This window comes from Saccopteryx bilineata, chromosome 8 (genome assembly GCF_036850765.1).
Source record: "Saccopteryx bilineata isolate mSacBil1 chromosome 8, mSacBil1_pri_phased_curated, whole genome shotgun sequence".
Lineage (NCBI taxonomy): Eukaryota > Metazoa > Chordata > Mammalia > Chiroptera > Emballonuridae > Saccopteryx > Saccopteryx bilineata.
This window is the reverse complement of record NC_089497.1, coordinates 86,025,700-86,314,057: the sequence shown is the minus strand read 5'-3', so window position 1 is coordinate 86,314,057 and position 288,358 is coordinate 86,025,700. Positions and strand designations below refer to the sequence as shown.

At 40.4% G+C, this 288,358-nt stretch overlaps 3 protein-coding genes across 8 annotated transcripts; 2 read left to right on the top strand and 1 right to left on the bottom strand.

The window, feature by feature from the left end:
* The first annotated feature begins 21,402 nt into the window (after window positions 1-21,402).
* On the top strand, window positions 21,403-52,958 carry SKIL (SKI like proto-oncogene). 6 transcript variants are annotated; one of them, XM_066240993.1, is made up of 8 exons: window positions 21,404-21,754; window positions 23,309-23,416; window positions 24,028-25,086; window positions 43,186-43,283; window positions 44,950-45,182; window positions 47,527-47,768; window positions 48,048-48,272; window positions 49,169-52,958. In XM_066240993.1, the coding sequence occupies exons 3-8, from the start codon at window positions 24,043-24,045 to the stop codon at window positions 49,322-49,324; spliced, it is 1,998 nt and encodes a 665-aa protein (XP_066097090.1). In that variant the 5' UTR covers window positions 21,404-21,754; window positions 23,309-23,416; window positions 24,028-24,042; the 3' UTR covers window positions 49,325-52,958. The 6 variants fall into 6 exon arrangements, with proteins under 6 accessions (XP_066097086.1, XP_066097090.1, XP_066097085.1 ...); XM_066240994.1 differs by lacking the exon at window positions 21,404-21,754 and adding an exon at window positions 22,531-22,558; XM_066240989.1 differs by having other exon boundaries at window positions 21,403-21,754; window positions 23,309-25,090; window positions 43,190-43,283.
* Window positions 52,959-69,449: 16,491 nt separating this feature from the next.
* On the top strand, window positions 69,450-84,879 carry CLDN11 (claudin 11). Its single transcript, XM_066241637.1, has 3 exons — window positions 69,450-69,884; window positions 73,528-73,692; window positions 83,630-84,879. Exons 1-3 carry the CDS (start codon window positions 69,656-69,658, stop codon window positions 83,860-83,862), a joined length of 627 nt encoding a protein of 208 aa, XP_066097734.1. The 5' UTR covers window positions 69,450-69,655; the 3' UTR covers window positions 83,863-84,879.
* Window positions 84,880-107,041: 22,162 nt separating this feature from the next.
* Window positions 107,042-269,991, bottom strand: SLC7A14 (solute carrier family 7 member 14). The gene is made up of 9 exons (XM_066241237.1): window positions 269,864-269,991; window positions 190,808-191,263; window positions 145,547-145,783; window positions 143,565-143,782; window positions 133,522-133,668; window positions 130,584-130,792; window positions 127,533-128,410; window positions 113,495-113,819; window positions 107,042-109,437 (listed from the first exon to the last, which is right to left on the bottom strand). Exons 2-9 carry the CDS (start codon window positions 191,109-191,111, stop codon window positions 109,302-109,304), a joined length of 2,454 nt encoding a protein of 817 aa, XP_066097334.1. The 5' UTR covers window positions 191,112-191,263; window positions 269,864-269,991; the 3' UTR covers window positions 107,042-109,301.
* Window positions 269,992-288,358: the final 18,367 nt, after the last annotated feature.

Sequence of the window (288,358 nt, the reverse complement as noted above, 5' to 3'; positions counted from 1 at the left end):
CTGTTTCACTCTCAGGACCTCTGCCACCACTGGAAGCAGCTCTGGAGTCAGGACACATCTCTAATTGCCCCAGGCTGCACTGGCCAGCACAGTGGCCATGAGCCACACGTCCTATTGAGCACTAGCAGTGTGGCTGGTCTGAGTTGAGATGAGCTGTTCCTGTCAACTACACACCAGATTTTGAAGATTCATTTAAAAAAAAAGTAAAATATTTTGTTAATAATTTTAATGTTTATTACATATTGAGATGAAAATATTTTAGGCATATTGGGGGTTAAATAATATATATTCAAAGTAATTCTACCTCTTTTTACTTTTCTAAATTGTGGTTATGGAAGACTTAAAAGTTACATATGGAGCTTACATTTGTGGTTCACATTTATGTTTCTGTTGGACAGTGTCACCCTAGAACAGGGGTCTCAAACTCGCGGCCCGCCGAACAATTTTGTGTGGCCCACAGACTAATCCACGAAGTTCAAAATATTTTGGATAAAATTAAGTAAGCCTAGGGGCCTACTTGTATTTTTCATTTCTCTAGCATCCTAGCTAGATATTAGCTTAGTTAACAGCAGTTGTGATGCGAACTACAGTTTCTGGTCGTTTTGTGACACCGAGTAAACTGCGTGTACGATTGTGCTTGTTGTACTGATTTTTTTTGTTTTCAACTGCAGTGAGAAAAGTGTTGTGTAACAGTTGCCTTTTGTAGACCTAGTGCGGCCCGCTGAACGGCTGTGATCTTGCTCTGCGGTCCACATGCTGAGTTGAGTTTGAGACCCCTGCCCTAGAACATAACTCTCGAATATCTTGGCTCATACACTTTATCAATTTAAAAAAAGTTGGACTCCCAATATGTGAATTTTTTTTGTTTATAAGTATGCTTTATATACATTAGAAAACAAACAAAAATAGAAAGCAAACATATGACTAGAGGTCCTAACATCTTCTCTCCATACCCCAGGGACCACCCATGGACCCCTAGGGAACGCACTTGCCTCTTTGGAAATTGCTGCCTTAGAACTGGCCCTTGAGGCAAAGGACCCACTTATTACACTCCTTTGGAGTAAGGGAACTGGGTGACTATACTTGGAAAGAAACAAACTTACCAAAAAAGTTGTAACAATATGCAGATTACATAAATACAACCAAAGTAACATATTACAAATATATATAACACGAGTAAGACAAAAAGGCTAACAGTAGGCTCCCCTGAGTTGCTGCTACAGAATTTTGTTGGAGTGTTGATGAGTAGGCCAGGAGCCAAGTAAGAGGCAAAGAGATCTAGTCTGGAAGCTAACTCTTCATAGAACTTTACAGAAGTTTGAGAAGATGTGAATTGTTTGAATCGAAGATTATAGGAGAGGGACTAAGGCATGCCCTAGGTGCTCTTTGGTACCTTCTTCACTCACCATCAACCCCCACTACAGTAAAGAGGGTTTCTAAAAGTTTGTATTTATGAGAGGAGAGGGAAAGGAATGTGCCAGAGAATAAAGAAATGAAGAACCCCTTGCCTCTTTTCAGATTCTACAAGCAGGGGCATGGAGTCCACCTGATGTGGGGCCCCAAGAGGTTGCCAGACCTTTCTGATGAGAGGTGTTGGGAGATGCTAAGACTTGAGGGCAGCAGTGAAAGACTCTTGCCCACGTTTGGTCCAAGAACGGAAGACATTATGGGTTTGGGCAAGATGTGGGGTCCTACATGCATTGGAGACCAGAGGTCCTGCCCTCATATTCTAGAATACACAAGACCATCTGGATCTCTTGCATGACCTTTGGGAGGGAGAGACTCCAAATCATGATTGAGATTAATTTTCTGGCAGCATAATTATTTGAATTAGAAAAACATAGACATGTAACAAGTTGTAATAAAACATTTTTTTTTTAATTTAATTTAAGCCTGACCAGGAGGTGGCGCAGTGGATAGAGCATCGGACTGGGATGAGGAAGGACCCAGGTTCGAGACTCTGAGGTCACCAGCTTGAGTGCAGACTCATCTGGTTTGAGCAAAGCTCACAAGCTTGGACCCAAGGTCGCTGGCTCAAGCAAGGGGTTACTCGGTCTGCTGAAGGCCCACGGTCAAGGCACATATGAGAAAGCAATCAATGAACAACTAAGGTGTTGCAACGTGCAATGAAAAACTAATGATGTTGCTTCTCATCTCTCTCCATTCCTGTCTGTCTGTCCCTGTCTATCCCTCTCTCTGACTCACTCTCTGTCTCTGTAAAAAATAAATAAAAAAAATAAAAAAATAAAATAAATTTAATTTAACTCTTTTAAAAAATATTATTCATTTTAGAGAGGAGAGAGTGAGAGAGAGAGAAGGAGGGGAGGAGCAGGAAGGATTAACTCCCTTGACCAGGCAAGCCTGGAGTTTTGAACGGGCGACTTCAGCATTCCAGGTCAATGCTTTATCCACTGCGCCACCATGGGTCAGGTGAAATATTTCTTAATTAATAAAGATACATAGTTATACAATTTAAAATGTCAAAAGAAGGAAAATAAAAGTCCTTTTTCCCAGGTGCACACTCCAGATTCCCACTTCCTAGGAACAGCCACCTCCAACTAGTTAAGCTGTTTTTTTCTCACAGTTACTCCTATAATTCTAAATAAGGTATTCTTACTATTTCTGAAGTTTTTTTAGTTTTATATGTTATCTAAGGACTTCTTACTGTGGAAGGTAAAAGGTCAACTCTCTCACACACACTTTACCACCCCCCAGTGATATCACAATTCCATAATGTTGGTTATTAATAGAATATATTACTGTAACTATGCCATTTGTATTTACAGCAGAGCCAGGTAATGTATTATGATTTCCTTTGAATAACAGTTTTTTTTAGAATTAGTAAGTACTGTAAAAAACTTTGTATAGTTTTTTTTTATTTACCTATTTATCACTCATTCATCTTCAAACTTTCTCACTACACAATAAGGCTCTCTCATCTGTTCATGCATTAGAAAATGTGTCACTTTTCTGTCTCTCCGCCTTCTGTCCTAATCTGGACTGGCACATGCTCATCACCCTGGGGCTTCCTTCGCCCTCTGTCTTGCGTTTCCCTTTGGCCTTAGTATCTCTTGTAATTTTTTTGCTCTTGTGGGTTCATGATTATTTTATGCATTTACTTCCCTTTTTGTGAGGGTTAAGGAAGGTACAGATATTACTTTTTCAGGAAGGCTGCTCATTGGGTAGTGGAAACATGACATTTTTCAACCTCAGTCTTGTGGAGTAAAAGGTCAGAGCAGTCTCATAGGAACAGCAGCATCTGAAAACCATGACCAGGGCAACACCAGTGACACACGAAGAGAAGCGCCTTCTGCCAATCAGAGATGACTCCTACCATCTGCACGACAGCTGGACTTCATGGTAGAGCTATTAACATACTAATTTTGTTCTATAAATACCATATTTAAGTAACTCAGAACAAATCATTTTGTAATTTCTGGAAAATAGCTATTAGTCATATGAGAAAGTAAACACTTATGTGATTGTGGGTCATTCATTTCAAGACCAAAAGCAACTCCTATGACCCAAAATGGAACATTTTGAGCAAAACCAAACTATAATGATTGAGATATGTAAAATATGCTTAAATGAGTTCAAGGACATCCCAAAATAAAACAAAACAAAACAAAAAAAAACCCAATAGCAAAAACCATAAAGCTCCTTGGTAATCTTTGGAGCATGCTCATTATTCTAAAAACCGGTAAATAAAAGAAAAAAAAATAAAGATCTTGTCTTTTCTGAAAAACAAACAAACTAACTTTACTTAAAGGTAACCGATAGATGGTAAGAGAGAAAGTTCTTCTTTAAAAACATTTCCAGCTAATAAATGAGGATGGAATAAATTATATTGCAACCCCTCTTGAAATAATGCATCTAAGCAATGATCATCAATGGCTACTGAAATCATTTGCTGAAAACTGACAGAGAACTTTGTAATGGATGGATCAGGATATAACACCTGAAAACACTGATCAACCTTAATATTACAAAAAAGAGACAAACACATTATGTGATGTAAATAGGAAATATGCAACACTGCCAATAAAATATTCTTGCCAACAAATCATACAAAATCTGATCAAGTGTCTAGATTTTAGTACCACTCAGAAGAAATAGAGGAAGTAGAAGCTTGATAAATTGACATTATAGGAATGCAGTCAACAAAATTATAAAAAATCAGAATATAGGAAACTCTCAGGATAAATGAGAGTTTCTTCCACAAATAAATTGCAAGGAAAAAGAAGTACCTTCAGATGAATAGACTCAAGAAACCACACTCCACTGTAGAACGTGGATCTTGATTCAAACTCAGCAACTATAAAAACAAGCAAAGTTTTATGAGACAACCAGGGAAATGTGAACAAGGATGAAATATTTGATACTATTGAGGACTGATTGTTAATTGTTTAAGGCATGACACTAGTATTGTGATTGGATTTTTTTATTTTTATTTTTTTATTTTCTGAAGTTGGAAACGGGGAGGCAGTCAGACAGACTCCCGCATGCACCCGACCAGGATCCACCCAGCATGTCCACCAGGGGCGACGCTCTATCCATCTGGGGCATCGCTCTGTTGCAACCAGAGCCATTCTAGCACCTGAGGCAGAGGCCATAGAGCCACCCCCTGTGCCCGGGCCATCTTTGCTCCAATGGAGCCTTGGCTGCGGGAGGGGAAGAGAAAGACAGAGAGGAAGGAGAGGGGGAGGGGTGGAGAAGCAGATGGGTGCTTCTCCTGTGTGCCCTGGCCGGGAATCGAACCCGGGACTCTTGCACGCCAGGCCGACGCTCTGCCACTGAGCCAACTGGCCAGGGCTGTGATTGGATTTTAAAAGAACTTCTCGTTGTTTAGAAATCAATTCCAAAGTAAAAGAAGGCTTATTTCACCTGACCTATTTGTCCCACAAACTGTTATGCCACAGGGTTGGCTCTCTTTACAACAGAGTCAGAAAGCTAGTGTAGGTGTCCAGGCTCCTTCTGACCTGTCAGAGTGCCTGCTCTGTGTGAGACCTTGGAGTCAATCTAAGTCTTCAGAACTAGACGATTCAGGGCTGGCCACTATGAATGCTTGTAATTGCTGAGTGTGAAAATGTGTGCCAGGGCTAGCAATAAGGAATGGTGGGGCCACGGTAAATTAAATAACACTTGATCTATCTGAAGGCATTCAAATTCAATGCCCAGGAGTGGGGAAGAAGCTAGTGAACCCCAGAGACCAGAAAAAGCCCAGCTCCAGGCTATATCCTTTAGCCAAATTTACGATCCCTGCAGTAGACCTAAATCTATACTTGAGCTGAACCTCAACTTTTCTTGGACGTACAATCTTTGGCCATATTCATGCTTTTGAATGTCAGTAGAGAACTCTAGCACCTAGTCAAAGTGGATTAAAAAAATATTATGCTTATCAAACTGACAAAGCAAGAATGTGTAGGAAATACACTACCAGGAAAAAAGCAGTCCCTTGGGGAGCCTATGTTGATTTAATGATAAGAATCTGTACACCAAGGGTGTCAGCCAGCACAGGAAATCCATCCTGCTGGAGAGTCAGAAGTGCCCCAGTCAGGACTGTGGCCACATTGATTGGCTCCAAAGGGCATCCTTATACATACAGGCAAAGGGCATATCTAGACTTACCAGTCACCAGAGACTTCCCTGGACACTAAAAGGGAGTAAACGGGGTGGGATATTTATTCAGTTTAAAGATAATTGAGAGTCTTCCTAAATACTGAAGAAAATACCAGAATGTGCTAGAAAACTATTACAAAACAAACAAAACCTACAGGAGTTTTGGTTTGTTTCAGTATCTGAGTCACCAGATAAGATTATTAATTTATTTGGTGGTTATCAGGAAGGCTGACTATACCAACTTCTGCATTGTCAAGAACACATATTTGCTGAAAGTACCATAAAAGAACTATACCAAGCCCTGTAGGATGGTTGGGGGATACAGACACAAATAAGATGCACTTCCTGCCCTATCAGATCTTACAATATAGATGAAGATCCAAGACCCTAAAATGACATTCTAAGACATAGTTTAATAAATTTAATGATTGTAAGGTTAGGAAAGGCTGAGATGGACAGAAACAGCTTTGCTGAAGGTCTGGGAATTGACTCCAGCTTTGGAGGGTGGCCCAAGTTAAGGGGAGAGAGAACCTTCTTCTTACATAATTCTTTCATGGTGTACCAGATGTTTCCAGTGGCTGCTTGCCTGTATTTTCTCCAAAGAAGCTGTGTTGCCCAAAGGCTCTTCTAGATAGTCATGTTTTAATGTCCATGACCCCCTGTTCCAGCAGGTTAAGCAAGAGGTGGTGACCTGACCCAGAACTGTCACTATAGGTGTGGCCTGAACAGCATTTCCTGGTTTAGGAAGATATTCTGAGATCATGAGAGTATTCTTTTTTTTTTTTTTTAAGTGAGAGGAGGGGAGATAGACTCCTGCATATGCCCTGACTGGGATCCATCTGGCAACCCCATCTGGGGCTGAGGCTCAAATCAACAGAGCTATCCTCAGTGCCCACGGCTGACGCTTCAACCAATTGAGCCACTGTCTGCAAGAGGGAATGAGGGAGAGAAGGGGAAGAAAGAGGGGAAGAGAAGCAGATGGTAGCTTCTTATGCGTGCCCTGACTGGGAATTGAACCCCAGGACATCTGCATGCCGGGCCAATGATCTATGCACTCAGACAACTGGCCAGGGCTGTAAGAGTATTCTTGACAATTTAAATGCAGAAACAAGGAAAGAGCTCAATGTGAGGTTAGTTGGCAATAGGGGAAGGTTACGTGAGGAACTAGGCCCGGGAACTTTGGCTGGAACCGCCCACACCCATGCGCACCCAAAAAAACTTCCTAGAAGCCCTTTGAAAAAGAACAACCGGCCCTGGCCGGTTGGCTCAGCGGTAGAGCGTCGGCCTGGCGTGCGGGAGACCCGGGTTTGATTCCCGGCCAGGGCACATGGGAGAAGCCCCCCCCCCCCTCCTTCCTCTCTGTCTCTCTCTTCCCCTCCCGCAGCCGAGGCTCCATTGGAGCAAAAGATGGCCCAGGCGCTGGGGATGGCTCCTTGGCCTCTGCCCCAGGCGCTAGAGTGGCTCTGGTCTCGGCAGAGCGACCCCCCCCCAGGGGCAGAGCATTGCCCCCTGGTGGGCAGAGCATCGCCCCTGGTGGGCGTGCCGGGTGGATCCCAGTTGGGCGCAGGTGGGAGTCTGTCTGACTGTCTCTCCTCATTTCCAGCTTCAGAAAAATACAAAAAAAAAGAAAAAAAGAAAAAGAACAACTGACTGTCAGCCAATGAAATTTTGCTACATCATATCACCTCTCATTCACCCTCCCAATCCTATAAATTACCCGCACGTGAATTTCCCCTGCATGACTTCTCTGGCCCCAGTCTCGGGGACCAGAGAACATCGTCAGGGAAGCGCTCTACTAAATAAAGCTTTTGCTATTCCACACTTCGTGGCTATGCTCTTCTTTCTTCCTTGGCAGGGAAAATACCTTACACTCATATGAAAGGATGCCTTGTGTAAGTGAAAATAAGAAGAAGGTGGTACCAGACTACCTAGGAGCCTGAGGACTTCCCGGTTCCAGTTACGTATCTCCATGTAATCTTTCACCTCTAAGTAACTGGAGGTAAACAAAATGAGTATCTGTTCCTTAACCAAATGATCTGAGTAAATTATATGAACATGATAAATGAAAACAGCAATAGGTTTTTTTTTTCTCTATCTTAGCTCTGAGACTACAAATATCTTGACAGTCATCTCAGTGTTTACAAGGTGGTCATTGTCCTTATATTGGTATGCAAGAGTAATCAACAAATGCCATAAATAAACAGAACGTCTGTTTCTCTTACTCTCACCTCCAACTTCTCTCCCTCCCTCCTTGTGTCATGGATGAAATGAGAGCAATGAGATATAAAGGTGGGAAATAAAATCAAACTAACTTAGAGTCAACACATAATTGTAGCAAGTAGTCATTGACAAATTAGATTCTGAGCACCTACAACCTGGGGGAAAACATGGTTAATAACAACCTTTTTAGTACTTGTAAAGACAGAAGCAACACTGTTGTGACCCAACAGAAGTTTCTCACTTAGATCTTCATAAAGTGAACACCTCATTATCCTTAACCAACAAATGACAGGTGGCTCTTCCTTAGAAGGACTCTTATGCAGATGGAGAGCATAATGCCAGAATCCTCCTAAGGAAGGAAATGCTCCTCGTTTTAAGTATGAACATTTTTTTTGTTTGTTTTTGGGGGTTTTTTTGTTTTGTTTTGGATTTTTCTGAAGCTGGAAACGGGGAGGCAGTCAGACAGACTCCCGCATGCGTCCGACCGGGATCCACCCGGCACGCCCACCAGGGGGCGATGCTCTGCTCATCCAGGGTGTTGCTCTGTCACAACCAGAGCCACTCTATTGCCTGGGGCAGAGGCCAAGGAGCCATCCCCAGCACCCAGGCCATCTTTTGCTCCAATGGAGCCTTGGCTGCGGGAGGGGAAGAGAGAGACAGAGAGGAAGGAGAGGGGGAGGGGTGGAAAAGCAGATGGGCACCTCTCCTGTGTGCCCTGGCCGGGAATTGAACCCGGGACTTCCGCACGCCAGGCCGACGCTCTACCACTGAGCCAACTGGCCAGGGCCTTAAGTATGAACATTTTTGATGGTTTGATTTGATCCAAGAAAAAAAGGGGGAAGAATACAGCATGCCTATAAGAGTGGATGGCATTCCAGCCCTCTAGGCAATCTTTGATGAACAGCATTCCTCACAACTGTGCTCTGATAAGAATTAAAGAGCCAAGAAGTTTTATCTTGTCAAGCAGAAACTATTGAATAGATACAGTTGATTAACACCATTAATATGATGCACATTTCTGACACTTTGATATGTTGGATAATCAATGGAGCAGGTGTTATGGTTGGCATCATTTTCGGGAAGCAAAGAGCCAAACCAGGAGAGATGACACATCTTCCAGTTTAGATAAAGGTCCCAACTGAATGTCTGAGCAGGTGTGGGGCTGCTGGTGGAGTTATAGAAACCTGTGGGAGACTTCTATTGTTTGTTTTGACCCACCATGATCTCTGCAGTGTATGTTTTGTGGAGGGTTGTAGTATTCTACTTCAATGTGGACGATTGTTGACAATTAGGTAATTTTGTAACATTTATTGGCAAGTTGTTCTCCTTTTTCCTAAAATTATGGTAATGCAGTGTTTATTTTATTTATTTTTAAACCTGTTAAACACACTGAATACGTGGCACTTGTCCATCCAGGAGTAAATGACTAAAGTACTCAAGGGAAATATTATATAGAGCTTTATTTGAAAAGCTGATTTATTTAAAATCAACAAAGTAGCTAATGGAACTTCAGGGCAGTAATTTCACATTTTTATTAACCTTTAATAAGTCCATGTGGTTTCTTTAAAATCTATATTACCTGTGTAAAGAAAATCTATTCATTAGATATGCAGTCTCCGATTTTGGTAACAGAGCCAATAGTCATATCCTAAAAGTCCAAGATTTTTACCTTTGGGGATATAGGACTTTATTATCAACACTTATTTTCCATACTGTCAGTTAAAAGAAAATGTTGACCACCTACTGTAACTAATTTAACCGGTAAATGGTTGAGACAGTAATGGATAAAACAACAGTGTTGTTAATATTTTTCTTAGGAAAAAAAACAATACCTATATTAGGCATAGTTGCAAATAATCATTTTACTTCCTGAGGTTTTAATATACAATTTATAATTTATTTATAAAGAAAAATGTATCAGTCAATTCCAATTGGCCAAGTCTGTATTTTTCTATCAAATTGTAAAAGGAGAAGATATCATTGGCTTAATTAATTAGTATCAACCCCTCTAGGCCCGGCATTTTGGGTCAAGAGAAGTCTAGGGTCTTGGTTAGCATGTGGTTCAGGTCCCCACTCCCAATCCATTCCGTGACTACCTTTTGCTTAAAGAATAGTCTAAACCTCCGCAGGAGACTGTGCAGGATGGGTTCTGTTAGAAGAGGATAAAGGAGTTTCATGCATCATGATTGATGTGCGTGATATTAGAAGTTTCTAATCTACCTGTATTGAAAACAACACTGATATATATTCTTGATATATATATATATATATATATATATATATATATTTGCATTTGTTCTCTAACTTTGTTAGTTATATTGAGTCAAAGGGTACAAAAAATTTAATTTTTCTTCTTATACTGACACAGTTTTCCCATTACATTTCTCTTAGTCTCTTAGTATTTCACTCAGTGAACACCAAGAATATAATACTCACTCTCTTTTCATATGTATAAATATATAAGAAATAAAAAATTTCAGTTCTGTAACCAGCTCACAAAAATAGTTGAGCCTTACAACCTTGTTCTTTTCCTTGTTTTTCTGTGAAACTGTTTGTGAAAGAATTTAAAAGTTATTTTGGGAAATATTCCTATCTCTAGAGTGTTTTTCGCTTCCAGAAAAGATTAGGGATGCTTGACTGCTGCTAGGGGGGCTAGAATTCAAGAGACAGAGGTAAAATTCCAGGTGGTCTTTTCCACTTCATTTTGAAAAATTTGTTAGGATATTTAAAAAAAAACCAAAACTGTCCTGAGGGTGGTGGGACAGCTGACAGTTTGGAAAGTTGCCCGACTGTTCTCACCGGAAAGCCTGGGTCTTACTCAGCCCTGCCTGTGCCTGTGGCTGGCCGCGTGATCCTGCCACAACAGTGGTTCCTAGTCCCACTCCGGTGGGAGAACTCTCTTTTTCTTTTTATTCCCCTTGCTGTAGAAGAGCTTCAGCAAGGGGCAGAGAAGCACCTGGACTTTTCTCACAGCTCAGATTTTTGCACTCCGACCTCTGAGACTCTAATTTGGTACTTCTAGGGCCCAAGAATCTCTAAAATCTTCAGATAATTCTGGTGCAGGTACTTGGTAAATCTCACTTTGAGAAAAATTGCTTGGGGACTTCATGGGGACTTTTTGGATGGAAGGATATAAAAATGGAAAGTTTTCTATTTAAAAACCATTCTAAGCTTGGCCTGTGGTGTGGCACAGTGGATAAAGCGTCGACCTGGAACGCTGAAGTTGCCGGTTCAAATCCCTAGGCTTGCCTGGTCAAGGCACATGTAGGAGTTGATGCTTCCTGCTCCTCCCCCCCTTCTCTCTGTCTCTCTCTATCTCTGTCTCTCTTCTCTAAAATGAATAAATAAATTTAAAAAAATCAAATGGTTTAAAAAAAACCATTCTAAATAAAAAATTAGGTGTGCTAGTCTTTGTTTCAGTACATCAGTTCTGGATGTAACCAAACAACTTTTAAAAGAACATATTAAATTCTCTCTCCCTAATACTGTATTCCTCATGTATAAGATGCACCTTATCTTCGGGCGCAAAATTTGAAAAAAGTATTACATAAGTTATTGAATTCAAGTTTTATTCATCATAAAATTCATACAACTCCTCATCACTGTAAAAACTCCCATCCATTAGCTCATCCTCATCTGTGTCTGATGACGAATCACTGTCTTCATATATTGCCTCACCCCAGTTCCATTGAGAGCATTTAAAATGCCACACTTATTAAATGACTTGACAACAATCTCAACCTTGACATTATCCCAGGATCTTTTCACCCAGGTACATACTTCTCCTATAGTTGGTTTCTTCACTCTTCCTGCTGGTGTCAAATGTCTCCAGAAGACTTCATCCATTGGTTCCATTCATCTCTCATGGCAGCTTTGAAAGGTTTGTTAATGCTGACAACAAGTGTTTGGAGCTGGGATGTCAAGCCTCCAGTGTGACGGCAAGTTTTGTTTTTTGCTCTGCAGCAATCTTTGTGTTTTTGTTATGTGTTCCCCGAACTGATCAAGCACCTATAGGGCAGGCTTGCATAAGAGCCCCCCTGGTCTCCTCCAGAGTTTCTCAAACCAGATATTCATCCCATCCTGATCCATCCAACCCTTGTCAAAAACGTGGACAATCACTCCTCGAGAAATGTCATCTTCTGGCATTGTTTAGCGTTTGAAGATCAGCATAGGAGGCAGCTTAGTTCTGTCTGCACAACAAGCTAGAACAACTGTAAAATGACTCTTTTCATGTCCACTTGTCTTCACAGTTACAGTTTTCACTCCCTTCTTATCAACAGTTCTGTTATTTGGGACATCAAATTGAAGGACTTCATCCATATTTGCAATCTGTCCCAACTCAAAGTGATGTGTCTTCCAACATTGAATGACGAAACGATGAAATTCAAGGACCTTCTGTTCATAGCTTTCAGGCATCTTTGGGCATCATAGCTTTGGGCAAGTCTGGTGAGTGTATGCATGCTTAGTCCATTCTGTTTCATGAACCTGAAGCACCAATTGTACCCTCCTTTGAAATAAGTAACTTCTTTTTCATCAGCAATTCTTCTTGCCTCATGCTGAACCATCTTTGTGGACACAGGAATTCCAGTTGCCTTTTGCTCTTCAATCCATATCCTCAATTCCCTCTCTAAATCAGGCCATTTTGCTGACTTGCCTCTCATGGCCTTCTTCTGCCATGGTATTTTTAGTAAGGTTTTTTCTTCCTGTAGCCAGTCTCGGATTGAGTTCTCAGTTGAAGGACAACCAAATTTACATTCAGCGGCATGATTTCCATTGACTTTTGTAAACTAGATCACATTTAAGTTGAATTCAGCACTGTACAAAAATCTTTTCTGAACCATTTCTGGGCAGAACGTGGCAAAATATAAGCGACCATAATATACCAGTAACAAGTGCAAAACAATGAGCACAAAGACAAGCGTGAAAATGCGGGAAATGCAAGTTAAAGAAAACTACAACCACCGTATAAGATGCACCCAGTTTTTAGACCCTAAATTTTTGGAAAGGGTGCGTCTTATACATGGGAAATATGGTGTTTCCCAACAGGAATGTTGCTGGGCCTTGCTTTGTGCTATTACCCATCCTTTTTAATTAACTCCATCGGCCTCAGAGCCTTCTATTCCTAACCTGTCAGGATCTCCTGTTCTTACTAGGCCATGGCAGAATCCATTGAGGAGCTCTAGAGTTTCTCCTGACCTTACTTTAGGAATTAATATTTTGAAGAACAATTCCTGGGACAGGTCAGGGAGTGTGTAGGGAGGTCATTTGACCATCTGCCAGTTCTGCCCAGCTGACGTTATCTTAGTTAAAGCCTGGCTTTTTGCCTCGAAGGTTCTGGTACTTGCTTTTGTCAACATACAAGATCAGATCTAGTCTGTGAGCAGGTTCATTCTAATCAAACTCAAAGAACCTGGCGTACATTACCAGCATGCTACATGTCTATTTATAGTTAGTAAGGGACTGGAGCATTTGCATTGGCAGGGACCATCCCCTATGCGAGTGGTTTTGGTAGCCTAGTTATAATCAGAATTTTGCTTCATGGGTAAAAAAACAGAAGAAGGGAGATTAAATACAGAATTTGCTTTCTGGATACCTTGAGGCTGATGCATTTATCTTCACAATGGAGATGGCCTCACTAAACTTCTGAAGGATACAGGTATTTTGCAGGTTTGTTAATGCAATCAGTTAAATTTTACCCTGACTAGAGAACCATTTTATTTCTTCAAAGTGATTTTGCCTCTCCTTTCTTTCTTTGTTCCTTTCCTTTTCTTTTGTTTTACTGGTAATTCTTATTATCCTTTATCTATCTTAATACCCTTTTCCCAAGTTCCTGTGAGCAGTGGGAGGAGGAGGGGTAATTTCCAGTTACTGGATCTGGCGCCGTGTAGCTGTCCCCCAGTGTTTCTGCACTACTCCCAGCTCTCTTGAGATTCTTGTCTTTACCCTGCAAACCAACTTTACTATGTGGACGTTGTCACAAAAGAAAACTTATTTTCAGTAATTAGAGAGCTGCACTGTCCAATATGGTGGGCACTAGCCACATATGGTAGCAATTTAAATTTATGTCAATTAAAATTCAATAAAATAAAAAATTCAGTTTCTTAGTTGCACTAGGTACATTTCAATTGTTCAACAGCTGCATGTAGCTAGGGACTTCCTGTTGGATAACATAGACAAAGAACATGTTTCTTAGAGAGCAGAAAGTTCTATTGAATAACACTGGCCTAGAGATGCCTACATTTACTTTTTTTTTTTTTTTTTTTTGCATTTTTCTGAAGCTGGAAACAGGGAGAGACAGTCAGACAGACTCCCGCATGCGCCCGACCGGGATCCACCCGGCACGCCCACCAGGGGGCGACACTCTGCCCATCCTGGGCGTCGCCATGTTGCGACCCTCCTGGGTGTCGCCATATTGCGACCAGAGCCACTCTAGTGCCTGGGGCAGAGGCCACAGAGCCATCCCCAGCGCCCGGGCCATCTTTGCTCCAATGGAGCCTTGGCTGCGGGAGGGGAAGAGAGAGACAGAGAGGAAGGCGCGGCGGAGGGGTGGAGAAGCAAATGGGCGCTTCTCCTATGTGCCCTGGCCGGGAATCGAACCCGGGTCCTCCGCACGCTAGGCCGACGCTCTACCGCTGAGCCAACCGGCCAGGGCCGAGATGCCTACATTTAAAAGTGAGATGATCCTTAACTACTTCGTGTGCCACAGGCAAAAAAAAAATGGTGTTTGTGTAATTTTTTTTTTTTTGGTTGAGATAGCTAACACTTGTGACATTTGTCACTGACATATAAAGCTGAAGTGAGCAGGTCTTTCTGCCACACCCCATCCTTCCATTTTTTTCTAACTCTTATGGTTGCAAGTAACAGAATCCCACTCTGACTAGTTTGAGGAAAAAAAAAGAGTATTCAGTTCAAGGTTGCAGGAGCATCCAAGCACAGGAATACAGCTCAGCCTGGGAACAAACTGGAACCTAAGATTTCCATCTTCTCAGCACTCTATCTGCTCCTCTCTTTGCATCTGCCTCATTTTGATTTCTCTCTACAGACCACTTACAATGCTTTTTCATTCCAAGACACAGCAAGTATGACCACGAATGGCTCTGAAGATTGTATTTCCTTTATTCAATACACTAGCCAGGCTGAGGCTAGATACTTTCAGTGCCCACTGCAAACATGGCTAAGGTGCTCATGGCCCTGGTTTGGCTTGGGTGTCTCTTCCTGGTCCAACTGGCCTGACTGGGGGAAAGGCCAACTACAGCTGCATGAAGCCCTGCTGCTGTAGCCACTGTGGTTCAGAGGTTGGGATTGGAGCTAGGAAAAGACATGCAGCTAGGCAGCCAATACCATGGGAGGCCACTACACAATTCTCATTCTAACTTCTTGTGGCTCAGGACAACCCAGTTTGGTCCTTTACTTGAGCTTTCCCTTCCTGAGCCATACAATAAATGCATTCTATTACTACATTCTCCTCTAATCATAGTTTCTTTATCTTGTATATGATTATAATCTGTTAGAGGACTAATTTGTTATAGACAGCAAACTGTAGCAAAATTTTCAGATAAACCCAAAATATCAGTTTTCTCATCTGGTAAGTGGAGATAATAGTAACAAACTGAAACAATGCTGTGAGATTTACAGATCAATAACAATAACAATAATAATAAAAATAAATGTTTATTCCCTTCTAAGTAATACATTATCAGTGTAACCTGAATATTAATGAAGATAAAATATTTTATGGGAATTTCAAACACCATGTCCAAAAGGCAGTGGGGCAGATAGAATCTTTAATGACCCTCCAACTATATAACTTAAAATTTTTCTGGTTTTATTGAGAAATAATTGAAATATGTTTTTTTGTATAGGGCATGATTTGATAACATATATTGTGAAATGATTACCAAAATAGGTTCAATTAACATTTATTTATCTTTTCATATATATATATAAAATACAAAGAAAAGAGAGAAAATAAAGGAAAAAATCTCTTATCAGATATATGATTTGCAAATATTTTTTCCATTCTGTAGGTTATTCTGTTAATGCTTTCTTTAGCTGCGCAAAAGTTTTTAGTTCGATGTACACCCACTTGTGTTTATTTTTCATTGTGTTGATCATGCTTTAGGTGTCATAGCCAAAACAATGATGACCAAAACCAATGTCAAAGAGCTTCGCCCTCTGTTTTCTTCCAGAGTTTCACGGTTTCAGGTCCAACACCTGAAACCTTGGATTAAAGGTCCAAGCCTTTAATCCATTTTGGGGTATTTTTGTAAGTGGTCTAAGATATGGGTCCAGTTTCATTCTTTTATATGTGAATATCTAATTATTCCAACACCATTTATTGAAGAATCTTCCTTTTCTCTCTTGAGTATTTTTGGCTCCCTTGTCAAATATTAGTTGACTGTATGTTTATATATTTATTTCTGGGTTCTCCATTCTGTTTCATTAGCCTGTGTGTCTGTTTATGCTAGTACCATACTGTTTTCTTACTATACTTTTATAATATAGCTTGAAATCAGAACATGTGATACCTCTTGTTTTGTTCTTCTCAGAATTTTTCAGCTGCTTGGGGTCTTTTATAACATAAACTTTAATCCTATCTTTTTTACCTCCAGATTGAGCCTACATAGAACTTAGATTTGAAAATCATGTATAATCTTTTTCACAATCCAAGTGGATGGTTTTATCTAACTATGTGATCTTGACCACGACTGTGTGTCAATTTCTTCATCTATAGAATGAAAGCCACTATGTCATAGGTTTATTGTGAGGATTAAGTGAGTTATTATATGTGAAGTGCTTAGAATAGAGCCTAGCAATAGTAAACACTATATAAACATTAACATTATTTTTCATCCATGCATTGTTTCTTAAACTGTAGGTTGAAATGTATTCATAGCAAATTGAAATAAAAAGGAACAGAATATGACAGAATAAAATATCAGAGAGCATTGCACATAATGAGGGTTAAGCATCACTGTACCACAATGTTTGGTACAATGCTACCTACCATATAAGTTTCTGTGTAGGCAAATCTGAATCAGTTCTTATATCTTATTTGAACAAACACCAAGAGGAATGAAGAAATGAAGCACAAAAACCCCACTGATGGGGGTCAAGTGCATTTGGCCCATTCTACCACTGATCAGCAAAGTGATTTGGCTCGTGACCTAAACTCTGCCCAGACTTCTCTTTTGTTAAGAAGGGAATTTCTTGGTAATATCTCATAGGAAAGTGTGAAACATTTTGAGCTACTTATAGTTCAGCATTATGTATTAGACAACACCTCTGAATTTGCAGGTTTTGAATTATAGCTTGGTAATATTAGGGCTAAGAAAACCACAGAGAAAAGTTCTCTGATTTGCAATAAATCAAACTTTACCAAACTTTCTAAACACTCATGAAATTCCTAGAATTGACAATGAAATATACCTACCGGTAATGCGCTGGTTACAATTAATTTACACTTTACTGCAATTTAAGCATTGAAAATTCCATGCTTTTTTTAACATGTTCTTTCTCTATTTCACCATTTATGGCTCTTCCCTTTTGCTTTCTTCCTCTTTCTTCCCTTCCAATTTCACAGAGCCCAAGTTAAAACCTGGGGGAAAAATCGTGTGACACAATTCAGGAAGAGAAGGTTAACAGTTTGAAAGCATCTGGATCTCATCTTACCTAAAGAAAATGGGAACTGGCATCTTGTATACCCAAGACTGACTTGGTCTAGCAGAAAGTAGCCCTGAGGAGAAGGCCTGGCCAATGCGGGAAGGACCTCTGCACTGGCAGGGACAGCAGCAGTATACTAACCTGGGGAGTCAAGTGCACAGGGGAGAGGAAAGGTAGAAAATAAAAAAAATATTAAATCGCGATAATTTAAAGCGCATCACCATTTCCATAATTCTGACAAGTAGAAATAAATGAAAAACTAAAGAAAGAAATGAGATGGAAAAGAAAATAATCGAGATTTTTCTGTGAAACTGAAGGGCTTTGTAGCATCTTACTTGCTGCTAAAAATGTTTTTCAAAAATTTTTTGTTGTTGAAGATCAAGGAAGGAGGGAAAGGAAGTACTTAGAAACATCAAGCTACACTGATTTCTCTTTCTTAGAAAAGAGCAGAAAGTAAAGACAAACCAGTGTTTGTATGCTCCATTAACATTTATTTGACTTTTCTTTCCCCTTTTTCATAAACATAAAAGTACTTTACACTGCATTTTTGGATTTTACCCTACACTTTTTGTTTTCATAGTCTTCCTAATTAATATTAGTAGGTCATAAGTAAAATAAGCCAGTCAGAGAAAGACAAGTACCATATGATTTCACTCATAAGTGGAATCTAATGAACAAAATATACTAATAAACAACATAGAAACACTCATAGATAGAGAACAAACTGACAACTGTCAGAGGGCTGGGGTGGGTGGGAGGTGAGTGAAAAAGGTGGAGGACTTAAACAAACAAGCAAACAAACAAAAAAACCTCATAGATACAACAGTATAGTGACTACCAAAGGGAAAGGAGTGTGCGGGGAAAGAAGAAGTGGATTGGGGAGATGAATCGTGACGGAAGGAGACTTGACCTGGGGTGGTGAGCACACAGTATAAGTTACAGATTATGCATCATAGGACTAAACACCTGAAACCTATATAATTTTATTAACCAATGTCACCCTAATAAATTCAATAAAAATAATTAGTAGATCATTATCAATACATCAGTAAAATAGGGATAAGAGGAAAGCATTTGGCCCAAACAATTTCTCAGGTCACAGGGCAGAACTGGTCTTGGAATTTATAACCTCTAAAGTCTTGGTTTCTATTATTACCAGATGGCCATAACTACCGAAGAAGAAATTTCAGACTACCTAATACCAGTTAGTTTGGATCTTTCATGTGTACTATTTGGTGGAAGATGAGATAAGGGGTAGGGTTCCGCCACCATCTCACTCATTTGGAATTCTTACCTGCACACAGGTACACTCTCACAGTGGCTCTGCTCAGCACCTGCAGGCAGCCGGGAAGGTGAGGAAACCCATGGGAAACCCATCTGATAGCTACTAACCAATACCTGACTTCTCAACACCAGTGAAGACCATCAATCAGTATGTGGGAATCACAATATTCATTATATCACAGTGCTTATTTTTTCTAAGGCCTATATTCTCTATGTACGTTCAATTCTGTTTCTCAATTTTTTTCCTCAACATTATCATTTTTTTTTTTTTAATTACAGGGACAGAGGAAGAGTCAGAGAGAGGGATAGACAGGGAAAGACAGGAACGGAGAGAGATGAGAAGCATCAATCATCATTTTCGTTGTGACACCTTAGTTGTTCATTGATTGCTTTCTCATATGTGCCTTGACCGCAGGCCTTCAGCAGACCGAGTAACCCCTTGCTCGAGCCAGCGACCTTGGGTTCAAGCTGGTGAGCTTTTGCTCAAACCAGATGAGCCCGCGCTCAAGCTGGAGACCTTGGGGTCTCGAACCTGGGTCCTCTGCATCCCAGTCTGACCCTCTATCCACTGCGCCACTGCCTGGTCAGGCTTGCTTTTTTTTTTTTTTTTTTTATGTTTTTAAAATTCATACTATATAATCAGTTTTACTGATAATTTCTGAAAATGCTTAAATAGGCCTGCAAAAGTGTGCCTTTAGTGTGAGCCTCCATCTGCATCAGATTTGTGTATATGAACTGTGCTTCACTTGCATTCAAACCTGTACCTTTGAGGCCAAGGCCTTGGGAATTCAAGGGCAAAGTGAATCTTAACTTGCTACATTTTGTATTGAATATTTTGATGAATGAAAAAAAATACCCTCAGAGTTTGATTGGTTCTTGCTACATTTGCCTGTCACTATTTCTCAAACCACTGGACATAAAATAACTGGCACAAAGGATACTTCCCTCAAGAAACAGATTCCTGGGGAAAGTAAATAAAAAGAACAGGAGATAATGTGTTTGGTTTTTTAAAAGTCTATGTACCGTCCATTCTATTTTACTCCTTAGACCTTTGGACATGCTAGCAGGCATTTTTATGACTGGTAAAATGAGTATGAGACAGGTATCACTTTTTCTTATTTTTTTTAAATGTTATTTTGGTTTCTAAAAATTGTTTCTTCTCGCTAGATACAAGCCAGATGCCGGGAGCTGACTGAATGCCAAGTCTCAGGACTGTCCAGTCTTGCACATCAGATCTTTAGCCGTCTTCTGGATATTCTAGCGACTAGAAAATCCATCCCCCAGACTCCTAGATGCTCTTCTTCCCCCACTGGCTCTGCACAGAACATCATTATCTTTGCTGAGCTTCTGTCTCTATGGCAATAACAGATGGGAAGTGCTGCGGAATTATTCATGTTCAGGCAAGGAGGCAGTCAAGGAGGGGAATGGGGGGAGAGGGCACGACCCACGAGCATTGTGATGGCGGTGTGGGGGCAGGAATTTGGGAGTGGGGGGAATGAGAAGTTTGTGAGCCTTCGGTAGGCCGTTTGGGAGGAAAAAGGGGGAAAAAAATCTACGGCTGACTTCAAACGTGGGCTCCATATGCGCCATCTCGAAGTAAAACCAGGACAAATTGTTCGAAAATGGGCAAAAAGAAAAAAAAGGGTTAAAGCTTGAGTCCTCCGAATTCTGTGCACTGCGACTCGGTGGACTATTTCTGTTCTTGCGGTCGGGGTGGGGGGAGAAAAGGGGATTTCTTGGTGTTTCGAAATTTGACAGGGCAAGTCCGCAGAGTTCTATACGCTAATTGCTAATCCTGGGAACCTTGACCAGAAAGACCACCCTGAGGGTCACAGCTGGAAGCTCTTAAATCCTATCTTTCCACCTCTCGTTTCGAGTTTCCCTCCAAAACAAAAAAACAAAATCCCCTCAGTATACACTGTAGAAACATGTCATTTTTACCTATGGTTTGGAACGCAGAGAGCAGCCCGCTGAGGAGGGAGGCTGAGAAGTAGGGGTAAAACTGTTTTCTCCCGGTTTCACCGGCACTTGGGCCAGCACTCCGGCCCGGCCCGAAGGCGGGTGGAGGTCAGCGGATGAAGGCGTCTAGGCGGAGGCCGCCTGGGCCGGGCGGGGCCGCCGGGGAGGGGCTGGGAGCAGGCAGCTGGCGGGGCGGCCGGAGGCGGGAGGCCCCGTGGGGGCGGGGAGCAGGGCCCACACTAGGGGCGCCGCGCGAGGGGCGGGGCGGGGCGGCCCAGCTGCGGCCCCGCGGGGGAGGGCCCCTCGTGCCTGACCTCGGGCAGCGGCGCTCAGCCCGACGAGCCCCGCCTCCGCCCGGCCTGCTGCAGGGGTCGCGCCCAGTGCACCGCGCGGCCGCCCTGCCCCCCTCTCTCCCCGGGCGCCCCCGGGTCTGGCTCTCCACCTCGGAGCAGCGGGTGGGGCGGGGCGGTGGCGGCCCAGACAGCCGGCTGGGCGACTGGAGGAAGGAAGGAGGGAGGGCGGCGGAGGCGGTGGGGGTGGGGCGGGAAGGCACATCCTGTCTGCGCCGGGTGCACCGCAGACAGCTTCGCGCGCCAGCCGCCCAGACGGCGCGCTGGGCCAGGAGTGCCGGGTGCGCGCCTGGGGGGAAGGGCGGGCGCGCGCAGCCGCGGGGCGGGGGAGCTTGAGGAGCCACAATAGGCCGGACGGCGCGCGCGTCCCCGAGGAACTGGGAGCCGCCGGGCTTCGGCGAAGGTGCCGGGCCCGTGCGCGCGCGCCGCCGCTGGCTCCGTTCCCTCCCCTCGCTCCCCTCCCCTTCCCCGCCGCCCTCGCGCTCCCCTGGGCGGCCGGAGACGGCGGCGGCGTCTGCGGGAAGCTGTGTGTCTCCGCAGTGACGTGGGCGGGCCGAGGGCTCGGTGACGTCAGAGGGCTGTGTGTAGCGATGTGTGTGGGGTTCGGAGCGGCGCCGGCACAGCTGAAGGGAGCGGGCGAGCGGCGGCGGGCGGCACAGGTGCGGCTGCGGCTCACGAGGGGACGCGGCGGGAGGCAGAGGGCTCGCGACACCCGGCGAGCTCGGCGGCTTCGGCGGCGGTGGTAGCGGGGAGTTAACAAAGCTCATCGAGCTTCCCTGGGGCGTGGAGGCCGGAATCGGGGGTCCGGAGGCGTGAGTCCCGGGTGGGGTCGGGGCCAAGCGGGGCGGGGGTCCTACGGCGGGTCAGACCCCGTTGACCCCGGCGGTGGGCGTGGGCAGGGGCAGGGCGCTGCACTTGACCCGAGCCGTCGGAACCTGGGAGCCGGGGACACCCGTCACCACCCTCCTCTCCCCGCCACCCGTCTGCGCTCCGCGGGGATGCCCTGGGCTCAACCCGGTCGGTCGGCGCGCGGCGGGTGGGGATCCCGGCTCGGCTCCCCACCCGCTCGCTGACCTTTCTCTCTTTGGCCCCGGGCGGGCGTAAGTACAGCCTTAGGGGTGCTGGGGTGACACCCGAGAACTTCCCGGGGAGCGGGTGCGCGGGGGGATTTCCACAGCCCTCCGTGCGGCCTCCGCAGTTGGGCCGCGGTAGGAGGGCACTTGGGGTTGTCCCTAGATCGCGGTTGGGGGTTGGTTGGAATATCTTTCCTCCATTTCCCCTTACCCCCTTGCGAACCCCAGGGTGTTCTGGGTCCCTTGTCCACTCCTCCTCCCCCTCGGGTTTGAGATGGGTGGGTGGCTTTGCGTGAGCGGAGGGTTTCAGGGTTTGGGGGACTCCCTCATTCTAGGTCATGCCTTCTGCCCTCTTCCACTGGCTGAGGTGTTCCTGTGGTGGGCGAGTCAGTACGTTGTCTAGTGGCTTTTCTTTAACCCTTTGGGTCTCTTTTATGGTAAATTGTTGGGAGTTTGGGAGACAAAAATGTCTACTTACTGGATTTTTTGGGATATTCTCTCAGTAAGAAAGTGGAAGAAGAATCTCCTTCTCCCCTCTTCCTCCATTTACATTCTTTGTGAGGTCTGTCTGCTTTGTGCTTTTTGTCCCGTATTAGTCTTGTTCAAGGATGAAGATTCCCAGGTGTGGAGGCCATAGCTTTTTGGCTCCCTTTAAGCAAATTCGCTAACCTTTTAAAGGGAGGTTAGTTTTTTTGCCTATAGTCATTTCAGAAAGATAGCATACATTGATTAAATAAATTAATGCACTTAAGATCATAACTTCGTTATGTGTAGATATGTTAACTCGTATTTAATGAAACGAGATGAAGTAATGGATTATTTTACTTAAAATGGTGTAAGTAAAAGCCTCTGGTACTGAGTTTTGAGTGAGATGATCTGTTTAAGGTTCTTTCTATTTTGAGTTGGAGTAGCCCTCTCCCTTTCAGCTGTATTATTGCTCCCTTTTCTGGTTCTCCAGATTGCTTTCCTATTTAAATGAAGATTCTTCTAGTTAACTGGTGTTACAGTTAAATAAATCACTCAAGTGTCACCTTTGGTAAAGTGAACTCAGTTTAAGATTAAGAAACTGGTTTCAAACTGACCCTTTGGCCTCTGGAGCAAATTCAAATGTAACTCTCCCCCACCCCCCTTCTCTTCCAGATTAAAAGAAGAATGAACAGCAATCCATGAAGATAACTGGGCAATTTTTGTTTAACTCATCTTTAAATTGTAGAAGTTCAGGTGGAGTCAGAGGCTCTTCTTACTGGTGTGAGGATTTATACAAGCCTTCAGTTTGTCAACACAGACTTAGAGACCATCATTTTTAGAGAAGATACTTTTCTTCCTTTTTTTGGTGTCTTAGTGCCAAAAATTAAATTTAGGTGCATCATTTTGACTTGTTTTAATGTCCAGAGTTTATAACACAAGTGATTTCATAAAATTTTCACTTGTTTTGCTTAAAACCAAACCAAGCCTGGAAATCTTGAATTGAGAGAATTGGTAACTTTATTTTAATACATATATCTGAAGAATTAAAAAAAAACAAAGGCTTCCTCAGAAGTGTGCCTTTTAAAATTCTTTTTTTATTGGAGACAAATTTTATAGCACTTGCAGTGCAAATTATACTAGAGTATAAGTGGAACCAAAAGAAAGTTTGCAAAGTCTATTGTAGGGAGATCCCTCTTTGGAAATTTAAATTTTCTATAAGTTACCATAGAAATTTTCTGTAACTTACCATATGTAAGTTACCATACCTATTGGTATACATTACTCTTTCATCTGTAAATAAGTAGCTAAATAATGCAAGTGTCAGACTTTCTTATTTAACACAATAGTTTTTAACAATGGAAAACCTACAGACAAATTTCTCTTTGATTCAGGGCTCAAATAAAAAAATGAATGGGATAGGAGATGATGGCAGCCCTCCAGTGAAAAAAATGATGATGGACATTCATGCAAATGGAAAAATGATAAACAAGGTGCCAACAGTAAAGAAAGAACACTTGGATGACTATGAAGTGCCAATGGGAGTTGATGGAGAGCATGTCAAGCGCACCTGTACGCCGGTGCCAGAACCTTTATATTTAAATCCCAGTTTGAAACACACTTTGGCGCAATTCCACTTAAGTAGTCAGAGCTCTTTGGGTGGACCAGCAGCATTTTCTGCTCGGTATTCTCAAGAAAGCATGTCACCTACTGTATTTCTGCCTCTTCCATCTCCTCAGGTTCTTCCTGGTCCACTGCTCATCCCTTCTGATAGCTCCACAGAACTCACTCAGACTGTGTTGGAAGGGGAGTCGATTTCTTGTTTTCAGGTTGGAGGAGAAAAGAGACTCTGTTTGCCCCAAGTCTTAAATTCTGTTCTACGAGAATTTTCACTCCAGCAAATAAATACAGTGTGTGACGAATTGTACATCTATTGTTCAAGGTGTACTTCAGACCAGCTTCATATCTTAAAGGTCTTGGGAATACTTCCATTCAATGCCCCATCCTGTGGGCTGATCACATTAACTGATGCACAGAGACTGTGTAATGCTTTATTACGGCCACGCACTTTTCCTCGAAATGGTAGTGTACTTCCTGCTAAAAACTCATTGGCTCAGTTAAAGGAAACTGGCAGTGCCTTTGAAGTGGAACATGAATGCTTGGGCAAATGTCAGGGTCTATTTGCACCCCAGTTTTATATTCAGCCTGATGCTCCTTGTATTCAGTGTTTGGAGTGCTGTGGAATGTTTGCGCCCCAGACATTTGTGATGCATTCTCACAGATCACCTGACAAAAGGACTTGCCATTGGGGCTTTGAATCAGCCAAATGGCATTGCTATCTTCGTGTGAACCAAAAATACTTAGGGACACCTGAAGAAAAGAAACTGAAGATAGTTTTAGAAGAAATGAAGGAGAAGTTTAGCATGAGAAATGGAAAGAGACCACAATCTAAGGCAAGTTTTTTTTTTAAATAGCAATTTGAATAATAGTGGTTTACTTTGAAATTCAAAAGTTTATATTGAGAATATAATTTGTGTTTTAAGGAACTGTTACTGCTCTTTCAGCAACAAAAAATACTGTTGTATATAATATGTTTGTATTACATTTTAGGCTATAAAGTACTTTTCTGTGTGTGTTCTCATTTGAGCTTCCAGACAAACTAGTGAGAGGAGTAAGATTATTCCCATTTTATAAATAAAGAGACTGAGTCTCAGAGATCAATGGCTTTCCCAAGATTATGTAGACAGGGAGTAGAGGATTTGGGGTTTCTTTCTCCAGTCATGTCTTCTCTCTTTTTCACATGTCCTGCTTTTTGATGATTAAATCTGTTGTTTTCCTAGGATTCAAGATCATTTACACTTTGGTGTTATCTGCATTCACAAATGGTGTAATAGCTAGTCAAAACAGTTCTGGTGATGGGCTCCAAACAGCGTTTTTCAAAGGTACATCTAGGATTTATGACACTGCTTATATACTTGGATATTTAGGCTTGACCAGTGATTGGAAACAAATGGAAGTGAAAGATATGTATGAAGAATTAGTAACCAGTATTTTTTTTGGAGAAAGGAATTAAAAAAGTATTAATGTTAATTTATTCTGGAATAAATAAAAGACATAAAAACCTGCCAGCAGAGAGGTCTTAAAACTTATTTTCCCCTCTGCATTATCTGGTAGGCTAAGTTAATGTCTGGGTAATAGATAAGATTTAGGTTATTAAATATTCAGTTTGATGGTCTGGTTTTTAAATGTATTTTTCTACTTGATTAAAATCAGTGTAATAGCTAATACCAAGTGTTTAAGATGGGGCAACCATTGTTCTTGAGCAGTTTTACATGTGTAGTTTTATTTGACTTGTACAACAAAAGGTTGGCAATGTTTCATTTTAAGAATCTAATTTTTTGCCTGACCAGGCAGTGGCACAGTGGATAAGAGCATAGGACTGGGACATGGAGGATCCAGGTTTGAAACCCTGAGGTCACAGGCTTTAGCGTGAGGTCACTGGCTTGAGTGTGGGATCATAGACATGACCTCCTGGTTGCTGGCTTGAACCCAAAGATCTCTGGCTTGAGCAAGGGGTCACTCGCTCTGCTGGAGCCTCCCCCCCCCCCAAGGCACATATGAGAAGGCAATCATTGAACAACTAAGGTGTCGCAACAAAGAATTGATGCTTCTCCTCTCTCTCCCTTCTGTCTGTCCCTCTCTCTGACTCTCTGTCAAAAAAAAAAATGAATCTAATTTTTGTTCTATATAGTTTTGATTTGTTGAAATAATCTCTGCTCTTTCTACTTCACAGAAGAAATGAATGAAACATTAAATGCCAAGTTTATTCACAGCAACATGAGAACTTGGGCTAGAATCTAAGATTTGATGTCTTGTGCTTTATTATGGTGCCTTTAAAGTTTTGAGGAAAATTTAGTATCAGTGTAGTTTCAAGACAGGGATTTGCTTCTGAACTCCCATGAAGGTAATTTTAAACTGTAATTAATTCATGGTAGTTTGCTCCTTGCTTACAAAGGGTCAGCAGCCTTCAAAATTTCTTGCCTGTGGCAACTATATAAGTTGATATTGTTCAGGTGCAGTTATAACAGATTTTGAAGCAGGATTGAATTCAAGCCTGTTCTAAAATTGCTGACCTTGGCTTACAACTGGACTTATGCTTAGAGATCACCATGTTTCCCCATGCACTTTTTCCCAAAAAAGTTGGGGTCTAAAAACTGGGTGTGTCTTATACAGTGGTTGTAGATTTTTTACTTGCATTTCCTGCTTTTTCGCACTTGTTTTTGCACTCAATGTTGAAGACAGTGATTTGTCATCAGACAGATGAGGACAAGCTAATGGATGGGAATTTTGACAGTGATGAGGAGTTGTATGAATTTTATGATGAATAAAACTTGAGTTCAGCCTGACCTGTGGTGGCGCAGTGGATAAAGCGTCAACCTGGAAACACTGAGGTTGCCGGTTCGAAACCCTGGGCTTGCCTGGTCAAGGCGCATATGGGAGTTGATGCTTCCTGCTCCTCCCCCCTTCTCTCTCTCTCTCTCTCTCTCTCTCTCTCTCTCCTCTCTATAAATAAATAAATAAAATCTAAAAAAAAAATTTAAAAAAAAAAACAAAAAAAAAAAACAAAAAAAACTTGAGTTCAGTAACTTCATGTAATACATTTTTTTTTTTCAAATTTTGGGCCCATAAATTAAGATATGTCTTATACATGGGAGTGTCTTATACATGGGGAAATACGGTATTTATATTCTCAAAATGTGCATTGCCCGTTTTGATATTTATGATGTCTTATCCAGAGCTTTAGGGGCTTTACCTTTACTGTCCATAGGTGGTCACATTATTTGCCAGGTATTCTTGCTCCAATGTTTGTTGCTCTGACATAAGCATTTTGGGGATAAACTACTTGCCTAATATTCCTGTTGTGTTTTTTGAGAAAAATATCTGAAAACCATGATGAAGGTTTAAAAAAAGATGATGAATTTACTTAACTGAACCTGAATGAACTAGGGTTGGCTTAAAATTGAAATTCTTCATTTGGATGTATAGCCTTTTATTGTTTCAGAACTTAATTTGAATTCATTTTTTATTTAGGGAAGATTCCCCCCACCTTCTATCTTTTGCTGTTACTTTTTTTTTTGTATTTTTCTGAAGCTAGAAATGGGGAGAGACAGTCAGACAGACTCCCGCATGCGCCCGACCGGGATCCACCCGGCACGCCCACCAGGGGGCGACGCTCTGCCCCTCCGGGGCGGGCGTAGCTCTGCTGCGACCAGAGCCACTCTAGCGCCTGGGGCAGAGGCCAAGGAGCCATCCCCAGCTCCAGGGCCATCTTTGCTCCAATGGAGCCTCGTCTGTGGGAGGGGAAGAGAGAGACAGAGAGGAAGGAGAGGGGGAGGGGTGGAGAAGCAGATGGGCGCTTCTCCTGTGTGCCCTGGCCCGAAATAGAAACCGGGGACTTATGCACACCAGGCGGACGCTCTACCCCTGAGCCAACTGGCCAGGGCCTTTTTGCTGTTACTTTTTGCAGTACTTGCTACTCGTGTATTATGGCATTGTTTCCAATTTTATATGAATTTTAAGCAGGTTAAGGGAACTTAAAATTTCTAGCAAACCTTTTCTTATTTTTTTTTAGTGAGAGGAGGGGAGGCAGACTCCGAATGTGGCTGACTGGGATTCACCTGGCAAGCTGATGAGGGGGAGATGCTCTGGCCCTCTGGGGCCATTGCATTGCTCTGTTGCTGAGCAACTGAGCTATTTTTTTTTTTAATGCCTGGGGCAGATGCCATGAAACCATCCTCAGCGCCTGCCTGTGAGCAGCTCACTCAGATCAGTCGCCTGACGTGTGGTGGCACAGTGGATAGAGCATTGACCTAGAACGCTGAGGTCCCCGGTTCAAAGCCCTGCACTTGTCCTGTCAAGGCACGTATGGAAGTTGATGCTTCCTGCTCCTCCCCCTTCTCTCTCTTTCTCTCTCTCTCTCTCCCTCCCCCTGCCCTTCTCTAAAATGAATAAATAATATCTTTAAAAAAAAAAAAAAGATCAGTCGAGCCATGGCTGTGGGAGAGGAAGAAAGAAAGAGAGAGGAAGAAAGAAGGGGGAGGGAGGAGAAGCAGATAGTCGCTTCTCCTGTGTGCCCTGACTGGAAATAGAATCCAGGACATCCACACGCTGGGCCAGGGCCCAAACCTTTTTAAGAAATGAGGCTTTTGGTGTCTGCATGTAATACATACTTGAGTGGTACCATTTACATTTTAAAAATTTACTCCTCAAAACTTGGTGAGGTGGTTTTTTTTTTTGAAAGTCTGTTGAGCAGGGTTTCTCAGATGAACCCGTCCCAGATGGGTCATGTGCTCCTGGTTGTGCAACTGGTAGATTGTAGCATCAGGAGTTGAATGCAGGTCTTTTTGACTTGAGGCCTAGTAATTTTAACTTTTTCCTTAAAGCTAATTTAGTAGCAGAAACTAGATTTTGAGAAACATTAACTGTGTAATGGTTGTTAAACTCTGTGTTAACTGGTGTATATACTCAAATATTTAACTGGCAAGGGGCAAGGAGATCATTATTGACTGGGGAACGTTTTTCACTTACCTTTTGTGGGTTGGTGAGTTGGTTGCTGACCAAACCAAATTAGACCCAAAAGGAGCTCATTTTAAAAAGGTGATGGGTTTTTTTTTGTTTTTTTTTTTAAAGAGAAGAATGTGCTACGTATATTAACCTCATGTAAAGGACTCTGTTTAGTGTGAACATTAATGTAATTTATATGTTTATGTAGTTTATGTCATCAAAATACTGTTTCTGTATATAAAAAAAGCCTGAAACTCAATAGTCAAGTATTTGAAATGTAGCAATTGGTAAATCTTTTCTAAGGATGGCAGTTATATTAGTAATGATCACTAAACTCTTTGCATAGCTAATAACTATATTTAGTTTGCATGGATAGTAGCTATATTTAGATGGGAGAAATAGGTCCTGGCCCCTTAGCTCAGTGGTAGAGCATCAGCCTGGCTTGTGGATGTCCCATGTTTTAATTACCAGTCAGTGCACACAGGAGAAACGCCCATCTGCTTCTCCATCTCTCACTTCTCTCTCTCTCTTCTCTTTTCCTCCTGCAGCCATGGCTCGATTAGAGTGAGCTGGCCCTGGGCGCTGAGGATGGCTCCATGGCCTCCGCCCTCAGGTGCTAAAAAAAAAAAAGACTCCAGTTGCAACTGAGCAAGGGCCCTAGTTGGGCAGAGCATCACCCCCTAGTGGGCTTGCAAGGTGAATCCAGGTCCTGGCGCCTGTGGGAGTCTGTCTCTTTGCAAAATGATGTTAAAAAACTGTTTATCCCATCATATCATTTGAGCTTTTTGTACTTTGTGTTAGAACAGTGGTTGTGGTACTTTACAGTGTACAAATACATGCAAGAATATCATATTCCTGATTTTTCTCCAAATCCTCCATGGATATTATTTATTTGATCTAATTCTAATTTGGTTGAATCTTGCGTTTCTGTCTATGGGAAAAGGTTGTTAAGCAAACTGATCATTTGTAAATAAATTTTGAAGGGTTATATTTACTTAAGATTACTTATGAGCACACTGGAAAAGCCCGCTTGTAGTTAATTGATAAGATTATTATAGGTTAGTGGTAGTCAGCATCGTCCCTACCGCCTACTAGTGGGCATTCCAGCTTTCATGGTGGGTGGTAGTGGAGCAACCAAAGTATAAATAAAAAGATAGATTTAGCCCTGGCCGGTTGGCTCAGTGGTAGAGCCTCGGCCTGGCATGCAGAAGTCCCGGGTTCGATTCCTGCCAGGGCACACAGGAGAGGTGCCCATCTGCTTCTCCACCCCTCCCCCTCTCCTTCCTCTCTGTCTCTCTCTTCCCCTCCCGCAGCCAGGGCTCCACTGGAGCAAAGATGGCCCGGGCACTGAGGATGGCTCTGTGGCCTCTGCCTCAGGCGCTAGAATGGCTCTGATTGCGGCAGAGCGACGCCCCAAGATGGGCAGAGCATCACCCCCTGGTGGGCATGCCGGGTGGATCCTGGTCAGGTGCATGCGGGAGTCTGTCTGGCTGCCTCCCCGTTTTCAGCTTTGGAAAAATACAAAAAAAAAAAAGATTTAACTATAGTAGGTTGTTTTATAAAGATTTATTCTGCCAAACTTACTGAAAATATGACATAAAGTACTTGGTAAGTAATTATTATGATATGCTTTAACTTGTTGTAACTGCTTTATAAATTTTATAAAGTAAAGTTACTTCCCTACTTTATAAATCACTATTACTGTGGAACCGGTGGGCAGTTAGAAAATTTTACTACTAACGAAGATATTGATACAAAAGTGGGCGGTAGGTATAAAAAGGTTGACTACCCCTGTTATAGGTGATTCTTTACTGATACAGCATGTTGCTGACAATCTTCAGTAAGTTAAAGATTGTGCATGTTCTTATAAGTACATATATATATATAGTAAGTATATATGTTTTTAAATTAAAATATTGATTTCTAATATTTACACTTGACTCTTAGGTAAGTAAAATAATTCAGTTTTTACTCTGCTTAGGGAACAAAACCCTGTGGCAGTGGATAGCAACTGCTGGTCTGCGGACTGGTGCCAGTCCATCAGAAAGTTTGTGCATTTCCAGGAAAGAGTTAACCACTCTGATGTTGTATGAAGACTATAATCTTGCCTGACCTGTGGTGGCGCATTGGATAAAGTGTTGACCTGGAATGCTGAGGTTGCTGGTTTGAAACCCTGGGCTTGCCAGGGTAAGACACATATGGCAGGCAATCAATGAACAACTAAAGTGAAACAACTATGAGTTGATACTTCTCGAGCAGACCCTCATCCCCAGTCTGCTCTCTTTTTTTTTTTTGCATTTTTCTGAACCTAGAAACAGGGAGAGACAGTCAGACAGACAGACTCCCGCATGCGCCCGACCGGCATCCACCTGGCAGGCCTACCAGGGGCGATGCTTTGCCCCTCCAGGGCGTCGCCATGTTGCGACCAGAGCCACTCTAGCGCCTGGGGCAGAGGCCAAGGAGCCATCCCCAGCGCCCGGGCCATCTTTGCTCCAATGGAGCCTTGGCTGCGGGAGGGGAAGAGAGAGACAGAGAGGAAGGAGAGGAGGAGGGGTGGAGAAGCAAATGGGCGCTTCTCCTGTGTGCCCTGGCCGGGAATTGAACCTGGGTCCTCCGCACGCTAGGCCGACGCTCTACCGCTGAGCCAACCGGCCAGGGCCCCAGTCTGCTCTCTTTAAAATCAATAAAATAAAATCTTAAAAAAAAAAGAGGCTATAGTCTACAAACAGCGTAATGGCGATCTAAAAAATACTGCCCTATAAATTATTTGTAGTGCAAATAGATGACATAAAGATATCAACCTAAATTTTTTTCTCCTAAAAAGCTTATTAAATTTTCACTATTATTGATTTTGCGTTTCCTTTAAGTTCATTTCTTCAGAGGTCATTGGAATAATAATGGTACAGTAAATTTCTCCCCTCTTCTAAGCTATTATACTTTTGTTTAGGAAGTAAATACACTTCCTTGTTTAGGAAGTAAGGAAATATACCAGAGAGAAATTGGCAACTGTAATGGGCAGTGTTGGAACAAAAAATGTTCCAATAATGTGGTGGATTTGTATCAGTGGTATAGTTTGTATTTTGTTATTACATAAAATTTGATCAAGTGGGGGTAGGTCAGAATCAAATGGAGTATTTGTGCTCATATAAGGGACTGTTAGGAATATTTTTGTCTAATTTTCTAAAATTAATAATTATCTTCATGATTGTAGAGGCTATCCTTTTTCTGTTTTTCCAGAACATAAGCTTAGTGCCTAGCGTGGCTAAGGCACTCAGTGAAAAAATTTTTTTTTAAAAAACTGAATACATTTTTGAAAGACAGCACCATATTTTATTTTAGAGTATTTGGATTTTTCTGGAAAAATATTTTAACTTTTAATAAACACATGCATAATCTAAGAACAAACTGTTGAATAAGATAACTGATCAAAGAGAAGGGATGTGAAGCATTTTGAAAGTGAAGAGTACAGAAATGCAGGATGATATTTTTCAGACTATTACTAAAATATTTGCTAGTATGTATTTTGGGATTTTTCCTTTCCCCAAACATCTTGACCTATCTAGAATTATGTGAAGATTATTTCTAAGACACAATAACTGAATATTATTAGTTTCAAATGTATGCACTCTTAGTTGTTTGTACACGTAATTACACTAGATTTTTTTACATTCTAAAATGAAGTGTGCAAGAATAAAGTGTAAAACAGGTTATGAGAATTATGTTATAGGAAGAACATTTTAAAGAACTCTTTAGAATGTCTTTGAGAATAATGCCCCTTTATGGTTTGGGAAATACATCCTATACATATTTATAGTCATTTACCATTAAAAAATGGAAAACTTTTTAAAATGGTAATATTTTAAAAAGGTCTATGATAAGAGAAACTTAGAAATTTATTCTTTTAGTTTCAAAAAAATTAAGAAACTTCAAGGAGGGAAAGAAAAGGATAGGCCTGAATCAGTGTGTACTCAGCCAGTAGTGTTCCCATAGCTAGATATACATTATAATTTCTGACACTGAGAGAATAAAGAAGTATTATAGAATTGGGTTAATTTCAATCTCTTTAGAAATCTGGGGAAGGAAAGTGATTTTGACCTAGAACTCAGTTTGTTCAAGTAAAGAGGTAAAACTAGTTTGGGAATAGCTTTAGTAATAGCTTGAAAGCTGTATTTTGTCCACATACATAATTTTGGACTGTTGAGAGTTCACATACATAAAATAATTTAAGGATTTTGTTAGGCTGCAAAAAGCAAAAAAATATGTAATTAAACTATAAGCCTTTTTTAAAGGTGTGGTTTGTGTCAAACACTGACAGTATTATAGCACCATGGTAGGTGGAAAGAAGAATTGGAAAAATATACAATTAATTTAAAAGTCATTTTGAGCCTGACCAGGCGGTGGTGGCGCAGTGGATAGAGCGTCAGACCGGGATGCAGAGGACCCAGGTTCGAGACCCCGAGGTCGCCAGCTTGAGCGCGGGCTCATCTGGTTTGAGCAAAAGCTCACCAGCTTGGACCCAAGGTCGCTGGCTCGAGCAAGGGGTTACTCGGTCTGCCGAAGGCCCGTGGTCAAGGCACATATGAGAAAGCAGTCAATGAACAACTAAGGTGCCACAATGAAAAACTGATGATTGAGGCTTCTCATCTCTCTCCATTCCTGTCTGTCCCTATCTATCCCTCTCTCTGACTCTCTCTCTGTCCCTGAAAAAAAAAAAAAAAGTCATTTTGATTTCTAGACTTAGAAGTAGGTCACAGAAATATGTACAGAAAGACTACATTGGAGGTGCCTTAAGGCAGGAATCCATCTAGTTTCTCAATCTAGAATGTGGTAGATGCTTAATAAAGGATTGGATAACTGAAAGAAAAATCATAATAGCCCTATAAAGTTACCAGGGAGAAAATAGGATTTGATTTTAAAGCAAGAAGTTTTTTGTTTTTGTTATAATGAATTAATTTTGAGATGCCAAATAATATTAAAAATGCGTATTTTGTTAATCTTATTGGGACAAGGAATAAAAAAGTGTAAGAAACTTACTAAAGACAATTAGGTAAATAATACTAGGAATTTTATTTCCTGTTAAAAGTATTTTGATGTGATTATGAAAGTAATATAGGCCCTTGTAGTAAGTACTAAAAGAAATTTCTCATAGTTTTACTATGCAGTGATAATTACTATTGGAATTTTACCTTTACAAATGTAATGCTTTGTAAATCTGCACAAAAGCACCTGTAGCATGCACGAGTGTTATTAATACAGGACTAGTTCAAATAGTAATGTTTTTTGGACCAATGTTAAGATAGTTTGCTTAGAGCCGTGTTTTTCAAACTGCAGTTTGTCATCCATGAACCCTTTCTTATCTGGGATTCCATGAGAGGAGAAGAATTAAGCCCTCCTTTTAGTGATGGTTTGTTATTTCTTCCAGGGATGACTGTATATCTTGGCTGATTATAGAGTGTTGTCCCAATATTCAAGGGTGGTCAGTTTGATCCCTGGTCAGGGCACATACAAAAAACACATATTTCTGTCTTTTTTCTTCTCTCTAAAATCAGTAAAATAAAAATTAAAAATAATAGTATTCTAAATGCTTTATGGAGAAGTTAATTCATTGTACACAAATGGATGCATTGGGACATTTGGGCTTAATTCTCTAGAGAACCTCAGTTAAGAAAGGATCATGAAATCAGTTGAGTGGGTCACCAGTATTTATTTTTTGAGAGAGAGAGGGAGAAAAGGGGGGGGGGACAGGCAAGGACAGGCAGGAAGGGAGAGAGGTGAGAAGCATCAATTCTTCATTGCGGCACCTTAGTTGTTCATTGATTGCTTTCTCATATGTGCCTTGACTGGGGAGCTCCAGCTAAACCAATGACCCTTGCTCAAGTCAGCAACCATGGGGTCATGTCTATGATCCCATGCTGAAGCTGGATGAGCCTGGACTCAAGCCAGAGATTCTGGGGTTTTGAACCTGGGTCCTCAACATCTCAGGCCAATGCTCTATCCACAGCACCACTGCCTGGCCAGGTGTCACCAGTATTTTCTTAAAAAACATGAAAGTAAAAAATAGAGTATATTATATATAGTAAAATTAGTTAATCTACATTCTGCTGTTGTCAGTTATGATTAGTTGGAGGCCAAAATAATCTGAGATCATTTTTTTTAAAGCATATATTCTGAAATAGGAGAGCAAAATCTTAGACTTATATAGATTGAAACAACATATTTTTGTGAAAGATATATATGACATGGAGATTTCCAGGCAATTGCAATGTTAAATAGATTGGGCACCACATAATTCCAGTAAAAAAAAATCATTTTTAAAAGTCCCAGGTTGCTGAGGTCGCCAGTTTGAATCTCCAGGCTTGCCTGCTCAAGGCACATATGGGAGTTGATGCTTCCTGCTCCTCCCTGCTTCTCTCTCTTTCTCTCCTCTCTCTCTAAAAGTGAATAAATAAAATCTAAAAAATAAAAAAGTCCCAGATGTTAACAGGATTATTTAATCAGTACCTTTTCTTTCAAGTTATAAAGACAGTGGTATACTCCTGACTTCATGTAGCTTTTTTTACACAAAGGATTTAAGATAACAGTTGCACATTATAAGAATGGGAGCCTTTGCTTTGCTTGTGAGCAGTATAAATCCTGCAAACCTAAAATTGGCTTTGTGAGATAAGTGGTAATATCTTTTTGTGTGGGAACAGCCGACATTGCTGTAACTCCTGTAGATCTGTCTTTGATAAGTTAGTGGAGATGCTTAGATCATATTGTTCCAGCTCTACATTAGGTTGATTCTACTAATTACAATGAAGTGAGGCACAAGTCTAAGCCTTAAAATCCCTGAAGTTGCTAATGCTACCTTGTAACACTATCCTTATCTCAGTTGTTGAAACACTCCTTCACAGTTGGAAGTACAGTATTGAAACCTGTCATGCTCTGAAAGATTCCTTTTCTTTGAATAAGAGTTGTTAGCAGCTGTCTGGTAGGGTGTCTGTTGTTTCCTTATGAAATCATTTATTGAACAATTGAATGTTTTAATCTTATACACTGTAAAAAGACAAGTATATTCACTTTATTCCTAAAAAGTTGTTGCTTAACTATGTATTGTCATATCTTTAGTAAGGTTGCTAATAATTTGTTGTAATGTGTGTTTAATATGCATTATGTTTTATTTCTTTGTAATCATACCATTAGGAGGAAAGACTGTTGAATTTAGCAATCTGTTAGGTCTTCATATGCTTTCTGTCATAAATGCCAAAATGTAGTCTTTATCTTTTACATTTTTAAAAATATTTTTTCCACATATTTAAAAATTATTTAATTCTGATTTTGGGGGGCTTTTGGGTATTGATTCCATCAGTGTTTTGAAGCATTGTTTTATCTTTTTTAGTTCATGAGTGTTTATCACTAGACTTAAAGGTCGTAAATATTGGCCTGACCTGTGGTGGCGCAGTGGATAAAGCGTCGACCTGGAAATACTGAGGTCGCCGGTTCGAAACCCTGGGCTTGCCTGGTCAAGGCACATATGGGAGTTGATGCTTCCAGCTCTTCCCCCCCTTCTCTCTCTCTGTCTCTCCTCTCTCCCTCTCCCTCTGTCTCTCCTCTCCTCTCTAAAATGAATAAATTAAAAAAAAAATAAAAAAGGAGACTATTATTTTAAAAAAAAAGGTCATAAATATTAATCTTACTGTGATTAAAAACTAGAGTGCCACCTAAAAGCAAAGTTTATTATAAATCTAGGAATTTTAAAGTTTTTTTTTATTGGACAGATTGAAATGTTTGTATATGAATAGTGCAGGGTGAGTGGAATTACTTTTTTTCATTTTTCTGAAGCTGGAAACAGGGAGAGACAGTCAGACTCCAGCATGCGCCCGACCGGGATCCACCCGGCACGCCCACCATGGGGCAACGCTCTGCCCACCAGGGGGCGATGCTCTGCCCATCCTGGGCGTCGCCATGTTGCGATCAGAGCCACTCTAGCGCCTGAGGCAGAGGCCACAGAGCCATCCCCAGCGCCCGGGCCATCTTTGCTCCAATGGAGCCTTGGCTGTGGGAGGGGAAGAGAGAGACAGAGAGGAAAGCGCGGCGGAGGGGTGGAGAAGCAAATGGGCGCTTCTCCTGTGTGCCCTGGCCGGGAATCGAACCCGGGTCCTCCGCACGCTAGGCCAACACTCTACCGCTGAGCCAACCGGCCAGGGCTGAAATTTTTCTTATGTTTCAGTTGAGGATGCCTTTTTTGTGGTAGATAATGATGGGGCATTGGGCAATAAAAGCATTTTAAAATGTTAAGGCTCTAACTTAAGCTACTAAATGATCTACTTTTCTCCTTTGCCAAGTAATGCAATATATTTTATTTTAATATTTACAAAAAGGAAACAAATTATTCCCATATTGAAAGGTAAGACAAACAGCAGTAGATGGTTATCTCTTGGTATCTTAATTTTTATTCCTAATCAGTAGTAGCATTACTGCTGTGCCATTTAATTATATTGTTCTCTTTTTTTGAAGACCTAATTTGTATGTTGAAACAAACTCAGAATAGATGAAAAAAATCTGGCATATCTGTGAATGTTCTGTATATGTGCTTAATTATTTTTAACACGTGTTAGGGTAATTTGTTATAAATGTGTTTATGGTTTACCACAGCTTATTAGGTAAAATTAACTCCCAGCATTTTATTATGGTTAGTGTTGAACATTTTTTCATCATTTATGTTATTTAGTTTGTAGATCTGATCTTTAAGAGAACACCCCAAAGACCTTTGGCCTCTTTCATACGTCATGGAGTAGGGGTTGGAATATGAGACTGAATTTCTTGGTAGCAGAGTAACCTTAAAAAAGGCCACCCTAGGAGTTGATGAGCTACATTGTTATTCAGAATTCATTCAACAAATGTTTATTTAGTTCCTACTACATGCCAGGCATGGTCCTTGGTACTGAAATTATAAAAGGAAGATAGTCCTTAGCCTCAAACTTGTTCAAGCAGAGACTTGGATAGCCCCTTGTCAGGGATTTTGAGTAGGGAATTTAGACATTGGTTGGAAGAGTGCACTACGTATCTTCCAGGAAGATTTCTGTAGAACCCTAGTCCAGTGGTTCTCAGACTTTCTGAAGTCAGGGCACATCTAAAATCCTACAGATAATTATAGGTGCACTATATACACATTTCTGAGAAATATGTTATAATAATTAAGTCAAATATTAAAGAAAAAATATAAAGTCCAAGCGTGCTTTTATGGTAATTAAGTGAAATAAATACGACAAAATTAAATTTATTCTGACATTAAAAAACTTTTATGTTACAGTTTTTGAGTTACGCTTTTTAGAATTTGTAAAAAAGAGGGGTTAAAAAATAAAAAAATGACAAAAAAGCTATCTTTTTATATATATAGATACATTCTTAGTAAGATTTAGTAAATTCAGCAGGACCCAGTATGAATGTGTTGTTTTTTTCATTCTTGTGTGTATGAGAAACATGAGCCTGAAATGTCCTAGTGATTTCTTCAATGTTTGGGCATGTATTTGAAAGGCAAGCTCTCATTTCTTCGTCAATACATTGAAGAATTCCTCTCTTTTTACTCTTTTTTTTTTTGTGTGTGTGTGTATCTTTCTGAAGCTGGAAACAGGAAGAGACAGTCAGACAGACTCCCGCATGCGCCCGACCGGGATCCACCTGGCACGCCCACCAGGGGGCAACGCTCTGCCCACCAGGGGGCGATGCTCTGCTCCTTTGGGGCGTCGCTCTGCCACAACCAGAGCCACTCTAGCGCCTGGGGCAGAGGCCAAGGAGCCATCCCCAGCGCCCGGGCCATCTTTGCTCCAATGGAGCCTTGGCTGCGGGAGGGGAAGAGAGAGACAGAGAAGAAGGAGGGGGTGGGGGGTGGAGAAGCAAATGGGTGCTTCTCCTATGTGCCCTGGCCGGGAATCGAACCCAGGTCCCCTGCATGCCAGGCCGACGCTCTACCACTGAGCCAACCGGCCAGGGCTCTTTTTACTCTTAATTGTGTTGAGTGCAGAAAACCCCCACCATACATATCATCTTAACTTTATATCAAACAAAGGATAGAAGAAACTTGCCTCCAGTCTTTCCAGGGAACATGGGGGGTAGTGTAATCAATCCAGCACCACAGTTTAACAGCCTTTTGCAACCTAATCAGGCAAATGAGGTGAGGGGTTGGGCAGACTGTCAGCTTACAGCCAATTCCTCACACCTCTGTTCCCCAAAAATCTAAACTCCAAACACCCTGTTGGTTTTTTGGTCCCTAACAGGCACATATTTCTCTGGAATACCATAGTGCGCACCTGGAAATCTTCTAGGTATAAAACAAATTTAAAGTGGAGTTTGCTTTATTTTCTAAATAATGGGAAACAAATGACTTCTAGAAAAGAAATTCTCATTTAATTCAAGCTGATCTTGTATTTCACTGATTTATTAGCATGAGCTTATTCATGCTAATTAACACCTCTGCACCTCTTTTATCATACAGTGTTGGGGTGACAAATGTTCTGCCTAAATGGATTTTCTAGATAGTGAAGCTGTTTTTTTCAGCACTGTGTTTCTTTAAAACTTTAACGTTTTTTATGAATTCTAAAATGTCAAATAGTTTTCATCTTTTTTTTTTTTTTACAGGGACAGAGAGAGTCAGAGAGAGGGACAAATAGGGACAGACAGACAGGAATGAAGAGAGATGAGAAGCATCAATCATCAGTTTTTTGTTGCGACACGTTAATTGTTCATTGATAGCTTTCTCATATGTGCCTTGACCGTGGGCCTTCAGCAGACCAAGTAAACCCTTTCTCGAGCCAGCAACCTTGGGTCTAAACTGGTGAGCCTTTTCTTTTTTTGCTCAAGCCAGATGAGCCCGCATTCAAGTTGGCGACCTCGGGTCTCTAACCTGGGTCCTCCGCATCCTAGTCCAATGCACTATCCACTGCGCCACCGCCTGGTCAGGCAGTTTTCATCTTTTTATGTGGTGTATAGTATGTTATTTATGCATGTGATGCACTATTTATATATATTGTAGTATAATACAGAATATAATTTAACTATGTCATGTTGACTTGAGACTTTTTTTTTTGAGTGGCAGGGAGGCAGAGACAGACTCCTGCATGTGCCCTGACTGGGATCCACCCAGCAAGCCCCCTACAGGCGATGCTCTGCCCATCTTGGGCTCCCGTTCTGTTGCTCAGCAGCTGAGCTATTTTAGTGCCTGAGGCAATGCCATAAGAGCCATCCTCAGTGCCTAGGGCCAACTTTGCTTAAACCATTTGAGCCATGGCTGTGGGAGGGGAGAGAGAGAAGGGATAAAGGTGGAGATGCAGGCGGTCACTTCTCCTGTGTGCCTTGACCGTGAATCAAACCTGGGACTTCCACACGCTCTACCTCTGAGCCAACCACCCTGGCTGACTCAAGACTTCTTTTTTCTGTGTGTGTGACAGAGAGAGAGAGAGGAACAGATAGGGGACAATCAATTCTTCGTTGTGGCACCTTAGTTCATTGATTGCTTTCCTTGATGGGGGGGGCTACAGCAGATCAAGTGCCCCCCTGCTCAAGCCAGCTCAAACCAGATGAGCCCGCACTCAAGCTGGCGACTTCAGGTTTTCTAACCTGCGTCCTCTGTGTCCCAGTCTGGCACTCTATTCATTGTGCTGTTGCCTGGTCAGGCCTGACTCAAGACTTGAGCATCAGTTGCTGTACTCTGTTGTGATAATAAGAGTAGAGAACAATGGAGATACATTAAAGTATTTGTCCTGGCCAGTGATAAAGCCCTCAAATTGCATTGCTTTTTGAAGTTTTTATGTTAGCATCCTGTAATTCACCTTTCTTTAGACTGTCAGCTGTCACCAGACATCTATCACTTAATATTACTATTGCCAGCAGTTCAGTCCCCTTTCTAATTTACAGGTGGAACTAAGCTGTAGGCTAAGAAACTTTGTAAACAGTGATTGGTTTGCTTTATTAATAAGCAGTTGATTTTTGCCTCGATTCTGAACTTTTTTAGAATATTTGATCAGGATTGTGGGGTTTATAAATGAAATCTTAAAAAAAAAAATCTTAAAGAGCCTGACCTGTGGTGGCACAGTGGATAAAGTGTTGACCTGGAACACTGAGGTCGTTGGTTCAAAACCCTGGGCTTGCCCGGTCAAGGCACATATGGGAGTTGTTGCTTCCTGCTCCTCAGCCTTCTCTCTCTCTCTCTTTCTCTTTCTTTCTCTCTTCCTTCTCCCTAAAATGAATAAATAAAATCTTTAAAAAAAAGGATTTAAAATCTTTTAAAAAATTCTATTCTTATATAGAGTCTAGAGGCCTCATTGAATGCATAACTTTAATTCTTTCAGAATATTACTCTTTTATGTATATCTTACAGTCTTGTTAATATTTCAGATTTCTTGCCCAATAATACTTAACAAAAATGTTGGCTGCTCTGGCTGGTTGTACTGGCTGGATTCCTGAGGTTGCCGATTTGAGCTCTGGTCAGGGCACGTATGAGAAGTCAGTGGCACGACTAAGGGGATCACTGAGTTGATGCATCTTTCTCTCTCCCATGCCTTCCCTCTCTCTTTTCTCCCCCTTCCTCTTTCTCAAAAAAAAAAAGTTGATCTCCTACCAATACAGATGACCATGTTTTTGTTTTGGGCTTCTGATTAGCTTTAAATCATCTCTTAATTGGTCAGGTTATGTCATATGTTCTCCAAAAGCTGTTTGCTTTTGGTTTTCAGCCAGTTGTATTGGGGCAGTAGGTTACTTGTGAGGCCTTTCCTTCCTTGAGTGTCTTCAATCCTCCCTGGGTTTTCTTCGTTAGCAGGATCTCCCGAGTCAAACCACGGATAATTTGTGAATTTGCTTTTGCTTTAGTCACAACTGTTCAGTATCTGGAGATGTTCCCATTCCACTTTACTTAGATGCTCGGTTCTGAATTGGATATTAAGACATCAGGTATTTAGTATCTGTCCCCTAAATGCAGTGTTCATGCATTATCCAGTGAGGATGGCATTTTCCACACACTTCAGCTAATTGCAGAGGGAGGGGAGCCTCTTAGAGGCAGATCAGAGAATCCACCTCTCCTTTTTATCTCATCCTTCCTTTATCTTATTCCTTTATCTTATTCCCAGTTCCTTTCTCCCTCTCTTTGTTGCTCAACTTAAACTAGGCCTTCTTTCAGCTCCTTTTTCTTCCTCCATTAGTGAGTTTTGCCCTCTTTTAAGATACCCTTTTCCCAAAAGAGCACGGTAATCACTATACTATGAAATGTGTGTGTGTAGGGAGGGGAGACAAAGGATAAAGCACCTGAAAATAAGAGAACTCAATAACACAGGTTATTTATTTTCTTTCCCAGTTTCTGAACTTCAGTTTTCTAATCTGTGAAAAAGAGATAATGATATCTAGTTAATGAGGTATTTGTTAAAATTAAGCAGGATGTATAAAATTCTTATCAGATAGGTGCTCAACAGGTAGCCAGTTACTTTCTCCTTTTCCTTTATTAACAGGTACAGTTTATGAGGTAATATGGTTTACTGATAAGTGTTAGCAAAGTGGTTTCTTGTTTAGTTTGGCAAGGAAATTATTGCTGTAGAATGTTACCTGTACGCTAACAAATACTGTATGGACAGGTTATGTTCTAGCTAATTGTAGCAGAATGAAGAAGAATCAGAACTTACAAATGCTGTACATTTGCATAGTACTACTATTTAAAATGGATTTCAAGAATAGATTCTGTAAGTATGAAATTGGATAAAATAATTCCTGATAATCACTGTTAACATGATACTGAAGCTGTTTTTATGATGGGATAGTTCATGTAGCAGTCTTTGAGTTTCAAATTATCAGGCATGGTACTCTAAGGAAAGATTGCCTTATTAGAGGGTGACTCTTAATTAATGTAACTCTTCTTTCTCAGGGTTCTCTAGGGAATATCCTATGGCTTTGTCAAGTTGACACCTTAAAATTTTAACCATCAAACCTTCTCTCAGTAAATTTTTCCCTTCTACATTTTTCTACAGCTAGATACATCATCAGGAATGGAATTACCATCATGGTATCCTGTTATAAAGCAGGAAAGTGATCATGTTTCTCAGACGCATTCATTTTTACACCCTAGGTGAGTGAGTATTGTCTCATTAGCTTATTCAATTGTTCATTTATTCATTAGTTCATTCAACCAGCATTTTTATGTCAGTAGTAAAAAATGAAAGTTTTCTTTTAATTTCCTTACCTCCCTTCAAGAGGTAAACCAGTTCTTCAAAAGTTTGGTGTGCAACTTTGATATTTTAAAAATAAATCTTTTTGAAACTTAGAAGCTTTCATAAGTAACCATTTCCCTCAAAGTAAAGTTTTCATATTTTTAATAAAAATGAACTTTAGATTATAAACTATTCAGTCCAATAGTTTTATTTGCTATTATAAATATATATTTTCCCCAAGTGTGGTAATGAAGAATCTCAGTCTTAGTTACATTTGCACAGTTCCTGCATTCTTACTGCATTTGAAGTAAGTCTTTTGGCAATATTAAACCTGTCAGTTTTCATAGCAGAATACTGAGTTTTTATTTTCAGAATCATGTAATTTCTAAAAAGGAACAAAACAAATGTGTCCTATACAAAGAAAAGGAGGTGCAAGAGGAGGAGAATATTTAAAGCAGGGGTCCCCAAACTACGCCCGCGGGCCACATGCGGCCCCCTGAGGCCATTTATCCGGCCCCTGCTGCACTTCCGGAAGGGGCACCTCTTTCATTGGTGGTCAGTGAGAGGAGCATAGTTCCCATTGAAATACTGGTCAGTTTGTTGATTTAAATTTACTTGTTCTTTTTTTGTTCTTTATTTTAAATATTGTATTTGTTCCCGTTTTGTTTTTTACTTTAAAATAAGATATGTGCAGTGTGCATAGGGATTTGTTCATAGTTTTTTTTTTATAGTCTGGCCCTCCAATGGTCTGAGGGACAGTGAACTGGCCCCCTGTGTAAAAAGTTTGGGGACCCCTGATTTAGAGTTTAGGCGATAAAGTACTATGTTTGTGAAATGGTTACATCTTTTGGCTAAAGCTTATACGGATTATAGTTAATAATGTGGTACTTAAATATCTAGCTCAGATGTATTCCGTGAGACTCTGAGATAATGTACTGAACAATCTTATGTGAACTTTGAGCCAAATTGGTATATATCCCTTTGATCTTAGTTTTGCACAATTTATTATTGCTGTTTTATCAAATACATGGGAAGTACGAAAGTCCTATAGGAAGATTGCTCCGTTGGGTTCGTTATAAGGAGGGCAGCCCAGTAGCTGGGCAACCTTCAGAACAAGGAAGGACGCTGGGAGCTCCTCATTGGGCCTGTAGTGAAACAGGCCATAGCCTTGTAGTGTGGAACTGAATCAACCTCACCATAACAAAAGAGCAAGGATCTGTTGCTTTAGAGGAGTGAAGGGCAAGAAAATAGTCCTCCAGAGTAACAATGTTTTCTTTCTGGTATACATTTTAACCTCCTTAGGGCTGTTAAACAGCTCCATAAAAGTGCTTCATGCTTTTGGTTATCAGTTGGTTTTGAGGGATGGGGAAATTAGAAATTACTTTTTGCAAAATTACAAAATTCTCTCATGATTTTGCTTTTGCTGCCTAAAATGCTGACTTTTCCAAGAAATTTTTTCTATCACCCTTATTTTCTGATAATGTTGTCTGTTTTGGTAAAAAAAAAATTGTTTAACCATAGAAATAGATGGTAACACATTTTGCTCTTTACCTCAGTGTGTCTTATGCCTTTCTTTGTTTTCAGCTACTACTTATACATGTGTGATAAAGTGGTTGCCCCAAATGTGTCACTTACTTCTGCTGTATCCCAGCCTAAAGAGGCTACAAAGACAGAGGCAAGTGGATCTGTACCAGGACAGTCAGAGAAGCCTCACAGTAGTGGGAAACATCAAAAAACTGTGTCCTATCCAGACGTCTCACTGGAGGAGCTGGAAAAAATGGATTTAAAAACAAGTAGAGATTTATGTAGCCATTTAGGTAAGTATTCTGATATTTGAAATTAGTATTTAAAAGGTATTAGGTATTTAAAATCAGTGATCTAAAGAACACATTCAGCATTTTCAAAGAGGATTTCTATTTAAGAGTTTTTCAGATAATTGAAGCTTTTATTGTAAACAGTGCTGAATGACTACTTCAGAACCTCAGTTGCCATACTTTGCTACAGTGGTGATATCTATAGAAGCTAATGCGATAGATATATAGGTTACCTGGCTTCATTATTGCAAGTGATTTTTGTCTGATTATTTTCTCTCCTTTCTGCCTTTTCTTCACTGTCAGATTTCTTTAGAAGGTCATAATATTTTTTCTAATTTGCTATGAACTGAGAAATCATTTAGCTTATAATGTTACGAAGCATATGTAAGAATAGTTAGGTATCAGACTCAGGGAAACTTTAGTCATGGAATAAGGAGGGATTGAAAACTCATATGGGAGCCAGGCAGATGACACAAATGCAGAATGTTGGCTGGACATCTAAAAAAGAAAAGCTGCCTGGTTACAGTGCCTTTTATAGTACTGTGAACCAAACGGTATGTTTGCTTAAATGCTGCCTCTGCAACCCTCCATGTAGCTCAGAGCTTTGCTTATAGTTTAGGGAAAGGTGACAGCTTTACGGGAGCAGTTGAGTCTTTATAGACATGTAACTGTTTTCATAGATTATTGAGATTCTTGGGCTAGGGTTTCTGTACTTTAATTTTGAGAATTTTAAAACTTAGTTTTCTTTGGATGTAAATATGGTACATAATTACTAGTGTACCATTGTGCCCTATTTGCATTATATTTTACAATATATCCCAAATTAGTGAATTCTAGTGCCAGTTAAAAAATTACTGAGAGCCCTGGCCGGTTGGCTCAGTGGTAGAGCGTCGGCCTGGCGTGCAGAAGTCCCGGGTTCGATTCCCGGCCAGGGCACACAGGAGAAGTGCCCATCTGCTTCTCCACCCCTCCCCCTCTCCTTCCTTTCTGTCTCTCTCTCCCCCTCCCGCAGCCAAGGCTCCATTGGAGCAAAGATGGCCCGGGCGCTGGGGATGGCTCCTTGGCCTCTGCCCCAGGTGCTAGAGTGGCTCTGGTCGCAGCAGAGCGACCCCCCGGAGGGGCAGAGTGTCACCCCTGGTGGGCATGCCGGGTGGATCCTGGTCGGGCGCATGCGGGAGTCTGTCTGACTGTCTCTCCCCGTTTCTAGCTTCGGAAAAATACAAAAAAAAAAAAAAAAAATTTACTGAGATATAATTTATTTACCTTAAAATTTACACTTTGACAATGTACAGTTCAGTTTTTAGTAAATTCACAAAGTTGTGCAATAATCACAACTATTTCATTTCAGAACATTTTCATCACCCCAAAAGAAACTAATCTGTTAGCAGTTATTCCACATTCTCCTTTCTCTAGCCTCTGTCAGCCACTAGTCTTTTTCTGTGTTTATAGGTTTGCCTATCCTGGACATTTCATATAAAAAGGAAGATACGATATTTGGCTTTTCAATGTCTGGCTTCTTTCACAGTCTTGACTTCTGTAGTTCTATAATAAGCTTTGAAATTGGGGATTGTAGTGCTCAACTTTGTTACTCTTTTTTTAAAGATTATTTTGGGTTTCTTGCATTTCCATATGAATTTTAGAATCAGTTTGTCAATTTCTGCCACATAGCTAGCTGGGATTTTGATAGATATTGCATTGAAAAAGTAGATTAACTTGGTATTACCAGCTATTTTGGTTGTTTGGTCTGCCATAACAGATAGCATAGACTGAGTACCTTATACCACAAACATTTATTTTTTATGGTTTTGGAGGCTGGGAAGTCTAAAGGTCAAGAAATCAGATTTGGGTCCTGCTTCCTAGTTTATAGATAGCCATATTCTCACTGGATCTGCACATGGTGGAAAGGATGGGAGAGCTCTCTGGAGTTTCTTATGAGGGCATAAATCCCCTCATTGTGGCTCCACCTGTATGACCTAATTACTTCTCAGAGGCTCCACCTCCTAATACCATTATATAAGGGGTTAGGATTTCAGTATAAATGCTGGGGTGGGGGGAGTCACTAACATTCAATTTATGACACCATCTTAACTATATTAAGTCTTCCAATCCATGAACATGAGCTTCTTTTCTATTTATCTGTATTTGTGTAGTTCTTTAATTTCAGTGTTTCGTAGTTTTCATTATTCAAGTCTTATACTACTTTTTAAAAATTTATTCCTAAATATTTTATTCTTTTTTATTTCATTTGTAAATGGAATTGTTTTCTTAATCTAATGTATGGATTGTGCTACTGACTTTTTAACAGAGAGATATTCATACTTGTTACTTTATTTTTGCCTCTTAAAAGATCCATCAGTGTCAAATAATTCTGTAAGTAAGAAGAAACCCAAATCTACCACTTGCAACTTAATCAAAGACACAAGCAAGGCAGTAATTGACCATGATTCTGCAGCTTCATCTCCACTTCTTGTCAAAGATGTCATTTGTGAAGATGATAAGGGGAAAATCATGGAAGAAGTAATGCGAACTTATATAAAACAACAGGAAAAATTGAACTCAATTTTGCAGAAGAAGCAACAACTTGAGATGGTAAAATTGTTATCTAACTAATAGCCCGTTATGAAAAGATACTTTTGCATATTTTAAGAAAAATCAAGATAAGATGCTGCGAATTTACTTAAGATTATTCAGTTTTACACTCACATGCAATTTTAATATATTTTTAAATTTTTAGAGAAAGGTTTTGCAAGATAATTCTCTCTGCATATAGCTGAATTTTAGATATTTTATATAGTATTTGTTCTTGAATTGAAATTTTTAATGTGATAGAAATTAAGTCAAATTATATTGTGATTCTTTATAATACAGGAAGTTGAAATGTTGAGTAGTTCAAAAGCAATGAAGGAACTCACTGAAGAACAGCAGAATTTACAGAAAGAGCTTGAATCTTTGCAGAACGAACATGCTCAAAGAATGGAAGAATTTTACATTGAACAGAAAGACTTAGAGAAAAAATTAGAACAGGTTATGAAGCAAAAATGTACCTGTGACTCCAGTTTAGAAAAAAGCAAAGAGGCTGAATACGCGGCACAGGTAAGAGTTACTGTTTGTCCAGTGTTACCTTCCAGCATGGAAACGGAAGCTGTTACCTTCTCTATTGGAGAAATTCTATTTTGTCAGACTCATTTCATTAGGCTACATTTCAGAACACATCATTCTTTTAAATACAACTTTATGCTCTATCATCGAAGATCTTTTTAAAACCTTGATTGCTTTTATTACTTGGAACTCCTATTGGGTTTTGTAGTTTAGTTGCCCAAATTGCTAATTTCTAGCTATCTGAATATCAAGTGTTATATTATTTTTTTTTTTTAATTTTTATTTTATTTTATTCATTTTAGAGAAGAGAGACAGAGAGAGAGATAGAAATGAGAGAGAGAGAGAGAGAGAGAGAGAGAGAAGGGGGGAGGAGCAGGAAGCATCAACTCCCATATGTGCCTTGACCAGGCAAGCCCAGGGTTTTGAACCGATGACCTCAGCATTTCAGGTCAATGCTTGTTCCACTGCGCCACCACAGGTCAGGCTCAAGTGTTATATTATTTTAATATAATATATTGGCTTTCAAATCAGCAGATTAACAAACATGAACTGTTGCCCACTATGTTCAAAAGTACTGGAACAAAAATGAATAGTAGCTCAGAACTTATAGAAGAGGAACAGATAACACTTAACACGAGCAGGCTGTGATGATGAAGGTATGGTAAAGTGTAGGGCAAGATGAAAGTATGCTAGGAGCTCAGTTCTCTTGACCCTTTGTTTTGCTCTCATTCATTGTCAGATTTAATACTATTAGATGTTCAAGGGATTGTTGTATGCAAGTAATAATTCATTTTGTAAAGAGTAATTTGAAGATAAATCTTTGCCATGATGTGAGGATTAAATGGAAACAGAACTGAATGAAAACTGACACAGTCTTTTAAATCACATAGTTGGCGGAACTAAGACAGAGACTGGACCATGCCGAGGCTGATAGGCAAGAACTCCAAGATGAACTCAGACAGGAACGGGAGGCAAGACAGAAGTTAGAAATGATGATAAAAGAGCTCAAGCTGCAAATTTTGAAATCAAAGACTGCTAAAGTATAGGAACCTTTAAAGAGATTCATCTGTGTGTTCCTGACAGAGTTTATTTTTGTTTGTTTGTTTGCTTTGCTAATTGAATTCTAAACAGTTTATCTGCATGAAGATGACTAGGCATCTATCCATTTGTAAATCAGAGAAAGTGAAGAGATTATATATTAGTAGATAAATTATTACATTTCCAAATGAATAAAAATGTATGTTTTTTTGTACTTTTTTTTCAAACAGTTTAGTAACAATACTCTGTGGTTTCAACTATTAGATAATCTGCCTATATTTTTAATGTAAATTTAACAGTTGTATAATTTTTAAAATGCATTGTGATAGAAAATGGTTATGAGTTTTGTTATCCATATTTCAGGCTCAATTTTAGATACAAAGGTGATGTCATATTTCAGATATAGAGGGGTGGGGGTGACTCTCCATTTTTTTCATTAACACAATCTCCTTTCTATACTTTAGTCATCAGTATATACAAAATTTGCTTTCATTTTTTCATCTTGTGGAATGAATTTCCTTCAGTTCTCTTTTTAATGTCTCCTGAGAGACATTTTGTCAAAAGAAGAATTTCAAAAGGTTATAGCACACGCCATGGGCATAATGGGGAAGGATAATATGCTTTGTTGTAATCCTGCTGTTAAACACAAGAAGCAGTTGTAATTGTTTTTTGGTTAAATATGGTTATATTTAGTTGTTTTTTTTTTAATGCAGTAATGTCAGGAGAGAATAAAATGTAAAAAATTTCTGAACTTTTGTTTATGTTGTTAATAGTGGTGTTGAAATGTTACTGCTGTAGAGGAAAACTGCTACCATTGATGTGTATCAGTTTCTGTACAATCTGTAATCGTCCTGTACAGTTTTATATGTAGCTGTGGGGCTTACTGAGATTTATATAATGGTTTTGTTTCCATTTATGCCTTTGTTTTCCTTTAACTTGTAAAATATTAAATGCCTTGAAGGTTATTTTGGACTTTTGTATGTTTAAATGTTGTCTTATCAAAATTTGCACAAATGGACCATTTTAATTACTACTTAATATCAAAATCAGAAATTTACAGTCAACTGATATAGTATATGATAGATTAATATAGGGAACTGTAGGTGTCTGCAACTAAAAGATTTTTAGATAATTTTTAGAAGATGAGAATCTTATAGTTTGGGAGAAAGGCAACATCTGCAATTTTTTTTTCTTTTTTTGCACAGGTACGGGTCATTCTTTAATGGCAGATTTCATAGTTGTTCATTCATGGCTTAAAAGGTATTAGATAAGATGTTAGTATGCATTTTTTTAAAGGCTGTTTCCTGAAGCTACTATTAATTGATACTATTATCCCATGAAATTTATGTTTCTTATGTTCTTACCTATGGTACTGAATGAAATTACTGGAGAGCTACATCTGTTTTTATAAATCTGCTAGGGTTATGTACTATTCCCGGCGTAGACAATAGGTACTCTAATGGTATAGAATTTCAAAAGTCAGTAAGTTATCATTCAACCAGTTATTTTCATATTTTACTTAATAGTACTAATGTATCCTAAAAGAATTTTTGTACTTCCCAAAGTATAGTTTTTTCACTAGAATGTGATCTGTATGTGTGTTTTCTCTTTACCATTTAAATTTTACTGTATTAATCCTGCAATGTAATTTGTTGATTTTTTGGAATTTCTTCAAGGAGGAACAAATGTTAAGTGACAAACAGGAACAATGCTAAAAATGATACACCTTTTATTTAGATCTAGAGAAAGAAAAATCACAAAGACATTTTAAGATATAGTTTCATTTTAATTGTATATTAGTTGTGTCACAGCTAAGTTTTTTGGGAGACAAACTTAAGCCCCTATAATTTCCTTTATTTTGTAATTCACTCAAAATCTTTCTACTCATATTACTTAGTAAATGATAAGCTTAAGTTTCAACCCAAAACTTATAAATTACTTAGTTTTTGGAAATATGTTACTTTAAAATGTTGAGCACCGCTTAAACCTTTAAATTATCATAAATTCTTAATTTAGAATTGAGTAAAATATATTTTCTAGACTTACACATAATGAAAACTTGTCACATGAAATTGTATAGTCTTCATTTTCCCCAAAATACATTGATTTTGCAGTAGGTTTCTGTCTAACTTCCTTGAAAGTAGTGTTTTAGTCACTTGTAAATATTATACCTATTCTAGTTAAAAGTAATTTTAAGTCAAGCTGCACCACATAGCTTGAGAATACAGAGATTTTGTAATACTTTAAAAGGGGCCTCTACTAAATTATTCATAGAAACTTGCTCTTCTTTGCATGCTCATTTTGTGTTGATTGCTATCTTAAAGATTGTTTTGGTGGTGTTTTTGTGTGCTATTCATTAGCCAAGCAGATTTTTCTTAGATTTTATAATATTCTTTTTAGGAAAAATATAAAAATATTTACTTTAAAAAGCTGCATTAAAGGGATGGTTTATCAACAGTGCTAGAGCATTGTTAGAAGGAAGCAAAGATAGAATATTAGCTTACTGGGTGGCAGGTGATGTTTAATCTGGGTGATAATAATGTCTGTACTGTAAACTTTATGAGGAAAAGGTACCAAATCTGTAAAGGGTAGTAAATATAAACTCTGCTGTCATTGAGAAAGCTCAAAACCACCCTAATTTCACAAATGATCTTGTAACACTATAAAAAGATTTAACCAATAACTTAAGTTTGGCTTGTGCTTTAGTTTTGTAAAGCATATTCTTTTGCTTGAATTTCTGTGTCCATGAGAATTAGGATGTTTTATGCTTCTTGAACTAATTGTATAGCATATTTAATATATTACCAATGGGAATATAAAATCATTTGTATATATTGAATTAAAAAGTTACTAAAGTAGGTGAAATAGACTGAGTACAATATTTGCAGGATATTCATTTATCAGAAGTCATGACAGAACAACTAATTTATTTGTACGTCTGTGCTCTCTGAAGGAAAAGTAAATGATAAATGAGCAATATGAAACATGATTGAGGTATTTCCCTAAAATTAATTATAAAGCTGGTGCTGAAGGTTTGATCAGCTTCTAAAATTTTCTTCTCAATGAAAACACTTTTGTTTTGATTGCTTAGGGAAGAATCCTTTTTTTTATGCATTTAATCTGCACGACAGGACATTAAAAATTAATATAATGAAAAGTTGTGCTCATATTGTACATCTGTTTCTGTGCTTGGAACTACTTGTTAATAGTCTTCATTGAAGCTGTCAGCAATAAGGGACGCATTACTGCTGCATTATACATTGTGGGATTGAATAAACAGTCATTTTTCTTTTCTAGTATAGAATACTTAAGCATTTCCATTATTGGAAACATTTCTTTAAGCATTCTATGTTGCATTTTGTTTAAATGGACAGTTTTTTAAATTTTTGTACAATCTTTCCATTTTAAATGGCTTTAAACTACATAATGCAATTGGGGCCTGTTTTTAGTAATAGAATGAGATGTGTCATATAGTGCTACTGTTTTTGAATTAGAAAGTGATCAAATGTAAAAACTGAAATTTAAAAGTTAAGCCCAGAAAATAAAATAGTGTGTTAAATTAGTTGAACATAAAAGAAATTTATAAGATTTTCTTCAATATAGATACCTCACTTGAAAATAAAGCACAGCATACTTAAAATAGTTCTAGTAAGAATGTCTTACTCAATTGCTAACACCTTTTGGGAAATTATAGTTTGGGAGAAATAAAATATACTTGCTTTTAACCATCCTGTTAGAAGTGTTTATCTTGATAATTTTAAGCCAAAACAGTAGTCTTAAATTATATCTGAAGTTTTAATCTGTGAAGGCAGTAAATGAAATACCTGTTCTGTAACTGTTGACTACATTATTCATAGTTCAATATACAATTCTGCCAATGATGTACAGTCGTATGGTTAAAATCGCTGTTGTTGGTTGTATTACATGACACAAAACTGTCCTCTACCTCACGTGAAATAAATATTTTATATGGTTTTACTATAAAACAAGACTCATCTATCTGGTCACTTAGTTTACAAATGTTGAATTATATTTATTGAAACATGACATACTGTGCTCTTAGCTTATACCTCAACTGTATTTTGTGCTGTTTTTCATTTTCATGCCTTGTAAAAAACTTGTACAGATTGTGGATTAAATTCCAAGATTGTGGATTAAATTCCAAATAAAAACTTTTAATGCCAATTAAACTGTTTCAAGCCATCTTAGTATTCTGCACATTTATCCCTTAAAATTGACATTTTTTCCTTTCTTTACTTTAAAGCCTATTTTTCATTACACACTAAGAGGTTGAATTAAACTTTTTAAAAAAATTATTAATGAAATTCTATGCACTGTTTCAGGTGATGAACGTACTGGCTTAAGGGATTTTTCTTTTTCATGATGCTTGGACGTCTTTCCCACATCCTTTCTCCCACTGCTGGTATTAAAATAGTTATCTGTTACTGTATAACAAAATTTAGGAGCTGAAAAGAAATATCACACACAGTATCCGTGGGGCAGAAATGCAGGAACAGGTTAAATGTGATGGCTCAGGAACTCTTAGGATCTCAGTGCAGTTTGGATGTTACCTGCGGATGAAGTCATCTGAGAGCCTGACAGCTGGAGGATCTGCTGCTTTTTTCTTTATTTTTTAATAATAAAATACTTCTCTATCCAACCAGGGGCATACCTGATTTTATTGTATTTTTTTTTTAAGTGAGAGGAGGGGAGATGGACTTCCGCATGCGCCCTGACTGGAATCCACCCGGCAACCTCTTTCTGGGTCCAATGCTAGAACCAGTTGAGCCACTGGCTGCAGGAGGGGAAGAGAGAGAAGGGGGAGAGGGAAGAGAAGAGAAGCAGATGGTCAGTTCTTTTGTGTGCTCTGACCAGGAAATGAACCCAGGACGTCCATACACCAGGCCAACACTCTGTCCACTGAGCCAAGCAGCCAGGGCTGAGGATCTGCTTCTAGGTTCACACATGGCTATTGACAGGCTTAGTTCCTCACTGGACGAGCCTGTCCATGGAGCTCTCCATAACATGCTGGATAGCTTCCCCCAAATGAGTGAAACAAAGGGGAGAACGTGTGATGCCACAGTCGTCGATACCTAGATGGAGTCACATGTTTTTATCCTGTTTTTCAGAAGTGAGTCATTAAGTCCAACCTATACTCAATTGGAGAGGCTTACACAAGGTTATGAATACCAGGAGGCCAGATCCTCCAATTTTTTTTGTGGCAAAATACGCAGCACAAAGTATAACTCATTGGCAGTAAGTACATTCATGATGTGTAACTATCACCACAATTTTTCATTATCTGAAACAACTCCCTATTTACCTCTACCCCTACCTTTTGATAGCCTCTACTTTCTGAATTTGCCTATTCTAGATGCCTCATACAAGCAGAATTATAAAATATATTTTCTTTTTTCTCTGACTGCTTTCACTTAACAATATTTTCAAGGCACATTCATATTGTAGCATGTATAATAATTTATTTTTTATGACAATAATATCAAATAGTTATAGATATAGATACCATGTCTGTTTACCCATTCATCTTTTGATGGACATTGGGACATTTTGGGTTTACACATTTTAGCTCTTGTGAATAAGGCTGCTGTGAACATCGATTTACATTTATATCCTTGCTTTTCATTGTTTTCGGTGTACACCCAGAACTGGAATTGCTGGGTTATATGGTAAGTCTATACTTTATGTCTGAGGAATCACCAGACTTGGTCACAGCAGCTGCTTCATTTTACATTCTCACTAGGAATGCACAGGTTTCCAACTTTTTCCACATCCCTATCAGCACTTTTTATTTAAAAAAAAATGTTAGGGGGAGGGGCACAAAGAAAACTAGATAGAAGGTGACAGAGGACAATCTGACTTTGGGTGATGGGTATGCAACATAATTGAATGACAAGATAACCTGGATATGTTATCTTTGAATATATGTATCCTGATTTATTGATGTCGCCCCATTAAAAAAATAAAATTATTTAAAAAAATGATTGATTGATTGATTTTCAAGAGGAAGGGGGAGAGAGAGAGACATTGATTTGTGGTTCCACTTATTTATGCATTCATTGTTGATTCTTGTATGTGCCCTGACTCAGGATGGAACCTGCAACCGGGGTGTAATCCAACTGAGTTACCTGGCCAGGGCCATTCTTTTCCATTTCATTGATAATAGTCGCCTTGATGAATATGAAGGGTTATTTCATTGTGGTTTGCTTTGCATTTTCCTAGTGACTAATGTTGAACATCTTTTCATGTGCCTATTGGCCATTTGTTTGTAAATCTTGGAGAAATATCTATTCAAGTCCTTGGCCCATTTTTAAATTGAGTTTGTTGAGTTGTAATTCTTAATATATTTTAGATATCAATCCCTTAAATGATATGAGTTGAAATATATTCTCCCATTTTTTGGCTATCTTTTCACTCTTAATAGTGTCCTTTGATGCACAAAAGTTTTAAGTTTTGATAAAACCCTATTTATTTTTTCTTTTGTTGCCTGTACTTTTGGTGTCATATCTAAGATATGGTCACCAAATCCAATATCATGAAGCTTTACCCCTGTTTTCTATTAAGAACTTCACTTTTAGCTTGTTATATTTAGATCTTTGATCCGTTTGAGTTAATTTTGTATATAGTGTAAGGTAAGTTTTCCATTTTCATTCTTTTTGCATGTGGATATCCAGCTTATACATTTGTTGAAAACTGTCCTTTTCCATTGAGTGGTTTTGCCATCTTTGTTAAAACTCATTGACCATGCATGCGAGGTCTATTTCTGAGCTGGTGTTCCACTGCTCTGGATATCTGCCCTTATTCCAGCACCTCTCGATTTTGATGATGGTAGCTTTGTAGTAAGTTTTGAAATGAAATGTGAGTCTTTAAAATTTGTTTTTTTTTCTTTCAAAGTTGTTTTTTTTAAAGATTGTTTTGGCTATTTGAGGGTTTCTTGAGAGTCCATTTAAATTTTAGTATAGGCTTTCCTACTTTTACAAAAAAAACACCATTGGGATTCTGATAGGGATTGCACTGTATCTGTGGATCACTGTATTGACTTGTCACCTTAATATTGCCTTTGAATCTATGAACATGAGAGGTCTGTCCATTTATTTATGCCTTCTTTAATTTCTTTCAGCAGTGGGTTTTTTTTTTTTTTTTCATTTTTCTGAAGCTGGAAACGGGGAGGCAGTCAGACTCCCGCATGCGCCCGACTGGGATCCACCCAGCACGCCCACCAGGGGGCGATGCTCTGTCCATTCGGGGCGTCGCTCTGTCGCGACCAGAGCCACTCTAGCACCTGAGGCAGAGGCCAAGGTGCTATCCCCAGCGCCCGGGCCATCTTTGCTCCAATGGAACCTCGGCTGCGGGAGGGGAAGAGAGACAGAGAGGAAGGAGAGGGGGAGGGGTGGAGAAGCAGATGGGTGCTTCTCCTGTGTGCCCTGGCCGGGAATCGAACCTGGGAACCCTGCACGCCAGCCCAACGCTCTACTGCTGAGCCAACCCACCAGGGCCTCAGCAGTGTTTTGTAGTTTTTAGTGTACACATCTTTCTCATCCTTAGTCAAATTTATTCTTAACTTTGTTTCATGTATTGCAAATGGAATTGTTTTCATAATTTCCATTTTGGATTGTTTACTGCTAGTATGTAGTAAATGCCATTGATTTTTGAGTGTTCATTTTGTATCCTGGAACTTTGCTGAATTCACTTATTAGTTCTACGTGTGGAATCTTTAAAGTCTTTCTACATATAAGATCACATCATCTGCAAATAGACGATTTTATTTCTTTTCAATTTGGATGCTTTAAGTTTATTTTTCCTGTTTTTTCCCCTAATTGCTATGGCTAGAACCTCTAATACTGTGTTGAACAGAAGTGGTGAAAGCAGCTGGGTGACTCTCCTGTGTGCCCTGACTGGGAATCAAACCCAGGACATCCACACGCCAGGCCGATGCTCTACCACTGAGCCAACTGGCCAGGGCTTGACAGATTTCCTTAAATGCCAGGAACTGAACCGAACCGAACCAAACCAAACCAAACAACAACAACAAACACCCACAAAAGAAGTCGAAAGAAACAAAATAAAAATCACTCCCCCTAGTCTTTGAAGTTTGGCTCTATGTTGGGGCACTCCTTCAACACTGAGTTAGGCTTGCTTTGATCCTAGAAATCAGCCCAGTCTATCTGTCTATCTATCAGTCTGTCTGTCTCTTTATTTTTCTGTGGAGAATGACAGCTTGGAACTTCTTAGTTAATTATTTTGCTTACCACTCAGGTTTTTCTATAACCCGATCTTGCGAATGATATGCCATTGCTCCTGTGCTATGCTTTGCTCATCCAGATTCAGTCTGGAGCAGGATGGGAGGGCACTCTGCAGGCCTGTGAGTACCAGGAGCAGGATGGAGGGCACTCTGCAAGCCTGTGAGTACCAGGAGCAAGATGGAGGGCACTCTGCAGGCCTGTGAGTACCAGGAGTAGGATGGAGGGCACTCTGCAGGCCTGTGAGTGCCAGGAGCAGGATGGGAGGGCACTCTGCAGGCCTGTGAGTACCAGGAGCAGGATGGGAGGGCACTCTGCAGGCCTGTGAGTACCAGGAGCAGGATGGGAGGGCACTCTGCAGGCCTGTGAGTACCAGGAGCAGGATGGGAGGGTACTCTGCAAGCCTGTGAGTACCAGGAGCAGGATGGGAGGGCACTCTGCAAGCCTGTGAGTACCACGAGATGGGAATTGCTGGGAGTCAACTAAGAGGTTGCACAGGGTAGGACCAGAATTTCCCCCAAAATGATACTGGTTGAAACCACAGAGTTTTATACATTAAAGCTAGAACTTTAGTTTGGCTCCAACAATGATTACTGTTTGTGCTGGCGTGACACTGAGACTCTGCTAGAAACTGAACTGACCAGAATGTCAGGCACAGCTTCCGTCTTTGAAAAACTTCCAGACACCTGAACAGATTATTTTAAAGCAGTGTGGCTAAGATTTTTTTCCCTTTTCTTTTACAGAGGGCTAGGGGAACATGAGAAGTACATTTAGCTCAACTTGGAGGGTGAGGAGTGTTCTTGTTTCAAATGACACCTGAACAGAACTATGAAAGATGCAAGCTGGGGGAAGGGAGAGCTGTAGCTGTATTGGAAAACATTATCTGCAGAAGGAACTATGTGAGGATAGGTTGGAGGATAGTAATGAATGTAATATTATACTTTCTGAGAAAACAATTCACATAGTTAAATTAGAAACTAACTAGTACAGCCTGACCACGTGGTGGTAGAGTGGATAAAGCAGCAGCCTAGGGCACTGAGGACCCAGCTTTGAAGCCTGGAGGTCACCAGCTTGAGTGTGGGTCATCCGGCTTGAGCGCTGGCTCACCAGCTTGAGCGTGGGGTCACTTGCTTGAGTGTGGGATCATAGACATGACTCCATGGTCACTGGCTTGAGCCCATGGTCACTGGCTTGAGCCCAAGGTTGCTGGCTTGAGCAAGGGGTCACTGGCTCAGCTGGAGCCCCCCCTCCCATCAAGGCACATATGAGAATGCAATCAATGAACGAAAATGCTGCAACAACAAGCTTATGCATCTTATCTCTTTCCCTTCCTGTCTGTCCCTTTCTGTCTGTCTGTCTCTCTCATTAAAAAAAATAAAAAGAAAAAAAGAAAGGGAAAAAGAAAGAAATTAACCAGTACAAGATGAATAAGTCATATTTTGATGAAAAGCATGTCCGAGGCACTATGGGAACTCTTTAGAACTTCGTATCGTAGGAAGACTCAGGAAAGTCCTGTCATAGGAGGTTCTTGAGCTAACTAATTTTGGGTGACTGAATGTAGCTGGCTGGAGAAGCTCATCACCTAAAGGATGAAGGGCAAGTGTAAAGCATAGGGAATGATAAAGGGTGGCAGTTTTCTATGAGGAGCTACTGAGAAGTTCATGTAACTGCTGTGGACATTGCTAGGAGTAAGTGGCTGCATACTGGAGGGGAGGGGTTGCTGTGAGAGTTGTGTCATAAGAGGCCTGTGTGATCTTGTATCCTAATGGGTTTGAACTATGTTGCAGGTGAAGAAGATTGTCAACAAGATGGTGACATAATCATCAGGATGACCATATAATGTATAGGGACATGAGTACTCTTTATAGACCCTTATAATAATAAATATTTTAAAATATGGAAAGTATTTAAAATAAAAAAATCAAATTTTTTCTTATTATAAAATTAACTCATGTTTATCATGGGAATTTAGAAAATGCCTAAAGAACAAGAGAGAAAACCTCAATCTCATTACCCAAAGGAACTGCTTATTAACCTTTCTATGTATTTTCTAAATATATTTATATATATTTAAGAACCAGTCTCTAACTGTACAGGCATTTTGAATTAAAATTTAGCAATCTGTATTTTGAAATTCATATTTTATAACACATCATTTACTTAACTAAACACTTACTTGAAATGTGAATAGAAAAACTTGAACACTTTTATAATAAATAAATTTTCTTAGACTTTTGGAAACTGAATCGAAAAATATACATATTTTAAATTCTTTTGCTATGTGTTGCTGATTACTTTTGTAAAGGAGTGTATCAGTTGTGCTATTGGCATTTTGTAAGGTTCATTCTTTGTGTTATTTTTAGTAAGTAATTTTTACCTAGCATTAATGAGAGGCTGTGAGAGCCCTCCAGTGGCCAAGATAATTTCTGCAAAAATATCAGTGAAATTAAAAAAGAAATTTTATCTAATTGTTAAATCTTGGCAAAAAACAGGGGAGTGACTAGAGATACCTTATCCTGTAGTTAAAAAAGAGATACCATTTACTTTCCTTCCAAATTCTTGTTCATCTGCTACCAGATTATAAAATGCTGTGAATTTCATTGCTATGTAACAGGAAGGATAAAATTATATTGGTTTCAAATAGGTTTACATCCAACTGATTAACTGTTTTTGGTATAAAAGCTAATACTTGTCAAATACTATGTGTTAGGTGCTTGTCCAAGCATTTTGCATGCAACAATAAATTTAATTCACATAGCTATTATGAAATAATTACTATTTTTAAATACAGTTTTACTGACAGGAAATAGAATATTAGTTACTAAACAGAGTTACTTAACAAAAAGATTAAATAACTTGCCCAGATTAACACAACTAGGAAGTAATAGAGCGAGGATTCTGCTCTAATGTCTCCCTTGAATCTTTGTGTCTAATAGCATTCCCATTTGGGATAATTTCATAAGGTAGAATCTTTATGTAACAAACAAACAAAAGAAAACAATTGGTACAATTGAGACATACACTTCTTTTCTAGGCATTAAAAAAATTTTTTTTTTCTTTTCCAAGTGAGAGCAAGGGAGATAGACAGACTCTCACATGTGCCCTGACCAGGATCCACCAGGCAACTTCCATCTGGGGCTGATGCTCTGCCCATCTGGGGCCATGCTTGAAACCAAGCTATTTTTATCACCTAAAGCGGAGGCTCCATGGAGCCATTCTCAGCGTCTAAGGCTGATGCACTCGAACCCACTGAGCCACTTGCTGCAGGAGGGAAAGAGAGAGAGAAAGACAAAGATTAAAAGTGGGGGTGGGGGTGGGGGTGGGGCGGAGGGGAAGGGTGGAGAAGCGGATAGTCACCTCTCTTGTGTGACCTGACAGGGAATCAAACCTGGGTCATCCACATGCTGTGCCAACACTCTACCACTTAGCCAACCAGCCAGGGCCCTCTTCTAGCCATTTTTTAATGGAGCAGTATAATGTTGATAACATAATTTATAATTTTATATTTTGTATTGAATGAATAAATAACAAGAAGGCACATGATAGTTTTGATCACTTTATAATTCATACATTTTCAGTAAAAGGCTTAAAGTTGGATAAATTGCTCTGTATTTTGATGTACTAGGTAGCTAACAGAAATAGCTACTCTTAATTTCTAAGAAAATTTAATGGTGTGGCTTTCTAGTTAATTTTCTTATTTTTTTTTCTTTTAGAAATCACATACTTTATTGCTACTACATTTTTAGAAAATGTGATCTCCAGTTTAAGCTAAACTTAAGGACTTTTACTGTTCTTCAGAAAGTATGACCTCAAAGGTTGAATTAGAAATATCATCCAGTGTGTCCTGAAAGTTCTGGTAGAGAAACAGATAAATAGAATTGGCTGTTTGAAGGCAGAAGAGAGCAAACATTCCGGAAAGGACTGAAACCTAATACTCCAGGTTCAAAATTTTCATTATTCTGCTTTATCTCCAAGCTGAAGAAGGGGAAATTTGGAATAAAATGGCTTCTAAGGGAATGGTATTATAGTTGCATCATGAAGGCCAAGCAATGGCAACCTAAAAGCACAGTTGCCCTGTCCCCCCTCTCCCAGTAGCTGCATTTCAAATTCCAGATAGTAGTAATTTGTGAAAGTGCTGCTGCTCTTCTCCTGATGGAGATACTGTGACTGAGACCTATCTCTAGATGATGAAACTTTTCTACTTGAGACTGAGTACCACACATTCCTTCTAGTGGAGATGGTGCCACTGTGCCAAGGACAACAGGTGGGTACCTGAGACCACAAAAAACCTTTATTTGGTCTTTTGTCCACCCCTAGACCAGTTTGAATCCCCACCTACTGATTTATCCCATATCTTGTCTTCAGATTCCCATCTGCTATGAACTGAATATTTGTGACTCCTTCAAAATTTATATATTGAAACCTAATCTTCAATGTGATGGTGTTTGAAGGTGGAGCCTTTGGGAGGTGATTAGGTCATGAGGATGGAGCCCTCAAGAATGGAGTTAAAGCCTGACCAGCAGTGGTGTAGTGTATAGAGCTGACCTGGGATGCTGAGGGCCTTGGTTTGAAACCTCTAAGGTCACCAGCTAGAATGTGGGCTCCCTGGCTTGAGCACGGGCTGGCAAGCTTGAGTACAAGGTCATCAACGTGATCCAAAGGTTGCTGATTTGAGCCCAAAGGTTGTTGGCTTACAGCCCAAGGTCACTGGCTTGAGCCCAAGCTTGCTGGCTTGAGCAAAAGGTCACTGGCTAGTCTTGAGACCGCTGGTTAAGGCACATATGCAAAGCAATCAATAAACAACTAAGGTGCCACAACTACGAGTTGATGCTTCTCATCTCTCTCCTCCCCTTCTCTCTCTAAGAAGGAAGAAAGACTGAGAGAAAGAAGAAAGAAAGAAGGAAAGAAAGAAAGAAAGAAAGAAAGAAAGAAAGAAAGAAAGAAAGAAAAAGGAATGGCATTAGAGAGAGACTCCAGAAAAATCCTTTGTCCCTTTCACCATGTAAGGACACAGAAAGAAAGTTGCTGTCTATGAACCAAGAGGAAGACTCTTACCAGACACTGAACCTGCCAGTCAGTGCCTTGTGCTCGGACTTCCAGCCTCCAAAACTGTGAGAAATATACTGCTCACAAATATTAGAGGATACTTCAAAATGAATATGAAGTGATAAAATATTTCCTAATTTTTGTGAGAAGAATTAGGGGATATTTCAAAATGAATATGAAGCGATAAAATATCTCCTAATTTTTGTGAGCAGTATAAGTTTCTGTTGTCTATTGAACCACCCAGCCTGTGGTATTCTGTTATTATAGCCCAAACCAACTGAGACATCATCCTAGTGAAAATTTGAAGCTTGCAAATTCAATTTCTTGTTTTGAACCCCTCAATTCAGATCAATTGAACAGATGTGTATTGATTGCCTTTATGTTTATTAGGCACCGTGCCACACTCAGGTTTTAGTGATCAGCAAAATAGACAAAACCCCAAAACTCACAGGTATTTTCTTTTTATAAATCTGTGATTAATACATTTGTTCACACTATGAATTCATATTACAATATTTCTGAAAATGTGTGTGCATGTGGAATTTTTGAATTATCAAATATTAAAATTCACCAGAGGAACTTATCCCTCAATTGGGGGTCTTATTAAAAGCATTTTATTTCAATTAATTAATTAATTTTTAGTGAGAGAAAGAGAGAGGGACAGATAAGAAGGGAGAGAGATGAGAAGCATCAATTCATACTTACAGCACCTTAGTTGTTCATTGATTGCTTTCTCATATGTGCCTCAGTGGGAAGCTCCAGCTGAGCCAGAGACCCCTTGTTCAAGCCAGCGACCTTGTGCTCAAGCCAGCGACCATGGGGTCATGTCTATGATCCCATGATTAAACGGGTGACCCTGTGCTAAGACTGGTGAGCCCGTGCACAAGCCAGGGACCTAGGGGTTTCGAATCTGGGTCCTCAGTGTCCTAGACTGACGCTCTATCCACTGCACCACCTCTTGGTCAGGTTAAAAGTACTTTATTTTTATTTTTATTTTTATTTTATTTTTCATTTTTCTGAAGCTGGAAACAGGGAGAGACAGTCAGACAGACTCCCGCATGCGCCCGACCGGGATTCACCCGGCACGCCCACCAGGGGCGAGGCTCTGCCCACCAGGGGGCGATGCTCTGCCCGTCCTGGGCATCGCCATGTTGCGACCAGAGCCACTCTAGCGCCTGGGGCAGAGGCCACAAAGCCATCCCCAGCGCCCGGGCCATCTTTGCTCCAATGGAGCCTTGGCTGCGGGAGGGGAAGAGAGAGAGAGGAAGGCGCGGCGGAGGGGTGGAGAAGCAAATGTGCGCTTCTCCTGTGTGCCCTGGCCGGGAATCGAACCCGGGTCCTCCGCACGCTAGGCCGACGCTCAACCGCTGAGCCAACCGGCCAGGGCAGTACTTTATTTTTAAATGAATAATCTCATCTAATTTTATACATGTTTCCTGTTTTCATATGTTTGGTTTCCTAAAAAGATGCATCTGTTTTTTTAATGTGAAGAAAGTTTTCACAGAGAAATATACACTTCACTTGGGTCATACATTTGGAATGTGGGAAGTTGTCATTAATCTTGTTTCTTTTTTTTAAATTAACTTAATTTATTGGGGTGATATTGGTTCGCAAAACCATACAGGTTTCAAGTGTACAGCTCAATAAAGCACTATCTGCCCACCGCATCCTGTGTCCTTTGCCCCAAGCAGTCCTTTTTACACTTAAAATACTTTCTCAGCCATGCAGTGATATGTGACAGCCACTAGTAGGCACTGTAAGTCCACTTCTTTGGTCTCACATTTGCTTTCAATGTGGGCTTTGCGCGCCTGCCAGCAAACACATTTGCCAGTGTGACGTCAATCACGTTAGTTTGACCATTTTTAGGTAACTTCTAAGTAAATGGTAGGGCAGTTAATCAGGCTTTTCCTTTGTTTAGTACACATCTTGAATTTAGGGCATTGATTAACTCTGTAATCTTCCCCTTTAACCATCTTCAATTAAGAATTAGATGAAGGAATTTGTGCTCAAGCTCTAGGAAAGACGCTTACATTTTTCATAATGGAAAGACTATTGAATCTAAGGTTGGAAGACCTGGAATCATGGTTCAGATATAGCTTTACTACTTCTTTTATATGCTGCAGAAATGTCATAATAAAGTTTTCCAAGAGAAAATGACTAGAAAGACCTTTTCCTGGAAGGTCTGAGGACTCACTGTTTACACTTACCTGGGATGACTGGACCCCTGAGAGACTGAATCTCATGACTAACAGAGTGATGATAAACCTGGAATGTCAGTTTGTTAAGTTATGCTATGTGAGAAGTCAGATTCTCATCACAATGAGGGTTTGGGAAACAGTCATAGTCAAGGAATGTGGGTGATTTTAGGAAAAGCCTTAGCTGAGATAGCTTGAGGAACTTCCCACTATACAGAGAGCCTTGCCAAAGGGACCACATCCTTGGAGTCTGTGGGCCACCATAACATCTTCTGTGGATACAAGAGGATTCTCATGGCTTCTGTCTGCCTGTTGGTTTCCAGTTTCCTGTGCTTCTCTGGATGCCCCACTTACTTTTATTTTTCTTTTCTTTTTTCCCCCTTCTTTTCCAAGTGAGAAGAGGGGAGATAGACAGACAGACTTCCACCTGCGCCCGGATTGGCATCCACCCAGCAACCCCCATCTGTGGCTGATGGTTTGCCCATCTGGGACCATGCTCACAACTGAGCTATTTTTAGCACCTGAGGTAGAGGCTCCATGGATTCCATCTTCAGTGCCTGGGGCCAATGTGCTTGAGCCAGTCGAGCCATGGCTGCAGGAGAAGAGAGAGATAGAGTGAGGAGGGAGAGAGTGGAGTGGAGAAGCAGATGGTTACTTCTCCTGTGTGCCCTAACCAGAAATTGAACCCAGGACATCCACATGCTGGGCTGATGCTCTACCACTGAGCCAAACAGCTGAGCCAACCAGCTAGAGCTCCACTTACTTTTTTTTTTTTCATGACAGAGGCAGAGAGAGAGAGACAGAGAGAGGGACAGACAGACAGGAAAGGAGAAAGATGAGAAGCATCAATTCTTTGTTGTGGCATCTTAGTTGTTCATTGATTGCTTTCTCATATGTGCCTTGACCAGGGGGCTACAGCAGAGCGAGTGACCCCTTCCTCAAGCCAGTGACCTTCGGCTCAAGCTGGTGAGCTTTGCTCAAACCAGATGAGCCTGTGTTGAAGCTGGCGACCTCGGGTTTTGAACCTGGGTCTTCTGTGTCCCAGTCCCATGCTCTATGGACTGCGCCACCACCTGGTCAGGCCCATTTACTTTTCAATGGACATACTCTCCCTCTACTTATGGCTAATTCATTGATAATGTTATGCTATGCTGGCCTCCTTTGAGTGGCCATTTGTATATCTGTGCTGGGATCATTTAGACCAGGGGTAGTCAACCTTTTTATACCTACCACCCACTTTTGTATCTCTGTTAGTAGTAAAATTTTCTAACCACCCATCAGTTCCACAGTAATGGTGATTTATAAAGTAGGGAAGTAACTTTACTTTATAAAATTTATAAAGCAGAGTGACAGCAAGTTAAAGCATATCATAATAATTACTTACCAAGTACTTTATGTCGGATTTTCACTAAGTTTGGCAGAATAAATCTTTATAAGACAACTTACTATAGTTAAATCTATCTTTTTATTTATACTTTGGTTGCTCCACTACCGCCCACCATTAAATCTGGAACGCCCACTATTGGGCGGTAGGGACCAGGTTGACTACCACTGCTTTAGATGTTCATTTTACGGTTTCTCTCCCATTAGTAGATCATTATTTTTGCTTTAGCCTCTATTAAAGGCAACACATATATTTCCAATAGCTCTATATTGCTTATAAATTATACTAACTGTAGCTAATATTTAGGAGTGTCCATCAGTGCTGGGTACTGTACTATGCATTTTGTATAAGTTATTTCACTTAATTCTCATAATAAGAATACAGATGCCTGTAGAAGCATCTGCTATTATCACTTTATAGATGAAGAACCTGAGAGATGCAAAGGTTAAGGGAAGCCCAAGTGATGAAGTCAGAATATGAACTCAGGAGGTTCCATTCCAAGATCTTTACAATTTCTACCACTTAGTGCCCGACTTCTGAAATCTGGCTTTTCAAATACCTCTGTGTGTGAGACCTGTGGGTGATCTGGGCATTGCTGAATTCTTGTTAAAGAATTCTTTTTATCAAATGCTAATGGAGTCACAAAAGTGTAGATTTTATAACTGCTTTTTCAATGAAATGATGTTGCTTGGGTTTTATATTTTATGTGGTACTTAATACAAAAGCTTCTTTTCTTTTAAAGATTGTAAGGAAATATCTGAAAACATCCAGGTCAATAGACCTTGGTGATGAAATGCTCCCAAACACAATGAATGGCCACTAATAAAGGGGATATATTCCAATAAAATAGTTTCCCCTGCCAAACTTTTCTGAATACAGGAAGACCACAGCAAAAACAAGAGTTCTGAATCATCATATTACAATAACACTAGCCCAGGTTTACCAAACACTTACTTCATACCAGACATTGTTTTAAGCTCTATATGTATGTTAATCCACATAATCATTAAAAAACTTCTGTTGTAGGCACTATTTTTATCCCCATTTTATAAATGAGAAAATCGAGGCCCAGAAAGGCGAAGTGACTGGGTCCCACAGCTAGCTAAGTAATAGAGACAGGGTTGAACCCAGCTACTCTGGCTTTTTATTTTAAGCAAGAGAGAGAGAGAAAGAGAGAAAGAGACATACATACATACAGACAGGGACAGACAGGAAGGGAGAGAGATGAGAAGCATCAACTTATAGTTGTGGCTCCTTAGCTGTTCATTGATTGCTTCTCATATGTGCCTTGACTGGAGGGCTTCAGCTGACTCAGTGACTCCTGGCGCAAGTCAGTGACCTTGGGCTCAAGCCAGAGACCATGGGGTCATGTCTAGATCCCACACTCAAGCCAGCAGCCTTGCACTCAAGCTGGCAACCTCAGGGTTTCAAACCTGGGTGCTTAGCATCCCAGGCTGACACTCTTTCCTCTGCGCCACCACCTGACCAGGCCTGGCCTTCCATCTTAACCATGGTGCTCTCCTTAATGAATATGGTGACTCTTGTACTTGACACTCTGTCATCTGTTACAGAATCTTTTCTTTTTATGCACTTGATTTCTTTAGGGTGTCCTCCAGGCCAGTCTTCCCTAGAAAGACATGGTGATTTGCCCTGACCCTCAACATTAGGGAAAACTAGCTGTGGGAAAGCTCATTACCTATGATTTATGATACATATCTTAGAGCGTTGAGTAGGAAGTTTTGTGTCTGATAAAATCCTTCACATCTTTAAATCTCACGTTTGGTGATAGTGAGAGGTAATAAGATAAGTCATTTATTTCAAAGGGAGTTAAAACTTTAATATAAATGTAGCCTAAGGAGGGTTTCTCTACACTATAAAAAGATGCATATAATGGGTCTTATTTGAATTATCAAACAGGAGGTGATTAATGTTGATGATGTGGCTTCCATTGTAGAGCTCTCTGGGTCAGGTATTGTTCTCATAGTACAGATAATTAACTTATTTACAGGGACCCCAGGGCAGTCAGCCTAGCTTTTCACGTGTCAAAATGGGACATGTGAGCCTTTTAGGAATTTTCAAGAAGTGGTAATCAGGACAGGTTCCCAGGAATGGTTAGTGGGAGGGTGGGTAGTAAGATGGGCCCTTGGAGTCTATCTCCTTTCCAGCTGTGTGAATGGGCAACAACCTCTCATGCTGATTCTTCAAGTGCATTATGTGTCAGCAATTATTCCTGCCAAAAAGGGTTTTTAGGAGAATTACTCAATGAGATATTTTACGAGGCCCTGGCCGGTTGGCTCAGCGGTAGAGCATCGGCCTGGAGTGAGGGGGACCTGGGTTCGATTCCCGGCCAGGGCACATAAGAGAAGGGCCCATTTGCTTCTCCACCCCCGCCTCCTCCTTCCTCTCTGTCTCTCTCTCCCCTCCCGCAGCCAAGGCTCCATTGGAGCAAAGATGGCCTGGGCGCTGGGGATGGCTCCTTGACCTCTGCCCCAGGCGCTAGAGTGGCTCTGGTCGCGGCAGAGCGAGCGTTGCCCCTGGTGTGCGTGCCAGGTGGATCCTGGTCGGGCGCATGCGGGAGTCTGTCTGTCTCTCCCCGTTTCCAGCTTCAGAAATATACCAAAAAAAAAAAAAAAAAAAAAAAAAAAAGAGATATTTTACGAGATAATGCATAAATATAAATGCGTGCACACCGTACATGAATGACACAGATGGATAAATGTGAGTTGTAATTGTTGTTATCACCATTATTGTAGTGATGGCGGCCTCTGATGATTTTCGAGTAGAGAAAGGATCATTTTCTTTCTACTAGTAACTGTTGAATGCTTTGCGTCTGTGCCTTGGGCAATTCCTAGCTCAGCGTTTCAAATTCCGCGGAGGAACTGTACAGGGCGCCCGCGAGAGTGCCGCGTCCCTGCTCTCGGCTGGAAAGAAGTTGAGGCGGGACGGAGCATGGCGGAGACCCACAGACAGACGAGAGAGGCAACAAGGGGAGAAATGATTCCCAGCACTCTACGTTTCTCAGATCTGCATTTCTTTCCAACACTGCCTGCGAGCCGGGGGGGGGGGGGGGGGGGGGGGGGGGAGGGGCGGGCGGCGTGGTCGCCCCTTTCCCTCATCTCGCTCCCCCCCACCCGCCACACTGGACCCCGCCGCGCGATTGGCCGGCTTGACCCAGGGCCACCGCCGATTGGCGCTCGCAGGTCCGGGCTACGGGTTTTAAGAGGGGGCAGGGGCGCACTGCCCAGCAGTACTTCTGTCCCAGTTGTGCGCTCCTAGCGAGTCCGGAGCTGGACTCGTAGCCTCTGGTGGCCGGCCGCCGCCTCCAGCGTCCCATTTCCGGCTGTCGCCGGCCAGCGGCTCGCGAGCGCGGGACAGGTAGGACCAGGGCAGGCGCCGTCCAGCCCAGGGCGCCAGCACAGCCAGTGAGGGCCGAGGCGCGCAGACGCCGCGACCGCAATGATGGTGGCCACATGCTTGCAGGTAGTGGGCTTCGTCACGAGCTTCGTGGGTTGGATCGGCATCATCGTCACCACGTCCACCAATGACTGGGTGGTGACTTGCGGTTACACCATCCCTACATGCCGCAAGCTGGATGAACTGGGCTCCAAGGGGCTGTGGGCTGACTGCGTCATGGCCACGGGGCTATACCATTGTAAGCCCCTGGTGGACATCCTCATCCTGCCGGGTAAGGACCCCCGCCTTGCAGGTGCCTGCTCCCAAACCCTCATCCGCGGGGCGGACGGGGAGGGGGCACTAGACGCAACATTGAGGGCTTGAAGCCCGTTGTGCATGTATTTGACACCTTGAGTCCTACCCTGTAGAGGATTTAGGCAGCAGCGAACTTAACCTCGGTTAGCCTCAGCTCTCTTATCCGAAATGTGGGAAGATAGTGGTGGCCACTGGTCGAGTCACCCTGAGAAGTTAATCACCCAAGACTTAGACACAAAGTAGGCACTCAGCCCATGTTAATTACCGCCTCCTCACCCGCCCCATGCTCCCACTGTCCATTGACCAGAAGGACTTCATTTTCTGGCCCGGCCTCCTCCTGCAGGTGCCCTGCTTTCCCGTTAGATTCTATCGGCAGAGGTGAGGAGAAGAGAGAAACACAAGGACTCGGGCGAGTTTCCCGGTCCTCGTGGGACAGACGACGTGTCCTGGCAATTAGGACCCATCTAGTTCTGCCAGGTCTATTCCTTCAGGCCCCGGAGCCCGTCCTATTTCCGCCACGCGTGCCCCTGCGGTGGGGGCCTTCGTTTGCCCTGCCGGCCTCCCCGCCTCCGCCCGCTCAGGTCGCCGAGGGAAGAACGGGAGTCCCTGGGGCCACTCCACTCTCGCAGAGGGCGCACCGCCAAGGGTCGCCCCCTCCAGGTCAACTATGTCTTGGAATGGGGAAAGGAGGGAGTGACTAGTCGCCACCTTCCCCGACGCCGGCGGTGGGGGTAGGGGTGAAGGGTCCCATCTTCACTTGCTGTCTGGTTGAAAAAGTCTGGACAACAGATCCAACTCAGATTTAAACCTTGAGTCAGTTGGGTGATTGGCGAGGTGGTGGGCGCCCCTTCGGATTTTTTGCTCGGAATCTCTGTCCTGCCTGGTGAGTATATCAGCCCTGGCCAATAATAGTACACGATTGCCTTATGTCCTGGTGGCCTTTGTGGGTCATGCCCATTTAAAGGCATAAGGCTCATCCCAGTTTCCTTAACAAGCGAAATAACTCCTCCACGCCCGAGGTCGCCAGTCTGGGAGCCGGTCCTTTTGTGCTTTTTTCTCCTTTCCGATGAGCCTTTCTCTCTCACCCCCCCCCCCCTTAAGTCTCCCCTTATGTGCCTCCTACCAGCCTTTGTAGTGGGAATCAATCCCTGCCCCCACTCCTTGCTGCCCTGGTATTTGGCCCTTCTTCCTCATCACGGCACACTTGGACTTGCTATTTTTTCATTGTTCTTAAGTCCCCTTCTACTGCATTTGGAATTCCTGAGGATTCTCCAACTTTCTTTGCATTCTCTCTGGACCCAGCATTGCTACCGGCACACAGCATATGTGCGCAATGCATGTCAGTCTTGCATTCACTATCATTTTCTCCATTTTGGACTTTTAAAACAACAGAGTTCCTGTGAACCTAGGTGTGGAACCAGCTTCACTAAATGCTAGTACTGGTGGCCTTGGGCAGACTTGAATCCTGTTCTCACAAACTGGGTGATTTGAACAAGTTACTGACCTCTATGAACCCCAGTTGTAAAACCAAACCCCTGTCTTTCAGGGTTGTTTTGGAGAATAAATGAGATGAGAAATGTAAAACTCTTTTGATATAGTAGATGCTCCATAAAAGGTAGCTATCATATTTTTGTTAAAAGCTGGGCAAGGTATTTGAAGGAGCCTCTGAAGCATAAAATTATTCTCTGCTTCCTTTCCCTAAAATTAAGTTTACTAAGCATGCAGTACCAAGTGGATTATTTTCTTTTCTTTTTTCTTTTTTTTTTTTTTTTGTATTTTTCTGAAGTTGGAAACGGGGAGGCAGACAGACTCCCGCATGCGCCCGACCGGGATCCACCCGGCATGCCCACCAGGGGGTGATGCCTTGCCCATCTGGGGCGTAGCTCTGTTGCAACCAGAGCCACTCTAGCACCTGAGGCAGAGGCCATAGAGCCATCCTCAGCGCCCAGGCCAACTTTGCTCCAATGGAGCCTCGGGCTGCGGGAGGGGAAGAGAGAGACAGAGAGGAAGGAGAGGGGGAGGGGTGGAGAAGCAGATGGGCGCTTCTCCTGTGTGCCCTGGCCGGGAATCGAACCCGGGACTCCTGCACACCAGTCTGACGCTCTACCACTGAGCCAACCGGCCAGGGCACAAGTGGTTTATTTTCAAGAACAAAGACCATCTGACAGAGGAGAGTGAATTTTAGGAAGGGCCTAATCCTTCTTGCTCTCCTTGTCCCTCATACTTTGGGTGAGGACAGGGACACATATCAGTCTCTATCTTTTGATTTCCAGACATGGCCTTGACACCTACCATGTGGACAGCCTGTGCTGTAAATTTCAGAACCTCAGTTTCTAGTTAACTGTCTCCATTGTGTCAGCCCTGGCTCTCCTACCAGCTGGAAGGGCACCGGGGTCCTGCCTCAGACTTTCTGTGGGTCCTTTCTGGAGATCTTCAAGTCAATAGATACTTGATTAATCGGTTACTTTTAATTCTGAAGAAGCTGGATGGGCAATGGTCAGAAGAGTACCCCGTGGAGTCTGAACTGCAGCAGAGTTGATCTTGCTAAGAGACAGTGTTCTAGTTGTGTGCTGCTGCACAGGGTATGGAGGTGCTGGCATGTGAAGCAGAAATTGGGGCTTGTTTTTTGACTTTGTCATTACTCTGCCTCCCTGAGGCCGTGCCACTAGCTCTAATTTTCTCTGAGCCAAAAAGAGAGAGTAGTAAATACACTTTTTTTGGAGGAGAGTGTTTTAATAAGATACAATATATTTAAGTTTGTTAGCTTCTCCCAGTATTTTGCCTGACTAATTTTACATAAATATTCCACATATTATAATCTATTTCTTAATAAAGTTGTTACCTGGCATTTTATTTGACAGTATAATGTTCTGGTAGTTTTGCTTTTCTTATTATTCAACTCAGGAATTTCTTCATTTATAATGTATGTTTATATTCTTTGTTGTGGGCATGGTGTTAACTCCAGGAGTCTGCCCTCTAGGAGTTGCTGGGGCTGGAGGATGCCTTTATAGTGATGGTAATGGAGTAATAACACCAATCAATCCTGGCTAACCTTTTTAGAGTACTTAGCATGTGTTAGGCACTGTTCTAAACACTGCATAAATTACCTAACTTAATCTTAGTTAAATTCTATTAGAGAGATGTAGGTACTATTATTTTTACTCTATAGGTGAGGAAAGTGTCAAGACACAGCAATTCAGTAACTTGCCAAAGTCCTCACAGGTGAAGTGTATCAACAACAGACTGGAACTAGTAGCCTGTCCATCACAGAATACTTCTTGAAAGATTTGAGTTTTATTAGAAATCTTTCACAAGGTGATACAATAATGTAATTAGGTTGTTGGCCTCTTCCTCTTGGAAGCTGGGACAGGTGGTTGAAAGCACCTTGGATCTCCATTCAGGTTCTCCAGCCCTCAACCCTCAGCCTCCTTTTTTTTTTTGTCACAGAGTCGCTTTAATAGTTGAACAGGTGAAGTGATCACAGACAACATTTAACACCTTCTAAGTCCTGGAATGGATAAGAGGGAGGAAGGCAAATGGTACTGAGTTCCCGTGAGGCAGGGTTCAGGATCCCAGGGGACCCTTGGTCTAACCCACCCTGTCTACTCTCTTGCTGCCAGGCTATGTGCAGGCCTGCCGGGCCCTGATGATTGCAGCCTCAGTACTGGGCCTGCCGGCCATTCTCCTGCTGCTGACGGTACTCCCCTGCATCCGAATGGGCCATGAGCCTGGCGTGGCCAAGTACAGGCGGGCCCAGCTGGCTGGTGTTATGCTTATTCTGCTGGGTAAGACTGCTTTCTTTATGGCACCCAACTTTGAGTAAACCTGATGAATGTCAGATCTTGCTGTTGCTTCACTGAGTTCAAGAGACACATGAAAGAAAGACAGTGAATCCTCTGTGGAATAGCCCCTCCACAGCAGGTGCCGCTTACCTTTCATGGGCCATTTACACAGGGGATAGGTCATATCTTTGGGGGGGAGTCACTGAACAGGAATATAAGTTAACAAAAGGCAGAAAAGATTTTGAGGGTAGGAAAACCCAGTGACTCTTCACCCAGGCTTCACAATGGAATTCCTTTTGAAAACACCTGTGCCCAGGTCCCACAGCAGGTCATTTGAGTCAGAATTTCTGAGTATTAAGCCAAAGATATTTTATGAAATCCTCCCAAGTGACTTTTTTGTGTAGTTAGGATTGCGAACTTTAGTTAATGTATAAAAAAGACGAGAAAGAGGAGGGCAATAGAAAAGTGAGGTGTTGACAGTGGTAGGTCACTAGGTGATGATTCAATCTTTTTTCAGAACTCACTGATTGAGCACCTGCGGAGTGCCAGGCACCATGGTAGACTCTGGGGATGCTGGAAAGAGTGTCAGTCTCTGCTTGAGTGCACTTGGACCACTGGGTAGAGAGGTGTGTGTACATGTTCTATACCCACATAGGAAAGCACCTAAATTAGGCTAGAGGGGTTTCCCACAGCAGAGGACCCCAGTGATGAGTTTTGAGAGTTGGAGAGAAGGTGGTTGGCTCATGGATTGGCAGGGGTCCCCAAACTTTTTACACAGGGGGCCAGTTCACTGTCCCTCAGACTGTTGGAGGGCCAGACTATAAAAAAAATATGAACAAATCCCTGTGCACATTGCACATATCTTATTTTAAAGTAAAAAAACAAAACGGGAACAAATACAATATTTAAAATAAAGAACGAGTAAATTTAAATCAACAAACTGACCAGTATTTCAATGGGAACTATGCTCCTCTCACTGACCACCAATGAAAGAGGTGCCCCTTCTGGAAGTGCAGTGGGGGCTGGATAAATGGCCTCAGGGGGCCGCAGTTTGGGGACCCCTGGATTGGAGGGAGGGACAGTCCCAGCCCCGGAAATGGTATGTGCTTGTTCAGTTTTCCCAGTTACGGCCGCACACAGATGGCTATCTAGGGAGGGTCTTTCTCACACTGTTCGGTGACTTACTTCTATTTTTTTTCTTAAATGCTAATTCAATGAACAACTCCTAAATCTTTTTTTTTCAACTCCTAAATCTTAATACAAGACATGCATTTTAAGGACTCTTGTAAAGTGCACTGATACGTCAGTGAGGAGAAACTGGTATGCATATGGGTTAGATATAAAGTCAGCTTCTCCCGGGACATGAAATCCCGGTCCCCAAACTGGTCTCAGACCGTGTGCTTGAGGGGTAATGGTAAGAGATCAGGGTTCTCTGTGGGTCGTTGCCATTTGGTGATGGTTACCCACAGTGACACCCATGAGGTGAGGGGACATGAGGGTAGGGGCACTGTTTCACAAGAAGGCAAAGGGGGGCTTGTGAAGCCACAGAGAATTCAGAGAAGGGGCTTTTTTTTTGTGTGTGTATTAATAGGAGTGAAAAGACCAAAATTGTAAGAATAGTACTGTCACTTCCAGAGAAGAATCTGGGCATGAACATCCTGCCACAGAGAATGTGTGTGGGAGAGCCACATCAAACACAGTCAGCAGCAAGGGCTTTCCTCTAACTCACAGGAGTTCTTTTTAACGATCAGACCAAAGGAAGCTGGTTTGTACAAATAAACTGGTTTGTAGAGTCCAGCAGAAGCCCTTCTTATCCTAGACATTTGTCTGTGGACAATTTCCTCACATTCTCATGGGAGCCCAGAAGGTTTTGTCTTTGGTTCTGAGGATGCAAAGCCAAAGGTCGGTCCATTGTCTTAGGGGTTCATATTTAGAAATCACCACAGAACACCCAAAAGTGAGAAAATATGTTTAAAAAATTCCACAAAATCAAACTCAAACCCTGTGGAAAAGAAAGACATAAAAACAAAGCACATACAGACACATTGGTCTTTAAAAAAGTACCTAAAAACTACTGAATCATCCAGTTGATTAAGAAGAGTTATTAAAAAAAAAAAGCAACCAGTCATTTGAAACATCCTAGCTGAATTAAATAAAGGTTTTCTTTACCTTTTTCAAATGGGTTAGTGGATGTCTCAGAATCATGGCAGAATCACAGAAAAGAAAGGTGAGGCTGGGCAGTGAGGTGAGTTCCTCAGACTCTGTGCTGCCTCTAGTGTTCCGTGATCCGAACCCCAGGGAGGCTGCACCTTTCTGGCCACTGGCTGCTAGGACTCAGGGAGGGCCTGCTTCTTGCCCTCTTGTAACCTTGCATTTCCAGTGTTAACTGCTTCCTCCGTGAATGCTCCCATCTGGATTTATTTCTCAGGGGTGGCCACTTGCCTTTGGGTTGATGTTGTTTGACTGGAACAAGCTAGCTCTGGAAATGTAGAGCTCATTGTCTCAAGTGTGGCACCTGCTGGTCTTCTCTGGGTCTTCGCTCTGTGGAGCCCAGGTGCCTTGTTTCCCCTATTGGCTGAGGGTAGGAGGAGCCGGAGAGGGAAGGCTGCCTTTGTGTCACTCTGGCTGGGCTTTTTTTTTTTAATTTTATTTATTTATTTTAGAGAGGAGAGAGAAAGGGAGAGAGAGAGAGACAGAGGGAAAAGGTAGGGAGGAGCTGGAAGCATCAACTCCCATATGTGCCTTGACCAGGCAAGCCCAGGGTTTCGAACCGGCGACCTCAGCATTTCCAGGTCGACACTTTATCCACTGCGCCACCACAGGTCAGGCCTGGGCTTTTGTCGCTGCTCTCCCTCTCCGGAAGAAGCCAGTGCTGGGCTCATGCTGGGAGCAATGGTGCTCCAGCTGAGATGTGGTCCTGACCGAAGGGGACCAGGCAGCGTGGGGCTTTGACAGTCTAGAAACTGGAAACAGTGGCAAAGTTAGACTATAAGCAATGTTAGTTAAAATCAGTTCTTTCTGACCCTGAAAATCTTTAATGATTTTTCCAAAAGCTTAAAAACATTATGTCTGTTGTATGACAGCTTTATCTTACCAGCAGCCTAAGTTTAATGTTGTGAGAATTTGGTTCCTGCTGAGGGGAGGAGTGGGAACCGCCACTTTTGGCTTCTTAAGCCAGATGAGTAGTTCAAGGAGCAGCAGGCTGCTCAGGGCACAGTCAGTCTGAGGTGGATCTCACCTTCGGTTTTTCACGAGCGCCTGCTGTGGCAGGAGGTGCCTATGCTTTATCTTATCATTCAGAGACAGACCTACTGTACTGAATCTCCGACTAACCACTTTCCAGCTGCATGAACCAGGGCAGTAACTTAATGTTTCTGAGCCTCTATACAAAACAGAAGACAGCAATGCTTTCTTCTGAGGTTAGTAAGGTTAGTGAAGTGACATTGCAAGTTCTTTCTTTTTATATTAAATTTATTGGGATAACATTAGTTCACAAACCCATAGAGGTTTCAAGTGTACAACTAAACAAAACATCAGCTGCACACTGCATCGTGCACCTGTCACCCCCACAGTCTCTTTCCTCTGCATTTACCCCCTGTGCCCACCCCCACCTATATCAGCCTCTTTCCCTCTGGCTGTCACCACACTGTTGTCTGTGTCTATGTGTTTTATATACATACACACATACATATATATATCTAAAATATGTATGTTTTTTTTGCTTAATCCCTTCACCTTCTTTCATTCAACCCCTCAACACCTCTCCCCTCTGCCAGCTGTCAGTCTGTTCTGTGTGTCCATGCCTCTGTTTCTATTTTGTTTGTGAGTTTATTTTGTTTATTAGATACCATGTATAAGCAAGATTGTATGGTATTTGATGGTATTTGTCTTTCTCTAACTGGCTTATTTCACCTAGCATAATAATCTCCAGGTCCACGCAGACATATGCAAATTCTTTCGCAGGGTGTTGGCACGCAGTACATGCTCAACAAATGGTTGCTATTATTATTGCTGTTGTTGGTTAGAGGAAATGGAGAGCTAACCCATGGGGCAGTTGGGTATTCTTTTGATCATGTCTGATTTCTGCAGGGTCATCTCTACATGTAGATCTGATAAGGAGAAACCTGGAGATCTGATAAGGAGAAATCCTGCTCTAATAATATAGTTCCTTTGTTTACTTTGTGGGAACCAGAATGTAGGGATCAATAGTTAGAGATTTTTGCTTATTCCATTATAAAAAGCCACTTTAAGCTACCCAACTGAAAGGCTCAAGTTTAGTTTTGATTCAGTCTAATGCTCATCTCTCTATAAGTTAGAAAGTACTTGATCTGGGTGTTTCTTGGGGAGATGGGGCAGGAATGGAAGGAAAAAAACGTATTCTCCTTTCTAATGGAATCTTTTCATCTTCTCATCTCTTTTAAAAAAGTATGGTCCCAGGAATCCATATTATATCGGAGAAAAGATGTTTTAACTGGGAACTTAGAGGTTAATAATGAAATTGTAATAAAATAAATGGTGTGTGCAAATGTGGGAAAATTGAGCTTGTCATACACACAGAATCAGATGTCTTATGGTAATGGGAATTCTTGGGTGTTGCCCTTAATTGTGGGGTCTTAAGAGAATTGTTAGAAAAATTCTTCCTCCAAACTCATTAGCTCTGTACAAACAAGTCTTTAATCTAAATCAAGTTTCATATGAGTAATGGAGGGGATGTGGCATCTTAGTATGGTTGTGGCTTAAAGTGACTTTATCAATAAAATTGAAGGAATTAAATGCTCTTGTCTCTAAATTCTGTAATTAAAAAACAAAAATTAACAAATAACCATGAGACTGGATTTTAAAAAAGGTTATAGGAAAGAAAAGCTAATGACATGTGGAGTAAAGGGGAAAAAGTGCTGGAAGCAGGCCCAGAAATAATGTACTCAAATGTTCCATTGACTGGCTGATTGTTATAAAAATGAGAAATATTCACAAAAGTCTGTGTAACAGGAATATGTCCTTTGGTAGCTATGCTTTTTTATGTCAAAATTTAGAGAATAGTAAATGAAAAAAAGAAAAACTAAAGTTTTTCTACTTTCAAATTAGAAGGAAACAACAACAAAAAAAATGACTTCAAGCAGCAGATCATTAGAAATCTCATTACTTGTTGCTTTGAGTTAACTGACTTTGTGAAAGTCTGCATGCTCTTTTAGACTGTATGTAATAATAGTATTGTAGAAGATGATATTGAATACATTATAAAATCTTAATTGGAAGAGATTTTAAAAGCTTTTATTATGGGAAATCTCAAACATACACAAAGTAAAAAGAATACTCTAATAAACCCCCATGAACCCCAACTAATTCCCAGTTATGATCAAATCATGGCCAACCTGCTTCTTCTGTGTCCTTCCCTTTTTTCCTAGTCCCCAGGTTTTTTGGAAGCAAATCTCAAATATAACATTAAGAAAAAACTTTTTCCTATTATTACTAGTATAAGTCAGATTAATTTAAGTGACTTTAATGCAAATATTGCCTTGTGTTAGAAATAATGCTTTTAAACTGCCTTTCAGTGCTACATGCTGAAAGTGATACAGCCTGGGAACAGAGGTGCTCATGAAGGAAGGAGGAAACACCAGGCCCTGGTGATCTATCTGTCTGGGCCTTTCTGTCTGTCTTTCTGTCTGCCTAATGTCTGTCTTTCTAAGTTGTTACCTCCAAACACACCTGTACCAATTTTGTTTAACTTCATCACATCTATTTATCATCTCATTCCTAAAGGGATTAAAAATTACACTTACATTTCATTGCTCTAAAATTACTTTTCCAAATATTTTCTGTCTTTGGCTACATCAATATCATTGCTAACTTTTAATAAGTGTACTCTGTCAGTTAAAAAAATAAGGGTGTACTTTTAATAAGGGTGTACTCTGTCAGTTAAAAAACACATTGTTTCATATTATTTATATTATTTGAAATGCATGAAGAGAGGCAAACAGTTTTATTCAATGAAAAGCAAGGACTTTTCCTTGTAGAGAACCAAGCCCAGGTGAATTTATATCTACACAGTGAAGCTTTCTACTCCCTTCTCTCCTTTTGCTTTTGAAGTTAAGAATATCTACAGTTTTCACTTTGTACTCCCCCCACAAATGGCAGAATTTTTCCCCCTTGTGCAATTAACTATTGAATTTTCTAAAGGTAGAAAAGAGAAACGGCTTGAAAAACAAAATCTATTGACATAAAAGGAAAGCAATGAAAATTTCTTTTATCTTTCCTCAGTTTTCTTTGCCTTGTAAGTAACGGTGACTTTTTAAGAAAAACATTAAAAAAATTTCTTTAAGTAATCCAGAAGACCATTATAATCTCTCTCTCTGTTCAAATAAAAATGAATCTAGAGGGTCTTACGTGCCTTTAAGAAAGCTAAAAATTATTGCCAATTCTGTGAGTCACATCTTTTAGTTGAGCAATGATTTGCCTTGGATTATTAACTATTGGTGAACATACCCTCTTTCCCCTTCAAACCCACCGCTGAGACTGAGTAAATTCTCCTTTTTTTTAGTTTGTAAACATTCTTCATTGTGGGTTCAGCTGAAGGTCACTGTTTCCAGTGAGCCTCTCGTTTCCTTTCATGTTGTGTGGCGGTTTGTCGTCTTACAGTGGTTTGATGTGGCTCATCTTTGAGAGCTGCAGGGATTCCACCCAGAGTTCATTTATCTACTAGGGAATAAAAAGCCTGCTGGTGTTCACTTGCCTTGTTTTTCCTTGATTATAAAAGAAGGCAATCTTTGGTGAGGGTAAGTGTGTTAAAGTTGCAGCAAAATATAATGATTTTGGAATTCAGCTTTGGTGTGTACAAGTGGGAAGTGCACTTGCAAAGAGACCACCTCTTATTCATCTGTCTGTCTGTCCATTCAGTCACCCAATTCACTTATTCAGTCTTATAAGTTCATTATTTAAATGCTTAGGAATTCTTCCTTTTCCTAATTAATTATATTGGAATAACATTTAACAAAATCCCTGAAACACTCAAAGTCAAGATTTGTGATTATTTTTGGAATACAGCAGTCCCCAGGTTACAAATGAGGTAGGTCCTGTAGGTCTGTTCTTAAGCTGAATTTGTATGTTAGTGGGAACAGGTACATTACCTATTAAATGCAACTTAGACAGATGGTTGTCTTAACATAGTAGTATTTTTACCTTTCTGTGCATATAAGTAAACATTTTTAAATCTATAGAACCCATCTCATTTATAACCCAGGGACTGCCTGTATTTATTGAGCCTGATTCTTTCCCTATATGAAGATAACCTTGTTTTATTAGTTTGCTTAAGAAAAGGGGAAGAATTAAATGAAATTTGAGGTATTTTTTAATCTTATGCTATAAAATCTAAACCAAATCTGAAGGTTAAGTTAGGTTTACATGAAATGTGAGGAATGCTTGCATGTGTGTATATGTGTATGTGTATGTGTGGTATGTTTAAATATAAAGAATCCATAAATATAAAGGTTAATATAACCATAAGCTGTTTGGAAACCAATTAACTGTTTATAAGAAGTACTGATTAGATTGAACCAAATCATGTGTTTAGGAATCAGACTTCAGCTTTGCACCCCCTACTTTTCCCTCTAATCAAGCTTGCGTATTTGGAAGCTCCTCCGTTGCTGTTTTTGCCCACAGTAGATGAATTTTCACTTTTGGGGTCTAGAGGTTTGTAGCTGGGTTGTATCTTGATAGAAAGGCTCTAGGGCTGTTCTCTCTGGCTGAAACACTCCAGAAGAGGATTCTGTTCCTTGTCCTGATAAAGGAAAAGGCTCTTCTCTTTGCCTCGATGAGAGTGTGACCATGCCAACAGCCAAGGAGTTCTCTAAGAGTGCTAGATTTGGACTTTGGCTAGAGGAAGAAAAAGAAAATGAAGAAAAAGACTTGCCCCTGTATCTCAGGTGTGTAAAGCTCTGGGCTAGAAAGGGAGGATTTGATTAACACAAATCTTCTTAAGAACATTCTGTTCAAAGAAAGAAAGATACATCTTCTTATGGCATCTTATACAAAAATATTACAAAAGCTGGCATAATTATGCTTCCTTTTAGAAAAATGCATCCATTAACATATGGATAAATTTTAGCTTCTTAGATAGTCTATAAATAATAAATTCCTTAAATATGTGAATAATTCACAATGGAGTGAATTTAGGCTTCTAGAGAGCCAATATGAGCAATTTAAACCCAAATTTACTTTCTCCTTCTGACTTCTAATTGCAGCTATACTTTTTAAGAATAGGAATCACATCTATCCTTTAGGTATATCTAAACCCAGTTTGTGGGGGTGGACTTAATCTGTCATCAGCAGAAACCTATGTTACAAGCTACACAAAAGGAAACGAATGAGACAGTTTAAAAGGTCTTTAAAATGGGTAAGACTTAAATTTTTTCTTTAGTTTAGAAATAATTTATGTGGCTGTTATATTTGAGTGCTTATGTTAAAGAAAAATATATTTCTTTTCTGTGGGTACAGAGGTAGGTAAGTTAGAAAAATCACTCAGTATGGTAGAAAGCTTACTTTTAGAAGAAACTTGCTGAGTTGAAAGTGACAAGGTTACTTCAGGTAGCAAACATGGCAATGCCTGTCTTGAATTTATTAAAGGCTTTATGGCTAATCATCAGAAACATTATTTATTATTATTATTATTATTATTATTATTTTGAGCTGTCAACTTTAATATGCCATCCTAACTTAAAGCTTTAACTAAAACTTTGTCCTGCTTCTAGTTATGAGAAATTAGATGATAACAAAGGAACTAATGAAATTACTTTGTCTAGACCTGTGTTGTTCAGTATAGTAGCCACCAGCCACATGTAGTCATTTCAGTTTAAATTAATTAAAATTCAGAATTCGGTTTTTCAATCTCACTAACTTCATGAGATATCATCAATAGCTCATGTAGCCTGCTTGTGGCTATCCTATTTGACAGCACTGGTCTAGAGGCCTAAGAAAAGTCTAAGCCTTTCTAGGCTCCTGCCTGCCCTTATTTTGCTGCTTTGTTTAAGAGGAGGGAAAAAGCCACATGGCAGAAGCAGTTTCTTATATTATTCTTTAAAATCTAAATCAAACCTGAAAGTTAGATTGGTTGCAAGGCCAGAAATTTCTGCTCTTGTGATCCATCACAACAAATATTGTGACCATAAAATCCTTGAATGGGTGAACTATTTTAGTTCAAGAACTGTTCATTTGTGTGTTGAGATTTTTGTGATTGTAAATAGCATAACACAAACTCAGCCTCTTAGTTGTTACTCCACTGTTGTCTAGCAATAATTCACCACAATAAGAGAATTTTCTTAGCTTTTTTTAAAGGTATTTGTAATGTGAATTGACTGAATTGAAAAAATAGAGTGGAAAATTGATGGAAGTGGGCACTATCTTGTTTCTTATTTCTGTATAGCTCAGGTTATTTAGTCATTTCATTGGTTTATGTTGAGCACATACTTTGTGCTTCATACTGAGCTAAACCCTGGCTTTACAAAGATATGACATGGTCCTTGCTGTCTAGGAATTCAAACTTGGAATGAAAAATAGACATGTAAAGAGATAATTATAACACAATTAAGTAAGTGTATAACAGAAATGTAACACTAGATACATATATAAAGTCAAGATATATAAGCAAATACAAATATGTAATTTTTGGATCTAAATGATTTATTACCAGGTTTTTTACATGGGAGTTCATTGTCTCTCATCTGTTCAAAAATAAGGACCTAATAGTTTGACACCAGCTGTTGATCCGCTCATTCTATAGATATAAACCTTTAGGCTCAGATTGCAGAGGGAGCATAACTCTGTGTGGGGAATATTTTGAGTTGGTTGGAAGCCAGAGGTGTGTGTATGTCGAGTGAAGGGTTGTCTGCCCACTGCACTTGGTGTGTAATGGGTATACCGGTCACAGCCTTCTCCATGTCTTCCCCAGCTCTCTGTGCCATTGTTGCCACCATCTGGTTCCCTGTGTGTGCCCACCGTGAGACCACCATCGTGAGCTTTGGCTACTCCCTGTATGCGGGCTGGATTGGAGCCGTGCTTTGCCTCGTGGGCGGCTGTGTCATTGTCTGCTGCTCTGGAGACGCCCAGGCGTTTGGTGAAAACCGTTTCTACTACTCTTCGGGCTCCAGCTCCCCCACTCATGCCAAGAGTGCCCATGTATAAGAGAGCGGCCAGCCTGCCCATGGAGGTGCTGTCGCTGCTGGGTCCATGGCCCTAGGTTTGCTCTCCACAGGTTGGGGAAGCCTATTCTTCTGTTAGGCTTCAAAGCCAAAGGTTTAGAAAAGCATCCTGTCAGGCATTTTGTAGTTTTAACACCCTCTCCCATTTTGTTGCCTTAAAATAAATCTTTAGCTTAGATAATGCCCACACATTTTTCTCATGGATTTGCCCACTATTAGCTCTTGGGCATGCCTTTGTTGTCCATAAAAGTTATATATATGTATATTGCCTTTCTCTCTCTTTGAGTTTTAAATATCTTGCAAACACTGCTGAGGTGGGTGTGGGGGAGAGAAATAAAAGACACTTTTCAAACTGTTGTTACAGATGACAATGGGAGCCTCATAAAGATGCCTCTCTGTTCCCTCCCTCCTTTTCAGCTCGGAGGCATTTAGTTAGAAGCCAGAAAAAGATAGAACTGGGGGCATGGGGAGGGGAGGGAGGGAACGGGAACTGTCCCTCCATGGGAGATTTCCCTTTTGTAAGTTGAGGGCAAGGGGTGGGGATTTTTTTTTTAGTTTGTGATTTGACATTTATCTGTACATAGTTTTTCAAAATTGCTCATTTTTATAACCATGGTTTTCCTGAAATTCTCAATTCAGTATGAAGGAAATGAACCAAATATACTTTCATTATATGACAAACAACAGCACAAGTGAGTATAACTGGCATTCCATGAAATGTCTTTGATTTCTAGTTTGTGTAATGTAGTTTTTAATCCTACACATGAATATGCTTCAACTTAACACATTTTAAAAGCTATTTTTCCCTCTCTCTATTTTTATTTTGTCAACCATCTTGAAGTGATTATTGTTTAACATAAATTGTACTGTTGAATTTGGCTTTATGGGTGTAAACACTGACGGTGAATTGTATCCGAGACCCCAAACTCTCCAAACATTGATGGTGCATTTTGTTCTTTGAGTGAAATCTGTGCAATAAAATAACAGATTGTCTGCAAAACTGGCTGTTAATATTCTGTTGTATCCAGTGGTATCACATTTTGATTTTAAATAATTTCATTAGTTTCTAGTAGTACATAGGTAACTGATCAGCGATGCAAGAACAAATCATTCTGCACTGCCTCGAATAATTAAAAAGTTATATTTTATTCACTATATCATCGTGGTAATGTGTGATCATAAAAATGTAACCTGGACACTCTCTAAGTTTCTTTTTTTTTCTTTTTTTTTTTAATTAATTAATTTATTTTATTTTTTACAGAGACAGAGAGAGAGTCAGAGGGATAGACAGGGACAGACAGACAGGAACGAAGAGATGAGAAGCATCAATCATTAGTTTTTCGTTGCGTGTTGCGACTTCTTAGTTGTTCATTGATTGCTCTTTTTTTTTTTTTTTAATTTTATTTATTCATTTTATAGAGGAGAGAGAGGGAGAGAGAGAGAGGAGAGAGAGGCAGGGGGGAGGAGCTGGAAGCATCAACTCCCATATGTGCCTTGACCAGGCAAGCCCAGGGTTTCGAACCGGCAACCTCAGCATTTCCAGGTTGATACTTTATCCACTGCGCCACCACAGGTCAGGCGATTGCTCTTCTTATATGTGCCTTGACCGCGGGTCTTCAGCAGACTGAATAACCCCTTGCTGGAACCAGCGACCCTGGGTCCAAGCTGGTGAGCTTTTTGCTCAAGCCAGATGAGCCCGCGCTCAAGCTGGCGACCTCGGGGTCTTGAACCTGGGTCATTCCACATCCCAGTCCAACGCTCTACCCACTGCGCCACCGCCTGGTCAGGCTCTAAATTTCTTATGTGCTGTGTCATTAGTGGCATCTTTAAGTCATGTGTAAATGGACAACAATCAGAAACCAAGTGGCAAGCATAATGCAATTAAACTTTTAAAATCTACTGTGACCACTTAGTAAAGGAATTGGGTAGGTATAAAAAGAAGTATAAAACAAACTCATTTTTTTTATCTTTAGGTAATAATATTTAAATGCATTTTGTTCATAAATGTTTGGAAATGTTGAACAAAGACAGACACGTTGAGTTAATTTTTGTTTGTTTTCTATTCCAGAACCTGTCAAGTTATGATTCTGCTCTAAAAAGACAAATTACAACCTATCTTGGCAGCATTTTTATAACAATACTAATTTTTTTTTTCTGCTTGATGGCATCATATTTATTTGATTATGCTCCTTATTTTTATTCTATCTCTTTTTTTTTATAATTTTATTTTTTTAATGGGGTGACATCAATAAATCAGGATACATATATTCAAAGATAACAAGTCCAGGTTATCTTGTCGTTCAATTATGTTGCATACCCACCACCCAAAGTCAGATTGTCCTCTGTCACCTTCTATCTTGTTTTCTTTGTGCCCCTCCCCACCCCCTATCCCTCTCCCATTCCCCCCTCCCCCCCGTAACCACCACACTCTTATCAATGTCTCTTAGTTTCACTATTATGTCCCACCTACGTATGGAATAATACAGTTCCTGTTTTTTTCTGATTTACTTAACAATACTAATTTTACTAGCTAAATGTATGATAATTGGCAAACATTTTCTCTTTGGATATATCCACTTGGGCTAATCATTTTTGTAGATATTTGTGTACATTAGGAGATTATAACCTGGTGGAAACTATTTCTAAGTTACTTATGTAGGAAAGGCATTCTTCATGTTGACCAAAATATTTGCTTGTTATACTGCAGGTTTTGTAAGTACAGAGGTCACGGGATTATATTGGAAGACCCTCCAGAACTCAGAAACTCATCAGCATGTAATGACTGTGATGGTGAATGGAGCAAAAGATACTGGGGTGGGGGGAAGACACTGAAGCTTTGGGGCCCTCTCCTCAACCACCAGCTTGAGTCCGAAGTATCAGGTCCTTTTCAGCTCCTTTAATGAACGGATGTGCCCACTCACCTACCTCCTTCCCTGAAGCTCCTGCTTGCTTTCTCGGGAAGGCGTACGCATGTGAGCCCTGCCGTTCCCCGCAGCAGGAAAGACCCCCTAAATCTCGCCTAGCTGACCAAAGTAGGGAATTCCCTTTTACAAGTCATAACTCTAATGTGATGACAGGGAGGGGTAGCTGTTCCCGGAGAACAGCTCTGTTCAGTAGAAATATGCTAGAACCCACTTATGTAATTTAAAATTTTATAGGAGCCACCTTAAGAAAGTTAAAAATAAGTGAAATTAATTTTAATATACTGTACTTAATCTTATACATCCAAAATATATTAATTTGTAATTAGTTATTGGGATATTTTACATCTTTCTTTTTGGATTAAGTCTTTGGATTCTAGTGTGTATTTGACTACAGCTTATTGCAATTGTACTAGCTACTTGCTCAGTGGCCACATGGAGCACAGCTATAGAACAACAGGTCTTCCTCAGTAACCATTAGGAGGGATTCAGTCTTGATTTTATCTGCTGTTAGAGCTGCATTAGAACCTGGCAACTGCAGTGTCAATAATTGTCACCCAGGGGAAGATAATGACCCCAATCACAGATAAAATGGCAGGCCTAAAGTGCTCTACCTGAATAATAGAAAAGGGAATCCATGCTCTTCAAACCTGTTTGTGCCAAGAACTTCACACGTTTAATCATCCCCACAGTCCCCATCATGTAGGTGAGGAAAACGAGATTTAGAGAGTTTAGATTGTCGAGGTCAGCCACTATACAGAACTAAAATTAGATTTAAGTCATTCTAACTGTAAATAAAGCTCCAATTCTCCAATTTAAGAATTACTACTAGGAAGATGGGTAAAATGCAGATTCACTCTCTTCACATCCAGAGATGAACTCTGGGTGGGTCCCAAAAACCTGCATTTTTATTACCCAATCTCTGACTCTGATGAGGAGGTCCCATTCCACACCTTGAGAAACAATGAAAGGACAGACCTCTCTCTTCTGCCTTTTTGTGGTGCAGCTGATTGCCTCTTTGTCTCTCTGCTGGTCCTCAGAGGGCAGGAGACTTTGAGAGTTATATCCAGCTTGCCCCCATGCTGGCCAGTTCTGAAGAGACCACATGCAGGGGATCTTGGTTTGAAATGAACCAGTTTAGCTCATGCTTTCCAAGAATTCGATCTAAACCAAATTAGAGAAAAAATGTTGCAAGGAAATCTCTAAAACTGGGGATGCCTGTTGCAAAACAGCAACAACAACAAAAGAGAAGACTGTGTCCTTAAGAATAGAAGTTACATATTTGTGCTGGATTGGTCGTTGGGATAACAGTAGAACAAGGTTTGGTTGTGTCTTGCTGTGTGTTTTTTTTTCAGACTTCAAATTTGCATGTCAGTGTTTCTCTATACAATGTACACAATGTGAACTGCAACATCTTAAATGTTTGGCAGGACATTCATGCTCATGACATCACATGCTGGGAGGACAGGGAGGCCACTGTGGCCTGGCCCCGGGGAGAAGCAGCATCAGTGCTGCCATTGAGATGTCCCCACAAAAGAGTATGTGACAGCCAGATGTGCAGCTTAATGGAGACTGAACCAGAATTGTGGGTGGAACATTGGCACCTGCTGCTTGTGGCTTGAATAGCAGCTCTTGAGGAATCTATATTTCCCTACCTCAGCGCAGACTCTGAGGGCTCAGGCTTTGTGGCCCTGCGCCTGGGGGAGGGAGTGGAGACGGAGGGACTTGTCACGGCTCCATGACCCGTTGTTGAAACGGAATATGTGGAAATGTTAAGCCAGCGATTTTCAACCTTTTTCATATCATGGCATATGTAAACTAATTACTAAAATTTTGTGGCACATCCAAGCATATACTTTTTGCCAGTCTGACAGAAAAAAAGTATAATTTTGACTCATTCACACTGGATGGCTATTGTTGGGTTGGCTGTTGTCATTTTTCAATTTGACAAGCGAAGGGAAAATGGCCAGTGTCCCTGACTAAAAAGTCAGGTACTGCATGTTTTAAAAATTCTTGCAGCACACCAGTGTATCACGGCACACTGGTTGAACATCACTGTTAAGCCATTTCTAGAGGATTGTGGAAATTAAAAATAACTTAAGCTTCATATTAAAGTAATATTCCAAATAGCAAGGAGCACTGGTTATTACAAGTTGTAGTTCTCTTTAATTAAAATGGTTATTTTTCTCATGTTGAGTTATATGCAGCTTTGCTTTCAGACTGTGAAGTGCACACAGATCACTGGTGCTCTTGTTAAAATGCAGATTCTAGTCCAGCATGTCTGGGTTCTGCATTTCTAACAAGCTCCCAGGGAATGCTGATGCTATTGCTCTAACCCCACACCTGAAGTAATAGAGAAAAATTGAATACTGTAGGAAAATACATATAGGAAAATAAAAATCACCCAGCATTTCATCGTTAAAGTGATTTTGTGTACGTTCTTGGGCATCATTTTATTTTAAAACAGAAACCACTAACATACTCCACATATAGTTTTGCAACCTGCTTAAAAATAAGTTAATGCATAGAGAACATTTTCTATTGCATGAAGTATTTTTCTAGAACACCATTTTTAAAAGTTGCGTGATCTTTCATTGTGTGGGTGTCCCAGGATTTGCTCAAGGGTTTCACAAGAATGTCTTGGTTATCATGATTTCTTTTCAAGTTTTTTTCTAAGTAATTCGTTGTGAACATCCTTACAGGTGAATCTTTGCAAATTCATATGATGATCTCTTTAAAATTCTTAAAAAGGAATTGCTGGATCACATATTCCAGAAATGTTTTAAGAATAGTTTGTTATGCCTGACCTGTGGTGGCACAGTGGATAAAGCATCGACCTGGAATGCTGACGTTGCTGGTTTGAAACCCCAGGCTTGCCTGGTCAAGGCACATACAAGAAGAAACTACATCGAGTTAATGCTTCCAGCTTCTCCGCCCCCCTAAAAACAAACAAACAAACAAACAAACAAATAAAGTAGGGCAGAAAAAACCCAGTTTATTGTTTGCTGGGTGGTGGATAGGGTGTCCAGCTTCCACTACCATTAGCTCTGATAATAGAATTCGGCGTATCAATTTAAAATGTTCTTTTAAAATTATTTGAAATATTTAAAATTTCAGTTATGTTAATATGGAATTATATGAGAAAATACTTGTAATAAATGGTTAATGAAAAACTTTCAAAAGTATTTAGATAGGAGAAAAGGCGAGAAGAGGGAAGGCTGAAGTCAGCTGCTCGACATTACAATTCTGCTTCAGTTGACCAGTCGAAGGGGTCCAAGCAGGAGCACTACCTCCGGGAGACTTGTGTCAGGGAACACCGATGCCAGCAGGACCTGGTCAGGAGGGTGACACTCTGGGAGTGCTGCTAACTAGATCATTGTTCTTTATTGCATTTGTTCCCCCCATAATCTACTAAACATAATCTATGGAGACAAAAACAATGCCAGGGTAAAATGTATCCCTTGTCTTCTCCCAAAACTTCTGGGCAATGATCCTGTGTTTAAGCTAGAAGGAAAGTTTACCTCTGTTCTTTTGCTACCTGGTCTTGTTTATTCATGTTTTACCCAAGAAAAAACACATAAAGGAGACCTTTCTGAGGCGGGAGAGGGCCCAGGACTCCTAGAGATGAGAGCATTTGTACGACAGGGCAGCCAGGTCCTCCCGTGTGTCAGCTTTGGCTTCCACGAGCAGAGAAGAACCTTCCCAGCACACCTGCAGTGCTTCTGTTCTCTTCAACTCTGGGTTATAGCAAAGCCTTCTCCTCTTGCCTTGGCTTTTTCCAAACAAGAGCACAACACAAATTTGCCTCAGTTACAAAACATCTGAGCAAGGACTTCGAGCCATTCCATTTATTACTTCTAAAGTAAGGTCTGGAGATCACCAACGTAATCATAAAGTAAGATGGAGATTCACGGGTTCTGCTGCAGACCTATCATGGCAGCATCGGGGGTGGAGCCTGGGCATCTTCATTTTAAATGATTTTTCAGGTGATTCTGATGCACCTTAAAGTTTGAGAACCTTTGGGAGCCCTGGCCGGTTGGCTCAGCGGTAGAGCGTCGGTCTAGCGTGCGGAGGACCCGGGTTCGATTACCGGCCAGGGCACACAGGAGAAGCGCCCATTTGCTTCTCCACCCCTCCGCCGCGCCTTCCTCTCTGTCTCTCTCGTCCCCTCCCGTAGCCAAGGCTCCATTGGAGCAAAGATGGCCCGGGCGCTGGGGATGGGTCCTTGGCCTCTGCCCCAGGTGCTAGAGTGGCTCTGGTCGCAACATGGCGACGCCCAGGAGGGGCAGAGCATCGCCCCCTGGTGGGCAGAGCGTCGCCCCTGGTGGGCGTGCCGGGTGGATCCCCGTCGGGCGCATGCGGGAGTCTGTCTGACTGTCTCTCCCTGTTTCCAGCTTCAGAAAAATGAAAAAAAAAAAAAAAAAAAAAGTTTGAGAACCTTTGAAAAAGTTTCAATGAATGTGGGTACGTAAGAGACCATTACAGATGGAATCTCTGATTAGATGAAGAAACTAGAAACCAGAAAGATGATGTGATTTGTCCAAAGCCATATTGCTAAAGAGTCACTTCCCATTTCCTAGGACTCCATAAAATGATGGGGTTGTGCTTGGCTGGGGGAACTTGCTCCTTTTTTGAACTAGCCATTCCATCATAAAGAGAGCTTCCCTTGTCTTACCTGACCCTTCCTCCCTGGTCTTTGGGTGAGCATCTGACTCTGGCTGGACCAATCATAGTACCTCCCTACCTTGAGAGGGCGGGGACTGGCCTAGGTGTACCAACCAGAGCCCATCCTTTATTGGAGCTGTGGGTCAGAGCACATTCTTCTCTGATAGCAAAGCTGGGAAGATAAGCACTTGAAAGCTCTCGGTAGCCATGGTTCCAGCTCTGTGGAAGAAAGTGGGTCTGGGAAAGTGAGGCCAAATACATAGGGAAGTGGGACAAAAGAACGGAGAAAGAACTTTCTGGTATACAAGGGCCTGGTTCCGTTGTTCCTGAGGCCAGCTGCACAAATGCACTTTGCTTATACATTTCTTTCTTTACTCCTTCTAATCAAGTTCTGTCAATTACAACTAAAACAATTCTGACTAGGCATTGACAGACACAGGTCCCACAATGTTCATGTCAGTTTTCTTCTCTTCCTTTGGGGCACTGCACCTTGTCTTTCACTAGCTGCATGGTCTTAGTGGGGCCATGACCTTCCTCCTTTGCACAATGAAAGGTCCACAAGAGGGATGTATGTTCCAAGTCATTTCTAATAAAGTAATTCAATAATATTCTCCACTGGCATTTTTCAAAATGAAATGAAGGAAGGAGACTTTTCTCTACAGCCAGGAGAGCTTCCAGTGTCACCCTTGTGAAGAAACTTATTTATAGGAAAGGAGAGGGCAGAAACAAGAGCAGGATAACAGGGAGTGCAATATACCCAGGTCTCTAGTTCTATATGATCTTGGAGCCACCACCATTGTTTTTGGTTAAAACTAGTCTGAGTTGGGACACTGTCACTTTTAATCAAAAAGTCCTTTCTAATACAGGGCCATTTGAACAATTTGGTTTAGACCTCAAGCCTGAGGTACGCTTATCTGTGTGGTAAATTTGTGCAGGGTAGAAGGTGAAGGTTTTTCATCACTGATGGTTATCCTAACTGAAAGCATAGACATTCTCCTCACCTCCACCCCTGTTCTCTACTCCTTCCCACCCCACAAGCTCTTAATACTTTGGTCATCTTAAAATGTGTTTATGACCATCTGCTAAAATGATATCATTTATTCATCCATTGATTCACTTGTTAATTAGCTAAACAAGCATTTAATGAATATTGCTACATGCCAGCTATGCATTAGCCACCAGATATAAAAAGGAAGCACAAAGTCTTAGTTCTAAAATAATTCACAGTCTAGTGGTGTAGTAAGGTAGATCATAAATAATGATGCTGTTAGCCTCTTATCATTGTCACTTTTAATCTGCTTTGGAAAGTTACACCCTGACAGAGAGGAGAAAATAAAACACCAACAGAAGCACATTATTGCACAGATTAAAAATAAGAGTTTACAGAATATTTAATGTATAAAAGCATATTGATTAAGTTTTCTCCCAACTTCTCACTTTTTTCTGGGTGTCACAAGAGAGCCAGTCCCTAAGTTCTCTGAAGTCTATTGATTTAATCGTGAACAAAACAGTGAGGAATTGGCAGAGAAGTGCTTTCTCCAAGCTTCTGTACAATGTCCTGCTGAGACTTTCTGCAGAGGACTATTTTTTTTTTAAGGTTGAAATTTACTTGAAGACATCAATCTTTTGCTTGTCTAAATGACTTAAAAACTGCTGCTCCAGTTGTCAGAGTTTAGCTTTTATTGTGATAGGTGCAATAAAAATATAACTGAATCAGCCAGACTGACATGTACATACAATGCATGGCCAGGTACAGTGAGCAGAGTAAAATGGAGACTTGAAGCAGTGACCCCCATACTGAGGGCTGTAGATGATCTGAGTGCGCTGAACTGTCCCAAAGAAAAATATAAAGAATAATGTTTCTTTAAATAGCTGATTAAAAAACAAACAATAAAAACAAAAACCTAAGCTTTATTAGGTTAGTAATATAGGTATCACATGAGTCATTTTATAAACTCCATTTCATAAACTGTAAAAGTCTGACATTCCACAGTCTCCACCTAGTGTGGTGATTCTGCTTCACAAAGCCCTCAGGGACCCTGGCTCCTGTGGCTCTTGAACTCAAGGTGAAACAGTAGCTTCTATATTGCAGGTGGAGAAAGAATCAAAGCCCAAAATCTCCAATCTCCTGGGATGCTTCCCTGAAGCTGCCACAGGAATCTGTTTGCAGTAAGTCACATGGTCACACTTAGGTGCAAGAGACGCCAGGAAATACAGTCTTTAGCAAGGCTTGCTAGGTAATTGGTGTAGCCAGTATAATACAAAATGTGGATGAACCGCCTTTTACCAAAAACAAGAAGAAAGTGGTTGAAGATACTAAAACATAAAACTTTTCCCTTTTTTCTTGTGGTTTCTCTTCTGATTTGTCATGGAGATTTTTTTTTTTTTTTTGCTATTAAGTGTTGTTCTAAGAAAAAAAAACTAAAATTTTAAATTACTGGCATAATTTTACTATTTTTTATATTGTGCAATGTCTTTTAAAATGGAAATATAAGAGTGTTTTATTTTTATGCAGAAGCAATGAACATTCCACAAGTTGTATCTGGTAACTCCTACATGTATTAGCATTCATTTCTTATTAGAAAAGTGGAAACACTGCACGGAACTAACACAACTGTTTTTATTTTACTTCTTGATATGTACATATTCTGCCAACACTCTCCACTTTCACTTACTGATGAGTAAGAAATAAATGAAATTAAAAGGAACTGTGAATTGTATTAGCTTTCCCTTTCTTGGTGTGTGGAAGTCCTGGGTTCGATTCCCAGTCAGGGCACACAGAAGAGGCACCCATCTGCTTCTCCACTTCTCCCCCTCTCTCTTCTCTCTCTCTTCCTCACCTGCAGCTATGCTTTGATTTAAGCGAGTTGGCCTTGTGCACTGAGGATGGCTCTATGGACTCTGTCTCAGACACTAAGAAGAGCTTGGTGGAGCAGCACCCCAGATGGGTAGAGAGCATCACTCCCTAGTGGGCTTGCTGAGTGGATCCCTGTTGGGGATATGTGGGAATCTGTCTCTGTTTATCCTCCTCTCACTGAATGAAAAAAAACAACAGTCTGTCTCTGTTTACCCTCCTCTCACTGAATGAAAAAACAAACAAAACAACAAAACAAACAAATAAAAAAACTCAGAGTTAAGAAGGATATGATAGGGTTCCTTGGTCATTCTTGTTTCTTAGAACTCTATTGACTTCTTTTGTAGTTGAAGCAATTGTGGTTTGAAGAGTTAAGTGTGGCCTCAGGGGACTGCCAGTGCATCTGCTTACTGGATGTCTTAGTCTGTTTGGGCTACTCTAACACAATACCACAGGTTAGGCAGTTTATAAACAACAAAAATTTATTTTTCACAGTTTGGAGGCTGAAGTCTAAGATCAAGGCACCAGCATGGTTACATTCCGGTAGGGGCCTTCTTCCTGGTCCTCACTGGCACCCTCTCACTGTGTACTCACATGGTAGAATGGGCAAGGGGGCTCTGTGGGGACTCCATTATTGAAGCTTAATCCCATTCCTGAGGGCTTCATTCTCATGATCTAAATTCCTCCCAAAGACCCCACATTCGAATACCATCACTTGTGGGGCGTAGTATTTCAACATATGAATTTTGGGGGACACACACTTTCAGACCATAGCACTCAGTCAGATAGAACACATACTTTTGAACTTCCTTGGAGACTTGCTGAGCTCCCACACATCATGGGTCCACCAGAATTCTATGCATGAGTCATTATAAATGCTATGTGCAAATACGGTTGCAAGAAATGGTGTATTGCACATGCATTTTATCTGCTCACGCACATGCTCCATTGTCCCATTAAGCTTCACTTGCAAAACACAAGTTCAACAATAAAATTATTAAAAATTTCAAGATGGCGACAGTAGAGAATTAAACCAAATGTGGGGCCTATCTGTTTGTAGAGCCTGTGAAACTACATAGGTCACATGTTACTGAAGCCAGCCCTAGCTTTAATTCTAGCTGGCTGTGTGCCCATGCAAAATTTTGATTAGGTCTGCAAAAAGAGAATGGATTTTCAGAGAAACTTGTAGACTATGTCATAACTTCTAACACTTCTGAGAAGTGCAGCTGTCTTAGTCAGTTTGGACTGCTATAACAAAATACCATAGTCATTAAACAATAAACATTCATTCCTCACAGTTCTGGAGACCCGTAAGTCTAAGATCAAGGTGCTGGCAGATCTGGTGTCTGATAAGACCTCTTTCCTTGGTTTGCAGATGGCTGCTTTCTTGCTGTGTCCTCACAAAGTGGAGAGAGAGAGAGAGATCAGATCAATCTTGTCCTTATAGGATACAAATTTAGTCATGGGGGGGGCTCTACCCTCATGACCTCATCTAAACATAATTACCTACTAAAGGCTTCACCTCCAAATACCATCACATTGGGGATTAAAGATTCAACATTTGAATTTTAAGAAGCACACACATTTTGTCCATTCAGCTATTAGTGTCATTATATATATATATGGAGTCTGGGCCCAGGGAGATGAATAATGAGACAGGCCACACAGCTGTTGAGTGTCGAGGGTAAGATTTGAACCCATCTTCTAATGTTAGGGTCAGTTCTCACACTGCTACAGCACACTTGGAATTTAGGAAGGGAAGCTAAATTATGTTTGACAAAATACAGTAGAATGAAACATTCAAAAACATGCATTTTTCAGAGGATATTAAAAAGAAGCATATACTTTACTTAAAATATAAACAGAGAGAGTAGAGTACAAATATTTGTTCATTTAATTTTTAAAACAATTCCATGAGTTAGGAGCTGACTATACCCATCATACAGATGAGAAAATAGAGGCACAGACAGGTTAAGAAAATTGCTTAAGTTTCCATAACCAGGATTATAACCCTTGATATCTGACTGTAAAGCTCGAAGTATTCACTATTCTAACCTTTGAGTGAAATTGATACTCTAAGCAAGTGGAATGAATTACTATGGAAAACCATTTAATGAAAGGATAGATTCAAAATTAGCATAAGTCTTTTAAAACATAAATACTCTCCCAATTAAAAATGTTAGTTTAGTAGTAGGGTTAAATTCTTAAAAATGGTATCCTTCATCTCTAGTCAACTGGAAAATAAAGGAAACTCAACTCTTTATAGTACGAGGGCTATTCAATATTTGTTATCTCCAGAGAAAGGAAATGTAGACTCATATTCTCCATCACTACATAAATGGGTTTTCAGGAAATAATAGTGATTAGTTACCAAAGGGAATAAACTCTGTGATAGGCTTTGAAGTTCTAATGAATGACAGAGATTATAATCTGTATGTACAAAGTCACACAGGGACACCTTTTACTAGGTCTGGGCCATGATAGTCACCACTTGCTGGCAGTTCCCAGTGTCGTTAAGTAGGGGTATGAACGGCGTGCAGGTCATGAGTTTGGTTTGCAAACCAATGCCGAAATGAGTGCATAATTCTGTTTTTAGCAAAGTAATCATTAGGCTGGAAAACTTTCAAAATATCAATAATTCAATTAGGTCTCCTTAAAACATTATGACTTTTGCACAGATCCCTTTGGAAGTTAAGCAGTTTGGTCTGGAAATTTGAAAATAAGAGGGCATTCTAGGTCAGGGGGTCTTTCTGAAGTACTTTCAATCCCCCAAGAGCCCAAGGGCAGTAGGTAGGACCTTGATTGTGTTAAAATATATATATATATTTGGCTTCATATGGAAAAGAGAGAGCCAGGGTTCTTATTTCCTAGTCCTGTACTTTCCTTCCTGGCCCAAGGGGCCTGGGCAGTGCCAAGACCTGGGAGGCTATCAAAGATTGCCTCTGTTTTAGGATTTGGAATTATTTCTGATGTCATGATAGGAGCAAAAGACCCTCGCTCTGGGTCTGAGCTGCTAGCTACCATGCTCTTGATGGAGAGAGAAGTGGAATTTGTGTCCTTGAGGTCCATCTCCAAAGCCTGAAGTATTCACTGAACAAATCTAATTTTATTTAATAACTTTTTACGAATGCATCTGATCCCTCCCTGAACCCATTTCTGCTTCAGCCAGCATTGCCACTTTAAGTTAATGAGTTCCATATGTTTACCATTCATGGTGAAAGTAGTTATTTCATTTATTAGCCCTCGATTGTCTCCTGTAAGCTGGTGGCTTTGTCTCATCAATAGTTCATTTGATTTCCACTACGTTTCTTCACCTCATCTCAAGGGTCAATAAACTACCTTAGAGCTTGACAAGGAGCAGCTTAAGATGCAAGTTTTGCTGAGGAAGATTTGATAAACATTCTGGAGTGATTGAAGATCTGGCAACAACTAAATTAGCTTCTAACGTATTTATTTTCTAATCTGTCAAATGGAAGCAAAAGCTCCACAGATGTTGAGAGAAAATAAAAGCATTTCAACTGCTATATAATAGGTAATACATATGCCTCTAATTTCCCTCTATATCTTTTTTTCCCTAACTGGCTGGGCATTTTCTGGAAACATAGTAGTATTTAATCATATTCATGAATTCAAATTAGGAAAGATACTAGTATGTGCCCTTGTTTGGTCAAGTGAATTTATTTAATGGCTAGATTCTGACAGTTTGCCAGAGAATGCCACTGAACTTCAGTATAATTTCCTTAATACATGTTCTCAGCTGGATATACAGTGTATATATAGTTCTACATTATGATCTTTTACTTAGTACGGTTTAAATTCAAGGACATCGAACATTTTTAGAGATGATTCCTTTCCTTTTAATTATTACAAAATAACCAGATAATGTTCTACCTAACAGATCTTTTTTGCCCTTTTTGTGTTTTCCTTCACTATTCTATGCACAGGATTCATGAGCACTTTTTGTAGTCTCTGCTATTAAATCTTTTTTTTTTCCCCCCAGAGACAGAGAGAGTGTCAGAGAGAGAGGGATAGACAGGGACAGACAGGAATGGAGAGAGATGAGAAGCATCAATCATCAGTTTTTCGTTGTGACACCTTAGCTGTTCATTGATTGCTTTCTCATATTTGCCTTAACCATGGGGCTACAGCAGACCGAGTAATCTCTTGCTCAAGCCAGCGACCTTGGGTCCAAGCTGGTGAGCTTTGCTCAAACCAGATGAGCCCACACTCAAGCTGGTGACCTCGGGGTCTCGAACCTGGGTCCTCTGCATCCCAGTCCGATGCTCTATCCACTGTGCCACTGCCTGGTCAGGCTCTGCTATTAAACCTTATTAGAAAATTTCATTCTGCAAACTTTTATTAACTATCCTCCTTTTCCCTAGATGTACACATGTATGTTTACTTATTGCTATAGATGAATAACTATATTAATGTATTATGTACAGTATAAAATATACACAAAAATATTAAAAGAATGGGAAGAATGAAATAACATTTTAATTAATTTCATATTATTAATTGATAATACAAACTTTTTTCTCTTTATATTAGTAATAATATTTTAAGGAGAGCAATGATTTTGAACTTTACTTCATTTAATTTAATACTGGAACAAAAACATTCAAAAGTCTGATTATGAGTTCAGTTAGGTTTACTACTTGGTTTTAATAGCTGCTTCGCTTTAAAAGGCTACCTCATATGAATACATAGGCCCATATAGGAAAGTGCATTACTGGCTATCTTCCTCAGTCATTATACTCTTGTGTCATCCTCTTCCATCAATTTTGCAAAGATTGGTATTAAAACTTGGCAGTTCTCTATCTTCCTTGATGATTTTCAGTTGTTGTAAGATTTCTTTTTATAAAGTAAATTTATTTATCCATTTTAAAGAGAGAGAGAGAGAAAGAGAGAGAGAGAGAGAGAGAGAGAGAGAAACATTGATCTGTTCTTGTATATGCCCTGACCAAAAATAGAACCCAGAACCTTTGCATTTCTGGATGATGCTCTAGCCAATGGAGCTTTCCAGCTGGGGCTAGTTGTAAGATTTTTAAATCAGATTTTAAAAATTTAAGTTTTTTATATGTATAGGACTGTTTTTATAGTTGACACATATTTTTGGTAATAAAATCACATACATGTCCAAATATATCTTTTTCAATATAATCTTTCCATTGCATGAACTTCCTTCTAAAAGCAATTGCTTTTTCATAAATTGTTATAAAATCACAGATTAACAATATTTATTTTGTTTTTAAATTCTTGTTAGCAAACTTTTTTACTTTTGGCTTTTCTATTTTTGCTAACTCTACTTGAGAATACATTCTACCAAGGATTCCTTCTGCTGAATGAATATAAATGTCCTAAATTGATATCTGCCAATGTAGAGAGAGAACTATGTCTCTGGTATGGCTTTGAGAAGACAGCTTCTATTATTTGTGTTGCCCCTTGGGGAGTGGTGCCAGGGTACCTCCTTGGATTGCCACTTAGGACATGGTAAATATTTGAAAAGGTTCTTATGTTATAAGAAATAAAGGACCCTGGCTGGTTGGCTCAGTGGTAGAGTGTCAGCCCGGCGTGTGGAAGTCCCAGGTTTGATTCTCGGTCAGGGCATACAGAAGAAGTGCCCATCTGCTTCTCCACCCTTTCCCCTCTTCTTTCTCTCTATCTCTCTCTTTCCCTCCTGGAGCCAAGGCTCCACTGGAGCAAAGTTGGCCAGGGCGCTGAGGATAACTCCATGGCCTCTGCCTCAGGCACTAGAATGGCTCCAGCTGCAACGGAGCAACGCCCCTGGTGTGAATACTGGGTGGATCCTGGTCGGGCATATGCGGGAGTCTGACTGTCTACCTGCTTCTAACTTTGGAAAAATACAAAAAAAAAAAAAAAAAAAAAGAAAGAAAAAAAGAAAGATGAACAACATTTTATTTTTGGAAATAAAAATAAAATATATCTTGAAGAATATTTGTTTAAAACAGAAAAATATAAAGAAAATATGCAAAACCATCCCAAATAAGATGTTTCAGAAGTAACAGTAATTAACACTTTACATGATCTTTTTTTGATGTGGAACATCTTTAATATTAGAGTTTTGGAATTCTTCAGGATTTCTTTTCTTTTTAATTAAATTTAATATGATAACATTGATCAATAAGAGTACATAGGTTTCTGGTGAACATCTCTATTGCATTTGAACTGTTGATTGCACTGTGTTCCCATTGCCCAAAGTCAAATCATTTTCTGTCACTGTATATCTGTCCCTCTTTACTCCATTCTCCCCACCCTTTCCCTCACTTTTCTCTATGTCCATGAATCTCAGTTTTATATCCCACTTATGTGGGGTATATCTCTGTCCTTCTTTACTCCCCTTTCACCTGGTAACCACTTAATTTTTATCAATGTCCATGAGTCTCAGTTTTATTTTATTTATTTATTTTTAGAGAGAGAGAGAGACAGCCAGCCAGCCAGACAGACAAGAAGGGAGAGAGAGATGAGAAGCATCAACTTATAGTTGTGGCACCTTAGCTGTTCATTGATTGCTTTCTCATATGTGTCTTGACCAGGGGGCTCCAGACGAGCCAATGAGCCCTTGTTCAAGCCAGTGACCTTGGGCTTCAGGCCAGTGACCTTTTGGCTCAAGCCAATGGCCTTGGGGTTTCAAACTTGTGTCCTCAGCGTCCGAGACTGGCGCTCTATCCATGTGCCACCGCCTGGTCAGGTGATGAGTCTCAGTTTTATATCCTGCCTGCATGGGGTATATATTTGTCCCTTTTTATACCCCCTCTCCCTCCCCCTGGTAACCTCTAAATTTTTTTCTATGCATTTATAATATGTATATATATAATGTATATGTATATATATGTATGTATATATATATTTCAAAACTAAAGACATTCTTTACATAACCTTTGCATCTTACTTTAAAAACTTAAAATAATGCCTGACCAGGCAGTGGCTCAGTGGATAGAGTGTCAAACTGGGACACAGAGGACCCAGGTTTGAAACCCCAAGGTCACTGGCTTGAGCATGGGCTTACCAGTTGAGTGCAGGGTCACTGGCTTGAGTGTGGGATCATACACATGACCCCATGGTCGCTGGCTTGAGCCCAAAGGTTGCTGGCTTGAGCCCAAGGTTGCTGGCTGGAGCAAGGGGTCACTCACTCTGCTGTAGCCCCCTGGTCAAAGCACATATGAGAAAGCAATCAATGAACAACTAAGGAGACGCAACGAAGAATTGATGCTTCTCATCTCTCTCCCTTCCTGTCTTGTCTGTCCCTCTCTGTCATTCTCTTTGTCTCTGTCTCTGTCACACACAAAAAATTTAACAGAATGAAGATGTCATTTCACAAAACATTAAGTCAGATGGATATACAGTATCAGGTTTTATGGTTATACTGTATTTTGTTTAAACTTTTAGTTTGGGATATTAGGTTGATTTTAACTTTGGGGATATTTTTTTCCTATAATTACAGATATATTCTTTGGCATAAACCTTTTACCATATCTCAGATTACTTATTTTCTTAGGATCAATTCTTAAAGTGACTTGAAAGACCTGAAATCTGTCAGAGGCGAACTGTCTAATATTTAAATAGAGTGATTGAAATTGTTCCTCACTTTGGCAAAAGTATAGTGGAGGACTCTGCATATAAGAGGAAAAACTTAAATTTCTATTCATTCATTCCTTCCACAAATGTTTACTGACTGCCTCCTACATCCCAGGCTTTGCACTAGTTGCCAAGGTGCACCAGGAAGAGAGAGAGATATGTTCACCCTTCATGGTAGAGGTCTGGAAAGTCAGAAATCATGATTCAACTTCTTGTTTACACATGAGGAAACAGAAAGTGGCTTGCCCGAGTTTACATGTCTAGATGTAATAGTCAGGAACAGAATATGAATTTCTCTCTCTTGCCATCCAGATCTCTTTGTATCCCACCAGCCATCTATCCCTTTGGTGTAAGTTGGGGGTATTAGTTCTGGGAAGTTATACTGTTGCTTCCACCCTTGTATTTAGATCTAGCTCTAGGCAAGGTTGTGAAGTGAATGGGTCAAGTGTGTCTATGGGACCCTGGTCTCTCCCTTGTGGGCCACCTTCCATCCTGGAGACCCCAGCCCCTCTCAGGCACCCAGAGACCTCATATCTATCTCCTGACTTGTGAAAATGTGTTTTCTGAGGAGAAACTGGTATCATTCATTTATATCTCGACGTGGATGAGTTAAGACACTATATTCGTTCTTCCGGGGGAGTTAACTGTGAAGGCATTTAAAGATCTCTTTCCTATTGTGGAATGCCAGACTTTGTTTCCAATGAAGGCATTTTGGGCATCAGGGAGCAGATAGGACAGAGGTGCCCCTCCTCCACTGGCCCTCTAGGCTCACAGCGCATCTTCATGTCCTTTCCCCTGTGGCTGGCTAGCCCATTTCCATGTTCTAGTACAAGATTGACAAGGCTGGTGGGAAAGTTGAGAACATTGTATCTACACCTGGAACTTATTACTGTACATTAAAGGGGCTGCTTTGCTCCTGTGAGGAGTGTCTCTGCTAGGAAGGAAATTCAATCAGTGTTCCAGCCACCAGAATTGAATTTAGATGGTCTATTTCCTCTTTGGATTCTGTTCCAAATTGTATTTCTGTTGCTATGTTTGAGGTTAATTAGTGTCATAAATCATTTGTATTTCCCTTTTCTGTAGGAAAGCCTGCCACAATACTGATCTCATATAGTTAATTGACTTATAGAGGGCGCACCCCTTCCTGAAAACACTCTAAATGGCTCTGATGGGTAAGTATCAGGCTTATACATATATGTAATAAAAGCTTGGAGAATCCAATTTTCTAGTTCATAGAAACGGGGGTGTGCAACTTTTACTCTGAGATGCATAGCTTTCTTGATTTGACTGAAGCCAGTGTGAGGCTGGAAGAATCCCATCCTCAGATAAGGAAAGAGAGATTAAGGGAATTTAACACAGAAAGGACTTTCATTGCCAGTCGGTGAACTGCAGATAGTTGAAAACAAAATGTGAAAAGAGCTGCCAAGTTAATGTTTGTGATATGAAGATCCCTTAAATTTCTAATGGGGTATTTAATTTTAAAAATGGTTTTGAGTTAAGGCCTGAGTATAAGATGGTTCTAAAGCAGCTTTGATACTCTAAATAACCTTTTAATTGTTTTTCAATTTTAAAAACTGGTAAAATATGCATAACAGAAAACTTACTATTTTAATTATTTTTAAGTGTACAGGTCAGTGATATTAGTACATTCATCTTGCATGCTCACCACCATCCTCTTCCAAGCTCTTTTCATCTTGCAAATCTGAAACTCTGTACTCATTAAACAGTAAGTCCCTGCTCCTCCTTCCCCAGTTCTGGAAGCCGCCATTCTTCTCACTATCTCTATGATTTTGACTACTCTATGTATCTCATATTGGAGTCATAGAGTATTTGTTTTTCTGTGATTGGCTTATTTCACTTAGCATAGTGCCCTCAAAATTTATTCATGACATACGTAGCATGTGTCAGAATTCCCTTTCTTTTTAAGGTTGAATAATATTCCATTGCATGTATAGGTCACATTTTATTTATCTATTCATCCATCGATGGACACCTGTTTTAGCCATTGTACATAATGCTGTTATGAACATATATCTTCAAGATCCTGATCTCAATTCTTTTGGATATATACCCAGAAGAGAAATTGCTGGATCATATGGTAATTCTATGTTAATTTTTTGAGGAACTGATAACTCTTTCCCATAGCATCTGCACTATTTTACATTCCCTCTAATAGTGCACAAGGACTGGACCCCACACCCTTGTCAACATTTGTTATTAAATAACCTTTTAATTTTAAGACCCATGTAGTGAGGTCATATTTCAAAATATTAATCCAATTATTTTTCGTCCTGGTAATCCCTACTTTCTGGTTGTCCTGTGATTCTTCTTGGATACTATTTGTAAATAAGCAAACAGACCACCCTCCTACTAATAAGACTGAGTGATGAGGCTTATTTTCCCTAGGAAGGAGAATAATATGGAGGGAGAATCCTTGTCAGACTGAAAGAAGAGTGAAAGCCAACCCCTGCTGGCCCTGCTGGATGGTGGGGAGAGGAAGAGGGATAGAGGTGGGACGAAGAGGAAAAAATACTTGTCCTTGCCTATGGGTAGGGGTGAGACAAGAGTGAGAAAGCCTGAAAACACTGGATGGGTGGGTGGTCTACTTAGTGGGAAAAGATACAAGCAGTGTGCTGGTAAATGTATATAACAGACAGCTCTCTGAAAACACAAAAACAAAAATCCAAAACTCCTGATTCTGTAACATTTGCCAATTTGCATGGTGTAAATTTTCCCACCATAGATGATTTCAAGTTACCAAAGCAAATTCACTGAAGGAAGACTTGGGAAAAAAATATGCAACAACATGTCATTATATAGAATCTTCCCTGTACAAATATAATAGTTATAAATAATCTTGAGAGCAGTTAAATGTAGTAAAAATTAGTCATTACCTTTGTTATCAATTAGTTGGAAGTTTATAGAAGTTAAGTTTTAATAATGGTTGTGTTTAGCAACTGACTAACAAACCTCATAACAGGTTAACAACTGTTGCCATGAGCAGGCTGTAGCACCCTACTGGCTATAAGCTCAATGAGCAGAGCCCAGAAACGATAGTGTATCACTAGTGAAGGAAGGAGTTAGATATCTGAGCTTGAGGTAGTATAAGGTCTACCAGAAAGTCCTGTCCGTTTCTATCACAAGTTTCGATACATAAGCACGTTTATTTGGCGCATGTGTGCCTCTCTATTTTTATCACTTAATGTATACATACTGACGTAGCAAATTAACTAAAACAAAGTTGATTCACGTTAGTCTTATGTGTGAAGCCATAGTGTACTCATGGCTACTGATAAAGTTCATTTATGCCACTGTAATTTTTATGAATTTCAACAAGGAAGAAATGCTACAGAAGCATGTCTGTCGCATCCACCTTATTCCCAGGACTTAGCACCCTCTGACTATCACTTGTTTTTGTCCTTACAAGATTTTTTGAAGGGCAAAAAATTCAAAAATGAAGAAGATATCAAACAAGCACTGGTTCAATTTTTTGCATCAAAAGATAAAATATTTTTCAAAAATGGGATATACAAATTGCCCTCACGCTGGCAAGAAATCATTAATAATAACGGCAATTATATTATTTAATAAAGTTTATTGACGGTAAGAAAAATTTGTTTTTTTTTTTGTTTTATTCCAAAAACGGACAGAACTTTCGGTATACCTTATATTTATGATTCTTCAGGTCTTGGAGGGTGCATTGGGTTCTAAAGTGGAAGAGCTGAGGGCTCGGTGGACCAGCAATGTCCTGGAGTTCATACCAAGGGTTGTCAATGTGCAGAGATCTCACTTTTGGAATGAGAATGCTTAAGATATTGGATGGGTTAGTAGTGGTATATTTAGCAGGAAAGGCTATAAGCACTGGTGTGCTGGAACACTGTGGACCAAAAGCCAGACCTGTGGATTTTGGAATGAATACCATTATGAAACTTATTTGGCCAGATGGGCCAGTCTTTCTTCAGTGATAACCTGTCTAGGGAGCAATTCAGGTAGCAGCATCCATTAAGTGTCCAGAACACCCTAATTCTCATCTGCACTTCCAATTCATGAGATCATACAGGCCTTCTTCCCAGATGCCATTTTGGAGAGAAGCAAGGGGGAGGGGAGGAAATCCAAAGACTGAGCCTTACTCCAAAGAGACTCAATCATCTAAAGAGACTAAGCAGGAAGACAACTGAGATTCTGTAAATTAATACATTTAAAGTTTGTTTTTCTCCATTGCTACCCAGGTAGGTGAACTTCTGCCAGGGAGGTCATGAGTTATAGGAAAGACAGACACAGCAGTTCTTTGCATCTCATGGAGTGTAGAAAATACAGAGTAGGGCAAAAGTAGGTTTACAGTTGTGAGTACATGAAATACAGTTTATTCTTGTTTTTTTCACTTATTAAATATTGTATCATTTCCCATAGGAACAACTGTAAACCTACTTTTGCCCCACGCTGAATATGACCCACCCTCCTTTCTCCAGGTGTCACTACCTGTACTATCAAACAGTAAAATAAATTAAGCCATCACTAATGCTATTCCAATTGGGTTTGGGATTGTAGGCAGGTAATGTTCGTCCAATATGTCCTTAAAATGAATGGGGGAAATGGGATAGATACTCTGTGGTGCTGAGGCTGGTGGGGGGCTCTGTGTGCATGGTTGTGACTGGAGTTGGTACTGGGAATGAGGTAACTCAGGAGGTGGTGATCTGGGCCCTGGGTACAGCCCTGCACCTCATTTGAATAAAATGGTGAGAGGGAAGTTAAATCATGTCACATTCTCCTGAGTTCAGTAAGGCGGAACTTTTATGTTCTCTTCATGGAGGTAAAATGAATTTAAAAATGTAGAATGGCATAGACTTTCTTTAAATTTCAATTTCAATAGTCAGTTCATTGCAATTTTAAAAATATTTTTATTCTGAAAACAAATTTTCTACAATAATGCAATTAGTTTCAAACCAAAAAAAAAGGAAGCTCATTTATCTGGCTTTTCTACAATGGACACTTGAAACATTTAAGGCAAGATTCACTTATGCATCTCCATTTTAGAATGGAAAGAAAGTACCAGACTGTACCAGACTTTGGGCAATGGTTAAGGTTAACAAAATATGAGCAAGCTTTTTTTTTTTTCTTCCCTCTTGGTAGTCTCTTGTGTAAAGGCTTTATATTACTATAGATATTTCATGGTAAGACACTTTTATTTCTGACTTATTTTTTTATAAACCCATTTTTTAAACTTAAAGGCACACAATAAGTCTTTATGCATTTATTAAAATATACACATTTTGGTAAATTTAGAATTTTCCCTTAGTATCTTGATAAATCAATATATTGTTAACACCACAGTCAATTTCAAAAGAAAACATACTCCATAACATATCTACATATTATTTCTTTCTTCATGATACACTACAACACCCCATTGTACAGTGCACCAATGGGAATTAAAAGCCACAAAACAAATAAACTTTAACAAATACAGCAATTTCATACCAATATATATATATATATATATGTATCAGAGAACGACACAAGAAATGACCATATGCAAAAAACAAGTTGTACTTCTCAAGGACCAAACAAAAATGAAACAAGTTAGTAAAATTTACAAGCTGTATTTATAACTTTGGATTCAAAATTAGACCATAATTTTTCTTTTCCACAGTGAGAAAAAGCTAGAATGTTGAGTCTTGTCGCTAGATGGTGTAACTACATGGGATGAGAACAATACTTGCTCTCTTTTTTTAAAATATATTTTTAAAAATTATTTTTATTTATATATTTATTCATTGCAGAGAAGAGAAAGAGAGAGAGAGAGAGAGAGAAAGAGAGAGAAGGGGAGGAGGAGCAGGAAGTATCAACTCCCATATGTGCCTTGACCAGGCAAAGCTAGGGTTTTGAACTGGTGACCTCAGCGTTCAAGGTCGGCATTTGATCCAAATACCTGCTCTCTTAAAAACCTGCAGCCCCTTCAGTTAGCTCAGACAATTGAGGTATTTGTGTGCCATTGTAGCACTAACAGTACCTTTGCTTTGGAAAGTGGGGGTTTATAATTTCCAGGGTTGATTCTCACCTTTGGGAGATAGGTGCATCACAACTGCTAAGACCAATCAGGAGGAGATGGGCAAGGAACAATCTTTTCATTCCAGTATCAGAGTGAACACAATACTTCATAGTCTGCACTTACTGAGAAATTTACATAACCCACAATTCTCTTTAGCTAGTGTTAGCAATTCAATGTCAGGAGCGTGTGGTAGGAAAAGCGAAGGCACAGGGGAGTCCCTGATGAAAACCCATGCTGCCCCCATTTCCTAGCTCAATTACAAAGCCAGTTTCCTTTCTTTTTTGTACCAAAATGCATTAAATATTCTCAAAGAGTGAGAAATTAGAGTTACCTGCTTTTAGAAGACTTCAAGCCCAAAGTTATCTTTGTGAAAGCCCTATATGAATTTTGTGATTCCATGCATGTAGAATACTGTTTAATGATGTCTAACACTATTTTAATTGATACAGCAGAATATATGTTTATTTTTGATAGGTTTTAAAACTTCCACTAATCCCTTTTGCGCTTTAAGTCCTAAAAAAAATTCCACAACATTTTTCTTGGGGAAGTAATTTTGGCAAAAGGCAACAGTTTAGATATTTCAGACTGTTGCATGTATTTACTCAAGCTGAACAAGAAGAGAAAAGCATCTTAGACAGGAAGTTGCTGCTAAGGAGGAAAGACAATCACAACAGCCTCTACTGTAAAGTCTTAAAGAAGATACAAGTAGACACAAGATGAACAATTATGTACACAAAAGGAGCTTTTTTGCTACCCGTTACCATTCCACCTAAAAAACATGGAGTAAACTCCACAGTGGAACAGCATCCTGGTTCCTGCTCATGGTGGGGCCTGTGGTTTGGGATGTTCGTTCTGCTCTTGTGCAGTTTAATGACAAATATTGGCTCTCTCATGGCTGGCCATCATTGCCTACTAGTTGATACCTTTCTCTCTTGGGGACTTCAAAGGGCCCAGGTAGACAAGCAGATCTTCAGCATCAGGAAGGTGGTGCACACAAGAGAAACCTAAGCTTAGTAAAAAATTTTGGTAGAAACAGTCTCCTTGACTAGTCTTGTTCCAAATGGCATGAAGATAGAATGTTGTCAGGCAGCTCTAGTGACCAACTTTCGAGTTTGTGTTTCCTTTACACCTCCCTCCCACCAGCATAAGAAATGAAGGCCATCTGTAGATTGCTCACTAACCTGAAGGCTTATTAGAATGGACCGTTGACTGCTGCCTGGACTCAGTGAGCTGTTCCTAACTCTGGCTTCAAACACATTTCCTGATTTCTGACTTCCCCACCCAACAAGACATTCCAATCTGATACACAAAATAGGTAAACCTGTGGTCGACCCTCAGTGAGCTTCCACGGACATCTCTGGATCCTGGTAAAACCTGGTGGGAGAGAGGGCAGCAATTTCCTCTAGTCTTTTAGGCTGATTCTCAAACTCCTTGATTTCAAGCTGAGAAAAATCTTGAGCTGAGGTTTTACTGTGTAGATTAAATAGAAATGAAAAGTTGTTAGGTTTGGTTGTTTAAACTTATTGTTGAGAATTTTAAAGTGGCTGCAAATAACTGTGTTATCTGTCCACATGTTAAATGTCTATACTTCTCTTACATTAATGATCAAAAGAAGAACCATATATTGCTTTAAGTATGGATATTTTTCCCCATTAATATGCTAAATTAACTTAGAGTGTGTATGTGACTCGTTAATTCCTTGCATAGGCAAAGAAGTCACTGTCCCAGCTTCTTAAAGTCCAACTCTCCCTGATTCATACTTTCATCATTTCCCTGACACTTCTCCACCCAAGGAGAGCCAGCCAACTCAGTTCTATTACTTTCATAGCTTTCTGTGGGTATGCCCTAACCTGTCTTCTCAACATTTCTTATTTGTTCTATACATAAATCATAAGCTCTTGCTAAACCAGCTTCTTGCTTTCCCTTGAAGGAGGCACAGTACAAATTGTTAGTCAGTAGACAGCCATCAGCCACTGTCTAGACCTTATTCATGTTGTTCTTCTACTTAGCAAGCTTTCCCCCCATTTTGACCTGGCAAAACTATGCCCATTGCACAAATGTCAACACAAGGGCTACGTTCTCCATGATCTTCCCAATGGAAGATGGTCTTTTCCATATTTGAACCCCCACTGTACATTATAACTCTGTTATCTCACCTGCCATCTTCACTATTGTTCTTTATTTATATGTCCGATTTTCCTTATTTTTATGATATAACACATAATAAGCACTCCATAAAATCTTGTTGAATAAATGATATTTCATTTTCCTTTTACTCATCCATGAGTCCATCCATCCATCTATCCATCCATCCATCCATCCATCCATCCATCCATCCATCCATCCACTCACTCATCAGATATTTATGAAATATCCACCATATACTAGGCACTTGTACCTGGTAAATTCTTGGTCTGTGGGTGTCAATGAGCTATGCTATTGTAATTCTCTGCCCTTATTGTCATTGCCAATAATTTTATTATTTTTCAAGTTGCCCTTCATTTAACATTGTATATCAAGGTTTTGCATTTGAGCACTTAACACACTTCTAGCTTTGTTTTATCCTTTCTATTTGCCCCTAGCTCCTTACTTATTTTGAATATTTTAATAACCACCTTGAATCCTTTTGCAATGAAGCAGAGTACCAATAAATCGACAATGAAAAAATCAAATAATTTGCTCCAAACTTCAAATCCACATGATGCAATCTTTCTGGAAGAGCTCTTGTTATAGAGAAGTATTTGATAAAATGTATGTCTTCCTTGGACTCCTTTCCAGGGGGCTAAGTTTTTATGGTAATTATATATAAGGTGATCTTTTAATGTGGTTTCACAATGTGGTTTTAAGAAAATTGTTAAGAAACACTAACAAAATCATTCTAGTGATTGATGGTATGTGACACCTGCATTGTGAAATCTGGGACTGTTTCACAAAGGCTGGGAAACATGACAAAAAATATGTCTATTTACCTTAAAAAATCCTTTTATAACATATTGACTAATTTTTTATGAACCAAGCTTGCTAGGGAGATAACTAATCAATTTAAGAGATTTAAAAGATCAAAGCTTAAAAAAATTATAGAGATGCTATTTGGGAGAAGTGACTCTTGAAATGAGAGTAGTTCATAAGATCTTCACAAAATCAACACCAGTGTTATTTATCAAAGCTTTTGCTCTTTCTTCTCATGCTCCAGAAATTGCATGCAACTACCTCTAGAAGACTATGATGACTTTAACAGTTAAGCGTCTCTGATAAAAGAAAGTTCTCTTACTCACATTAAGATTTTGTTATTTTACATTGATAATTTCCTTTGAACATTTTTAACAAATATGACCCTGCCCTATTATCTATGTATATATATCATAAGCTTTATAGGTTATATTTAAACTAGGCAGATTTGTTGAGTTCCAAAACCCAGTTTAAAACTTCATTTTCACAAAAATTGCTGATAATTAGTTTATACTTAATTCCCAAGGATATATTTCACAGACCAGGTACTACATCTTTATGGTTAAGTTTGGGGAGAGAAAATATAGCACTGCCAAGCATTATATTAAAAAGAAAAGTGACCTCAGAAAACCAGATTTATAATCAATATAGAAGAATAAAAAAGATCTAGAAAATAGTAGTTATTTGAATTTAAATGACATACAGTGGCTATGGGTATGCTATGCAATTTATTTAAAAGCATATTAAAAATATAACTTCAATTGACTTTTTAAAAAATACTGTATTAAAGCCAAGCGCATCAACCACGGGGACTTGTCATGTTTGGCTGTTTCATCTATAGTTATCAGGCTCCAGGGCTGCTCATTCCTTCAAGGGAAGATGCCGCTCTTTTTTGTATTCTAATCACTTAGCACTTGGGACTTCTCAATCAGGGTTATTTGAGTGAAAAAAATGGACTTCTGCTTCTTGTCCATAATCCCACAGCATGCCAAAATGGCACTAGCCTCAACCTTTAAGAAGGATAGACTTAACCATTTGTTGATGTAATCTGGAAAACTTTTGGCAGAATACACTAACAGAAGGAATTTGTTATTTTGCCCTAACCTCAGGAAATTCTAACAAAGATTTTAGCTTGACTTAAATTGTGCCTTCATATCCATGTATACATATGCAATGCAGCGTTGGACTCTCCGCAAGCCAAGAGTAGAATTTATAGACCAGGAGCTTTTCCTGTTGCAGATTGTCTCATCTAGCTTGTTCCAGAGAAAATCCTGTTAAGAAGCCCACTTCTGGCCCAGATTTAGACCTCACCAGGTAGCTATTTCTCTGGGCTTCAGTGAAACCGCTCTGGGAAATAGCAGAAAAAATACATGTCTACCAGTGAGCTACCCCACGAGAACAAGGTTCAGAATGAAATGCGATCTCATGGAATGCAATTACCTAAGAAGCTGTGCTTCAACATTTTTTGTTTTTAGAGCAGCACTCACCAATCAAGTGGTGGCATATCTCAAAAAAAAAACAAAAAAAAAAAAAACAAAACCCAAAAAACTAGAGAATTCGTAATTTTAGAAATCTGAAATAGAATTTGCAATGTGATCTCAGTGGCAGGCTCACTTCTCCTTGTAAAGATTTTTATCTGATTCTGAAACAAACAGCCTCCTTCTTCAAGGCATATTAGTGCCATGAAATCATGCTCCAGTTTTGCCCCCTTCCATTGTGTCAGCAGGAGCTTAGAGTCTGGAGTAAGAGAAGGCTTGACAGAGAGCTCATTTCTGCCAGTGCCCTTCTGGCCTTCACTGCAAGAGGTGATTATTTAATTTTTTCCCCTGGACATTTAAGTAGAGCTTTGATGGTGCTTCTCACCACATTACTGGGTCTGCCTGATTGCTTTATGGTGACTCTGAACCGTAGGAGAAACAGTCTCAGAGTCCCTCACTTTGCTTGGTTCTAAAGTGATTGTTTGGAGACTATGAGAATGTTGGTGACTGAAAGAAGCATGTATCTTTCCCATGAATTTGTTTTTGTGAGATGTTGCTTGCTGAGGACGTGCCTGTGCCACCTGCTCACCCTGTGCAGCAGCTCTCAGCCTGCATGCTGAGCACAGAGCTTTGCCCTTGTGGTCTCAGGTGGGGGAGGTGCTGCCTTGTGCCCACACCCACCTGCTCTGGCACATCTCCACGAGGAGCTGCAGCCTCTATGTGGTCCAAGAAATTTTCTTCTTGCTTCTTGGGGTCTCAGGAAGAAGCAAAAAGATTCAACCAGCAAAGTGATAGCTGAGGAAACATTTGCTGCCATCAGCTCTGATGGTTGCACCTGAAACTGAATTTCTTGTAGCTTCTTGTTTAATTTTTGTTTGTTTGTTTTTACAAGGGGACCAGTTAGGGGACCCAGGCTAAACCCTTTGATAGAAACTATCTTGATAAGCAAAAGTAGCAAATGACAGGCTATGACCAGGGACTGCCTTTGGGGAAGGCTGGACTTTAGAAATGAGAGGCAAGAACATGTTCACCTTCTAGCCCACAGGTTAAATTACCAAAACTCAATCACCACCATTTCTATGTATTTTTTGGGTGTTTACTTCCACTCTGGAGAGTAATCTAACTCATCATTTGCAATCAGGGCCTCCGAGTTCTGTTTGTGTTTGCTTTTGCTCTTCGCTTTGGTACTTGTCCGGGTGTTTGCCTTCGCATCTGACATCTGTTGGTAAGAGAAGCCTTTGTCTTCAGCTGGTCCTCCCCAGTTCTCCTGGCTCTCGCCCTCGGTGGCATAGGAGAAACCCTCCTCCACGGAGAAAGGGTCATCCACGTCATAGCGCTGGTACGTGCTTTGGTGCAAGGCCTCTTCTCGGGCGCTGATTTCCAGGGTGCTGTTCCAGATGCCGTACCCAAAATAAATGAGCATACCTGAAGGAGGGGAAAGGCACAGGTGAGTAAGCACTTGCTCTGGGGTCCATGGGACAAGTGGAGAGAACGCTCTGAATGGTGCAAGCAGAGCTGTGTTTTCTTTGGTTGACACCATGTTCAGAAGAGACTTGAATTAGAGGGTATTTAAAATTGGGAGAGCTTGCATTAAGCAACCCACATTTACATTATTTCTCCTTAAAAAGTCACAAAGTCTGGCAACACTGCATCCACATTCTTCTATGCAACTTAAGGCTGGAGGTAAGAACTTGGCTGACTTGTTAGACAGGATATGAGTTTTTAGGTCACCCCTGTCCCCACCTCCCCTGTTGACATCCAGCTCGCTACATTTGTGTAGGTGCCATCCAGGAATCTGCATTTTTTCTTACCTTGGGTTAAATATTTATGAATCAGCAACAGTGCATTCCCAACATGCTCATATTTCATTATCCTATGCCTCCATCTTTCATTTTGCCACCTAACAACAAGCACGTATTATCTTGGGATTTCCCTTGCCACATTTCACTCAGCAAAAGTGTAGTATGTTACTGCCATGCAGAACTGTCCCCTCTTCTGTAGCCTCTCAGTGTCCAGTGTCTGCTACTCTTAATGCCCTTAGAAGATCTATCTGCACCGGGAGGTTCTGTTTTATAGACTCTGCAGAAAACTGGCACTATTTGTCAAATGAATGAACGAGAATTCTTTTTTTTTTTGTATTTTTCTGAAGCTGGAAATGGGGAGAGACAGTCAGATAGACTCCCGCATGCGCCCGACCAGGATCCACCCGGCACGCCCACCAGGGGGAGATGCTCTGCCCCTCCGGGGCGTCGCTCTGTTGCAACCAGAGCCACTCCAGCGCCTGGGGCAGAGGCCAAGGAGCCATCCCCAGCGCCCGGGCCATCTTTGCTCCAATGGAGCCTCGCTGCGGGAGGGGAAGAGAGAGACAGAGAGGAAGGAGAGGGGGAGAAGTGGAGAAGCAGATGGGCGCTTCTCTTGTGTGCCCTGGCCGGGAATCGAACCCGGGACTTCCGCATGCCAGGCTGATGCTCTACCACTGAGCCAACCGGCCAGGGCCTGAATGAGAATTCTTAATAAGCATGAACTCTCCAGTGCAACTCCTTGTTTTGATGTCACTCCAAGCAAAAGAAAAACACTTGTCTCCCTAGTTAATATGTAGCATTAATACAGGCCGATGTTTCATTTCTACTAGAATTTTTTGAAATAACATATAAAATGAATTTGAGAGCCCCATTTTCTATCTGGAAAACTGACAACCACAGCCTTGGGAGCCATCGAGCCTGATGGTTAAGAGTGTGAGCTGTGTATTCAAAACCTGCCTCTACCACAATTAGCTAAGCCTCTTTGTGCCTTACTTTTCTCTCCTATAAAATCATGAAAGTTATTGTGCCTAAAACATGGGGTTACTGTGAGAATGATACAGGTTTCAAGAAATAGTTTCCAACCCTGGCTGCGCCTGAGGGTCATCTGGGGAGCTTTGGAACCACCCTGATATCTAAGCCCCATACCTAGAAATGCTTATTTAATTGGTCTGCAGTGTGACTCAAACATAGGTATTTTTAAAAATTAAATTAAAAATTTAAATTAAATTTTATTTTGTCCATCACCATTTATCCCTGTCCATCCTCCTCTCCCTGCCTACCCCCAACCCCGGCAATCACCACACTGTTATCCATGTCCATGAGTTTGGCTTTTTCTGGTTTCTCTGTCCCTCCATCTAAGTATAGTTTTTACAGCTCCACAGGTGATTCCAGTGGTCAGCCAAGTCTGAGAACCCGTGGGATCAGGAATGTGGAGCTCCTGAGCCATATGTTCCACCAGCAACTCCGTTCATCTTACAGCCTGGCCATCGGGGGCCACTTTGTTATGCAACCTCCTTCCAGGCCCGTGACATGCTCTTCTGAGTGGCACTGGTCCCTTTGACTTTGCTACCCCTGCATGCATCTGCTGGCTGTTTGCTTGGAACAGCAGGGCCAAGCCTCCTTTCCACTCTGGTGCTTGAGAAGTCCTGCTCCCTTTTGAATTTGAAGTGTGTCTATTTAAGGTTGGATTTCTTCTTCCTTGTCTCAAATCACTCCTCAACCCCCCACTCCCATGAAAACTTTTCAGCAGCCAAAGTAAGCAGAGAATTATAGTCCTAATTGGTAATAAGTCCTCAAGTTAATCATTTGCAGATGTAGCCATTAGTTCTCAAATAGTGACTTTTTCTGAGCAGGGATTTTTACTCTTTGTTATCTGGGGGTGGGGGTGGCCATAAAGGATTGTTACTAGCCTTGTGTAGCATGAGGCATCAAATTAAGACCTCTTCTAAAAGGGCCAGTGTGCTGCTTTTTGGAGAATGCCTCTGCTGAACACATGTCTAAGACCCAAGAATAAATTACAGGAGTCTAAGTGGAATTAATAGGCACACTCCTCCTTTTACTCACTTTTGATTTTTTGCTATCTTTTTCCTAGACATCCAGGCAAGTGCCAAATGTTGCGTCCTACTCTTGCTTGGTAGCCATGATATCAGTTCTCTGATCCCTTTCTCTGACCTTATTTATTTCCCTACTGAACTCAATGCCATTTTTTAATTTTCCCATCGCCACTAACTTCTCTGCCATTCCTCACGTCTTTCAAGCATTGGTTTGACATCTACTGTGACAGGGCATCTCTTATCTTCAGCAGGTATTGGGGTGCCAGGTAGATTGATATTTATGGGACTTCTTCAAGAGCTTTGGTGTGATTGCTCATAGGATTATAGATATTCAGAGTCTATAGATCTTCCATTTGTTTGAATACCTTCACTTTACAGAAGAAGACAGAAAAGATTAAATCTCTTTCCTGGGTCTGAGAGGGGCAGAACCTGCATTCCATATTGATCTAGAAAAGGCTCTTGCATGTCCAATCCTTCACACCTCCCCTTCCCTGGCTGGCTTATAGACTAGGTTTATTGCAGTAAATATTCAGTAAGAGGTGAGGTCTACATCTGTTTCTTGGGAGTGGCCGAATCTGGAAGGAACGTGCACATGAGAATGCACTGACTGTGATTACTTTGGGAAAGTAACCCATGGAAACCTGCCACATAAATGTTTACTCTGAACCCTCTACAGTTTCAAAGGTGTGTCACTCTGTCTTCAAAAACACGCTTCACATACGAGTGCTGTGAACTAAGAAGTGACTGCATGCACGCAGCCTGAAGAACAGTGGCGTTCTCCAGGTCTCGGTCTTCTGTTTGCCTTTATCTTTGAGTCAATTCAGGAAAAGTGGTGGGAAGCAGGGGAGGTTCAGAGAAAAGAAAAAACAGAGGACAAATAAACAGAAAGGAAAAAATAAAGTGAAGGAGAGAGGAAGGGAGGGAAAGATAGAGGGAGAAATAGAGAGAGAGAGAGAGAGAGATTGAGAGACAGAGAGGAGAGAAACATGTACTACCATCTGTCATGTAAACAAGGGCTTTGTGTCAGAGGAGTAAACAGAGTTGCTAAAAGCCTCCTGTGTAGAAGCAGGGTGTTTTGTTTCTACTCCTTCTTCCACTTGGCTTAGAGAACTAGGCATGAGGTAGTTTCTGAAAAATCTGTGAGATTCTGGGAATCCTGAATAGAGTAAACTTCCCACCAGCTCTGGGTGCTGAGGTCCTCGAATGATGCATTTATGTTGCACTTTTATCTCAAGGAGCTCCAGCTGTTATACAAATGCTGTCTTGTGTGGACTCCTCCCAGCCTGTTGGGAGTGTGTCAGTGTGTGTGTGGCTATGATTCTGTGCATTCACAGACGGGAAACTGGGCACAGAACAAAACAAGAAATTGTCCCCAGCAGCACGGCCAGTGGTCGGATGTGATCCTTCTGGGTCTCCACATCTTAAGCCAGGGTGCTTCCATGTCCTATTTCTCCCATCTGCCGGGGGGGGGGGGGGGCTAGGAGGTTGAAAAAAATGTTGCTTTACTTTTTATTTTGAAGAATTTCAAACTTATACAAAAGTGGAAAGAATAGTATTAAGAGCCCCATGTACGCATTGGTGGCTCCCCTGACACCCACTCCCCTGCCTTCTCTTTAGATTATTTGAAACAAATCCCTTCCATCCTGTGTATGTAGTTCTAAAATAGAGCCCTTTAAGAAACTTAACGTAGTATAATTATACATCTAAAAATTAATAATAATGCCTTAACATCATCTCATATTTACTAGTGTTGAAATTTCCCTGAATTATTATACACGTGGGAAAAAATCTTCATCTTATGAGGCTATTTATTTCAATGACTCTATGAGCACTGTTATTTAGGTTGTACTCAGACTGGTATTATAGTCTTTTTTTTAAATTATTTTTTTTTTAGAGAAAGAGACAGAGAGAGAGAGAGAGACAGAGACAGGAAGGGAGAGAACAAGAAGCATCAACTTGTAGTTACGTCACTTTTAGTTGTTCAGTGATTGCTTCTCATCCGTGACATGACTGGAGGCTCCAGCCGAGCCACTGGCCCCTCGCTCAAGCCAGCGACCTTGGCTTCATGTGGATGACCCCACATTCAAGCTGGCAAGCCTGTGCTCAAGCTGGTGAGCATGCACTCAAACAGGAAACATTGGGGTTTTGAACCTGGGACTTCAGTGTCCCAGGTCAACATTCTATCCACTGTGCCACCACCAGCCAAGCATGGTATTTTATTCTTTTGTAAAATCTTAAAGATGGCAAAGTTTTATTTTTGAGAGTGGATTTGGTTTTGGCATAAGCCAGAAGTCATTTGGAGCTAAGACTAGAGAATAAGATGGCTAAATGATAAATAATATTATTTATTCTATTTGCATATTTAATTCTGCTGTTCCTTAAAAACTTCAATTCATTGCTTTGTAGTTATGTATCTTATATCTGTAATAAATGAAAGGCAGATGTGATATTGAAAATCAGAAGGGAATCAATTTTTTTACTGCAGCACAAAAAAATAAACAAACAAAAAAACCAACACAACAATAACAACTAACAGGTTCTGGAAACGCCCTTGCCTGTCAGGAGTTATTGTTTTAGTTGATAGGTCCTGGTGGCAGGGGTCACTCAAGGAAGACACTAGTTAGCAGCAGAAGTGTTTCAATATTTTAACAATAGACATGGCTGTACAGGGCACGTGGGCTGAATGTCATCCCTGGTCAAAGGTAATGGCCACGAGTCCTATGAAAGGCTATTTGCAGTGAAGGGACATACTCAAAGGGAGGCTTGACTTCTTTTCCAGACAGAGTTTCCTGGTGGAAATGTGCCCATGAGAAGTTCAGGCGAGACAAGATGAAGACTCGTGCCTTCAACAATTGAATGGGCTTTCTTAATGTAGTAGAACACTTTGTGATTGTAAAGCCCTTTATAAAAAAGCATTTCCTTGTGCATGATCCCAGAGAAGCTAGGAACTGCACAATCCATAAGTGATTGAAATGGCACTGAAACCTATATCTGTCGAGTCCAAAGGAAGGGCTGTTCCCATCCCTTGGGAAGGTTTAGAAATGCCAAGCCTGGTTTCAGATGCCAGGGCACCTCAGTATGAGCTGGCAATACACCTACTTGCTCTACTTGTGTCACTCCATTCTGTGACAATTAAGCAAATGACCTCAAACCTACAAGTGAGAAGGGTGGGAGGAAGGGTTGTCTGGATCACATGGGAGAAAACCTGGAACAAAAACCCATCTCTGAAAAGAGACTGGGTGACCTGGAGATAGATGACAGCCCCGGGTTCCCAATTCTGCAGGCACAAATCGGGTTGGGGAGCAGGTCCTTGGCCTCTGGGTCCGCCCAGAGCTTCCCGTCCCCTGCAGGCTGCTCCAGGCCCAGGGCAGAGGGTCCTTGGCCTCTGGGTCCCCCCAGAGCTTCCCGTCCCCTGCAGGCTGCTCCAGGCCCAGGGCAGAGGAGGTGGGCCAGCTGACCTCGGCTGGGCGGGGCTGTCTCTCCCTGGGAGCACTGTCCTGCAGGGAGCCCTGCCCGCTGCATGCACAGTGGCACTTTGTTTTGCTCAGAGTCTGTTATTTTTACTACTCTGGGATCAAGTTTCCCAAGCAGACATTTACCAATGCAGAAATGAAGACGGGATGGCACTGAGGTGTCCTCCCATCCCACACAATCCCCGCTAACTCCCACTTTGCTGATTATTTTTTACAATACCACTGCAAGTCCCACTGATTCTAATAACAATAAGCTTTGTTTAATGTAAAGTGGCCAGGAGGAGTAAGTTTAGGATGAAAAGATTCTCTCCCTGGCCCTGCAACTAATCTAACATAAAGCCACCTTAATTTATGTCTCAGTTTCCCATCTGCAAAATGGAGCTAGGGACTCTAATATTATTGGAGGGGTATAATGGCTGTAAGACAGAATGACTCTTGTTAAAGATTGTTAAACAATCTTGTAATCTAAGCCAGCAATTCCACTGCTAACTCAACAGAAGCGTAAGAAAAATGTGTCCATGTGACTACCTAGTGCATACACAAGAATGTTCATAGAGGTTCTATTCCTAACAAACTCAACTGGAAACAAACTAAATGTCCATGGACACTAGAACAGATACAATTCACAGTGTGTTACCACAGTGCGAAGCTGGATGGCAAGGAGAATGGACAAACTAAAACCATAGGCAACAATGTGAATGAATCTCACACATGCATAATGTTGAGGGAAAGAAGGCCAAAATCCCACTCTTTTATGGTTCTAATTCTACTCCAGGTACACTGCACATGCCCGTGACAGGGCCTTCCATCTCTGCAATGGTCCCCTCTCCCTTCATTCTCAGCTGCCCCTGGGTGCAGAGCCATGGCGTCGCCTTGCCCTCCCCCCATGTGTCTCTGTAAAGCCAGCAGCCACGGCCAGGGCCACTGTCACAGCAGCCAGACCCATGCAGGTTCGCAGTGGATTCGGACAGTCGGTAAAGAAACAACGGAGCCACAAACTGATGGGCCATAGTCTTTAATTCTAGCTTGCACCCGGCGGGCAAGTAAAAATACACACTGGGCTCCAAAACCCAGTCACATTCAGTGCTCACAAAGCCACTGACTTATCCGAGTTTCCTAGAATCAAAGGTTTCTAGCTCACCAGACTTATTCACCTCTGTTCCCCATCTCCTTCCTTCTCCAGCGTCAAACTGCACAAACTGGCATCTCACTCAGCACTCCACCATCTTGGCTGCTTCTCCTGGCCTCCTCCACGTGGCCTTTCTCTGCTCTCCTCTGTTCTCTCCTCTAATGATAATCTCAGGAACCAAGAGCCCAAGCTCCCACTTCATCCCCATTTTATAGTGTAGCAATCCAAACTCTTAATCCAATGTACAAAACAGGGAAGTCTCTAATACAAAGTCACTTCTCTGAGGCATGATGGGATCGTACCCCCCCACATCAAAAAGGGTGGGAAAGGCTTAATCCCAAAACCAAGCCCCAGGCTACAAGGATTCTCAACACACATTAATATCACCTGGGCGACGGCCTCACGTGGGCAGCGTCATCTTTAACAAAGTGAGCATAATACATCTTACCCGCCCAGCAGTGTCCCGGCCCTGGGCAGCACCTCTGCCAGCAGGTAGCCTCTACTACTGCAGATTCATCTCCACACTCCCTCCTTCCTGAAATCCCACTGGCTCTGGTGTCACCCTCAGCTTGGCCTTCCTGATTTTTCTTGCTATTCTAATGTTGAAGGTGCCGGTGGTTTTCTCCTCTGCCTACAAGGAGAATTTCAATCTTACTTATGAGACACCTCATCAAAAATTTGTTTGTCTTGGACCTGGTCAGTTGGCTCAGCGTTAGGGCGCAGGCTGTGGAAGTCCCGGGTTCAATTCCTGGTCAGGGCACACAGGAGGAGAGACTATCTGCTTCTCCACTCCTCCCCCTTCTCTCTTTCTTCCCCTCCTGCAGCCATGGCTGAAACGGTTTGAGCCAAGTTGGCCCCAGGCACTGAAGATGGCTCCATGGCCTTAGCCTCATGTGCTAAAATAGCTTGGTTGCCAAGCAATGGAGCTGTGGCCCAGCCAGGCAAAGTATCACCTGGTATAGGCTTGCTGGGTTGGGGTACAAGCAGGAGTTTGTCTCTGCCTTCCCACCTCTCACTTAATTAAAAAAAAAATTGTTTGCCTCAGTGCCCTCTCAAGTCCCAATTCATGGCCCCTTCTTTTCCTCCTCCTCCCCTCATCACAGTGGCTGGTTCGGTCAACTTCCAGTAAGATTTCAGGTGATAGCTCAAACACCATAGGGGTTTCTTCTCTGAAATATTTATGTTTTAGGACAGGATATATGGGCTCCATTGTCCAAATCACAAGTCCTATCTGTTCTCTAAATCTATTGGTAAGAAGGGAAACACATTTCAGATGAGCACTTGGTAGCCCCCAGGGGAAGGGGGCAGATGGACTGGTTTCACAGATAATTGAGTCACAAGAATGGCCTGTAGGGAACAGTTGACCTGAAGGACGACCATGAAACCCCAACGCAGTGTTCTCACTGGTCCTCCTACTCTCGTGTCCCCTGAGACTCTGCCAGCTTCCCCAGGTGTTCTCTCAAAGCTGCATCAGCGGAGGGAGTAGGAGAATGAAGCTGCTCTGTGCTCATTTTACTGGGATTATCAAACATTTGATGTTGGATTACTTCTCTTTTCTGAAGGAAAAGAAACCAGTGCTGGGTAATCTTGTTCGGACTTGTGACTCATTTAACTCTCTGAGTCGTGTTTTCTGAAGGTCAAAGCTTAGTAAAACATTGTGACAAAAATGCTGTAATTAAGATTCATTTAGAGAGGGCTGGGTGAAAAAAAATGTATCCAAGAAGATTATCAAGTTATGACTCAGCCAAACCATGTAAATCTTTTAAAAAAGTACTTGATGTTTTATAAGAAGCTCCATTTAAAAATATCTCTACTGTTCTCCCCTGGAAAGCTATACTATGAACAGAGATGAAAAGAAAAAGTCTAACAGTTTGGAGACTCAGAAGTTTAGAGGTGGGATATTTATTCTATAAGACCATTAACGATTTTATAAGCCAATTTGGGGTTGTGGAATGGATATATTTTATATTATTTATTTTTTAATCTTTCCATTGATTTGAGACAGAGAAAAAGAAATGGGGGGGGGATGAGAAACGGGGATGGGAGAGAGGGAACAATGGAGAGAAAGGAGAGGAGGGAGAGAGAGAGGAAGAGACAGGAAGAGAGAGAGAGAGATAAGCATCAACTTGCTGTTCCACTTAGTCGTTCTACTTAGTTGTTGTTGGGCAGATAAAATGTATTATGCTCACTTTGTTAAAAATGGCACTGCCCACGTGAGGCCATCGCCCAGGTGATATTAATGTGTGTTGAGAATCCTTGTAGCCTGGGGCTTGGTTTTGGGATTAAGCCTTTCCCACCCTTTTTGATGTGGGGGGGTACAATCCAATCATGCCTCAGAGAAGTGACTTTGTATTAGAGACTTCCCTGTTTTGTATATTGGATTAGAGGTTGTGAAGCTACAATATAAAATGGGGGCAGAACGAGAGTTTGCTCTCTTGGTTCCTGAGATTATCATTAGAGGAGAGAGCAGAGCAGAGAGCAGAAAGAGGCCATGTGGCCAGGAGAAGCAGCCAAGATGGCGGAGTGTTGAGTGAGATGCCAGTTTGTGCAGAGTTTGTATCTGGGATAAGGAAGGAGATGGGGAACTGAGGAGAATAAGGCTGGTGAGCTAGAAACCTTTGATTCTAGGAAACTCGGATAAGTCAGTGGCTTTGTGAGCACTGAATGTGACTGGGTTTTGGAGCCCAGTGTGTATTTTTACTTGCCCGCCAGGTGCAAGCTAGAATTAAAGAAAATGGCCTATCAGTTTTTGGCTCCGTTGTTTCTTTACCGACTGTCCGAATCCAATGCGAACCTGCATAGGCCAGGCTGCTTTGATAGTGGGCCTAGCCCTGGCTGCTGGCTTTACAGTTGTGTACTCATGGATTGACACGTACTCCTCGCACGTGTCCTGACTGGGGATGGGACTTGATGAGCCGGGACAATGCTTTATCCACTGAGAACCTGGCCAGAGCAGGATGAATGTATTTTATAATATAAACATTTGTTTTGAAAAACAGAGAGTTTTGTAATGAAATTATCTGCTTTGGCTGCTAATATCTTCTTATTCTCTCTAGATGAGTGACTTTCAAATTTGAGCATGCTTCAGAATCACCTGGAGGGCTCGTGTAAACCTCAGTTGCCCTTGGAGATTCCATTGTGGTGGTGACAGGGTCCAAAGGTGCCTTTCTAACTAGTTCCCCACTGGTCCTGGGGCTGCTGGTCAGGGAGCGCACTTTGAGAACCACTGTTCTAGATCATTTTAAAAATAGCTGCATATTAGAATTACTTGAGAGAGCTTTAAAAAATACCCAATATTGGCCATACCAGACCAATTGAATCACAAAATCTCTGTGGCGGAGATCCTGGGCATAGAATGTTTTAGAAATGACTCAGGTGATTCTAATGGGTGTATCTTTGTTCTAGGCGGAACTGACTGGTATACCAGCCTTCAAAGATAGTGATACCAAAGCAGTTAGTAGCTCGCAGTGGGTTGCTTGTTGAACTGTGGGCTCCTGTGCCCCCTGTCTGGCCAGCCACAGGCTGTGAGATGGCATCCTCCCTCGTCAGGGAGTATCGGTTTCTGGAGCAAGCTGGAAGTTTGTGCTATCAGTGAGATTACAAAAGGCTCTCTGGGAGTTTTCTTTTGCCTGATAACTGGGAGGGCAGCCTGAGTCAGAACAGGTTCAGCTGTACTTTGGCATGTGATGGCTCGTCTGGGGGACAATGAATCAGTGTAGACTTTTTAAAAGAAGGGCAGGAAAGAAATAGTTCTCATTGCTTCTCCCGATATTTTCTTATTTAAGCCTCAAATGGCAACCAGAGCAAGGCTAGTAAATTATCTGCTCTTTACAGATGAGCAAACTATAAACTGAGGCCCAAGGAAGTTAAGTGAACTCCCCAAGGTCACAGACACAGAGGTTGCAGAGCTGTGATTTGAAACGAAGGATGTTTGACTCCATAGGTAAGGGTCCCCGCCACCTCGTCACTTTTGAAAAACATCGTTGCTATTCCAGAAACCATAGATATTATGTGGGACTAACTACTTAATTTGTGGGTTCCAGTGCAAAATGAAACCATGAAGGCTCTTGTTTAAAAATTGTTAAGAATTCAAGAAGGCAGCAACAGAGTGTTCGACCAAGCATGGGGGTCCTGTGTGATTGCACAGGTTGGACGTCCAGGAACCCAGTCCTGATACTATGTGTTAATCCACACAAACTCCACATCAAACATTCTGATCAAATAAGGTCTGCTCAGAGGCACCCTTGTAGAGAGATAGGGGCCCCAGAGCTGAGCATGGTGATACTGGATTGTAGTAATAGCTCCACGAATTCCTGTTATTCCTGTTGACCTTGAGCATGTAATTTAACCTCTTGGAGGTTCAGTTTACTCACCTGTGACACTGATAGAGGGAGAAGTGGGGATATGGTGGACTATGTTCATGTTTCTCAAACTTCATTTATATACCACATTTTTAGTGTAGTAACTATGATCATGGACTCTACACCCACATAGCCTGAGTCCTAATTTTGGCTCTGCTATATTCTAGGAATGTGACCTCAATTGAATGCCTCAGTTTCTTCATCTGTGAAATGGAGATTATTGTGAGGATTAAACAAGTTAATATAAGTAAAGCCCTTGTAATAATGGCTGATATGTGATAAGTGCTAAATGTGTTAATTATCATTATGGATCATATAACACCTGTACAAGTACTAATGTTTTTGTTAATGACTCCATTTTTAAATTGAAAAATAATCACCAGATTTATGTATGTTTTTTAGTATATGTGAAAATGTAGAATAACTATATAATATTTTTTAAAGTTCATTCATATACTCTGTAAAATCAGCCCAAATATTACTGGTAGAATGGTCGCCTCACTGTGGGTAACACTGAACTAGGTATTGAAGGCCCCTTCCAGCTTTAACAGTCTAGAGGAATTAGCAAATCCATGTACTTTTGAGTCTATACCTTCATTTATTTGACAAACACATGACTAACATATTTCTACCCACGTTAGCCGCTCTTCCTATGATAGACTATTTCCATTGCTTAGCTACATGTTCCAGTGGGAAAACGTTTAAACAGAGAAGAGAGATGGTGAATATATTATATAAATGGCTAAAGCCTTGATGAGTAAGCAGTGTTTCCTCTGGAGAAATCCCCCTAATGTCTAACAAGGAATGAGATCTAGAAGAGCGAAGAATTGAAATAAAGTGCATATAGCAAGGCACAGAATGACCTTCTGAGGGAGGAAGCTGCCGGAAAAAGTGCATATAGCAAGGCACAGAATGACCTTCTGAGGGAGGAAGCTGCCGGAAGACACAGCCCTTTCCTTTGATTACTGTGTTTTTTCCCCACTTCCCTCTATCTAAACCAGACCTTATAGACCCAATCTGAATACTACCTTCTCAAAGTCCTTTCTGGCTATTGTGACAGGAAGTTTCTTTGTTGCTCATCTGAAAAGTGCTTTATAATCATAGAGAAGTACTTATTAAGCACATACTACATTCCACGCACAGAGGACACAATGTTTAACTCCCATATCTCTGACCTCAATGACTGGATGGTTCACTAATTGATGAGTCTCCATACTGTCTCACCCAGGCTAGTGGATTCATACCTATTTGCCTTGCCTCTCCTTAAGGCAGGGATTACTTATTCTATACATTCTTACTCCTCAAAACAACTACGGATCCCCCTTAGCTAAGTATTTGTTACCAGACACCCTAGGAATTGCCAAGTTGTATAGGGAACATAAAAATAGTGCCTAAAGGACTTTCAAATTAGTTTTCACTTAAGTATCTCTCTCAAGTCACCACTAGCACCAATCCCCAGCCATCTCATGAGCTCCAGTGATTGTTAGATATAATAAACATGTAATGTGCATATAATATAAATAGACCACAAAGAAAAATTAGAACTCTTGGGAAAGGTATAGAACTTCCTGAAAGCGATGAACGTGAGTTTAGAGAGAGCAACTGTAAGTCATACCCAAAGCTGTAAGCAACTGTGGACCTGCCAGGGTCCTATCAGTTATCAGCAGAAAAAGGATGATAGTGTGATGGGTACTTTCCAAGAGAATGATTGGGATATCAAAGGCTGAAAAAAAAAAAAAGACCTTGGGAAAAAAATGAAAGACTCTTAAATATGAAAGTCAATCTGAACTGAGAGATGTTAAATGGTGCCATAATGCAATTTTGTCATAAAAATGGTGCCAAAAAATCCACACTTAATTTGTATTTTGCTCATGAAAATTTTTTGGCATAGTTACTCTTTTAATTTAATTATGTCAAATGTAAAATACTTTTAAAAAATAATTTTTAGTTTCTAAGAATATCAATCAACTTTTCCCACCCTCACTTATTCTATGCTATTTTCCTCCCCTTTTGTGTGGATTAATTTAAAGTGGACTTTTTATGATATTAATTATCCATAAGAAGAATGTCCCATAATAAATAGTATTCAATAAAGTGATGGATTGATCAGCATCATTTTCAGAACCAATGACCAAGACCATAACAGGCAGAAAGGGTACAACTGGCTTTCTTGACTCTCATGCAGAAAGCAAAGGTCCATAGAACCAGACAGATTTCTCTTGGAATGGCAATGCCTAGTTCAGCAAGAAGGCAATTTTGGGATAAGCCCGTTCAATGCCTTAAAAGGGAACTCTTAAGGCTCCAAAGGAAGTTGCTTACCCACAAAGCACCAGACGGCAAACCGGATCCATGTGATGGTGGAGAGCTTTAGCATGAGATAGATATTCACCAGCATGGCAAAGGCAGGCACAAAGGGGAGGCAGGGGGCCATATAGGGCAGCTTCTTGGGGTTTTCTGGCTGCTGCAGGATCACAAACACCAGGGCACTGATCAGCAGCACCATCAGAACCACCAGAAGAATGGCCCACCAACTCTGCTCTGAGATGTAGTTGGAACCGAAGATGATGAAGGAGCAGAAGATGAACATGAGGATGAAGAGCAGGAGCACACAGATGGTCACCATGTGTCCTGTCGCTGCTGTGGGCCTGTCCATTTTGCCTGGAAGGCCCAACCGGATCCTCATGGTGTAGTAACGGGGCCCGATCAGCTTTTTTAACTTGATGAGATAAATGTTTTCAGATTCATCGGCTTCTATGCCTGTGGTCATGTCCACAGTGCCGTAGTTGGGGTGATTGACATTGTAGGTTGACTTGTCTGATTTCCCTATGAGCATCTCATTGTCTCCCAAGGATGGCAAGTTCTTGGCCCCACAGGTGTTGGTAGCAGGGCCAGAAAACTCTTCCCCTTCACTCACAGGAGAACACACTTCCTTCTCACAGTCAGCCAGAATGCCCTCCTTCTTCTTTGTGTGCTCCTCGGACAAGAACTTGACAAAACCATCAATGTCACTCTCTGGTTGATATCGCAGAAGCAAGACGCAGACAGAGACCAAGGTGTAGGCAAGGAGTGTGCCGATGGACATCATCTCTATCAAATCTCTCAGGCTGACTAACAGTGAGAGGAGAGCCGCCAGGAACCCTGACACAACGCAGGCCACCACTGGCGTCTCTGTGTAGGAGCTCACATGAGCCAGGAACCTGGAGGGTTAATGAAGCACAAGGTTAACATGGGTGACAGATGGTGACTGACTCTTGGCTTAATTCCTCCTGGTCCTTCCCTCAAATTGACTTCTGGATTCAGTGCTTTAAATACAGCTGGGAATCCTACCCCAGGGTTTGGTCCCTGGAACATAATTTTAAAAGAATTTACTTTTTCTTTTTACTCAGTGAGAGGAGGGGAAGCAGAGACAGATTCCCACATGCACCCTGACTGGGATCCACCTGATAAGTTCCCTACAGGGCAATACTCTGCTGATTTGAGGTGTTGCTTCATTGCTCAGCAACCAAGCTCTTTTTAGCGCCTAAGGCAAAGGCCATGGAGCCATCCTCAGTGCCCAGGATCAACTTGTTGCAATCGAGCCATGGCTTCAGGAGAGAGAGAGAGAGAGAGAGAGAGAGAGAAAGAGAGAAGGGTGGAGGGGTGGAGAAGCAGATGGGCACTTCTTCTGTATGCCTTGACTGGAAATCAAATCCGGGACATACATACACCAGGCTGATGCTCTTTCACTGAGCCAACTGGCCAGGGCCAAGAATTTACTCCCAAATCCTTGGTTTTGAGATGAACTTTTTATTAAAGTTCCTCCTCTATTATGTAATGTGAAGGGTTGATTGAATTTAGGAGGTATTTCAGAAACCTAATTTGAAATCCGGGCTCCACTGGGGAAGAAGCAATTGTTGAAGAAGTTACAAGGCTGCTTGGGGTCCTCAGGACCTGTGTTACCTAAAGTGGGGTCCATGTGTTAGCAGCACCTGCATTGCCTTGGAGCTTGTGAGCAATATATAGTTTCACCTAAGACCTACTACATCAGCATCTCTGGGATTGGGGTTCAACAAACTGCTTAAAAAAACCTGCAGAGTCTGACTTAGGCTACAGTGGGAGAAGCCCGCTCTACAGCGAGGCAGGGATTTAGCTGGTAAGACAGCACAATAGTTAAGAACTTACGTTTACAAACGCAGGCCAGGTTCAGCCCTTACCGGCTGGAGAGCAGCAGGGCGACCGACGGCAGCCGCTCCCTCGGCAGCTCCCGTGGCCTGAAACACGTCCCCGACCTCTTCACGACCCTCCTCCTCCTCCCCTCCACTCCCCCTACTTCAGGGTTCACACAAGACAATAAACTGTGCTGGGAGCCCCAGCAGCTTTCCTCTCAATTTCCTTTGACAGCAGAAAAACCTTTTGGACGTGTGAAGTTTTCACACCTCCACCACGGCAGATTCTTCCTGATCTGTCCAGCTCCCCACACACAGAAGCCCGAGGGGTAGGCTGAGGAACTGGAGCGGAAGACGACAAGCAATGGCAGAGTAAAGCCCCGAGCTGCACCCCTGAGAGCTCGTGCTCTCAGGGTTTACTCCTTGTTTGTGCACTGGGAGAATGCCTTGCCTGCCAGCCCCTCAGATGGTGGGCACTGGGAACCACAGATGGGCCAGCATTCCCTTTTTACTGTGGGCACATAGGCCACTTCATGGTCAAGATAGAAGTGCCACTATATTGGTGTGGTGAAAAGTCTGGTCTTTGGAGTAAGACAGTCCTGGGTTCAAATCCTGTCCCCACCCTCAGAAGCTGGGGGATTTGGAGCAAGGTTTTTTTGTTTTTTATTAAAACTCACCTAGTATACACATCTGCAAAATAGAGTTATTGTGATGACTAAATGGGATACTGTATATAAAGTATCTGGGATATATAAATAATCAATGAATAGTAGCTATTGTTGGTACTATTATTAGGTTCTGCTCAGGGGGTACTATTCTCTCTGATTATAACCTTAAACTTTTTCAACTTCAGAGGGGTTATGTAGAGAGAGGGCCAGGTCGTGGGTCTCAACATGAGGGCAGGCCTAAGGTGTCCCAGAGATGGGTTTTTCCCTCTGGAGGACACCCAGGGTAGCGGTTTGGCACCCACCATTTTTGCAAAGGAATAGACAGTATCAAACAGGGGAAGGGAAGTTAGAGAAACAGACCAGTTTGTTAGATTGAGGGACTCAGAGTCAAACTGAGGAGCTGTTTCAGGGCCTAAGCTCTCTTTCCTCAAACTCTTTGCCAGGATATATGACAAGTTCCACAGTCCATGTGACAGGCACTCAGGCTGACAGTGGGTAACATTCTCCTGTTAAAAGCATGGCAAAACAGAGTCAGTTCCACAGAGCACAGCCCTTACCTGAAGAGGAGCCCATCACCGGCCATGGCATAAATGACTCTCGGCATGGGGAAGAGGGAGCCCAGCAAGCTGACTGTCAGTCCTGCAACCGACCCAATGGCCACTACAAATTTCGCAGCATAAAACCCATGAGTCACAAACATCTCCATGAGTGGGGATTCTGTGTCAATGGCATAATATGGCACCATCAGAGTTAAGATCATGCTCACCTGTTAAAACAAGAGAAAACATGGCTGGAGGTAGAGGTGACTGACAGCATGGGTGTGTGTCCCTTAGGCGAGGAAGAGCCCAGGGCCTGGAGACAGAGGCCTGCACGGCGGTTTGGACCTGCCCCGTCCTGGCACATGCCTTTGCTTTAAACCCCTGGTTGGCAAACCGCGGCTCGCGAACCAAATGCAGCTCTTTGGCCCCTTGAGTGTGGCTCTTCCAAAAATACCACGTATGGGCGCTCCCTCGATAAGGAATGTACCTACCTATATAGTTTAAGTTTAAAAAATTTGGCTCTCAAAAGAAATTTCAATCTTTTTTTTGTACTGTGGCTCTGTTGACCAATAAGTTTGCCGATCACTGCTTTAGACCAACCATTTGGCTTCTGGAGCTCTTAGTTTCCGTGTTTTCTCCCCACATGTGGATTTATTAGACTAGACCAGATAATCTCTACTATCTCTCAATGGGTCTGCAGGCATTTCAGCTCCATGAAAGCAGAGCTACTGGCAGCTCAATGAAGGGCAGACACTGCCAGGCAGGAGGCACTGCAGCACAGGCACTGGAGCGAAGGCCCGGCAGTGACCACGAGCACCCTGCCCACGCGAACAGGCCTTTCCTTTCCTTTATACTTTCAGGGTCCTACAGGGTCTTAACAGTGCTCCTGTCACCCCAAAGACCAGAGATAAAAACTCCAAAGATCCGTGTGTAGGAGATCCATGGCCAAAAAATTGGAAAGACCCAGATGAGGACTCATATTTCCAATTGTTTCCTGTAGCTCAGTGCCAGGAGCCAGGCAGGCCAATAAACAAATTATGGCATCAAGATGGAATCCAGGTCTCCTCTGAGCTAGAAGACCACGTGGCTTTTCTTAATCAGGAATCACTTAACCAGGACCTATCTCCATCCAGTCATTATAGATCTGCCATAACATCCTTCCCTTCAGAATGGCCTCAGGCCATGGAGCCTCCGGTCATGTGGCCAGGGTGCCCTGGCCTGCAAAGGCCAGTGCTGGCGTCCGGAAGGGACTTCAGAGCCTGAACGAAGAGGGGAGTACATTTCGAGATCACTTCTTTGCCTTTTCCTCAGGAGCCAAGATCCTGCAGTGAAGCCATGGGCCATTAGGGAGGACAGCAGCATGTACTACCACAGCCCAGCAACTGAGCTCTTCTGGTGGTGGGATGGCAGCTTGCTGACCAGCACAGGACAAACAGCTCCTGAGGCATGGCTGAGGCTCACGCATTCTAAATGAATATTTCCCAGCAGTGTCACCACTTGCAATGGGCCTTTTGGGAGTGGAGTGGGCTGGGCTGCAGGAGAGTGGATTGATCTTATAGCAATTTGTGTTGAGTCTCCTACCCACTTTAGATCAGGTAGGCAAATGGTTGGTCGATGCATGGAAGTACTCCGCAGTCTACAAAGTGCTATTTTAAGGATGGAGCCATGATTATTAACTTTATTATGTGTGCTGCAAGGGTTGGCCCCTGAAGGAGGGGGAGGTTTAAGGGAGGAATAAGAGGGAAATACAGAGCAGAGTGTCTCTGCTCACCCCCCTGCCAGCACCACCCCTCCCTGAGCACTCTGTCTATAGTGATAATCAGGACATAGGTAAGATGAAGCCATCTGTATTGCGTGTGCACAGTGGGAGGTGATAAATGATTTACCCACAAACATTTTAGTGGGCAATTGACACCCAAAACCACATCCAAAGCTGCTCTTGTGTTTTCCTTTCCTTTCTAGGACAATCCTGTTTTGTAGCTTGCCTTTACAATCTATTGGCCTGGCTTATTTAGGTGGTTGCTAAAGATGTTTTCTTTTTCTTTTTTTTTCCTGGGGGGGGGAGGAGTGCTTTGGAGCCACGGCCGCAGTGCCTCAGGGCTTGCAGGGGTACCCCAGCTGCTACTCTTTCCTAAGCAGGGTGACTTGAAGTGAGTGGGACCCTCAGGGTCTGAGGTGTTTGTGTAACCACACACTTAATGGCTTGTCATCTGGTTCTTCCCTTTATCGGGACTGAGGGAGCTCTTGTATGTGGCTGAACTGTCTTCTGTGATAGAAATTCTAAGGTGGGAGGGAGAGATGACACATCAAAAGTGTGAGGAGCATTTCAGGGTGTGATCCTGAGGACACAAGGCTGAAGGCTTTATTCTGAGGACAACCCTTGATGGGGAAACCCTAAGGGGTGAGCTTGAGCTCCGGTAGAATGAAGCAACAGCAGAAAGAAATTGCACTGCCCCCAGGATTGAAGGAGAAGAGCGTCTCCAGAGGATGATGCACTCTCTGCTGATTCTGGGGGAGCATCGCCTCTTCATTGCCAGGAAGCTCCCAGAAGACAGAAGAGCATTGAGGAGGCTGCACAGAGGCCCACAATGCCTCTGCTCGCACACCCACCCGTTACTGCCAGCCTATGATCTGAGTTCCTTGGACGGCGGCCCACTCCCCACCATCCTGGGGCAGCAGCAGAGACCAAGAGCCTGCATATAGAGCAGTTGGGGATGGAGACTCAGAGGCCGCGGCTGAAGCGAGAGCCCGGGGCTTCTCCCATCTCTAGTTTGGAGTACTGATTTTCATCTTGTCATCAGTGGTGAGGATATAGGTAACATGGACACATGTATACAAATACCAAGGGCACAAAGAAGGATCACTTCCTGAGAGAAGGGAACTCAGTCCCAGAGCCACATTTTAAGGTCAAATATGAAAAGGTCATGAGAGGGTCCCACAAGCATTCAATACTTACAGATACATATGCTGTCAGGCAGATGACCAGGGAGGCGGTGATAGCATAAGGGATGGATGTGTTGGGATTTTTGGCTTCCTCTCCGGTGGTGGCGATGATGTCAAAACCAATGAAAGCGTAGAAACATGTGGCTGCTCCTTGCAGCACCTGGAAGGATGATGACATTCATCAGACTCAGAGTGTCAGGGAAGCATCAGGGCTTTACACATGGAACCTACGATTGCCTGATGCCTGCAGACATTACTGAGTGGCAGAAGGGGTAACATGGTAAGACTTGTGCTAAACACCCAAGTTCTTATCTCCTCTACTTTCTACCTGTGTGGCACTGGGCCATTCCCTCATGTATAAAATGGAGATAGGAATTATGCCCAAATAAAAACTAGTCATTCAACACATTCAAATCATGTTTGGAAATAAGTAAGGTTATAAAAAATCACTAAGTTGGCTTGGGAGAACTCATTAACCTCTTTGTGCTTTTATCCAGTGGTTCTCAACCACAACCAGGGGCTGTATGACTACCCTTAGGGGGTGCTTGTAAACGTGGGGAGGTGGGTGCTTCTGCTTTGAGTGTAGTGGGCTCTGATGTCTGTACAAGAACTGTTCTGTCCACATGACTATTCGTGCCTCTGATAGATCATCTCTATGGTAACCTCTAGATTGGAGATGATAGAAAAGATTTTCAAATCTCCAGATATTCTATTATCTTCCAAGGGAAGACAGGTAGAGATGTTTTGATTTTTCTGCTTCTTTTGGGGGCTTCAGAGATTTAGTTGGCCTATAACGCAAGAGAACTTCTGAGGCTGGGTAAAGCTGGGAGATGATATCCGGTGACATGTACTAGATGTCTGTCTGTCGGGAACTTGCACTATTCCAAGGATGGTTGGGACTTGATAAATCAAGATGTCAGTGAAAATCTTCCATTGAGCAGTGTGTTACTTTCTTTCAAAGAATTGACTGAAGTGTAAATGAAGTTTCCCTACCTTAGTATCCTCATCCTCATTATCTGGTGAAAGTAAAACACGTGCCTCTGAATGCTTAGGGATGGACTTTTAGAGGAAGGTAAGAGGGATTTTTCTAAACTTGTGAGTATGGGGTGAAGGGACTTGGCAATAGTTAAGCTCTAGCCAGGGGTCCAGGAGTGAGGATCTTTGTAGACTATATATATATATTTTTTCCTTTTCTGCATATTTCGTTTATAAATTATGAAATTCAAAACATGCCAAGCAGACACTTGCCCCTAAATCTTCACTCTTAATTTTTCCACTGACTTTTCAAAGTAAAAAACAAAATACTAAATACTAGAATTTACAAGATACATCACAATATTGAAAGTCTCCAACCTTCAAAAGTAACCTTTACTCATCTATAAGATGAGTCGGTCTCTTCTATTGTCCCTCCCAGTAGGATTCTAATGTTTCCGTTCCCTGACTGGGAGATCTTAACCGAGGCTCCATGATATTCAGGGGATGGCGAATTTTGTTGAGAAAGTACGGCATCTTTATTTTCACTAGCCTCTGACCGAATGCTAGCATTTCTTTCAGCTGTGAGTGCAGGTGCACTCAGTGCACCTGACCTTGCCACTAATAGCAATCATTTTTTTACCATCTTAGGGTCATTGCAGAGATCGTAGAAGGTCAGCTGTACTCATTGCTACTTCAAATGATAACAGTTACTAGATATACATATTAATATTTAATGTATTAATAAAGAAGCACCATGTTATATCACAATTTAAAAATATTTTTATAACTGTATTTCAATATAATTAATTTTTTAAAATTTCCTATGTAATTAGGTTACTCATTTATAAACACAATTCTCAGAGGGGTCTGCAGGCCTCACCAGACTGCTTAGGAGTCCATGGACCAAAAAATCTGAGAACTCCTGACCCATTCTAATAACTCAGGTAGAAAGAACTTCTGAAACAAGCAGTTCTATTGTTAGAGAGCTACTTTCCGGGATAGGAGATAACTCCAATTTCACTCCAATGAAATCTTTCATTTCAGGGCATGCAAAATATCTTTTAGCCTTTATACAAGGAGAGAAAACACATCTACAAGGAGGCTCACAGGTTTGGGAATGTGCTTGTTTTCACCTATCTAGAAAACGTTTCTGTTCCATAAGGTTAAACCAATGCTGGGATTACAGGCTCGCTAAGCTGCCCCAATCAAGAAAAGTCTTGCTTTAAGACAGCTTTGGCCCTGGCTAGTTGGCTCAGCAGTAGAGCATTGGCCCGGTGTGTGGATGTCCAGGGTTTGATTTCTGGTTAGGTCACACAGGAGAAGCACCCATCTGCTTCTGCACCCCTCCCCCTCTTGCTTCTATCTCTCTCTACCCCTCCTGCAGCCATGGCACGATTGGAGCGAATTGACCCTGGGTGCTAAAGATGGCTCCATGGCCTTTGCCTTAGGTGTTAAGAAAAGCTTGTTTGGAGCAAGGGAGCAATAGTCCCAGATGGGCAAAGCATCACACCCTAGTGGGCTCGCCAGGTGGATCCTGGTCAGGGAGCATGCAGGAATCTGTCTTTTCCTCCCCTGCTTTCACTGAATTAAAAAAAAAAAGCCACTATCAGCTTCTCTTCCCCTCCCTCTCCTTTTTCTCTCTCTCTCCCCCTCTTGCAGCCGGTGGGTTAATTGGTTTGAGTGTAGGCCCTGGGTGCTGAGGATAGCTTAGTTTGTCTGAGCGTAGAACTCAGGTGCTGAAGATAGCTCTGTTGATTCGAGCATCAGCTCCAGATGAGGGTTGCCATGTGAATTCCTGTCTCGGTGCATGTGGGAGTCTATCTTTCTATTTCCCTTTTTCTCACTTAAAAAAAAAGACAGCTTCCAGAAAACAAGTCTTGCTTTCTCTTCCTTTAACACTTGTCTACACACACATACACACACATACACACATTCCACACACACACAAACATCTTGTAAATCATATAGTGGCCTGTTGTGACAGTCAGTCTGAAGGTGCAGTGTTCCCTATTAGGATGGCCCAGGACTACAGCAGTTCCATGCTTATTTGGTGTGATCAGTTCTGAGTCGAATCGAAAGGTCATAGATACTAGAAGAGATCACTGCTGAGGGAAGTAAGGTAGGAGGGTCTTAAATAAGAATTTTGGGGCAAGTCTTCCTTAGAAAAAAGTGAGAGGTCTGTAAACTACACCATGTGAAGAACACCTGGGGACCTGGGGATGTCTAACTTGAAGAAGAGAAGACTTAGGGGAAGTCATAGAAGACACCTTTCAATTGTGAGGTCTGGACTATGCGGCGGTTGGAGAAGAGGTGCACTGCAGGCTCCCGAGGGAATCCTGGAGCCATGCATGTGGGTGGAGTCAGATTTGGTTAGGAGTACAGACTTTGTAGGCTTCAGACTTAGACCAGTTCTGCCACATACAAGGTTGGTGACCAAGAACAAGTCCCTAACCTCTTGGAGCCCAGTTTCTTTATCACTTCAATGCAGATTATGATAGCATTTAGTTCATAGTGTTGTTAAAAGAATTAAATGAGATAAAAATCACAAACTGTAGTCCTAGAATTCAGTACTCAATAAACATTAGATTTTACTGGGAGAACTTTTTGTAACTATTGTAAGTTTTTCTAGAACAGATGAAACCCAAGGGTACAAATTTCTTCTCCTCCACCTCATTCTTCTTGTTCTTGACATGTATTTATTAACTGTTCACATCAGCCAGCCAGGCACTGTGCTTGGTGATGTGGAGACAGAAATGACAAAAAAGCACTCTGAGCTTGACTATGTGGAGCTTGAAGTCTCGAGGATCCTGCACAACCCCAAATACAACTTTGACCATGTTAACAAGCTGAATAAAATCAATAAATATCTGTATCATTTTAAAGAACATAAATGCTACTGTTTTCCAAGTGAGTGGAAGAATAGATGGCAACTGCTAATAATAATTAGATACCAGAAAGTTAACTATAATCAAGCTAGGAAGAGAGAGAATAAGTTTGCAAAGAAAATGCCTGCTGGCCTGAATTTGCATACAGAGAACTAGAAAGCAATTATGGTCAAAGAAAGATGGATGAATCAAAGGTAGTATGTTGGAAGGCTCTACGCAGGAGTCCCCAAACTTTTTACACAGGGGGCCAGTTCACTGTTCCTCAGACCATTGGAGGGCCGGACTATAAAAAAAAACTATGAACAAATCCCTATGCACACTGCACATATCTTATTTTAAAGTAAAAAACAAAACGGGAACAAATACAATATTTAAAATAAAGAACAAGTAAATTTAAATCAACAAACTGACCAGTATTTCAATGGGAACTATGTGCTCCTCCCACTGACCACCAATGAAAGAGGTGCCCTTTCCGGAAGTGCAGCGGGGCTGGATAAATGGCCTCAGGGGGCTGCATGCTGCCCGCGGGCCATAGTTTGGGGACCTCTGCTCTACTGCATTAGGCAGGAAACAATTGAACTGAGATGATTCAAATGAACTTATTTCAATGAGGGGGTTATGGAGGCTAAGGCTGGGAGGGAGTGAGGAAGAAATACTCTGGCCTTGCTCTCTTCTCACCTTCTGATCTCCTTCTCACCTTCTGAGCTTGACTATATGGAGCTTGAAGTCTCGAGGATCCTGCACAACCCGAAATACAACTTTGACTGTGTTAACAAGCTGAATAAAATCAATAAATATCTGTATCATTTTAAAAAACATTGGCAGGGGTCTTCTGGAGCACAGAACAGAGTTTGAAGGGTGGAGAATGAATCTGGGGAGTGAAGCCCAAGGGAGAGAAACCAGTACTCCTGCCAAGATCAAACAGACCGGAGCCTAACAAGATATAGATTAAAAAACAGATTATCAAAGAGGAGACAATAGAATTAGCAAATAAGGTCACCTTTTCACTTGAATTAGTTTTTCTTTCTTGCAAACAAGTGATCCCTGACTGGTGAATACACAGGAGCCATGAAATAAAACTGTGTATGGGTGTATCTCTACTGAAGTAACCACAAAAATGGCTTTCCACTTATCCAGGTTCCGATCTGGCCACAGGTATTTATGATAGGGTTCCTCCACACGGGAAAGGATGTGTGGTACCTGGAGGGGAGTGGTGCCAACAGCACTGGTATTTACGATAGGGTTCCTCCACACGGGAAAGGATGTGTGGTACCTGGAGGGGAGTGGTGCCAACAGCACTGGTATTTACGATAGGGTTCCTCCACACGGGAAAGGATGTGTGGTACCTGGAGGGGAGTGGTGCCAACAGCACTGGTATTTACGATAGGGTTCCTCCACACGGGAAAGGATGTGTGGTACCTGGAGGGGAGTGGTGCCAACAGCACTGGGGGCCGAAGGTGTGTGTCTGTGTGTAGCTGTTTGACTGGGGTCATTGGTACTTTATTCTAACTTTCCTTCAATGTTTTACATAAATAAAAAATAGAACTGACTTTTGAATTTGATGACATTAGTGGAAATTGTTTGCCAAAGTAAACCTGGTATAGCTGCTCAGCCAGACGATCCAGATCTGTCTGTGCCTCTGTAGAACCCCGCGGGGAAGCAGCGTGCACCTCGGTTGCTGGAGGGCTGCTGCCTTAGTTGTCAAGAGCAATGTCGTTAGTAGCCTGTTCCTCTCAGTGTGTGGGGTCCCTAAAAACTGACCCCCTGTGCCTGGCCGATATGGAAGGACATTAGGATGAGGCCGCCCTCCATGTCATGCCTTGGTCAATCTGCCAGATGTCTAGGAGATAATTAGGCATCTTTATATAATGCACTCACAAGGTAAAAAGACAAAACTACAACTTTAATAGCATTTTCTACCATGCTCATGCTCTCTATTAGTGGCCTGTTTACAGTGACAGCAGAATGTGGTAATAGATTCCAACAAATGGATTCAAATGTGGAAAACACAAAAAAGAACTTTTTCTTTGTTTGGAGTCTGTCAGCTTTCCCTACAAATACTTGCCATGGACCATTTTCCTGGGAGCTATTTTTGCTGATAGAGCATCTTATTTGGTTAGAGAAAAAACTGTAAGATAGCATCAAGAACAAATAACATGCAGGGAATACACATCCAACAATGTTCAGGGGCTGAGGATTTGCAGGTGGAAGCAGGGGTTCAGCAGAGGGCCAACAGTTACTTGATAGGAGGGAAACAAATGTTTGTTGTTCTTAAGCTCTTCAAGACCAAAGAAGCATTTGACCCAGGGCCTGTGAGTGAGTAAACCATTTTTTAAGCTATTTTCTTTGGAAGGAAGTAGTTAGAGCAGGGATAGAGTAGGTTTATAAGGTGTCCATAGCCAGAAGGTAGATTGCTCATTAACCCTTTCAAAGCACTGGAGAATTGTGTTTCAAGTCATGTAATGGTGTCCTTTATAAAGCACCCCCTACACAATGATTCCCTCCATCCTATCCTACCCAAAGTGACTGAAAAGTAAAGCGGATTGGATCTCTGAATCCTCGCTAGGGTCGCTCAGGTTCTCCCTAAGGAGTGAGAAGATTCATGCAGCTGCTAAATAGGCAACTTACTTTTGTTGACAATTGTAAGATAACAAAGTAGGGAGTGTTTATTAATGTGGTAGATGAAATGCTCCTGAGAAGGTGTCAGACCTTAAAAAATAGGATTTATGTTTAAAGTGGCTTTGCTGGACTGGAAGAGTGAGCTGAAACCAAAGTTGGGAAAGAACAGGTCCAGGCCAGTTCTCCAGAGAGGAAACTCACTACACAGAAACACAAGGGTAGGCAGAGAGCAGAGAGGATGAGTCAGCAACATCTTCACACTGGGATGTCTTTTGTGCTCAGATGATGCTTTTAGTCACTGCCACTAGAGTATATATTTGAATATCCTGTAGGAAAAAATGGATAGCAGTAAAAAATCCAAAATTGCAGCCCAATCTGACCAGGTAGTGTTGCAGTGGATAGAGCATCAACCTGTGTTGTGAATGACCCAGGTTTGAAACCCTGAGGTCGCTGGTTTGAGCATGAGCTCTCCAGCTTGAGCGTGATTCATTGGCTTGAGTACGGTATCATAGACACGACCCCATGGTCACTGGCTTGAGCCCAAAGGTTGCTGATTTGAAGCCCGAAGTTGCTCATTTAAGCTAATGTCACTGGCTTGAGCAAGGGGTCTCTTGCTTTGCTGGAGCCCCTGAGACAAGGCACGTATGAGAAAGCAATCAATAAACAACCAAAGTGCCTCAACTACTAGTTGATGCTTCTCATTTCTCTCCTTTCCTTTCTGTCCCTGTCTGTCCCTCTCACAAAACAAACAAACATGCAGCTCAATTTCTTTTGGTGGCCAATGGCAAGCCTACTCAAGGTAGTAGGTTTGGGTTGGAGTACAGTCAGTGGCCAAAGGTACAAAAAGACAATTGGTCCCATGTGTCTGCTACCAGCAGTACATAAATGGAGTACATAAATAAGGAGTACATAAATAAGGACTTTGGCTCATTCAGGGCTGGGATCGCATTTCAACTCTTCTGTGATTGAGATCTGTAGCCTAACCTTCAGTTATTTTGATGTAAATGTGGAGGTCATGATACTTATTTTGCAGTGTTGTTGTGAAGATTAAAGGCAAACTGTATATGGAAGAGTTTGTCATAAGGAAATTGTTAAGTGCTAGGAATGGAATCTTCTCTTTTCTTATGGCTGATTACTGAGCATCATTCCTCACTATGAAAGCTGGTAAGAATCTGGGATGTGTAAATGGCAGCCTCTAAGGCTGCCTTGATGAGCTCCTCCCTTGATGAAGCAGGCTCCTGACTGGGGAAGGACATGGAGCCCCAAAGAAGGGAAGAGAAGACCCCTGAAGAGGGTAGGGACCACAGCGCAAAGCACAGGAGGAAAGACTGAAAGACTCATCTTCCGCCTGGGCAATGAATATCGACGGGGAGGGTGTTAACTCTCTCCAGTTGTCACCTGGGACCTAGACGATGGTGGATACTGTTCTGGTAAGCTCTTAGGAAGATTTTGAAAACTTAACACGATACAGATAATTAAGTATTTGAATTGCTCTGACATGATGTCTTAGTAAACAATGCACATTGGCCTGGGCTGGTTTAACTATACTTCCATTTGACGGTAAGAAAAGGGACTATCTCTGAATGCTCTTTCCAGTTCCATGACTCTGTGACTTTGGGAAAGCTTAAAGGAAATAAAAATATAACCTGTCAGATTACTTACATTTTTAAAGAAGCTTCAGAAGGGAGGGTCATCATGCACAAAACAATAAGGTAGTAGAAAGGGTATTGGAGCCCCCAGACCTGGGCAGGAATTTCAGCCCTGGTATTGACTAGCAAAATGACCTCTGGCAAGTTACCAAGCCTCTCTGAGCCTTGGATCCTCCATCTGTAAGTTGGAGATAGCAGCACCTGCATTCAAGTTCTGTTATAAGAATGAAATAATATTCATAGAGAACAATGCACAATTCATAGAGCACCTAGCAGTAGTGGATAAATTCTAGCCCCTCTCTCCTGTCATTAGCACTATTATTAAACATATGATGTGCACATAAAAACACCCAATATTTTATTTTCTTTTGAAAACATTCGGTACAATTAGTTTTTCCACTTGATAGTTGAGAGAACCTGAAAGCACAGAAGTTAGCTGTTGGCCAAAGTCTTACAGTAAATCCATGACCCAAAAATTTCTTACATTGTTAAGAAAATGGTGAGAACATTTTTTGTGTGCTATGATGAAAATTCAATGAGTTCCGGAAAAACATTCTTTCTTTGTCACTTTTATAATTTGTTGTTTCTCTTACTTGATAGGAAAGGAACGATTTGTATCATAAGAAAATAGAGATTTGGGGATCCACAATGGGATCAACAGTGGTTCTTTGTCTTGTCTGGTTTTAACCAGTTTCAGGATTTACTCATTTCAAGTAGGCAGAATGAACTTTGTGGTTCTGTGGAATTCTTACAGATAAGCAGAGACTAGAAATCTTGGCTGAAACGGCTTTCTTGCTTATTTCTCTGCATTGCACAGCATGGCATGGTTCAGAATAACAAGTTATTTTGAGTGTTTTCCAAGAGAGATTTCTGCTCCCTGAATATCCTGGAGGGGAAACAGTCTAAGAAAAAGCTACAAAAGCAAAACTGGTGGCATCTTGGACTTGCTCCTGCCAACATCCTAAGCAGGTTTGCCGCTCTTGGCCTTGGTTTCTTTACCCATTAAATGAAGAGTTAGTCCCCTTTCAGCTCAAAATTCTCTGATTTATGTTTTACTATTAAAAAAAAAAAAGAATGGCTGGTGAATTATACCAATTATCCCATAAAGTAAGCATTTTTAGTCTTCCTAAAGAAAGAAGCCAGGTATGACTTAGAACTACTTGTCACAGAGGTAAGACCTGACAATGTCCTTATTGTCCAGCCCACTGTCTTGCCAACCCCAGACTGCACCACGTGGACTTCTCTGTGTGAACTAAGCCGCTGGAATGGAATTTATATTCTGCACTGATATAAATTCCCTCTCAACTGCCATCAGACCCCAGAGGGACTTGCCACCTTGGGTCAAACATTGGGATTCGATTTAGAAACTGCTTGTCCCTAGTTCCATACCCAGGAAACACTTATCCCTTCCCCAGCCATTCACTCTCCTGACTTCCCTTACTGCTCTATTTATTTACAGTCTGCCTGTCATCTGAATAGATTGTAGGGAGATTCTAGAAGTTTGGAATCAGACAGTTCTGGCTTTGTGTCCGTTGTGCTCACCTATACTCTATGCTTTAGGAAGCCACTTGACCTCTCTGAGTGTAAGTTTTTAAAAAAAATATGCAACTCTAGAATGTTAGTATTTCCTTGCAAGTCTATGTGGAAGATTAAATAAGGTATTACATGCAAAGCACTTAATATTAAGCTATTGCAAGGGACCAACACACTAAATCTATTACTGTTATTTTTAAATTGGATCTTACTAAATGTTTGTGAAACAAATAAAATAAAAGCCATTTCTCCAGAATATTCCAATGAAAGGTGATAAAAAGGGCAGCATGAAAGTTATGAAATAGCAACATTTTCCCAAAAACATGTCTCAGACTCTTCATGACGTGGAAGGCAGAACATACAACAAGTGCACCAGGATTTACGAATGAACTTACCCCTGACCAGCCGTGGGGCAAGAACTGGCCCTCAGCCCAGTATTTGCCATTGATGAAGAAGAGGCCCGCAATCATGATGAACACCCACACTGCCAGGTTTAGCACATTGAGGACGTTGTTGAAGCCCACAGAGTTCTTCACCCCCAGCGCAACAATGATGGTGACGATGACCGCGATTACCAGAGCCAGAAAGTCCGGGTATGATTCTTCTCCTTTCCCTAAAGGGGGAAGACATGAGTTAACATCAGAGGGAAAGAAAGCCTGTAAACTCTCAGCTCCATCCCGGGATATCAGCACTCAGCTCTGAGAAGGGTAGTAAGTTTGTCATGATTGGAGAAGAAACCCTCTGTGTGTGTGTGTGTGTGTGTGTGTGTGTGCGCGCGCGCGCATGCGCGCGCGGTTTTGGTATATAGGTAACATGACCTGATATCCTGAACCTAAAATTGGGATACATGATATGACAATTACAAGAGCCCTGTGGAACCATGGCACAGGACATTTGAAGTTAGGACTGTCTTGGGATATTTGGGATATATATATAAGTCTAACGTGTTATTTGAAAACTGTTTTATCTTCATTCTTATTCACTTTACAGTCCATGAATGTTGCTTTCCATTTCAGCAATTCTTTTATTAAAAAAAATTAAAATGTGTGTCTTTGAGAACTATTGGAAGAAGAGTGTTCTTTCCGTTTCCGTGTATGAGCAGTGAACGAACACGCCCTGCCTGCTAGGTCTTGCCTGTTGGCCTGTGGACTCCTGCCCCCTATTGACTGGAAAAGGCACTGTCTCGGCAGTTAGGCTCCTGGGTTTCAGTTGCACCTTTCTGATTTTGGAGGACCCTAGCAGACTTCAAATTCTATGAAATCAGTATTCTGAAGAGATGTGGACTTCCTACTTGTTTATCTTCTCAAGGTAGGTGGGTACTCAGCATTTTTGTCAGTTCTTCTGAGTTAGGGTCACCAAAGTTAACTATGTAAGACAATTTCTGCTCTCAATAATCATTCTTTTGAGCCGATTGTAAGGGAATTTATAATAGTTTTAATCTTTCTCATTTATTTGTATGTAGGAACTCAGGCTTGCAGTAGCGCAGACAGTAAAGAGTATCCCAGCTGACATTAAAGCTCTGTGGTTGTCGTAAATGCCCTATTTCTTATGGTTGAATAGTATTCCATTGTATATATGTACCACATCTTCTATATCCAGTCCTCTATCAAGGGTACAGAGCCACAGAATCAGTCCCTGGATGTTTTGGCACAGGACCCCAAAACTTCCTTAACTAATGCTTAACTTCCCATGAATGTGAAAGGATAAAGTCAGATGTCAGGATGGAAAGTGGGTGGCCAGTGATGGCTACAGCCTGTCGCAAGATGATTTTTATGTGAGCTTCTGGTGGTCAGTGTTCACTCAGTTCCATTACCCATCCTTGACCTCTACTAGACTGCAATCCATTTTTTTCATTTAAAAAATATATTTTAAAATAGTTTTTTTCATTGAAAAATTAACACATGCTTATTTATGAAAAATTTAAAAAATTTTCTGAGGAAACCACTGGAGCTGTTCCTTAGAGTTTTTCTTACTGCATTAGTTTTATTTTTATATAGTTATTAACACGATACATGTACAATTTGTATCCTTTGTCACATGCCATTACATTAAAACATTCAATGTTATTACAACAGTTTTCCTAGTCGTTCTTTTAATTTCTAGCTACATGATATGCATTCACAATTTACTTAGTCATTAGCTATTTCTAATCTTTTGTTATTATACATAAGGCTGTGATGAACTTGTTTTTGTAGAAAGCTTTACAAAAATTAGACTGATATCCTTAGGATAGAATCACAGGGAAAATTATTTTGGACAAAAAAAAGACATACTTAAGGCTGTTGGTACATTTTGCTAAACTGCTTCCTGAAAGGGGAACCCATTCATTTGGCTCAGCAACTTTGCCTTTTGGGGCGAGAGGATCTGGCAGCCTCACCCAGGCCGTTGAGGGTTCCCACGCTGTCTACCATCCAGCGGCTGAAGGTGTGGTTTGCCAGTGAGTCAAACATGCTGCTCAGAGCACTGGCGCCAGCTGCAGTGCCAATCAGGTACTCCAGGATCAGGTTCCAGCCGATGAAAAATGCCACGAACTCCCCGACAGTGACATAGCTATAGGTGTAGGCCGACCCTGTGGTCTTTGGGACGCGGACTCCAAACTCTGCATAGCAAACACCTGCATGGGACAAACACACACAGTGGTGGACTGCTGGAGACGGGCTGACCTCTGGGGGCTGACCACACTGGGTGGGAAATCTTAGGAATCCCTGAAATTGTAGAACAAATACCCACAGTTTTGTGTCTGTGAATCAGGACAAAGCCAGTAATGTATTCTAACCTCACTTCTGAAAAACTTTTTAACCTGAATGCCTGGAAGGAGATCAGAACTAATTCTAAGAAATTATTAGAAACCGATCTTCTTTACTTAGAAAAATTCCCACTTATATGTGTGTCTATCATTATTTCTTAGGTGTCAGATATATGAGTGAACATGAGCCTAATTCATTAGGATCCTCACAACTATTTACATATTGCAGAAGATGCATCTCATTTGAGAGTGATGCTTCGAGTGATTCATGAAAATCTTTTACTATCTTTAAGGGACTGATAAAAAATTCAAATATTAATAAATGACTTGTTGTTGATGAGGAAATTGAGCACATGCAAAAGATAATTTAATGGACACTTTTAAAGTGCTTCTTTTGTGTCTGGCAGGCTGATAAATGCTGGGAATAAAAAACGACAAGTGAGACGTGGCCTTGCTCTCAGAGGGAGATGAACCAGAAAACCAGCACATATGCTGGGCTGTGCAAGCTCAGTGGCATGGAATATGCAGGAGTGAGAGCAGGATGAGAGATGTGTACGTCAGCTGGTCTTGAGCGTATACAGGAATTAATTAGACAAAGAAGGTGGACTATGAGGCAAAGACATGGCAGAGAGAGACAGTGTGATGGAAGTGTGTGTGGGGGCGGGGACTGGGAGGGTCAGGACCCACTTCCACCAGAATCATCTGTTGAATCATAATTTCAGGAGATGGGGACCATGAATCTGTATTTTAATGAGTTCCCCACTTATATTTGAAACACATTGGTATATTGCCTCATTCTTTGTTTAATGGAATTAGAGATAGAATTAGACAGACTGGGAATACACCAGACTTCCGGGACTTGGCAGAGTTTCCTATATTGTGCTAGGAGCTCTGGATGTTGGGCCAGCAGGTGGGGTGCCACGGTGGTGGACAGATGTAGGACAGCGTGGAGGAAACACAGCAGGAGTGGGATGTAGGCGGATGTCTGATGAACTCAAAGTCAGCTTCACCATCAGTCCCAATTTTGTTAAGGGCCAACCTTGAAGCTCTTTCATCACAAATCAGGGACCAATAGTTCATTTTTTTTCCAAATAAAGAGAGCAGATTTATTCTCCTTTAGAAGGAAAGAAAAATCTGTGCAAAGAAGCAGAAGCAGAGATTGCAAAAGCAACGACACAGTGTACGATGACATGTGATGCAACGCCTCTTTTCCTTCCTCTCGGGGTGTCAGTTGTCAGGGTGTCCGTATGGAAGGAGCCCTGGGCCAGCTGGCCCACACTGCTGTCTCAACTCTACTTGGAACCTGTTCCACTTTTACATTTTGTTTCCTTCTTTGTAAAATAAAGGAATTGGACTGGGATGCACCCTGAAGGATCTTCCTGCTCCATCACTCTAGGATTTTACCTGCTATTGATATATTGAATTTTGCTGCGAAATATACTGAACATAATCTAACTTTTCTTTTACATCAATTTCCATGCTGTTCTGTGTTTTGGAGATGCTCTGAGGGCTAGCAAAGCCATCTGTCCCTGCGTTAAACGGCCTAGGCTGCTATTTATTTTGAGTTCCTATGTCAGCCTCCCTCCCTCCACTATGTGAAAGTTTTCTATCTCCTTCCTGGAGATCTCAAGGCTGATCCTGAGTAGCCAAACCCCCTCCTTTCTAAATCGCTGCTCCTAACACCTGATGTTTGAATTGTTAGAGTGAGTCTAAAATTAAGAGGATGTGGTCTGGGAAGGAAGACCTTAGGAGCACTTTGTTGAGAAAATTGTAGAGTGCATAAACACCAACTATGAGGACCTGATGATATTTTTTCACTTGGACAACTTTTGAGTTCTTTCCTTCTGAAGAGAGGTGAGTTTGCACATACAGAATAAGTTATTTATAGTGCAGCATGCGGAAGGGATTAGGAAGAAACAGACTTCTATTGGGTGTAGGATCTGCAACTTTACCCAGTATCTCTTATATGCTATCAGTGTCTTTGTGCAATCAAAGTTCTCCTCTTAATGTTTGATCTGCTAAATCAAAATTTAAAATACTCAATTCACCATCAGAACCGAATATCCAAGACTTCAGTAAGTCTTAGGAAGGGACCAGCCTCTGACTGCCCTGACTCAGACTGTTCAAAGTGCAGGAACATATAGAATCTTAGTCATTCATCTCCCAAGGTCTTGCGTGGATCGTGGACTGGAGGTAGGGGAGAACGGTGAGAAAATCAATTAGCCACTAACTATGTAAGACAATTTCTGCTCTCAATAATCATTCTTTTGAGCCCATTGTAAGGGAATTTATAATAGTTTTTATCTTTCTCATTTATTTGTATGTAGGAATTCAGGCTTCTGGTAGAGCAGACAGTAAAGAGTATCCCAGCTGACATTAAAGCTCTGTGGTTGTCGTAAATGCCCTATTTCTTATGGTTGAATAGTATTCCATTGTATATATGTACCACATCTTCTATATCCAGTCCTCTATCAAGGGGCATTTTGGTTGTTTCTATGTCTTGGCCACTGTGAATAATGCTGTAGTAGTTACCAGGGGGAGGAAGATACAGGAGAGGGGAGATTGGGGGAAGGGTGTAAAGAGGGACAAATATGAGGTGATGGAAAATGATTTGGCTTTAGGTAATAGATATACAACATAATTGACTATTTAAATGATGAAGTGATGTTTGCCTGAAATCTGTGTACACTTATTGATCAATGTCAACCTGTTAAAATTAATTTTCTAAATAAAAATAAATAAATAAATAAATAAATAAATAAATAAATAAATAAAAACTCTGTGGTGCAAAGTAAGTGATTTCAACCCCAAATATCCTGTTAAAAACTGGAAAATGCAGTGAGTCATTCAATCATTTTCAAATACCTGATGTGTAAGGAAGACAAATTCAAGAGTATTTTCTATTCAGGAAGAAAGAAATAAAAACTACTGAAAAGGAAATCTTGGCTTTTATCCTAGATTATTTAGTAACCGAGTATATAAGAACAAGTTATTTACCTCACATAGATAAAAATGACGGGGTCAGTTAGACAAGATTCAAGGTACCTTCTAGTGCTATTGTTCTTTGGTTTAAAACTAGAGTCTGAGTCAATGGGGGAAGCTCTGTAGAAAATACTTTAAACCAATGGTTCTCAGCAAAGGTGTTACTGCCTCCTTGGGTTTAAATTCTGGAAATCTGCAGGAGTGTCTATGGTTCTCATAATTGTGGGCACAAGCTCCTTTAAATAGGCAGAGGACTAGGCTGTTAGATATTCGGCAATGTGTGAGACTATCTCACAGAATGAAACATTGTCAAATGTCTTATAGGACAGGCACGCAAATAAAAATCTGTTTATTATTTCTGAGCCTTCCCCCCCCCTATAGCTTTATATAAAGAGTGAATTTTCCAGGACTATAACAACATGGTAAATTAAGGGAAAGTTGTAATTTGTTTTGTTTGAAATTTAACAAGAGTTGGTCATCATTTTGGAAAAACTACATTATCCATAACAACATAACTCAGGTCTTTGAACACTAAGCATCACTCTTATGTGAATGCATCTATAGCACTTGCATTTGTAGCAGTTCTACAGATGACAAAAAACATCTGATGATTTCATTATGTCTCCTAATGTACTTATGCCCCAGCATTCACACATTGAAATAAATATTTTTTTATTAAAAGTTATTTTTCTTTCTTCTTTTTTTTAAATTAATTTTACTAGGGTGACATCAATAAATCAGGGTACATATGTTCAAAGAAAACATGTCCGAGTGACGTCACGGAAATGGCGCCATGAGAAGCGCGTCCGACAGCTCTCCCCTAAATCACAACAAATTTATCAACTAGAAACAGAAAAATTTATCCTCGGAGCATTCCGGAGTTCCACACAAACTGAAAGCAAAAGGACTGTTATCACTTGAATCTGAGAGACGAGGGTGTGGAGGAAGCTACCGCAGCGACGCTCATTCAAGCCGCCAGGGAGTGCGCCCGCGGTGAGTCAGCCCATATACTTGGGAACCGCGAGCCGCCGCGAGCCCGCGAGCCGCCGCAAACCCCCGCGAACCGCCACCGCGAGCTGCCCCGAGCCCCCGCGAACCGCCACCGCGAGCAGCTGCGCGTGCGCCCGGTCCGGTTGAGCACTGCTGACGTTCCCAGCGGCCCGCACACTGCGAGTGGGGGTCGCCGGCCACCGGTGCCCTGAGCGCCCCATTCGCGCGCGTGCCTTGGGCATTCCACGCGCCCAGGGCGCCCTACTGGCCCGCACACCCAGGGGGCTCCATTATCCTGCGCCTGGTGCGGTCCAGCCGCCAGCGGTGGGGCGAGCAGGAGAGGCTTGGGAGATTCTCTCCGTGGGCAGGGCACCTCACCCAGCCATTCAAGCTAACAATCAAGCGTTGGGGGAGGGGTGCGCGCAGGCAGCCTAAAATACCTTCGGAAACACAGCTGCGACCCAATCACTGAAATTAGCTTAACCCATAAAATCTGCGCACCCTCGGTTCTAATTGATAAGATCTCTCTCAGTTCAGCGATCCAAGACAAGAGGCGTGATATTTTTTAGTGCCTCTCGCTAAAGGGGCGGGGGCAACTTCTGATTGATAGAGCCTCCATATTCAGGGATAAACGCTAACAAGAAGGACTTGGCAGATAATAAGGTCTATACTACACTAGTCGTAAGCAGAGACTAGTGCCTCTTCTTCCCTGCAAAAACAGGCTACAAAGTGTGGAAAGCCTGGGTTGAGAGGTCCAACTAAATGATAGGCGCTGAACAGTCACCTTGACAACAATTGACTCCCACCCCCGCCTGATTACACTGGAGGCCCTGACTGTCAGAGCCTTTCCCAAAGCCTTGCACTGAGTGGGGATAGAGTGGGGATTTCCCAGCTCTTTGAGCCTCTTACTCCCCAGGCAGAAGCAGTTGCAGCCTTATAGCTGGATCACCAGGCTACTAATTCAGGAAGGGGGGACTAGGAGAGAGAATCCAGGAAAGCAAACTCTCTCATCGTTGGACCCTGCAAACGCCAACAAGCCTTTACTTCCAGCAAGACTAAAGCCAATTATATGACATTGCCATAGAATCCCATCAACTGCAAATCCCTAACTAAGAGTGACACAGGGGCAGAGCCTGGGGTACAGAGTCACCGACTAGGAAGAGGGAGAGAAAAGAAAAAGGAAGAAGTTAACCTCTCAAAATCAAGAAAAACCCACAGACTTTACAACTTGATCCACTAATTTTTTTTTTGTTGTTGTTGTTGTTGCTTGTTTCTTCTATCTTTTTGCCTTTATTTCCTCCACCTCGGTCCTTCTATTCTCTGCCCATCTTATGCTTCCCCTTTCTTGAACTACACTACCCATGAGTGTTGCATTTTATTTTTCTTCTTCATCCTCACCCTCCTTTAAGGTTATACTCCAAAACACTTAACTCTCACTCTCTCCTCTTTTGTTTTTTTTTTTGTCTTGCTTTATTTTGTTTTTTTCTCCTCCTATTTTATTTCTTCCTTCGTTTTTCTCTTTTTCTTATTTTTTCCTTTCTATTTGTTTTTTCTTTTCTCATTTTACTTTCCTCCCATATAATCCTCAATCATGAACAAATTAGTTAATTTGGGACTCAAGGCTTTTTTTTGGTTTTATTTCTCTTTTTTGCTTTTGTTTTTATTTTTTTTTTCTCTTGTTTGTTTATTTTTGTGGCATTTTGGGTCCTCCCAACCCAAGGTCTCCATTGTATTTAGTCTTCGCTCCACTTAATACAACAGATTTTTACTTATTATTTTTATTTTTTCTTCTTTATTATTCTTTTTTGGTCCTTTTTTCTGATTCCCTCTTATCCCTCTCATTATATCTCTTAGTTGACCATCACTTACAAGCAAATCATCTTATGCTTGTCTAAGATTTTCTTCCTTTTTTTTTTTTTTTTTTTTTTGCATTTAGTAGGTCCCTACTCCCTTTTTTTGCCCCTTGAACTCTTCACCCCAAATCAGGCCCTCCTTTATAGGCACGATATTTCCCTGAGGAGGGGAGAGGAGGGAAAGAGAAGAGAGAAAAAAGGGGGAAATAATAAATTATTACTGTTTTTTTTTGTGGGGTGTTTTACCCTTTTTTTTTTTTCTTTTTACTCTTTATTAATTCTAATTAGTGCTATCAATAAGACCACCCTCAGATGCCGATAAGAAAGAGGAAATCGAATATTATGGATACAAAAGAAAGAGAGGTAACACAGCTAGATGAGGAAAAATCTATGGAGAAAAGACTTAACATATTGGAAGCCTTGGAGCTAAATGACAGAGAATTTAACTAGAAATCTTAAAAATACTCAGAGATATACAAGAAAACACAGAAAGGCAATATAGGGAGATCAGAAAACAACTCAATGAACACAAAGAATATATTACCAAGGAAATTGAAACTATAAAAACAAATCAAACAGAAATGAAAAACTCAATTCACGAGCTGAAAAACGAGGTAACAAGCTTAGCTAACAGAACAGCCCAGATTGAAGATAGGATTAGTGAAATAGAAGACAAACAACTTGAGGCACAACAGAGAGAAGAAGAAAGAGACTCAAAAATAATAAAAAATGAGAAAGCCCTACAGGAATTGTCTGACTCCATCAGAAAGAATAACATAAGAATAATAGGTATATCAGAGGGAGAAGAGAAAGAAAATGGAATGGAGAATATACTCAAACAAATAATAGACGAGAACTTCCCAAGCCTGTGGAAGGAACTAAAGCCTCAAATTCAAGAAGCAAACAGAACACCAAGTTTTCTTAACCCCAACAAACCCACTCCAAGGCACATCATAATAAAGATGACACAAAACAATGACAAAGAAAAAATTCTCAAGGCAGCCAGGGAAAAGAAGAGTACAACATATAAAGGAAGGCCTATTAGATTATCATCAGATTTCTCAGCAGAAACTCTACAAGCTAGAAGAGAGTGGACCCCAATATTTAAAGCCCTGAAAGAGAGGAACTTTCAGCCAAGAATACTATACCCATCAAAGCTATCTTTCAAGTATGAAGGAGATATAAAAACATTCACAAATACAGAAAAGATGAGAGAATTTATCAACAGAAAGCCCCCACTCCAGGAAATACTAAGGGGGGTTTTCCAACCAGATTCAAAGAACAAAAGAAAAAAACACCACAAGTAACAGCTCCACCAAGAACACAATAAAACCAAACTTAAACTGTGACAACAAAGGAAAAAAAGGGGGGAGAGGATGGAGATTAACAGTAGCAAAGGATGATGAAGTGCAGAAATACTTATAAGATAAGGTACTACAATGAATATGGTAGGTACCCTTTTCATTACTTAATGGTAACCACCCTTAAAAAAACCACCACAAAAACACTTGACTTAAAAAAGGTAGCAACAGAGGAAAGAAGTATGGAACACAAACAAACAAAAACAAATGATAGAAAAACAAAAGAGAAGAATCAAACTAGATACAAAACTAACAGAAAGCAATTTATAAAATGGCAGTAGGGAACCCACAAGTGTCAATAATTACACTAAATGTAAATGGATTAAACTTACCAATAAAAAGACACAGAGTAGCAGAATGGATTAAAAAAGAAAATCCAACTATATGCTGCCTACAAGAAACACATCTAAGCAACAAGGATAAAAACAAATTCAAAGTGAAAGGCTGGAAAACAATACTCCAAGCAAACAACACCCAAAAAAAAGCAGGTGTAGCAATACTCATATCTAATAATGCTGACTACAAGACAGAAAAAGTACTCAGAGACAAAAATGGTCATTTCATAATGATTAAGGGGAAGTTGAATCAAGAAGACATAACAATCCTTAATATATATGCACCAAACCAAGGAGCACCAAAATATATAAGACAGCTACTTATTGACCTTAAAACAAAAACTAACAAAAATACAATCATACTTGGAGACCTCAATACACCGCTGACAGCTCTAGATCGGTCATCCAAACAGAGAATCAATAAAGATATAGTGGCCTTAAACGAAATACTAGAACACCTGGATATGATAGACATCTACAGGACACTTCATCCCAAAGCGACAGAGTATACATTTTTCTCTAGTGTACATGGAACATTCTCAAGAATTGACCATATGTTGGGCCACAAAGACAATATCAGCAAATTTAGAAAAATTGAAATTGTACCAAGCATATTTTCTGATCATAAAGCCTTGAAACTAGAATTCAACTGCAAAAAAAAGGGGGAAAAACCCACAAAAATGTGGAAACTAAACAACATACTTCTAAAAAATGAATGGGTCAAAGAAGAAATAAGTGCAGAAATCAAAAGATATATACAGACAAATGAAAATGAAAATACGACATATCAGAATCTCTGGGATGCAGCAAAAGCAGTAATAAGAGGAAAGTTCATATCACTTCAGGCCTATATGAACAAACAAGAGAGAGCCGAAGTAAACCACTTAACTTCACACCTTAAGGAACTAGAAAAAGAAGAACAAAGACAACCCAAAACCAGCTGAAGAAAGGAGATAATAAAAATCAGAGCAGAAATAAATGAAATAGAGAACAGAAAAACTATAGAAAAAATCAATAAAACAAGGAGCTGGTTCTTTGAAAAGATCAACAAAATTGACAAACCCTTGGCAAGACTCACCAAGGAAAAAAGACACAGGACTCAAATAAATAAAATCCAAAATGAAAGAGGAGAGATCACCACAGACATCATAGAAATACAAAGAATTATTGTAGAATACTATGAAAAATTATATGCCACCAAATACAACAACCTAGAAGAAATGGATAAATTCCTAGAACAATACAACCTTCCTAGACTGAGTCATGAAGAAGCAGAAAGCCTAAACAGACCAATCAGCAGGGAGGAAATAGAAAAAACTATTAAAAATCTCCCCAAAAATAAAAGTCCAGGCCCAGACGGTTATACTAGTGAATTCTATCAAACATTCAAAGAAGACTTGGTTCCTACTCTACTCAAAGTCTTCCAAAAAATTGAAGAAGAAGCAATACTTCCAAACACATTTTATGAGGCCAACATAACCCTCATACCAAAACCTGGCAAGGATGGCACAAAGAAAGAAAACTACAGACCAATATCTCTAATGAATACAGATGCTAAAATACTAAACAAAATACTGGCAAACCGAATACAACAACATATTAAAAAAATAATACATCATGATCAAGTGGGATTCATCCCAGAATGTCAAGGATGGTTCAACATACGCAAAACGGTTAACGTAATACACCATATCAACAAAACAAAGAACAAAAACCACATGATCTTATCAATAGATGCAGAAAAGGCTTTTGATAAAATACAACACAATTTTATGTTTAAGACTCTCAACAAAATGGGTATAGAAGGAAAATATCTCAACATGATAAAGGCCATATATGATAAACCATCAGCCAACATCCTATTAAACGGCATAAAACTGAGGACTTTCTACCTTAAATCAGGAACAAGACAGGGTTGTCCACTCTCTCCACTCTTATTCAACGTGGTGCTAGAAGTTCTGGCCAGAGCAATCAGACAAGACAAAGAAATAAAAGGCATCCATATCGGAAAAGAAGAAGTAAAGCTATCACTTTTTGCTGATGATATGATCCTATACATCGAAAACCCGAAGGACTCCACAAAAAGATTATTAGAAACAATAAACCAATACAGTAAGGTCGCAGGATACAAAATTAACATACAAAAGTCCATAGCCTTTCTATATGCCAACAATGAAATATTAGAAAACGAACTCAAAAAAATAATCCCCTTCACGATTGCAACAAAAAAAATAAAGTACCTAGGAATAAACATAACAAAGAACGTAAAGGACCTATATAATGAAAATTACAAAGCATTGTTAAGGGAAATCGAAAAAGATACAATGAGATGGAAAAATATTCCTTGTTCTTGGATAGGAAGAATAAATATAATCAAAATGGCCATATTACCCAAAGCAATATACAAATTTAATGCAATTCCCATCAAAATCCCTATGAGATTTTTTAAAGAAATGGAACAAAAAATCATCAGATTTATATGGAACTATAAAAAACCCCGAATAGCCAAAACAATCCTAAGGAAAAAGAATGAAGCTGGGGGCATTACAATACCTGACTTTAAACTATATTATAGGGCCACGATAATCAAAACAGCATGGTATTGGCAGAAAAATATACATTCAGACCAATGGAACAGAATAGAAAGCCCAGAAATAAAACCACATATATATGGTCAAATAATCTTTGATAAAGGGGCCAACAACACACAATGGAGAAAAGAAAGCCTCTTCAACAAATGGTGTTGGGAAAACTGAAAAGCCACATGCAAAAGAATGAAACTCGACTACGGCCTGTCCCCATGTACTAAAATTAATTCAAAATGGATCAAAGATCTAAATATAAGACCTGAAACAATAAAATACATAGAAGAAGACATAGGTACTAAAATCATGGACCTGGGTTTTAAAGAATATTTTATGAACGTGACTCCAATGGCAAGAGAAGTGAAGGCAAAGATAAATGAATGGGACTACATCAGAATTAAAAGTTTTTGCTCAGCAAGAGAAACTGATATCAAAATAAACAGACAGCCAACTATATGGGAACTGATATTTTCAAACGACAGCTCAGATAAGGGCCTAATATCCAAAATTTACAAAGAACTCATAAAACTCAACAACAAACAAACAAGCAATCCAATAAAAAAATGGGAAGAGGACATGAACAGACACTTCTCCCAGGAAGAGATACAAATGACCAACAGATATATGAAAAGATGCTCAGCTTCATTAGTTATTAGAGAAATGCAAATCAAAACTACAATGAGATACCACCTCACCCCTGTTAGATTAGCTATTATCAACAAGACGGGTAATAGCAAATGTTGGAGAGGCTGTGGAGAAAAAGGAACCCTCATTCACTGTTGGTGGGACTGTAAAGTAGTACAACCATTATGGAGGAAAGTATGGTGGTTCCTCAAAAAACTGCAAATAGAACTACCTTATGACCCAGCAATCCCTCTACTGGGTATATACCCCAAAACCTCAGAAACATTGATACGTGAAGACACATGTAGCCCCATGTTCATTGCAGCACTGTTCACAGTGGCCAAGACATGGAAACAACCAAAAAGCCCTTCAATAGAAGACTGGATAAAGAAGATGTGGCACATATACACTATGGAATACTACTCAGCCATAAGAAATGATGACATCAGATCATTTACAGCAAAATGGTGGGATCTTGATAACATTATAAGGAGTGAAATAAGCAAAGCAGAAAAAAACAAGAACTACATGATTCCATACATTGGTGGAACATAAAAATGAGAATAAGAGACATGGACAAGAGTGTGGTGGTTACCAAGGGTGGGGGGGGAGGGAGGACATGGGAGGGAGGGAGGGAGAGAGTTAGGGGGAGGGGGAGGGGCACAGAGAACTAGATAGAGGGTGACGGAGGACAATCTGACTTTGGGCGAGGGGTTTGCAACATAATTTGATGACAAAATAACCTAGACATGTTTTCTTTGAATATATGTACCCTGATTTATTAATGTCATCCCATTACCATTAATAAAAATTTATTAAAAAAAAAAAAAAAAAAAAGAAAACATGTCCAGGTTATCTTGTCAATCAATTATGTTGCATACCCATCACCCAAAGTCAGATTGTCCTCCATCACCTTCTATCTAGTTTTCTTTATGCTCCTCCCCCTCCCCCTTTCCCTCTCCCTCTCCTCCCACCCCCCCGTAACCACCACACTCTTATCAATGTCTCTTAGTCTCATTTTTATGTCCCACCTATGTATGGAATTATGCAGTTTTTGTTTTTTCCTGATTTACTTATTTCACTTCGTATAATGTTATCAAGATCCCACCATTTTGTTGTAAATGATCCGATGTCATCATTCCTTTTTTCTTTTTCTTTTTTTTTTTTTGTATTTTTCCAAAGCTGGAAACGGGGAGAGACAGTCAGACAGACTCCTGCATGCGCCTGATGGGGATCCACCCGGCACGCCCACCAGGGGGCGAGGCTCTGCCCACCAGGGGGGCGATGCTTTGCCCCTCCGGGGGGTCGCTCTGTTGCGACCAGAGCCACTCCAGTGCCTGAGGCAGAGGCCAAGGAGCAATCCCCTCCAATGGAGCCTCACTGTGGGAGGGGAAGAGAGAGACAGAGAGGAAGGAGAGGGGGAGGGGTGGAGAAGCAGATGGGCGCTTCTCCTGTGTGCCCTGGCCGGGAATTGAACCGGGGACTTCTGCACGCCAGGCCGACGCTCTACCACTGAGCCAACCGGCCAGGGACGATGTCATCATTTCTTATGGCTGAGTAGTATTCCATAGTGTATATGTGCCAGTCTTCTATTGAAGGGCTTTTTGGTTGTTTCCATGTCTTGGTCACTGTGAACAATGCTGCAATGAACATGGTGCTGCATGTGTCTTTACATATCAATGTTTCTGAGTTTTGGGGGTATATACCCAGTAGAGGGATTGCTGGGTCATAAGGTAGTTCTATTTTCAGTTTTTTGAGGAACCACCATACTTTCTTCCATAATGGTTGTACTACTTTACATTCCCACTAACAGTGAATGAGGGTACCTTTTTCTACACAGCCTCTCCAACATTTGCTATTACCTGTCTTGTTAATAATAGCTAATCGAACAGGTGTGAGGTGGTATCTCATTGCAGTTTTGATTTGCATTTCTCTAATAACTAATGAAGATGAGCATCTTTTCCTATATCTGTTGGCCATTTGTATTTCTTCCTGGGAGAAGTGTCTGTTCATATCCTCTTCCCATTTTTTTATTGGATTGTTTGTTGTTGAGTTTTATGAGTTCTTTGTATATTTTGGATATTAGGCCCTTATCTGAGCTGTTGTTTGAAAATATCATTTCCCATTTAGTTGACTGTCTGTTTATTTTGTTGTCAGTTTCTCTTGCTGAGCAAAAGCTTCTTAGTCTGATGTAGTGCCATTTATTTATTTTTGCCTTCACTTCCCTTGCCTATGGAGTCAAATTCATAAAATGCTCTTTAAAACCAAGGTCCATGAGTTTAGAACCTATGTCTTCTTCTATGTACTTTATTGTTTCAGGTCTTATATTTAGATCTTTGATCCATTTTGAATTAATTTTAGTACAAGGGGACAAACTGTAGTCAAGTTTCATTCTTTTGCATGTAGCTTTTCAGTTTTCCCAGCACCATTTGTTGAAGAGGCTTTCTTTTCTCCATTGTGTGTTGTTGGCCCCTTTATCAAAAATTATTTGACCATATATGTGTGGTTTTATTTCTAGACTTTCTATTCTGTTCCATTGGTCTGAGTGTCTATTTTTCTGCCAATACCATGCTGTTTTGATTGTTGTGGCTCTATAATATAGTTTGAAGTCTGGTATTGTAATGCCCTCAGCTTCGTTTTTTTTCTTTAGGATTGCTTTGGCTATTCGGGGTTTTTTATAGTTCCATATAAATCTCATAATTTTTTGTTCCATTTCTTTAAAAAATGTCATTGGAATTTTGATGGGAATTGCATTGAATTTGTATATTGCTTTAGGTAATATGGCCATCTTGATTATATTTATTCTTTCTATCCAAGAACAAGGAATATTCTTCCATCTCATTGTATCTTTTTCGATTTCCCTTAACAATGCTTTGTCGTTTTCATTATATAGGTCCTTTACATTTTTTGTTATGTTTATTCCTAGGTATTTTATTATTTTTGTTGCAGTCGTGAAGGGGATTATTTTTTTGAGTTCGTTCTCAAATGTTTCATTGTTGGCATATAGAAAGGCTACGGACTTTTGTATGTTAATTTTGTATGCTGCGACCTTACTGTATTGGCTTATTGTTTCTAGTAGTCTTTTTGTAGATTCTTTGGGGTTTTCGATGTATAGGCTCATATCATCTGCAAAAAGTGATACCTTTACTTCTTCTTTTCCGATATGGATGCCTTTTATTTCTTTGTGTTGTCTGATTGCTCTGGCTAGAACCTCTAGCACCACATTAAATAAGAGTGGAGAGAGTGGACAACCCTGTCTTGTTCCTGATTTAAGGGGGAAAGGTTTCAGTTTTGTGCCATTTAATATGATGTTAGCTGATGGTTTATCATATATGGCCTTTATCATGTTGAGATATTTTCCTTCTATACCCATTTTGTTTAGAGTCTTAAACATAAAATTGTGTTGTATTTTATTGAATGCTTTTTCTGCATCTATTGATAAGATCATGTGGTTTTTGTTCTTTGTTTTGTTGATATGGTGTATTACGTTAACCGTTTTACTTGTATTGAACCATCCTTGACATTCTGGGATGAATCCCTCTTGATCATGATGTATTATTTTTTTAATATGTTGTTGTATCTGATTTGCTAGTATTTTGTTTAGTATTTTAGCATCTGTATTCATTACAGATATTGATCTGTAGTTTTCTTTTTTTTGTGCTGTCCTTGCGCGGTTTCGGTATGAGGGTTATGTTGGCCTCATAAAATGTGTTTGGAAGTATTGCTTCTTCTTCAAATTTTTGGAAGACTTTGAGTAGAATAGGAACCAACTCTTCTTTGAATGTTTGATAGAATTTCCTAGTATAACTGTCTGGGCCTGGATTTTTATTTTGGGGGTTTTTAATAGTTTTTTTCTATTTCTTCCCTACTAATTGGTCTGTTTAGGCTTTCTGCTTCTTCTTGACTCAGTCTAGGAAGGTTGTATTGTTCTAGGAATTTATCCATTTCTTCTAGATTGTTGAATTTAGTGGCATAAAGTTTGTCATAGTATTCTACAATAATTCTTTGTATATCTATGATATCCGTGGTGATTTCTCCTCTTTCATTTTGGATTTTGTTTATATGAGTCTTTTCTCTTTTTTCCTTGGTAAGTCTTGCCAAGGGGTTGTCAATTTTGTTGCTCTTTTCAGAGAACCAGCTCCTTGTTCTATTAATTTTTTCTATAGTTTTTCTGCTCTCTATTTCATTTATTTCTGCTCTGATTTTTATTATCTCCTTTCTTCGGCTGGTTTTGGGTTGTCTTTGTTCTTCTTTTTCCAGTTCCTTAAGGTGTGAAGTTAAGTGGTTCACTTGGGCTCTCTCTTGTTTGTTCATATAAGCCTGAAGTGATATGAACTTCCCTCTTATCACTGCTTTTGCTGCTTCCCATAGATTCTGATATGTCATATTGTCATTTTCATTTGTCTGTATATATCTTTTGATCTCTGCGCTTATTTCTTCTTTGACCCATTAATTTTTTAGAAGTATGTTGTTTAGTTTCCACATTTTTGTGGGTTTTTTTTCTTCTTTTTTGCAGTTGAATTCTACTTTCAAGGCTTTATGATAAAAAATATGCTTGGTACAATATCGATTTTTCTGAATTTGTTGATGTTGTTTTTGTGGCCCAACATATGGTCAGTTTTTGAGAATGATCCACGTACACTGGAGGAAAATGTATACTCAGTCACTTCGGGATGAAATGTCCTGTAGATGTCTATCATAACCAGGTGCTCTAGTGTTTTGTTTAAGGCCAATATACCTTTATTGACTCTCTGTTTGGATGACCGATCTAGAGCCGTCAGCGGTGTATTGAGGTCTCCAAGTATGATTGTATTTTTGTCAGTTTTTGTTTTAAGGTCAATAAGTAGCTGTCTTATATATTTTGGTGCTCCTTGGTTTGGTGCATATATATTAAGGATTGTTATGTCTTCCTGATTCAACTTCCCCTTAATCATTATGAAATGACCATTTTTGTCTCTGAGTACTTTTTCTGTCTTGTAGTCAGCATTATTAGATATGAGTATTGCTACACCTGCTTTTTTTTGGGTGTTGTTTGCTTGGAGTATTGTTTTCCAGCCTTTCACTTTGAATTTGTTTTTTCCTTGTTGCTTAGATGAGTTTCTTGTAGGCAGCATACAGTTGGATTTTTTTTAATCCATTGTGCTACTCTGTGCCTTTTTATTGGTGAGTTTAATCCATTTACATTTCATGTAATTTTTGACACTTGTGGGTTCCCTATTGCCATTTTATACATTGTTTTCTGTTAGTTTTGTGTCCTGTTTGATTCTTCTCTTTCGTTTTTGTAATTTTTGTTTTTGTTTGATTGTATTCCATACATCTTTCCTCTGTTTCTATCTCTTTTAAATCATGTGCTTCTTTGGGTTTTTTTCAATGGTGGTTACCATTAAGTAATGAAAAGGGTTTCTACCCTGTTCATTGTAGTGCACTATCTTGTTAGTACTTTTGCACTCCATTGTCCTTTGCTACTGTTAATCTCCATCCTCTCCCCCCCCCCCTTTTTTTGTTGTTGTCACAGTTTAAATTTGGTTTTATTGTTTTCTTGGTGGAGCTTTTACTTGTGGTTTTGTTTTGTTTTGTTCTTTGTATCTGGTTGGAAAACCTCCTTTAGTAATTCCTGGAGTGGGGGTTTTCTGATGATAAATTCCCTCATTTTCTGTATCTGTGAATGTTTTTATTTCTCCTTCATATTTGAAGGATAGCTTTGATGGGTATAGTATTCATGGCTGAAAGTTCCTCTCTTTCAGGACTTTAAATATTGGGGTCTACTCTCTTCTAGCTCGTAGAGTTTCTGTTGAGAAATGTGATGATAATATAATGGGCCTTCCTTTATCTGTTGTATTCTTCTTTTCCCTGGCTGCCTTGAGAATTTTTTCTTTGTCGTTGGTTTGTGCCAGTTTCATTATGATGTACCTTGGAGTAGGTTTGTTGGGGTTGAGAAAACTCGGAGTTCTGTTTGCTTCTTGAATTTGAGGCTTTAGTTCTTTCTACAGGCTTGGGAAGTTCTCATGTATTATTTGTTTGAATATGTTCTCCATTCCATTTTCTCTCTCTTCTCCCTCGATATACCTATTATTCTTATATTATTCTTTTTGATGGAGTCAGAAAATTCCTGTAGGGCTTTCTCATTTTTTTTTAATTTTTGAGTCTCTTTCTTCTTCTCTCTGTTGTGCCTCAAGTTGCTTGTCTTCTATTTCACTAATCCTACCTTCTATCTGGCCTGTTCTATTAGCTAAGCTTGTTACCTCGTTTTTCAGCTCCTGAATTGAGTTTTTCATCTCTGTTTGATTTGTTGTTATAGTTTCAATTTTCTTGGTAATATATTCTTTGTGTTTGTTGAGTTGTTTTCTGAGCTCCCTAAATTGTCTTTCTGTGTTTACTTGTATATCTCTGAGTATTTTTAGGATTTCTATTTTAAATTCTGTCATTTAGCTTCAAGGTTTCCAATATATTAAATTTTTTCTCCATAGATTTTTCCTCATCTATCTGTGCTACCTCTCTGTCTTTTGTATCCATGATATTCAATTTCCTTTTCCTTAATGGCATCTGAGTGTGGTTTTGTTGATAGTATTAATGAGAATTAATAAAGAAGAAAAAGTTAAAAAAAAAAAGAATTAAAAAAATTATAATTCCTCCCCCCCTTTTTTTCCTCTCCTTTCCTTTCCCCTCCTTCTTGAGAAAATCTTGTGGTGAACTGTGAACTGTGAATTATGTTGTGCTAAATAGAACTAAAAATATCTATAATGGAGGGTCTGAGTTGGGGAGAAGTGATAAAGGGGCTAAAAGGGTATATGGACCCACAAAATACAAAAAAGGAAAAAATTTGGGTCAATAATAATATGATTTGCTTTTAGGTGATGGGTGACTAAGAGATATGATGAGAGGAATAAGAGGGAAACAGAAAAAAGGGGAAAAAATTTAAAAATTACTATTATATTTAGTGGAGCAAGAACTAGATAAAATGGAGATCCAGGGTTGGGAGCACTGCTAGTGAGTTAAAAAAGGAAAGTAAAAAACCCTCAAAGTGTCACAAAGAAAAATTTGAGTCCCAGATAAAATAATTTGTTCGTGATTGAGGATTGAATGAGAGGAAAAGTAAAGGAGAAAAGAAGAAACTAATATAGAGGGAGAAAAAAAAAAGAAAGAGGAAAACACAAAAAGAAGAAAAAAGAACAGAGAGAGAGAGAGAGAGAGTTAAGGGTTTTGGAGTGCAACCCTCATAGAGAGAAAGGAAGAAGAAAGAAAAGATAATGGGAGATGTAACACTTATGGGTAGTGTAGTTCAAGGAGAGGAGAGAGTAAGACTGGCAGAGAATTAAACGACCAAATTGGAAGAGGAAGAAAATAATCAAGACAAGAAGATAAGAGAAATAAACGAACAAATATATTAAAATGGGATAGGTTATAAAGTCTGGATTATTCTTGATTTTGAGAGGTTATCTTCTTGCTTTTTCTTTTCTCTCCCTCTTCCTGATTGGTGACTCTGTACCCCAGGTTCTGCCCCTGTGGCACGCTTAGGTAGAGGTTTGCAGTTGATAAGTCTCTATGGCGATGCCATGTATTGGGCTTCAGTCTCATTGGCAGTTGAGGCTCATTAGCATTTGCAGGCTCCGACAATGAGAGAGTCTGTGTTCCCGGAGCCTCTCTCCTAGTCTTTCCTTCCTGAATTAGTAGTCTGGTGATCCAGCTATGGGGTTGCTGCTGCCTCTGCCTGGAGAGTAAGAGGCTCAAAGAGCTGGCAAATCTCCACTCTATTCCCACTCAGCACAGGGCTCTGGGTAAGGCTCAATCAGTCAGAGCCCCTAGCATAATCAGGCAGGGCTTCAGCCCACAGAAAGATCTCTGACTCTGCCCATCTGTCTGGTAACACGGGCGCCCACTCCTGGGCTCTAGGAGGAATGTCTTGCCCACTATCTGCACATGCCGACCAGGAGATTGGGGCGAATGGTTGTCCCAAGTGCCTTTCTTTGTCTGGATTTGGTGCAAGCATTAGCTTGTGTTGACTGGGTTGCCACAAGCATAGTTTTTCCTCAGCTTTGATGTCTGTGCCACAGCCTGGTTCGGACGTTTGTGCTGCAGTTTGGTTCTATTCACACCCTTTGCCCTCCTTAATTCCTATACTCTCAGTTCCCAGTGAAAGCAGCCCTTATTTAGGTTAGTGAGGAAAGTGGAGTGTTTCTTCCTCTTTATTTCCTTTGGGGTTGATTATATATTTAGTCAATTTTTCGCTCGATCATACCTTCGCATTTAGTGTGGAACTTCTGGAAGCTACAAGGATAGATTTTTCTGTCTCTGGTTGAAGATCTTGTTGAATTTTCGGGGAGATTTATTGGTATCACTCCTTACAGTGCCATTTCTCTGACATCACTCCAAGAGTATTCTCTTCTTTTTTTTTTTTTAGGTGAGAGGAAGGGAGATAATGGGGCAGAGTCACACATGTGCCCTGACCAGGATCCACCTGGCAACCTCTGACGGGGGCCAATGTTCGAATTAATCGAATTGTTTTTAGCTCTGAGGCTGACATACTTGGACCAACGAAGCTATCCTCAGTGCCCAGAGCCATGCTCAAACCAACGGAGCCACTGGCTGCAGGAGAGGGAGATGGTGGTGGTGCAGGGAGAAGCAGATGGTTGTTTCTCTTGTGTGCCCTGACTGGGGATTGAACTGGTACATTCATATGCTGGACCAGTGCTCTACCCACTGAGCTACTGGCCAGGGCCAGAAGTTACTTTGTTTTCATTTATATTTCACATACATGGTGCATTAATTTTTTTAAAAAAATTAAGAGTGTAAGAAGGTAACATTATCTCAGGTTTATATTTCACAATTGTAAAGAGAGCATTGCAAAGTATTTTTTCCTTAAAGTTGATTTGATGTACTGTTGGAGAATCTTTATTTTAAAGGAGAGATACATTTACAAATAATTTTTATTCAGTTTAGTAATATGTTAAAAAGTATTCTTCCCCCAGATTTGCCTTGCTAATTATATTTGTGCTATTGTCAAAGTGATTTTGCATTCCTTGGCTACCCAGCAAGTGATTGAAGAATGAGAGACATATTGATTCCAAAACTATAACCATGTAGTTGGAGAAAATCAATATAGAGTTCAATGTGGAGGTCCTGATTGCCATCAAAGAGTGACTGCATGCTGCAGACCACATGATGGAAGTTTTCCCATTGGCATTGTTCGGAGATAGCAAGTCTAGGTCCTTGAGAAATGTGGAGGATTCATTTCGGCAGGACTAGATAAAATGAGTGATTTCTCAGAGGCTGCAACTCTGTCATCCTTTTCAATGACCCACTCTTTCAGTATTATAAATGTATTCTTATTTTCATTTTGTCATATCCCTAGTGTTTTGTTTTATTCTATTTTCTGAACTATTTTTGGTTAAACTCACACAGTGCCAGGCAAAGAAGCAGTCAGACTTATGCTTCACACATTGAAAAGAGGACTGGGATGAGATACCAGGAGATTCCATAATTGAAATTATCTCTATCAAGCCTCTCTTGTGTACCCCAAATGATGTATGATTTGGGGTTCAGAAAAATTTAGTCCTTTTCAATGTGAATTTTTTCCTACTCAGAGAGTTTGTGATTCTATCATATATAGGCATAAGAGATCAGCCTTAGGTTAAATACTCCCAGAGAGACAACATACACTGTTGAACTTTCCAACTGTTCCTGAGACAGTGCCACATAACCATAAAATATCACTTCATGCTCTTCCTCCTCTAATTTCATCCCTTTACTCACAACCTTCCCTGGCTCTCTATTACCCTCTTAGAACCAGGAGGCCAATAGTCTCCAACTCAATAGGGAGTAAAGGAGAAAGAACCAGCTCAGAGTAGGAAAATGGTAGAGAAGCGTTTCTTGACTCAAGAAATGTATTTCCCTCTACATTCCAACAAAGAAAGCCATTAGATAAAAAGTTCTTTTAAAAAATATTCCTTTACGGGGAAAGATGAAATCTAATGGTATTTACACTCAAATGCTAATTTCTCTACTCAAATAAAGAAGTTTTTCATTAACATGTAGTTTAACTTATGGACTAATTCCCTGATGTACTTATTAAATAAATTATCAATTTTCCAAATAATTTCTGACTTCCTCATTCCCTTCCTTTATGTGACACACTTTGTTAAGTGTCTACTAATTAATTATTGTAGTGAATACAGAGACACAACAGGAAGTCAGGCAGGTTTCCCGAGTGTGAAGCATCCATGCTTCCATCAAAAAGGGGTTTAATAAACAGATGATTTCATGTGGCTGGTTTTAATACTATAGAGTATTTATGAGGCGCTCTTGGAGCTCTGTGGTTCGGCTTGGTTCTTGGGAGCATGGGTCTTTGATTTCTGGGGGAGTGAGGACAAAGGAGGATTTAAGATGCATCTAAGGGGTGAGATGGGCTTTGCCAGGCAGAAAACCGTGGGAAAGGGTGGTTACAAGCAGATGAAAAGGACTGAACATTTTATCTACTTCTATAGTTTTAAAGTTTTATCTTGGTTATAAAACCCTTTTTGTGCACAAAGTCTTATGGAGGGCCTAATACATAAATAAGTAAAGATAGGTGACTGTTTCTAAAATGGGGCAGGAGACCTCAGGTGGCCCACCCACGACCTTCCTCACCTCCACCCCAAGCCGCTGAGCCTCCTGTGTATGCACAGGGATGGACTGAGCATGGCACCGGAGCTGGGTGACTTCTCAGTGGATTTGTGCTCTTACTTCATAGATGATGCATCAACGGCCCAGACTGAAGTTGCATAGTCAGTTAAATACAGAGCTCAGGCTAAAATGGAACTCTCCTGATAAACAGTTCTAAGAGCTGTAACTTCATTCTCTTAACAAAAAAGTTCATAAGATGCCATCTCTATGATTTTATGTTAGCTGTTAGGGATTCAAGGATGAAAAGAAAGAATACGACTTGGCCCTCCCCTTTTTGTTGGGTCTTATAGTCTAGTGGAGAAAGCAGATCAGAAAACAAACAACTATAATACAACAAGAAAGCAGACATTGATGACAGGAGATGGGAGGGAAATGCATGAGACACTTTAAGGAACTGCAAAATGAGTTTTGAACTAAAGTGTTTGGACAGCCAGAAAGACTGTTCAAAGGAAAAGAGGGTATCAGGAGATATGAGAGGGAGTGAAGAGAGCTGTTCAAGAAAACAGTGTGCCGGCCCTGCAGTTTAACTTGGACCTCTCAGATCAGTAACATGTTGAGTGAGGCTCACAGTTTATTCCTAGAGGGTCTTGCTTTGTATGATGCGCGCAAGTTGCAGATGTGAAGCCTGGTGAGTTGTTTGGAATATACTGTATCTATAATACTTCATACAGAAGAGGTAGAAAGGTTGGGGTAGGCTGGTCTGGCAAATGGATGAAGTTAATGACTCCTCACTCATGAAGGCAGTTCCTCCTGAGTGTCAATTATCCATCATCTCCCAGACACAGGATGGAATCAGCTGTTGGATTATACCAGGACAACTCACCACTTAGGCCCAAACATGTGTTTAAGAAAGTCCTCACCAAATATAGCATTCTGCTGAGATGGTGATTACCCATTTCCTCTTCATTTTTTTAGTTTTCTTAAACCATCTTTGTTCCATTTATAAATTCACAACAGGGCTAAGACACATCATGTATATTGCTACGGTCAATACTGCTTAAATGTAGATTGGGAGTAGGGTGTAAGGAAAAATCACAGGGCTTCAGCGAGAAATAGAGTATGAATTCTCTCAGAAATATTTGTTTTCTCTGTGACACTGAATTCCGGATGGTGAGTAATAAAGTATCCCCATCATTGCTGTCCCCCTTGAGAAGCAAGTCACTAGATTCTGAGAATCATCTACTTGGCCCCTGTCATGTGCCGTGGGACCCTGTGACCCACACCCATGTCCTCTTCCCAATGTTCTTGGTCAGCCAAGAAAATTTTGAGTTTCTTTTTCCCAGAGTAATTCACTGGGCTTGCTCTCCCATTTACCCTGCACCTGCCTGCTACTGTCTCTTCTCCCTGAGCAACCTTGGCCACGCACCTGTTAGCAAAGCCCAGGCAATTTTTACAAATGTGTCTGGGAACACTTATGTTCCTCAGCATGTAAGGAGAGACTTATAATTTTTTTGTTGAAGCAGGCCCCAAGCGGACAGCGAGAGCTTGTATTTAAGCGATGGACAGTGTTTTTAATCAGGGCATGCATGGCACTCTTTGTTACTGAGGCTGACAGGACTCCAATTAAAGTTGGGTAGTGAACAGAGGACTCAGGTGCCCCTAACCACAGTGCCAATGTATCAACAGGTAACCAGGAAGGACAGAAGCTGTCCTCATAGTCAGAGAAGTGACTCCTGAAATAGGTCAAGGAAATTTATTAAATTGCTATTTCAATGTGACCAGACTATCTATGTACTCTTTTCTCTAGATCTTCCTCTGTGAAAATAATTTAGAGGTTATTAGAGGCCTGATGTCTATTTCTCTAATAGTTTCCATAACCTGCTGAATTTGAGTGTTATATTGTCTGGTCATGTGATTAATTATCACCATTAGTGTACATTATTTGCTTTTTAAGGAACTGCATCATGTATAAAATGATAATGAAGATAGTAATAGTAATAATTACGCTCATGTGGTTACTTCCAACTAAAGAGTTCACAGGATTGGCTGCTCACCAGGCCGTCTTCTGGTACAGGCTGTTCCCTCTGGGACCACCCTTTTCTCTGATCCTACCATTTTTATGTAGGTGATCTCAGGTTAATATAAAGGCAGCCTTGGAGAGAAACGACATTACAAAAGGGAAAGGCAGAGTCAAGTTTTTGGGCATCTACCTGCACTAGGCCCTCATCCGATGCTCAGGTGAGCTGTGAAGGAATGCTTGGACCCCCACTGCAGCTCCTCTTTGCTTTAGGAGAGGCAGTGAGGTATTATGGGGGCCACACAGCCTCCGAACAGAGACCCAGAGAGTGGTTATGACAATTAAAGAGACAATGCACACAGATCATGTTGCCTAGTGCCTGGTATGCAGTGCATGCTTAATTTATGGCAACTATAATTATTGCTATTGTGACCTCGAGCAAGGCATTCAAATAAGCCTTAGTTTGCCCCTGGGGAAAATGGTGATGGTGACCCTACCATGCAGACTGCTGTGGGTCTTCTGGAATCCAGATACTACTCTTGGTGTATCAGGGCCCTCCTCCCGTGGGAGCGATAGCTATTGTTGCATATGAGGAAAAGGAATCTCATAGGCATTTACTTAGCAGGAGCATCTGGAGTGTTTATACAGGAGCCTTTACCTTGGAAGGGGGATAAAAGAGGTTGGAAGCAAGTATTGCTGGCTGATGACTTTAGACTCAATATCTTCAGGGATGTCAGAAGCCACCCCCTTGTGTGCTCAATTCACTTTCAAAACTGAACGTGGAAAGGGTTCTCACTAGGTTTTAAACTGTTAATCTGGAAACATCTGTCCTATTCCAAAAATCCAGTTAAAAATTGGAAGGTGAAGAGAAATTTCCCATTTTCTTGCTCAAACTTTCTTATCCAGATGACTCTGATAACTGGGCTAAAAAAGGCTTTGTGCAGAAAGCAGAGGAGAGAGGGAGTAGAAGAGACAACCAGCAATTTTGTCACTGAAATATTTTGCAGCTCATCAATCTGCAGGAGTGGCAGTGCCCCCATTCTTGAAGCAGATGAAAGTGGCACTGACAGAAACGACAGACCTAAAAAGCTTCTGTGAGGTGACTAGGCCACCACCGCTTGCCCTGAGAAATTGACAGACAGGAGTTAAAGGTGAGCACCAGGAGAACACACCGGAAGCCTCTTGTGGTCTCCTCAGAACCCACTTGAGGAGCTGGTGGGACCAAGGTTCCACTGGGACAGGCAGCAATCCCAGGAGGTGTTCAGGAGGGTCACACAGTGAATCTTTTATGGGCCTGAAGCTGCTCTCTGAGGGGGAATCTTCCCAGACACATTAAAAACCTCTCATAAAATGGGTGCTATCTTGACTTCTTTCCAAATTGGGCCAACATGCAGGGAGGATGGGGTGGGGCCAGAGACCCAGGATTAAGGAGGCTGATGAGAGAATCTTTTGGGTGTGGGGATTTGGTTCTAGTTCCTGCTTCTAGTTCTTCTTCCTCCTCTGATGCAAACACCTCGCACTTCAACTTCCCTCCGTCTCTCCACCCCCTTTCTATGCCCTGGCCCTCAAAACACTGGGAGAATTTGGCTTTCTATAGGGTATGAATATGAAATTTGTATATTAAGGAGTGTTGACACCTGGAAAGGATGTCAACACTCCTTAAGTGTTGAAGTGGAAAGGATGGCATATACCTGGTGAGTGGTCCTGTGCACAGTTGACAAGGGTCTGCAGGGGTCTGTTCTTCCTAAGGTTCTCTCCTAGATGGTCTGGATGGATTGTTTCCAAGTGGGCATGGCTGAATGCAATGGCGATGATGGCATTTTAACTGATTTTTCTGCAAACCAACTCTAGTAAGTAGAATAGTCACACCTGTGGATATGTTGGTGGCTTCTTGAAAGAGGAATTCTCCCAAGGAAAATATCAAGTGCTCTTGGGCAATTTATAGTATTTGAGTACCCTCATAGTGAAACAGTCTTAGAAACATCTGCAAAAAAGCATACATTTGTATCTATGGTTCACATATAAGAGAAATTCATTAAATTAGTTATTTTCTTAAAAAGCCTGAGGAACTGTAAGTTAGGGTATTTATAAAGTTTCAAGATGAATAAATATAGCCACAGGCTATTCAATTTGTTCCCAAATCGAAAGTTCTTGAAGAGTTAATAGGATCTAGTGATATGTTTATGTGTGTATAACATATATATACACATGTAAAATTATGCATATATGTATACATGTTTTCAACTGTACTACAGGAGATTTTTTTTTTTGGGGGGGCAGATCCATGAAAAAGACCAGTGGTAAAGTATAGTATGAAATGTTTGTAATGCATATTAGCACATTATTGCTTTTCACACATACACAGCCACTTATGGGCACTCAATAAAGCACCAGCACAGGTTGTATTCAAGATGAATGCATTCCTTGGGTTGTTAAATCAAAGATTCCTCTTACTGCTTGCTATTCCCTCATCTCCATGTGACTCTATCCTTTGCATTGTAATGTCTGTCTACACTACATTGCAGAAACTTCTTACTTCCTTCCAATCCATAGGCTGTCACCAGAAAGGCTTTTTATGAGTATTTCTGTAGCTTGTGACACCAGTGCTTACAACTTCATTTCCTTGTGCAAGAAGATATTTTCCTTCAGTTCTATTCCTACTCTGCCCACTTCTTTTCTTTCTTCATTGTTGCTTCTTATTCCTCCTCTTTGTGTATAGCCATTTAACAAAGTTCTGTCCTCAGCTCTTTTCTCTGCTTACACCTCTGTTTTGATGATCTCACCCCCTCATCAAAGCCAGTGGAATTTTCCAGTAGTTCCCTGATTCCCTTGATGGCCATGCTCTTTTAGCACCAGCCTCTGTCACCTAGCATCGTGAGGAGGGGCACACGTGGTCACAGTAGATGACCCGGCACGTGCAAATCTCCTGAGCTGCTGCAGCCAGCCACTTAGACTCTATGCACAAAGTCTACCTTGGACCAGGTGTCTGAGGCAAAGGCTTGCACCTGGCATAACTTTTCCTCATGGGTTGCCATCAGCACCCCCATCTCAAATGGTTGTTCCGTGGCCATCTTGCCTTACTCACCTCTAGCACCCATTTCACTTTACAGAGTTGAAGCTGCTTAAATGTCACTTGTTCAGAGATAACACTTTGTCTTGGCACTATATTTAATTTCCTTATGGCACTAATCACCATTTGTAATTATTGTATGTATTTATTGGCCTGTTTTCTGTAGCACAGCTTATCTGTATGTTTTGAAGCACAGACTTTTTGAAGGGGGCTGTCCCACAGAGATGACAGTTGCTCTTCAGCAAATACTTCCAGAAATAAGAGCATTCTCTTTGCACAAGGTTCATCTGGAGAAAGGGAAAGTAGGAGGCAAGCCTGCTGGGTCTTTTGCTGGGTATGCACTGAGAAGCTTCAGAATCCAAACCAGACTGCTCATCGGCATTAAAGACAGCTAGACTTGCTAAGTTGGAGTCTTGGTCAATAGTAGTGGTAGGAATAGTAAGAAGAACAAACCTCACTGAGCATTAACTATGCACAGGGGTTATACTAAGCACTTTATACATACATATATATATATGATAAGCACTATATATATATATATATATGATATAATCTTACAAGATGGATATGATGCAGAGGCTATTAATATTTTTGTTTCCAAGATCTAGAAAGGTAATCAGGACTTCCCAATCTTTTCCACCTGACAGAACACACGTAGACAATGTCACTACTTGTATGGGTACGGGAAGGAGGTCATGTGTAAAGGGGAGAGGCTGCTCACAGGTAGGGTGGACTAGCCTGGGGCCTCTGCCACCTCCCAGCTGCCCGGAGGACTGAGGGATCAATACCTTGACACAACTGTAATTTTTTGGAAGCTCTAGGTTAAGTGCATTTCCCAAGTCACTCCTAGTAAATGGCAGAGCAGGGCTTGAAGATTAGCTACAGGGACTGATTGCTACATGGTGTGTGTGTGTATGTGTGGTGGGGGAGTTAAGACACTTATTTCTTTATGTTGATGCCACACTCCTTGTCTCAGAGGTCTTCCCTGTGTTCTGCAGCACCTCTGCAATGCTGAGCCCAGGGATGAAGGCCAGTCTCTCCCCACCACAGCCATATTAGGTGCTCTTAGTATGCACTGTCCACTCTACTAAGGTTGCAGAAGATGCAAAAGAAGCCCAGGCTTTGCTGGGTGTGCTAGGGGAAACTCATTTTCACAATAAACAATTTGAGAAGTTTGCAAGTTTCTATTAATATATGCTCACCTTCTCTGAACTGGTAACTGACATTCTTCCTACAGAACTGTCAATTAACCCTGTATGGAAGAGCTACAAGCACTTCACAGCACCCTTCTCACTGCTAACAGGTGACAGGAAGGCACTGAGCTTAGAAGCCATCTTCATGACCTAGATTAAAGAAATTTTGAGCTAATGTAGTACTCTCTTAATCAGTGAGCAACAAGGTCTTTTGAAACCCCAATAAGAGTGAGGGTTTCCTAGTCATTTGATTCTCTGTGATGAGTATTTGGATTTTGGGCTGTCTGTCTGCATGAAGCATCTTGGGGGTAACAGTGTCTGGAGTGAACTTTGACACTGAGTGCCTGTGCCCCCCAGACAAGTCACCTAATTTCTCTGAATCTTAGTTTTGACACCTACAAAAAGAGTATAATAATGGCACTTATTTTGTAGGATTTGTTGGGAGAATTATGCAACTGGTTGTCAGCTAGTGCCATATAAGACCTCAATGATTTAGCTATTATGATTCACATTAAATGAAAACACTAACATCCATCTAGCAGGGAGTTTGGGAGGATTTAATGAGGTGATATATACAGTGTCTGGGGCACCGTATTTGCCTAATAATAATAAAAAAACAGAAGTAATAATAGCAATACTGCAATACCAGCATTTGTTGAGTGTTTAGTAACATATGTCTTAGAGACTTTACAAACATCAAGAGTAGCTGTTATGATTAAGATTTCACCATGTAGCTGTGTATTGGACACTATTTTAGCATTCTTACCTTCCGGAGGCTTGATGACTGGCATGTATGTGTTTATCTGTGTGCTCCCTCCCCATCCTCTCATTGTTTTTGCCTCTTCCACCTCCCAGTATGGTTAAGGGCAGTTCTCAGATATGTTTGGGAGAACAAATAATGTAAGTTTATGGAATGAATGAATGACCTTAGGTCTTTAAGAAGGGATTGCAAAAGAACCAACCCTATTGATGATCACCTCTCAAGTCTGGCTTCAATTTAAGGAGAAGAAGTGGTTTGTTCTTAGAAACAAAATGAGGAAACTCAGCAGACTAACTAAACAGACTCTGAATCTTTAGAAATCCTCCTCAGTCATGAAAATCCAACCTGAAATGAACTGGAATGGAGAGGCTCTTCTTAAGCTTTTTGAAGGTTCCCAGAACCAGCCCAAGAGGAGTTTGGAGCCTCCCCTGTGGCAAAGGTATCTGCTTGATAGAGCTCTGCCCACCCTTACCATCTCCCAGGGATTCAGTTACCATGGCTTCACCTAATGATGAATCAGAGATGCTAAAGAGTAAACAAGGTGGCAGGGAATAAGAATTATAAACCCTAGTGCTAAACTATAAACTAAGAGTGCCAAGAAGAATCTACTTGGTGTAATGGTTCTTTATTGCCTGTTAGACCCTTCTCATTGATTGCAATTTATTAATTCACACCTAATGAGAAATATTGGCTTCAAAGATCTCAGGGGCAGCTTGCTGAAATGGGAGGCCATGAGTTTTGGAGACTTATAGATTTAGATTTCAGTTCTGGTTCTGCAATGATCTGCCTGCCTCTCAGGAAGTTAGTTACTTTAACCTCTGACTGTTTGGCTCCTGAGGACAGAACTAAAGTCACCCCTCTGTCCGCTGGGCTGGTGACATGGAAAGCTTGTATGCAGTGTCCTGCACACAAAGGTTAGTTTACTATCCCTTGGGGTGTTCTGTAAGGGTCCTCTATACTAGACTTTTCTATTTCTACTTTCACTTTCTGTCATCAGAATGGTATTGTAACTCCATTATTCTAATGACATTATTTCAAAAATTCTTATTTATTATGTGTCGTTTCTCAGCTAGAAATAGCATTTATCTTTTTCCCCCCAGTCTCCCTCATCCACCCATGCTCAAATCCTCTCCATCCTAAGCTTCCTTTCACCTACTGTTAGGCCTAGTGCCTCATAATCTGTTGCTGGTTCTATATATATAACCAGTTTTCCAACTCTCTTCTCTCCACTGCTACTAAAATACAGACCTGGCTATGCCACTGAACTTCTCAGTGCATACAGAATGATATCTTATCTTCCTGCTTGGCCCCAAATCTTTCTTCTAAGAACCCATTTGCTTAGTGAATTATCTTGATAGATTATTGTGTTTGGGAGATGATAGTCTTTGAAAAATGGCCAGGTGAATTTGGAGGGAGATAGAGATAAGCAAACTGCTCTGGGTAAGATTCAGACAAAAGTCACAGAGCCTGACAGTGAGCAGGCTAAGAAGTTTAAAGAAGAGATCTGCCATCAGTGGGGCTAGAGGCTGAGCCAAGAAGAGAGGGTTCATGGATAGTCTCTAAAGGCAGGAAGGATTGGACTGTCTTATGTTCAATTGTAAGCTTGCTGTCTGCTGGATTGGACTGCATTATATCCCTCATCTCTCGCCCAAATTTTCCATAAAGTCCACTGCACATATAATCTTGCCTTGATGATACTTGGGGGAGGAAGAATTGGGGTGTCATCTAGTTGGATGAAGAGGTGAAGCAAAGGGGCATTGGAAAATGAAATGGAGAGTGGAGACAGAGACTCCATGGAAGCAGAGTCTGGGTTGGAAAACCTGGGAGAAAGGTAAGCCTCACAACTCCCTGGGTTTATTAAAGGGGCTCTAGGTTTTCTAATTGTGCATTACTGGGTACCAGAACCAATTTTACTTAAATGTTTCAGGACAATTTGAGCTCAGCAAACTGGAGGGCTTAGCGGTTATGCCTTTATTATAAACCTGGCAGTGACAGTCAGTTTTCCTTTTTTTCCCCATCAACAGAATCTCTGTAACACTGGGATTGACAATATACCCAGTCAGAAGACTACATTTCTCAGCCTCACTTACTGTAGCCAAGTGTCCGAGTTTTAGCTTATGTACGTAGTAGTAGTTACAGGGAAAAAGTTATGAGAAAAATTCTTATAAATGTGGGAAGTTGAAGACTTGCTTCAAATATCTATTCTCTTTCTTGCCTTCTGGAACTCAGATGTACTGACTGGAGCTTCAGCAGCCATTTTGGATCTCGAAGTCACCTTGAGAATAGAAGCCCAGCATCTGGGTGGTAGAGCAGAAAGATCAAACAGCCCGAGTCCCTGTGATTGTGGGGTCACAACAGCAGCCTCCCTTCAGATTTCTTTTACATAAAAGGTAAATGAAATAATCTCATTTTTTAGTTCTCTATTGTATGCAATTGAACCTATCTGACTGAATCTGCTAATACAGTGGTCCCCAACCCCCGGGCCGCAGACCGGTACCGGTCCATGGGCCATTTGGTACCAGTCTGCAGAGAAAAAGAAATAACTTACATTATTTCTGTTTTATTTATTTTTAAGTCTGAACAATGTTTTATTTTTAAAAAAATGACCAGATTTCCTCTGTTACATCCGTCTAAGACTCACTGTTGACGCTTGTCTTGTAAGTTCGACAATTATATTTAAAAATACCACAGTAGCATAATTTTATTTTGTGCATTTATCCGTCCCACCCTAAAGGCCGGTCCGTGAAAGTATTTTCTGACATTAAACCGGTCCTTGGCCCAAAAAAGGTTGGGGACCACTGTGCTAATACAGTAGCAGGATAATGAAATGATCAAAGAGTGGGCTTTAGAGTCAGCCTGTTCGTTGCTCTGTCCCTTCCTAAGCAGTAATCTTAAGCAAGTTACTAAACTTTTCAGAAGCCTCCATTTTCTCACATTTAGTATGAGGATAATAACACCACTTATAACATAGGGTTTTAATGCTAAGCACTTAGAACTTTTTTGGTACATAGTATGTGCTCAACATATGGTAGCTGTTGCTGCTACTATTATTATTATTATTATTCTTACTACCATAGTTACTTGTCAGGTTTGGTGTTCATCTCCATTAGTAAGCTATGGTTCTCCTAGGGTAGAGATAAGTTCTTACTAATTTTTGGTACTGCCTCAAGGCTAGTATATGGTAGGCACCCAATACATCTTTACTGAGCTATATTTTAGTTGCTTTTTGCCAACTGTTTGTTATGAGAAGATAATAAAAATTACTGGCATTGTGCAGTGGGCAGAGGACTGATGTGTATGCAAACTGTCATTTAATCTTTACCAAAACCATTTGAGATATGAGCTGGAAGGGTTATTGAAGAAAGTGCATGAACTTAGGAGTCATTTAGACCAACATTCTTTTTGAAATTCATTTTTAATAATATTAAAATAGAACTGAAAATAAATGTAGAAAAAAGTTAAACCAACCAACCATTCTATGAACTCAAGTTCATAGGAATCTCTTAGGGAAGGTTGCTTTTAGTGACCAGATGTCACTGGCATGGTGGCTTGGCTTTATGTTTCATCCCAGCCAACTGAATTAGAGAACCTATGTAAACCATCTTGCCTTCATCCCACAGTCTCTCAATAAAAAGTAGGTAGTAACCAGGAAGAAAAACTATTTCCCATACCTAGTTTATTTCATCTGGTATATAACAAAGGGTTTTTAGCTTTAGTAATGGACATGAGGTCTGGCTCTGATCTGCTAAGCTATTAAAAAATAGATCAGTCTTTTTTTTTTAATTCATTTTACTAGGATGACATCAATAAATCAGGGTACATATGTTCAAAGAAAACTTGTCCAGGTTATCTTGTCAATCAATTATGTTGCATACCCATCACCCAAAGTCAGATTGTCCTCCGTCACCTTCTATCTGGTTTGCTTTGTGCCCCTCCCCCTTTCCTCTCCACCCTCCCAACCACCACACTCTTGTCAATGTCTCTTAGTCTCATTTTTATGTCCCACCTACGTATGGAAATATGCAGTTCTTGTTTTTTTCTGATTTACTTATTTCACTCCGTATAATATTATCAAGATCCCACCATTTTGTTGTAAATGATCCAATGTCAACATTTCGTATGGCTGAGTAGTATTCCATAGTATATATGTGCCACATCTTCTTTATCCAGTCTTCTATTAGAGGGCTTTTTGGTTGTTTCCAGGTCTTGGCCACTGTGAACAATGCTACAATGAACATGGGGCTGCATGTGTCTTTACGTATCAATGTTTCTGAGTTTTGGGGGTATATACCCAGTAGAGGGATTGCTAGGTCATAAGGTAGTTCTATTTTCAGTTTTTTGAGGAACCACCATAATTTCTTCCATAATGGTTGTACTACTTTACATTCCCACCAACAGTGAATGTGGGTACCTTTTTCTCCGCAGCCTCTCCAACATTTGCTATTACCTGTCTTGTTAATAATAGCTAATCTAACAGGTGTGAGGTGGTATCTCATTGCAGTTTTGATTTGCATTTCTCTAATTAACTAATGAAGATGAGTATCTTTTCATATATCTGTTGGCCATTTATATTTCTTCCTGGGAGAAGTGTCTGTTCATGTCCTCTTCCCATTTTTTTATTGGATTGTTTTGTTTGTTGTTGAGTTTTATGAGTTCTTTGTATATTTTGGATATTAGGCCCTTATTTGAGCTGTTGTTTGAAAATATCATTTCCCATTTAGTTGGCTGTCTGTTTATTTTGTTGTCAGTTTCTCTTGCTGAGCAAAAACTTCTTAGTCTGAAGTAGTCCCATTCATTTATCTTTGCCTTCACTTCCCTTGTTTTTGGAGTCAAATTCATAAAATGCTCTTTAAATCCAAGGTCCATGAGTTTAGAACCTATGTCTTCTTCTATGTACTTTATTGTTTCAGGTCTTATATTTAGGTCTTTGATCATTTTGAATTAATTTTAGTACAAAGGGACAAACTGTAGTCAAGATTCATTCTTTTGCATGTAGCTTTCCTGTTTCCCCAGCACCATTTGTTGAAGAGGCTTTCTTTTCTCCATTGTGTGTTATTGGCCCCTTTATCAAAAATTATTTGACCAGCCCCTGGCTGGTTGGCTCAGCGATAGAGTGTCGGCCTGGCATGCGGGGGACCCGGGTTTGATTCCTGGCCAGGGCACATAGGAGAGGCATCCATTTGCTTCTCCACCCCTCCCTCCTTCCTCTCTGTCTCTCTCTTCCCCTCCCGCAGCCAAGGCTCCATTGGAGCGGAGATGGCCTGGGCGCTGGAGATGGCTCCTTGGCCTCTGCCCCAGGCGCTGGAGTGGCTCTGGTCGCGACAGAGCATTGCCCCTGGTGGGCGTGCCGGGTGGATCCCGTTCGGGCGCATGCGGGAGTCTGTCTGACTATCTCTCCCCGTTTCCAGCTTTTGTATTCCAGAAAAATACAAAAAAAAAAAAATTATTTGACCATATATATGTGGTTTTATTTCTGGACTTTCTCTATTCTGTTACATTGGTCTGAGTGTCTTTTTCTGCCAATGCCATGCTGTTTTGATTGTTGTGGCCCTATAATATAGTTTGAAGTCAGGTATTGTAATGCCCCCAGCTTCATTCTTTTTCTTTAGGATTGCTTTGGCTATTTGGGGTTTTTTATAGTTCCATATAAATCTGATGATTTCTTGTTCCATTTCTTTAAAAAATGTCATTGGAATTTTGATGGGAATTGCATTAAATTTGTATATTGCTTTAGGTAATATGGCCATCTTGATTATATTTATTCTTCCTATCCAAGAACAAGGAATATTCTTTCATCTCATTGTATCTTTTTTGATTTCCCTTAACAATGCTTTGTTGTTTTCATTATATAGGTCCTTTACATTCTTTGTTATGTTTATTCCTAGGTATTTTATTTTTTTTGTTGCAATTGTGAAGGGGATTATTTTTTTGAGTTCGTTCTCAAATGTTTCATTGTTGGCATATAGAAAAGCTATGGACTTTTGTATGTTAATTTTGTATGCTGCGACCTTACTATATTGGCTTATTGTTTCTAGTAGTCTTTTTGTAGATTCTTTGGGGATTTCGATGTATAGGATCATATCATCAACAAAAAGTGATACCTTTACTTCTTCTTTTCCAATATGGATGCCTTTTATTTCTTTGTGTTGTCTGATTGCTCTGGCTAGAACCTCTAGCACCACATTAAATAAGAGTGGAGAGAGTGGACAACCCTGTCTTGTTCCTGATTTAAGGGGGAAAGCCTTCAGTTTTGTGCCATTTAATATGATGTTAGCTGATGGTTTATCATATATGGCCTTTATCATGTTGAGATATTTTCCTTCTATACCCATTTTGTTGAGAGTCTTAAACATAAAATTGTGTTGTATTTTATGGAATGCCTTCTCTGCATCTATTGATAAGATCATGTGTTTTTTGTTCTTTGTTTTGTTGATATGGTGTATTACGTTAACCGTTTTACTTGTATTGAACCATCCTTGACATTCTGGGATGAATCCCTCTTGATCATGATGTATTATTTTTTTAATATGTTGTTGTATCTGATTTGCTAGTATTTTGTTTAGTATTTTAGCATCTGTATTCATTACAAATATTGGTCTGTAGTTTTCTTTTTTGTGCTGTTTTTGCCCGGTTTCAGTATGAGGGTTATGTTGGCCTCATAAAATGTGTTTGGAAGTATTGCTTCTTCTTCAAATTTTTGGAAGACTTTGAGTAGAATAGGAACCAACTCTTCTTTGAATGTTTGATAGAATTCCCTAGTATAACCGTCTGGGCCTGAACTTCTATTTTTGGGGAGGTTTTTAATAGTTTTTTCTATTTCTTCCTTACTAATTGATCTGTTTAGGCTTTCTGCTTCTTCTTGACTCAGTCTAGGAAGGTTGTATTGTTCTAGGAATTTATTCATTTCTTCAAAATTGTTGAATTTAGTGGCATAAAGTTTGTCATAGTATTCTACAATAATTCTTTGTATATCTATGGTGTCCGTGGTGATTTCTCCTCTTTCATTTTGGATTTTGTTTATATGAGTCTTTTCTCTTTTTTCCTTGGTAAGTCTTGTGAAGGGTTTGTCAATTTTGTTGATCTTTTCAAAGAACCACCTCCTTGTTTTATTAATTTTTTCTATAGTTTTTCTGTTCTCTATTTCATTTATTTCTGCTCTGATTTTTATTATCTCCTTTCTTCAGCTGGTTTTGAGTTGTCTTTGTTCTTTTTTTTTCAGTTCTTTAAGGTGTGAAGTTAAGTGGTTCACTTGGGCTCTCTCTTGTTGTTCATATATGCCTGAAGTTATATGAACTTACCTCTTATCACTGCTTTTGCTGCATCCCATAGATTCTGATATGTTGAATTGTCATTTTCATTTGTCTGTATATATCTTTTGATCTCTGCGCTTATTTCTTTTTTGACCCATTCATTTTTTAAAAGTATGTTGTTTAGTTTCCACATTTTTGTGGGTTTTTTTTCTTCTTTTTTGCAGTTGAATTTTACTTTCAAGGCTTTATGATAAAATAATATGCTTGGTACAATATCGATTTTTCTGAATTTGCTGATGTTATTTTTGTGGCCCAACATATGGTCAATTCTTGAGAATGATCCATGTACACTGGAGAAAAATGTATACTGTCACTTTGGGATGAAATGTTCTGTAGATGTCTATCATATCCAGGTGCTCTAGTGTTTTGTTTAAGGCCAATATATCTTTATTGACTCTCTGTTTGGATGACCGATCTAGAGCCGTCAGCTCTAGATCGTGTATTGAGGTGTATTGAGGTCTCCAAGTATGATTGTATTTTTGTTAGTTTTTGTTTTAAGGTCAATAAGTAGCTGTCTTATATATTTTGGTGCTCCTTGGTTTGGTTAATATATATTAAGAATTGTTCTGCCTTCTTGATTCAGCATCCCCTTGATCAGTATGAAATGACCATTTTTGTCTTTGAGTACTTTTGCTGTCTTGTAGTCAGCATTATCAATATGACTATTGCTATGCCTGCATTTTTTGGATGTTATTTGCTTGGAGTATTGTTTTTCAGGCTTTCACTTTGAATTTGTTTTTATCCTTGTTGCTTAGATGAATTTCTTGTAAGCAGCATACAGTTGGATTTTCTTTTTTAATCCATTCTGGTACTCTGTCTTTTTATTGGTGAGTTTAGTTCATTTACATTTAGTGTAACTACTGACACTTGTGGGTTCCTTATTGCCTTTTTTTTGTTGTTGTTGTATTTTTCTGAAGCTGGAAACGGGGAGGCAGTCAGACAGACTCCCGCATGTGCCCGACCGGGATCCACCCGGCATGCCCACCAGGGGGTGATGCTCTGCCCATCTGGGTGTTGCTCTGTTGCAACCAGAGCCATTCTAGCACCTGAGGCAGAAGCCATGGAGCCATCCTCAGTGCCCGGGCCAACTTTGCTCCAATGGAGCCTTGGCTGCGGGAGGGGAAGAGAGAGACAGAGAAGAAGTAGAGGAGAGGGGTGGAGAAGCAGATGGGCACATCTCCTGTGTGCCCTGGCCGGGAATCAAACCTGGGACTACTGCACACCAGGTCGACACTTTACCACTGAGCCAACCAGCCAGGGCCCCTTATTGCCATTTTATATATTGCTTTCTGTCAGTTTTGTGTCTTGTTTGATTCTTCTCTTTTGTTTTTTTATCCTTTGTTTTTGTTTGGTTTTATTCCATACTTCTTTCCTCTGTGGCTATCTTTTTTAAATCATGTGCTTCTGTGGTGGTTTTTTTAAGGGTGGTTACCAGTAAGTAATGAAAAGGGTTCCTACCCTGTTCATTGTAATGCACTATCTTGTGAGTTCTTCTGTACACCATCATCCTTTGCTACTATTAATTTCCATCCTCTGCCCCCTTTTTTTTTTTGTTTTTGTTGTCACAGTTTAAATTTGGTTTAATTTTTTTCTTGGTGGAGCTTTTACTTGTGGTTTTGTTTTGTTTTGTTCTTTGTATCTGGTTGGAAAACCCCCTTTAGTAATTCCTGGAGTGGGGGTTTTCTGATGATAAATTCTCTCATCTTTTCTGTATCTGTGAATGTTATTATTTCTCCTTTGGATTTGAAGGACAGCTTTGATGGGTATAGTATTCTTGGCTGAAAGATTCTCTCTTTCAGGATTTTAAATATTGGGGTCCACTCTCTTCTAGCTTGTAGAGTTTCTGTTGAGACATCTGATAATAATATAATGGGCCTTCCTTTATATGTTGTATTCTTCTTTTCTCTGGATGCCTTGAGAATTTTTTCTTTGTCGTTGGTTTGTGCCAGTTTCATTATGATGTGCCTTGGAGTTGGTTTGTTGGGGTTAAGAAAACTCGGAGTTCTGTTTGCTTCTTAAATTTGAGGCTTCAGTTCTTTCCACAGTCTTGGGAAGTTCTCATGTATTATTTGTTTGAATATGTTCTCCATTCCATTTTCTCTCTCTTCTCCCTCTGATATACCTATTATTTTTATGTTATTCTTTTTGATGGAGTCAGAAAATTCCTGTAGGGCTTTTTCATTTTTTTTTTATTTTGGGGTCTCTTTTTACTTCTCTCTGTTGTGCCTCAAGTTCCTTGTCTTCTATTTCACTAATCCTACCTTCTACCTGGCCTGTTCTATTAGCTAAGCTTGTTACCTCGTTTTTCAGTTCGTGAATTGAGTTTTTCATCTCTGTTTGATTTGTTGTTATAGTTTCAATTTTCTTGGTAATATATTCTTTATGTTCATTGAGGTGTTTTCTGAGCTCCCTAAATTGCCTTTCTGTGTTTTCTTGTATATCTCTGAGTATTTTTAGGATTTCTATTTTAAATTCTCTGTCATTTAGCTCCAAGGTTTCCAATATATTAATTTTTTTCCCATAGATTTTTCCTCATCTGTCTGTGCTACCTCTGTCTTTTGTATCCATGATATTCGATTTTGTTTTCCTTAATGGCAACTGAGGGTGGTTTTGTTGATAGTACTAATGAGAATTAATAAAGAATAAAAAGTTAAAAAAATTTTTAAAAATTATGATTTTCTTTTTTTTCCACTCCTCTCGTCTCCCCTTTTTCTTGAGACAATCTTGTGGTGAACTGGAAATTATATTGTGCTAAATAAAACAAAAACTACCTATAATGGAGGGCCTGAGTTGGGTAGAAGTGATAAAGGGGCAAAAAAAAGGGGGTATGGACCCACAAAATGCAAAAAAGGAAAAAATTTGGGTCAAGAATAAAATGATTTACTTTTAGGTGATGGTTAACTAAGAGATATAATGAGAGAAATAAGTGGGAAACAGGAAAAATGGAGAAAAAATAAAAAAAATTACTATTGTATTTTGTGGAGCAAAAACTAGATAAAATGGAGAGCTAGGGTTGGGAGCACTGCTAGTGAGTTAAAAAAGCAAAGTAAAAAACCTTCAAAGCGGCACAAAGAAAAATTTTTTCCCAAATAAAATAATCTGTTTGCAATTGAGGATTGAATGAGAGGAAAAGTAAAGGAGAAAAGAAGAAACTAATATAGAGGGAGAAGAAAAAAGAACAAAGGGAGAGAGAGAGAGAGAGTTAAAGGTTTTGGAGTGCAACCCTCACAGAGAGAAAGGAAGATGACAGAAAAGATAATGAGAGATGTAACACTTGTGGGTAGTGTAGTTCAAGGAGTGGAGAGAGTAAGACTGGCAGAGAATTAAACGACCAAAATGGAAAAGAAAGAAAATAATCAAGACAAGAAGATAAGAGAAACAAATGAACAAATATAGTAAAATGGGATAGGTTATAAAGTCTGTGGATTATTCTTGATTTTGAGAAGTTATCTTTCTTGCTCTTTCTTTTCTCTCCCTCTTCCTGGTTGGTGACTCTGTACCCTGGGTTCTGCCCCTGTGGCATGCTTAGGTAGGGGTTTGCAGTTGATAAGTCTCTATGGCGATGCCATGTATTGGGCTTCAGTCTCATTGGCAGTCGAAGCTCATTAGCATTCGCAGGCTCTGACAGTGAGAGAGTCCGTATTCCTGGAGCCTCTCTCCTAGTCTTTCCTTCCTGAATTAGCAGCCAGATGATCCAGCTATGGGGTTGCTGCTGCCTCTGCCTGGGGAGTAAGAGGCTCGAAGAGCTGGCAAATCCCCACTCTATTCCCACTCAGTGCAGGGCTCTGGGTAAGGCTCAATCAGTCAGAGCCGCTAGTGTAATCAGGCAGGGCTGGGAGCCAATTGTTTTCAAGGTGCCTTTCTATGTGCCTCTAGGTATGTCCCGAATGCCTCAGTACTTTGTGGGATCCCTTTCCCCAGGCTTTTTGCACATTGTAACCTGTTTTGGCTGTGTAGAAGATGCCCTAGTCGCTGTTTGCAAAGCAGGAGGTCTTAAAAGCTGTCAAAGCCCTCTTTTTAACATATAGCCCTGAGTAGGCAAGCTCTGCCAATCAGAGGTTGCCCCCACCCCTATTTATAGCATAACAGGAGGTACTAAAAAATATCTCCCCTCTTGTCTTAGATCGCTGACCTGAGATAGATCTTGTCAGTTAGGGTCTCATAGGTCAGTTGGGAGGCGAGCAGACTTTGGGTTAAGCTAATTCTTCATGGGTCTGTTTGCTTGTATGGCTCGGTGGGGTACCCCACCCACCTGGAGAAGTTCAAGGTAGGGAATCTTGCTTTTGTGCCACTCTTCAGGGTGCAGGGGTGACACTGAGACTCCGGTCAGAGCCCATACAAAGGCCTCTGACTCTGCCCCTCTGTCTGGTAACATGGGCGCCCACTCCCGGGACTCTAGGAGGAATCTCTCGCCCACTATCTGCGCATGCCGACCAGGAGATAGGGGCGGAAGGCTGCCCCACTTGCCTTTCTTTGTCTGGATTTGGCGTGAGTGTTAGCTTGTGTTGACTGGGTTGCCACAAGCAGATTTTCCTCTGCTTGGATGTCCGTGCCGTGGCCTGGTTCAGACGTTTGTGCCGCAGCCTGGTTCTATTCACACCGTATGCCCGCCTTAGTTCCTATACTCTCAATTCCCAGTGAAAGCAGCCCTTATTTAGGTCAGTGAGGAAGATGGAGTGTTTCTTCCTCCGTCTTATTTCCTTCGGGGTTGATTATATATTTAGTCAATTTTTCGCTCAATCATACCTTCGCATTTAGTGTGGAACTTCTGAAGGCTGCAAGGATAGATTTTTCTGTCTCTGGTTGAAGATCTTGTTGAATTTTGGGGGAAATTTATCAGTATTGCTCCTTACGGCACCATTTCTCTGATGTCCTCAGACTTTTTGGACAAAGGGCAAAGGCTACAGCACAAGCTATTTTCTGTGAAGTTTCCCTCCACTGTGACGGGGCTGGGGGGTAGTGATGGTATAAGGTGCAGGGCTGGTAGGTAGAGGCTGGGAAGTTACTATAACTTTGGGTCTTGTCTATTGTAGGGAAAGTCACTCTTTCTCCAAGACAGGTTTGTTTCATATTATAAGCTGATTTGCACTGTATCAGAAATGATGCCATTAGGCTAAGAAAATCTCTTAAAAGTCTACTGGCCAAATAGTCTCTCTCTTATCATATGTTTCCTCTTTTTATAGGTCATGGCTGCAGAAAAGCTAGGTTCTGGTTCCTGTAACAGTTCTTAACCCCAGCTCACATTTGAATCCTCTGGGAAACTTATAAAAGACCCCAACAACCAGGGTTCTACCCCAGTTCAATTTAATGAGAATCTTTAGGGGCAGAATCTGGGCATTAGCATTTTTAAAAACAAAGAAACAGAAATTGAAAGAAAAATTCAAAGATGAACCATAAAATATTTTCTGGGAGAAAGTATTTGTGTACCACATCTAAAAATGTCTTATATTCAGAATATATAAAGAACTCTTAAAAGTTTATAAAATAAATAAATGAAGAATCCAATTAAAATATTGGCAAAAATTTGAATAGACTTTTCACCAAAGATATATGGATGGCAAATAAGCACATAAAAAATGCTCAAAATATTAGTAATTAGAAAAACACAAATTAATCCCACATTGAAATATTGCCATATACCCTTTAAAATTGTAAACAGACAGAATAATCACAAAATACAACACATGACAATTGTGATGCTGGCAAGGAACTGAGCAATGGGAACTCTCACGTGTAGCTGGTGAGAATGAAGAATAATACTGCCACTTCGGAGAAACATTTGGCAGTTTACTCTAAAGTTAAGTATACATTTACTCACCACAAAAGCCAACAATACCACTTCTAGGTATTTACTCAAGAGACACAACAACTTGTGTTCACACAATAACCTGTATGTAAATATTTATAATGGCTTTATCCATAATGGCCTCAGACTGGATATAACCCAACTGTCATTCGACTAGTAAATGTATGAGAAAACTATGGTACATCTATACAGTGGGATACTATTCAGAAGTAAACTGCAATAACCCGCTGATGCAAACAATATGAATTTATGTTGCATCATACTAAGGGAAAGAAACCAAACTCAAAATGTTACATACTGAATGGTTCTATCTACATGACATCCCGGAAAAGGCAGAAAGTGTAAGGACTGAGAAGATCAGTGTTGCCGGGGATGGGGGTGGGAGGAGAAGAAAAGTACAAAGAGGTAACATGAAAGAATTATTTGAAGGTGATGGGACTCCTCTGCATCTTGATTGTGGTGGAGGTTACACAACTGTACATATTGGTCAAACTCAAAGAATTGTATATTTAAAAGGATAAACATTAATGTGTGTAATTATTACTCCATAAAGCTATCCATACCCTTCCCCAATCCATTATTCAGAAAAATTTTTTAATGATTTAAATTCATAATCAGGAGCCCAAGTTGGTTGGCTCAGTGGATAGAGCATCAGGCCCAGCATGGGACATCTTGAGTTCAATTCCTGGTCAGGGAACGCAGAAGAGACCATCTGCTTTTCTTCCCCCCTCTGCCTTTTCTCTCTCTTCCTCTCACACAGCCAGTGACTGGACTGGCTTGAGTGTTGGCCCTGGGTGCTGAGGATAGCTTGGTTGATCTGAACATCAGTCCCAGATGGGGATCAGTGAGTGGATTCTGGTCAGAGTGTATGTGGGAATCCATCTATCTTCCTACTTCTCACTTTAAAAAAAATATTCGTAGTCAGGGTTGAAAGATATTGGCACAACAAATTTGAATCTAGGCTTTGTTGGTTAGATTTCAACTTTTTCATATGTAAAACTAGAGATAATAAAACCTACCTTGAAGAGGCCCTGGCCGGTTGGCTCAGCGGTAGAGCGTCATCCTGGCGTGCGGGGGACCTGGGTTCGATTCCCGGCCAGGGCACACAGGAGAAGCGCCCATTTGCTTCTCCACCCCCCCTCTTTCCTCTCTGTCTCTCTCTTCCCCTCCCGCAGTCAAGGCTCCATTGGAGCAAAGATGGCCCGGGCGCTGGGGATGGCTCCTTGGCCTCTGCCCCAGGCGCTAGAGTGGCTCTGGTCGCGGCAGAGCATCGCCCCCTGGTGGGCAGAGCGTCGCCCCTGTTGGGCTTGCCGGGTGGATCCCGGTCGGGCGCATGAGGGAGTCTGTCTGACTGTCTCTCCCCATTTCCAGCTTCAGAAAAATCCAAACAAACAAACAAACAAAAAAAAAACAACCTACCTTGAAGAGATATTATGAGTTCTTAATATGATAATATATGGCAAGCTCCTAATACAGGGTTTGGCACAAAATTGGAAGAACTACTTATTTAGTTTATGTGTCAGGCATTGTATCAGGCACTTTATAGGCATCTCATTTAATCTTCATAACTACCTGAAGTAGGTATTATTATGACCATTTTTTTAAATGGAGAAACTGAGGCTCAGAGAAGTTATGGTACTTGCTCAAGTTTTCACAAGTAGTCATTGACTGAGCCAGATTCAAATCTAAAATTAACATTGCTGTGCCTGACCTTTGGTGGCGCAGTGGATAAAGCGTCGACCTGGAAATGTTGAGGTCGCCGGTTCGAAACCCTGGGCTTGCCTGGTCAAGGCACATATGGGAGTTGATGCTTCCAGCTCCTCCCCCTTCTCTCTCACTGTCTCTCTCTCCTCTCTCTCTCTCTTTCTCCTCTCTAAAAATGAATAAATAAATAAAAAATTAAAAAAATTAAAAAAAAATAAAATTAACATTGCTGATTACTGTACCACTATGAAATCTTAATTTAAAAATTCCACTCTTCAACTTCACTTCTGTTCCCTAGGACATTTTCTCAATATTTTATTTCAGTGATTTTCTGAACTCATTGAGAGGACGTCTCCACTGATCTTAACACTTCTCATGAATCACCACTACCCTCATGTTCTCTCTTCCAACCTACATTGTGTGGTCCCGCATTGTTTCTTCAGCCTCGGAAAACACTCCTCACCCCATTGCTTTTTTCTCTGTGCTTGGAAAAAGTTAAACCCAGTTAATCTCAACTTTTTATTTACTCCATTCTTGCAACCTAACAACCATTTATCCTGGAGATAAATGCAGACAGAGGAGACTCACCTTCAGATTGGCTTTAGAAAAGGAGATGGTAGTAAAACCAACAGGGAAGTAAAGCATGACAGGAGAGAGATAAAATTAGTCTGGAAATATTTCCCTCATCAAATTAAAAGGGTGTGACAAACAAACCAGTGCACTTTCTGGTTGCATGTGTCTAGTCTGTGCATCAGCCCACGTGGATGAAGACATTTTTAACGCAGAACTTTTGTTGTGATGGTATGTATTAGCACACAGGCTTCCCAATGGAAGTTAGCATTCCTACTTCTCATGAAACATTTGAAAACACCATGGCATTCACCCCTTCATGGGTCGAACTACACAATCTACCTCATGCTTTTTCATTATAACCATCAAGAATCAGAACACTTTTGTTTTCTTTCTTGTTAAAGTAGTCTGTTGACCTATCTCTGGTGTTCTGGAAAGGTACTGTGCAGGTCACAACTCAAGAGAAGAGGAGGGAAAGGAAATAGGGAAGCCATTTCCCAGATGATAAGCCCTAAATCCTAGAATCTCATTTGAAAATCTTATGAGTGTCATGATTCTTTCTCCAGGAGACAGAAGTACTAGCAGAGCTACCCTTGTAGAATATCAGTCTGTTATGGCAGATGGTGCTTTGTGAGTCTCACAGTGGCTTTACATTTCTAGTTTGATTTCCTCTTGCATAGGAGTCACAGTATCAGTTTGAGGATCATTAAATCCCAATCATATCAGATTTACTGATTTATTTTGCTACTCTTCTTATCCTTTATTTATTATTTATATCCTAGATATATTCACCTCCTTCCCTATGAAAGAATTGACTTATCTTTCAATGGAAGGAGAGCTGCAATGGAAGTGGAACCATTAGGACATGACAGGGAATTAGAAATTGGGATATGGCTGGGCAGCAGAACAATTCTTTGTATCAAAAACAAAACAAAACAAAGAAAAAGATAACTACTACAGTTGAACCAAAACTTATCCTTGAACTCTCCAGCACTCCAGTCACAAAGAAAGCATGATGACCACTTCTTTTTTACTTCATACATCATTACTAAATACTCTAGAATTGTGGAATGAACAGTAATAGGTCAGCAAGCATGCTTTCCATAGGCCTTCTGCTGCACAGAGACACTTACCTGATAATATGGATGCAACAGCTGCAATGATGAAGGACACAATGACACCAGGTCCTGCCATTTCCTTGGCCACCAGGCCAGATACCACGTACATCCCAGTGCCCACACAGCTGCCAACGCCAAGTGAAATGAGATCCACAGTGGTAAGCACTTGGGCTAGCTTGGTGCCGTGTGCGGTGGTGGCTCCTGTTCCCTCCAGCATCGACTCCACTGGTTTGGTGCGCAGGATCCTGGACTGCATGGCATACCAGGCAGCCCCCCACTGCACCTGTCGGGGGTCCAGGGAGGAGAGGAAGCCACTCATCCTGAGCGATAGAGATTCGGTGAAGGTCAACTGATGGAGGAGGGCTATGGAAGCCTTAGCGGGTGCTTCTAGAACTCATCTAGAGCACAAGGATCTCCCTTTTAGGAAAGGTCCAGAGGGACTCAAAGCAACCTTCTCCTTGGCATGAATGTCTGCAGGAAAAACACAAGAAAGGAAAAAGTGAGACTAAGCAGGAAACAAATTATGAGCAGCGGTAGTCAACCTGGTCCCTACTGCCTACTAGTGGGCATTCCAGCTTTCATGGAGGGCAGTAGCTGAGCAACCAAAGTATAAATAAAAAGATAGAATTAACTATAGTAAGTTGTTTTATAAAGATTTATTCTGCCAAACTTGGCGAAAATCCGACATAAAGTACTTGGTAAGTAATTATTATTATATGCTTTAACTTGCTGTAACTCTGCTTTATAGATTTTATAAAGTAAAGTCACTTCTCTACTTTATAAATCACTTTTACTGTGGGTGGTTAGAAAATTTTACTACTAACAGAGATACGAAAGTGGGCGGTAGGTATAAATAGGTTGACTACCCCTAACTTAGAGGCATGATAGGAGGTCCATGTTCTGTGCTGGAGGAACTGGCCCGACAAGTGTGCTCATATAAGGAGGGTCACATTTCTCCCTTTGTGCCCACTCCAGTCTTAAATGACAGTTTGTAGTTTGCACTGTGTTGCGGAGTTATTCTGAAGAGGATGCTCTGAGTCAGGGCACTGCCACTTACTTCTCTGGGACCTTGCGTAAATTACTTTACTTCTCTGTATTGGGTTTCAAGTGTATGGTGGGATAACAAAGCCTGCCTAGTGTTTATGTGAAGATTAAATTAGGGAATATCTGAAACAAGTTTAAGACAGTGCCTGGCACTGAAATGTGTCCAGACTCTTTTGTCTACATTCTAAATACTTTTACATAGCTGGCCAGGACTTGTTCTGTGATTCATGGGCATATATTTTGGAGAAACAATGTTTCTTACATAAGAATGTGAAATTAGATCTACGACTTTCAAGAGGCTCAGTGCCATCTGATGGGTTGTTTTGGAAACTTGCTCTCAAAAATATTTTTTTGTGGTTGTTAATCATTGTAGATGATTTCAAACATTTCATATAGAAAATGAAAAGATTATATGAAGCTACTGTCATTAGAAGTCAGAGTGCTATAGAATTCTATAAAAAAATTTAAGTACAGCTGAATGTTGTACTGATCCGATAGGCCTAGGACATTTACATTTATAATAAGTACTAGCCCATGCAATCTACCAATCCAGGGGTGGGCGAAAGTAAGTCTACAGTTGTGCATATGGAAAAAGACATGCAGGTTGTGATTATAATAATACAAAAATAAACTCTGTGTTTGGTGTACTCAAAACTATAAAGCTACTTTTGTCCACCCCTGTATTAATGAATACTACTTAGGACTTAACATAACACTTGTCTGCTTCTAAAGGCTTTGCAGACACTACCTAATTAGGGGAATCATGTGAAATGTGGTAGTTTGATTCACAGAAGTTGCATGATGGTCCAACTGGTTAAACTGCCTCCTAGACGTGACAGTATTGCTTCATGCTGCATTTTAATTCTTTTTTTATTATTAATTTTAATGGGGTGACATTGATAAATCAAGGTACATATGTTCAGAGAGAAACTCTCCAGATTATTTTGACATTTGATTATGTTGCATACCCTCACCAAAAGTCAAACTGTCTTCTGTCACCTTCTAACTGGTTTTCTTTGTGCCCCTTCCCTCCCCCCTTCTCCTTCCCTCCCACTTGGTTACCATCACATTCTTGTCCATGTCCCTGAGTTTCATTTTTATGTCCCATCTATGCATGGAATTATATAGTTCTTAGTTTTTTCTGATTTACTTATTTCACTCAGTATAGTGTTATCAAGGTCCATCCATGTTGTTGTAAATGATCCGATGTCATCATTTCTTATGGCTGAGTAGTATTCCATAGTATATATGTACCAAAGCTTTTTAATCCACTTGTCCTCTGACGGACACTTGGGCTGTTTCCAGATCTTTGCTATTGTGAACAATGTTGCCATAAACAAGGGGGTGCATTTCTCCTTTTGGAACAGTGCTATGGTGTTCTTAGGGTATAGTCCTAAAAGTGGGATAACCACAATATCTCATTGTGGTTTTAATTTGCATTTCTCTAATGATTAGTGATGTTGAGCATTTTTTCATATGCTTATTGGCCATCTGTATATCCTCTTTGGAGAAGTGTCTATTCATTTCTTTTGCCCATCTTTTGATTGAATTGTTTGTCTTCCTGGTGTTGAGTTTTACAAGTTCTTCATAAATTTTGGTTATTAACCCCTTATCAGACATAATAAACCCACAGCTTTATGGACAACTGATATTTCACAAAGGAGGTTAAGAGCATACAATGGAGTAAAGATAGCTTCTTTAATAAATAGTGTTGGGAAAATTGGACAACTACCTGCAAAAAAACTGAAACTATACCACCAACTTACATCATTCACAAAAATAAACTCAAAATGGATAAAAGACTTAAATGTAAGCCATGAAACCATAAGCATCTTAGAAGAAAACATAGGCAGTAAGCTCTCCGACATCTCTCGCAGCAATATATTTGCTGATTTATCTCCATGGGCAAGTGAAATAAAATACAGGATAAACAAATGGGACTATATCAAACTATAAAGTTTTTGCCAGCTAAAGACAATAAGAACAGAATAAAAAGACAAACTACACAATGGGAGAACATATTTGACAATATGTCTGCGTTTTAATTCTTAACAAAAGCTTGAATACCTGTATAGTTCGATAGTGCCACTGTATATGCAAGAATCATTTAAAAGTGTAGTGTATCAACATTCCTTTTTTTTTCTTTTAAGATTTGTAGATTTGTGAGAAAATATGTCACATGTATACCAGGAAAGCTGTAAGGACAACTGCTTTGCTTGAGCTCTCATAGAGAAATAAATGTATATATTATATGTTTAATTTCAACTCAGCCAGCATACTTGGGCATCCATTATGTGCCAGGCATGGTGTTAGGTTCAGGGTGGCAAAGACGTGGCACCTGCTCTCATGGAGCTTCCCATCTGGAATGGGAGGTGATGGGCAGCCAAACCACAAAGCAAGGGTGGGCGTTTGCTTGTTTGTTTTTCATAAAAGCTTTTTTTTTCTGATTACAAAAGCATATCATGGTGATTACAAAAAAAATTAAGCAATTTAAACAATGATATACAGTGAGGCAATACAATAACACAGGAAGATAAATAGAACCAGGTGATTCAAGAGAGAGGTAAGGACTTTTTTTATGAGTTGAATTGTAACACTTTTCAAATTCATATGTCAAAGCTTTAAGGCCCAGCACCTCAGAATGTACCTTATTTGGAAATAGAGTTGTTGAGGATGCAATTAGTTAAGATGAGATCATACTGGAATAGCGTGGGCACCTAATCCAATATGACTGGTGTCTTTATAAAAAGAGGTTTAGACACTGGGGCAAGTGCCCACACAAAGAACAAGATGTGGAGATGAAGGCAAAGGTCAGGGTGATACATTTATATGACAAGGAACACCGCGGACCTCTGGAAATCGACCAGAAGTTAGGAGAGAGCCACAGAACAAATTCTTCCTCACAGCCCTCAGCAGGAACCAGCTCTGCCAACACCTTGACCTCAGACGTCCAGCCACCAGAGCTGTGAGACAGTAAGTTTCTGTTGTTTAAGCCACCCTGTTTGTCATACTTTCTCATTGTAGCCTTAGCAAATGAATACAGGCTACAAAGGAAATCAAACAGGGTGATAAGCGGACAAGGGCTGTCTGTGGTCATGGCATCGGCTACGGAATGATGAAAAGGAGTCTATCATGCCAGGTGTCATTCTCCCTCCTGGGGTGTCTGCAGCAGAGAACAGGGAAGGCTGTTCTGGGAAATGAGTGTGACTGGAGCAGGGTGAGGAGGTGAATCTAAGTGTTGTGTTAGAGCTTTACATGTGTGTAATGCCGGTGGCCGAGGGGGGCAGGTCCATACTGGATTCGGGCAGATGGTAGAGAAACTGCGGAGCTGGAAAGCGTTGGGCCATTCCATTTAATAAAGTCTCACAACTGCCGACAAGCACACAGGTAGGGGAAACTGCCTCTCAGGCACACAAACAGCAAAATGGCCCCACAGTGGCGGGCAGGCAGTCTGCGCATCTGCAATCCCCAATCCCTGAGCCCAATGAGCGCTAATGCCCATAGCCTCATACGGGCCATATAGACACATGGCGTAGCCACGAGCTCACGTTCCAATTAGACAAAGTGCTTGCAGCTGGTAACCACGTGAGCAAGCCTAACACAGTTGCCCCACATTGTGTCAACTCATTTAATCCTTACAACCAAACTGCCTTTACAGATGAGGCAGCAGAGGCCGGGGGCGGTCCAGGAACTTCCTGGACATCATGGAGCCCATAATGGCAGAGCCAGCACTTGGCTGTGGAGTGTCTGCTGGCAGAACTCATGTCGTCACTCCTGGCTCTTCTGCCCGAAGTTTGCAGGGTCAGACTCTTAAGGGTCTTGCAGTGTGAAGTCATTGGAGGGTCTTATTGAAGTGAGAGACATATGATTTATATTCTTAAAAGCTCATTGTCACAGCTGTGTAGCGTTAACTGACGAATCATGCCTGAAGATGTTAGTCCAGCGGACAAAGGTGAGGGAGGTGTGCGCCTGCTGCTGAGGGAGGCATGGTGCTCCATCCCGGGCACACAGTGGACTTCCCCAGGGATCTTTCGGAGTCACTGGTGCCTGGCCCCCACCCCAGAAACCCCAGTTTAATTGACATGGGTTTGGAAAGGCAGGATTAAGGTCTCCTGCCCTACAACTCCAGTCAGGACTCCAGGTCTGGGTGTGGAAAACCAGATATTGCCTGTGATGGTTGATTTCATGTTTCAACCTGACTGGGATTAGGGATGCCAGACAGCTGGTAACATATTATATTTGGGTGTGTATGAGGGTATTTCTGGAAGAGATTAGCATTTGAATTTGGTAGACTAAGAAGCCTGCTCTCATCAGGGTGGGTGGGCATCATCCCATTTGTTAAGAACAAAAAGGTGGCAGAGGGGTGAATTTGCTGCTTCTGCTTGAGTGGAGACATCTACCTTCCCCTCTCCTTGGACACTGGTGTCCCCGTTCCTGAGCTTTTGGAGTCAGGCTGGAACTTACACCTCTGGATCTTCAGGACTTCAGACTCTGACTGAATTATAACACCAACTTTCCTGGCTCTCCAGCTTGCAGACAGCTTATTAATTGTGGGACTTCTCGGCCTCCATAACATGTGAGCCAATGTCTGTAATAAATCACCCATGTACTTCTGTGTATATCCTATTGACTCTGTTTCTGTGGAGAACCCTGATGAATATACTGCCATTTTCTCCATGGGGCTACAGGTTCTTCCTGCTTCTCTTCCCTGGCAGGCAGCTGGGCCTCTCAGCAACTGTCTTCTGTTACAGTGACTGGCTGCTGTGCTGTCTGGAGACACCCTCTGGGACACTTGTCTTGAGTAGCCTTCATCAGAAACTGTCACAAGGACAGTTGTTAGAGAAGTGATGGTTTCTATTTAATAGACAGTTAGCAACCATGGTGGGAAAACATAGAGACTCTAGTAGGACAAAAGTTGAGGGTGGTGAGGATTCCTCCCTGACTGTTCCCTCCATGTAGTTCTTCTGAGTGCTCGCTTATTGATGCAAGCAGGGGCTCAGGGCATTTCTTCTCTTGTTTGGAAATTTACTGGAGAGAACAAAATGTACAAGAGAAAACATGCTTCTAAGTGACTATTGACAGTATCCATATTCATTACTGCTAGATTATGTTAATCAAAGATAGTTTTGGAAGCTCATTGCTGTTGTCTTTCCAAGATGAGCAATAACTGTGTGTTGTGTTTTCTCTATCACTTTAATTCAAGTATCTCAAAATACTTCACAGCTTTAACTCAGGAAGGCTTATGAGGCCTCTGGGAGAAGAAAACCATCATTGTGGAGTTTGCTTGCTGGGGTACTCGAGCGTTCAGCGGGCTCCAAGGATAATGATGGTGCGAGCAGGTCTGGGTAAGCATGAAAATAATTATGGCTTAAAAGTTCACTGAGGTAGGATTATCGAATTACATTGGAGTCTGCCCTTGGAGGAGAGGAGAGAAAGGAAACAAAGGATAATAAAACTGTAAACAGCCCCAAATCATTTCTGCCTGCTTTTGCAAATACACTAAAGGATTACAGAAAGCCCTTTGTAACCTTCCTTTGAGTGATTGGTCAGCCTGTGCTGAAACATCTGGAACAGCAGAGAACATTGGCTGGTAGCAGCAGCCTCTTCACATGGTTGGATGGTTATAATCGCTACAGAATTCTTCTAACCAATGTCCCCTGGCAAACTGAGGTTAAAGTTAGAGGGAAAGGTGCCTGGTTTGATGAGCCCACTTGGTGACTGCAGGGTCAGAAGGGGCCTTCTGAGGCCCCTCTCCACTCCTGTATCCTGAGGTCCTATGATAACCCATCTCCCCTCCAACCTCACTGCTTTTCCTCCTCTGGGTGGAGCTCCTGGCTCCTGGTTAGGGACATAATTCAGCAGCCAAGTTCCCTGGGCTCAAATTCTGTCTCTGCCCTTACCAGCTGAGTGGCCTTGGGCAAAGCCTCTATATGCTTCTGTTTTGCTGTCCAGAAAATGAGGTAATAAGGGTACCCAGCTCTCAGGATGGTGGTAAGGAGCAAAGGAGGTAAGACGTATGATGCTTTCAGCACAGTACCTGGCACAGCGTGCATGAGTGTCATGGGAGTGCTAGCTCACACTGCCCTGCTCTGGCACCTGACCAGGTCTCTTGGTCTCCCATTGCTGACAGCCTCTCCCACCATCTCCACCTCCACAGGCAGCTCTTAGAGGACCCTTGGCTGGCTATACAGTCCTTATCCTGGCTTTTCTCTGCTAAAACTTCCCTGAATTTCTTCTGGCTTGCAGACTGTTATCTGAAAGGGCATCTCAGCAGATTTGCTTGGGCCTTTGGGGGTTATACTTTCTAGCATTCTTCTACACCCTTGACTTTCTGTCCAAGATGTACACACACCATTGGGTGGCTAGAACATGGTGGGTTTACCCATAATCACTACCCTACTCCTGGAGCATGGACCTTTCTGAGCTTGAGGCACATGGCTCTCTCAGCCCGTCCTGAATGGCAGAGTCTGTGCTGAGGACCTTGCTTCTGTTGCTCTCTGAGTCCTTGCCAGATGTGGTTCTATGTATGCACCCCAACTGTGGATGTACCTGCCTTGCAGTTACTAGGACTTTATATTGGTGACATGATACAGCTATTTTTGATTTGCTTGGAATGCCTTTAAAGGGGAGTTTGACTCTATGACAACTGAGCAGCTATGAAAAAGAGGTGGTACCAACTCAGCTTCCTTTCCAAAGCTTCGGTTTCCTTTTTTGTTTCCAAGAAGTTGAGTGCATTAATCAGCTCTTGCTGCAGTAACAAACAATCTCAAATTTCAATATATCACAGCAGTGACGTTTGCCTCTTGCTGGGACTCTGTTCCAGGCTGTGGATTAGCTTCAGGACTTTTTGTCATCTGGACTGTGAGTATTCACATGTCTGTTCATTCTGGAATTCAGGCAAGAGGGGTAGGCCCTGCTGGACACATGCTGGTTTCTCCTGGCACAGGCTAAGGACAGGAACTGGTGGGAATGTGCGATGCCTCTCTACTTCTGGCCAGAAGTGGCATTTCCACTTCCCATTGGCTTGAGTAAGTCAAATGACTAAGTCAACAGGGTGAGGTTGTATGCTTTTCTTCTAGAGGAGGATGTGAATAGCTATGATGATTTTATAACTTATCTCATTGGCCTATGTACAAGGCAGAGCAATTGTATTTTGTTTTTGAGGCTTTTTCTTTTTCCTGGAATGGGCAGAAGTATATGTATCTGAGGTATAAACTGAAAGAGACTTTGTTAAGTTTGTTCTTGTACTTTCATAATTAATTCCATAAAGATATAAATACTGATTTCCTTTAACACCAGTATAAATCCAAATTTTATCTGCTTCTGATATCAAGCAGGACAAAACAGTAAGTCATTTAAAATTTTTGCTTAAAATAAAGAAATTCTTATAAAAAACTTTATTAGGGTTGATTTTTATCTAGTCTGTGACAATATTTTTGCTTAAAATGTTTCCCACTCTGCTTCCCTGTTTGTCAACACTCCAGGGGTTGAGAATATCATCTGTGTATTTATTTGGCAGAAACTGTTGTGAAAACACTTTCAAGAGAATGCCTGGCTCCTACTTAGCGGGAGAAGGAGGGAAATCTGTTCAGAGATCTGGTCATTAAGCACTGAGACCCCACTGTTCTCCTCTAGCACCCAGGCAGGGATGAAACCACAGCCTGACGTAATGGTCCACTCTCTTCTCCCACTGATCCCAGGTCCAAGAGTCTCAGGTCTCTGCATGCTATCATGTGTTATTCACTGTGCGTTTAGTAATGTTAACAAAACCAGAGCCCAGCAAAATAAAAAACACTCCATGAATTTGATTTCAATGGGAAAGCCCTCTTTTAGGAAGGGCAAATCACACAAGAAAATTGATGAACCCTTTAAGTAGTGAGTTTTTTTCATGCTCGCTGACCCCGGGGAATGATTTTTTTTTTTTTAAATGAAATTAGTTCCAGTTACAGTTTTATTAACCTAAAATCATGTTTGTTTGATAACCAATTTATGGAAACAAGAAGAACACACATTTGCCTTTTTTTAATGTTGTCTTACACATTTATAAAATAAAAATTTTTGTACGATCATACTCTGGATGGTCAGGAGGCATGAGGATGTACATGAACGTTCATACTACTCAAAGGGTTAACCTTCCCATCTTACTGAGGACCTAAGAAAGTCTATTAAATTAGTCATTCATAAAAGTATTGAATGAGTTCCTACTATGTGTTTAGCTCAGTGTTGACTGTGGTAGCCATACCAGAAATCACTGTACTAGATATAGAATATCAGGAATTGGGATACAAGGTGGCTTCAGGGGGCAAATGGCCTCTGCTTTTTCTGCTAGATTCTCTCACTCACGCGCTAGCTGTGTCCTGGGATGCTGACTGGCATGGGACACCAAGGCTCCCTTTCCCTCTGTTTGGATTGGTCAGCGGGAGGCACCAGCAGGCAATGGGGAGGGTGGAGGAGAGAGAGGCCAGCTGTTTGTCTTCAGCTCCCCCTGCCAGGTTGCTGTGGGTTGGCTGTGTCCATCCACTAAAGACCAGGCTTCTGCCAGGTGGCCCTGTCCACGTAGCCCCCCCCCCCCAAGAGTCAGGACAACCCAGGTCTCCTTTTGCCCTTTCAGGCAGAGTGTGGTGCCTCCAGAAGTGCACCGCTTCATGAAGACTTTACCTGCACCTGTGTATGGTGCAGTTTTCTTGTTTTGTTTAGTTTTTAATTAGGGACAGAATTTTGGAGAGGACAAAACAAAACAACCTCAATGACATCTACCTACTGGTTCTCAAGAACACAGCTGGCAAAGTGATCCATTCAGCCACTTTTGGATGAGCAGCTCTGGAGCCTGAGCACTGGAATGCCATATTCCAGCCACACACCAGGTCATGGCAGGTCTGCTGACCTCCAAGCTGCACTGCTCCCTTTTTAGAAGGCAAAGGAAGTTGACTACATTTTCTATGTATGACATCAGTCTTATGTTAGGTTTGGGATAATCCAAGAAGGTTAAGTATCTGCCTGGTTGTTTATGTTGGTAATGTTCCTTTAAAATATATTTTCCTCCTAGGATCTGAGGGAAGGGATAAGAGTGTTTAAATGTTCCTCAGTGCTTTTCCTAGTGACTTGGCCTCAGTGGGAATTACTTTGTCCCAATTTGAAGAAGCACAGCTCTTGTAGGAGTCTTCTAAATGCTTTTATTCACATAGTTAACTAGCTGGCTTGTCCAGCATTGCTCGGAAAATCCTTAAGTAGGTACATCCCTGAAGCTACTCTCCCACCTATATGCTAAATAGAGCTGTGCATGTGAGAAGCTCCCTCACTGATCAATAACTATTATTTGAATAACTGAGTTTGTACCTTTGGGTTTGAAGTCTTATTTGAAACTAGTTTTATTTTCTCTATTCACCGTGTCTTAACTTTGGATTCAGTTGTTCTGGAGACTGGCTCCCTATCTTTCTGAGGTTCTTTCTAATACCCCCAAAAGATATTTCTACTTTTCTAGAATCTGCATTTTAGGTCAGATAATTTCAAGTAGACTCTTCATGTGAACAGAATTTTAATTTTACCGATGTAGGTTATTATTCTTGCTCTGTGAACTTTCAGTTCTGAGCAAAGCTGGACTCCATATACCCAGTCCACTCTACTCTTGGTTTGTACTATTCTTAATACCCACCATCTGCTTCAATGGGTTCAACGTGGGAGACTACAAGTAGCAAAGCTCTTGTAGTTGGAGGCTCAGCAAAAGGCTAAGTTCTCCCCCCCACTCCTCCATATTGGCATTGAAGCTGTGTATTTGCTCTCATCCCATCCCCCCACTTCACTTGCTTGCTACAAGCAATTTACATGCCCTTCCTATCACCTTTTGTTTGTTCTGATATTGGTTGATTTCAGTTATGCAGGGTGGAGGGTTATGCCTTGGAGATATGTGACTTTGTATTGGAGACTTCCTTATTTGCATATGGCTATATAATAAAGCAAACCAAGGGGTGTTTTGCTTTGACTTGCCATCAGCTTGCAGAGGCCTGTTGATCCCTTCCTTTTTCTCTTATGTTTATTTTCTTCATTCCTCATTGTTATCCCTCAGGGATCTGGAATTACTAGCTGTGCTGGTTCGGGACAGTTCAAAGCAGCTAGTAAATGTCTGGCACCTTGCGTGCAAGATGCAGAGACAGAAAGAGGAAGAAGATGGCCCGTGCCCACTAGGAGCTCCTGGCTGGCCAGGATAACAGTTATGACAATGAAGTGACCACCCAGTGTGATTCAGCAGGTCTCCCAACTCACCACAATGGTTTTACCTCCTAGACTTTCTTTTTGCTGTTTTTCTCACCTTCTCCTTCCACCCCTGAAGCTATTCACATTTTCATGTTCTTTTGGGGCTCAGTTCCATCCCATCTGTCATTAAATGTGTGTTAACCACATGGGCTTCCTCTTCTCTGATTTCCTACAGGACCCCCAACTCAGCACATATATAATTGGCTTGAACAGAATATTTCACACTTGCAAGCTATGCTCTCCTTAGAGTCCTCCAAATGGTCCTGGACTGCAAAGAAAATGAAATCCAGCCTGACCTGTGGTGGTGCAGTGAATAAAGTGTCAACCTGGAATGCTGAGGTTGCTGGTTCAAAACTCTGGACTTGTCTGGTAAAAGCACAAATGGGAAGCTACTACGGGTTGATGCTTCCTGCTTTTCTCCCCCAACTCTCTCTTTCTCCCCTCTCTCTAAAATGAATAAGTAAAAATCTTAAAAAAAAAAAAAAGAAATCCAGATTCCTTACTTCCTTACCCTGGCCTCCCGGGCCCTGCACATCCTGGTGTCTACACCTCCGAGTTCCTCCCCTGCTGCCATCCCTCCAGCTTCAGCCACACTGATCTCCTTTTGGTTCTTGAAACACACTGAACTCTGTTATTTCAGGGACTTTGCACTTGTTTCTTCATCCTGGAATCTTCTTGATCTAGGTGTTGGCATGGCTTTCTCCTTCTCATCATTCTGGTCTCAGCAGAAACGTCACCTCTGTGGAGGGAGAGCTTCCTGTACCACCTGAGCTAAAAGTAGCCCTTGTCTTTTATTCTTCCCTCATGTTCTATCTTATCTATCTATCTATCTATCTATCTACCTATCTATCATCTGTCATCTATCTATCTATATATTTATCATCTATTTATCTATCTATCTACCTACCTTCTATATTTTTGAATGATTTATTTATATTTTCATTGTCTGTATCCTCTCTGTAGTCTCTAAACTCCTTGAAGAGAGGGATTTTGTTGTCTTGATTTTTGATGAATCCCCAGGCAATCAACAAATATTTGTAGAAAAGAAAGATTCCTTCATAAAGCTAAAAAAAAGTACTAGGCATAAAATATATCTTAATGAAAATATAATTTACAATACCAGTTTGAAATAATCCCTGCTATCTTGAGACACTTATTTCAATGTAACATGACTTTCTTTAACTACTGTTTGTGCATAAAATAAAAAAGCACAAAACTTTAGGAATAATTTGATCCAAGTCTCAGATTTCACAAATGAGAAAACTCTTTATTTTCATTGAATGCCTTTACAGATCCCTTTGGGAAACTAACTTGTCTATAAATAAGTCAATCTAATTAAAAATAAATTATCTCTATAGTTTTGATCCTTTTACATTTATTAAGTTGAGGAAGAAAATTAATAACCCACAATATTATAGTAGTAAAATTTTTAATATGAAATGATTAAAATGGAGGTAAGCTTAGACTTGTACTTTTTGGTGTACATGGAGACATTTCACGGAGCTCCTTGGACACCTCAGTTTTTAACCCAATCAGAGGAGTAAAAAACCTCCCACATCACAGACTTCTGACAGCCTAGAAATGTAACACATTTTTGAAAAATGAAGATCTGCTTTGCTCTCTGCATTTCTAGTGTCTGACTTTGACACTTGGATGGCTCTTACACAGAGTCTGTGAGCTGCAGGCCCTGGGGTGCACTCTGCATGCACAGCGCAGAGCATTCCTTCCTGGAGGCAGGTTCTTACTATCATCAGGCCTTCTCATTAGGGAATCTGAAAGCTAAGAGAGCATATTTTACTGCCAACAGCCCCCAGTCACAGGGGCATGCCAAATTTCATCTGAGGACTTTTCAATGAATTTCCAGACTTCAAGCTATTTGACTGAAAAGTGCTTTCTTCCAAGCTGTTGAGTTAAAATTATCCCAAATTGCAAGTTTTTAAATTCGAATGTATTTCTCACAGAGCACTGTAAGGTGCAACTCTTAATGCAAATATAAATATTTTTTAAAAATGGAATAATTTATCCATTATCACAAGAATTCAAAGAAATACCAAGTAAAAGGAGACATTTTCTCTTATTAACATGGCAAAGGTTAAAATATAAAAATACTCATTGCTGATGAGGGGGTAAAAGACACGATACTTTTGTACACTGATGGTGGAAGTATGAACTAACGTGTGTGTTTTTGGAAAGTAAGTCTTATGTTAAAATAATCAGGTGGAAAAAGTTTTTTCTCAAGGGCATCTACTACAGTTTTATTTATAGTGGTAAAAATTGGAGACAACCTAAGTCTTCAAAAATAAGGACAAAGTTTAAATGAATTATAAGCATCCAAAGAATAAAATAGAAAGCAAACATTAAATTATTGCTCTAATATAATATTTAAGGATATAAAAACTCAGGAGATAGTAAATTAAAGCTACTATAACTGTTAGGTTTGGGTTCAGGGCTTCTTTAAATCCAAACCCCCTATAAACTCAAATTCCCCACACCCAACCTCTGACTAGGGCAACTTCTTTATTAAGTATCTCCCTCATCCAACCTTAGATCCCTCCTCTTAAGCAACTACCCCCAACCAGGAAAGGTTTTGAGAAATGTCCTTGGGATAAGGCCATTGGGAGGGACCCGAGGGTTAGGAAAGGGAGACATTCTGTGACCAAAGGCAACAAAGCAAGATAAGCTAATCTGAGCATGTCCAGCTGCACCCAACCCCATGCTAGCAAATGCCTGCAGCAACCCCTATATCTAAAGCTCCCTCCCGCAGCTTGGGGGCTGACACACTTTGCTGGTCTCAGCCCACCTGCACCCAGGCATTTTTAAAATAAATTTTCCTTTTGAAACACACAAACCTTGTGTTTTTGGCTCAACCTGCAGTTTCTGCCTTTCATTCTGATGCTGGAACCCGGGAGATGTGTGCTGGAGACAAGATGAGGGTCTAACCCCAACCCTGGGAGAAGTGAGGTTTTACACCCAGGGAGCGGTAAGTGGGAGCAGCTCCTCCCAGCTTTACCCCTGGAGCCTGCCTCCCGTGCCTGTGGAGTTGAGGGACTAGTTCCCCCAACCCTTTGGCCGCACCTCCTGAACTCACTGAGAAGGGAAACTCCCTTTCCCTGCCTGAAGAAGAACTAAGAACCGGACACTGGGATTCACTACCGCCCTCTCATTTTGCCTCTCCACATTCACACTGGTGAACAATCATTTTTGGGTGAGTGAATCTAGTGGCTCTATAACTGGGAACTTTCCCAATTCTTCCTGCAGCTCTGTTCTCATCCCACCATCCAGAATGGTCCATTCAAATCTGAAAATCCAATGTTTGTCAGGAGGGCTTCCCTGCATTTGCCTCTGGCTGGACTGGCCTATGAGGACGGCTGAAAAGCAGCCAGCCTCCAGTTCTGGTGAGCCTAAGACAGCAGGGATACCTGCCTTGTCTTAAAGCTCATCCTACTGTTCAGGACGGTCCGACCCCTCCTTGTAGACTGCTAGATGCTCACCCACCACATCATGGGGAACTCTCAATCCACCATCACCAAGACAACCCCTTTGGGTTGCCTCCAAAAAAACAAAAACAAAAACAGCTCCGAACACTCGGTCTTACACCAGACCTCAGGCTGTCAGCAAAACAAACAGTGGTCCAAAGTCCCCCATGCCCAGGCCTTCTTTGCACTCAGATCACAACCCTTTCACTGTGACTCCTGCTCTCCTCCCCAAATTTTCCTGATTGGGAGATAAATTTCATCTCCCAGTCAACACCTGACATTAGGAGCAAGCTGCAGAATCTGAAAGATGGCCCTCAAACTCCCCACTGAGACCTTTTAAATCTCACCTTCAAGGTCTTTAACAATAGGGATGAAGAAACCTCAAAGCAAATGCTAGCCTCTGCCATCAAGGGCCTGCAGACAGGGTGGATTTAACGGCGAGCCCTGACTTCTGAAGGGCTCCACAAAACCCCAACTTTACACTTTTTTCTAAAGACACCAAGGTTGGTTCCATATGTGCAATTTTAACATTAATAGTACATATATTTTTTTATTTATTTAAAAATATGGTTAACATGTATTTTTATTTTTCTTGTGTCTCTCTTTTTTTTAAGGGGCCCAATATTTTTTTCTGCGCCGGGGGCCTCAACCGACCTTAATCTGCCTCTGCTCGCATACCCAACCTCAGAGCACTAAGGGCAGTCTAAAAAGCAAAAATCATCCTATTAACACCCCACCGGGTATTGCTTTAAGTACAGCAATGAAGCCAGCTCCCAAGCCTTCCCCCTTTGTGGTGGGCCCATAGGAAGTCAGACTGCAATTGACCCTCTCTAGGTAAGACCCTTCCCAGGCTGGCTGGCCCCTCCCTTCCAGAGCTGATGGGCCTGGCCACTGAAGACTGAAGGTGCCTGAAGACAGATGCCCCATGATCATCACATCTTCTGAGCCTCGGGCAAACTTGATGATGGAAGGCAGGCCAATTTCTTTCCTTATAAATACCAGGGCAACCTACTCTGCCTTACTAGATAGAGTACAAAGGTCCCCTCCGATAGTCTGCAGTCTCTGTTGTGGGATTGATGGCCAAATTTCCTAGCCCATGTCGATGACACTTGTTACAGTTATATAATGTTATAGCAATTAAATATATAGAAATACAGTGGTACCTTGAGATATGAACAGACCAACATATGCCTTTTTTAAGATATGAGCTGTGACTCGGTCCATATTTTTGTTTGAGATCCGAGCAAAATTCTGAGATACGAGTTGTGATTCGGGAAGCTGCCGCTAGTTGGCGTGTTGATGCACGGGTCCAGTATCGGCAGTTTGATGTACGAGTTAACTGACTTACAGCTTGGTTACAGAACGAATTAAATTTGTATCTCAAGGTACCACTGTATAGGAAAATATGGAAGCTATATAGAAGTTAAGATATAATATTAAAAGCAATTAAGGAAAATGAATAACTATGATGTCTGGATGGGAAGTGATCTAGTGTGTGCAGACAAGATAGGCAGACTGCTTTTCGAGCAGGCCCTAGTCAGTGTGTGTAAGTTAAATATAGATAAGAAGTGGCTTGATGTCATAACTCTATATGTTAACATAAACAGGAAACTTCGCTAAGAACACCTTAAAGGTGGCTTGATGTGACATTTTGGTAGATTAACATAAAAAGGGCTCCCTTCAGAGGAACTCCCCAAAAGGTGGTTTGATGTGATAATCCTGCAGATTGACACCTGTTAAAAGGAACAGGCCAGAAAAGGTACCAAAGCTAAGGGTTCCCTTGCTGAGGTAGTCGCCCAGACTCCAACGTTGAACATGGACTGTCTCCATGCTGCTCTGGCCAAGAACAGCCAAAGAGAGCATGTCAGCAGGGCCCCCTTAAGCTGTACCCAGGCATGCCATAGGACTTGTGAGTAATAAACTGCCTCTGTGGTTCTTGCAACCACCTTGTGTGTCGGTTGTATCTTTCCTCTGGTGGCAGCTGATCTCAGTACCAGTAAGTAGAATCCTTATAGTCGCTTCAAGAGTAGTCTCGAAGAGGCTGCCAGCCTGCTGTTAAGTGGGAGTGTCCCACTGTGTGAGGAAGTCGAATCAGGGATGACTGATCAACATAGAGCACAGGTTCTACTGGGACAACACTCCTACAAGGCACACTAGGATCCCTCACTTTTATACATGCCTTTTTACTTCTCCCCTCCTGTCCCAACCCATTGCTGGGCTGAGATTCTCCCTCAAAATTAAATACCACCCTTACTTTTCATAACCTCCATAATCCTTTTAACCCCCTTGATGTGGCTCAAGCTTCCCTCCTACTTTTCCTACAAAGCTTAAAGGAAAAAGATCTCACTCCCCACCTCCTTTCCAGACAGTAAAACTCAGAAAAAAAGGAAAGAAAATAAAAAAAATTGTTCTAAAAGCTGGTTATTTCTGAATGAATAAGAACATTTATGAAAGTTGCAGAAGGTTTGTGCAAAGGGAAGAAATAAAAGGGAGAGGAACGGAGAAAGTAAACAAAGGTGAAAAAAAGGACATACATATTACAAAAAAAGGAACATCAGAAGGAAAATTCTAAACCTGGCCTTTAAAGTCTACAATAATCGGGAGGAGGAACTGAGACTAGTCCAAAGCTATGCCTTACAGATGTTTGCCAGGGCGTCTCCCAGACCTTAAAACAACAAAAAGGCTCCCCCAATCCCAGCAAGGATCTTCCGACCCTTACCCAGGTGCTTGCTTTAAGAGCAGACAGGAGGCACACTGGAACTGCTCGTCTCCCGTTGCCAGCCCACAGTCAGACCCTGCCCTCGCTGTGGTTGTGGGGGCCATTGGAAGCCAGACTGCCCATGAGACCTTCAGGGCACAGGGCATCCCTGGTCTCTCCTCAGCACTTCTTGGCATCCTTGGGGAAAGAAGGAGACTAACAGGGCCTGGCTTTGCCACAGGACTCCACCTCCACCATCTGAATGGCAAGGCCTTGGGTAATTCTATAGGTCACTGGTAAGGCCATTTCTTTCCTATTAGATATGAGAGTGACTTATCTGGCCCTCTTTAAATTTTCAGGACTACTGTTTCCTTCCTTCATCTTGATTATTGGGGTCCATGATATTCCCACCAACCCGCTGATCACCCCCTTCTCTATTGTCTAGAAAATCACCCCTTTACATCTTCCTTCCTAATTATTCCCAGCTGACCAACCCCCATCCTAGGATGAGATAAGAGGAAAAAAACTCTCACTTTTGGACAACCAACAACAGTTCTTTCCTCCCACAATCTTTCTGACTTACTATCTCACAAAACTACACAAACTCTCCCTCCTTCCTGAATTTAAGCCTTTCCCTCCACCAAACTATCAAGGCCACATCCCTCTTCTTCCAAGTCACATCCCAACAAGATGAACTGGTAGTTCTCACCAGGGCACTCACTCTAGCCCAAGGATGTGAAATTAACATATACACAGACTCCAGATGCACCTTTAACATTATACACTCACATGACAGTTTAAAAATGCTCATTCCTAACTTCCCACCCCCAATAAAAGACTCCATTGCTTTATGCACTCTCCTACTAACTCCAGCCCCCTTATGCTTCACCAGAACACCAGGGAACACTTCAGTTGGTCATCTGCCAAAAACAGCATGCAACATCACTGTCACTCTACAGTTTCCAACCACACATTAGTCTCAACAAATAGACTGTCAGGTGCCTCCTGAGACAGATGGCTGCTTTCTCCAACCAGTCCGGTTCTCCTCGTTTCCCACATTACATGCCTCTTCTTTTACTTGCTCTTATCCCTTTCGCTCCCTTTTCCTTGGATCACCTCCCACTCCAATGTTTTCTTTCATTTGTACTGCACCTGACACAACTACTCATCTCTCTCTCCTTATGGAGGCTGCAATAGCATCTACATTATCAATCTGGGCAGCAGAACCCCAAGGAAAGAACACCCTCTGTCCTCTTTCTTACCTCTTCTCAATTCATCTGCCTCCCTGTGTAACACAACAGGGGATATTCTTCCTCTGTAGGTGAGGATGCCTACCCTTGCCTTCCTACTAACTGGACAAGAACCTGTACTTTAACATACTTTCCTCCCAATGTTGATATAACCCCAACAACCAGTCTCTACCCATTTCAGTGATCCAGCAACTTTAGCACAGGAGGACAGTACAGCTCATCCCTCTCTCAGTAACTCTCAGCACAACTTTGGGGGTTGGGACAGGTATAGGAGGACTAACAACAGCTCTATGATACTTCAAAACCCTGTCAGAGGATCTAAAGAGAGCCTAGATAATATTGCAGAAAGCTTAGTAAATTTACAAGACCAAATAGATTCCCTCACAGCCACTGCCTTACAAAACAGGTGAGGATTAGATCTCCCCAGAGCCAAAAAACAAAGGGGGATTTTGCCTCTTCCTAGAAGAATGCTGCTTCTATGTCAATCAGGCTTAGTTCCAGATGCGACTTATTAGCTAATTTAAAAAGCCACTAAGCTAAGAGAATGTCAGTCTAACACCTAGGATGCTCGGTTAAACAAGATTAATTGGTATGCATGGCTACTCCCCTTCATAAGTCCTACAACCCTCCTTATCCTTGCTTTAATTTTCAAATCTTGTCTTGTACACCTCCTTTCTTCCTTTCTCCGGGACCGACTTAGGATATTTACAAACCAAACTGGAAAAATTGTTACTTCAAGTTACCTCATCATCACTTCATGCCACCTAAGCCAAACCCCAGAATATCACTATCAACAACCAGCTAACTCCCATTCATCTCCTTCCACATAACTACTTCACCGACTCTAACCAGAAGGCAGTAGCTACGGAAGAAGAGACCTTTGCCCCCTTTCCTTAAACAACAGAAGGCTAGAATGTCAGGTTTGGGTCCAGGGCTTCTTTAAATCCAAATCCCTTTAAAGTCAAAACCCCCTCACCCAGCCTCTGACTAGGGCAACTTCCTCATTAAGCATCTCCCTGGGAAAGGAAGACAGACTGTGACTAAAGGCAACAAACGAAGATATGTTAATCTGAACATGTCCAGCTGCACCCAACCTCATGCAGCAAATGCCTGCAGCAACCCCTCTATCTAACACCCCTTCCTGACACCCTTTCTTTGTCTCAGCCAGCCTGCACTTAGGCATTTTAAAAATAAATTAAAATTTCCTTTTGAAACACACTAGCCTCGTGTTTTTAGTTTGGACCACGGTTTTCTGCCTTTCAATAACATTAAAGACTATAGAATTGTGTATAAGGTATGATCCAATTTCATTCATGAGCTAAATATTAAAAGTATGGATCTATGTATGGTGGGATTTGGAATGCTTTCTATTTTTATCTTTTATGTGACCAACATGTAGTCCTTTAAAATCAGACAAAAATCTTTTTCAAAACAAAACACAGAAGATACCAGAGTAATGAGCAGGTGCTTGTTTATGTCCAGGAAAAGGTGTCCTTGGTTTTTGTATTTGCACTTCTATGCATCTCTACTATGGCAAACTGTTTTAGGATTTGTTCCCCACATGGAATGGGATTAGATTAGCCAATGCTATTATTATCATTCCATTCACTTTGAAGATAAAATTTTCAGACCAAAAGAAAGCTCTAATTTGGTTATGAAATCAACCTTCCACGACAGACTCAAATGACCAGAAGCCTGGATGTAGCATTCTTCTGGTTGCCACAGAAGCTCAGGCCAACATTCCTACTAGGAAGATAAAACCTGCCCCTAAAGGAAATACCTCAGTCCTATGACCCTGGCTTGTCTTAGCTTGGTTTTCTTTCATTCCACTTTGACCATCCGCCAGACAACTAATTCTGGTAATTTCATGGACTGTCCTAAAAATTCTGATTATTCTTAACAGTTTCATCTTACAAAACAAATAAAAACACCCCTCCTCCCATAAGTGCCACGCCCTCCTTAGGCATTGCCATGTGTAGCTGTGTCTCCTGGTTGTCTCCAGTTCTTTGTAAATGTCAGCTATCAGCTCTATCTGTTAGGTCTTCCATCTTCCTTGCTACCAAAATTCTTCTGCTGAGGTCATCAATGGTTTCCATGTTGCTGAATCCAATGAGTGCATTTAGCCCTTATTTCCCTCACTTGCCCTGTCAGAGACGGTCAACACAGTCACTCAAGTCCTCCTTCTCAGAATACTCTCATTCTTCTCAAAGCAGCGAGAGCCATGGGATTTGTGTGTGTCATGTGCAAGCCACACGGCACTCTCTTATCATTCTTTTAGGATTAAGCTATTGTGAGTTTTGTCTTTTTAAGTATAATGAAAATTTTAAAGGAATAATACATCCTTCAGAAGATCCTCACTGCTGCTACATTTTTAGTTCTTAATATAGTGTCTACTATTAACTGGAATCACAGTGATATTTAGATATGACCATGTGTTAGTGAGTCAACATCAATAAGCCGTTAAACTATGATGCCTGAGGTCTTTGCTGAAAGACTAGTCTAAACGGGTCTCTAGTTCAACATGAAAAAAAAAAAAAGAATCTTCTTGAAAATATAAACAAGAATACAAATATTCCTAAGGTAGAGGGTCAGATGGTTTATAAACTTTCAGGTCCATCTGGACTGCTGGTCATCTTTGCACTATGGCCCATGCTTGGAGCTGACCTGTCTGAGACTGTTGCTCTCTCTGCCACCTGAAGCTCAGGGTGGGAGTGCAAAGTCCCCTTGCCAAGAAAGGCTGGCAGCCCTTCCCTGGTTCCTTTGACCTTTTCCTTTCCCCAAGAAGACACACAGCCCAGATCGGACCTATTTTTTATACCCTCTCCAGAAGAGATAGCCATGATGCCTGATGTGTATCGGCCCAAGAAGAGCTCATGTCACTATGTTGTACATCAAGGAGAGCCATGAGCTCATGGATCTCTGTCTGTAAGAAGCACAATCTCTCTAGAACCAAGTGGGATGGGAAAGGGGATGAGCCAAATTGCATTTCATATTCTGACAACTGATGGGCATTCCAACAAATGAGCCTCTGTGCTCAGAGCCTGGGATTGAGCATGCTTTAATTGGGTCTGTCCGTCATAGGCAAGTGCTGACAGGGTGGGTCCTTCCTGCTTATCATTGGAGTCTGACCAGGACCCCCATTCCATTCGGTTACTGAGAAATCTCCGAAGAAAAAGGCGTGAACTCCCTTTGAGGAACGTCACAGGATTGAAACAGTCAGTTCCCTATTATTTTGAACTCTCAGTTTCATTGTTGCAAGTAGATAATGGATAAAATAGACTAAAAGAGACTCTTATTATGAGACTAAAAACTAAGCTGTTAAATGGTTATATGTCTAAAATGCAAATCATAGTGCTGAAAAAAGAGTGTTTCCCTCTCTGTCTTCTGTGTTTGCACATCTGAGGTAGAAATAGTTTCTCATGCTCTCCTGTGTTCCAGATGCTGCCTATGTCTTATCTTGGGTCACCGTCACCAAAAAATTGCACTACTTACATGATGCTTACTATATACCAGGCCCAATTTTAACTGATTTATATATGTTATTCTTACAATAACCTTATGAGGGAGATATTATTTTTAACCACTTCCAAATTAAAGATGAGGAAAATGGAGTATAGAATAGTTAAAGCCTTTGTTCATAGTGACACAGCTACTAACTGGCAGAGCTGGGATTTGAACTCAGGCAGTGTAGCTCCAGAGCAGTCCTGTCCAGCAGAGCTATCTGTGATGATGAAACATTCTTCTGCTGTCCAGTATGATAGCCATAATCACCTGAGCACTTGAAATGGGGCTAGTGCAACGGAAGAACCAAATTTTAAATTTTATTTAATTTTAATGAATTTAAATTTAGGTAGCACCATCTGGTTAGCAGCTAGTATACCAGACAACATAGCTGCTGAGTCTGTTCATTCATGTTCACATTAGCTAATATTATTATTACAGAAAAACATACAGGTTAGAACAAAGAAGGTAGACCTTTGGTAAACAACAACTCATTTATAGTTTGGGAAACTGTCACTTTTTCTTAATAACTTCCAAAATAACATCAGAACGGTGGCGGTACCTTTATCTAAGAGGTCGCTCCCTGTCAGAGAAGTTGGGGGTTGTATCCAAGACTCTGAAACTAGAATGTGGACATGGCAGTACGTCAGGCTCTAAAGCCACATGCTCTGGTCATCAGAGATGCACGCAGTCCTGCCCCGCCCCTTCTCCCCACCAATCCACTCTCCTGGCTCTTCATCCCAACAGGATAGGAAAGCCTATCTCTCTTCCTTCACCCTTATCAAAGTCTCCTTTTCCTTTCCTCTATTATTAATGCAGTAACAGTAGAACGGCCCTTTGTGACAGAACATCATGCTACATGTGTAGGGGAAGAGGTGTGGTCCCCTAGAGCTGAACTGACCAAACTGGAACAGCTTAACTTAGTAGTGGGTGGTGTACTCATTCTTAACTTCTGAAGAATGTTCTTTTTTGTCTCTCTTGGTTATTCTTTCCTCCAATATACCACAATTTTCCACCTTTGGGAATGAAATACAAGCCTCATAATTAAAAAAGCCATTGGTTAAAAGTACTAAAGTTTTATGTACTTCAAGTTCTGTTATTTAATTTGAAATTCTCCCAGCTGTTTCCTACCCCACTACTGAAAAAACTTCTTTCGTTCATGTTCACATTAGCTAATATTATTATTAAAGAAAAACATACACACTCATTTATAGTTTGGGAAACTGTCACTTTTTCTTAAACATGGTTTTTGATTAAACCGACTTTATATTAACCCATGGTGAGCCGAGCACAGTGTCCTGTTCCTAATAACCTCTCAACAACTATTAACATTTAATTGGTTTGCCTTCCTCTACCTTCCTTTAGTGACTTAAGACTTACCTGAATAGGAAATCTCACTTTAACCAGCAGGCACGAACAAAGAAGGTAGACAACACCAAAAAGCCAAGTTCAAATCCTGGTGCAGCCAGGCTTGAAGCACCCAGGCAATCCTGTTTTGGCATTAGAAGAGAACAGCTGTTCCTTGGTCAGACAGCAGCCTGTCCTTCTGATCACAGAATACTATCACGGTCCTATCTGGAGATGAAGACTCACCAGCTCCTAGACAGCAAATAATGATGGTTTTACTTCTTTTTTAATTTGGATGCCTTTTATTTCTTCTTCTTGTCTGATTGCTGTGGCTAGACCTCCATAACCTTCTTGGAGCTACAGGTGATCCAGAATTTGTGGCTGTCTCTGCTGAGCCCTGATGCTGTTGTAAATATCAGCTGCACGCCTAGGCTGGCTTTTATCTACTCTCGGCCAGTGTGTGTGACCTCTCTATTCCTGAAGTGTGGTCTTTCCGCCAGCCCCCTGCCTCCTCCTCCTCCTCCCCCTCCTTCTCGGGCATTGGCATGGGCTCGTGGTCTGCAGCTTGGGCTGCTCCGCGGGTGTGGGGGACTCCACGCCTTGCTGGGCTCTGCCCCCCTTGGGCGTGAGGGAGGCCTTTTCAGATCTGCCCCTTGCCTTCCCTGCGTGGGTTGCCAGGCTACCCCCCTCCCCCCCGCGCGTGCGCCTGCGCTTGGCAAGTGGGACACCTAACCCTGCAGGGTTTCACCTATCGGGTGCCTCCCTGGGATCCACCCTGTCCACCGTGTGGGTCAAGCGCTGCAACAGCCTCTGCAGCTGGGCCCTCCAGCCCTTTGGAGGATGCTCAGCAGGTTGGAGGGGCCCTGTAGCCCAGACCTCAGCACTCAAAACCTGTGTCTCTGATGCGCCCCCTGCTTCTAAGTGACTCTCTGCACTGACTGGAGCAGGAGAGCCTCTGGTGAGCAGGGTAATTGCTTCTCTTTGCTGGCTTGGTTCTCCCAAGAAGAATGTCCACTTTAGGTTTGGGGAGTGACCCAGTACAGGGGTCAGGGTGGCTGTCCCCCACAGTCTCTCCCTGTGCCCCCAAGACTACACTCTCCTCTCACAACTCCAGTCCTTCCTGTGCTTCCTGCTCCCAGAGCTCTGGGTAAGTGGCTGTGAGCGAGGTTTTCTGGGTGGTCTCTTTAAGATGGAGCCTGGGTCTGAGAGTTCTGTCTCCCTCTCACAAACAGTAACCTGGCTCTTCTTTCAGCTAAGTACTGACCAAATGCCTCCTCTAGTCTCTGGGGCTCCAGGCTGGGGTTCTGATCCTGTGGCTGAAGGCCCACAACTCTCGGGGCAACCCACTCTGCTGTGAGAGACCCTCCAGGTTGCCTCTCACTCCTGGGAGTTTGGGCAGCCCTTTCCGCATTTCTTCCAGCTCAGTGTGATTTTTTGATGATGCTTGGTTATAGATTCCTCTTAGTTTAGTCCAAAGTTGGTTTTTCAAGATGATTATTCCTAAACTAAGTTGTAATCCACTTTGGTTCTGGGAGGTGGGAGTTGTAACGTCCGCCTTCTCTGTCATCATTTTCACTCATCCTCACTTTCTTGATGGTATCATTTATAAGCAAAAGTGTTTAGATTTAATGTAGTTTAGCTTATCTATTATTTTATTTTGTTGCTTATGCTTTTGGTGGATATTTAAGAAACTTGCTTAATCCAAGGTTACAAAGATTTACCTTATGGTTTCTTACATTTAGGTCTTTGATCCATTCTGAGTTAATTTTTGTATATGATATGGATGAGTCCAACTTCATTCTTTTGAAGGTGGGTATTGAGTTGCCTCCACACCATTTGTTGAAGACTATTCTTTCCTCATTTAATTATCTCAGCATTTTTGTCAAAATCTATTGCTCATAAATGTAAGGGTTTATTTCTGGCCTCTTGACTCTTTCTCATGTCCCCACTGCATCATTATTAGCTCCTGTCAACTGAATGCCAATGTGCCTACCAATTACAATAGCTCATAAATACCTAGAACACTCCTCAGGAGGCAATGCCCTTGTTGACAGCCATTTCTTTAAAGTTACATTCTGTACCCTTCAACCTATTTCTTTCCCTGCCTCCTCCATTCCATCTCCCACATGGAGATGTATGTGTCTTTCCAGGTTATTACTTGCTTGAAAGCTGTAATGTGTGCCCAGCTCCACCTCATTGCTAAATGCACTGTTGGGACACTGTTGAGGTCAGTGAATTTTGGTTGAATGAATGAATCCTCAGTACTGTCATGAGTTCTTCCTGAGGTAATTGTTCTAGTTCTTTGGAGACATTGATTAGCCTTGCAGCTCATAAAGATTTTTGAACACTTATCTAAGTAATATACATATCTGTCATTTTTAAAGGAGATAGATGGGTCTGTATGTATAATTCCAGGGAATAAGAAAGGAAGCTTCCAGTTCTAAACACCATCATCCTCATCACTATCATCATCAATAACAGAAAGTCTTCTAAACACTAAAAATTCTCTACTGAGGCAAAACCTTTTCGTTTCATAAGAAAAGAGGCAGTTTGAAGCCCAAGTGCCCATGTGAGATATTTAAAGACAGTGGAAATGTTTGATGGAAAATAGCAGAGTCTATGGAGAGATGAGATGGCCTGGGTGCCGAAGAGCCATAGTGCAGGGGTACCTAAGAAGAGGACAGTTGGGAGAATATGCTCGCCTAAGTGGCAGCTGCTGTGTTTAAGTGACTTGGTTGCAAACATCACTGGAATTAACCTCAGACACCAATCCTCCTGTTAAAGCTCTGGTGCCCAAGCCACTGTTAAAAAGCTCTTTTTGGGGGGCTTGATTTGACATTTTGAAAATACTTATTTTCTTTCTCCAAAATTAATGTACATTGATTTTAAATCTTAAATATAGTTAAATAAAAAAGAAACAATATCCATCACCATATATTCCACTCCTTATAGATGGCACTGTGAGGTATACTCTTCTAGTAACTCTGCAGTATATAACCCTTCCTCAGTTTCATTCTGATAGTTAGTCTTTGGGGGAAACTGCAAATTTCAGAATAAAGAACAAAGCGAGCACAAGAAGAGGGTAAATGAGGAATGTGATGAGTTGACCAGCTCTTCTCCTTCCCGGGACTGTGCTGGGTATGGCTAGCAGTAATAAAGGTATTGATTCTATTACATCTTGCACTGCACACTGTGACGTCAGTAATGCAATTAAGCATGACAAGAATGAAATTAACCAAGAGTCAGATGGCAGCTCCTGGATTTTTAAGCTAAGGAGAAATGGATTTTGTCAAGGTTCAACATTTTATCCTCTATGTCTGTGTTTCATTTATTCAGAATGAAGTCCATGGGACCATGTTGAGACCTCACCCTAAATTGATAGTCAGCATTTCCTTCCCCCGACTGGAGGCTTTACCCTCAGCTCTGCAAAGGGCCAGCACTGAGTCTGTGCAACATCTAGGATACGACTCCCATCCTTTCTTCCCACAGCATCCACCCACTTCAGCCCTCATGGGTCACAGCTGCCCTAAGCACTCTGACAGCCCATCAGCCTCTTCTTTCAGTTCCTCCCTCCCCATCCCATGGTGGATACTGCTCTTAAAGCCAAGCCCTGGGCATTAGCTCTTTGCTCAGGAACCTTCAATAGTTCCCTGATGCAAAAGGAGTAAAGTTCTCACTCTTACAGCTTACTGCTCGTCTACCTTCCCAGCCACAGAGTCCGTTGCTCGTGGATGGCTCCAGGGAAAGGAATCTCTGAAGAGGCTGCCAGGCACTTCGAAAAATATTGTGTTTCCTTAGCTAATTAAGAAAGCTATACTTTCATCATGCTCAATGTAGACAATTTGGAAAATCTACAGAGTATAAAGGAGAAAAATATAATTACCCATATCGCACTGCCTATAATTAGCCACTGTCACTAACATTTTGGTGTAAAATGGTCCAAAATTATGGTCAAACTGTACATAAAATATTATATTCTGTTGTTTCTACTTATTATGTTATGGAAACTTGCTCAGATCACTAAAATAGTCTTATAAAATATGATTTGAATGGTTATTCAATGTTCCATTATACAGTTGTGCCACAAATGACATAATCATCCAACTATTGCTGGCATTGTTAGGCATTTAGGTTTCTATCAAGTTTTGGCTATTATAAATGAACTTGCTTGCACATAAATCTTTAACCACATTTTTGATGTTTGTTTAGAAGAAATTCTTAGAAGATTACACCATATAACTCATCTGTCTATTATTTTAATAATTAGAGTATTTGTTTTATCTCCCCTGCCAAATGTGGGCCTATCCTGTGTAAACTGGCAGAAAGTTCTGCCCATGATGGGTGCTCTACAAATGATGGTTGAATTAAAAGACAATTCACCTTTCTGTGTCACAATTTCCTTCAGCAGTTACCTTCATTTGTAAAATAAAGATGTTAAATTATATTACATTTCAGACATGACATTCTGTGGTTTTTATACTTTCAGAATTGAGCTAATAGCATATCTAAGATACAATCTTCATGAACAGTTGTTATCACAGCCCATTTCTTGCATAGGTCTCCGATTTCCCATAAGTCTCAGGATGGCCTGGGGCCTAACATGGCAAGTTGGGAAGTCCATGGGGTTTGCATTCTCTCAGCCCTGGCTTCAGTTTCTCCTCTGTGTGACCTTGCACACAAGATCTCAGCATCTCCAGACTTCAAGTCTTCTCTAAACACTATTAATCACACCTACTTTGCAGGTTGATGGGAGGACTGAATTGAATAATGTATGTAATCTTTATAATAGTGGATTTTAATTGTCATAGCTATTATTGTAAAACACATTTCAATAACTCACTTAGGCCTCCTGTGCCCTGGATGGTGACAAAGAAATTTGATCATACCAGGGCTATTCTTCAAGGAAGGCATTGATCCTCTTTTTCAACATCAGCACAGTGAATAGTGAATTAAACCTATTTTCTGCAAGTTTATTATTATTTATTTTTATTTTTTTTGTATTTTTCCAAAGCTGGAAACGGGGAGAGACAGTCAGACAGACTCCCGCATACACCCAACCGGGATCCACCCGGCATGCCCACCAGGGGCGACGCTCTGCCCACCAGGGGGCGATGCTCTGCCCCTCCGGGGCGTCGCTCTGCCACAACCAGAGCCACTCCAGTGCCTGGGGCAGAGGCCAAGGAGCCATCCCCAGCACCCGGGCCATCTTTGCTCCAATGGAGCCTCGGCTGCGGGAGGGGAAGAGAGAGACAGAGAGGAAGGAGGGGGGGGTGGAGAAGCAAATGGGCGCTTCTCCTATGTGCCCTGGCCGAGAATCGAACCCGGGTCCCCCGTACGCCAGGCCGACGCTCCACCGCTGAGCCAACCAGTCAGGGCCTGCAAGTTTATTTTTAATAGCAGAATCTAGACACAGAGCCTATTTAGGCATTCCTCAGAAAATTGAAAGGAAATAGGTATTGATTTTACCCCATCATGGACAGACACAGACACACAAAGGGAAGTCAATTTGATTTTTCAGATAAATTATTTTCAGATCAACATTATAGTCACTGAAACAGAGCCTACCAGGCTCTCTCCCACTCCCATGACCTTTGCAACAAAAGTAAAGTTAAAACCACTGATGTACTAAGGAGAAAAAACAAGAGGAGGACACCTGAAGTGCCCAGAAGAATAAATGAAATAAGAACTTCATTTAAGAAATAGTGTTCTTTGGGCTTTTCTGGGCTCTCAAAGGATTCCTTTTTTTTCATTCATCTCTCAGCCCTAATCAGTCAGCTAGGTGGATCAGGCTTTCTGTGGGTTCTGGCTGCCTGCTCTTTTCAATGGTTTCCAGATAGATTATGGGGAGATAAACTGGTTGGTCCCCTTACTGGGTGTAGGCCATCCAAGACTTTCTAATGAGATGTGTTTTGAGGGTTCAATGTTGAGCTTATCCTTTGGAATGTGGAGCCCACTCTCCCAGAAACTACTTAAGAATGGGCTGTTCTACTGCTCCGTGAGCCTGATACACAGGAACAGTGTGAGGAAAGGTGAGAGTGGGGGAAGAGATGCAGGTGTCTCATCAACAGGGCAGAGAGGCTGAGCTTGGTCCAGCAAAGGAGAAAAGTGTGGCCGAGGAGGGCTGGGCCCAGGTGGGAAGGAACACAAGTGTTTGTTACCTGGGCATTGCCTGGTCCTTACTGTGTGTATCTCAGAGAAAAGGCACAGCTGTGCTCTCTAGAGCCACTGGCCCACCATGAAAGCTGGACCGTCCACTAGTGGGCAGGAGGGACCAGGTTGACCAGCACTTCAAAAGTGGACGGTTTTTATAAAAAGGTTCGCCATCACGGCTCTAGAGGGATCAACTCCTTTCTGAGTTGGCATTCCCTTTGTGCGAGCCTCCTGCTAGTTGCTGGGCCCTAAGGATCATTCTGAGCAGCTGGATTGAGGATTTGGGGGTCTTCAACATGAATCTGTATGTTAACAAACTGATAAAGAGATTTTGGGGAAAAAAGTCAAAATGGCTTGGATTAACACATTTTATGTTTCTAAATATAAAGTGTATACTTAGGGACATTCCTGTTTTAAAGCCTGCCTCTACCACTTACTGGTTGTGTGATCCTGGGAAAGTTACCAGCAGTTCAAGCTTTCTCATGTGTAAACTGGGGCTAATAACCGCACCTATCTTACATGGTTGTTACGAGCAATCATATAAAAATAACGTTTGTAAGCACTTAAATCACAGTTCGAGCACCTTAGAAGTGCTAAAGAAATAAACCTAGACAAACCCACAGACAAACCATTTTATTATTTAAAATGTTATGGCTTCAAGCCAGGTAATTTTCAATTTGCCTTCATTTGTCCCTGAGTTATGTAATTCCATATTGATTTCAGGAATAGTACATCTAGAGTTGGCTAATTTTGTTACCTAGAGAAGTTCAAACCATTTATCAAACTTTTAGCAAGTGCTGATCATGTGTCAGGCACTCGGCTGGTCCTGGGGCAGGAGATGAAGGGATCTCAAATTCATTTTCTCTTAGTTGATGTAATGGAAATACAATTAGATTGGGGGATGTGCAACAGAAGAAGCTAGTATGACCTAGTGGATAATACGGAGATCTGGCCTCTGAGTACCTCTGTTCAAGTCCCATTCTGTCACTGACCAACTATATGATCTTATAACTTGAGCTCCCTACATTTGTTTATAATTTTTTTTTTTTGTAAAGCGAGGGTAATACTGACATGTTCCTTAAAAGGATGATTTTCAGAATTTAAATGAAATGTTCCATAGAACTTGCTTAGCAAATGCAGGTTTATAGTATCAGTCACTTACTGTTTATTGCCATTTATTGAAAAACAAAAGCCCTGAATTCTAGTCCTCCATTATTCACTAAATAGTTTTATAATCTTGGGCAAGACGCATGCTTCTGAATCGAAAGGGAAAGAAGGTTATCAGCCTCTTATGGGTGTATCATTGGTGGATATTCTCCCATTCAGTAGGCTGTCTTTCTGTTTTGTTAAAGATTTCCTTTACCGTGCAGAAGCTTTTTGGTTTAATGAAATACCCTTTGTTTACTTTTGCTTTTGTTTTCCTTGCTCAAGGAGACATATCCAAAATGATATTCCTCATATTGATGTCAAATAATTTACTACTTATGTTTTCTTCTAGGAGCTTTTTGGTAGCAGGCCTTATATTTAAGTCTTTAACCTATTTTGAGTTTATTTTTGTGTATGTTGTAGGAGAGTGGTCCAGTTTCATCTTTATTTGCATGTATCTGTCCATTCTTTCCAATACCATTTGTTAAAGAGACTGCTGTTATTCTAGTGTATATTTTTACCTCCTTTGGCATAGATTAGTTAACCATATAGACAGGGGTTTATTCCTGGGCTCTCTGTTCTATTCCATTAATCTATGTGTCAGTTTTTGTGCCAGTATCATATTATTTTAATTATTATAGCTTTAGGTATTCAAAATATATAAGAAACTTCTACAACTCAATAAAAATATAAACAATATGATTTAAAAATGGGCAGAGGACATGAAAAGACATTTCTCCAAAAAAGACATACATATGGCCAACAGATATACTGAAAAGATGCTCAGTGTCACCAATCATCAGAAAGATGCAGATTAAAACCACAATGAGATATCACCTCACACCAAAGTGGCTATTATCAAAAAAGTCAACAAATAACATGTGTTTGCAAGAATGATGAGAAACAGAATGGAGATTCCTCAAAAAACTAAAAATAGATATACTACATGTCCTAGCAATTCTACTTCTGGATATATATTCAAAGAAAATGAAAATACTAGTTTGAAAAGATGTATGCACCCCTATGTTTACTGCAGCACTATTGACAATAGCAAGTATAGTCAATCACCTAAGTGTCCAGTGATAGATGAATAAAGATGTAGTGTGTGTGTGTGTGTGTGTGTGTGTGTATATATTGTATATTGGCTCTGACTATTTGGCTCAGTGGTTGAGCTTTGGCCCACCATGTGGATGTCTCAGGTCGATTCGCAGTCAGGGCACACAGGAGAAGCGATCATCTGCTTCTCCACCCTTCCCCCTCTCCCTTCTCTCTATCTCTCTCTTCTTCTCCTGCAGCCAAGGCTCCATTGGAGCAAGTTGGCCTGGGCACTGAGGATGGCTCCATGGCCCCAGCCTCAGGCACTAGAATGGCTTCGATTGCAGTGGAACAATGACCCAGATGGGCAGAGCATCGCTCCCTAGTGGGCTTGCGGGATGGATCCTGGTCAGGCACATGCAGGAATTTGTCTCTCTGCCTCCCTGCTTCTCACTTAAAAAAGTACAAAAAATAAATAATAAATAAATAAATATTTACATATACATACATATGCACACAATAAAATATTATGCAACAATAAAAAGAAAAAATCTTACTATTTGTGACAACATGGATGGATCTAGAGTGTTTTATACTGAGTAAAATAAATCAGGCAGAGAAAGAAAAATACCATAGGGTTTTACCTATATGTGGAATCTAAACCAAACAAACAAACAAAAGAAAACAAAAACAGACCTATAGAAATGTAAACTGAGGGATGGTTATCGGAATAGAGGGGTGGAAAGAAGAGTGAAAAGGGAAAGGGGAATATAGTCTACGATACTGTGATAAGTTTGTAGGTGATTACTAGAATTAGTGGTGTGATCACATTGTAAGGTATAAAATTGTCAAAGCACTATATTGTACACCTGAAACTAATATAACTAATATAAGGTTGTATACCAACTATACTTAAATTAAAAATAAAATTAAAGGTTAGGAAGAGGTTGACTGAGATGGTCAGCCCTGACTATCAAGGGGAAGTTGAGTTGTACTTCCTGGGGACAAGAAGGAGTATGTCTGGAATACAGGAGGTTCCCAGGGCATGTCAGAACTTCCCTGTCCTGTGGTTAAAGCCATGGGAAATTGCAACAGTCCAATTCAGACTGCCCGTGCCTTGGTATTTAGAATTTAAAATATAGAAAATAAAAGGAGTGGCAGGAGAAATTAACTACTTATATTTCCTCTCAGATTTACAATTCCCAAATTCTAAATCCCCATTTTACTTCTTGCTTCCTGAGTTTTGTACACTGTGACATCTGGGCAAATAGCCAGTTTTATTTTCAGATCACCATGGTAGATGTGAATAGCACAGTAATAAGACGGTGTGGCTGAAAATCCAACAGAATTCACACCCACTTTGTATGAAAAATGTCAAATGACAGAGTTAAATATGATGTTTCTCCTATGATGTCATTCTGAGCAGAGAATTACAAAATTGAATTTCAATGACTAGGCTTTTTCGCTGGCTATTTATATGAGGTTGTAGTATAAGAATGGCTTGTTTAAGCTTCGTTTTATACCTTAGACAGAACTAGCAGCAGTTCCTTCCCACGGTAATAGTGCTGAGTCCTGGTGTGAGCAGTCATCCCTGTGAGTGGCCCTGCTGAGGTGAAGGATGTGAGCTGTCGATTTTCATGCAAGTAGCTGCGTGGCTGAGTGACTGTCTGGGAGGTTATATAGGAATTCAACTGCATGCAAGTCACCTTCATAAAACCCACAATGAGACAGTGCTTTGTAAATTTGTACCTCACAAAATTATTAGTATGTCCTTGTCAATTGCCAGTATTAATATTGATCAAAGGCCCTATTTCAATAGCATATTAGTGGTTTCAAAGCATTGTCTCAACTTTTAAGTCTGTTCAAAAGGAAAATAAAGAATATAATTCCTTTTTTTTTTTAGAGAAGTGGATTATTATTAAATTAAAACTAATTTCTTAAGCAATTGTAAGATTGTCTTCTGGGTACCAGAAAAGACATAAATATCTTAATTAGTAAAACAAATTGGTTTCAGAAATTCAATGCTACCCTTTTCCTTAAAAATTTTGTTACTATAAAAGTAATAAGTATCATTATAAAAATTTAGGAAGTAAGAAGACCTATAATCTATTATGTTAACATGCCTACTGTCACACTAGTATTTAAATTATTTTTATGTAGGACATATAGCATTCACGGAGTAATAATTTTGTTCTTCTTCTCTGGGCAAATGCTTTTTAAATACCTGAACACTCATTAGTTTGCATTATTAAGAAAGGGATATTGATTGGCCCTGGCCGGTTGGCTCAGTTTTAGAGCGTTGGCCTGGAGTGTAGGAGTCCTGGGTTCGATTCCCAGCCAGGGCTCACAGGAGAAGCGCCCATCTGCTTCTCCACCCCTCCCCCTCTCCTTCCTCTCTGTCTCTCTCTTCCCCTCCAGCAGCCAAGGCTCCATTGGAGCAAAGTTGGCCCGGGCACTGAGGATGGCTCTGTAGCCTCTGCCTCAGGCACTAGAATGGCTCTGGTTGCAACAGAGCAACGCCCCAGATGGGCAGAGCATCGCTCCCTGGTGAGCATGCCAGGGTTTGTCTGACTGCCTCCCTATTTCCAACTTCAGAAAAATACAAAAAAAAAAAAAAAAAAAAAAAAAAGAAAGGTATATTGATTAATTTGTGTTCTAATTAAATGCCAGAGTTTTTTTTTTTTTAAACATTACTAATTCTAATACGTGGCTTAAAAAACAAGCCAAAAGACTAAACTGAATATACAGAGTTTCTCTCCCTTTCTCTCTTTCTTCCCGCCCCTCCCCCCTTGAAGTTGGGAACCACACTGAGTTTGATTTTATTAAATGGGCCTTAAGTCTCACACCGTGTGTAATTAACAGCTACGTCAAACCAAACCCTTTCAGTCCACTGACATTTCAGAGGTGATAAAGACCGATTGGGTCTTTGCCACCTCTCTGTCCTAGGTAAGTCATTCACTGGGATCAGTAGTAACTGGGAAGAAGAACTTTATTCCATTATAAAGCACCGGCAGCCAAGCTGCCAAGATTTCATTTTGAAGAAACAAGTATGATTTGGGTTGGGCTGGTCAGTGTGTGAGTCCTGCCTGGGTTGCTGGATGGTTTTACTACTCTTCATCTCTGTGAGGAGGTCACGGAACTGTGATCCGCAGACAACTCCACTCTCTCCTGAATTGTTAGGAACATTTTACTCTAATCCCTCCAACCTCACCAAGGCCATCTTGCCAGTCTGATACGGGGCCAGGTACAGTGAGTGCTTCTCCTCCAAAAACAAAATTTTAAAATATTTAAGTTATGAAATATTTCAGACATAAAGTATAGAAAGTGATATTATAACTACTCTTATTTAACCTTTTTGCTTTTGCTCTCTCTTTCTAAAAAGAAATAAAAAGTACCAGTTAATAGCTAAGTCTCTCCTATTTCCTTTCTTCCCTCTTTTTCTTGTGAACCCCAAGAAGAAATGCATGTGTCAAAATGGATTTCTTGTACTTAATAGGACACAAATTCATAACCAGAGTCTAGCAGCCATTGCTGACTGAAGTCTCCCACGCACTCTGCATTTTTCACGAAAAGCCACAAACTGAGCTTTCAACCTCCTATACTGCTCCTGCTGCCTGAATCAAACATTATGAAGAACTTTCTCGTCTAGTTTTGTGGTCAATGGACTGAGACCTGCCCCATCTAAACAAAATCGCACCATTATATCCTCATTGACATCTTTACTATCCAATCAGAAGGCATAATATCAACTAATCAAAACTGCACTATTTGGACTAATCAGAAATGTACAATTTGAAAACCTCATTTGTATAAAGTGGACCGAATTGGGAAACTGAGCAGAAAGTTTCTCTATGAAAGAATCCCCTTTTGTCTCAGTAGAGTGCACTTCTGGTTTTCCACCAGAGCATGTGTCTCCATGGTTTGCAAACTGTTCACCTAAGTAAAGTTTCTCCTTTCTGCCCCTATTGGGAATTTTCAACACTCTATAGAGGTATGGAGATGGTATCTCTCATTCCCATGAATGTTTAAAACTTTATCTTTAACCACATTAAGTTGTGGTCATATAGATCAGTGGTCCCAACCTTTTTTGGGCCATGGACCGGTTTAATGTCAGAAAATATTTTCACGGACCGGCCTTTAGGGTGGGACAGATAAATGTATCACGTGACCGAGACAAGCATCAAGAGTGAGTCTTAGACGGATGTAGCAGAGGGAATCTGGTCATTTAAAAAAATAAAATATCATTCAGACTTAAATATAAATAAAATGGAAATAATGTAAGTTATTTATTCTTTCTCTGCGAACTGGTACCAAATGGCCCATGGACTGATACTGGTCTGTGGCCCCGGAGGTTGGGGACCACTGATATAGATTATTGTTTTATATGTGTTCAAAATATTTAAAAGTAGTACTGATTAGCTTTTTCACTCAAGTTTTTATTTTTGAGATTTATCTGTTTTTAGCTCTAGATAATCTACTTTAACTCAGGTATATCTCACTGTTTTAATACACTAAAATTAGTGAAACTTACTTACCCATTCTCCTAGTGCTGGCAGTCTGGTTGTTTCTCTTTTCACCATGAATACAAACAATGCCACAGTGTGTCTCCTTACATGTGTGTGGTTGGTGTGGCTAGGGCGTTAGCAACTTTTCTAGACATTGCCAAACTTTACTAAATATTGCCAAACTGTTTTGTACAGTGGTTGCAGAAATGTACACTTCAACCAGACTTCTTGTTTTAAAGTCTGGTAACACTAAGCGTTGCACATCCTCACCAACGCTTAGTGTTACCAGACTTTAAAATTGTTTATATGATAGATTTGAAATGGCTTCAATTTGTATTTCTGATTATTCATTTAATTAAGTAGGTTTTTTCATGTGTTTTTGATCCATCGGTTTCCTTTCCTGTGAATTCCTTCTTGCTAACTATTGCCCATTTTCTACTGTTGTTTGTTTTTTTAAAAAATACATTTGTAGGAATTTGAAAAGACATATGATATGTACTAATCTTTCATTAGTTGTATGCATTGACTATATCTTCTACAAGTCTGTGAATTTTCTTTTTATTCCCTTTTTAAGTTTATTTTATTATGATGTCAAGTAGACCTAAACAATCACATTTATTTTGCTGATAGAATCCTAAAATTAAAAAGGGATTTTTCTTTCTGATGAAGCTTGATTTTAAGAACCGAAAATAATGATAATAAAATTATATGGCAAATGTAGACCTCCAGTGCTGTTTCTCTTCACCTCTGATAGCTAATGTAAAGTTTGCTTCAAGAGGGAATACACTTGGGATAACGCTTTAAGCCAATCATTTTTATAAAAATATGGAGTAAAGAAATTTTACCAAAAGAGAAAAAAAGAGAGAGAGAGAGCTATGGTATTAGATTTTTTTTAGTTAATATAGCGTGTCTTTAAAAAAGAATTGTTAATACAACTTCTTTTTTTTTTTTTTTTTTTTGAAAGAGAGGCAGGAGAGAAATGAGAAAGAGAGATAGGAACATGGACTTGCTTCTCTGTGTGCCCTGACCAGGGAATCAAGCCAGCAACCTCCTCGCTCTGGGACAACGCTCAACCAACTGAGCTTTCCAGACAGGGCTTAATTTCTACTGATTTTTAGAGAAGCAGAGAAAGGAAGGGAGAGAGAGGGGTGGGGGGAAAGGAAGTATTTGCTGTTCCACTCAGTCACGCATTTTTTTAAGTTGCTTTCCCTGTATGCCCTAAGTGAAAATCGAACCCACACTCTGTTTTTTCAGGATGATGCTCTTAACTGACTAAGCTAACTGGCCAGGGCCAATGCCTATGTTCTAAAATAAAAATAAATCACTTAACTAGAAGATAAGCCTCTTCCCCAAGAGAAAAACCAGATACTGTCTCTCTACAGAACCCCTCATAATCTGCACATAATGGACCCATAGTTTTGGTTCATGGAAAACAAGAACAAGAGCAGAAAGTGGTCCAGCATTTACAGCTCTCCCCAATAATAAGAAAATCTTGAGCATAGTTGGGTAATGTTTTCAATATTCAATGAGAAATTATATTTAATTAATCTGTTTGGCTTTTAGTTTAGCTTATTCTTAAAATTGTCTCAGTCATATATATACTGCTCACAAAAATTAAGAATAGTTTAAAAATGAATATGAAGCTATAAAATATCCTCTAATTTTTGTGAGCAGTTATAGTATAACCACTTCCACTATGTTTTTGAAACAATACATAGCAGAAAAGATAAATATACACACACTTGACGGTGTAGTGTTAACCTGTAAAAAATAATACTAGCCAATTCCCTAACTTTTTTTTACATGTATAGGAAAGAAATGAGTTATGGAAGGTAGTCTTGCTTTCTATTTTAACATTTACTCTGCATTCTAATATTTTATATGTGGCTTATAACACACTGTCACAATGAGTCCGTGGTTTGTCCTTTTTTTTAAAAATGGTGTCTTTTATTGCAAAGAAATCTTTAATTTTAAGGTAGTCGATTTTGCCAATATTTTCACTTATGATTCACTGTTTTGAATGTGATAACTTCCTTCTATTGTCATAAAGATTTTATCATATATTTACCTAAAAGTTTTAAAATTTAGCTTTTCACATTCTGAAATTTTATCAATTTGACAGTTATTTTGCTAAATATTTTAAGGCTATGTTGTTAAGGGAATATGAATTTAGAATTATTATATACAGTCTTGATTTTTCCTTTTATCATTATATCATCATTTTATAATAATGTTTTGTACTAAAATTATTTTATCTGATATTAATGTAGCCATAACAGTCTCTTTTGATTAGTAGCTGAAAAATGTAGATGATATTTTTTTATCCCTTTACATTGAACCTTTCCTTGCTTTGTTTTTAAAGAATATCCCTTAAATAAAATATTAAAAATCCACCCACAGTACCTTTAAATTACTCATTTAATTTGTGTATGCTTATTGTATTACTGGAATATTTAGATTTCATTATGTTATTTTGTGTTGTGTATTTTTCATGTTTTTTCTTTGCTTCTTTTTATTTATTTATTTTTATTTTTATTTTTATTTTTTTTCATTTTTCTGAAGCTGGAAACGGGAGAGACAGTCAGACAGACTCCCGCATGCGCCCGACCGGGATCCGCCCGACCGGGATCCACCCGGCACGCCCACCAGGGGCGACGCTCTGCCCACCAGGGGGCGATGCTCTGCCCATCCTGGGCATCGCCATGTTGTGACCAGAGCCACTCTAGCACCTGGGGCAGAGGCCACAGAGCCATCCCCAGCACCCGGGTCATCATCTTTGCTCCAATGGAGCCTTGGCTGCGGGAGGGGAAGAGAGAGACAGAGAGGAAAGCACGGCGGAGGGGTGGAGAAGCAAATGGGCGCTTCTCCTGTGTGCCCTGGCCGGGAATCAAACCCGGGTTTCTTTTTATTTTTCAAAAAGATTGAACAAATTCCTTCTTACTCATTTGGCTGTGATACAATCTATTATTTTTCTTAGTTATCCTTAATTATTAACATAAAATATAAAGCTAGTCAATATTTTTGCCTATGTTCTGCATGAAACAATTACCTTTAACTCCTTTTGCCCTTATCAATTTCCCTCACTCTTCAATGTTATTGTTGCCTACTATTTTATTCCCACCTCATTTTTAAGTCCATACTGCCATGGTCATTATTCTAATTATTTATTTGTTTGTTTATAACAGGTAGGTGCTTTTTTTTTTAATTTTTATTTATTCATTTTTAGAGAGGAGAGAGAGAGAGAGAGAGAGAGAGAGAGAGAGAAGGGGGGAGGAGCTGGAAGCATCAACTCCCATATGTGCCTTGACTGGGTAAGCCCAGGGTTTCGAACCAGCGACCTCAGCATTTCCAGGTCGACGCTTTATCCACTGCGCCACCACAGGTCAGGCTGGTAGGTGCTTTTTTAGTTTCCTGATTTCTTTATTTACTCATTCTTCTGGGTTCAATATGTTTCTTTTATAAGATTGTTCTTTAGTTGTTTTTTCATTAAAATTCTCTGAGTGATTAACTTAGTGTTTGTTAAAAACGTTTTTATTTCAATTTAAAGCATACTAATTGACAGTCATTTCCCTCATCATTTTGAATACACTATTCTGTTGTCTTCTGGTCTCTATTGTTGTTTTGCAGAAGTGCACTGAGATTCAACTGTCATTTTTTTCTTGACAGTCTTTATAGTCACTGTGTACATTTGAGATTTTTCTTCTTGTCTTTGGAATTATGAAGTTTATTACATGATTTTAGATATGATTTTATTTTTATTTTTCTGCTGAGAACTGGTGGTTATCCATACAGTTGAAAATACATATATGTATGAAATTCTGAAAAATTCTCAGAAATTATATTTTCAAAACTTGTTGCATACATATTTTTTCTGGTCTCTCTTTCTGAAATGTCTTTATGATACGATAAATGCTGGCACTTCTTATTTCATTCTTTTGTCTCTTAGTTGTGTTTTCATGTTTATGTCTCTTACCTTTCTCTACTGCATCCTGTGCAAGTGTCTTAAATCTATTTTTTAGTTCACTGATTCTCTCTTTACTTTAGTTATGTGTAATATCCTGCTTAAGCTTAAGCTTTCAATGACCATATTTTTTACTTCTAAATCTTCAATTGGTTCTTTTTCAAACCAGTTATTTCTTTCTCATGACATCTTGTTCTTTTTGTGTGGTCTCTACCCACTAAGATTGTTTTGTTATCTCTAGTTTGGGATGATAATCTCCAGTTCTTTGTGTTTATATATTCTGAATTATGGGAAATATTTTCTTATATGTTTTATAATTTTTGATTGTGAGCTAACCAGTGGCCTTTGTCTTCTCATGGTTATCCCATCTGGCCTGAATTGTGAGAGTATCCCTTTAGAGCTGTTTACATTTTTCTTCTGCTAGTTGACTCATAGATATCTGTGGCTCAATTTTTATATTAAAATTTCAGTCTTGGGATTTCTATACCAATTGTGAGTAGTATGAATCTGAGCTCCAAACCCTTTCATGGAAAGGCTTGAGGTTTTAATCAAAACATTTTTTTTTGTCCTTCATGATCAGAGATCAATGGGTAGGATTTTTCTAGCCCCTAACTTCACTGAGAGTGAGGTCCTTTAATAATCCTGGATCTAAGTAGGGAAGTCTCAATCCCAACTCTCCTCTTCCTGGGTCTAAATCTATTATCCCTTTTGCATTGGCCTTCAAATCCAAGTTCTTAAAATTAGTAGCTTTTCCTGGGTCTTATAACCCCTCTCTCCCTCACTCTTGCTTGGAAGAACATGCCCCTTCTGCCTCTTTTGCCTCTTAGTTCTTTGAGACTTAATTGGTGCTACTACTACTACTACTAATACATCCTGTGATCGTAAGCCCCTCACAGTCCAGGGCCCACAACTGTTAGCTCTTTGGGAACATGACTCATGTTTTCTTTTTTTACGGTTAATATAGACCTGGCAAGCTTTTTGCAACAAATATTTGTTAATTGATCCACAAACTCCCCAGTGTGAAAAACTTCTGTGTGTGTCTCATCACAGAAAATATATAAGCTGTTTTTCACTTGAACTGATATAGTTAAAGATACCACAAGCTTCAGGTTCTTTTGGGGTATTTTGGAGAAATCACTGGACTAGGAATCAAAAGTCCAGGGTTTTAGCCTAATCTGTTGTAGAAAAAATTATGTGTCTTTAGATAAAATATTCTATCTTCCTCAACCTCAGTTTGACTACAAAATGAGGATAGTATATCTACTTCTCTTACTGTGCTGTGATAAGAATTAAATAATAAATGCCTTGTGGAAAAAATGGTATATATTTTAGAAAGCTATCTATGGCATACTGTTGATAATGTGTTATTTGTGAGTAAGAACTCAGTAAACAACAAAGCCAGTAATATGATTTCCTGATTCTTTCTGGGAAAGAGTACTTATTCTGGCACTGTCTGGTTGCCAACCTTGCTGCTAAAGAAATATTGTTTTAGTTTGTGAAACTTCCTTTAATGGTTTACATGCTGACCAAAGGTGGAGCTCTATTGATATTCCAGATGGCTTAGAGGATGCTTCATTTTTGAACATTTGACTAAAATTTATTAAACATCATCCTCTCTTCTAGCAAAATACTCATAGTTTTATTTAAGTCAATACAATATTTACCACCATGATGTCTTTCTAAACAGAAACGGACTCACTTACATCTTCCTTCCACTTCTTCCACCCACCCTCACTGAGGTGCACTCAGATCCTCTGTATTGATCCACAGCCATGAGCCTCCCGCCACACAAAAGGTAAACTCACATCACTTTAACAAACATTGGTTCTTAAAAGTTGTGTGCAAAGCAAACTTATGCAAATGAAATATATTTTCACATTAAATAACACATTCTCTCCCTTTGGTTATGATCTGCATTGAGTCAACATTGGATTTAGCACTCTATCTCTCTAACAAGTTCAGTCTCTGATAGACTGTAAACATTTACTATTTAGAACTCCTAGTGATTTTTTAAAAATTAAACACTGAATCTCTGCCACTAAGTATTTCCTGCCTTATCTACTGTTAACATTCTTGTAATGGGTTTTCACATAAGAGGTATGTGTATAATATTTATCTTCTCTCCCATTTCATTTTTGAGTCAGTACCTCTTTAAAAATGTGGATGACAAAAAGTTGAGTACAGGTCATCTTTCCAGTGTTGTAAGAGAATGCCGTGAAGTGGAATGCTGTTGGAACAGACAGTGATGAGCTAGTTCCCGAAGCCAGCCTTTTCCAGCGGGTAATCACAGCCACATAAATTATAGGTTCTTCTGGAGAACAGAATGATTTTCTGAGTCATTTTCAGAGCCTCTGAAATAACACTTCCTGTTGGTAGAGCTCTGCTGTGCTAAGGTAAAATCTTAGTTGCTGACCCCATGGAGAGGACATGTAGGGACTAGAAAGCACACTGGCCAGAGCTGGAGCTGGAAGAAAAAATTGGGCCTGACACTTTTATTTCATGAAAAAGGAAAGTGAAACCCAAATGGTGTACCCAGGGTCACATTGCTAGCTAGAGGCTGCAGTCCCAGGACCCAGATGGTCTGCCTTCGGTGTACTGGCTTTGGTTTTATTTTATTAAGTTTTAACAGTTTATGCTTTTTCAGAAGAAATAGGCCATACTCAACGTTTGACAGATACATGTTAGAATCACTGCCTCTACCTGTTACAAGTTTATGGTCTTTCTGAGTCTTGTTTTTTTTTTTTCAACTAAAAAATGGGCATATAGGAGAACATCAGAGAAATGGTGCTGTAAGGAGCGATACCGATAAATCTCCCCCAAAATTCAACAAGATCTTCAACCAGAGACAGAAAAATCTATCCTTGGAGCCTCCAGAAGTTCCACAGTAAATGCAAAGGTATGATCGAGCAAAAAATTGACTAAATATATAATCAACCCTGAAGAAAATAAGACAGAGGAAGAAACACTCTGCCTTCCTCACTAACCTAAATAAGGGCTGCTTTCACTGGGAACTGAGAGTACAGGAACTAAGGTGGGCATAGGGTGTGAATAGAACCAGGCTGCAGCATAAACGTCCAAATCAGGCCGTGGCATGGACATCCAAGCCGAGGAAAAACTATGCTTGTGGCAACCCAGTCAACACAAGCTAAAGCTCGCACCAAATCCAGATAAAGAAAGGCAAGTGGGGCAGCCATCGGCCCAGATCTCCTGGTCAGTGCGCGCACATAGTGGGCGAGAGATTCCTCCTAGAGCCCCGGGAGTGGGCGCCTGTGTTACCAGACAGAGGGGCAGAGTCAGAGGCCTTTGTGTGGGCTGAATCCAGAGTCTTGAGGTCGCCCCTGAGCCCTGAAAAGTGGCACGCAGGGAGTGAGCGGGAGCGAAATTCCCTATGCTCAAACTTCTCTCCGTGGGCAGGTTGCTGCCTCACCCAGGGAGAGAGGCAGCTGGCATGATATCCTGGTCAGCGAGTGCAGATAGTGGGCAAGAGATTCCCCCGGGAATGGGCACCGGTGTTCCTGGACAGAGGAGCAGAGTCAGAGGCCTTTGTGTGGGCGGAAACCGGAGTCTCAGTGTCACCCCTGCGCCCTGAAGATTGGCACGTGAAAGCGAGATTCCCTACGCTTGAACTTCTCCAAGGTGGGGGGAGTGGGGTGCCTCACCCAGCCATACAAGCTAACAGACCCGTGAAGAATTAGCTTAATCCACAGTCTGCTCACCTCCCAACTGACCTATGCAACCCTAACTGACAAGATCTCTCTCAGGTCAGCGATCTAAGACAAGAGGGGAGATAATTTTTGGTACCTCTTGTTATGCTATGCACATAGGGGTGGGGGCCACCTCTGATTGGCAGAGCTTGCATACTCAGGGCTATATGTTAAAAAGAGGGATTTTGCAGTTTGTAAGTCCTCCTGCTTTGCGAACAGCGACTAGAGCATCTTCTACCCAGCCAAAACAGGTTACAAAGTGCCAAAAGCCTGGGGAAAGTGGTCCCACAGAGTGCTGAGGCATTTGGGACATGTCTAGAAGTGCATAGAAAGGCACATTGAAAATAATTGGCTCCTAGCCCTGCCTGATTATACTAGTGGCTCTGACTGATTGAGCCTTCCTAGAGCCCTGCCCTGAATGGGAATAGAGTGGGGATTTGCCAGCTCTTTGAGCCTCTTACTCTCCAAGCAGAGGCAGCAGCAACCCCACAGCTGGATCGTCAGGCAGCTAATTCAGGAAGGAAAGACTAGGAGAGAGGCTCCGGGAACACAGACTCTCTCATTGTCGGAGCCTGCAAATGCTAATGAGCCTCGACTGCCAACAAAACTGAAGCCAAATATATGACATCGCCATAGAGACTTATCAACTGCAAACCTCTACATAAGCATGCCACAGATGCAGAACCCAGGGTACAGAGTCACCGACCAGGAAGAGGGAGAGAAAAGAAAAAGCAAGAAGATAACCTCTCAAAATCAAGAATAATCCACAGACTTTATAACCTATCCCATTTTATTATATTTGTTCGTTTGTTTCTCTTATCTTCTTGTCTTGATTATTTTCTTCCTCTTCCAATTTGGTCATTTAATTCTCTGCTGGTCTTACTCTCTCCTCTCCTTGAACTACACTACCCATAAGTGTTACATCTCCCATTATCTTTTCTTTCTTCTTCCTTTCTCTCTGTGAGGGTTGCACTCCTTTTGTTCTTTTTTTTCTTTTTTCTTCTTTTTGTGTTTTCCTCTTTCTTTTTTTCTCCCTCTATATTAGTTTCTTCTTTTCTCCTTTACTATTCCTCTCATTCAATCCTCAATCACGAACAAATTATTTTATTTGGGACTCAAATTTTTTTTTGTAGCACTTTGGGGATTTTTTACTTCACTTTTTTAAAACTCACCCCTGGCTGCCCATTTTATCTAGTTTTTGCTCCACTAAATACAATAGTAATTTTTAATTTTTTTTCCTTTTTTCCTGTTTCCCTCTTATTCCTCTCATTATATCTCTTAGTCAACCATCACCTAAAAGCAAATCATTTTATTCTTGACCCAAATTTTTTCCTTTTTTGCATTCTGTGGGTCCATACCCCCTTTTTTTGCCCCTTTATCACTTCTCCTCAAATCAGGACCTCCATTATAGGTAGCTTTTGTTCTATTTAGCACACTATAATTCACGGTTCACCACAAGATTTTCTCAAAAAGGAGGGGAGAGGAGAGAGAGGAAAAACAAGGGGGGAAAAATTATATTTATTTTTTTTAAACTTTTTATTCTTTATTATTTCTCATTAGTACTATCAACAAAACCACCATCAGATGCCATTAAGGAAAAGGAAATTGAATATTATCGATACAAAAGACAAAGAGGTAGCACAGATAGATGAGGAAAAATCTATGGAGAAAAAATTTAATATATTGGAAACCTTGGAGCTAAATGACAGAGAATTTAAAATAGAAATCCTAAAAAGATATACAAGATATACAAGAAAACACAGAAAGGCTATTTAGGGAGCTCAGAAAACAACTCAATGAACACAAAGCATATATTACCGAGAAAATTGAAACTATAACAACAAATCAAACAGAGATGAAAAACTCAATTCACGAGCTGAAAAATGAGGTAACAAGCTTAGCTAATAGAACAGGCCAGATAGAAGGTAGGATTAGTGAAATAGAAGACAAGCAACTTGAGGCCCAACAGAGAGAAGAAAGAGATTCAAAAATTAAAAAAAATGAGAAAGCCCTACAGGAATTGTCTAACTCCATCAAAAAGAATAACATAAGAATAATAGGTATATCAGAGGGAGAAGAGAGAGAAAATGGAATGGAGAACATATTCAAACAAATAATAGATGAGAACTTCCTAAGACTGTGGAAAGAACTGAAGCCTTAAATTCAAGAAGCAAACAGAACTCCAAGTTTTCTCAACACCAACAAACCTACTCCAAGGCACATCATAATGAAATTGGCACAAACCAATGACAAAGAAAAATTTCTCAAGGCAGCTACGGAAAAAAAGAATACAACATATAAAGGAAGTCCCATTATATTATCATCAGATTTCTCAACAGAAACTCTATAAGCTAGAAGAGAGTGGACCCCAATATTTAAAGTCCTGAAAGAGAGGAACTTTCAGCCAAGAATACTATACCCATCAAAGCTATCCTTCAAATATGAAGGAGAAATAAAAACATTCACAGATACAGAAAAGATGAGGGACTTTATCCTCAGAAAACCCCACTCCAGGAATTACTAAAGGGGATTTTCCAACCAAATACAAAGAACAAAACAAAACAAAACCACAAGTAAAAGCTCCAACAAGAACACAATAAAACCAAATTTAAACTGTGACAACAACAACAAAAAAAGGGGGAGAGGACAGAGATTAACAGTAGCAAAGGACGATGGATTGCAAAAGTACTCACAACATAGTGCACTACAATGAAAAGGGTAGGAACCATTTTCATTACTTAATGGTAACCACCCTTGAAGAAACCACAACAGAAGCACATGATTTAAAAAGGTTAGCAACAGAGGAAAGATGTATGTAATACATCCATACAAAAACAAACAATAGAAAAACGAAAGAGAAGAATCAAACAAGACACAAAACTAACAAAAAGCAATATAAAAAATAGCAATAGGGCACTCATAAGTGTCAATAATTACACTAAATGTAAATGAATTAAACTCACCAATAAAAAGGCACAGAGTAGCAGAATGGATTAAAAAAGAAAATCCAACTGTATGCTGTCTACAAGAAACTCATCTAAGCAACAAGGATAAAAAACAAATTCAAAGTGAAAGGCTGGAATACAATACCCCAAGCAAATAACATCCAAAAAAAAGCAGGTATAGCAATACTCATATCTGATAATGCTGACTACAAGACAGCAAATTACTCAGAGACAAAAATGATCATTTCATAATGAATAAGGGGACGCTGAATCAAGAAGACATAACAATTCTTAATATATATGCACCAAACCAAGGAGCACCAAAATATATAAGACAGCTACTTATTGACCTTAAAACAAAAACTGAAAAAATACAATCATACTTGGAGACCTCAATACACCACTGACAGTCTAGTTCAGTTATCCAAACAGAGAATCAACAAAGATAATTTGGCCTTAAACAAAACACTAGAGCACCTGGATATGATAGACATCTACAGGACATTTCATCCCAAAGTGACTGAGTATACATTTTTCTCCAGTGTACATGGATCATTTTCAAGAATTGACCATATGTTGGGCCACAAAAACAACATCAGCAAATTCAGAAAAATCAAAGTTGTAGCAAGCATATATTCTGATCATAAAGCCTTGAAACTAGAATTCAACTGCAAAAAAGAGGAAAAAATCCCACAAAAATGTGGAAACTAAACAACATACTTTTAAAAAATGAATGGGTCAAAGAAGAAATAAGCGCAGAGATCAAAAGATATATACAGACTAATGAAAATGACAATACGACATATCAGAATCTATGGGATGCAGCAAAAGCAGTGATAAGAGGGAAGTTCATATCCCTTCAGGCCTATATGAACAAACAAGGGAGAGTCCAAGTGAACCACTTAACTTTGCATCTTAAGGAACCAGAAAAAGAAGAACAAAGACAACCCAAAACCAGCCAAAGAAAGGAGATAATAAAAATCAGAGCAGAAATAAATGAAATAGAGAATAGAAAATCTATAGAAAAAATTAATAGAACAAGGAGCTTGTTTTCTGAAAAGATCAACAAAATTGACAAACCCCTGGCAAGACTTACCAAGGAAAAAAGAGAAAAGACACACATAAACAAAATCCAAAATGAAAGAGGAGAAATCACCATGGACACCGTAGATATACAAAGAATTATTGTAGAATACTATGAAAAACTTTATGCCACTAAATTCAACAATCTAGAAGAAATGGATAAATACAACCTTCCTAGACTGAGTCAAGAAGAAGCTGAAAGTCTAAACAGACCAATTAGTAGGGAAGAAATAGAAAAAACTATTAAAAACCTCCCCAGAAATAAAAGTCCAGGCCCAGATAGTTATACTAGTGAATTCTATCAAACATTCAAAGAAGACTTGATTCCTATTCTACTGAAAGTCTTCCAAAAAATTGAAGAAGAAGCAATACTTCCAAATACATTTTATGAGGCCAACATAACCCTCATACCGAAACTGGGCAAGGACGGCACAAAAAAAGAAAACTACAGACCAATATCTCTAATGAATACAGATGCTAAAATACTAAACAAAATACTAGCAAATCGAATACAACAACATATTAAAAAAATAATATATCATGATCAAGGGATTTATCCCAGAATCTCAAGGATGGTTCGACATACGTAAAATGGTTAACGTAAAACACCATATCAACAAAACAAAGAACAAAAACCACATGATCTTATCAATAGATGCAGAGAAGGTATTCAATAAAATACAACACAATTTTCTGGTTAAGGCTCTCAACAAAATGGGTATAGAAGGAAAATATCTCAACATGATAAAGGCCATATATGATAAACCATCAGCTAACATTATATTAAATGGCACAAAACTGAAGGCTTTTCCCCTTAAATCAGGAACAAGACAGGGTTGTCCACTCTCTCCACTCTTATTTAATATGGTGCTAGAGGTTCTAGCCAGAGCAATCAGACAAGACAAAGAAATAAAAGGCATCCATATCAGAAAAGAAGAAGTAAAGGTATCACTTTTTGCAGATGATATTATCCTATACATCGAAACCCCCAAAAAATCCACAAAAAGACTACTAGAAACAATAAACCAATATAGTAAGGTTGCAGGATACCAAATTAACATACAGAAGTCCGTAGCCTTTCTATATGCCAACAATGAAACATTTGAGAACAAACTTAAAAAAATAATCCCCTTCATGATTGCAACAACAAAAAAATACCTAGAAATAAACATAACAAAGAATGTAAAGGAGTTATATAATGAAAACTACAAACCATTTTTAAGGGAAATCGAAAAAGATACAATGAGATGGAAGAATATTCCTTGTTCTTGGATAGGAAGAATAAATATAATCAAGATGGCCATATTACCCAAAGCAATATACAAATTTAATGCAATTCTCATAAAATTCCAATGACATTTTTTAAAGAAATGGAACAAAAAATCATCAGATTTATATGGAACTATAAAAAACCCCGAATAGCCAAAGCAATCCTAAAGAAAAAGAATGAATCTGGGGGCATTACAATATCTGAGTTCAAACTATATTATAGAGCCACGACAATCAAAACAGCATGGTATTGGCAGAAAAATAGACACTCAGACCAATGGAACAGAATAGAAAGTCCAGAAATAAAACCACATATATATGGTCAAATAATTTTTGATAAAGGGGCTAACAACAGTCAATGGAGAAAAGAAAGCCTCTTCAACAAATGGTGCTGGGAAAACTGGACAGCCATATGCAAGAGAATGAAACTCAACTACAGTTTGTCCCCTTGTACTAAAATGAATTCAAAATGGATCAAAGACCTAAATATAAGACCTGAAACAATAAAGTACATAGAAGAAGACATAGGTTCTAAATTTATGGACCTTGGTTTTAAAGAGCATTTTATGAATTTGACACCAAAGGCAAGGGAAGTGAAGGCAAAGATAAATGAATGGAACTACATCAGACTAAGAAGTTTTTGCTCAGCAAGAGAAACTGACAACAAAATAAACAGACATCCAACTAAATGGGAAATGATATTTTCAAACAACAGCTCAGATAAGGGCCTAATATCCAAAATATATGAAGAACTCATAAAACTCAACAACAAACAAATAAAGAATGAAATAAAAAAATGGGAAGAGGACATGACCAGACACTTCTCTCAGGAAGAAATACAAATGGCCAACAGATATATGAAAAGATGCTCATCTTCATTAGTTATTAGAGAAATGCAAATCAAAACTACAATGAGATACCACCTCACAGCTGTTAGATTAGCTATTATTAACAAGACAGGTAATAGCAAATGTTGGAGAGGCTGTGCAGAAAAAAGAACTCATCCACTGTTGGTGGGAATGTAAAGTAGTACAACCATTATGGAAGAAAGTATGGTGGTTTCTCTAAAAACTGAAAATAGAATTACCTTATGACCCAGCAATCCCTCTACTGGGTATATACCTCCAAAACTCAGAAACATTGATACGTAAAGACAATGGAATACTTACTACTGAGCCATAAGAAATGATGACATCGGATCATTTACAAGAAAATGATGGGATCTTGATAACATTATATAAAGTGAAATAAGTAAATCAGAAAAAACCAAGAACTGCATTATTTCATACGTAGGTGGGACATAAAAAACAAGACCAAGAGACATTGACAAGAGTGTGGTGGTTAGGGGGAGGCAGGGAGAAGGTAAGGGGGAAGGGGAGGGGCACAAAGAAAACTAGATAGAAGTTGACAATATTATATCATGTGCAAATCATGATAGTTTTACTTCTTCTTTTCCAATTTGGATGCCTTTTATTTTTCTTCTTGTCTGATAGTTGTGGCTAAGACTTCCAGAACTACGTTGAGTAAGAGTGGTGAAAGGGGGCACCCCTCCTTGTTCCTGATCTTAAGGGGATTGCTTTTAATTTTTTCCCATTGAGTATGATGTTGGCTGTGGGTTTGTCATAGATGGCCTTTATCATGTTGAGGTATGTTCCCTGTATTCCCACTTTGCTGAGAGTTTTGATCCTGAATGGGTGCTGGATTTTATCAAATGCTTTTTCTGTATCTATTGATATTATCACGTGATTTTTCTTCTTTTTTTTTGTTTATGTGATGAATCACATTGATTGATTTGCAAATACTGTACCAGCCTTGCCTCCCCAGAGAAAATCCCACTTGATCATGATGTATGATTTTTTTGATGTATTGCTGGATCCAGTTTGCTAATATTTTATTGAGAATTTTAGCATCTAAATTTATCAGGAATATTGGCCTGTAGTTTTTTTTCTTTGTATTGTCTTTGCCTGGTTTTAGAATGAGAATTATTCTCACCTCATAAAAGGAGCTTGGAAATTTTTCCTCCTCTTGAATTTTTTGAAATATGAGAAGGATAGGAGTTAGTTCTTCTTTGAATCTTTGGTAGAATTCACCTGTGAAAACTTCTGGCCCAGGGCTTTTGTTTGTTGGGAGTTTTTAAATAACTGTTTCGATCTCATTTGTTGTAATCAGTCTGTTTAGGTTTTCTGATTTTTCCAGATTGATTTTTGAAAGAGTATATGTTTCAAGGAATTTGTCCATTTCACCTAGGTTGTCAAATTTTTTGCATATAGTTCTTCATAGTATTTTCTTACAGTCTTTTGTATTTCTGCTGTGTCAGTTGTTACTTCTCTGCTCTCATTTCTAATTTTATTTATTTGAGTCCTCTCTCTTTTTTTTCTTGGTGAGTCTGGTTAAAGGTTCATCAACTTTGTTTATCTTTTCAAAGAACCAGCTCTTGGTTTTATTGATCCTCTGTATTTTTTTTTTTAGCCTCTATGTCATTTATTTCCACTTTATTATTTCCTTCCTTCTACTAGCTCTGGGCTTTACTTTGCTGTTCTTTTTCTAATTCTTTTAGATGCAGGTTTAAGTTGTTTATTTGTGCTTTTTCTAGCTTCTTAAGGTATGTCTGTAATGCTATGAACTTCTCTCTCAGGACTGCTTTTGCTGTGTCCCATAAATTTTGAGTTGTTGTATGTTCATTTTCATTTGTTTTAAGGAAATTTTTGATTTTTTCCTTGATCTCATTGTTAACCCATTTGTTATTTAATAACATGCTATTTAGTTTTCAAGTGTTTGAGTGTTTTCCAGTTTTTCTATTGTAGATGATTTCTAGTTTCATGCCATTGTGATCAGAGATGATGCTTGATATGATTTCAATCTTCTTAAATTTATTGAGACTCATTTTGTGTCCTAACATGTGGTCTATTCTAGAGAATGTACCATGAGCACTTGAAAAGAATGTATATTCTGCTGCTTTAGAGTAAAAGGTTCTGAAGATATCCATTTTATCCAGTTGATCTAGTGTGTCCTTTAATTCTTCTGTTTCTTTGTTAATTTTTTTTTTGAGGATCTATCCAGTCATGTTAGTGGAGTATTGAAATCCCCTACTATTATAGTATTGCTGTTGATCTCGCCCTTTAAATCCATCAAAATCTGCTTTATATATTTAGGTGCTCTTGTATTAGGTGCATACATATTTATAATGCTTATATCTTCCTGTTGGATTGCTCCCTTTATAATTATGTAGTGACCTTCTTTATCCCTTACTATCGCCTTTGTTTTAAAGTCTATTTTGTCAGATATAAGTATTGCTACCTCAGCTTTTTTCTTCATTTCCATTTGCATGAAATATTTTTTTTCATCACTTTACTTTCAGTCTATGTGTATCTTTTGTTTTGAGGTGGGTCTTTTGTAGACAGCATACGTACAGGTCCTGTTTTCTTATCCACACACTACTCTATGTCTTTTGATTGGAGCATTTAATGCATTTACATTTAAGGTTATTGTTGATATGTAGTTGTTTATTGCCATTTTATTATTTAAATTTACATACCTCGTTTACTCGATTTCCTCCCCTTTGTTCTGTTTACAACAGGCCCCTTAACACTTCTTGCAGCATTTGTTTGGTTATACTGAATTCTTGAGGGTTTTTTTTTTGTCTGTGAAGCTTTTTATTTCTCCTTCAATTTTAAATGATAGCCTTGCTGGATAAAGAAGTCTTGGTTGTAGGCTCTTGTTTTGCATGCCATTCCCTTGTAAACTTAACTGTTTCTGTTGAAAAGTCAGATGTCATCCTTATGGGGCTCCTTTGTAGGTGATTGACTGCTCTTCTCTTACAGCTTTTAGTATTTTTTCTTTATCTCTTAGCTTTTGTATATAAATTCCTAGTTCATCTTAATGTATGTGAAGTGTCTGGTATATACTAGATTAAAATACAGATGTTATTGTCATAACTCTAGTTCAGTGGTTATCAAAGTGTGTGCCAGGGTGTACTGGTGCACCCTAGAAGATTTCCTGGTGCACCCTATGGTATTTCAGAGGAATATGTGCCCGTTGGGGACCAAAAACCCAACAGGGTGTTTGGAGTTTAGATTTTTGGGGGACAGAGGTGTGGGGAATTGGCTGTAAGCTGAAAGTCTGCCCAACCCCACACCTCACTTATCCAATTAGGTTACAAAAAGGTGTTAAGCTGTGGTGCTGGATTGTTTACACTACCCCCCTTGTTCCCCGGAATGACTGGAGGCAAGTTTCTTCTATCCTTTGGTATAAAGTTAAGATGATATGTATGGTGGGGGTTTTCTGCATTCAGCACGATTAAGAGTAAAAAGAAGAATTCTTCAATGTATTGACAAGAAAATGAGAGTTTGCCTTTCAAATATATGCCCAAACATTGAAGAAATTGCTAGGACACGTCAGGCTTATGTTTCTCATAAACACAAGAATGAAAAACTTGACACATTTGTGCCGGGACCTGCTGAATTTACTAAATCTTACTAAGAATGTATCTATATATATAAAAAGATAACTTTTTTGTCATTTAAAAATTTTTTAACTTCTCTTTTTTTTATGAATTCTAAAAATCATAACTCAAAAAATGTAACATAAAAATGTTTTTTTAATGTCAGAATAAATTTAATTTTATCATATTTATTTTGTTTAATTACCATAAAAGCACATTTGGACTTTATATTTTTTTTTAGTATTTGACTTAATTATTATAACATATTTCTCAGAATTTGTATATAGTGTGCCTACAATTATTTGTAGGATTTTAAATGCACCCCGACTTCAAAAATTAGAGAACAATTGCTCTAGGTAATGGTGTGGTTTAACTGCTACCTCTAATTGGAATAGTAACTTGCACTTGCTATAGCTGTTTTTCTGGCAACTAAGTCTTTTCTCGTCTCTCCAGCTTTGGCCTCTATGTAGATTCAGGTTCCATATAGGCCTTTCTTGGGAATCAAGACTTTTCTTTTTTTAGTAGTTCTAGTCACCCATTGATCTGGTTCCTATAGAAGAATTTTGGATCATTAGGAGGGAATCTGTAGTCTCTTTAAACTCTGAGGACTAGGAGAAATAGATCCTCACTTCTCACATCAGCTTATTTTTCTCTCTTTTGAGACAGTTGACCTTGAAGTAGTAAACTGGTTAGTATTAGAAGTGAGATACTCAGCAATGTGTTAAAAACCCTGGGCTGGGGTGGGCATGGGGTCTAAAGGTAATATAAGGGAAGTCCTTCCAGAGCCCAGCTTCGGCTGAGAAGAACAAGGAGAGAAGCTGATGGCTCCTTGTCCTGTCAGTAGCTAAGTAAATTTGGCTTCTCATCCTGTTGAAGCAGCCCCTTCCTTGCTGTCACTAAAAAATGAAGAAAAAAATGGAAGTGAAGGAAAAGGCAGCATCAGAATAGTAATGGAAAAAATAAAAATAAGAGATGAAGGGTGGAAAAATAAAGTGAGGAAATCAAGCCTTTAGGAGTTTTGGTGCTTGGTGCATTTGTCCACTGTGGAACTGAACTGAATATGATCCATGAAATGCATCTTTAAATTAGCATTATGTTACTGATGGAATCTGGATGTTACTGATGTCAAGCTGGAAACTACCATGGCAATCATCTTATAGATGAACATCTCAGGCCCAGGACAGCAAAGGGGAGGCGCAGGTGGAGGGGGCTGGCCTGACCCCCTATCCTGGCTTTCTTTCCCCTTGGTGTTTTCTTGGCGTTGTTCTGGTTCTGGGTACACAAAGCTCATCTGGTTTTACCCCTCTCCGCACTTCTGTCCATCCCCACCAGCCCTCTCACCAGAAAAAGAGAGCGGTGGCTGGCAGCTGAAGTCGGGTGTGAAGCCAAGGAGAAAGGGGCAATCTCTTTCCCCAGTTCTCAGACTTGTCTCATCTCAAATAAGCTCTGGGTGACATGGTTCATTCGACACTACCCAAGAAATAGTGAAAATGGCCCCTGGTTCTAACAGCTCTGAAACATTCTCTTTCTTTGTACATTTTTCATAGTTTAATCTCTTGACTTGGCTTTTCTATTTCCACCCTCTGTCTCCCTCATCTATTCAGAACCTTCCAGCACTCTTCTGGCCACAACTCCACAGCACTGAAACCTTTTGTAACTCCCACTGCCTGTGGCTTAAAGCCTAATTTCCTTAGCTCAGCATTCAAATTCTATGAGAGGTGAGTTTTTTTTTTTTTTTTTTTTTTTTTTTTTTTTTTAAATTTTATTTATTCATTTTTTTTTAGAGAGGAGAGGGAGAGACAGAGAGAGAGAAGGGGGGGGGGGAGGAGCTGGAAGCATCAACTCCCATATGTGCCTTGACCAGGCAAGCCCAGGGTTTTGAACCGGCGACCTCAGCATTTCCAGGTCGACGTTTTATCCACTGCGCCACCACAGGTCAGGCTATGAGAGGTGAGTTTCACTGTCTGATAGCCATTGAGCTAGTAATGAAAGGCTTCTCTAAACAACTCTAAGCAGCAAAGCCCCAAACAAATTCAGGTGAGGATCACTGTAGCATTCATTAAGGAAACAAAAAGGCCAACCCTGAGAACTTGAACATTTAAAACAAAGCTAATGTGGGCCACCCTGAGCAATGTGATGCAATCATACCTGTGGTTATACTTTAAACATTCTACTTGCAACAGATATTTTTCTACACCTTGACTAGAAATTGGCACTGAATATGAGCTGAGCTGTGAGAATAGGCAGGCAAATTTATTTCATTACCTAACAACAGTGATTTTCCATTGATTTTTGTTTGTTTTGGTTTTGGTCTTATACTAAGAAAGGTTGAAAGTCCCTTTTCTTAAGAAGAAAAAATCACCTTAAAAACCCAAATGGGAGGCAAAGAGAGGGTAATTAGGGACAAGGGGGGGTGGGGGTGTCATATTGAGTGGGATACTTGAATCCATGTTAACACAATAAATTAAAATTAATAAAAAATTTAAAAAGACCCAATGGTTTTCTGCATATAAATTAGGCCTCTAGGTTTGGTAAAGTTGAGATCATTAATTAGTAGCTTCATGATGATGCATTTTGCAAGTGACTTCTGAAAACTGGGGAAAATTGAATGATTCAGAGCCGACAAAGAGCCAAGTGTTTATTTATGTGTAAGATGTGCCTCTTATTCTCAATCTGGGGACACTGGTAAAAGCTCTGATTAGCATAAAAGAAATGCATCTCACTTCTCACCCAGCCAAATGCTTACAGACTTCTACCTCAGTTCTCCACTTTAAGCAAAGTATGTTAAAAAGAATGTAATTTTTCCCCCTCCTTCTTTTTTGCTGACATTTTTTTGTTTGTACTCTCTCATTAACATTGTCTTAATATGCTCTAGTCTACCAGCAAAATTAAACTTAAAATTCTCTTCAACTGAACAAAATGGCCTTTCCAATTACTTTCCTTCCTTTCATGTACCCATTTTGCTTAATAACTATCCCTTCAGCCACCAGTTCTGTCATTATAGCTTATTAGTCTTACTGTACTCTATTTTGGCTTTGGGGTAATCACAACAATCACAGCCAAAGGCTTCCAGATTCTTAATGTACTGAGTGGCACCATAGTATTTATTTATAACTGTAGTTTGAAATAGACGTGGGGCAGAAAGGAAGGGCATAAGATAGTCACTAGGACAGTACTGAAACAGAGAAATCTTTCTCCTTTGACAGTTAAGTTCTATAGTGGCATATTTTAGGTGTCTGAATTAGGAATTTATTTCTGCTCAGCAGTCTATACTCATTCAGATATTTTCTTCCTTTGTGTTCTGAGGCTGTGTGACTAGGTAAGAACTTAAAATGAATCCTAAACTGGCTGTGTAGTTTGTGCTTACTTGGAACCAGGATAACTTGTCAGCTCCAGGGAAAAATAAAAAAACAGTAGTCAAATGGTTGTTGGGCATCTTTCAGAGCAATGATGTTGTATGGTTTTTAGAAAAACCTTTTGAGAGTTGATTCCTTTGACATTTTTGTGGATGAGTCAGAGTCACTCCATGAATGTTTTCTGTACTGAAAATGACTAATGGGTACAGTTTCAAATGTCAGAGTCCACACGGAGATTTCTGACAAAGATAAACCAGATTCGAATGCTCTTAGAACAAAGTCAGATCATGGTACCCTCTGAGTTGAAATAAACAAAAAAGTATATGAAATTTGTGCCTTACAAAAATAACTCAACCACCAGGGTGGTATATTCATGATAAGTGGTTAAACTGGGGCATCTATGAGAACTTCCTAAAAGAGACTAGCATGTAATTCACATGAGATAGACCATGAGTTAAGAAGTGATGACATGTCTAAAACGATATCCTAACAGAGAGAGGGACTGCATAGAGCAGGGATCAGGAACCTTTTGGGTGAGAGAGCCATGAATGCCACATATTTTAAAATGTAATTCTGTGAGAGCCATACAATATGTTTAACACTAAATACAAGTAAATGTGTGCATTTTATGTTACACCAACACTTTTAAAGTACATTAAGTCTCTGAATTCTTTTTAATAATGTTGTTATGCTGTTGCTAACCAATGATGAATAATGTACTTCTTACCATTAATGCGACTTCTGGTGCTGCATGGTTTTGCTGATGGCTTTGTAGTCTGGTTGATATGTGGTGAGGTTAAGCTTCATGCAGGCGTTGAGACTTCCATCCATTAAACGTGATCGTAGGTTGGTCTTAACGTTCTTTAGATGTGAGACAGACTACTCACATGCATACATAAAGCCAAACATTGTCAGTAGAACAATACTCACATGTTGCAGTGTGTGGTATGTGACAGGAAATGTATTTCAAGTTTTGACAATCAGCTGGTCTGCGGGTTGAAGTTTTTTCATTTCTCCCCACTTGTGTTTGCTCGCCAACTCTGCTTGCTGTCATGCAAGTCTTTCCAAATCTTTATTCAGTGACTTAAACTTATTCACAAACATGTCTGAGGCCTTCAGGTCAGCGGCTTGTAGCTCAAAATTTCTGATGGAGACACCAGGGATGTAACTCAGGTTGGCACTGTCTACTACACACTCGTGTGGATGGGTGATGAACTTAAGAAGATGAGTGCGGCCTGACCTGTGGTGGCGCAGTGGATAAAGCGTAGACCTGGAAATGCTGAGGTCGCCAGTTCAAAACCCTGGGCTTGCCTGGTCAAGGCACATGTGGGAGTTGATGCTTCCAGCTCCTCCCCCGTCTCTCTCCCTCGCCCCTCTAAAATGAATAAATAAAATAAAAATTAAAAAAAAAAGATGAGTGCGCTCATGAAATTCTCCAAAGCATGCTTTGAATGACTGCAGGAGATTAAATGTGAAGCCCGCTAGGTGCTGGAGATCAAGATGTTGAGCAGGGTCACTTGCTATGCATGCATATTTAAACTCTCCCTGTTTTTCAAAGTGTTGTAAATTACCTGTTTCAATGTCAGTGATGAAGAGTTCCAGCTTGTTTTCAAATGTGAACACTGCTTGTTGAAGGGATAAGACTGTATTTCCAATGCCTTGCATTTTCACATTGAGTTGGTTCAGATGTTCAGTCATGTCTACAAGATAGTAGAACTTCAGGAGCACTCAGTGTTAGCTAACTCAGGATGCTCAATGTTTTTCATTTCAAAAAAAGTTTGGTTTTCACTCAGACAAACCCCAAAATGGCTGAGCACCTTTCTTCTTGACAACCAACGCATATTGCTGTGCAGAAGCAGACCAGCATAATTACTCCCAACTTCATCCAGCAGTGTTTTAAACTGGCAATCATTTAAAGCTTGAGCAATAATAAAGTTGACCACCCAAATGACCAGCGACATCACCTCACTAAGCTGCTCGCCACACATCTGAGCACAAAGTGCCTCCTGATGTAGGATGCAGTGAGAACTTAGGATGGGTCTCTTTTCATGTTCACGAAGAAGCGCTACAAATCCTGTTTTCCCCACCATGCATGGAGCACCATCAGTACACACCGAAATAAGTTTTTCCATCGGTAGATTTTTTTCTTTAGCAAACTCAGTGAAAGACTTGAATAAATCCTCCCCTCTTGTTGTCTCTTTCATAGGCAAAACAGCAACACTTTCCTCACGTAGTGTGTCACCAACAGCATACCTTGCAATCACGCTGAACTGGGATAAATGGCTTACGTCTGTTGACTCATCCAAAGCGAGATAAAAGAATGTGGCTGCATTTATGTCCTTCACTTGTGTTGCCTCGATTTGATTTGCCATCATGGTGGCATGATCATGAACAGTTCTTGCCAACAGAGGCATGTCTTTTATTCATTTGATTATCCTGTCTTTATTCAAAAAGACGTCAAAAAGTTCAATAGCAACATCAAGCATGAATGTTTTGGCATACTCTCCATCTGTGAATGGCTTTCTGTTTCTCACAATTGCTAAAGCACCAGCAAAGCTAGCCGAATTCCAGTCACCTTGTTGGGTCCAAACATGGAGTTGCTGCTGACTAGCTTGCACTCTGTACAGTAGGTCTTAACATGCTTTCTTCCAGCTGTCCCCCACTGGATATTTTGATGCAAATGTATCAATAGTATGGCGTGTGTCCAAGTGCTGCTTTATATTTGACTGTTTCATCAATGCAATTTTATCATTGCATATTAGACACACTGCAGAACCTCTCTCCACAAAGGTGAATTCTTCTGTCCATTCCTGCTGAAAAGTATGATACATTCCTCATCTTTTTTTCTTTTAACCATCTTCTTCATCAAAAGGGTTTCTGCAATTAGCTAGCTGACTACTTGATTAAAAGGAGGGAAATTTACTTCCTGACCTCACAACAACCTGTGTATGTTACGCATTATCCTATAAAAATTTGGTGTTGTCCTAGAGGACAACTGTAATTGGCTCCAGCCACCAGCAACCATGGACATGAGCGGTAGGAAATGAATGGATTGTAATACATGAGAATGTTTTATATTTTTAATGTTATTATTTTTTAATTAAAGATTTGTCTGTGAGCCAGATGTAGCCATCAAAAGAGTCACATCTGGCTCATAAGCCATAGGTGTCTGACCCCTGGCATAGAGACTAGATTAAGTCTCTACCATCTGCCAAAGCTTCTCCAACACTAGAGAAAAGAGAAAGAAAAAGACATTCTACTTGAAGGGCTCAGCTACTCTAGTAACCTAGAAGAAGTTGTTGGGCAGAATTTGGGTGACTTTTCTAGTCTCTGTTGCAGCCTGCATGGCATATTTCATGAGACTGTCTAGCTGTGTTAATCCTGATATGCTTGCAGGTCATCTTTGATCAGTCATTTGGGTTTCTCACTCTCCTAATACAAGGAAGGGGATGACCTGGGCAACAATCACAAGCATCCCCCATTGCATGTGATTATGTTGGCAGCCTCTCAGGATTTGGGGAGCATGGCTGGATTCGGCAGAACTAGATAAGTTTTGATAGAACTGATAGGATATTTTCTATACCTAATATACCTGGTCAGACTGTTAGACAATCATTACTCTGTAAAGACCTGCCTGGGAAGCCAGTTCTTGTTCTCTCCCCTTTTTCTTGCTTATCTTTTCAATATAATTCTTACTGAAACACGACCTGTTTTATTTGGCTTAAAATAATTCTTAAGAAGAAATTTAAACAAGAAATGTGAGTTCCATTGATTTTCTAAAAGAAAATCTATCACTATAAATTTTGTGTGTACTAAATTAAATGTACCATGCTGATCAATTCAGGCAAAATACCATGCCTCTGAAGCCGAAGTGGTTTGGAAACTATCTTCTTTCATTTCCTTAGCTACTACAAAACTTGTTTAAATTCATCCAATTACCCAATTATCAGGTCTCTGGAATTGTGAGTCTAATAATCTTTCACTTAGCATGAACTTTGGATGAACTTTGCTCCATTATCAAGTGAGGGGAGCCATGGACACTACCTTCTTTCTTCATGGGCACATTATTTTCTGTGGGGAGCTCCAGCTGAGTGACAGCATCAGTCATATACAGGCATGGGCAAAGGTAGGTTTCCAGTTGTAATACAAATAAATACTACAATAATAACCAATAATATAAGAATAAACACTGTGTTTGCATACTCACAACTGTAAGCCTACTTTTGCCCACCTCTGTATAGCCTTTAGACTAGAAATTGTGTTAAACTCATCCATAACCAGCTTCTTAATATGATAGATGGACCAATAAAGAATGGGGGATAGGCCCTGGCCAGTTGGCTCAGTGGTAGAGCGTCCGCCTGGTGTGCGGGGGACCCGGGTTCAATTCCAGGCCAGGGCACATAGGAGAAGCGCCCATTTGCTTCTCCACCCCCCCTCCTTCCTCTCTGTCTCTCTCTTCCCCTCCCGCAGCCAAGGCTCCATTGGAGCAAAGATGGCCTGGGCGCTGGGGATGGCTCCTTGGCCTCTGCCCCAGGCGCTAGAGTGGCTCTGGTCGCGGCAGAGCGACGTCCTGGAGGGGCAGAGCATCACCCCCTGGTGGGCAGAGCGTCGCCCCTGGTGGGTGTGCCGGCTGGATCCCCGGTCGGGCACATGTGGGAGTCTGTCTGACTGTCTCTCCCCGTTTCCAGCTTCAGAAAAATGCCCTGGCCGGTTGGCTCAGCGGTAGAGCGTCGGCCTGGCGTGCGGGGGACCCGGGTTCGATTTCCAGCCAGGGCACATAGGAGAAGCGCCCATTTGCTTCTCCACCCCCCCTCCTTCCTCTCTGTCTCTCTCTTCCCCTCCCGCAGCCCAGGCTCCATTGGAGCAGAAAAATACAAAAAAAAAAAAAAAAAAGAGAATGGGGGAAAACAATTTATGGGTATTCTAAACAATGCTTGGAATGAACCTCTGAGTATGGCGTAATCAGTCATTTCCTTCCATCCTTATGGGGTTATGCAATGAAAGGGGTGCAGGAGTGTGAACAGTGATGAAATGCTGTATTATCTACTCTTGGGAACCTGCATGTTGGTGAGAAGAATAAAGCACTGGACTGGAAATCAGAGAATCTAATCACAGTGCTACTTTTAGCTGTGCAAACTTGTGCAAATGGCTTTACCTCTCCAGTTCTTAGTTTCCACTCTTATAAAATGAGTGGATTAGTTTAGATGATTTCTACTGGATGTGTATTGGATGCGAAGTGAAGGAGGAAGTTAGCCAGAGAATGGGAAGTAGGAAATAATCAATTTCAGAAATCTAAATATGCACAGACTAACTTGACTATGAGGTGAAATTTCAGATAGTAAACCTGGATAAATTATTAGGAATGTGCAGATGACTGAACAGCTCAACCCTGTTGACAAAGAGGGCTGGCATTCTGGAGTCTGAAGTCCCATCTCTTATGTGCTCTCTGTGCAGGCAACTTCATCTTTCTGAAGGCTCCCTCAGCTAGAAAATAGAAAGGCACCGATCATTTAACACAAGCATGAGCAGCATATTATTTACAGAACCACCAGATTAAGATGTCTTCTGTTCAGGCTGTGCTTCTGTAATCTCTGGCAGTTTGAAATGAGGAGGCAGAGGAGGGTGTGTGAGGTGGGGTAAGAATGTTCTGCCTATGAGTTGGCTGTGTTATCAGTGTTTCTGAAGAGAGTGCTCTCTTATCATGGAGAAGCAGCTCAGGGTCTGATCTCTCACCTGGTTCTAATGAAGGAACTATATCTTAATAATGAGGAATGGAAAAGTTGGAGCTTCATACTTAATCACTACATTATGTGTTACATTAGATTATGATCCAGTGATGAATAAAATTCTCAAAGGCAGCACAGAGTAGGGCAAAATGCTATGAATTAAGAAGATGAACTGGTCCTGGCTGGTTGGCTCAACAGTAGAGTGTCAGCTTGGTGTGTGGAAGTCCCAGGTTCGGTTACTGGTCAGGGCACACAGGAGAGGTGACCATCTGCTTCTCCACCCCTCCTCCTTCCCTCTCTTTGTCTTACCCTCCTGCAGCCATGGCTCAAATGAGCAAGTGGGCCCTTGTCACTGAGGATGGCTCCATGGCCTCACCTCAGGAGCTAAAATAGCTCTGTTGCTGAGCAACAGAGCAGCAGCACAGATGGGCAGGGTGAATCCCGGTCAGGGCACATGCAAGGGTCTGTGTCTCTGCCTCCCTGCCTCTCACTTGATTAAAAGAGAAAGAAGAAGAAGAAGAAGATGGACTAGACTCCTTGTCCTGCCACTTATTTGCTGGTTGACCTTGGACAAGTCATTTAACATGTCTGAGTTTTAATTACTTCAACTATAAAATATAAGAAAAGAAAAAGGCAGGGATGATTTCTGAGGTTCCTTCTAGCTATAATATTAGACTTCATGATGCTGGTGTCTGCTATGAATCAGGCCTGAATTTAATGATATTTGTAAAAATATTCATAAAACCCTGTTCAAGAAAAGAAACTCCAAGCTGAATGAAGATATCTGCTCAGCTGCATCCAAGTCTCTTTAGAGTCCTTTCAATATGACCTCCCATCATTCCCAGCCAGACCTCTATCTGATCACATTAGCCCGCACATACTCCAGTTACATTCACACATTCAGCATTTGCTTATGCTGTTCCAATTCTAAAGTAGCCACATGGCAAAATATTACATATCATTCAAAGTTCAGTTCTGTTGTAATGTCTCTATGGAGATAAATTGCTCCCTGGTTTCTTCTTGGAGGCCTCCTCAGAATATGTTTCAGCATATGTCATTTGCATAATAATTAAGTGTTGTTATTATTCAGGGTCTCATGAAGAGGAGCCACAAAGGAATGAAGCAGCAACAATACAGCAAGTGGAGACCTCAATCTCTCCAGGATTGATGTGCCTTAGAGCAGTGGTCCCCAACACCTGGGCTGCGGACCGGTACTGGTCCATGGATCATTTGGTACTGGTCGCAGAGGAAGAATAAATAACTTACATTATTTCCATTTTATTTATATTTAAGTCTGAACGATGTTTTATTTTTAAAAAATGACCAGATTCCCTGTTACATCCGTCTAAGACTCACTCTTGATGCTTGTCTTGGTCACGTGATACATTTATCCATCCCACCCTAAAGGCCGGTCTGTGAAAATATTTTCTGACATTAAACCGGTCCATGGCCCAAAAATGGTTGAGGACCACTGCCTTAGAAAGATCAGCTATTCAATTTATTAAGCAGAAACATGACATAATGCGTGAGAAACTAACAAGCAGAATACAGTGTACAATTTTTTTATTTAGTTTTGCAAAACTAATTAGATTTCTCTTGCCCTTTCTGAGACATAACACCACACCATCTGCTGTCTGATTCCTGACCTGCAGAAAGCTCCAGCAGGGTCAAGCATTTGCGTCTGTGGGGCCTTTCCTGGACGTGACTGCCTTCAGTATGCTTGGTATTGACCTTCACTTTCTCAAATGGGAACAGAAAGTCACTTAGTACAGTGGTCTTCAAACTTTTTTGGGCCACGGACTGGTTTAATGTCAGAAAATATTTTCATGGACCGGCCTTTAGGATGGGATGGATAAATGTATCACGTGACAGAGACAGCATCAAGAGTGAGTCTTAGATGGATGTAACAGACAGAATCTGGTCATTTTTAAAAAATAAAACATTGTTCAGACTTAAATATAAATAAAATGGAAATAATGTAAGTTATTTATTCTTTCTCTGCGGACTGGTACCAAATGGCCCACGGACCGGTACCAGTCCACGGCCCAGGGGTTTGGGGACCACTGACTTAGTGCTTTGGCTTTCCTCCAACAATTAAGGAGCCTGTATCTATCAGATTGTGAGTAACTTGAGGGCAAGGATTGTGTCCAATGCTTAGCTAGAGTCATGCTTGTCATAAAGTAGGGGTCACAAAGAAATCATATGTTGCTTGAACAGATTGCAAAGGTGGTGGTTTTCAGAATCATGATTCACTGCTTTTGGGTTCCCAATGCCAACCTTTCATCTGGGCCTGGCATTATGGGCATGTTAACCTATTGGGACTTTATGCACCTGCTGAAATTAGAAGGGGCTTCTTGTAGAAGGTTTTGAGGGCTAGTTTGAAAACCATTGATTTCTGACCCAATATTTTACTTCTCAGTAAAATTATTGTATGTTCAATAATGATTCTGAGCTGCTGTAGAGTTCACATGAGTATGGCTAGATTTCATCTGTGAAAGAAAATCAGAAGTATATTCTCTCTGTCCACATCCACTGGGAAATCAGGGACCATTGACAGCACATTCCTTTGAGCTGGTACTGCTCCAAGTTGAGAACCATTGATTTTAGATGAAACCATGAGGTCTCCCATATTTTAAGTACCATTTTCTAGAAATGCAAATTTAGATCCAAGATCTTCTTAACCTGAAAGACTTTGATTTAACTTTCAACCCTTGTTCAGGACTGGGTAACAACCTAAGAGTTACTTTTGACTTAGAGGGACTGAAAGGATGAAAAACATTCTTCTGTATGGAATTTATGGTTTATGGGGAACTTTAACAAATGTTATCTCACTAGCCCTTGTTGTAATGTGAGGGACAGATTCCATTGCCTCCATTTTAAAGGTAAGGAAACTGAGTTTTGAAGAAGTTGAATGGTGCTGGAACAGTCTTGCAGTCATTTCAATGCTGATACTGAAAACCAGGTCTTAGCTGACCCCTAGATCATCCTATGAAAAGTACCTAGAAAACCACAGAGGCAGAAGTAGAGTTATACATTTGATAATTGCCTTTGGTGTTAGTGAGCTATGTGGTTAGTTCATCAAGCTGGAAACTAAAGCTAAAGAATAAACAACCAAACAAATACATTTATTTGGCTGCTATTATAACATTTTTAGCTTATTAGACATATCATATTAAGTGTTAAATTTCCATCAACAGATTAGCACACATTAAAATCCACAGCAAAATAGAAGAGTAGTGTGGTATATTGTACATATGCCTAATCTGGTAAGATAGGTTTAATAAGAAAAAAAATGAATATCACACATGATTTTGAAAGTTTCACTCTTACTCTTGACCTGAGCCCATCAATAGGAAATGACACTCTGGAAACTCTCCTTCTCTAGCTTAAAAGTTGTCTATTTGTCCCTTTGAGTCAAAAACCTAGAGCAGAAGTCAAAAGACTCCATTGAAAAGTAAAGATACAGAGGGCTGACTTTTGTACCCTTAGAAGGTGCTGGACTCTGCACCAGCAGACATTCATTTCAAGCAATGTGTGCTGTTCACACATTCTGGGAAATATAGCAGAGTGGTCCTTATTGTGTGCAATAAATTGCAAAGCACTAAATGATTGATCAATGGCATCAATAACAAAAGGACAAGAACTATCTTGCAGAAAGACAATGTAAATATCTATACAGTTTTATCAGAAGTAGAGAATCAAGGTTCAAGTCAGAAAATGTAGGTAAAATGAAAATTCTTAAAAAAGGGCTTTATGTATTATGTGGCCAATAAATGACACACATTGGTTATCTGAGAAACTTGTGGTTTTCAAAAAGGCAGTATAGCATAATAGTTAAGAGCACAAACTTGTTAGCTGTATAAATTTGGGCAGATTATTTAACTTATTTCAGATCCAGGTTTAACAAATGTAAAGTGGGGATAGTAACATTATCAACATTATAGAATCATTGTAAATGTAAATAAATATTAGCTATCATCATCATCATCATCATCATTGTTATTATTTTTGTTACTGATTGAAATACTAGAATGAAATGTCTAGAACTTCCAAAAAGTAAGTAATGATGTAAAACTAAAAACCTTGATTTATTTTTTTATTATTTGGGCTGAATGAAGCTGAGTATGAATTATTCATTCAAGTCCTTGACCTCATTTCATGGAATCATAGAATGTTATAGTTTGCAGGACCTGAAATACTATTTAACTCAAATTTCTTATTTTAGAGATAAAGATGAAGAAGGTAACAGGAGTTAAATATATGCCCAAATTCTTGCAGCAAGGATTGTGGAGTTTTGAGTCCTTTTCTTCTGACCCATAGTTTCATCAATAAAATTTTTACCCATTGACTATCCTTAACCAGTAGTTCTGGAAGTACAAAAGGAAATAACCTGAAATTCAAATCCGTCTCCTTTTCTACCTGTGGCAGCCCTGGTAAAAGTTGGTGAAAAGGTGAAACTCATTGAATAGACAAGTATTTATGACTAATAAAAAGTTGCTTGGGGCCCTGGCCGGTTGGCTCAGTGGTAGAGCGTCGGCCTGGTATGCAGGAGTCCTGGGTTCGATTCCCAGCCAGGGCACACAGGAGAAGCACCCATATGCTTCTCCACCCCTCCCCCTCTCCCTCCTCTCTGTCTCTCTTCCCCTCTCGCAGCCAAGGCTTCATTGGAGCAAAGTTGGCTCAGGCGCTGAGGATGGCTCCATGGCATCTGCCTCAGGTGCTAGAATGGCTCTGGTCACAACAGAGTGATGCCCCAGATGGGCAGAGCATCGCCCCCTGGTGGGCATGCCGGGTGATTCTGGTCTGGAGTATGCGGGAGTCTGTCTGACTGCCTCCCCGTTTCCAACTTCAGAAAAATACAAAAAAAAAGTTGCTTGGTGTTAAAAGATTCAAAAAGTAGTGGAGTGAGAGAGAGGAGTCTGAAGTCTTTCTTCTGCCTCTATTATTAACTTGAATGATTGTTCTCAACCTGAATTTTTGTTTGTAAAATGAGAGTTAGCTTACATGACTGTTAAAAAATATTGGCACACATCTCATAATAGTTAAGGGGACACTGAATCAAGAAGACATAACAATTCTTAATATATATGCACCAAACCAAGGAGCACCAAAATATATAAGACAGCTACTTATTGACCTTAAAACAAAAACTGACAAAAATACAATCATACTTGGAGACCTCAATACACCGCTGACACTCTAGATCGATCATCCAAACAGAGAATCAATAAAGATATATTGGCCTTAAACAAAACACTAGAGCACCTGGATATGATACATATCTACAGGACATTTCATCCCAAAGTGACAGAGTATACATTTTTCTCCAGTGTACATAGATCATTCTCAAGAATTGACCATATGTTGGGCCACAAAAACAACATCACCAAATTCAGAAAAATCAAAGTTTGTACCAAGCATATTTTCTGATCATAAAGCCTTGAAACTGGAATTCAACTGCAAAAAAGAAAAAAAATCCCACAAAAATGTGGAAACTAAATAACATACTTTTAAAAAATGAATGGGTCAAAGAAGAAATAAGTGCAGAGATCAAAAGATATATACAGACAAATGAAAATGACAATACCACATATCAGAATCTATGGAATGCAGCAAAAGCAGTGATAAGAGGGAAGTTCAAATCCCTTCAGGCCTATATGAACAAACAACAGAGAGCCCAAGTGAACCAATTAACTTCACACCTTAAGGAACTGGAAAAAGAAGAACAAAGACAACTCAAAACCAGCCGAGGAAAGGAGATAATAAAAATCAGAGCAGAAATAAATGAAATAGAGAGCAGAAAAACTATAGAAAAAATTAATAGAACAAGGAGGTGGTTCTTTGAAAAGATCAACAAAATTGACAACCCCCTGGCAAGACTTACCAAGAAAAAAACAGAAAAGACACATATAAACAAAATCCAAAATGAAAGAGGAGAAATCACCACGGACACTATAGATATACAAAGAATTATTGTAGAATACTATGAAAAACTTTATGCCACTAAATTCAACAACCTAGAAGAAATGGATAAATTCCTAGAACAATACAACCTTCCTAGACTGAGTCAAGAAGAAGCAGAAAGCCTAAACAGACCTATTAGTAGAGAAAAAATAGGAAAAACCATTAAAAAACTCCCCAAAAATAAAAGTCCAAGCCCAGACAGCTATACTAGCGAATTTTATCAAACATTCAAAGAAGACTTGGTTCCTATTCTACTCAAAGTCTTCCAAAAAATTGAAGAAGAAACAATACTTCCAAACATATTTTATGAGGCTAACATAACCCTCATACCGAAACCAGGCAAGGATGGCACAAAAAAGAAAACTACAGACCAATATATCTAATGAATACAGATGCTAAAATACTAAACAAAATACTAGCAAACCAAATCAACAACATATTAAAAAGATAATACATCACGATCAAGTGGGATTCATCCCAGGATGTCAAGGATGGTTCAACATACGTAAAACGGTTAATGTAATACACCATATCAACAAAACAAAGAACAAAAACCACATGATCTTATCAATAGATACAGAAAAGGCATTCGATAAAATACAACACAATTTTCTGTTTAAGACTCTCAACAAAATGGGTATAGAAGGAACATATCTCAACATGATAAAGGCCATATATGATAAACCATAAGCTAACATCATATTAAATGGCACAAAACTGAAGGCTTTTCCCCTTAAATCAGGAACAAGACAGGGTTGTCCACTCTCTCCACTCTTAATTAATGTACTACTAGAGGTTCTAGCCAGAGCAATCAGACAAGACAAAGAAATAAAAGGCATCCATATCGGAAAAGAAGAAGTAAAGGTATCACTTTTTGTTGATGATATGATCCTATACATCAAAAACCCCAAAGAATCCACAAAAAGACTACTAGAAACAATAAGCCAATACAGTAAAGTCGCAGCATACAAAATTAACATACAGAAGTCAATAGCCTTTCTATATGCCAACAATGAAACATTTAAGAACGAACTCAAAAGAATAATCCCCTTCACGATTGCAACAACAACAACAAAAAAATACCTAAGAATAAACATAACAAAGAATGTAAAGGACTTTATAACAAAAACTACAAGCCATTTTTAAGGGAAATCGAAAAAGATATAATGAGATGGAAGAATATTCCTTGTTCTTGGTTAGGAAGAATAAATATAATCAAGATGGCCATATTACCCAAAGCAATATACAAATTTAACGCAATTCCCATCATAATTCCAATGACATTTTTTAAAGAAATGGAACAAAAAATCATCAGGTTTATATAGAACTATAAAAAACCCCGAATAGCCAAAGCAATCCTAAAGAAAAAGAACGAAGCTGGGGGCATTACAATACCTGACTTCAAACTATATTATAGGGCCACGATAATCAAACAGGATGGTATTGGCAGAAAAATAGACACTCAGATCAATGGAACAGAATAGAAAGCCCAGAAATAAAACCACATATATACGGTCAAATAATTTTTTTTTTTGCATTTTTTCCGAAGCTGGAAATGGGGAGGCAGTCAGATAGACTCCAGCATGCGCCCAACTGGATCCACCCAGCATGCCCACCAGGGGAAGATGCTCTGCCCCTCTGGGGTGTCGCTCTGTTGCATCCAGAGCCATCTTAATGCCTGAGGCAGAGGCCACAGAGTCATTCTCAGCGCCCGGGCCATCTTTGCTTCAATGGAGCCTTGGCTGAGGTAGGGGAAGAGAGAGACAGAGAGGAAAGAGAGGAGAGGGGTAGAGAAGCAGATGGGCACTTCTCCTGTGTTCCCTGGCCGGGAATCAAACCCGGGACTCCCGCATGCCAGTCCGATGCTCTACCACTGAGCCAACCAGCCAGGGCCCCAGTCAAATAATTTTTGATAAAGGGGCCAACAACACACAATGGAGAAAAGAAAGCCTCTTCAACAAATGGTGCTGGGAAAACTGGAAAGCCACATGCAAAAGAATGAAACTGGACTACAGTTTGTCCCCTGTACTAAAATTAATTCAAAGTGGATCAAAGATCTAAATATAAGACCTGAAACAATAAAGTACATAGAAGAAGACATAGGTTCTAAACTCATGGACCTTGGTTTTAAAGAGCATTTAATGAATTTGACTCCAAAGGCAAGAGAAGTGAAGGCAAAAATTAATGAATGGGACTACATCAGACTAAGAAGTTTTTGCTCAGCAAGAGAAACTGATAACAAAATAAACAGACTTCCAACTAAATGGGAAATGATATTTTCAAACAACTGCTCAGAGAAGGGTCTAATATCCAAAATATACAAAGAACTCATAAAACTCAACAACAAACAAACAAACAATCCAATAAAAAAATGGGAAGAGGACATGAACAGACACTTCTCCCAGGAAGAAATACAAATGGCCAACAGATATATGAAAAGACGCTCATCTTCATTAGTTATTAGAGAAATGCAAATCAAAACTGCAATGAGATACCACCTCACACCTTTTAGATTAGCTATTATTAACAAGACAGGTAATAGCAAATGTTGGAGAGGCTGTGGAGAAAAAGGAACCCTCATTCACTGTTGGTGGGAATGTAAAGTAGTACAACCATTATGGAAGAAAGTATGGTGATTCCTCAAAAAACTGAAAATAGAACTACCTTATGACCCAGCAATCCCTCTACTGGGTATATACCCCCAAAACTCAGAAACATTGATATGTAAAGACAGATGCAGCTCCATGTTCATTGCAGCATTGTTCACAGGGGCCAAGACATAGAAACAACCAAAAAGCCCATCACTAGATGACTGGATAAAGAAGATGTGGCACATATACACTATGGAATACTACTGAGCCATAAGAAATGATGACATCGGATCATTTACAGAAAAATGGTGGGATCTTGATAACATTATACGAAGTGAAATAAGTAAATTAGAAAAAACCATGAACTTCATTATTCCATACATAGATGGGATATAAAAGTGAGACTACAAGATATTGATAAGAGTGTGGTGGTTACGGGGGGGTGGGGGAAGAGGGAGAGGGAAAGGGGGAGGGGGAGGGGCACAAAGAAAACTAGATAGAAGGTGACAGAGGACAATCTGACTTTGGGTGATGGGTAAGCAACATAATTGATTGACAAGATAACCTGGACATGTTTTCTTTGAACATATGTACCCTGATTTATTGATGTCACCCTAGTAAAATTAATTAAAAAATATTGGCACAATAACATACTGTATAAATATAATCCCTAATGAATAGTTAATTCTTTACATTTATGAAGACCATTAGAATGTTCAAACACCTGGATATAATTGTTTTAATTTTCTGATTATTAAAAACCAAAGAGAAAATCTATCTAAAAAATGAACATGCCATGGGAACCAGCTTACTCATTTGTAGGACAGTCTTTGGAATTTTTTCCTTTGGCAAATGAGAATCAGTTAATTCTAGGCATTTGCTTATTGACCTACTAGTATAGAATGCTCTGTTTTTCTTTCATTTTTGTTGGTTATCACCAGTTAAAACTCTTAAAGGATAATATTCTGTGACCTACCAGACTATGATGTCACCAGCTCTTCTCTAATTAATATATGTGCTTTCATTCTAAACTAAGCTCCTTCTGAATTTAGGAATTGTAATTACTGTAACAATCATGGAGCCCAAATACTTTCTCACAGAAATAACAAGTACCTCTTTAAGGTAAAAGTGGAAAATAACATGCAACTGCTTTCAAGATGTGTTTATAAAGTTGTCTCATCACAGTGAAATGCAGGACCCTTGGGCTGATATATCCCTTGTTCCTTGAAGAGGGAAGCAGGATACTATTCACAGAAACAGTCTCTCTTGGCCATCACCATCTGTGTCTCTAGAGGAGCTCAGAGGCTAAGAATGGTTTTCAGGGTGAGATTTGATGTTCTGTGTGGATTTTTGTTTGTTTTTGTGGTTGTTTGTTTTTGCCAAAGGAAAATGCCACAGGGAATATTTATTTCATGGTTAGATGAGTACATGGCATGAACTGACCTGGAACAATGGCCTAAATTTAACAAATATTTATTGAGCACCCATGTGCCAAGCTACAGGAGTTTCAAATACCGAATGACCACACATTTCTGTGCCAATATAGAGCACTCCTCAATTATGTTATTGATTAAGCAAATGGTTAAATGCTACAACCATCAGTTTCAAAGCCTCATTCTCAGTTCTCTTTATTTTCTGGAATAGAAGATCAGTGAAATCCCTCAAACTAAAGACAGTATAAATTGAACTCTTTTCACCTTCAAGGTAATATATTATTTTTCCTTTCTAAAATCCAGGCCCCTCCACAAGATAAACAAATCCCTTGAAATGAATAAACCATGATTCCCAACAAAAGGTGTTTATTATTAAAGCCAGCATGAAGTACCAAAGGCCAGGTTTGACAATCTCACTAAAAAGTTTTTTAGTAATATAATTCCACATGCAACAGAGGCCTGAGAGTATGTCTCAACCATTTTTCTGGCAGACCATCTTACAAATTACCACCCCAACTTTTATTAAGACTTAACAAAGTCTTTCTTTTTTGAGGGAGAGAGAGAGAGAGAGAGAAATATAGAAAGAAACAGAGAGAGAGGAAGAGAGAGAGAGAGAAAGAAACAGAGAGAGGAAGAGAGAGAGAAGGAACGACTCGTTGCTTCACTTGGTTGTGCATTGACTTCTTCTTTACATGCTTTGACTGGGAATCAGACCCCTTGCTCAAGCCAGTGACCCTAGGCTCAAGCTGATGACCTTGAGCTCAAGCCAGTGACCTCGGGTTTAAAACTGGCAACCTCAGTATTCCAGGTTGATGCTCTATCTACTGTGCCACCACAGGTCAGGCAAGACAACAAAGTCTTAACAAAGGTAAATTAGAGCTCTTGGAGCTAGAGATAGAATCTAGAGCTCTTGGCCATATTCAACTTGATTTCTCAGGTGTTTTGCCGAGAAACAAAAAACAAAATTACTTCATTGAGTTTTCAGGATGAAAAACAATCATAATAAATACAATTAAGGATCACCTGATGAAACCCTTTGCAGGCTTTTTAAAAAAAATAATGTCTGAATATTGTATTAACATTTGTGTTGTCAGAAAAAAAATGTAAGTATCAAAATGGTCAACCATTAAGAAAGGCATGGCTGCCTATGCATCATCTCCTTACCCAGTCAGGGATATAGAAGAGCACTCCTACTTGAGGCATAAACACCATAGAACAAGATGCAGGGCTAAGCAATAGATGCCAGGTGCTTAAGGTTCTACTCATGACCCCAAGAGGTTTTACATGAAAGAATGGGTGGAGCCTGACCTGTGGTGGCGCAGTGGATAAACCGTCGACCTGGAAATGCCGAGGTTGCCGGTTCGAAACCCTGGGCTTGCCTGGTCAAGGCACATATGGGAGTTGATGCTTCCCGCTCCTCCCCCCTGTCTCTCTTTCCTCTCTCTCTCTCTCCCCCTCTTTCTCTCCTCTCTAAAATGAATAAATAAAAATTAAAAAAAAAAAAAGAATGGGTGGTATAATGACCTCTTATTTAAGGTCAGGATTCCTAATGCAACCACAAGAATTTATTTTTCTTAAGTTCATCCTTACTTTAGGTTAAGCAACAGATGAGATAGAATTGCTTTTGATCTCATCATTCATGACATAATGAACAATAGTAATTGCCTGAAACAATCATGAAAGCGAACTGGGTCCCTATAAAAGGCAATAACCTGCAAAAGCTCCTAGAGTTAAAATAGAATCTAGAGACCTTGACTGTATTCATGAGATGGGTAGCAGCTCATTTCAATTAGTAATTAGTAAACATATTCCTTTAAATGATCTCCCTTACTCATTCATACTGAGGAATAGCCATACTACTTTTTATGTTTTCTCTAAGCTTTTATTACTATAACAGGATAATTATTGGCAATTTGATTCAATACTATTAGATAAGAAGTAAAAGCTGTTTGAAAACTGCTGAGGTTTCCTACTTATTTTTTATTCTAAAGAAAATGCTTGGGGACAAATAAACTAAACCACAAACACTATTTTGATTCACAGAACTTAACCAATTAGAAATCTCAACAGTACAAATGGTTTTGTCTTTGGCATTCTTCTTTTCACTGTAAAAATGACAACAAAAACAAAATATACTTATACTAAGAATTAAAAACATTGTCAAATGCTTTTAGTTAAAACTATCCTGTTTGTTCATTATGGTAATATAGTCTACTATACTATCTATGTGAAATTATCAACCATTATAGATTCAGCCATGCTTTTTACGAAGTACTTTTATAAACCTACAGTTTGAGTTTTACTGTATGTAGCCTTTTGAGACAGGTATGTAAGTTTTAATCAACATTTTCCAAATGAAGAAATTGAGCCCTGTTGGACCTTATAATGTCCCCAAGTAGTAAAGAGCACATTTACTATTAACTTCAAGTCCTCTATTCTTTCCATACTTATTGTACTACACTTACTAAGACAAGATGCATGTACATATTCACACATATTTGTAATAACATATATGTGTGTATATGTATATAATTATAAATTTGCATTCTGTATAAGAACTTCAAGTTATTATCTAAGGTGGAATTCAGAAAACTAGCAAGACTCATCTGTGAAACATTTTACTCTATTGATAAAATGAAATCCATATGAAAAAGCTTCTTCAATGAGACATGTGCTCTCTTTGCTAACCTTATTGTCTTAAGAATCTTTGGGTTTCTGAGAATGTTCTAGGTGCAAGTGTCTTTTTCTCCTTTCTGGCAGAAGTTTCAAAACAAAGTCTTAAGTCTTTTTCTCAATTCCAAGTTTTCAGTTTCTGTAAGGATGTTTTTAGCACTTTGTAAAGCAATATTGGTTTACAGAACTTTCTGCAATGCTGGAAAGGTTTTATATCTAGAGTGTCCAATAAGGTAACTGTTAACCATACATGGTTAAAATATGGTTAATATGATTAAGGAACTGAATTTTTAGTTACATGTGGCTAGAGACTACCATATTGAGCAGAATAGTCCTGAATAATTTAAAATTCTGGTTCACTGATGCACTGAGTTCCAAGCATCCTAGCAACAATATCCTTGCAACAGCACCCAGTGAAGGTACAATAGAAGTTATGTATTTAATTATTAGTTATACCTTAATTGATTCTAGAGGGGATTTGAAACAGAATATTGGTATTAGCATTAAAAAAAAACATATGGGAATCTTTAAGTAAAGGATAACAAATGGGGGGATAAGTTATGGTAAATATTAAGGAATAAAAATAGCAGAATAATGCCATTTGAATTTCTAAATTTTACATATTTAAAGCAGAATAGAACTATCCAATTTAATAAAATAATTTCCTTCTTGCTAATGCAATACTAGGGCTACAAAATTCAATTAAAGAATGTGAGATTTTACTATGGGCTGAAATGGAAGCAAAAAGAAATGAATAGGACATCAGGTTCTGCTGTATGTGAGAGTGGACTAAAAATCTAGGAAAAAATTATTCTGTTGAAAATAGATCATAGAATAGGAAATATGGACAACATAAAAGCAAGTAGAGAAATGCCACACTTCCATCTCCATTTCTGAACTTCTTCCACAGGGAGTTATAAGGAAAGTGGGTCAGATGTCTCAGGTATGTTGGGTCAGACAACACTGGATTGGTGAGACCAGAGGGGAAACAAAAGGAAGAAAAGGTAGCTAAGAAAACTGCTTGTAGTTTATATGTTTGTGTTTGTGACATATTACTGAATCTAGTTTGCTGATGGTGATGCTCTTGTCAAAGATAATCAAAGAGGATAGCATGAAAGAGTATTTGAGACACCAGGAGTGTAGGAAAAAGGCATTTGCCCTTAAATCAAGTTAACTTAGTTCCAATCCTAATATTCACTTACTTAGACTAGTGACCATCCTATGGTCCCCAAATACTCCTGCTTGTACAATAGCAATGCTGAATGACCCTAAGGTTATTCCTGCCCTAAAGCTCAAGAGTATAACTCTCAACATGAAAACACCTGTGGGTGTTTTATTATCTAGTTTTCCAGATTTCCTGAAAGTCTGCTGCTCTTTCAGGAAGACTGCTGTTTTACTCTTCTAACTTGTTTTTGCAATCACAAAGCTCAAGTAGTAGGAACAGTGTTATCTCAAGCAGCATGCACAAAAGTAGTTGGTGTGGTGGAAGTGAGTAACAGTGGGTGGGTGAACAAATTGAAGAGGAAAGGGTTGGAAGAGAGTAGTGTTTGTGAAAAAGTAAGTAGTCCTTTCTTCTTTGACATCTTTGCTATATATCTCAATAACAGCTATGCAAAGCCAAATGCTAAATAGGGCATGAAAACTATCTTGGACTTTGGAGTTAAGCAGACCTAAATTTGAACACAAGCTCTGGATTTAAGATACCTAACTTCAGGTTTTAAAAAAAATCTCTGTGATACTTATGGTGGGCAGTTTTTGAAGTTTAAATGAGATGATATTACCCAGCATATAGTAAGTGTTCAGTAAATATTCTCTTAACTTTGCGTCCCAAAGTTGGCTTAGTTCTTTTACTATATTACCTATAATATAAACAATTAATCAAAGAAACAAACATGCAGGAATGCTTAGAGATCACATCTAGAGGGTGTAAACAGCCTGCAGTGGGGAAAGAAGGGTGCTGAGCAAAGAAATAACCACAGCCAGGAATAAATAACTCAGTCTTTCCATTGATGAAGCTCCTTCCTTTGGGTAGCCTCACAATTCTCTGGTTCCCCAAAGCAACAGAAGTGTTTATTAGAATAACATCCTTAACTGCTTTTCCAATACTTCAACAACAAAGATTCAGCGCGCAGGCAGAGGAAAGAGAACGAGACATTACACGTCTTATACCCACTCAAAGTTAGTTCAACTGGATTCTGGAGTGACGCCGCTCCTTGCTGCTCTACCCCAGGGAGGGAAGAGCACCTTTCCCCGTCTCTCTACGTTTCTTGCTCCACTTGTATTTGGTTCTAACGCAGTTTCTGCTGGCAAGCAGTGAGCCGCCAGTTCTCTGGCGGTGTTAGCTTCCCGCCTTGAAGAACTTTCAGCACCGAGGACAGCGCTCACATTGACAGTAGGCTCTGTACCTTAGGATCCTGCTTGGGGCTATCCTGCCTCGAGTGCTCTCCTGGATCCCACATCCCAAGGCGGGGGGTGGGGGGGGTGGAGGGATGAGGCGGGTGATCATTTTGTGGTCCTTCGCCAACTCCGGCCCGTGACTGGCTCCACAGTTCGGCGAGAATCTCTGCCCCAGAGTCGGTTTCCTTGCACCTCTCAGTCCAAGCTTCGCCAGGACAAGGCTTGCTGTTCCAGCATACCCCCACCCCCATTTTTCCTTGGCCCATTTTTATTTCTACTCATTTGGCGACTTCTCTCTTACTAGGGGTGAGAAGCGGAGAGAAAAGGAGGTTCGGGGCTGCGTCCTGCGAGGCCATATTGCCCTACTCTGGCCCTCTGGATTCGCAGAAAACGGATGTGCTTGAGATGAGGAAAGAGAAGGCTCTGACGGGGTAGTAAGTGCCGGCAAGAGTCCTTTTCTCAGGGCTCCCCCCCCACTCTGGCCAGAGACCTTCCCTGGATACTTCTCCCATCACGTCCTCCTCTCCGCATCCGGCGTGTCACCGCTCCCTGGGGACAGAGCCCCTTGGAGCTACCGGCCTGGTCAGGGCACCAGGCTCTGGAGTCCCTTTGAAGAGTTTGCTCTCAGGTAAAAGGGCAGACGTTGTCTCGCCGTTCCCTCGGGCTGCGGCCGGAAAAGCGTCTCTTCCTTTCCGTGGTCTCCTTTCAAGGCCGAGACCAAGCTGCGGGCGCAGGCTCTGTGCCACAGCGCGGAGGACAAGAGGGGCCCGGCGTCCCGCTTCTCCTCCGTCTCCCGCCCCAGCCGCGCTGAGGCTGCATTTGCCCGAGCTCAGCCTGGCAGCTCCTGTGAGCCGGAGCCCAGCGTCCCCAGACTCTGGACGCTGTCCGGGCCCCATTCTGGGCCAGAGCCTTGGAGGGACTCCGACCCCACTCCTAGCTTTTTCCAGGGGACCCCTTCCCTGAGGGCGCTCTCAGCGTCCGCGCCATGTTTCTGCTTCCTCCCTCCCGGTGACTCCGGCTCCCTGGTTCATTCAACTAGAGGCGACCATCCCATTTGCGGATGTCCAGCTGGGAAGCCAGGGCACGGAGGGGGATAGACTGCGGCGAAGGGGGCCTTTCACTCACCTGAGCGCTGGCGGCGATGACCTGGCTGCTGGGACTGGTGCTGGCCGTCTGCACTTAAAGCGCTGGGCTCTCTCTCCCACTGGGATGCGGGGTACTGGTGGCAAAGGAATGAAAGAGGCAGCCGCCGCGGCTGAACAGCTCCTCAATTATTCAGATAGCCCCCCCCCACCTCTTTGCCCGGGCCAGTCTGTCATCTCTCAAGCTCGGCTGTCTCCGCCTTCCTGGAGTCACGTGGGCTTGCCAACCCCTTACATTACCGAGCCCAAGCCTCTCACCAGACACCGCCCCCACCTCCAAAACACACACACACACACACACACACACACACACACACACACACACACACACGCGGAAGCAATTCTCTGTCCTGGGAACGCAGGAACAGGCAAGACTGCAGTGTCAGTATAGTGAGAAAGTGAGAAGGTATCTGTCACAATCCCACCTCTGCTGGACTGGGCACTGAAGAAAGCTGGCTACTCAGACCTGCTTCCTGCCCTCTGAAAGCTTACCCCTCCTCTCCTGAGCCCTGCTGCTCTTTTAAGTTTCTTCCGTTTTCCTCAGGGTTATTGGAAAGGAATGATGGGAGAGATTGAAGTTTTCTCTCCTCCTAAAAAAAAATCAAGACCTCCTTCAACTCTCTAGAAGGCCAGGTTTTATTTGGGTTCTCATCATCCTATAAGTGGAAAGACCATGGACTCAAGATGTGAAGACCCACCAGGAATTCCAGTCTGTGTGAGGTTGGGTTATTTCTCTTTCCCTGGCTGTTCTTCTTTCATCTGGAAAATGACCACCTCACAAGATTAATTAATTCTAATGAGAATTAGAAATGATTATGATCTTGATACTGCCTAACCCAGTGCCAGATCCATATTGGGAACTCAATCAATGAGAGTTGTCCTCCTGCCTCTGTTAAAATAAATTTCAGATTGTGATCTGTGTGTGTGAAATAGAGTTATCTTCTGTAAACTTGGAAGGGGATATCTGTGAGGTTAGGCTAGGCAGATAACTAGTTTGAGTAGGGACAGGAGAAACACAAGGTTTATATTTGCCATTGGTTCTGGTAATATGAATATCCCAGAGCTATGTTATATGTTAAAAAGATGACGACTAGATAGTACCAACCCAGACATGTTTGGCCTCATCAGAAGATGAATTACTTAACATGTATTGAGTAGACTGATTTAGGTAGAAAGTACCTACATTAATTCTTGCTTTGGTCCAAGCCCTTAAAATGTATGGGAGTTAATTAAATGTAACTCTCTGCTCTTGAAAACAAATTCACTGGATTTATGTTTGAGGGGAATACTGACTGACTGCTACTCCCTCCTTCAGTTGGAGCAGCTCAAATCTTCCTGTAAGCTGTAAGTTCTAGCTCAGAAGCCCTGGGTTCACCCCAGAACAATGACTGATCAATGCCAGGACAATTCAAGCTCATTACTGCTTTGGACCAGCATCTAGGCCCGAAGTCTTGGTATATCCCCATAACTTAAATTTATGAGAGTCTTGCAAGAACAAAGTGTATCAGACACAAGAAGCCATGAAACAATTCAGGAAAGACACAGAATTAAAAAATCAGAAATATAGAGTCATAGTTCAGGCTCTGCTAGTTACTTATTGTAAAATCTTTGGTATCACTCAAGCTCTCAGAGTCTTATCTTTGAAATGGAAATAGACTGTCTTTCTGCCTTTTCCATAAGACAGTTGTAATGCTCAAATGAAATAAAATGTATGAGAAATCACACTGTGAATGTTAAGGACTAAACAAATATAAGCTGTTAATATTATGGACTGAAGGAAACTATTGGTCAAATAAGTTTGTAATATATGATTATTATGTTTGCTCACTTATAGTTTGCACTGAGAACTGGGCAGCGCCAGGTTATGTTTGTGAAATTACAAATTACCTTCCTGTTTGGAAAGGACCATTGTCTTGCTAATGTTTGCTGGAGGAGAGGTTTTTCATGCCAGAAAGTTTTGAAAAGAGCAGAGAAGAAGAAGAGGCATGCTTTGCAGAGAGGAGGACAATGCAGAGTGCTGAGAGAGAAGCCAGTTTGTGCAGAGAGAGAGAAGGTGTGCAGATGGGGAACCAGAGCTGAGGAGCTTTTGCGAGCCCTACTGAGACTGGTGGGGCCTTTGATTCTAGGAGAAACCAGAGAAGATTCTTCTGGTTGTGGAATCAGAGAATGTGTCAGGACTTTGTGAGCCCTGAGTGAAAGGGAAGTGTTTTTTCACTGTGTGTTTGCTCCCCGGCTGGTTTGAGACTTTAATAAAAGAATGGCCCACCATTTTTTGGATCCACTGTTTCTTTACTGTCTGTCCAAATCTAATGGGAACCTGTATGTAGATGGCCACAATGGCTGTGACTGCTGGCCATACAGAAACCCTCAATTTATTCTAGTCCAGATGCATTATGGACATAAAGGGATGGGAAAATGGGCTTTGTCATGGACTGGACAGCCACTAAAATGTCAGTGTATTTCTGTAAGTCTGTGCATATGCATGTAATTCAAGGAGTGTAGTGTTGTGAATGCTGAGTTGTAAAGTAACTAAATCTACAATTCCGCGGGCTTTTGTAGAGGCACCAAGTCCAAATAAGTTTTTGAAAAGTTTTATTAAAGGAGGAAATTTATTAAATATGCCGGCCGCATATGGCTGACACAGGGCAACAGACCCAAATTGTGCAGACCCCCAAAACAGTTCAGGGGCTGTTTATATACTCCTAATTATACATGGGAGGGGAGAAAACCTGACATCACGGCATAAGTTTATACCTTTTGTTTAGAGATACATACATTAACTGCATGTATGGGGTAGTTTCCATAGGGACAAATGCCTGTAAATGGTTCATCAGTATAAGAAAATATTTTAATTTAATCTTTTTCTTCCTGTACCTGGCTAGCTATTCACCCTTTTCCCCATAGGTATGTGGGGAGGTCAGAGAATTCAAGTCTCCTTCCTCTTCTGCATTTACAACACAATGCCATTGGCCATCTTAGTTTTGATGCTAATCACACAAGCATAAAAATCACACTTACAAAATCCCTCTGCATGCCTAGCCCAAATTAATAAATGTTCTTTAAACTTTCTAAAATATTAATATTAATTCTGTAGCTTTTGGTACTTTACAACAGCTGTATTTTTAAATTTTTCATGCTCTTCTGTGTTGGAGTTGTAGATTATAACTAATTTTTTCCCCTCTGGCCTTTCAGTTTTATATTAGCACCAGCCACAACCACAGTGGTTTTGAGTATTTAATATTTGAGATAAGTTTGTGCCTGTATTTCAGGACAGCAGAGTTTAGACTTTTCTGTCCCTGATAGGTAAAATTGATTTAGGTTGGAAATTCAAAATTGATTTGAGTTCAAGAAAAATATTTCACACAAAAGAGCAATTTCTGGTTACTTATCAGTACCTTACATGGTGAAATGAGTCTCCAATTCGCTGTCAACAGACCCAGTGAAATCTGCACGCAAACCAGAAACTCCTGAAGAGCTTCCTTACCATAAAGCACTCACCAGTTCAGTTTCCCAGTTTATTCCTTTTAACAGTCTTTAGAATATTTCTGTCTAAATGTTATTATACTTAGGGAGATCAAAAGAGTGAAAAATACCAACCCATGCTTCTATACATATCATTTGAAAAATTGTCCAGATAGGTAAAATGCTGCCTCTGACTCTTACCCACCTCTATGCTGTCATGAGAAAAAATGAGGCATGGAAGACTAAGCATGAAATAATTTAATGTTGCCTGAAAAAATGATGCAGTTACTTGAATGAGTATGACTTTCAGAAAAATTTTGACACTTTCACCAGAAATTGTTCTGAAACTCTGAATAATATTTTAAAAATAGTTTTTTTTCTCATTTTTATTAATTTTAATGCATTGATAAATCAGGGTACATATGTTCCGAGAAAACATCTCCAGATTATTTTGACATTTGATTATGCTGCATACCCCTCACCCAAAGTCAAATTGTCTTCCGTCACCTTCTATCTGGTTTTCTTTGTGCCCCTCCCTTCCCCCCACCCCCTCTCTCTGCTTCCTCGCCCCCTCCCCCCTCAACCCCCACCCCCCGTTACCATCACATTCTTGTCCATGTCTCTGAGTCTCATTTTTATGTCCCGTTTATGTATGGGTTCATATAGTTCTTAATTTTTTTCTGATTTACTTATTTCACTCAGTATAATGTTATCAAGGTCCATCCATGTTGTTGTAAATGATCTGATGTCATCATTTGGTATTTGGTACATTCCATATGTACCAAAGCTTTTTAATCCACTCGTCCTCTGACAGACACTTGGGCTGCTTCCAGATCTTTGCTATTGTGAACAATGCTGCCATAAAAATAGTTTTGAATGCCCAAATCAACTTTACCCAGCAAAAGGCAGAAAAAAGAGCTTGGGAAACAGATCTTGCATAGATTACAACAGAAAGTTACACCTTAACAATGATTTCTTGATAAAGCCTCCCTTGGGTCCTACCCCTTTACTTATAAACTCTTATCTTTTATTTGTTGACTGTTACCTTTATAAGTCACTGTAGACACTTTCCAGCTATCAGTAGAGCATTCATGAACTAATTAATAGACATGCAGTAGACTAAAATGTAGTTGAACATTTAGAGACACACACAGGAACAACAACTGATGCATATCTCAGTTTCAGGGTTAAGCAATGATACCACAGAGTGACTGCTAATTAGATCTTGAAAATACACATCCCAGTTTCTTGTTCCAAAAACTGGAATATGAAGTTTTGATTCATTAATTCATCATGTTCTAGACACTTGAGAAACAGCCATAAACAATACATAAGTGGTTTCTGCTCTCCTTGAGCTTATGAATTAGTGGAGTGAGTCAGACCCTAAAAAAAGTAAACAAAGAACTAGAGAAAAGTTCCATGATCAGAACAAAGTAGAATGTAATAATAAGGGGTGCAGGGGCACACTTTGCCTGAGTGGTGAAGAACTGACAAAAGCAAACAGGACCCAGACACAAAAGTTGTTACTCTTCAAAGAAGGGGCAGTGCCCTCTTACCTGAAACCTTTTGCCAAAAGCCTGTCATTTGCAGGGTGATCACTAAAATCTTTCTCGATTGACCTGCTTGGATGAATTGTGGTTAAGTCACAAGGGCATTGGCTGGATGCCTCAGAAACAATTACTTACATCTGCCTCATGATTCACAATGATGAATACTTGATGTTTTCTTCTAGAAGAATTCTCAGTTCATCAATGCATCTGACTTTTGCCTTTAAACAGATTCAGAAGCTGAGAACACAGATTCAGAAGCTGGCACTGCAACAGCCTGGCCAGAAGCTAGTCCAGAAACTTCCAAAGGAAAAGGTGGTTCTGAGCAGTAGAAGGAAGACACAGAACCAGATCCCAGCATATCATAGGCACATAATAGAGACACAGAATAAGTAACTTGCTGCTAGGATTCTACCAATTTCTAAGCTAAATTTTTTACTAGTAATTATTCATTGAGTATATAAATTCCAAGAGAAAGAATATTCATTTTATTCCTCCCAAATTTACAAAGAGATACAGAATAGCACTCTCCCCCACCCCACCACATGCACCCCCTGCAGACTGAATGAAGTTGCTTAATGATAAAGCTGTGGAGAGAAGTCAGGAGTGTCAGACCAACAGAGTTCTCTGACATGGAAGGAAACATTAAAGCAAACACTTCTTCACAATTAGTATGTGTTTCCTTTAAGTCCATTCACTTTTCTACTTAAATAAATTTGTTTTAAAGAGATTTCTAATTCTCTTTTAAATAGAAAACTGGTATCTGTTGGCATAAATACATGGCAACCATTTTAAATAAATATAGTGAAAAATAAAAGAATACTATTATAGTCAAGCTAAATATGATTGCTTGCCAAGTAACCTGAAGCTTGCTTTCTCCTAATTAAAAAAGAAAATTAGCAACTGTTAAGAGGTATTAAAGACATATTGGCATCAAACTAAGTTTTTTCTTCATGAAGTAATCAGATAAATTTGAAATATAAGTGGGAAAGAAATATCTTCCTAACTCCATGATTATAGGCATTTAGTGCTGAGTCCTACCTAGTATCTAAACCAGCATTTCTTCCAACTTTAATGTGCATATAAATCATCTTAGGATGTTGTAAAAATATAGAATTGGAGTCAATAGATCTGTGTGAGTTTCAGAAAAAACTCAAAGATTTGCATTTCTAATACAGTCTCAGTGCTGCTGGTGCTGCTGTTTCTTGGATCACTCTTTGAGTAGTAAGAATTGTAAGTACTAGTGCTGTTACGTGTTCCACATTTTGGGATATGCTAACTCTTATATCATTGATGGGAAAAGTGGGCATTTAAAGGTTGTGAGTAACCTGTGGTCCTACAGTTAGTTGGTAGATGAATCAGGGCCAAAACTCGTTTCACAGACTTCTAGTCCCTCAGTTCAGTGCTCTTTCCCAAAAATGCTGTAAGGGTATTGACTTGCTACTAGGGCCAAACAAACTAACAAAACAAGCAATCCCCCCAAAGAAAAACAAAAGAACATTTTAAAGCAGCAATCACATGAATGCCAAAGTTTGAACTGCTGTATTCTATGGTATACCCAAATTCTCAGTAGCTTATGATGAAAACTATATTTATGGGTCACATTATGTCTCCACTGTGGGTCACTATGGGCTCTCTTTCTCTCATGATCTCATTTATTTAAGTTTCACAAGCCAGTGAGGCATTTTTTTCGCCACTGGGTCCTTTTGTATCATAGAGAAGGGAAAGGCAATATAATGGCAGGGGAACACAGAATGCCAAGAAACTTTGGTGATAGCAGGGACATAAAAATAGATTGGCCAAAAGAGAAGATGGTGCTGGAGTAGGCGAACATACCAACCCCCACCTCCCAGAACCAAAGTGGATTACAAACTAATTTTAAGAACTATCATCTGGAAAAACCAACTTTGGACTAAACTAAGAGAACTCTTCAACCAAGAAACACTGAAGAAGCCACACCAAGACTGGTAGGAAAAGTAGAAACTCAAAGAGGGCTGCCCAGCTCCCCAGAGCGAACAGCAGCCGGGAGAGACTTGCGTGGCGGGAAGTGAGATTAGCAGAGAGGGGAGGGTCCTGAATCCCAGGAACAAAGCCCCAGCCTGCAGCCCCAGAGCCTAGAAGAGGAGTATGGACAGTATTTAGCTGGAAACAAGACAGGATACGGTTTGTGAAAAAGAGACTGATTTCTCATACCTAGGATTCTTCTTAAAGGGACCATGCAGAAAACCTCTCTCACAACCACTCACCCAGGGTTCTGGGGAATGGGGAGAGAGGAGAGGACTGGAGTAGCAGGAAGACAGTAGTGAGTTTTAGGGTCTGAGCTGCAGCGCTCGCATCCACACGGCTGAGGGCTTGCTGGAGAGCGAGCAGCGGCGGAACGCGAAAGTGTGGTTCTGTTGGCAAGGATGGAAGCCGGGTGGCCACCACTGGGCCCAGGTGTGCGTTCAGTCTTGCCTGGGTGGGGAGGAGGGGACGTGCAAAAGTGGTCAAGCCTAGCTGCAGGCTGCCTGTAATCCAGCCTGTGGGAGAAGGGCAGAAACCCTGGAAGGGGTGGACACAGGCTCTTCAGCAAGGGCACAGGAGCACAGCCTTGTCCCGCCCACAGAACCGAGGCTTGTGGCCTGACTTGGGAGCCAGCTCCTCCCACGGGGGTGGAGCCAAAAGCCCAGAAAAGGTAAAGTCCCACTACTGAGCATGGGCGCACAGTCCCACCCAGCCTGTGGAGCTCTTCCTGCAAGGGCAGGGCGAAAGCACAGAAACAGGCAAAGACACACAGTTGAGCAAAGGTGCTTGCCACTGTCCTCAGGGCTGAGCATTATGCCACCCACAGGGCTGGGGCAAAGGCCAAGTCCACCAAGGCTTGTATACACGAGCATGTGATCACAGCCACCCCGTGAAGGAAAGGCAGAAACCACAGCAACAGCCCCAATGGGAAGGCACCAGCAATGCCCATACCCAAATGCCCTAGGCAGCAACAGAAGAGGGGGTGGCGGGCCTGCAGACAGACCACACCTAGGGAACAGAGGCCACACCCAGTGGACTCCAGTGGCCAAGACCTTCTTTTACACAGAGAAGATGAGAAGGCAGAGAAATGCAACACAAATGAGTCAAGAGAAATCCCCAGAAAAGGACCTGCATGAATCAGATATAACCAAATTACCAAATGCAGAGTTTAAAATAATAATTATTAGGATGCTCAAAGATATTAGAACAACAATAGATAGTCATCATGAACACCTAAATAAAGAAAATAGCAGATATAAAAACGGACATTGAAATAATAAAAAATATCAGTCAGAAATGACAAATACAATATTAGAAATGAAGAACACAATGGGAGGAATTAAAAGCAGGATGGATGAAGCAGAGAATTGAATCAGCGAGTTAGAGGACACGATAAATAAAGACACGGAAGCAGAACAGAAAAAAGAAAAGAGACTCAAAAAGTCTGAGGAAAATCTAAGAGAGCTCTATGACAACATGAAGAGAAATAACATCCGCATCATAGGGGTTCCTGAAGAAGAAGAGAAAGAACAAGGCATAGAGACTTTGTTCAAACATATCATAGCTGAAAACTTCCCTCAATTAAGGCAGGAAAGCATCTCACATGCTCAGGAAGCACAGAGAACTCCATTAAAGAGAAACCCAAAGAAATCAACACCAAGACATAATTGAAATACCAAAGCTAAGTGATAAAGAGAAAATATTAAAAGCTGATAGAGAAAAAAAGACTATCACCTACAAAGGAGCCCCCATAAGGATGACTTCTGACTTCTCAACAGAAACACTTGAGGCCAGAAGGGAATGGCATGAAATATTCAAAGTAATGCAGAACAAGAGCCTACAATCAAGACTACTTTATCCAGCAAGGCTATCATTTAAAATTGAAGGAGAAATAAAAAGCTTTACAGAAAAAAAAAAAAAAAAAAAAAAAAACCCTCAAGAAATTAACTACAACCAAACCAAGGCTGCAAGAAATGCTAAGGGGCCTGTTGTAAACAGATCAAAGGAGAAAAAGAATATAGCAAAAGAGGAATACAATTTTAAAGATTAAAATAGCAATAAACAATTACATATCAATAATAACCTTAAATGTAAATGGATTAAAGGATCTGATCAAAAGACATAAGGTAGCTGCATGGATAAAAAAACAGGACCCATACATATGCTGTCTACAAGAGACACACCTTAAAACAAAAGATGCACATAGACTCAAGATAAATGGATGGAAAAAAAATTTTCACGCAAATGGAAATGAAAAAAAAGCTGGGGTAGCAATACTTATATCAGACAAAATGGACTTTAAAACAAAGACTATAGTAAGAGATAAAGAAGGTCACTACATAATGATAAAGAGAGCATTCCAACTGGAAGATATAACCATTATAAATATCTATGCACCTAATATAGGAGCACCTAAATATATAAAGCAGACTTTGATGGATTTAAAGGAAGAGATCAACAGTAATACTATAATAGTAGGGGACTTCAATACCCCACTAACATCACTAGATAGATCCTCAAGAAAGAAAATTAACAAAGAAATAGCAGACTTAAAGGACATACTAGATCAACTCAATTTAATAGATATCTTCAGAACCTTTCACCCTAAAGCAGCAGAATATACATTCTTTTCAAGTGCTCATGGTACATTCTCTAGAATAGACCACATGTTAGGGCACAAAAGTGGTCTCAACAAATTTAAGAAGATTGAAATCATATCGAGCACTTTCTCTGATCACAATGGCATGAAACTAGAAATCAACCACAACAGAAAAACTGAAAAATACTCAAACACTTGGAAACTAAATAGCACGTTATTAAATAATGAATGGGAAAACAATGAGATCAAAGAAGAAATGTAAAAATTCCTAGAAAAGAAAGATAATTAGCATACATCAACTCAAAATTTATGGGACTCAGCAAAAGCAGTCTTGAGAGGGAAATTCATAGCATTACAGGCATACCTCAAGAAGCTAGAAAAAGCTCAAATAAACAACTTGACCCTACATCTAAAAGAAGTAGAAAAAGAACAGCAAGTAAAGCCCAGAGCTAGTAGAAGAAAGGAAATAATAAAGATCAGAGCAGAAATAAATGACATAGAGGCTAAAGAAACAATAGAGAGAATCAATGAAACCAGGAGCTAGTTCTTTGAAAAGGTAAACAAGATTGATGAACCTTTAACCAGACTCACAAAAAAAAAAAAAAAAAAAAAGAGAGGACTCAAATAAATAAAATTAGAAATGATAGTGGAGAAATAACAACTGACACAACAGAAATACAAAATATTGTAAGAAAATACTATGAAGAACTGTAAGCCAAAAAACTAGACAACCTAGATGAAATGGACAAATTTCTTGAAACATATAATCTTCCAAAAATTAATCTGGAAGAATCAGAAAACATAAACAGACCAATTACAACAAATCAGATTGAAACATTTATCAAAAAGCTCCCAAAAAAGAAAAGTCCTGGGCCTGATGGCTTCACAAGTGAGTTCTACCAAATATTCAAAGAAGAACTAAGTCTTATCCTTCTCAAAGTATTTCAAAAAATTCAAGAGGAAGGAAGACTTCCAAGCTCCTTTTATGAGGTGAGCATAATTCTGATTCCAAAACCAGGCAAAGACAACAAAAAGAAAGAAAATTATAAGCCAATATCCCAGATGAATTAGAGATGCTAAAATCCTCAACAAAATATTAGCAAACTGGATCCAGCAATATATGAAAAAAATCATACACCATGATCAAGTGGGATTTATTCTTGGGAGGCAAGGCTGGTACAATATTCACAAATCAGTCAATATGATTCATCACATAAACAAAAGGAAGGAGAAAAACCACATGATAATTTCAATAGATGCAGAAAAAGCATTTGCTAAAATCCAACACCCATTCAGAATCAAAACTCTCAGCAAAGTGGGAATACAGGGAACATACCACAACATGATAAAGGCCATCTATGACAAACCCACAGCCAATATCATACTCAATAAGCAAAAATTAAAAGCAATCCCCTTAAGATCAGGAGCAAGGCAGGGGTGCCCCCTTTCACCACTCGTATTCAACATAGTTCTGGAAGTCCTCGCCACAGCAATCAGACAAGAAAAAGAAATAAAAGGCATCCAAATTGGAAAAGAAGAAGTAAAACTATCATTATTTGCAGAAGATACGATATTGTATATAGAAAACCCTAAATTCACAGTCAGAAAACTACTAGATCTCATAAATGAATTCAACAAGGTGGCAGGATATAAAAGTAATACTCAGAAATCAGAGGCATTTTTATACACTAACAATAAACTGTCAGAAAGAGAAATTAAGGAATCAATCCCCTTTACTATTGCAACCAAAAAAATAAAGTACCTAGAAATAAAGTTAACTGGGCAGATTAAAGACTTGTACTCAGAAAATCATAAAACATTGATAAAAGAAATCAGAGAAGATACAAACAAGCGGAAGCATATACTGTGCTCATAGTTAGGAAGAATAAACATCATTAAAATGTCTATATTACTCAAAGCAATTTATAAATTTAATGCAATACCGATTAAAATACCAATGACTTACTTCAAAGATATAGAACACATATTCCAAAAATTTATATGGAATCAAAAGAGAACACGAATAACCTCAGCAATCTTGAAAAGGAAGAATAAAACGGGAGGTATCACACGTCCAGATATCAAGTTATATTATAAGGCCATTGTACTCAAAACAGCCTGGTACTGGCATAAGAACAGGCATATAGATCAATGGAACAGAACTGAGAACCCAGAAATAAACCCACACTTTTATGGACAACTGATATTTGACAAAGGAGGTAAGAGCATACATTGGAGTAAAGACAGCCTCTTCAACAAAAGGTGTTGGGAGAATTGAAAAGCTACCTGCAAAAAAATGAAATTAGACCACCAACTTACACCATTCACAAAAGTAAACTCAAAATGGATAAAAGACTTAAATGTAAGCCGTGAAACCATAAGCATCTTAGAAGAAAACATAGGTAGTAAGCTCTCTGACATTTCTCGCAGCAATGTATTTGCTGATTTGTCTTCACAGGCAAGTGAAATAAAAGACAGGATAAACAAATGGGACGATATCAAACTAAAAAGCTTCTGCACAGCTAAAGACAATAAGAACAGAATAAAAAAACAAACTACACAATGGGAGAACATATTTGACAATGCTTCTGATAAGGGGTTAATAACCAAAATTTATAAAGAACTTGTGAAACTCAACACCAGGAAGACAAACAATCCAATCAAGAATGGGCAGATGACGTCAGAGTAATGGCGTGGTAGGAGGCGATACCAATAAATCTCCCCCAAAACTCAACAAGATCTTCAACCAGAAACAGAAAAATCTGTCCTTGGACTCTCCAGATGTTCCGCAATACACCCAAAGGTATGGTCGAGCGAAAATTGGGTAAATATACAATCAAACCCCAAAGAAAATAGGGAGTAAGAAATGCTCCACCTTCCTCACTAACCTAAATAGGGCTGCTTTCACTGGGAACTGAGAGTGTAGAAACTGAGGCGGGCAAAGCGGGCAAATAGATCCAGGCCGCAGCACAAATGGCCGAACCAGGATTTGGCATGGAGATCCAAGCCGAGGAAAAATTGTGCTTATAGCAACCCAGTCAATACAAGCTAACACTCACACCAAACCCAGATAAAGAAAGACAGGCAGGGCAGCCATTGGCCCGATCTCCTGATCGGCGCACACAGATAGTGGGCAAGAGATTCCTTCAAAAGCCCTGGGAGTGGGAGCCCATGTTACTCCACAGAGAGGCAGAGTCAGAGGCCTTTGTGTGGGTCGAAAGCGGAACCTCGGGACCACCCCAGCGCCCTGAAAAAGCCACGCACAGGGAGGGAGTGAGAGGTAATTCTAATGCTGGAACTTTTCTGTGCGGGCGGGGTTTTCACTCAGAGGGTGAGACTGCCGGCCTGATATCCTAGTCTGCGTGCACAGACAGTGAGCAAGAGATTCCTCTGAGCACCACGGGAGTGGGTGCCCACCTGCCTGCCCATGTTACCGAACAGAGTGGCAGAGCCAGAGGTTTTTGTGTGGGTGGAAGCCCCGCCTGATTATGCTAGCAGCTCTGATTGACTGAGCCTTACCCAGAGCCTTGTGCTTAATGGGAATAGAGTGGGGAATTGCCAGCTGTTTGAGCCTCTTACTATCCAGGCAGAGGCAGCAGCAACCCCATAGCTGGATTATCAGGCTACTAATTGAGGAAGGAAAGACTAGGAGAGAAGCTCCAGGAACACAGACTCTCTCACTGTTGGAGTCTACAAATGCTAATGAGCCTTGACTACCAACAAAACTGAAGCCCAATACATGACATAGCCATAGAGACTTATAAACTGCAAACCTGTACCTGAGCATGCCATAGGGGCAGAACCTGGGGTACAGAGTCACCAACCAGGAAGAGGGAGAGAAAAGAAAATGCAAGAAGATAACCTCTCAAAATCAAGAATAATCCACAGACTGTATTACCTATCCCATTTTATTATATTTGTTCATTTGTTTTTCTTATCTTCATTCTTGATTTTTTTTCCTCCTCCAATTTGGTCGTTTAATTCTGTGCCGGTCTTACTCTCTCCTCTCCTTGAACTACACTACCCATAACTGTTGCATCTCCCATTATCTTTTCTTTCCTCTTCCTTTCTCTCTATGAGGGTTGCACTCCAAAACCCTTAACTCTCTCTCTCTCCTCTTTTTTCTTCTTTTAGTGGTTTCCTTTTTTTTTCTCCCTCTTTCTTTTCTCCCTCCATATTAGTTTCTTCTTTTCTCTTTTATGTCTCCTCTCATTCGATCCTCAATAACAGCAAATTATCTTATCTTGGACTCAAACTTATGTTTGTGGCATTTTAGGGGGGTTTTATTTCACTTTTTAAACTCACTAGCAGTGCTCCCATCCCTGGCTCTCCATTTTATCTAGTTCTTGTTTCACTAAATAAAATAGTAATTTTTTAATCCCCCCCTCATTTTCCAGTTTCCCTCTTATTCCTCTCATCATATCTCTTAGTCAACCAACACCTAAAATCAAATCATTTTATCCTTTACCCAAATTTTTTCCTTATTTGCTTTTTGTGGGTCCATACCCCCTTTTTTTGCCCCTTTATTACTTCTCCACAATTCAGGCCCTCCATTACAGGCACTGTTTGTTCTATTTAATACAATATAATTCACAGTTCACCACAAGATTTTCTCAAGAAGGAGGGGAGAGCAGAGGAGAGAAAAAAAGAAGGGGGGGAATAATTTCCTTTTTTTAAAATTTAATTTTATTATTATTTTTTAATTTTTAATTTTTTAAAAAACCTGTTTTCTATTTTTTATTTTTTTAACTTTTTATTCTTTATTATATCTCATTAATACTATCAACAAAACCACACACCAATGCCATTAAGGAAGGGAAAATAAAATATAATGGATACAAACGAAAGAGAGGTAACACAGATAGATGAGGAAAAATCTTTGGAGAAAAAATTTAATATATTGGAATCCTTAGAGTTAAATGACAGAGAATTTAAAAAGAAATCCTAAAAATACTCCAAGATATATAAGAAAACACAGAAAGGCAATTTAGGGAGCTCAGAAAACAACTCAGTGAACACAAAGAATATATTTCCAAGGAAATTGAAACTATAAAAACAAATCAAACAGAGATGAAAAACTCAATTCATGAGCTGAAAAATGAGGTAACAAGCTTAGCTAATAGAACAGGCCAGATAGAAGGTAGGATTAGTAAAATAGAAGACAAGCAACTTGAGGCACAACAGAGAGAAGAAAAAAGAGAGTCAAAAATTAAAAAAAAATGAGATAGCCCTACAGGAATTATCTGACTCCATCAAAAAGAATAATGTAAGAATAATAGGTATATCGGAGGGAGAAGAGAGAGAAAATTGAATGGAGAACATATTCAAACAAATAATAGATGAGAACTTCTCAAGCCTGTGGAAAGAACTAAAGCCTCAAATTCAAGAAGCGAACAGAACTCCGAGTTTTCTTAACCCCAACAAACCTACTCCAAGGCACATCATAATGAAATTGGTACAAACCAATGGCAAAGAAAAAATTCTCAAGGCAGCCAGGGAAAAGAAGAATACAACATATAAAGGAAGGACCGTTAGATTATCATCAGATTACTCAACAGAAACTCTACAAGCTAGAAGAGAGTGGACCCAATATTTAAAGTCCTGAAAGAGAGGAACTTTTAGCCACAAATACTATACCCATCAAAGCTATCCTTCAAATATGGAGAAATAAAAACATTCACAGATACAGAAAAGATGAGGACTTTATCATCAGAAAACCCCCACTCCAGAAATTACTAAAGGGGGTTCTCCAAGCACATACAAAGAACAAAAAAACAAAAAAAAACAAAGCCACAAGTAAAAGCTCCAACAAGAACACAATAAAACCAAATTTAAACTGTGACAACAACAAAAAGAAAGGGGGGGGGGAGAGGATGGAGATTAACAGTAGCAAAGGATGATGGAGTGCAAAAAGTACTCACAAGATAATGCACTACAATGAATAGAGTAGGAACCCTTTTCATTACTTAATGGTAACCACCATTGAAAAAACCACCACAGAAGCACATGATTTAAAAAAGATAGCAACAGAGGAAAGATGTATGCAACACAACCAAATAAAAACAAAAGATAGAAAAATGAAAGAGAAGGATCAAATAAGACACAAAACTAACAGAAAGCAATCTATAAAATGGCAATAGGAAACTCACTAGTGTCAATAATTACACTAAATGTAAACGAATTAAACTCACCAGTAAAAAGGCACAGAATAGCAGAATGGATCAAAAAAAAAATCCAAGTGTATGCTGCCTACAAGAAACTCATCTAAGCAACAAGGATAAAAACAAATTCAAAGTTAAAGGGTGGAGAACAATACTCCAAGCAAATAACATCCAAAAAAAGCAGGCGTAGAAATACTCATATCTGATAATGCTGACTACAAGACAGCAAAAGTACTCAGAGACAAAAATGGCCATTTCATAATGGCTAAGGGGACACTGAATCAAGAAGACATAACAATTCTTAGTATATATGCACCAAACCAAGGAGCACCAAAATATATAAGACAGCTACTTATTGACCTTAAAACAAAAACTGACAAAAATACAATCATACTTGGAGACCTCAATACACCACTGACGGCTCTAGATTGGTCATCCAAACAGAGAATCAACAAAGATATTTTGGCCTTAAACAAAACACTAGAGCACCTGGATATAATAGACATCTACAGGACATTTCATCCCAAAGTGACAGAGTATACATTTTTCTCCAGTGTACATGGATCATTCTCAAGACTTGACCATATGTTGGGCCACAAAAACAACATCACCAAATTCAGAAAAATCAAAGTTGTACCAAGCATATTTTCTGATCATAAAGCCTTGAAACTAGAATTCAAATGCAAAAAAGAGGAAAAAAAATCCAACAAAAATGTGGAAACTAAACAACATACTTTAAAAAAATGAATGGATCAAAGAAGAAATAAGTAAAGAGATCAAAAGATATATACAGACAAATGAAAATGACAATACAACATATCAGAATCTATGGGATGCAGCAAAAGCAGTGATAAGAGGGAAGTTCATATCCCTTCAGGTTTATATGAACAAACAAGAGAGAGCCCAAGTGAACCGATTAACTTCACACCTTAAGGAATTGGAAAAAGAAGAATAAAGACAACCCAAAACCAGCCGAAGAAAGGAGATAATAAAAATCAGAGCAGAAATAAATGAAATAGAGAAACAGAAAAACTATAGAAAAAATTAATAGAACAAGAAGCTGGTTCTTTGAAAGATCAACAAAATTGACAAACCCTTGGCAAGACTTACCAACGAAAAAAGAGAAAAAACTCATATAAACAAAATCCAAAATGAAAGAGGAGAAATCACCATGGACATTGTAGATATACAAAGAATTATTGTAGAATACTATGAAAAACTTTATGCCACTAAATTCAACAACCTAGAAGAAATAGATAAATTCCTAGAACAATACAACCTTCCTACACTGAGTCAAGAAGAAGCAGAAAGCCTAAACAGACCAATTAGTAGAGAAGAAATAGAAAAAAACATTAAAAACCTCGCCCAAAATAAAAGTCCAGGCCCAGATGGCTATATCAGAAAATTTTATCAAACATTCAAAGAAGACTTGGTTCCTATTCTACTCAATGTCTTCCAAAAAATTGAAGAAGCAGCAATACTTCCAAACATATTTTATGAGGCCAACATAACCCTCATACCGAAACTGGGCAAGGACGGCAGAAAAAAAGAAAACTACACACAATATCTCTAATGAATACAGATGCTAAAATACTAAACAAAATACTAGCAAATCGAATACAACAACATATTAAAAAAATAATACATCATGATCAAGTGGGATTCATCCCAGAATCTCAAGGGTGGTTCAACATACATAAAACGGTTAACGTAATACACCATATCAACAAAACAAAGAACAAAAACCACATGATCTTATCAATAGATGCAGAAAAGGCATTCGATAAAATACAACACACAATTTTATGTTTAAGACTCTCAACAAAATGGGTATAGAAGGAAAATATCTCAACATGATAAAGGCCATATATGATAAACCATCAGCTAACATCATATTAAATGACACAAAACTGAAGGCTTTCCTCCTTAAATCAGGAACAAGAAAGAGTTGTCCACTCTCTCCACTCTTATTTAATGTACTACAAGAGGTTCTACCCAGAGCAATTAGACAAGACAAAGAAATAAAAGGCATCCATATCAGAAAAGAAGAAGTAAAGTATCACTTTTTGCAGATGATATGATCCTATACATCTAAAACCCCAAAGAATCTACAAAAAGACTATTAGAAACAATAAGCTAATACAGTAAGGTCACAGGATACAAAATTAACATACAGAAGTCCATAACCTTTCTACATGCCAACAATGAAACATTTGAGAACAAACTCAAAAGAATAATCCCTTTCACGATTGCAACAACAACAAAAAAAACCTAGGAATAAACATAACAAAGAATGTAAAGGACTTATATAATGAAAACTATAAACCATTGTTAAGGAAAATCGAAAAAGATATAATGAGATGGAAGAATATTCCTTGTTCTTGGTTTGGAAGAATAAATATAATCAAGATGGACATATTACCCAAAGCAATATACAAATTTAATGCAATTCCCACCAAATTCCAATGACATTTTTTAAAGAAATGGAGCAAAAAGTCATCAGATTTATATGGAACTATAAAAAACCCCGAATAGCCAAAGCAATCCTAAAGAAAAAGAACGAAGCTGGGGGCATTACAATACCAGACTTCAAACTATGTTATAGAGCCACGACAATCAAAACAGCATGGTCTTGGCAGAAAAATAGACATTCTGACCAATGGAACAGAATAGAAAGCCCAGACATATAGTCAAATAATTTTTGA

Coding starts and splice junctions, on each gene's coding strand:
- SKIL (XM_066240989.1), top strand. CDS start 23,992: ATGGAAAACCTACAGACAAATTTCTCTTTGATTCAGGGCTCAAATAAA. Junction 43,284..44,949: donor CATTCATTTTTACACCCTAG/GTGAGTGAGTAT, acceptor CTTTGTTTTCAG/CTACTACTTATACATGTGTG. Junction 45,183..47,526: donor AGATTTATGTAGCCATTTAG/GTAAGTATTCTG, acceptor GCCTCTTAAAAG/ATCCATCAGTGTCAAATAAT.
- CLDN11 (XM_066241637.1), top strand. CDS start 69,656: ATGATGGTGGCCACATGCTTGCAGGTAGTGGGCTTCGTCACGAGCTTC. Junction 69,885..73,527: donor GGACATCCTCATCCTGCCGG/GTAAGGACCCCC, acceptor TCTTGCTGCCAG/GCTATGTGCAGGCCTGCCGG. Junction 73,693..83,629: donor TGTTATGCTTATTCTGCTGG/GTAAGACTGCTT, acceptor TGTCTTCCCCAG/CTCTCTGTGCCATTGTTGCC.
- SLC7A14 (XM_066241237.1), bottom strand. CDS start 191,111: ATGAGTGGCTTCCTCTCCTCCCTGGACCCCCGACAGGTGCAGTGGGGG. Junction 145,784..190,807: donor TGTTGCATCCATATTATCAG/GTAAGTGTCTCT, acceptor TGTCCCATGCAG/GTGTTTGCTATGCAGAGTTT. Junction 128,411..130,583: donor GGTGATGGGCTCCTCTTCAG/GTAAGGGCTGTG, acceptor TTAACCCTCCAG/GTTCCTGGCTCATGTGAGCT.